This window comes from Vulpes lagopus, chromosome 17 (assembly GCF_018345385.1).
Source record: "Vulpes lagopus strain Blue_001 chromosome 17, ASM1834538v1, whole genome shotgun sequence".
Lineage (NCBI taxonomy): Eukaryota > Metazoa > Chordata > Mammalia > Carnivora > Canidae > Vulpes > Vulpes lagopus.
In genome coordinates, this window is record NC_054840.1 from 34,744,896 (window position 1) to 35,033,253 (window position 288,358).

The following is a 288,358-nucleotide window of genomic DNA, read 5'->3' on the forward strand; positions in this document are numbered from 1 at the left end:
TGGGCCTCATGCTAGCACCACTCACCACCTAGAACCCGGTTGGACACAAACACCTGGCTGTCTCACTTCGTGTGTCACCATCCCACGAAGTGTTGTCCCACCCAGAATGTTGATGTTGCCTCAGTCCAAAACCAGGGGGTCCGTTCTAGCAGCCGCTCCTTCAGACTCCCCATGCCTCAGTTGTCATCTAGCCTCTAGCACCACTTGGGCTCCAAGTGCTGAGTTGTACCTTGATCACTCCTGTACTGATCACCTCATCAGTATTCTTCTCCAAAGGGCTTCCCCATTTCCTCCCAGCTCGGCCTGAGTCCATAAGCCAAATGTGGGCAAAGCCCCTAGTTGGTGCTACTCATTCTCAACTTGCTATGATGTTCAGTGTAACATCATGTTGTTCACACTGAGTATAAATCATCTGTGGTCTTTCTATCTCATTGCTCTTGCTCTCTTGAGGAGATTGGACTGGGTCTCCCCACATCTCTGCTAGATAAGTGACCCCTGGGGGACGAGCATTATTAGACCGGGGCTGTACATCACAACTCTGATCCACACCAAGGTGTATGTTCAGCCAACTGCTCAAACTTAGCTTATAAAAAAAAAATTTGTATGATATGTATTAAAAATCCTTCCCAGTCAGAAGAAGAGGATGTCATTCCAATACCACAGCTCCTGTTCCCCAGCGGTCTGTTCTTAGGGTCTTTCCACCTCCCCTGCAAGCTCCATCCAGGTAGCTGGTCCACCTTCCTCCTGCGCTTGGTCCGAACGCCCACTGATCCAGACTCTCATCTCCTAGAACAGCACTGATCAAAATAAATGTAAAGTTAAGTGAGATATTTTACATTCTCTTTTTATACCAAATCACTGAAATCCAGTATTTATTTTTCACTTAGAGCACATCTCCATTCAGGTTAGGCCAATTTCAAGTGCTCCGTAGGTATGCTCAGCCAGTGGTGATCATACTGGCAGGTGCTAGAGAATCGGAGTGCTGCCCCCAGGCACATAGTCACTTTGTTGTCCTCACTACTTTATATTCAGATCCTGGACTCAGAACAAATATCCATCTCCTCCTTGCCCTTATGATGAGGACAATTGGCAGCGACACACAGACCTGTTTCTTTTATCCAACCTGATAATTTTTCCCAAGCTTTATTCACTTCACCATGAACAGATAAAGTCCCTTATCCTATGCAGACAGTGAGGGTTTCTTTTAGTGACAGCAAATGCTCTTTTGTTCCTACTTCTACCATATGTGAACATTTTACTTAGTCAAGAAAAGGTAATCTTAGGCTAGAAATATTTTTTATTATTCATTTTTTTTACTGTTGAAGTTCCTCTCCCAGAGTTTTAACACCTGTCACCTTTACCAACATCCTTTTCAGACAGCAATGGCAGGATGGTGGGTGGGCTCCAGACCCCCCTGTCAAGGTGGCCCAACAAGCAAGTACACCATAAGTATTAGCAATTGGTAGGAGAAAGATGGACTGAGTGTCTGCACTTTTTTTTTTTTTTAAGTAGGCACCATACTTAGTGCAGAACCAAATGTAGGGCTTGGACTTACCACTCAGAGATCAAGACCTGAGCTGAGATCCAGAGTCAGATGCTCAAAGGACTATGCCACCCAGATGCCTCATGAGTATTTGCTTTTTAAGAATACATCCCCAGGATATAAATAATAGTGAAAGGGAATATAAGGGAAGGGAGAAGAAATGTGTGGGAAACATCAGGAAGGGAGACAGAACATAAAGACTCCTGACTCTGGGAAATAAACTAGGGGTGGTGGAAGGGGAGGTGGGCGGGGGGTGGGGGTGAACGGGTGACGGGCACTGAGGGGGGCACTTGACAGGATGAGCACTGGGTGTTATTCTGTATGTTGGTAAATTGAACACCAATAAAAATTGATTTATTAAAAAAATTAAATAAATAAAATTATTTAATGGAAAAAAAAGAATACATCCCTAGGGATGCCTAGGTGGCTCAGGGTATGATCCTGGGGTCCTGGGATCGAGTCCTGCATCGGGATCCCCACAGGGATCCTGCTTCTCCCTTTGCCTGTGTTTCTGCCTCTCTCGGTGTCTCTCATGAATAAATAAATAAAATCTTAGAAAAGCAAACAAACAAAGAAGCAAGAATACATCCCCAGATTAATACTTTTCTGAAGGAAAGAAAACCCCTGGCAGGACTCTCCTCATCCTCCCTAGTTTCTGTTTAGGGCCAATGGAATAGGACGTGGTTGGGGCTCAGAGGCTGTGGATCCCGGAGGTCAGTCCCTGCCCCAAGAAGAGCAGTTCCTCAAGGATTTAATGTAGGTGGTTTCTTCCACCCTCGTACGCTCCCAGGAGTTTCCCTCCTGGATCAAACCTCTCTGGCAGCCTGATCTCAGAATGAGGAAAAGGGATTCTATACAAGGAGAACCAGCTCCCATCTCACCCTAAATAAGAAACCCAATAAAATAATGTCAGCATTCTCCAACATCAAGGGTGGAGCTGTAATAAAGTGGGTTCAGATTGTATGAAGCCCTTGGTTTCTGCTTGTTCTAAGTCAGTCCATTTTCCATTGGCTGCAATGCCAAAGCCAAGTTCCACTGGATGGACGGATGGATTGACAGAGTGATAGTTAGTCATCACGACCACCTGACCACTGCAGGTTGTTTCCTGCCACCAGGATAACCTGTGACAGGTGGAGGAGCAGTGTCGCCCTTCCTTAGGCACCAAGATTTGCTGGCACACGTGCAGCCTCAGCAGGTTTATTCTGGATCAGTTCTGTGCCTGGAGCTGAGCTGACCTTGGGCTTCCTCCACTCCCTCCCACAGGGAGCACTGGCCCTGGGTGGCCTTGTGGGCAGACCCGCAGGGCATGTGCTCTGCCTCCAGTGGGGAGGGGGTCATCTGACCGGTGATTCCTGCACCCTGCTCCCCTGCTTCATTGGGCCCAGCAGGGAGCTGAGCAGAAGCACCTGGTGTGCAGAGCTGACCATGGCTGTGGGCGGCCAAGGCCCCAGTTTCCCAGAGAAGAAGCACTCAGCCATCACAAGTGCCCAGTGCTGGAGGCGGGGGCATGCCATTATTGCAATGAACTCACCACCTCAGCAAGACTAATACAGTCAGTCGTGTGTTAGTGGCTTGGGGGAGAAAAGGAAGGATGCTGGCAGCTGGCCATCCCCCAGCGCACAGCAGTCAGGGCGGCCCCAGGCCTGGAGCGGGCCCCCTCACCCAGGCACTGAGCCAAGGTCTTTGAGGGCATTATCTGGTTTACTGCTCTCAGCAGCTCTGTTGAGGCAGGTGTTGCTAACCCGTGTTGCAAATGGGGGACTGAGACTAATGGTTACGTGACTTATTCGATATTTGCCAATCAAAGGAAGAACTGGCTTTGAAGCTGTGTTTTTCTCCTCTCTGATGGCTGCTCATGCTAGGACGCTGCCACCACATGCTCTCTCTTATGGCCCCTCCCCCAAATGTCTTCCTTAAAGCTTCTATTCAAACCTCACCTCCCTCACCTCCTCTTCAGAGTCCCCTTGACACACCAAGAGGTCTTGTAGCTTATCTCCTCAAATACCACACCTGCCCTGATGCAATAGTGTGCCCTGCTGTGCTAAAAATCTGTCCCTGCATCTGCTGCTCTGAGGGGTCTGAAGGCCTAGAAGGCAGTCATGCAGGCTGGAAGGAAGGAAAGAAGGGAGGAAGAGAGGGAGGGAGGGAGGGAAGATGGAAGGAAGGAAGGGGAGAGGAAGGAGAGGGGAAGGAGGGGGAGGAAAGACACAGTAGAGTTTGGTGTGAGTTAATCACCACCACTATCAAAAGAGAATATTGATTATTTGTCATGTAGGAATTGGAGAATAAAAAGACATTTGAGTGTGGCCTGAATCTTTCCAGGCGGGATAGTTAATGGGACAAGTGTGAGCATGTGACTCACAGAAGGAAAGCATCAGATTCCCACCCACAGGGAATAAAATGTCAGAGAAAAAATTCTCCTTTTCTCCTACTGGGAGCCAATTTCTGGGATTTTAACTAGTGATTTTTTTTGAGACTGATAGCCTGAGACTTACATTATTAGTAACCAGATTTTTCTTACCTTAAACTAAGCTTATAAAAATATTTAAGAAAAAAAAAATGGTCCACTTTATGACTTCTTGAAAATGTGGAATTGTCACCCTTAACACAGAGGTTGCAGTGCCGATAGATCCTCAATAAATTCCTGTTCAAAACATGTATAAATACATGAACATGTGAATTAATGAGTGAAAGAATGTCTCTTAGCCATTGTTGGAGAGGAAATACCAAAGTTAAGACAGTCAGACTGGAGATGGAGCAGGAAAAATAGAGTTGAGCAACCCAGACAATTGCCAAGGAGTTCAGCAAGAAGGGATTTGAGAAAAGATAAGGAAAACCACACAGCCCGGAAGGGACTCTGAGAGACTGCAAAGTGAAAGGAAAGGACAGAGGAACAGGTGTCCAAGAGGTGATGGCTTGTACAGTTTTCTACCTGGTAAGAGCCCAGCACCTTCCATAGGAAATTCCATCTGGGTTCGGGGCAAGTTGAAAAAAGACAAATCCACCTAAAAACAATGAAATTTAGAACAGCAAAACAAAGGAGCAAAAGGGGAAAGAATATTTTTTTTTTAAAATAGAAAGAAATACCCGCTGGAGTAACAGCAGACTTCCCCTTGGTAAAGTTGACAAAGCAGTGGAAAGTAGTGGAAGTTCTGAGGGGGAAAAAAAGACCAACCTGGAATCATGTGCTGATCCCTGAACACTGAAATTCATGATGTGATCACGACATTCAGTCTCAAAATTCTAGGACAGGTTAGCAATATTCTACATTTATTTGTTTTTTAAAGATTTTTTTATTTACTTACTCATGAGAGACAGAGAGAGAGGCAGAGACACAGGCAGAGGGAAAAGCAGGCTCCCTGAGGGGAGCCCATGCAGGACTCAATCCCAGGACCCCAGGATCACAACTGAGCCAAAGACAGATGCTCAACCGCTGAGCAACCCAAGCGTCCCAGCAACATTTTACATTTAAAGAAGAGACTGTTTATTATTAAAAGGAGGAAGGTACACCCAGAGGCATGGAGAGGACTTAAAAAGACGAGCTCTGCAAAGACCCAGGTAACTATAACTCTGTCGCCAAACCTGATTTTTGTGTTGAGAGGGCTCAGTTGAAAATTCTAGACTCCACAAGCAGGCCGAGGGGGCGTGAGTGGGTAGCTAAAGCACACGGTGCTGCTTGTCCTTTTGTAGAAGGAGATGAAAGATCTTAAATAAATCCAAACAGTGTTACAAACATGTAGGGTGAATCATATTTTAAAAGCATGGATAACATTAAAGAAAGAAAACAAGAGTGAGGACACTGTTTCAAACTGGTAGAAATTAACAATTAAAAAAAATAAACAAGAGAGAAAGGAAGGAAACATATGGCTGTTAAAGTTAGTCATTTAAACAGTCTTGCGAGCATTCCTTTCCAGGGGTTGGTGGATCCCTCATTTTGTGAGTCGGTGCCCTACCCCCACAGGGAAGAAACCAGAACTCTCTTCCCAGACTCACCCTCAGCTACGGTATAAGCACTGTCTCCACCAATCAGCATATTAGAACAAGCATGAATAAGGCTTCTCTTCATAAACTAGAGAATCTAAAAAGTAGATGCCTTGTGGCTTCCAATACTGTGAGGGAAGATGCCCCTGCCTAGGCCCAGCCGTGGCATCGTGCGGAGCACAAGCAGGGCTGTCTGTGGTGGGCAGTGGGCCTTCCCCCTGGAACAACCATGCTGTGCATCTGAGCACCGCTCTTCACTGCAACATCTCAAAGGATGTTGAGAGTCTTTGTGGGTCACTCTCTGAGTGTCTCTACTCTGTTTCAACTTTTTTTTTTTCCTGTTTAAACTATATAGAATTGATTTACATGTGACCAACAGCCCTGATGGCATTACGCGTGGTAAAGAAAATGCAATGCCGTTAATGCAGTAATAGATTCAATCAGGATTCTTCAGTGGATGCAAAAACTGATGAGTGGAGGTTCAATACATAATAAATATGTACATAGACTCAAAATTATTTGTTAATTACAAACAGAATAATAGTTTTACAGTGGGTGACCCTAACGCAACCTTAGCCAAGTACTCTCTAAATTAACATCTCCAATAATGGGAAAAACTGATATCATGCGCCTACAAAAATGGTGCCTGCCCTGAGAAGGACACATTACTTCTTTAGTACAAAAGGTGTACCTGAATTCAATCACAGGGAATTATGCAACAAACCCAAATTCTACAAAATAACAGCTGAATTTTTAATGTCAAGATGACAGAAGATAAAGGAAGATGGATTGTATTTTCTGGATTAAAGGGAGTTTAAATACCCATCCTCACAATTCAGTGCAATGTGGGACTTTAAACTAGATCCTCCAGTATAAAAAAGAAGGGTAGTGATGATGAACATCATTGGGAAAACTAGTACAGCTTGAATATGAATTGTGAATTCAGGAATACAGTGATAGTGTTATATCCATGTTGATTTTGATTCATCTTCTATGGCCTGTAGAACCCTTTATCAAGACGAGTAGATGCACTGCGTTGAGACTTCTATCTACTGGAAATGCTGGAGATGAGAATTTTACATCCCAATCCTGAAAATTCTAATGTGTCCATATTTCCTCTAAGTTCTGCTTGTAAAATGCCCAGTTCTTGCCATAGCTCATTACAGAGCTAATAGGAGCCAGCTGAATGTTCAGCGTTCTGCCTCAAAATATAATTGTCCAATCCAAACATTTATTCAGTACATCTGCTAGCTCAAGTCACCAGTATGATGGTTTTAAAAATTGTTCCACTGCTAAATGTCATGGGCCACCATGACTCCAGCCTCCTAAGGAACTCCATTGCATTTTTCCAATCTTCTTCTCCACTTAGTCCCAAAGGATGGCAAGAACTTTAGACTTTTGTTATCGCAGTACTTGCTTCGACCCAGCAATTTCTGCAATAGTTACCCGCAGTCAGGAACAAGAGGTTTTGCAAACTATCCTAACATGTGATGCCTTAAAACAATGCAGATTTACTATTGTTCATATGTCAGTGGTCAGCTGGAGAGATTTACTGATTTCAGCTGGGTTTCTGGTCAGTGCCTTGGAGTCTGAGCTGTTTCATGTGTTGAGGGTCTGCTGGCTGTTTGTCAGTTTACAATGGCTTCAGCAAGGATAGCCAACATGACTGGGATCTCAGCCATGGGTCCCTGACAACCCTATATCCCCTGCCCATGTTACCATAGTAAATTCAGAGATTGAAAAGAGAGCCTGTGTAATTGTGCAAGAGCACCCTTGGAGATTCACATGTACTTTGCAAGTCAGTCCTCACACTTAGTTGGTCAAAATAAGTCACATGCCTGTGTCCAAAGCAAAATCGGACAGAAGAAAAAATTATAAGGAGTGGATACAGGGAGACCATTAGTTGGGATCTTTGTGCCATCAACCTACCATATAGAGTGACCTGGTTTGCGATGAAGAAATAACTATCAATCAGAGGCAAAGTATGACATTTGCATAGGGAGCACCTGATAAATCCAATATTTCCATAGAAAAAAAGTGAATATTGGCCTCTACCTCACAGCAGAGACAGAAATGAACTTGAATTGGACCACAGACTTGAATGTAGAAGAGAAAACAATGAAGCTTCCAGACACGTTCCATTTAATTTATGCCCAAACTTCTGGGAGTTGCCTTTGAAAACACAGATCAGTTCTTAAAAGTTCCCTCCTTGGAAATGTGAAATGTCCCTACTGTCTTCAAAATAAATTTCAATACTTTAGCTTAAATCTCTTCAAAACCTGAGCTCATGCCCCATCCTGAAGCTGAGCCCTCACCACCATCTCACGGGATGTTGGCTCCAGAGGGAGCCTGTCTCCTAACACATCTGGTTGCTCTGTCCTCTGCACTGTCTTAATAGGTGGAATGTTAATTATGATGTTCAAAACATATAAGGCCCTTGAAAAATCCAGGGTCCCCCAACATGGGCAAAATTAATTCCCTGTTTTCAGTGCAGGGAATCCTTAATTTTATTCAGAATCACGTTGTTCCCTCCTGTGCCCTCTGAGCACAAACTGTGGCTCACACAGCCTCCCAGGGTTCTGCTTGGCCTGCCTTCTGCCTGACAGACAGACAGTGTCTGTGGAAGGAAGGAATGGGGGAAGAACGCGAGAAGAGGGATCCTGGAATCCTGCAGGGTGTCAGGCTCAAAAAAAAAATGTGTAAATCAATTTTCACATCAAAATAAAGGAGTTGTTACAATGGGTGATTACCAGGCCCAACACCCATCGATGTGAGGACAGTGTGAACGAGTTTCATTCCTGGTCATTGCAAATTGTTATCTCTGCTATGGCCATGCATAGTCCAAGGCTGGGTCCATTTACTTATTTCATGTAGAAAATTAAAATATTTAATTATATAGATAATACTAATAATATATCTACATGACAGAGAGTGTGTTTGAGCAAATGGAGAATCAAAGTATAATTGATTTGGATTTGGGAGAAATGGAAGTTCATTATAACGTCCTGTTGACATTTATTTCACAGAATTAACCACATTATCCCCACTTTTGTCCCTTGTCCGTTACAAGGGACAGGGGAAAAGGAAGGATGTTAGATTCTTCACAGACCGAGTAATTAAAGCTCTGATAATTGGTTAAACGAGATTTTCCATTGAATCTCTCATTTTCATTTTTCATTGAGGGGAAACCATCTTGTAACAGTAATGGAGGGTGTCCTTCCAGACCTTACTAGACTTCATGGCTGAGCTTGGCTGGATGGCCCAGAGGGAATGCTTTGAACCAATATGAGTTTTTTCCTGGTAAGTGCTCATAGGAGCCTTCTCTGTTTGCAACTGCTTACACCTCCACCAAACCCAACCAGCTGAAGGACAGACTCAGGTTACGTTTGTTGCTTAGAATGAGCTAAGAAGTGTATTTCCCGCAGTGTTATTAGTCTAGAAATGATTTTCCAGATAGTCCATGCCAAACATTATTTATGTATTTTAAAAAAAAATTTTTTTTATTATTTATTTACAAGAGTCACAGAGAGAGAAAGAGAGAGAGGCAGAGACATGGGCAGAGGGAGAAGCAGGCTCCATGCACCGGGAGCCCGATGTGGGATTCGATCCCGGGTCTCCAGGATCGCGCCCTGAGCCAAAGGCAGGCGCCAAACCGCTGCGCCACCCAGGGATCCCCTATTTATGTATTTTTAAAGAAGCCTACATAGTACTAACATTTACCTTACTAATAACAGATTTGAATACTTATTTGATTTTTCCTATATATGTAATTTAAACAAGGAAATCCCAATATTTTAGGATCTGTGATAATTTATGTAGGACTTAGATTGAGGTTTACCTTGCCACATTCATTGGTTAGGATTCAAATAATACTCCTTTCGTGGTCAAATATTCAGATTGTTTTTCTCTTTAATTACTCATTTTGATTGATGGCCAGAAATTAGCCATTGGTGAGCATATGCAGAATAGAATTCTATGCTGATGGACCCCGGAAACCAGATCCACAGACAGTGAGGACCCTGGGAGTGCGATCCACCAACTAGATTCTACAGGGATCTCTACCCTTGATACTAAACCAGCCCCTCCTTTACTTTTAGGTACACTTCAAACACAATACAAAGAAGCTTGAGGATTCCAGTAAAATAGAACTTTGGCTAAGGTGTTAGTGGAAGAGCTGATATGCACCATTCACACATGGACCCAACAGCAGAGGCTGAGTTCCTGAAAATCATAGAGGGATTGCCTCTGAAACCCCAGGAATTGTTGCCTAAAAACATTTTGCTGAGCTTGGAGGCTTTTTCCCCTCCTGCAAAATGACATTTCAAGTTTTAAGACTGCTGTTGCTGAGGATCCCCGGCTTTTCCTCTTGAGGGGCTGGAAATCCACCCTGGTTTCCACATGTAGTGGTATGTGAAAGAGTGTAATCACTTAACAAGCTGTGGAGACCATTTGTATGCACAAAGCCCAAGAAGCTACAACTGGTTGAGGGGCCGGGGGAGGTTGGGTGGAAACATTGAAAGTACAGCTGGGCAAACAGAAATCTCCATTGGAGGTTTGGATGAATTGCCCAATGGCCAAGGCAAAGCAGCTGCCATCACAGCCAATGAAGACCCCACATTTTAAGAGAGAATTAACAATCCCTGCTCCATGTTCATCTCTTCTTGGTTTGATAAAGAATGATTCTGTAAAAGATGTTTGGGGTTCTTAGATGTAAACTAACCACAGATTACTCTGAGTTTTAAAAACCCAAAGCAAGTACAAATAGTTTTCATGTTTCATCTTACTCTATTGAGGGTCAGAGGACTGGAAGTGATGTTTTCATCGCTATATGCAATCATCTGACATTATCACATTCATGGCAATTCTTTTTTTTGGCAATTCTTTTTTTAAAAGATTTTATTTATTTTTTTGAGAGCGAGACAGAGACACAGCAAGAGACAGAGAGAGAGCACAAGCAGGGGGAGTGGCAGAGGAGAGGGAGAAGCAGGCTCCCACTGAGCAGGGAGCCCAATGCAGGGCTCCATCCCAGGACCCCAGGATCATGACATGAGCGGAAGGCAGATGCTTAGCCTACTGAGCCACCCAGGTGCACCATGCATGGCAGTTCTAAAGCACCAATAGTTTCTGAACAACTTTAAGCAATAATTTTAAAATACCCTAGTAGATGTATAAGGCTATGGATTCGTATCCTTGCCTCTTTCAATGTATTGCTGAAATGCCAAAAGTAATGTAACAAAGAAGATACTGCATGACTTATAAAGTATAAAGAAGTTTTAGCCACATGGATATGGGCAGAAATTGACGATATCACAATGAATGAGATATCAACGCTTTCTGCGATTGGTTTTAAAAGAAACAAATTGGGTGCCTGGGTGGCTCAGTGGTGGAGCATCTGCCTTTGGCTCAGGACATGATCCTGGGGTCCTGTGATCGAGTCCCACATTGGGCTTCCAGCATGGAGCCTGCTTCTCCCTCTGCCTGCATCTCTGCTTTTCTCTCTGTGTCTTTCAAGAATAAATAAATAAAATCTTTTTAAAAAATAAGTAAAAGAAACAAACTTACAAATCAATGAGTTTATGTGCACATAAAGAGCAACAGAATCAGTGACCCATGTCAACACCACCTGGGGAAAAAAAGGCTTAAATTCAATTCACAAAAATAATAGTGTGGAGAGATGTTGATGGCAAACAGTTCGAGTGTTGTCAGTCAATTTTCTGATAAATACTTTCTTTTTGCACTTTTTCACATGCAATTCTTGGTCAGTCTCTCAGCAAAAGAAGAAAATGCCTGTGTCGCTGACATGTGTCTCATCACACTCTCCACTGCCTGCAATGTGATGAAGTCAATCTCCTATCATTTCTATAAGTTGTGCTCATATGCTTGTTCTACATTTGAAGAATTTGTTTTAAAATTGTTTATTACTGGGGTGCTTTGGTGGCTCAGTCAGCTAAGTGTCTGCCTTTGGCCCAGGTCATGATCCAGGGGTCCTGGGATTCAGCCCTATGGGACCTCCCTGCTCCACCAGGAGCCTGCTTCTTTCTCTCCATCTGCCACTCCCCCTGCTTGTGCTCTCTCTAGAGCTCTCTCATTCTCTGTCTCTGTCAAATAAGTAAATAAAATCTTCAAAAAATTAAATAAAGCTGTTTATTACTATGAACAAATTAGGTAAGCATGGTTAACTATAAGTAAATTGAAATATTTAATTTGAATTTATTTTAGTAAGGAATTTTGTTCCACTCAATATTGACCACACTGGATTACACTTACATAACTCAAGTCAGAAGCATATGAGCTATAAGTGTTGGGTAAAATGCCTAATAAATGTCCCAGAGTATGACAAAGGCCTGAGCTACAGATCCACAGCAGCTGGCAATCTGCCCAGAGACAAACTAAAATTATTTGATATCTAAAAACCAAGAAGTGGGGTTTTGGGAAAAGAAGATTCCAGCCTCTGGCTCCCCTGAGACCCTCTCAAGCCCTGCAGTATAATCAGACAGAAAATGCAGAGCAGTGTGCCATGGGATGTTTAAATTAAAATAAATTAAAAATAGAAGCTCTGGGGAACTACAAACTGGGAGAAAAACTATTCCCGGATAATAAATATTTCAAAAATCTTAACAGAGGAAGTAAAACTGCCCTGGAAACAACTGGTAAAATCCCCTTTCTAATTTTAATATTGATCAAGGGAATTTGCAAAATCTGAGAAAACATGCCTGGCCTAGTGTATAAGTGCTTGTGCGTGCCCACAAACACACACACACACACACACACACACACACACACACACACACGCACCAGAAATTGGTGCCACTGGAAGGAAGAGGAGATATGGCTGGTGAGCAGATGCAAGCACTGGGTGCAAGCACTGGGTGCCAGCTGTCTGTGGGGAGAGGCAGCTGAGCCAAATGAAATGCTGGGCCTCACTAGTTCTGGAGTGAGTTAGCTTTGGTCATTTCTTTATGGTGCATCATATACATTTTGCTATAACTGAGTAGCCAGATATTAAATAAGGCTTTTTTTTGGTCTCAGCTGAGGCCCCAGTGCTGAGGCCCCAATGTCTCAGTTATGCTACACCCTGAAGATGGATGGTGAACCATGATGCACAGTATATGTGATGGCCCCAAACTGGTCTGAGACTCTGAACTCAAGGGCCTCCAGAGTATAAAGGAGAATGTTAACAATTTACAGGAAAATAAAGAGATTGAGGATTTATTGAGCAAAGTTATTGGAGTACTATGCATTCCCTTTGCACCTTAAAACAAAAGAGAGTCTTGGAGAAAAAAATTATCAGAGAGCAAAGACTACAGGCTGGAGTGGAGACTCAGAGCTAGCTCCCCATTCTTGCCTTGCTGGGGCTTTCCGAGCTGCAGAAGCTCCCTGGTTTCTGAGCTGCAAAAGCTCCATGCACAAATGCTGCCATGGGAAGAGAACTGAGTGTGTGTCTCCTTGACACCAACACTGGCTTCTCACACGAGCAGGTGTAAAGATGGAAGCTGGTAGGAGCACTCCTGATGGTCAAGTGAGCAGAAAGACTCTGGTACCAGGAGCTGGCCATGATGCTGACCTCTCCTCTTGCCCGAGTAGCTGCATCCTGAGATAGCCAGGCTTGGGTCAGGGTATCCATAATAACAGCCCCCTCGTACAGAGCTGTCAGTATATTCTAGCAAGACAAGGGCATCTCTTCCTTAAACACCTGTTCCAGCCTGTGTTTGCCACACATTTAACAGACATGAAATGATAAGGGAATCTACTAGACTTATGGCCTGGGTGGGCCTGGACTGTGGTCCCAAGGATGTGTGCAGAGCTTCACCCTACCCCCCACCCCATACACACCTGCCCGGTCCCCTCAGTCTGCTCCTCACCCCCCATCCTGGGGCCAGAACAGCCTCTTACTCCAGGGCAGAAGTCCCTCTGGTTGTCTCCCTACCACCCTATACACAGTGACAGAGACAGCAATACCCCACCCCCCATATTAAGTAAATGTGTTCACCAAAAAAAAAAAAAAAAAAAAAAAGGACTAGAGAAAAAAAGGCAAACCACATAGAAAAAACAAGAAGAATCAACGTGTCTAAGTAAATGATGGATATGGGGGCTGAAGAGTGTGAAAAGATCTCCAAGGATTCAGGTTGGGTCTCTGAGAGTAGGAAGATCATCAAGAAAGTTAGAGAAATTGGGTCACCTGGGGGGGCTCAGTGGTTGAGTGTCTGCCTTTGACTGGGGTCGTGATCCTGGGTTCCAGGGATCGAGTCTCACATCAGCTTCCCCACAGGGAGCCTGCTTCTCCCTCTGCCTGTGTCTCTGTTTCTTCTCTCTGTCTCTCAGGAATAAATAATAAAATCTTAAAAAAAAATTAGATAAATCAAGAGGGTCTTGTTTGGAGCGGATGTGGTAAGGCACACTCAAGTATGCAGCGGACACCCCAGCAGGTGGCTAAGGAAGTAAGGGGAAGTCTAAGAGGAAAAAACAGGAATGACCCAATGCCTAATCCATCTATAAGGCTCTGGTGAAAGGGGAAGGGAGATTTTCTGAGTTTGTGTTCTGTTTGCTGTAAAAAGCGGAGCTCATCTTAATATGTCAAGCATTATAAATGCTGCAAAAGAGAATGCTAAAGGATCAACAAGGGTGTCAACACTTGTAGGTAAGAGACAAAGTTTACCTGAGCCTGAGGGTGGCCGAGGGTAGGGTCTATGCAGTCAGTGAAGTGATGCCAGCAGAAGCAGCAGTGAGGTACGAGAGGCAGAGGCAGGAAACCAGCAGAATGTCCACACTCCCAGCCGCCAGGGTCTGACCGTGGGGCAATCCGTGGGGATGAGTGTCATCCAGCCCGATGGAGGGGGGAAGGGTTGCATCTGGCGCTAATGTTGGTGAATTGATGGCTGTGCTTGTTTCTGGTGTGCCTAAGGGCAGAAGGGTTTGATGAGATCTGGTAGGTTTTTCCAAGAGCAGCAGCAAAGGTGATGACAGTGAGGGAAGGCATGGAGGGCAGAGTCCCAGTTCCCTTGGGAGGAGTGGCTGTGATGGTCCCAGGAAAGCCGGGCCTCCTCACAATGAGGAAGGAGAAGCACAAACTGGTGGCCAGGAAGAGCAACAAGGTAGAGCTCAGAAAACTCAGATATTGAGCCTGGATGTCCAGAATCATGCTGAGGAATACAGGAAGAGACAAAAAGGGGAGACATGGGTTGTGTACTTGACGTGATTGCAAGGCACTCACTGCTGGGATGTCGAGATGGACCCCCCCCCCCCCCCGCCTGGTGGAAGGAAGCCAAAGTTGGGAGGTTTAAATTGCTTCCGGGGAAGGGAGAGTTGGTGCCTTGGACAGGTGCTCTCAGGATACAGCTCATGCCAGTCTCACCTGGGAGGGATGACAGTGCAGATTACTAGGTCCACCCCCAGAGTTTCTGAGTCCACAGAGCTATGACAGGGCCTTGGAACTGGTGTTTCCTGCCCCGGTGACCTTGTTGCCACTGGTCAGAGCAGCACACTCTGAGAATCACGCCTCAGACAGTAAATCCCAAGGGCAGGGAGAAAGCATGATCACACGTGCAGTGGTCCCCAAGCTGAGCTCCCATAAGAACCCCGGTGGAGCTCACAAATACACAAACCAGGAATAGCCGCCTCCCCACCCAGGAGACAAAAGGCTCAGCTTTGCCCCCTGAGACCCTGGCTCAGTTGGCCTGGTCCCAACTGGTGTCATTGGTATTTTCCCAGCACCCCATGTGGTACTAACTTACATCCAAGGTTGAGACACGCTGTTTAAGGGGCTGAGAAGAAAAAATTAATGTACTTAAAATTTAAAAACAGGGGTAATTAGGGAGCCCAGGACAAATCTAATTCTCTTATTTCTCAAGAAAAAGACAAGAAAACCATTAGGTCATAGATTCCCCTGGTTGGAAGGTCGGCAACTAAGACGTTGCTCACCGTCGTGGGGTCTTCAAGAGATGAACAGTAGCTGATGAGCCAAGAGCACGCGTGCCCATCTCACAGCCCCAGAAGGACGTCATTCGAGTCCTGTGAAAATTGTGCAGGAGGGTCGCCCCGTGTGGCAGCTGGGAAGGATTTGGCATTGAGGGAGATGCAATGATTTTTCTGAAGAAACACATGGATTTAACATTGAATTGAACTGAATTCAATGAACATTGAATTGAATTGAATTTGCCATCAGAAATATGTATTTCTTTTTTTTTAAGATTGTATTTTTATTTATTCATGAGAGACACACAGAGAGAGGCAGAGACAGGAAGAGGGAGAAGCAGGCTCCCTCCTGGGAGCCTGATGCGGGACTCCATCCCAGGACCCCGGGATCGCGACCTGAGCTGCTGAACCACCCAGGTGTCCCAGAAATATGTATTTCTTGTATCCTGGGAACTCTTGTGCTACATACAGAATTGTCATTGTTCGAGATGGAGACATGTTTGCAGGGGATTTAGATTCCCACTTGCTCACTGCGGAATGACAACCAGCGGCTGCCTGAGCAGATGGAGGCTTGTCAAGGTGGCGTGGCTGAGAAGGCACAGGTGGCGCTGGCCCTCGCCTGCCCCCCCGCCTGCCCGGGTCTCACACGTCTGCTCTCCCACCCTGGCAAGAACATTCTTCTTCTTCCCATCCTCACAGATGCCCAGGAAGCTCTCACTTCACCACATGCACTTATATTGAACCCAAGGAGACCAAGGTCAAGGCAAAGGATCAACAAATCTGTCAAGTTTTGTCCACGCTGACCTTTCTCCAGCCACTTCAACCTCTGAGTAAAATGGGCTCAGATGAAGAAAAACATGTTTTGGTCAATCTAGAAGATTGTGGGTACCCAGTGCACTTGCAGTACCCAGCAGTTCTGCTGAGTGGAACTGGCCACATGCAAGCCACCCATTTTTGTAAAAACAAGACTCCTTAAGTTCATTCAGGAAATCATTTATATCCTTTCCCACTAACCCACGGTTGCCTCCACTGCACAAGGTTCCCAGCTCCACAGTCCCCTGGTGTAGGGGACGGGGGTGTAGTAAGAGGGAGCATTCCTTAGGGCTCCCACCCTGGAGGTGGACCCTGGGACACCTGCCATGCTCAGAGTTGGGGGTGTGCACCAGCCTGATGAGTTTTGAGTTAGAATAAGGATCAGTCTGAGGAAAGCCAAGTGGGCAAGGCAGGCTGCAGCTCCCTGAGACTTAGGAAGGGCTGGTGGGCCCGGCTCAGTTCCCAGCCGGACCCTCTGCCGGGGACTCTTTGGGTCCCAGCAGACTAAAGCGTCAGTGACTTTATCAAAATTAGAGCATCAGCACTGGCTACTCAGCTGCAGCAAATACACGACACTCATGCAGGCTGTTAAAGGGAATGGGGGACCATGTGGGACGAAAGGGGGTGACAGGAAATCTCTGTGCTTCCTGCATAACTTCTCCGGGAGCCTCAGACTGCGCTGAAACACAATCCAGTCATTAAAAAACAAGTCAAAGGAAATCATCCATTCTGAGCAAATATTACATAAAATTCAACCATTCATCTATTTACTCATCTACCTACATCTTCAAACATGCTGACCTTCACTCAAGTCTCTTCCTAATTTGGAACATTTGTTCACTCCCTTAAAACTCAATCATCTAATCCTTGATGTCCATAAGGACATCCATCCAGTGCTTTCCACAGGGACAAAGCTTTAGTGGAGGGGCCCAGCCAGCCAAACCCAGGCTACACAGCATAGTGTACACATACACACACACACACACACACACACAGGTGCACACACGGGCGCACTCTGCACATACATCCACGCACACTCACATGCATATACATACATAATACCATTGACCACATCAAAGCCAATTAAGTGAGAAATTTCAAAGTATGATACCAAGTGGAGTTCTCAGAGATGCACTACAAAGTCATGTTGTAAGTGGTGTGGGTGATGAGTCAAAGAACCAAACACCCAACAGAGAGTGCAGAAAAGCATATGGTTGAGCCTATTTTCAGTGTATTCAATCCATGAGGAGGGATTTCAAGAGGCTACTGACACACGTCATGGAAAGCAATGTTTCTTAGAGGTGAAACACAATGGAGATGTGATTTAAATGTCCAGAGGATTCCATATTCCCACTTGGTTGTAAAGTCTCTGTGGGCCCTGTTCTTTTTCCCAGGACAGACTGTCTTTGTCAGCATGTCACTGTGTTGTAACCAGTGCATGGAGAGGCTGACAACTCTGCAGCCTCCCTTAACACAGTGAGTCCGCATAGACACTAACCCCTCAGAGTCATCCTGCAGCCTCCCAGGTGACCTGCAGACTCAGGCCCAGGACCGGAGCGTGTGCTCCCCAGCCGAAAAGGCATGGACAGGAGGTTTGGAGGAGCAGATTCTGTGAGTTGACTCTACCGTGGGTGGCACACAGGAATACCCAGAACACTAGTTGGAGGAATAAACAGGAATCCTAAATAATAGAAACCACAGCAGGGCTGGAAAGGGCTGAAAAGTGAAGCGGGAAGCCAGCTATGAAAGGAAGCCAGAGGGAGAGTGCGGGAGGCCCAGGTCGTCTTCTGTGTTGCTATCACAGCCATGTGGCTGGCCACTCCGATGACCTCTGTTGTAGGCTGTCCTTGGCACCGCCCAGTCCATGGATCCAAAGATCCAGGGCCACCACGAAAGGCTGGCTCAGGCAATAGGCCAGGGAGACGGAAAGGGCAGGGCATGGGCCAGAGGCAGGGAGGCTGTGCAGGGCAGCCCGACCCCAGGGCCCACCGCGTCTTCCGTGAAAGTCGCCCCTGGACAGCTCATGACATGGCCCACATGACAATCCATTTGCCAACAAACTTTCCTGAAAGTGTGATCTCTGCGGGCTAGGACGGTATAAACCCAGAGGAATTTTTTTTTTCACTTTTTCTCCGAAGGCATGTGTCTCCCAGGAGAGCAGCCTGCTTGCCCTGGGAGGCGCCCACCTTCTAGAGCAGATCCTCCATGTGCAAGTGTTTGCAAATGTGCGTTCCCTTTGTTCCCTGGGAGCGTGCTGTCTCCATGTCCTCTCAGGCCCGTGGAGCAGCTTCTCTGCTTTCCTCTCTCTTCTCTGGCTGTGGGGCAGCTCGGCTTCCAGGCTGCTGCTCTTCCTGGCCGGCGCAGCCTTTTCAGCTATGGCAGAGTTTGGGGCCAAGGGGAGAGAAGGTGGACAAGGGGAGGTGGTGGGCTGTTCCCTGCCTGGGGCCCCTCCTTGCTTGGGGTCTGCTGTGCCAGGGGCTCGCTCTTGACAAAACCATATACCCTTCACCTTAGAGCAAGGGCCCCAGGGAAACAAATAATGCCACCAGGGAGAAATAAGAGACCAGAGTCATCATCAAGCAAAAAGGGACACTCTGGGACTCAGTGACAGTAGGGGAGACACCATCACAGCCCCTTACTTCACGCGCTGAGAGGCGGAGTCTCCGGAGAGGTCAGTTTTCAGCTCCTAGTCTCCAGGGCAAAGGTGACCAGCTCTGTGCCATCATACAGCCTCCTGAGGGAACTCTTCTTTCCCTGAGGCTGCTCACCACTGCCCCTCACTGCCCCCACCACCCCCCCACCAACATGCAGGGACAATGTTGTCTTCTTCCTGGAGCTCCTCAAAATTCAGCCAGATTCGGGGCACCCGGGTGGCTCAGCAGTTGAGCTTCTGCCCTTGGCTCAGGTTGTGATCCCGGGGTCCTGGGATCGAGTCCCTCATCAGCCTCCCCAGAGGGAGCCTGCTTCTCCCTCTGCCTGTGTCTCTGCCTCTCTCTGTGTCCTCTGAATAAATAAATAAAATATTTTTTAAAAAAATTCAGCCAGATTCTCCATGAGGTAGCTCATCAATCTCCACAAATTATTCATGGCCTCATGCCTTTTACCCAGAACAACTGGCTGGAATGTGTTTGGGGTCCCTGGCTACTCTGACTGAGCCCCAGTCACGTCCTGCCCGGCTGGCCAGTTTCTGAAATGGTGCACTGAGGGGGCGTCCCGAGGCACCGGTCCTGGGCGCCCCCCTCGGGGCTTCCCACCCCCCTCCCCTCTTTCTCCGTCTTCCCCGGGCCTCGAGTGGGCCACCCCCTCCCTCCTGACTCCCGTGCCAGCCCGTGTTCCCCTAGCAGGTTGAAGCCTCTGGCTTGTCTGCCGCAGGGAAACCCGGCTAGCTGGATTCGATCATGCCACTGGGAGGATTGATGCCTTCCATCAAGAACCTGTCAGCCATCCCAGGAACATGTTCGTAAAGTAAAACTTGTCTGCTGGTCATGTGATTAAAACACCAAAATGGTTTGTTGTTGTTGTTGTTGTTTTATTGCAAGTTGAGCAATCCCAAAGGCGTCTAGACCACAAGGCAGTGACACATGACACATGACAAAAGCAGAGGGGACTCAGAGCCACTTGCAAGGGTGGCCCAGGGACAGAACTCAGCATTTCTATCACGCACAGCACTGTGACTGCTTGCAGCCTCTGAAATCACAGGGACTCACTTTCCACACCGCCCCCCAGGCATGAGCCTCCATCAGGAAGGGCAGCAACAAAAGTGGGTGTCGAGCCACAAAGAAATGTGCGAACCTGAGACACCAGAGTGTGGACGGCTGGGATGGAGACAGTTGCATTCCTTCATGCTGGAGAGGAAGCCAGACCATAGGTGTGGAGACTCCCCTGTCTTTCCTATTTCCCTCGCCAGAGGGTAAAAAAGGCTGAAGACACATATTTAGCTTAACAACTAATGGTTAAGGAACTACTTGACATTGAAAAGCCGGAGAGGGATTGTTTCCTAGGGGTGGTTACGATGCTGCGCTCAGAAAGCTGAGATCCAGAGACGTAGAGGGGCTGGATCATTGCCAGGAAAAAGTTAGGTTTGCCCATGGTGACCAAATCACTCCTGTCAAAACCATTCTTTCTGAGCCACGGTGGTCTGAGAGCATTGGGAACGATCGTGCTCCTGCAGCCAAGCCCGCGAAGCCAGGGGTCTGTTGGAGCACAGCACCCTGAGGAGACACCTGCTCCCACGGGCGGATGTGGCCAGGATGCAAATGCTGAGCCCAGGGTGGACCCCCCAGGCGGTGGCCGTCCCTTCACAGCACTGGCTCTCAGTGTCCCCATCTACGAAGCAGGAATCTTCAACTAACTTCTCCACCTCAGTGACAGGAAGGATTAAACAGGTAAATAAACCCACTGGTGCGCAGCAGATGCCATAGGATGACCAGCCTGCTGACACCCAGAAATTCATCATCAAAACGGGGCATTTGTCTGCCTGGCTTTCTCGGGAGCTGTGCGGTGAGCTACGAGGGTCTCTGGTTGACCAGCTTGTCCTTCACCTGCGTGGAGCACCCACGCAGGGAGCAGAGAAGACACAGCCACGTGAAATCCCCTACCCCAGCCACCTCGGCTGCCGTGACCACAGGCGCTTGCCCCAGGCCCCATGGATGAAGACCCACCTTGCTTTGGGTGTTACCACCAATGACTCTGCTTCAGCACATCACATTCAATGGAGTATCTCCCCAAATACATGCAAATACTCAAAGTGGAAAGCCAGAGTATCTTTAATCAGAAGCCTTAATGAGGGGCAGCCTGAGTGGCTCAGCAGTTTAGTGCCACCTTCAGCTCAGGGTGTGATCTCAGGGTCCTGGGATTGAGTCCCACGTCGGGCTCCCTGCAGGGAGCCTGCTTCTCCCTCTGCCTGTGTCTCTGCCTCTCTCTGTATGTCTCTCATGAATAAATAAATAAAATCTTAAAAAAAAAAAAAAAAAGGGAGGAAGCCTTAACAAAGCGAAATTTCAGACACAAAAGCCCTCCAGTGCCCAAAGGCCTCGAGGTTGCTGGTGGCAGAGTCTGTGAACAAGGCAGAGATGCTGAAGTGCTAGCAAGGGCCTGGGCCCTGCTTCTCTGCCCAGGTCACAAAGGTACACTCTATCCCAGGGGTCCCCAAACAGGGCTGCCCTGGGCAGTGGAGAGACCCCATTCATCCCACCTGTTATGTGGCAGTGTAATTGGAAAGTGGGCTTCAGACAAAATGCTTCAGTATTTTCACCTTACAAGCCCTTGTTGGGTTAGAAAATTAGGTTCACAAGCCAGAAGGCCAGTGGCATCCCCCCTGCAGGTGTGCTGTGCACTTGGGGTGCTAGGCCTGCATAGGCAGGATCATCAAGAGCCTCTATGTGAGGGATCCCTGGGTGGCGCAGCGGTTTGGCGCCTGCCTTTGGCCCAGGGCGCGATCCTGCAGACCCGGGATCGAATCCCACGTCGGGCTCCCGGTGCATGGAGCCTGCTTCTCCCTCTGCCTGTGTCTCTGCCTCTCTGTGACTATCATAAATAAAAATTTAAAAAAAATTTAAAAAAAAAAAAAAAAGAGCCTCTATGTGAGAACTCGCGCACCAGGATGAGTCAGTTTGTCCCAAGGCCTTAGCCACACTCCGCTCAGGGTTCCATGGCCCTCTGTGAGCTCGAGAGCTACTCAGATCAAACATTAATCTTTTCACTGCAGGGAAAATGAATTGCCAACATGATACACGGCCTGGAGACCCAAGCAAGACGAATTCTGAGGGGCCACGCTGAGGTGTTTTGTGTGAACCCCGGTTACTCAGTGATGAGGGCAGTCACTGGAACACTTAGAAATACCTCTGGGGTCAGAAATCAGTTCTGTGAAGAGTGAGCTATTAACTGGGGTGCAGAGGCTGTCTGGCCAACACAGGCCTCGGGGTGACACCATGCTCTTTAACACGCCATCTATTGCTAGCTCATCAGACAGAGGGACTCCCTTACGCCCTCGCTGCCCCTTCTGTGTGCCCACAGGCTCGATGGAAGACTTTGTATGAGAAACTACAGCGTGTGGATGGAATCAGATACTCAAGTCTGCAGGCTGCGCACACACATGCCAGGGCTTTGCACCCTACGCCTCAGAGCAAAGCCCTGTCACATCCCAATGCCAAAGAAGAACTAGCCATTCCACCAGCTGTCTGAGTACAGCATCGAATGGAAAGAACCACGTCGATTAATAAAACTGGAGTGATTCACACGTGCGTACCAATATAAACGAATGCTCACCCCTGCTGTCTCAGCTGGGAACCCAAGCTCAGAAGTAAAATGTTAATTCCTTCTTGCATCGATTTCAGAATATCAGTGTTCCCTTTGCTTCCTAGAATATCTCCTTTTTCCTCACTCTCACCCCTTTGTAGGTAACTGCACGTCATTCTGGAGCTGAGTTAGCCTTTCAACCTGGCAGTGGCCTCTGGAAGAGCCTTCCCCTGTCCCTGGAAGATGTAGTTTTTGATTAAACAAAATCCGTGTGTCTGTGTCCCCCATGAAAGGGAGGTCCAGGCAGGTGGGAGGAGGGCAAGAGGGGGCTTGCAGGGTTTCAGAGGCTCCTCAGATGCTCACGCCGGATGCGGGTGCCCGAGATTGTCACTGCAGCCCTGGCCACTGTGTCTGCTCCCAGCCACCAGAAAGGGGAGCAGAATGTAGCCCTCCTGCAAGGACACCCCTGGGAGGGGGCATGCCACTTGCTGCGAAGTCCTAGAACTGTGCTCCTCACCCCGCCAAGCCTCAGAGAAACTGGGAGATGCAGTCTTTATTTGGGCCGTATGCCAGAATGAGAATAAAATTGGGGGGCTCTCTTACTGAGGAAAAAGAGAGACCTGTCACCGGGAGGTAAATGCCAGGCTCAGTCCTATCCATGCTTCCTCTGACACTAGAAGATTGTTCATGTGATCAGAGGAGACATTTATCAAGCAATACAAGTCCCCACTGTGTTTTGGGGTTACATGGGGCCTGGACAGTTACTTCCTAATTTTCTGATGCTTAAACTGTCCTGAGGATGGTGCTAGAATCTGCCCTCCCACCATTAAGGCTTCATCCAAGAGCATTTTCAAAGTCAAACCAAGACTTTCATCCTAACAGGCTTTGCTATCCCACACCTTTGTCTCGGAGTGAACTAACCTGTCCAGACACGAGCTGGGAATCCTATTTTGGGAATAGGCTTCTCAACCAACCCACAAGGAACCCCAGAGTCCAAATCCCACACAGTCGCCCCCCAGGCTTTCCTCCTCCCCGGAGAGCCCCAGAAGCTGGTAGACTGCACGAACCACTGCATTATCCAGTGAGCAGCATGGCCCACCATCCTGCAGGCCGCCTGTGTTGGAGCCCGAAGACTCCTTCCCTGCAGCTATTGCCTCAGCCTGGCGCCACCACCAAGGAGGCATGTCAAGGACTTTGCATCTTATAAATTACGTTTTTTCATAAAACTCTAAAAATAAGTAGAATTACTGCACCACCCTCTCTTTGCAGGCGAGGAAATCAAGACTCGAAGAGGCTGAGTGACCTGGGGTGGCAAGCTGGGGCACCACCAGGCAAGGTGAGGTCCGACCAAGCCCAAGCCACTCTGGGGAAGCCCAGGTCAGGCGGGCCAGGCCTCACTCTGAGTTGTTGAAACTCCATTAAACAAAAATGCATGTTTGCAAGAGGCAGCAGCAAGACACAGCAGCCTCAGCTCTGCCAAATTCCCTGGAAGCAGAGTCAAGCCGTTTATCGTGGCTTCAAACCAAATTCAGCTGCTACTTTTCTTTTCACTGGTATTGTTTCAAAGCCAGCGGTGGATTTGTTCCGAGGATTTTTATATGCCTAGCTTCTTGTCAGCTTTCTCCCCAGAGGTGGACTTTTACATGCCGAGTTCCAGCATGCACATGCTTCTTTTATTATTAAAGGTATTACCCGATACCTGTTGACTTCCTGCCGTGGCCCCGGGGACTCTGGTCAGGGAGCTGTCCCTGAATCAGTGTGACCCTCACTGCTGTGCATTCATCATGTCTGGGTCAAAACCACCCTAGCCTGCTGCTTTCTAAAAGAGCAACTGAGCCCTCAGCTGAGGACTGCTGGCAGATGGCACCCAGACATGTGGGGTGCATCCTTCCATCCACTGCCATCCTGATTCCCCGGCCACCTTTTCTTCTTTTCCCGATTACTGTAAGGACGCACCCATACTCCCGGGAAATGGTGACTTTAGGATCCACAGTAGATCTAGAAGATCCTCATGGCCTTGGTAGGAGAGCCTGGCAAGCCTGAGAAGGGGAGCCTTTTAAGCAACTAGAAATGTTTGGGGGTGAAAGCATCCCCTTTGCACAGAATTTGATATTCTATAGTTCATTAGGCTCTGTGATGGCTGGCCTTGGACATTTTCTGTGAACTGGTAGGATTAGAAGATCACGTGACATTGGAGTCGGAGGATTTCATCTTGGAGATATTAGATGCTGGGTTCATGGTAGGTGTAAGTAGGCAAAATTAGGCATTCAGGAAGGAACAGCCGGAGAACAAATTTAACGTGAGACATTATAGGTGAGCACCCACCTTGATCCCGAAGGAAAACAAACCAATGGTGACAATGGCAACAGAGCAGTGTGTGGAAGCGTGAGAACAAAGCTGACATCACCTGCATGGGCACCGGATGTACTGTAGGCTTACAGCCAATGAACAAGGTACATGGATGTTGTGAATCAGAATCCATGGTAGTTTCTCTCTCTCTCTCTCTCTCTCTCTGTCTCTCTCTCACATACACACACACACACACACACACACACACACACACACAATTCCTACTTCCAAAGAAAGTACCTCCACCACATATCTTTGACTTACCTGTGGGTAAATTTGAGTTTAAAAGTTCACACTAGGGAAGGCTGAGTGGCTCAGTGGTTGAGCATCCGCCTTAGACTCAGGTTGTGATCCCAGGGTCATGGGATCAAGTCCCGCATCAGGCTCCCCAGAGGGAGCCTGCTTCTCCCTCTACCTGTGTCTCTGTGTCTCTCATAAATAAATTAAATAAATAAAATATTTTAAAAAATAAAATAAAAGGGGATCCCTGGGTGGCCCAGCGGTTTGGCGCCTGCCTTTGGCCCAGGGCGCGATCCTGGAGACCCGGGATCGAGTTCCACGTCGGGCTCCCAGTGCATGGAGCCTGCTTCTCCCTCTGCCTATATCTCTGCCTCTCTCTCTCTCTCTCTCTCTCTCTGTGACTATCATAAATAAAGATTAAAAAATAATAATAAAATAAAATAAAAGACAACACTAAATCTTCTCTCTTATTAGAACCTCTTTTGTAAAACTGCTTGCTACTCTCCTTAAAACAAAGTAGATGTAGAAGCAAGTGGTTTTATGTTTTAGGCTTTTGGTGATGAATGTCCCCTCCTAGCTGAGAAGACATGAAAGAAGAGAGTAGATCCAATAAATGTGAAGTAATAGTTTCAGAGGAGCGGAGATAAAGACAAGAAGCAATCCTTGAAGATAAAATGAATAATAACTCCGAATTTTCCAGATTTTAAAAACCTGTTCAGATATCTTAATCCCAAGCAGGATTAAAGAAAGACAATTCACATAAGTGCACGTTGTAGTAAAATTAAGGATTATTGAATACAAAGAGAAGATCTTTAAAGGAATCATAAGAAAACAGATTATAGCAGAATGACCAGACTGACAATTAACTTGACAGGTTCTCAGCCACAATAAAGAAAGCCAGAAGCCACTGCAACACCAGCTTTGATGGGTGAGAAAACACCCATAAGCCTAGAATCCTATCTCCAGGGGGACCATGTTCTGAGTTTGATGATAAAATAAAAAGCATAGTCACACAAACAAAAACAGGGAATGCACTATTGCTGAATTGTCACTAAGAGAAATCATGTACTTTGGGAAATAGAAATGTTATCTCAGAAGGAAAACGTGAAATGCAAGAAAAAATGATGAGAAAAGAGTTGCCATTCATATTTTAACTGTTTGAATCAATAACAATCCTCTGTAATGTGTGTATTGAAACATCAAGATGAAATAAATCTCAGACAAAAACAGCAAATACGTGGAAACTGTTTAAAGAATCTGACATTAAAAAAAAAAAAAAAAAAAAAGAAAGAGGGCAGCCCGGGTGGTTCAGAGGTTTAGCGCCGCCTTTAGTCCAGTGTGTGTTCCTGGATACCTGGGATCCAGTCCCATGTCAGGCTCCCTGCATGGAGCCTGCTTCTCCCTCTGCCTGTGTCTCTGCCTCTCTCTGTGTGTGTCTCTCATGAATAAAAAAAAAAAAAAAAAAAAAAAAGAATCTGAATTCCTAGTGCTCAGGATGATAGGTCAGAAATGTATTAACTTTAGACTTCATTAAAATAAATATTCCTGTTATCTCTAGGGTAAGGAGTTGTAGACCACAAACAAAATTCCAAACTACTAAACTTTCCACAAAAAAGGGACAAAGAGAAAATCATTTTCAATAAATCCATAAGAAGACATGAAGAGAAAATTAATTTCTTAAAATTTCTAAAAAGTTTAAGTATTGACTTTATGTAAATGAAACTAATAGAGAAAACAAACTAGGATACGATTACGGATGTACATTTAAGTGGGAACATGACTGAACTATTACAGCAACAAAAACAAAATAAAGATTAAGAAACTTTCAACATCCTGGAACAACAACCCCTTGGAAACAGTAAAATGTTCCCTTATGGTGTAACTAAAAAATCCCCCTTGTAATATTTATCCAAGAAAAATTAAAGCATATATATATATACATGAAAACTTACAGTGGCTTTGTGTTTAATAGTCAAAAACTGGAATCAACCCAATAATAAGGGAATCAATCAATAAATTAGAGTATATCCACTCAACAGAATACTATTCAACAATAAAAACGCATTAAGGAGGGTATGCGATGTGATGAGCACTGGGTGTTATATGCAACTGATAAATTGTTGAACACTACATCTGAGACTAATGATGTACTGTATGTTGGCTAACTGAATTTAAATAAAAATAAAAAAGAACGATGCATTCTATATAGAAAAAAAGTGAATGGACTGTTGACACATGAAGCAACATCAGTGAATCTCAAAATACTATGCAGAGTAAAGAAGCCAACGGTTGGTTGTCTGGGATGAGTGGTGGGTGAGGGGTGGTGGGAAGGGAAATAGGAAGAGAGTAAACAGACATGATGAGCCTTTGGGGCCGACATAGATGTTCATTGCCCTGATTGTGGTAATGGTTCCATGGATGTGTACATAAAGTCAAAACTTACCAAATTATACCCTTCAAGATGTAATTTTATTGGATATCAATTATACCTAAATAAAGCTATTTTAAAAATTGGAATTAAGGGTGCCTTGGTGGCTCAGTCCATTAAATGTCTGACTCTTGATTTCAGCTCAGGTTATGATCTCAGGGTCATGAGATCAAGTCCCGCCTCGGGCTCTGAGCTCAGTGGGGAATCTGCTTGGGATTCTCTCTTCTTCTGCTTCTGCCCCAACCCACCCTCAAAATTAACAAATCTTAAGTAAACAAATAAATACATAAAATTGGAATGAGAAACCATAATACCCTAGTGGAAATGAGCACGTCCAGCACCCAGGAGTGTTCCCAATACCATTCTTCCCTAGAAGAACCCAGCATTTCTTAGAAAAATAACCGAATATATCAGAATATAAGTGAATACTCAGAAAACAAAACGATGGGATCATGAGACCAGAGCTGACTTGAAAGTACTCACAATGGCTAAGGTGGAACAATTTGAGCAACATAATAAGTAATACTATGATATTACAACCCAAAGTGTATAATAAATATCCATGAGTCCATACTGAAACAAAGAAATTATTGAATGAATTAGTCAATGGGAAATAAAAGAAAACCTCCCAACCAGAAGAATTCAAAGTAGCATCTGTAGACACTCCCTCATCAAGAAGGCCTTGCTCAGCTTCTCACTTGGGGGCCATGCCTGGTGGGTCACCCATGGGTGGGGAACGCTTGCTGATGTATCACCAAACAGGACAGTATAGAAAGGGGGAAAGGTCACATTATGGTGGAGATACCAGGCAAACACAACCTTGGCCAGGTGATCAAGGTCGATATCATCACTGTAAGGTCATGTGGACAGTAGGGACCCTCTATATTATGTGATCAGAAGGGTGCTGTACACCATACTCTTCCTTCCAAACCCCATAATACCAGTCTGATCATGAGAAAAACATCAAACAAATCCAGATCGATTGATAATCCATAAAACTACTCATCAGTATTTTGCAAAACTACCAAGGTTATCAAAAACAAGGAAAGTCTGAGAAAATGTCACAGCCCAAAGGAGCCTAAGGAGACAAGGTGATTAAATGTAGTATGACATCCTGGACGGGGTCGGAACAAAAAAAGGACGTTAGGTAAAACTATGGGACATGGAGACTGGTTAAAAATAATGCATCCCTGTTGCCTTATCACTTGTGACAAGTGTAGAATGTAAGTTATGTACTAACAATACAGGAATCTGGATTCAGTGTATAAAGGAATTCTTTGTACTATCTTTGCAAGTGTTCTATAATTCTAGAACTAATCTGAAGTACAAAGTTTGTTTCTTTAAACAAATTCTGTCAGAGGCACCTAGGTGGCTCAGGGGTTGAGCATCGGCCTTCGGCTCAGGGCGTGATCTGCGGGATCAAGTCCCGAGCTGGGCTCCCCACAGGGAGCCTGCTTCTCCCTCTGCCTGTGCCTCTGCTTCTCTCTGTATGTCTCTCATGAATAAATAAATAACACTTTTAAAAACAAATAAATAAAATAAAATCTGGAATGAGGCAAGGTTACTTGCTATCATTTTTATGATTCACAGTTTTTTATATGCAGTAACTATTGTGACGTTACGAGACTTGAAGAAATCTGAGAAATATGTCACAAATAATAGAAAGTTCTATAACAAACAATCATTGTTTATAAATACTAAGTTGGTCTACTGATATACACACACAAATCATGGTGGCTGATGAAAACAACAAATGAACAAGAATCTTGTATTTCTATATTTCAGAAGTAACTATTAGAAATGTTATGGAAGACAATATTTGTAAGAGGCACAGAATTTCAATGCAGCACCTTTTTGAACAAAACTATCAAACCTTCCCAAAGGACACAGAGATGTGAATAAACAGGGTGCCTGTCCACACTCTTCTGGGGGGTGAGTCGGCTGTGTGGAAGGTGACCCTGGGGAAGAGCAGGGACACAGTGACGGCAAACCCCACGCAGGGAGACACAGACACTGGCCACCTGTATGGTTAACTCATCATAGAAGAAGCTAAAAGCCACTTGTCAACTGGGGAGAAAATGTGTAGTGTAATGTGACAGAAAGAATTTATCCTGTTTTTAACAACACTGAGAGTTCTTAGAAATTAGAAAAATAAAAAAAAAAAAAACCAGTCTAAATAATTGAACTTGCAATACTTGGAGGTCTAAATGGCCTGCCTCCCATCTTTTCCTTGGCAGGCACCCCATCTTCCCCCAGGGCTGTGCTCCTTTTGATTCTCCGACACAGGTCCCAGGGCTGGGTCCATCCCCACCCTGTCTGGGGATGCAGGGTCATGTGGCCCAGTGGCCCCCGACCCACGTCATCCAGCTAGCTCAGGGCGCGGGGGACTGTGTAGGTTCAGATGAGGCTTCCCTCCAGTGCTGTCCCCCGCCCCGCCCTGGCCTCACCTGCAGCCCTGGCCTCACCTGCAGCCCTGGCCTCACCTGTAGCCCCGGCCCAGTGGCCTACGCTCCCAGGGCACCTTTGCCTGTAGGTCAGCACTGCAAACCAGCCCTGCTCCGCCTGCCCCAGCTCTTCAAAGTTTCTGAGTGGGTGGCACCTTTGCTTCCTTCCCTGTGCCCAGGTGCCTGTTGAGTGGAAGTTCTGGAGTCAAGGATGAGTCTATAAAGCAGCAAGTGTCTTAGATGTGGCAACAGAGACTTACCTAAGCTGGACAATGTGGTCAAAGATTAAATTATACCAGAGAGAACTCAGGACTTGAAAACCTTAAATATCTCGCTAGATATGTTACACTGATCGAGTTTATGAAACCAAATAAATACTTTTTTTGTTTCTCTTGTGTTATGACAATAAAGTACCAACCATTCCTTATATGGTTGATTCAAGAAAAGAAAACCCTGTGTCTTATATGAAGACCACAGAAAGTCTGTTGACTTATATAAAATCAACATCTGAGGGGAGCCCGGGGGGCTCAGTCGGGTGAGTGCCCGCCTTCGGCTCAGGTCATGGTCCTGGGGTCCTGGGGTCGCGCCCTGGGTCGGGTTTCCTGTTAGGTGTGGAGTCTGCTTCACTCTCACCCGCCCCCTGCTCATGCTCTCACCTCTCGCACTATCTCATATAAATAAACAAAATCTTTAAATAAATAAAATACGGGATCCCTGGTGGCTCAGCAGTTGAGCGGCGGCCTTCGGCCCAGGGTGTGATCGTGGAGTCCGGGGATCGAGTCCCACGTCGGGCTCCCTGCAGGGGGCCTGCTTCTCCCTCTGCCTGTGTGTGTGTGTGTCTTTCATGAATAAGTCAATAAAACCTTTATTAATAAATAAATAAATAAATAAATAAATAAATAAATAAATAAAGTGAAATCGACCTCTAGGAACCTCCGCCGACTGCTCCAACCCCCAAGGCTTACTTCGGGCCTGCTGCGTCCCGACCCTGCGTCTTTGGCTGTAAAAGTCCCGCCGCCTGATACGTGACTCCTCCTCCGGGGTCTGCGGTTCACACACGCTTCCTCCCCGCGACCCTGGTGGAGACCGTGCAGCGCCCGTGTTGGCCCGTCAGGCGCGACACCAGGGGGACGCCAGCGCCATCACAGGAGGGCGGCGGCGAGCAGGGAGGCTGAGGCCCGACGGGCTCCGACTTGGGGCCGCCCGCACGGGGCACCTCGGCGCGTGGGGACAGGGACCCCGTGGGGCCGGCGGGCATCTCCTCCCCTGCTGCTCTCCGCGGCCGCTGGGACGCGCCCTGGCGCGCTACGGCCGTCGCCGGGACGAGGCTCCTGCTCACAGGCTCTGAGGCCTGGGGACGGCCGCCCGCCCCCGGGGCCGCGAGGAAGAGCGAGGAAGCCCCCGGGGGCCCTGGGGCTCCCCACCCGCCTCCGATCCGCACGCCTGGACCGGAGCCCGTGCGGCCGCCTCGGCCGGGCCCTGCGCGCCGCTCGCCTCGCCGCCCACCGCCGCCGTCGCAGGGCGCGGCTCCCGGCCACCAGGGCACCCGAGGGCGGGGCGAGGCCCACAGCCGGGCTCCTGCGGGGCCCCCGCGGCCGCGGGCAGAGGCCAGCACCGGTGCTCGGCCACGGCAGCCGGACGCCAGACCCGGGCGGGGGCGGAGGCGGAGGCGGCGGCGGACGTGGAGGCGGCAGGTCCCGCGCGGCGCCCGGCGGTCCACACGGGGCTCGGCTGCTCGGGCTGCTCCGGCTGCTCGGGCTCGCCGCGGAGGCGCCGGCGGCTGCGGGCTCCTTGTGAGGGCGGCCACGTGGGGCCGGGCCGCGGCGAGACCCCAGGAGAGGCGGTGGCGGTGGCGGTGGCGGGTGGCCGACAGGCCTCCCCAGCGGCAAGGGGACCGCGCTCGGGCCGCGGCTGCCGGCAGGACGCTCCGGACCCTTTCCCGGGAGGTCAGCGCTGAGCGACGGTCACTAGGAAGACGGGAGCCACGAGCAGGGCCGCCGGCGGGGGATCGGCGGGAGCTGGGAGGCGCGGTCGGGGGAGCGTCCGAGGGGGAGCACGCGCCCACCTGACGGGAGCTCGCGGCCACGTGAGGGGGGAAACACATGGCAACGTGAGGGGAGCTCGCGGCCCCGTGAGGGGGAAAACACATGGCAACGTGAGGGGAGCTCGCGGCCATGTGAAGGGGAAAAACACATGGCAACGTGAGGGGGAGCTCGCGGCCACGTGAGGGGGGAAAAGCACATGGCCCCGTGAGGGGAGCTCGTGGCCATGTGAAGGGGAAAAACACATGGCAACGTGAGGGGAGCTCGCGGCCCCGTGAGGGGGAAAACACATGGCAACGTGAGGGGAGCTCGCGGCCACCTGAGGGGAGCTCGCTGCCACGTGACGGGGAAAAAGCACATGGCCCCGTGAGGGGAGCTCGTGGCCGCGTGAGGGGAAAAACACATGGCAACGTGAGGGGGAGCTCACGCCAACGTGAGGGGGGGAAGAAAAGCACATGGCTACGTGAGGGGAGCTCGGGGCCACCTGATGGGGGAAAAAGCACATGGCCACGTGAGGGGGAGCACACGCACACGTGAGGGAGAGCGCATGGCCACCTGAGGGGGAGCACGCGCCCACCTGAGGGGGAGCACGCGCCCATGTGAGGGAGGCGCACCTGCCCGTCTGAGAGGGGAGTACGGGCTGTCCAAGCCGGGAGCATAGGCCCATGTGATCCTGGGAGACTGACAGAGGAGCGAGAGCCGATGACAGCTGGCGCCGTCACTGGCCTGAGGAGCGTGCCCTGAGCTTCTCTGTGCAGAGCCTCTTCCATGAAGCGCAGTGAAGCTCATCGTGCCCTCGGGTCAAGGGAGGCGACCGGCCCAGCAGCCGTGGGGCTGTATGAGAACTTCCCACCTGCCCTCCTCGGCCCTGCGTTCTGGACGGTTCCACGGAAAGCCTGCGCTGGACTCACTCCGGAAGTCTTGTGCCCCAAAAGGAAGGTTGAAAGCTGCGTCCCTACGTCCCTACGTCCCTAGCTCCTGTCCCAGTCAGAGCAGAGACGACCAGCCTCCGAAACCAGTCTGCGGTCAGCGCCCCGGGGTGAACTCGCCGGGCAGCTTTCTGCCTCACTTGTGAGCACTAATGAGCGTCTTGTGCTTGTGACACTTTGAAGCTGTTAAATGGAGACGAGTCATGCGATGAGCACATTCTGGACGAACGTCCCACCGTCCTCCACATTCCCCGCTGAGGGAAGAGGCATCCGCAAATCTGATTTGAAAGACTGGTCTGAAGCGAAGCGGTGGCAGGCCTCCCAGGGCCCGCGGCTTTCGGGTCGGACTCCCTGCATTGTCTCCTGAAGTCACCCGAGCCGCGTGAGCACGGCCACCCAGCCCAGCCGTTCCCGGGACACCGAGGAGGAGCTCCTTTCACTCTTGCCCATCCCTGTAACTGAATGTGCGACTTACGTGCCATCTATTTAACCAGATAGTTCTCCGGGGCTATTAACTGTCATTGGGTTAATGTTGAGTTTTCTAGGAAGTGCTAAAAACGAGGATGTGGCAATAAATAGCAGCTGCAGCTGCTGACTGTGGTTTTGACCCCATGGGATCTGCGCGTCTACCTTTCTTCATAATTTTTTTCCTAGTAGCTATTACATTTTTACTTTTCTACTTAGAGATTGCATTATTCCTCCCACTTCCTTGAGCATCACAAACCAGCAAACCGATAACGATATTAATTATAGCATTTCTACTAAGTTCCCTACTAGCCACAAGCCTAGCTTACGAATGAACCGGAAAACGTCAAGAATGAACCAAATATGATAATTACTTTAAACCAAAACAAATGATTTTGACTCTTTAAATTATGGTTAAAATCATAATTTTCATATGTCCATAGTATACACCAACATCTTCCTGGCATTTATTCTCTCCCTAATAGGCACACTCATCTACTGATCCCATCTAATATCATCCTTACTGCACTTAGAAGGCACGATGTTATCCCTATTCATAATATCAGTTACTATCCTAAATAGCAGTTATCTTTTGGCTCTTACCAGTCTCTCTCACTGCTGCATTCTGTGAGGGTTTTTTTTTTTTTTTACTTTATTTTTTTTAAGGTTTTATTTATTTATTTGAGAGAAAAAGAGCACAAGCAACAGGGAAGGAGAAGGAGAAACAGACTTCCCACTGAGCAGAGACCCCGATGTGGGGCTCGATCCCAGGATCCCGGAATCAGGACTTGAGCCAAAGGCAGATGTTTAACCAGCTGAGCCACCCAGGTGCCCCCGTGAGGGTTTTTTGTGTTGTTTGGGAGTTTCAGTACAACAGACTATTGCTAATAGTGCATTTAGAGGTCAGATGGTGAGTCTTGCAGTCAAAGCATGCACGTTCTGTTCAACTTTAGTTACTGGTTCCCCTCATCTCTGGTGCCCTCTCTTCTCTCTGCCACTTTCCAAGTAAAATGCCTATTGTGCTCTTTCGATGAACAGATGCCCATTGACTACTTACTATAAGCAATTGACACTAGTAGATGTTGCAAAATTGTAAGCTTGGGACAAGGAAGCATCCCTCTGTTAGGAGGTCATTCGCTGAGCTGGATGAGCTAACAAATAAGAACATATGGCAGATGAAAATGCCAAGAGAAAAGACGATTTCTGAGTCAGGCCTTTCTATTTTCTATATTTTCGGTGCTTTGACATTATTACGGCCTTGTCAATCCTGAAAAGACTGCCCCTTACAGGGGTGGCCAATTCCTGACAGAGTGAAAGATGCCTGGAAGTGTGCCTGTCCTGTGAGCGCCAACCAGTCCAGAGCCTAAGCCTGACCGCTCCCTTTATCAGGGTGCTTATGACCTGGACACTATTTCCCCAAACTAGTCACCCCCAGGACTGGATAACTCAGAATAGCCCCTACACCCCAGAGCCCTCCGAAATTAGTCACATTAGCCAATTCTAAACCTGCCTATGCAGCAGAGTCTGTTTCCTCTTGGGGAAGCCACAGTAGAGGGTCCCCCTCTCCCTCTGCCTCCTGGCGACCCAGCAAGGGTGCGCCTCCCCATGTGGCCCCCCGTCATGTGGTGTATCCCTCCTCTTGGGACCTTTAAGTAACCAACTGCGTTTACCATGACAGTCATTGCCTCATCTGTTGGCCTCAGCTTACCTGAGTAATAACAAGAAAATTTGTAGTTTAAAACAAGAGAGACAGGACAATACATGGAGTGATCCAGTCAGCGAGCAGGGCTGAGCACAGAGCGACTCTATAGGATGTTGGAAGCCCTTCAAAGGTAGGGAGGAAAGGGTGCCGTGTGCAAAGAAACAGCACCAGCATAGAAGCCGAAGTAAGAAATTGTACTTGATCTGCAAGACGTTCAATGGACTGGAGTGACATTAATACAGCTTCCTGTGGGTCCGTGGGACAGCAGTGCACATTCATGGCACAGGGCGGGTTGCAGGAGACAACAGAGGGGTATACTCTGAAATCAGGGAGGTGGGAAGGTACCAGCCCTGGGGCACAAGGAGGCAGGAAGGTACCAGCCCCGGGGCACAGGTAGGTGGGAAGGTACCAGCCCCGGGGCACAGGTAGGTAGAAAGGTACCAGCCCTGGGACACAGGGAGGTGGGAAGGTAAAGGGACTGAGCAATCCCTAAGTGCCATGTGCCTTTACATAAACACTCTTTCTCTCCTTTTCTCTTTTTTTACTACAGACCTATGAAATGGGTGGTTTCATGTCCCACATATGGATGGAAAATGGAAGAGTATTAGGGTTGCAAGACTTCTAAATGTGCAAAAATGGCGAAGAGCAGATTTGTGAGCACCCAAGTCTGACTTCAAAGTTTGCTCAGCTGTGGATTTCTAGGATTTCCTTCCCAATTATCTCTGTAACTATCATGACTCTACTTGTTTCCGAGACTCAAGCTAGCCTCGCCTTAGAAACTAGAGGCCCATCCATCCATCTTACTGTTTCCAACTTGTATCCCTTTGTGACCAGACCAAGGGAGTCCCTCCATTTGATATTGTTGCAGGGTTGCAGGGTTCTCCTCTCACAGTCTCAGGGACACAAAGGATGAAGTAAAGGAAAAGTTTATTAAGGGAAAGTGAGACAAGAAAGTAAAGAAAATCCAATTCAAACCGAGAGCACCACAGGCAGACCTGCTCTGCATGGCTCACGCTGATATACCAGCCTCAGCACCAGGACTGGTGCACAGTAGGGATGTAATAAATGTTTTTGGATGAATACCTGAGCGAATGTTCCAAATGTAATCTCCAGTTCCTCATGCTTGAAGACAAAAACTGTTGTAACTTGCAACAATGGCAGTTTATCCAAATTAAAAATATAATAATAGTATTTTGATTTCATGCAGTCAGCCCATGGTCACAGCGTCTTTTCTATCAACTCTCCTAGTCCACATCACATTTTCAGCACCGTAACATGCATGTGGCCTGGTGCCCCATATGTTGTTTCTGGGGGAAATTGAGAACACAGTGAGAAAAGTCATATGGAGCAAGCAGTGGTTACCATTCAACCTCCACGGCACTCCTTCTGCCAGGGAAATGCCACCTGAACACCAGAGACTGGTTTGTCCCTGTTTTTTAGGGGGATGTTTTCCTTTAGCTCAAAATGAATGCACTGGGGTTTATCTATGTGTAGTTTTGTGGAATAAGTACATGCGCATCTGCACTTAAGAAGAGCATGTTTAAAAAAAAAAAGAAGAGCATGTTTAGCACTCAGAGCTTTAAAAGATGTAAATTAAATTAAATTAAATTTAAAATGTGCTGACCAGGTAAAACAAGTTATAGCTTTAGAATTTCAAAAAATTCTGGGACACCTAGGTGGCTCAGTGGTTGAACATCTGCCTTTGGCTCAGGTCGTGAACCCCAGGCTCCGGGGATCAAGTCCCGCATCAGCCTCCCCACAGGGAGCTTGCTTCTCCCTCTGCCTGTGTCTCTGCCTCTCTCTCTATGTCTCTCATGAATAAATAAATAAAATCTTAAAAAAAAAAAGAATTTCAGAAAATTCAAAAATAATTCTGTCTTTGGCCTGTATCTGGTGTTTGATTTTTGCAGTTAGGAGAAGTACATCAATTGCTACTTCAGCTCCCAGGTAGGCAGAATGAAACACAGTGAAGTTTGTTTTCTGAAGGTTCGACTGCCCCTGGGATGCTGTGAGCCCCTGACAATACTCTTCAATACTCTTCAGTCTTACCTCCCTACTTCAGAAAGCATATATGTATTGGCTTTGCAATGCATCCAATGCATGGTACGAGCAATTGATGGGTGCTAATAGCAAAGGCTTTGAGAGATGTTGGCCACATCTCTGGCCCTGAGTTTCTGAATCCACTTGGGTCTTTCATGCTGCCCACTTCCCTGACTCATGATTGACACTTGGGCTCCTCCAAAAATACCCCTCCAGTGCCCCCGGAATGGGGATCCAGCTGGATGTCTTGCTAGGCATCTCTCGAGGATTATTTTTTCCCCTAAATCAGACCCTGCATTTTGACTCAATGAAGCCCACGAAGATTCACCAGGCTGGCAGCCTGAATTCAGGAAATGCTTAGAAGCTTCTGCCTAACTATCAGTTTCTTTAAAAAAAAAAAAATGTTTACATATGTATGTATGTGTTTGAGCAGAGTTGACACACAGTGGTATACTAGTTTCAAGTGTATAACTTAGTGATTTGGCAAGTTTATATATTATGCTATCTGTGACCACCATATAGCTCCCATCTGTCCTACTGCATTGCTATTACAGATTCAGTGACTGTATTCCTTATGCTCTGCTCTTTATTCCCTTGACTTACTCATTCTGTAACTGGAGGTCTGTACTTCCCACTTCCCTTCAACCATTTGCCCCCCACCATCTTCCTCCCCTCTGGCAACCATCAATTTGTTCTGTTTTTAGTTCTGATTCTGCTTTTTTTGGTTTATTCATTTTAAACTCCATTTATAAGTGGAATATAATATGGTATTTGTCTTTCTCAGTACAAATTATCTCACTTAGCCTAATACCCTCCATATCTATTCATGTTGTCTCCAATGGTATGGTCTAATCCTTTTCTATAGTTGTATAATACTATCCAAAGCAATCTACAGATTCAATGTAATCCCTTTCCAAAATTCCAACAGCATTTTTCATAAAACTAGAATAAATAATACTAAAATTTGTCTGGAACCTCAGATCTCAAATAGCCAAAGCAATCCTAAGAAAGAAGAACAAAGCCAGAGGTATTATAATTCCAGACTTACCACAAAGCTATAGTCATTGAAAACAGTATGGGACTGGCACCAAAATAGACATTAGATCAATGGATCAAGATAGCAACTCCAGAAATAAACCCACAGTTATATGGTAATTAATCCAAGACAAAGGAGGCAAAAATATGCAATGGAGAAAAGATGTCTTTTCAATAAATGGTGCTGGGAAAACAGAACAGCCACACACAAAAGAATGAAACTGGACTGCTTTCTTATATCATACACAAAAGTAAGCTCCAAATAGATTCAAGACCTAATGTGAGACCTGACATTTTTCTAGTAAAAATACTAGAAAAAAGCACAGACAGTAATTTCTCTGATGTGAGCCATAGCAACATTTTTCTAGATACATATACCAAAGCAAGAGAAACGAAAGCAAATAGAAACTATTGAGAGTACATCAAAATAAAAAAACTTTGCATGGTGAAGGAAACAATCAACAAAAAAAAAAAAGACGTCACAAATAGGAGAAGATATTTGCAAACAATACATCTAGTGAGGGGTTAATATACAATATATAGAAAGAACTCAAACAACTCAACCCAAAAAAAACCAAACAACCTATTTAAAAGATGGGCAGAGGATCTGAATAGACATTCCCCCAAAGGAAGCATACACATGGCCAACAGACACATGAAAAAATGCTCAACATCAGTAATCTTGAGGGAAATGTAAATCAGAACTACAATGAGATATCACCACACACCTGTTAGAATTGCTAGGATCAAGAAGACAAGAAAACAAATGATGAATGCAGATGAAAAACAACCTTCATGCACTGCTAGTAAGAATTTGAATTGGTGCAGCCATCATGGAAAACAGTATGATGTTTCCTCAAAAAATTAAAACTAGAAATACCAAATGACCCAATATCTCCATTATTGGATATTTGCCCAGGGAAAACAAAAACACTAATTTGAAAAGACATATGCACCCTTACATTTATGGCAGCATTATCTACAATAGCCAAGGCATGGAAGTAGCCCAAGAGTCCATCGACAGATGAATGGTTAAAGAAAATGTGATGTAAATACACAGTTACCTCAGCTTCACTATAATGTTAGAATCACCCTCTGAATGTTTATCCCAAACCCCAATAAAAGGAGACTGCTTATCCTTGTTCAGGGAGACACAACTTTGGAAATCATTCCATGTAATCTCATTTGCTGCAAATAAAGGTGACCTTAGGAGGCAAGTCCAGCCCACCTGGTGTAGTCTCTGTCTGTGACTCTCCAAAGGTCGACCCACTTTGGTTCAGTAGCAAAAGCTCCTCTATCACCTGCACCCCTAACTCCAGACTCCTGGAAAATAAGCTCAGTCTAGGCCCTTCTCAAGTCTCTACTTGCCTGAGAGAGGAAACTGGATTCAAAAAACACACAGAGGAAAGGAACATAGTCATGAAGAAGAGAGATCCAGACCATTCTAGAAATTTCCTCAGTTCTAGGAGCAAAAAGTTTACCCATAAGAAGGAGTGAGCCTCTGATGCCTCTCAGGTCCACAGCTTATCATATGCAGTCATAGCTATACTCAGGAAAGAGTAAATAACCTGCAACGTGTATTTAATAGTTAGAGCCCAGCCATTCGATGCCAGCTGGCTATTTTGTGGGCTTGACCATCTGTGTTACAGAAGCCCTTAGTCATTGCTACCCACAGATTTCTGGGTTGTTGAGGAAAATAGGCACATAGTGAGCACGGTATGAAGTGCCCTTCCATGACGTCAGCTTTATTCAGCCCGAGAGCAAGGTGAACATAATCATAAAGCAGGTTCAGGATTCCAGATTCCATGACGTTTCACCACATGTTTGACTTGCCTTCTCACACGGCACACAACGCAAAACACAAGACAAAGTCACACAAGAAACTAGATAGAGTGGGGGATAGGAAATGAGGACCCAAAGTCAGTCTGTGAGCAGAGTGGAAGTAAAGCCTTAGTCCGGTCAGGTTCAGCTCAGGTGCTGCTTATGACCTTCCGACAGCAGAGGATCTCAGTTCTCTTCGGAGATGAGCCAGGCAGAGCCTTGGGCAGCACAAGCCTTTTGATGTGGTCAGAGTCGAGAAAGTCTGACATTTTGCTTCAAAACTCCTCCTTTTTAGAGGGAGTTAGTTAATCGATCTCAGGCCCTTGCAGACTTCTTCTGGTTCTGCTGGTTATTGATTCTCAGTGTGTCCTCAGCTGCTACTGGCTTGGGCAGTATCTGGTCTTGGCTGCGACACTCTTAGCTGCTTGCATCACTGCTTGACATGAGCTGCTGGTTGACATGAGGGCCTCTGTCTTGCTCTGTACAGGGCGTTATTCCTTGGCAGCATTCATAAACTTACTTTAGTCTGGCATTGCTCACATGAAAAAAATGGCACCAAACCCACAGTAATTTTAATTTGGCTCTTTAAAATGGTGTCAAAGTCTTTTGTTTTTTGTTTTTTGTATATAGTCTCAGAGAAATCTGACATTTATTGACCTATGGCAAGTAGTTAAATGAAAGCCACTACAATAAAGCTTACAGGCTGTGGTGAATGTCAGATACTCCAATTTGGAAAACTAGTTTATGACATATATTCACTGAGCGATGTGAAATTCTTTGTACTCTAGGACCGAAAGAAAAAAAAATAAGACAGAAGGTGAATTTGTTAGAAGAAAAAAAAAAAAGCTATTCAGAACATAGAATAGGAACAATGGAGCCTCTTCAGTAGGATGGTTTCAAACCCAGAGAAGCAGATCAGCCTGTGAGCGCCATGGGGACAGCTGTGCAGAGGGCATGTGAGTAAAGAACAGCCACAGCCACACTTTAGACTGAGCTTGGGGCTCACTAGCCACATGGCAGCTACAGCAGGTCGCAGGTCGCTAGGAAAGACGTGCCCAGCTACACCCAGTGCTTCCCGGGAGGCCGCACCTCAGCAGTGGAGGGAATCATATCATTACTTCTTGACTCTGCATGTTGCTGGTGAGGAGGCTGAGCTCCCCAAGAGCCAGGCTCCTGAGAAGACAGGCGTTTGCACAAATGGAGCCTTCACGGTGTGTCTGACTGCCCTGAAGATGATGTAACGCCCGAGGAATGGTTGAGGGCACGTTTCTCTTTCAGGTAGGTGCTGCAGGAAATCCACAGAGATGAGAAATGGGGATAAGACTGAAAAGAAAAGAAAGGTCAGGGAGCAGCCAAATTGTACACATCCTCACTGCAGCTTAATAATCCACAGACACAGAAGAATATTCCAGAAAAAAGGTCAGTCGAGGGGGTCTGCAGAGACAAGCATGGGGAGTGAACCCCACCCAGTTTCCCTGTAGAGGCCTCAGCTGGTTAAAAGAAGGGTGTCCCCTTCCCTGCCGCCCCTGGCCCCGGGGTGCTGTCCCAGGGACCCTGGGGCTGTGTGGGAGCCACGTCTCCAGCCACACCTGCCAGCCGGACCTCTGTGATGGACGTCCCAAACTAACAGAAATGGCCGTAATGCACAGGAGAAAGGAGCCTTTCTGTGTTCCCCACATGGCAGTTCACTTTGTGCACAAGCCCTCATTTTCTTAGCTAACAGCAGGATGCCAGAAAACAAGCAAAACAAGAATGAATTCTAGACCTGTGTTATAGGTTTGAGGGTTGTGTGAGCCTAAATCACACACCTGGCCCCTCTAGGGTGACTCATTCTCTTGGGGATGTCTGTCTCTCTCCTCCTAGGAAGGCTTTTGCCCCTGTCCCTCACTCCCAAAGTTCCCCAGGGACCCAGGGGAGAGCCACCCCTGCTTTAGAACCCTAGGGCTTCATGGGCACCCATCTTTCCCTGAGCCATGCAGCTCCGCCTGCAAGGGGCCATGGGCAGCCAGCCACTACCTGAGGGAATTCCCTGCTGGCCACCAGCCCCTGCCCGTGTTCTTCTCCCTAAGATATCTCCCCAACCCAGGAAAGGTCCTGGTCTCCTTCCAAAAAATGGGAAGTCTTCTTACAATAAACCCCGAATCCTCCTTGCTATGGCTTATAACAAAATCCAGAACATATGATCGACTCAGCTGGTGTTTTTCAAATCCAATGCCTGGATGGTCCCAAACGATTAACTAAGAACTTCTGTATCTTCCCAGAGGTGCCCACTAGTCAGGTACTGACCACCAGCTGCCACCCCGAGAAAGGGTTTCCGATCACTGCAGGCAAACCCATGCTCATGGCAGGGGCCACCCCTTGCCACCAGCCAGTGACACCACAGGGCTCCCCTCGGGACAAAAGTCCAGACTTTGGGGGTGCGCCCATCTGTCCCTAGCTGACCACCTCTGACCACCTCCTTTCCCAGCCTCTCACCTCTCAGTCCCTCCTTCACTGCACAATACCGAAGGCAACTCTGTTTTCCTGCAGCAGAAGGAATATCCACCCATGGGGTCCCCACCTGCCTCCAGAGCTTCCCATCCTCAGGATGCAGGGGGTGACCTGCCTGCTATGGGGGTTCAGGGAGCAAACTGCCGTTCTCTGAGCACCCTCTGGGGCCCCTTTTCTATAGACAGCATGAGTCTCTGTCCCTTAGTGGGATGGACTCTGTCCCTTAGTGGGAAAGGGCCAGGGAAGCCCATGGTTTACAGTTTTCCAGAACAACCTATGAGGCTGGGTGTGAGTGTATGTAAGTGAGTCCTTCCAGATAAGTCTACATAAAGCTTGACTGTGCCCCTCCTTGGTGCCCACCCAGGCATCACCTATGATAAAACTAACATGATCTCTGTTTGTCTAGTGCTTCCTAAGACCTCAGCCTGGGAGGAAAAGGGAAGACCCTGTGGATGTTCCCCCTGAAATTTCAGGCTCTGTACACGGCCTGGCAACACAGATGGGGATCGGCTTTGGGGCCGCAGATCTCAGGAGCACCACCCAGCAGGCTGGTGACCACGTGGGAGCTGTGTGGGGAAGTGTCTCCCAGTGGCACTGGCTTCACAGCTATACCCTTGGCTGGAAACCAGTGTGGGTCCCAGGTAGCCGTGTGAGGTGGCCACACAGGCAGCTGACCTTGGCCTGGGTGAGGCAGGCACAGCACCTACTGAAGCAGGTGCTGGACAGGAATTACATCACTTGAAAAATATCTGTGCCCCAGTAAACACTCTCCTGGACAAGGAAAACATTTGGGTCACTTTCCAAGATTCGAAAAACTATGTATGCATGTTTTTTTTCACCCAGGTGAACTAAAAGACAGGTAATACAAAGAACAGAGAGCACACATTTAGCACCTACTGTTTGTGGTGGGCCAAATACCGGCCCCAAAGATGTCAAATCTTGTCTCCTGGAATTTGTGCTGGGAAGTACCTTTTATGGAAAAGGAGTATCTGAAGATGTGATTAAGTGAAGGATCCTGAGACAGGAAGACTCTCCTGGATTACTCTGATGGGCCTAAATGCAAACACAAATATATTTAGAAGTGGAGCTTTGACTGAACCCAGGAGAGGGAAGGATGTGACCACAGAGGCTGAGAAGGGACCAACCCCTATCCAGTGACACTGGCTTTGGACCCCTGGCCTCCAGAATGGTGAGAGAGTGAACAGGCACCATATGAAGCCCAGGGGGTAGTGGTCACAGTGACAATAGGGACAGATTAGCCGGCCCTGAGCATCTGCATCATTGCAAGCTTGCAGGGCTGTCCCATTATTGTGCCCTGCAGCTTACCAATGAAGAAACTGAAGCACAGATAGGATCAGCTACTTCCATGGAGCCCCCATCTAGGGAGTGCCGGAGTCAGGACAGTGCCTTGGTGGTCTGGTCCTAGAGCCCCAGGTGACTCAGTGTTTGCTGTGGGCACAGAAAAGGTGCCGGGTGCCGCAGGGTGGCTGTGAAGGGCATTCCCGGCTCCAGGAGCAAGCTGCATGCTGCTAGTGTCCTGGGAGGCCGTGCCCCATCTGTGGGCTCCAGGGACATGCACACCTCTCCTCATGCCTCGAGCTCAATTTTTTGTTTCTGCATGGAGAAGGTCTGACACATGGTAGGTGCTCAAGAGATGCCGGGTGAATGAATTAATTACAAATTAAGTGATATGTTATAGCTTCATTTTGCAGGGCCCCCGAGTGTGGCTTCCCTCAGGTGGGGGGCCTCTGGGTCCACAGAAAGTGGGACTTCATGCAGTGGAGTCTGCAGGGGCAGAGCTGTGACCTGGACTTCATGCAGTGGCAGGGCAGAGCTGTGACCAGCCTGGGGCGACCCTCCCATGTTGGCTCCTCTGCAGCACGTTGGTCCAAGGGTGCCATGCAGATTCCCCTGACATCCCTGCAGCTCCTGCTCAGAGCTCCTAAGCCCTGACACTGCACTGCTCAATTCACATGGGGCCTCTTGTCTCGGGACCAGGTGCTAACAAATACAGAGGGGATTTAGGTAAGGGGCTGGCCTGACAGGTGTCAGAGCCCCCACGGGGCAGCAGCCTCCCTCCACCAGTGGTCTCAGCGAGATCGGAAGGAAAGAAGGCCAGTGGCCCTTCAGCAGCAGATGCAGACACAGCCCAGGTGGCCACAAACCTCGGGGGCAATCTGCTGAGGGAGAACCAAAGCTGCTCGTTTATGGAAAACAGTGATGAGCTGTTCCTCGTGTCCACCGAGGAGACTATCACTGAAGGGGAATGTGGGCACACACCCTGCTTGTCTCTACTCCTCCCTCCTCTTGCCAGGGGGAGGGGGATCACTGTCTGCAGGTGGCCTTGGGAGGAAGGTGCTGGTGGGGTGGGCCCGGCTGCTTCCAGGTTCTTCCCCGGGGAAGCTTGTTTCTCTGCTCCTCCATGAGGTAGGCTTGCTACTGGATGCCTTTCAGGCTGGATTGTGTCCCATCTGATTCCTGAACTTGTCCTGGGGCAGTGTCCGTGGCCTCTGAGCCCCTCCCGGCATCTGCCTCCCATGAGATCCTAGAGACAAAGCAGATCTCCCACTTCCTAGCTGCTGCAGCAAGGAGTGTAGGAAGGTTCAAGGCCATGCTTCTGGAGGCCCGGAGACAGATTTGGGGGCTGAAGTCTGGGAACATGAAGTCTGGGAACATCCCATGTAGGGATGTAGTGCAAGGCCAGGGCTGACAGGGGGCGGAGGGGTAGATGATATGGGTCCTGAGTAGAGATCCAGGCCTGGGACTGGGGCTGGGCCTTCCACGCTGGGGTGTGTCAGAGGAGTGAGCCCTGGAGATCCTGCTGGGCCACCTGCCACCCCTCCAGGTATGATAGAAGTCCAGTCACACTTGCCCCAAGGAGGTGGCTGGGATGAAACCACTGAAAAATGGCATGTTCTCTGCGGACATTAGCGAGGTCCCTGAGGCAGCAGGTGTTGCCATGGTCCAGAATATCCATGGTGTGGCTTCCTCCCATGAGGCCTTCCCTGGGGTGCTCCCCAGGACTGGATTGACCTGTCTACTTTGTTGTGGGGCCATCCAGCTTCCTGCCCTGCTTACTCCCTGTCCTGCTCCAGTGGACAGAATTGGATCCCTGGACAGAGAGCCAATGGGATATGGCAGACCTGAACCAGGGACAGAGGGAAGGTGCAGAGGGCTCAGGCAGGCTGCAGGTCTGGGCTCGACCACAGAGTCAGGGAGCCTTTGTTTCCGGGGGTTGAGGAGGACAATCAAGGGGTGCCGAGAGAGATGAGGGAGGCTGAGGTCAGCGCCCTCAGAGGCCAAGTTGGATGCTGTGTCTGAGGACATGTCCCCGAGTAAGGGATTAGGGGGACAGGCTGAGGTGTGGTGAGACACCAGTGAAAGCAAGTGACTAGGAAGTGAGCCCAGGGGTCCTGCCAGAGTCTGAAGCCTGGTCCTCGGGTGTTACGTGTGCAGGAATGGGAGCAGGGTGAGGTGCAGTAGAAGCATCTAGAAAGTCCAGAGCCATCCTTGGTGCTTGTGTCCTCGGACTTCCTTCTGCAGCAAGCTAGGAGCCTGAGTTCGGTAGGTTTCTCCCATGAAAGACTATCTCCTCTCTTCTTACTGCCATGGCCCCCAAGCTCACAGCCCACACTTTTCTTTCACTTTAGAGCGAAGTCCAGGATGTGCAGAGACACCTACCAGGTCTGACTTCCCATGGATTCTTAAGGAAACAGGCAGACCTGAACTGGAACCTTGTCCGTCTTCCCTCCCTTCTGGCCTGTCCCTGCCCTGAAGCATGGCAAAGGAGAAGCTCGCATCGTTTAAAATGTGTGGGCAGCTCTTGAATCGGAAGACTTAAACCTGATTCATGTTCTAAAATACAGAGTTCCAGATTCTCTTCTCTGTGCTAAGTGCCGAGGGTCTGGGCAGGAGGAGGGACATGGAGATTGAACGTCAACAGTTAATTAACATCCCACCTGGGAGGACCATGCTTTGATGCCAGCCTCTCCATATCTGGACAGACAAATAATACTCTTCTAAGGATCTGCACGCTAAAAACACATGCTAAGGTCTCATGCTTTCCGCCTTAGTCAGAATATTGAGTTTTTCAGAACACAGTGGAAGTATTAGCTCTTCTGTGACTGCTCAGGGGAGAGAGAAGCATGGATTTTTTTTTTTTTTTTTTTTTTTTTTTTTGAGAATCCTCAGTGGTGTAAGAAGGTTGAATGGAAGGGCTCCTGGGTGGCTCAGTGGTTGAGCGTCTGCCTTCAGCCCAGGTCATGAGCCCGGGGTCCCAGGATCGAGTTCCATGTCGGGCTCCATGCTCAGCAGAGAGGCTTCTTCTCCCTCTCCTCCCCACTCACACTCTCTCTGTGGTCCTCTCTATCTCATAAAATAAATAAATCTTTAAAAAGAAAAGGAAAGGAAAAGAAAGTTGAATGGAGCCCTGTTCCATCATGCAGGCGGCTAATGGATATGGAAGGCTGCTGTGTGCTGGGGCCCCAAGCCGCTTTGTGGGAGAGACACACAGTGGGCAGACACCCCAGGAGAGTGCAGACAGTGAGCAAGGCACTTCTGGAGACAGACACTATGAGGCCAGGTGAGGGAGGGAGGGAAGAAAGCTGGTCAGTGGATAGAACGTGATTATCTGCTCTAGAAAGGGGTTTGTGATAAATCTTACAACGTGAAAAGACAGGAGAAAATCATGGTGTTGCCCCAGACTATGTGATCAACTGTGCTTCTTTCTGTGAAGTGATCTGCATTGATGATGCATGGGGTGTGTCCCTTCTAAGAGGGGCCTGGCCAATGTTTGAGGCACCTAGAGTTGGAAAGATTTAATCTGTCTTATTATATATTTAGTGTACTTTCAAATTCCACATCGTGTTGACGAATGCGATCAGGTCTGTACACTTACCAAATTGGCTTGAAGATGTTTCAGAAACAACAGCCAAACCCATTGGTTCTTTTGAGGGAACAGGTATAGAAAGTTGGAGAGGGAGAAGCTTCTACTTGCCCTCTTCGGTAAAAACCGTGAGTTCGAATTCCCCGGAAGAAATGATGGCTCAGTTATGGGGCATCAATGGGAATGTTTGTATCCTAGTGATTTTACAGACCAACAGCTAGTTTTGCTCATAAAAGTAACATGAAGAATGTGGTGATAAACTCTGGTCCTAGTCCATAAAATAATTATCATGTGGTTACTGATTTGGAATTTCGTAATCCGGGAATTTAGATTTTTTTCATCTCATGAAGATAGAATGAGACAGCTGAACGAAAATTGCTCACTAATGGAGTCATGACGTTAATTAGCTGTACATGGCAAGGTTTTCCACTTGAATCTGTCCTGGGGCATTAAGCGCAGCACACACTGTAGTGTTTGTTAAGTGTCGATGAGATTCTTTATCTCTGAAAATTATCCAGGCTTTTCCCAGATTCTTTTGCAAAGAGAAACACTGGGTTCTCTTCTCCCATGAGTTTCGTGAGCTTCGTGAAGTTTTTGCAGTTATTCAAGGTATTTACATGGGAAAACTGAATCAGATTGGTCACAAAGATTTGCTGTGCAGTTCTTGGCCTTCAGTCTGCAGAAATGCTAAATTCTGTTCAAGAGATGCAATCTTTATTCTGGAAGGATCACTGGAATTATTTCCCATGTAAGTCAACTGGACTTGAAAGCAGGCATTGGAGCTAGGAAAACACTGATGGTCATGTTGGATTTGATCTTTACTGATCAGTTACTACCAACTACGCTTTTCCATTTTTTCCACTTTTCATTTAAATGCATTAAATTTCATTCATATTGAAAATTTTCTAAACTTATAGAGCAATTTCTACATTCCAGACATGATTCTAGGTCCTTTATAAATAGTAACTTATCTCATCCTCATATCCACCTTCATTGTGTCTATTACGAGGGCTAGAAAATGAGGTCTCCTGAGAATTAGGAAACGTGCCCACGTTCATATCCTGGCATTCTCCATCTTATGATAGTTACCTGACAAATGTTTTAACTTAATTTAATATTAATTGAATAATTAATTTAACACTTCAGTTTTCCTTTGCAGTATATGTGTACTTTTAAGAGCAAGTGATTAAATTTTACTTCCATAACAGAATCTAAGATTTTAATTTCCATTTTTCCTTTAAATATAGCTGACATACCACATTACCTTAGTTTCAAGTGTTAAGAAAATTTAATCTATTTTAGGTACTTATATATTTTTTTAGTGTCTTCTCTTGTCATTCTCTGTCTTCTATGCTTTCTCATTTTCATTTCTCGGTTGCTAGTCTCTGGGGTTTTATATATATATATATATATATATATATATATATATATATACACATATATATATATATTCAAAATCTCATTACTTTTCTCTCCTCATATATCCTCCTTATCTTTACCACGGTATTTACAGAAGGGTTTTAGGTTTATTCTCTGATATTTGAAGTTATGAATGAAGTAGTACAAGTATATGAGGCAGGTTCCCTCATCTGTAGGATAGAATTTCAGAAGAATTTCATTTGCTTTTCTGCCCCTTCTTCCCTGTGTGGTTCTTGAAAATATTATGCGGGATGTGAAAACAACTATTTTTTATTAACCTCATTTAGTTATATACACATACGCATATGTGCTGGCTTTTTCAACAATCGCCTTTGTAGTTCAGTAATGTCAGCAGTTACCCCAACCCTGTTTACCATTTTAACGCTAAACAACACTCATGTAATACCATATTTCCCAAATAATAAGCACCTAAGTATTTAGATCTTTCCAAAGCTAAAAAAAAAACTACACTTATGCTATTTTAGCCAAAATTCATGGCAAAATGCACAGCCAGACACATCCTGTAAAAACACCAAGACATGTGCTGCTCCTAGGAGGACCCAGGCTGAAGAGCAAAACAGGCCATCATGAAAATGAACCCAAACTTGCTTCCAGACTTGCTCTCCTCTGCAAAAGCAAATACCAGACCACAGCGGTGATATATTTGAAAGGAAAAAAAATGCTGTGGTTTGGACATTTTATTCCAAGTCATCCTTGTCATAAGTCAGGAAACAGAAGCAAAGCTTGCCCTGCCATCCCTCGCCAGTGACAGTGTGACTTGCTCAAACTCTTCCATCCTCTTCCTTGGGGATGCTCTGCTCCACTGGGGCCTCTGTTCCTGTGGTCAGTTGCAGGGGGAGGCAGGGACGTGTAGGCACTCTTCTGTGCTCCACGTTCACATCCTTGCATCTAACCATAAGGCATCGAAAGGCACTGCTGTCACTCCTGTCCTGGATAAGGAAACTGAGGCCCAAAAAGATTGGAGTAAGCTGGAAAGGCCGTGGCAGAGTGACTGGACACATCAGGAAGGACATAGGGTGACCCTGAGTCTGGAAGGAGAGGGTGGAGACAGCTCCCTGTTGGAGCTGCGGTTCAGGAATTCACTGGAGGATTCACTGTGTGGTTACATTTGAAAAATAAAAGAAAGGGATGAAAATGAAGAAGAAGAAAACCAATTTTTATAAAAGGGAAACCAGAGGAAAGCCGTGGGGGTGATGCTTGGGCCCTCGTGCCCCCTCCCCGCTCAGGGCCACCCAGTGGTGGCTGCACTCCCCAGACCCCAGACCAGTCCCAGAGGGCAGATGCCGCCTGCAGGTGGAGCCCCATCCCTGCCCCCCTGGACTCCACCTGCTTGAGGACTTACCAGACCAGCCAGCGGTGGTGGCCCATGCTCACCACAGGGGATGGGGACATGCCCAGAGCAGCATCTGGAAGCTCTCCAGGCAATTCAACAGAGGTGCTTCATATCACCTGAATCCATTAATTTAAAAAAAAAATGAGGATTGTGTATTGTATGTCTACTTCATTTCTTTGTTCTAGTAATTCATTTTTATCTCATTAAAAAACCTATTTGCTCCAGTGTGGGAAGAAGGGAACGGCTCCTCACCAATGTGCTGTTCGAAAAGCAAGGTTCTGGATACTTTTTCTCAGTGGGTGACTCCTCAAGACTCACACTGCTTCTGTTCTTCCTAAAATTTACTGGGAACAACCTTCCAGTTCCTGTGTGAGCGACAGCCTCGTGTGTTGCGTGCCGTCCTGCCCTGTAATGACACATGCCCTGAATGTGCTGCTATGAGGGCACGTTCCATGGATGGGCATGTTGAACAAGAAACTCCTCCAAATAGGAGCATTTTTAAACTCTTCCATACTGATATTTTTTAACAATTTTATTTATTTATTTGACACAGAGACAGAGAGAGAGGGAGAAAGAGAGAGAGAGGGAGAGCACAAGGGGGTGGGCAGGGCGGGGGGAGCAGCAGGCAGAAGAGGGAAAAGTAGGCTCCCTGCGGAGCACGGAGCCTGATGCAGGACTCTATCCAGGATCCTGTGATCATGACCTGAGCTGAAGGCAGATGCTTAACCCACGAGCCCCCATGTGCCCCTTTTTCCATACTGTTAGAGGGCATCCTACCTCTCCTCTTTCCTCTTGGAGGGAAGCTCTGGGAAGTAGAACCCTGGGGCTCATCTCCACTCCCTCTGCCTCTCAAGGTTCCCAGGAAAGGGGTCACTTATTCAGTTGGAGAGTTTAGAAGAAGAAACCAGGCCTCCTGACCCCTCCTATACCTCTTCCCTCTTGAGAACATGTGCCCTTAATCTGGTTGGTCCCCACGGTAGTGCATAGATGCTACCCCCTCAAACAGGGTGAATTGGAAGGCCTCAGGTTGGTGGGAGGAGAACATTTAATGTCCAGGAACATTGATGACATAATTAGGGGGAGCCATGGTACAGGTGAAGGTTTGGGGTGGGCTTTGTATTTTAGACTTTGGAGCCTTTTGGACTATGCAAATGTTTGGTTTAGCCAAACATTCCAATTTTTTCACCTGACCCAGCTGCCATTTTACCACTAGAGCAAGAATCAGAAGTGCTAAGCTTCAGGCTCCGGGACTCTCTGACTTTGGTTGGGGGCTGCAGCTCTGGGGACCCCCTCTGCTGACACACAGAACCTGCAGGGCACAAGCTGAGTGTGGTGCCAAGGTAGGAGGCACTCAGCCAAGGTGTGGTGTGTGGCCATGACATGCACCTGCCTCAAAGGTGCGGGGACAAAGAGGCAGCTGTAATTGTTTCTACTTCCAGAATGGCAAAGGAGGAAGATTCCAGGATGTCACCCAGGGAGGTTCCTTCCGAGGAAGCGGGATCCAGGAAAGGAAGGACAAGCACTGCCTGAGTGCCTTTATCAATGATTTCTCCTCCATGTGGAATTCAATCCACCCTCTCTCCTTGCTTGTTTTCCAGATGCTCCCTGAAGCTTGTGGCCTCTGTCTGGTCATAACACTGTGGAGTGTCCTGAGGAGTCCTTTCTGCCCATCATGAATTCGTTTTTCTAATTGTTTACAGACTCAGGGTGGCTCATGGCGAATAAGAACAACTCAGGCCAACATAACGAGTGTTCTATTAAGTTAACGACATTCAATTTAAAAAGCATTCTTAATTTTGAGATGATGCATTTACCATATTCTTTCTTACCTTAGAAAAATGGAAGCCTGCCAACTGGAAGTTGATGTTCTTTTAGAGTTTTCATTTGCAAATTTTACTAGGCTGTAAAATCCAGAACTCTGCTCCACATTCCCTGCTGTCTGTCCTGGCAACGAGCTGCTCACTTATAATATCTTGATTACTCTCAAATTGTTTTCATTTGTGTGATTATCTACTTTCTAATGTGCACCAGTCCTCTCTCTTAAGGAAACTTAACATCCGTTCATTTCTCCACAAGCCCATTGAACACATGTGTGTACAGGCCGTCATTTCTCACCTGATTTCTGATAACCTAGTCCATGCTGGTCCCGCCCTCTAGCCTGGCCACGTGGAGTCCCTTCCTCACCCTGATCCGATGATGTCCTAAGTAATCTCTTGCAATCCCACACATGGCCCTCCCATCCATTCAGGAAGATCAGATGAGCATCCCACAGGAGGACAGGGCAAAGAAGGAGCTGGCCATGAATGGGGTGAATGTGGGGTGAGCTCCCTCGAATATGTTGGCAAAGCCAGAGGCAGAAATGGGAAAGACTCTGGAAGCAGTGGTCCTTGGCAATATAAACTTTTATGTTCTAGAGCGAATCAGAGCACTGCAGGAGAGCAGAGGGTTGCTTGGCAGAGGCCTGTTGGAGAAGGGAGTGGGATCCAGAAGAGGTAAGTGTTGCCAAAGGAAGTGGATCATGCCCTCCACCATGGCTACTTGAAGAGGACAGAGAGGATCCTGTTAGCCAGGCTGTCAGCAGCCATCAGGGTGGACAGCTCCTGCCTGAGATCAGACAGCGGTCAAGAACGTGGACGGGACAAAGTACAGAAGATCCTACACGGCAATGTCAGGGACCCAGCATTCGGGGAATTCAGAGGTCGCATCTATGTGGACCTTGTTGTCCAAAACCCACATCTGTGCTCCCACTCGGAAACATAACTGGAAGACAGAGCTGAGGATGAAGAGGAACAATAGCTTTATTGCTTTGTGAGGAGGGCAGGAGATGAAGGCCTTCCAAACTGCAACCCTCTCTCCTTCCCACCCCAGAGGAAGGGGCTGGGGGGTTTACAGGGAAACGCAGATCTAGTGGTTTCCACAGGAATCATGCCCTGAAATGTGCATGCAGCCACCTTGATTTTTCTGCAACTGTATGCTTTTAAGGCACCTCAACACGGCCTCCTGCAAAAGCCAGAAGGAAGTTTCTTGAAACTCTTGGTACTTCCTGTCCAGGAAAGGCCCTGCCTTCTGTGAAACAAGAACACGGAACCTTGTAATAGAGGAGACAGGTTAGAAGTGAAATACACAGAGAATGACTACTCACTCATCACATACTCAGGCCAGCAGAATCTGCAGGAACAAATTATAAACACAGCTAGTGGAGCAGGTTAGAGAGAAGGTCAGCGCTCTAAAAGCAATCAGAAAATAACCTGTCTTACATGATATAGGAAACAAAAAAGGGAAAACATCAAATTGGCATCAGAAGATGCTCAGAAAAGCATGTGGATAGCTAGTTTCCACATCCAATGGAACAGGATCAGGGCTGAGAGAGGCCAGGTACGTCTACTCCCGGGTACTGTTCCCCATGAGTCCAGCCAGGAGTGGCCAGGGCCTTGCTCGGGGAGGATTGAGGAGGATCGGCCAGGACAGTGGGTAGAAGCCCTATCATGTGAAATCCTCATTGACATTGTAAGAAATGTTAAGTCAGGAAACATGAACTTCACTGAGGAAATGCAGGTAAGACTGAAAGCTTACCAATCAAAACCAGGGGGGAAATGAGCTACCAACTTATATACCAAAGACCTGTGTATTTACATTAAAAAGTATGATCATGTGTTATTAGCAGAAAAATTCCAAAGAAGCCCACATTAATTTTTTTTAAAGATTTTATTTATTTATTCATAAGAGAGAGAGAGAGAGAGAGGCAGAGACAGAGGCAGAGGGAAAGCAGGCTCCCTGCAGGGACCCCGATGCATGGGATCCCCTCGATCCCAGGACCCCCGGATCATGCCCTGAGCCAAAGGCAGACACTAAACTGCTGAACTACCCAGGAGCCCCCAGAAGCCCACATTAATTGATGTGTCCCTAAAAAAATACCGCAAGTCCAAACACTCACACACACACAAATAGGATGCAAGACGACGACTCCTGCAGCTCCCTGCATTTCTTCCTAAAATACAACCATTCTCGAAAATACCTTTTCAATGTATGGCTTTCCCACTGAAAGGGCTCACTTTTTGCCCTTCATAAGCTCCATGAAGAAAGGGCCTCCCTGGTGGGCTCCATGTAAGATGACTTACTTCAAATGACAGGCAGCCTGACACAAATAACACACACATTTGCAAACTCCAGCCAAACTACTACTATTGCACATGCTCCCATGTGCAGGCACACTCTGTGACACACACAGATAAACCATTTCAATGTACGGTCACTTCACTGGCAACCAGCCTCGGGTACAACCCTCTCCCCAGCAGACCCCCAAGGAGTCCCCTATTTGTCCCCTGCCAGTCATCCTTGCCTTGGAGCTGCCTGGTAAGCTCCATCTCAGCCTTGGCTGCTCACAGAATCCTCTGAGGAACATTACAAATGCAGATGCGCAGGCCCAACACCCATGATGTCAGTCTCTAGTGACGGGGCCCAGGAATCAGGATGTTTGCAACCTCTGGGAGGCCACTGAGGCAGAAAAGAAGAAGGACTGCTGCCCTGGGAGCCTTCTCAGGGCACACAAGGGCTTACCGGGCCCCCCAACTTAGGAGTCCTTCTAGGAGGGGGCACCTGCAGGTGCTAGGGGAGCAGCATGCTTCTTCCAGGAACCAGGACCTGGAACTGCTAACCTTCTGAGCTCTTAGGCTGGATTCACTTGTGTTCTGGTCAGTAGGCCTGGGGATGAATAGGGGGTCAGGCATGCATGTCCATGATATCATTTCTACTGGACATTCCTTCCTGGTCCATAGAAAACTTACTGTTTTGTGCAGATTGTGTCAGATTGCTAGGGTCGCTGTCACAAAGCACCACAGACAGGGTGGCCTGAACAGGTACGGATGGTCTCCTGGTGCCGGAAGTGGATAGTCCAAGCTCGAGGAGGTGCAGGGTTGGCTCCTTCCAAGGCTGCGAAGGAGAATGTGCTCAGGGCTGCTCCACTAGGGTCTCGGGGGCTCTGGCGATCTTTGGCATTCCATGGCGTGCAGAGGCATCTGCTAGTCTCTGCTTTCATGTGCGCAAGGCCTTCTCCCTGTTTCCAAAATTCATGAGAGCACTCATGAGCAAGAGCAACCAGACGAGCAGACCCGGTCCTCTCCACCTGGCAGCCAGCCAGCGCACAGGTCCCAGAGCAGAAGGAAATGCTTCTCCTTTCATGTTGCGGGGTTTTGTCTGATGCATCTACAGCTGAACGATACACTGAACTTCAAGATTTATTTTGCTCTTGTACTCACTAGAAGAAAATATTCATAGCAGGAGCCAGTGTGATTTGGGGCCAGGTGACATGAGGGAACAGTGCTGAGTCTTGTTTCCTAAGGTTTTCTAGTGACTAATCCTCAGATGCCTATTACCTTATGAAGAACTTCAGCATTGGGAGTGGGGGAGAGAATCATGGGGGAATTTATGTCAAAGTCAAATAATAATAACAAATAATAGGTGTGCCTTGGTGGCTCAATTGGTTGAGCATCAACTCTTGATTTCGGCTCAAGTCATGATCTCAGGGTGATGAGATCGAGCTCTGTGTCTGGCTCACACTCTGGACATGGAGGCTGGTTAAGACTCTCTCCCTCTGCCTCTGCCCCTTCCCCTTTTAAAAATATCTATGTATGATTATAAACCTGTCTAATATTTGAGCTAAATTTCTAAGTATTTAGTCACAAAGGGAAAGGGACTTATAAATGCCACGTTTTGAATTTAGGAATCTAAGCTTGTCTGTCTCATTGGCTCCCAATTTCCCTTTTGCTTCTTTCCAAGAGTCAAGTCTCACAGTGAGGGAGGAGACCAGGTTCCGGAACAGACTCAGCATTGGAGTCAGACACTGAAGCTCTGAAGCTCTGGGGCTTCTTGGGAAAGATCTTGGGAAGGATCCTTGGACCCAGAGACTGAAGGTGTCCTCTTAGCCCCAGCAGGCTGACTTGCTGAGGTTCCTCCGGGACTCATGAGGGTCTCTGGAGGAAATGCAGGGGCTGCGCATTACATCTGCCACCCACTCTGCAAGAGCGGTTCCTCCAGCATCTTCTGATTCCCTAACTCTTGTACTAAGCCACACTTCAGGGGAGCTCTCAACTTCAGATCACCCACAAGACACACACCCTGTCCTAACCTCTCACTCCACGAATGTAAAGCTTCTTACATAAAAAATGTCCTTCCCTTGTTTCTGATTGTGGTATTATTTCACACTGTGCAGGTACTTTTGCCACTTGTAGGCCCATAAAGCATTTTTCAGAGAAGTGCTGTGGGGCCAGACCAGCTGACCCAGCCTCAGCTCAGGTAACAGTGACCTCCCCCACCCCCACTTCTGATGCCAATTTCAAACCTGGCTGTCTCCTGAGCTTCTGATCAGATGGCTATAGATTGATCCAAGGGACCTGCTCCGTAGGTTCAATTAATTTACTAGAGTGGCTCACAGAACTTAGAGAAACATTTCATTCCCTAGATCACCAGTTTGTTTTAATAGGATATAACTCAGAAACAGTGGAATGGAAGTGATGCATGGGGCAGGGTCTGGGGGCAGCGCAAGGAGCTTCCACACTCTCTGATGCTCCACGTTCCCTGCCTCTCCACCTGTTCACCAACGTGCAGCTCTCTGAACCCCGTCCCTTTGGGGGGTTTATGGAGGCTTCCTTACATAGGCATGAGCGATTAAATCATCGGCCACTGGTGATTGAACAAAACCTCCAGCCAGTCTCCCCTTCCTTGGGAAGTGAGGAGGTCAGAAGTGGGATTGGAAGTTCACATTCTGACCCCCAGGTTGGCACTCCAAGCAACCAGCTCCCTTCACTGGATGCAAAGTCGCCTTATTAGCATAACAAAAGGCACCTTTGTGGTTCTCTACTTAGGAAATTCCAAGGGTTTTAGGAGCTCTGCCTGAAATGGAAAGATCAACTATAAGTATCTTACTAGAAATCACAAATCTCATCCTTCCACGTTGTTCCCAAGCCATTCTTTTTTTTTTTTTTTAAGATTTATTTATATATTTATTCATGAGAGACACCGAGAGAGGCAGAGACACAGGCAGAGGGAGAAGCAGGCTCCCTGTGGGGACCGAGGGCCCAGGAATCAAGACCTTAGCCAAAGGCAGAAGCTCAACCACTGAGCCGCCCAGGCGTCCTTCCAGGCCATTCTTATACCCACTTCACCAGGCTCCGTCCTCAAGGCTCCCAGCCTGACCCCAGGCTGGAATTTGCTCCCCGAGTTATCCAGACACATTCCTAGTCTGGGATGAGCCCTGGATTCAGTGAGCAGCCAAAGGAACTGGAAAAGGCTCATCACTGAAAAGGACATTGTTTCTTCACAATGGAAAGAGACTCATTCAGTATTGTTGGGCTGGCTGAGAGACAGGGGCACCCAAAATGGCGGACATCTCAAATTGGGCCAAAATGGCTGATCTTCCCACCAAAGCAGCCATGACCACCACATCATCTCCAGTAAATCAAAGCCTAGATGGGAAACCTAAACTTTCCATCCAGGGACCCATCCCGGGAAGGTGGGGACCCCCCCCCCATCGTCTGTACTATCCCCACCCCCAGCCAATCACCTAGGGACACGACGTTCCCTTGCCTAATTTGGAAAGGGACCCACCCGGATCCGGACAGGAACCAATAAGGCTTAAAAACCCCCACACTCCCCAACCCGGGTGGGACTTCCCTGACTCTGGCCACCCCTCCGAGTCACAGAACCTTGCTGGGGAGTGCTCCCCATTAAAAGCACTCTGGAACCTATTGCCTGGCTCTGCTGTTTTTTTTAAATTTCTCCCCGTTCATTTTGGAAAAAATCTAACAAGTATTACTCAAAAAGAAAACAAAAAATCCTTAAACAGAATCCTTTTATACCAGCCATTCTTCTTTCATTCCATCTGTTTAAAGATATATATTTTTTTTAATAAATTAATTTTTTATTGGTGTTCAATTTACCAACATACAGAATAACACCCAGTGCTCATCCTGTCAAGTGTCCCCCTCAGTGCCCGTCACCCATTCACCCCCACCCCCCGCCCTCCTCCCCTTCCACCACCCCTAGTTCATTTCCCAGAGTTAGGAGTCTTTATGTTCTGTCTCCCTTCCTGATATTTCCCACACATTTCTTCTCCCTTCCCTTATATTCCCTTTTACTATTATTTATATTCCCCAAATGAATGAGAACATACACTGTTTGTCCTTCTCTGATTGACTTACTTCATTCAGCATAATACCCTCCAGTTCCATCCACGTTGAAGCAAATGGTGGGTATTTGTCGTTTCTAATGGCTGAGTAATATTCCATTGTATACATAGACCACATCTTCTTTATCCATTCTTCTTTCGATGGATATCTATCTATCTATCTATCTATCTATCTATCTATCCATCCCCCTGGGTGTCTTCATGTGATCTTAGCTGAACTTGGAAAATCTGATCCCCTCGCTGGTTACATTCAATGTAATTAGAAATAATTAGAGATTCATATTTCTCAAGCATGCGATGCCCTGTACTCAGGACAGAAGGAACCGCAGCCTCCTGCAGGAACTTTGCCAGACCCGGATGCTCTGCCCAACCAACCTCAGCCTCCGATTCTCCCCAGGGTGAGCTCCCGCGCTGCCCTGCCCAGGGACCTGAAACAGACACTAGCAGGAGCTGGAGCAAGGGGAGGTGGCAGGTGTTTTTAAGACCACCCCCAATGCAGGCAGGCCTTTTAGAACTGTTTTCACTTTGAGGAGGGTTTTCAAATAAATACACATGAAAGAGAGAGAGAGAGAGAGAGAGAGAGAGAGAGCCAGCCATTGCCAGCCTGGGGGTTCTGCCATCCAAGCCTGAGGTATCTGGCACTTCAGGACTGTCAGAGGTAAGAGATGTCTGCAGGTTCAAAGCCAGCTGAGCAGAGCAGAGCAGAGCAAAGCAGCTGAGCAGAGACCACAGTCGCCTTTCCTCTCTCCACTTTCCTCTCCAAACTGTGCAAAACAGGCAAATCTGGGATAAAGTGAATGTGAAGGACAATAGAACCACAGAACCTGCAGGAGGTAAGTGGCCAGGGAGTAAAGGAGCCATTGGCGGAGCAGAGTGGCCACAGGCACGTGGTGAGAACATGCACTAGCACACATGCACTCACACGCGAGTGCATACGCATGCACACACAGGCGGGTACTGAGGCACAGACACGCGCACATTTAAAGGCGCACACACGTACGTCCACACACACCATCCTAGAACACTGGCTGGGCTTATTGCCAGACCAGTAGACCAGTGGTCAAGCACCTGCAGCTCCCGGGGGCCCTCGGCAGCCCAGCCCCCAGGCCCCAGCGGGGCCCACAGGCATGCTTCACCCCAAGGCCTCCTCACGGATTGGTTTCCCCGCAGGCACCCAGCCGCCCGCGGGCACACAGGCTCCCCAGGGCGGGTGGCCGCTCCCCCCGCCCCGCCCCGGGGCCAGGAGCACCCCTGGATCCCAGGACGGGCCTGGAGAGACACGTGGCTTCTTGCAGCCCCTGGCCTCGCATCACTTCCCGATCCAAGCGCCACGCACATCTGTACACTCAGAACCGCGCGGCGCCGCGAAGCTGGGCGCCGCTGCCAGGCGCTCGATCTCCCACACGCGGGGCCCCTGTGCACCCAGCGGCCGCAGGTGTCTGCGCCCCAGGCCGCGCAGGTCGGCCCTGGGGGTGCGGGCAGCGGGGCTGCAGGTACGGAGGGCGCCGGGACGGTGGCTCCAGCTGCACACGCGCGCACACGCGCGCACCCAGCCTGCGGGCCGCCTCTCCAGCCGGTGCCCACGGGATCCTCCCCGCCGCCCTCTCCTCCTCCCTGCCCCCCTCCCTCTCCCCCTCCCCTCGCCCGCCCTCCTCCCGCCGCGGCTCTCCCACGGTGCGGGCCGGGGCTCCTGCACCGCCCCCGCCCCCGCCCCCGCCCCCGCCGCCGCCGCCGCCGCCGCCACTCCGCCCCCCGCGCGCCCGGAGGAGCCGCAGAGCTAACCCCGCGCGGAGAGGCTCCTGCGCGGCCCGGCCCGGCTCCCGGCGCCCACGAGCAGCCGCCGGCCGGGGCCCTCCCGCGGCCCCGGGCACCTCGAGCGCCCCGGATGGAGCCGCGCGGTCTCCCCGCGGGGGCGCAGCGCGGGCGGCGGGCGCGGGGCGCGAGGGGCGGCCCGGCGCTGTGGGCGCTGCTGCTCGCGCAGGTGGCGGTGCAGGTGAGTCCCCGCAGGGGGGGCGGGCGGGGGCCCCGCGGACGGGCCACCCCGCGGACGGGCCACCCCGCGGACGGGCTCCGGGCCGGTCTCACCGAGGCGTGGCGGCTGTTTTCCAGCAGGCACCTGCGTGCTCCGTGGGACCCGCCGCGGCCTCGCCGGGGAGCCCGAGCGCCTGGCGTCCTCCCGGTTCCGCCGCGCGGCCCGACTGGCTGGAAGAAGGCGGTAAGTGAGCGGGGACGGGGGTTCGAGTCCTCAGCGAGGAGCGCGAGCGTTCCCAGCCCGGCCAGCGCACCGCTGGGATGCTCGCGGCGGGGGCCAGCGCCCAGGACGCCCGCCCGCCGGTGCTGCCGCGTGTTGGTTCCCTTGTGGAGAGGAGCGCGCACCGGCTTCTTACCGTAAGCGGACGGGAAAAAGCAAGCATGCGAATGCAATAAGAAAATTGAAAAAGCGGGGAGCAATCCAGAGGTCTTACTAAGTGCATTCAGGAAACCAAAAGGCGCTCACTACTTTCCCCACCCCTTCGCCCCCTCCTGACCCTCCTCAGGCTCTTTAAATTGCAGCTTCTCTGTAGAGCCTCGACTACAGAGCGGGGACTGAAGAAAGCCATTTTTGCTCAGCCCTTTATCATGTAGTATGAAGACGGATGCTCTTCAAAAGTTGGGACGCAGTTGAAATATCGTGCAGAGAATGCCTCGTTATTAGCCTTTTGTGACACCCTGAGCCCCGCGGTTATCTCATACCAGGATTCCGCGTACAAGTCTGATCCATTTGCAGTGCGTGGTTTTCCTTGTGCTGTTGGCAAGCAGCGTCTGTGAGTTTCGGGTCTCCAGGGAATGGATGGAGGTTAGGGCGGAGGGGCACCTGTGGGGTGTCAGTTGCTGAGAGCTTTTTATCTGAACCCAATCCATTGGCAGTTGTTTGATATTTGCCCTGTGCGACATTGGCAACAATCAATCGACATATCAAGTGTCAGAATGTTAGAGGGAGAACGAGGTTTGGTTACCCCCAACGTATTTGCAGGAATTCTAGAAAAGTTAATAATTCAGAATTTTTGAATGTAGTTTCCCATCCTTTATAAATATGGGAGTGTAACATGCACTATTTGAATTCGGTCCTACTGAATGAGTTACAGGCACAGTGTATGAATAAAGGGGCAGGTAGGCGAAGGCTGGAGCGGAAGACCTTCTTTTCCACCACCAGAGGGCGAGAGAAGTAAGTGATATGAAATACTTGCAAATTCTCCTTGGGTAATTGCTAGAGAAAGGTGATTATCTATTTAAAGGTCACCTTCTAAAAAAAAATAATAAAGGTCACCTTCTTCGGCTAGCCCTTGTCTGCCCTCATGTTTCCCTGGGGATGCATCCTACAATATGATCATCCACGTCATATTGTCCCTCTACACACACTTCCAAAAAAAGAGATTTGGGTCAACATTCTAGTTCTCGAAAATCACAAAAATTCCTCAAGGTCTCAGGACATTTTCAGAGTACTGTATAACAGTTTACAGAAAACAAATTTTCTTTAAGGTAAGAGCATTCTAGACAGAGAACCGTTTCCAGGAGGAGAAGTTGAAGCCTGCCCGCACAAGGGTGCTTCCCCTGCGCCTCGGGGAGTCTCTGTGAGCTGGACGCCAGCCTGGCTGGCATGCGCCTCAGATCACCTGGCACCTCAGCTGGTGTCACAAGCCTAGCATTGCCATGACAACCGCATACCTCGCTTGGTCAGAAACTGGAGGAGAAGGTGTGAGCCATCATTGGTGAAGTCCTGGCTCAGTGGACACACCCCAGGCTCATACCTGCCCTCTGTGCGGTTTAGGTCTTGAATTCTGCAGGGCTAGGTTGAGGGAGCAGGTGTCAACTTGAGGGCTTTCAGGCCACCAGAGAAAAGACTCTGCCCAGCAGGTTACTTATTTCTACTTAGAACAGTAGAACCAGGGTAGAGCGCTTTATGTGCTGCTGGGGTCAGTGTATGTTGGATATCTAGGTATCTGTTATGCAAATTGGCTTTGGAATCACTCTTTCTGGCCCTAAGTTTTGTTGAACGCATAATTCAAACCGTGATTGCCAATTTTGCTCAGTGTCTGAAGCAATTATGCAGCAGGAAAGAGAACTCCCTCTACTCTGGAGGCCACAGCGGATAACTAAACTATTTTCAGACATTAAGTACACCCATTTCATTTTGGCCGATTCTGAATTGTTTTTCCTTAATAGGGGATTTTAATGCTTTTCCTACAAATATGCCTTTGGAATAAAAATAATGGCTCCTATTAAGAGCCAAGATGTATCACAGATTTGTTAGCTTTTTAATTCTAGAATAAGTTACGCTTCCAGGGCAAGATTTGGAAGTTCTTTAGAAATGTGTTTCGTTGTTCATAATAGACCTGTTGTTTGTGTGTGTGCATTGGAAGATATATTGATTTACATTCAAACGTTCGGGTAACATGAGACAGCGCAGTCTCTTTCAGAATCCCCCGTGCTGTGCTTGTCAGGCTTTAATAACAGGCTCTCTAGAGCCTGGATTTATAACATTTTCTGGTTCCCATGGGGTAAATACTCACACCGTGGCTGCTTTCAAGCTGTGGATGTGATCTCACTGAGTACAGGGTTAGGATGCAAGGGGCGGAATCTGCTCTGTGCACCTCGTAGGAACCAGCCCTGCAGGCTCAGGTGGTCTACACCTCATGCATTCACTCTGAAACCAGAACGTGTTCGTAGACTTGATGCTGTGGTCAGAAAACCTCTTGAAGTTCTGGCCACTGCCTGGAGCAGTCATATATAAAGTTTCCCTCCTTAACCAAGTGTGTATAGGACACGGGTCTTATTTGAAGGATTTTCAAAGAGGAGTGCTGGGTGGCTCAGTCGGTTGAGCATCTGACTCTTGATTTCAGCTCAGGTCATGATCTGGGTATCATGGGATCTAGCCCCACATTAGGCTCCATGCTCAACAGAGAGTCTGCTTGAGATTATCCCTCTCTCTCTCTCTCCCTCTGTTTTCCCCCAGCATGAATGCTCTCTCTTTCTCTCTCTAAAAAAAGTAAATAAAATCTTTTTTAAAAAGTTAAAAAAAAATAAGATTCTCAAAGACTAGGAATCACACCATATTTTTCTTGAAATCACAAGCCAGTAGTTGTGGGGATTAGAATCTTAAAACATAAGCTCAAAGGTTAAATTTTTTCAGTCTCCTGCAGTTATATATCGATTTATTTCCAGATAAGTAACATGTGTATGATGAGTTGCTATGCTTATTTTGTTCATTCATTGAATTCTTTAGCTATGAACTTATTTCACATTCATTTATACAAAACCAAGAGTACACATTTGATAGAAAGGTCTGCTGTTGGACTGACTAAATCAGGGTTTCACCACCTTGGCAGTATTAATATCTTCTTCAGAGAGTCTCTCCTGGCCATTGAAGAATATGCAGCAGCATCCCTGGATTGGGTCCTTACATTCCAGGAGCACCACCGTCGCCCTCCCACTTTGTGACTAATGGGGAATCGCTCCAGTTGAGAACCAGTAGACTAAAGTGAAAAAACAGGTCTTTTTCCCCCACGCATTTTCTTCATCATCCTTGGGAACGGATGGTCACTGATCACATAGGATGGTTTTGCTGTTTGAGGAGCTGGTGGCCTGGGGCCAGCACATACCATTCTTCAGAGCTGATTGTTACTTTCCATTAAGTAGTGTGGAGCTGGTCACTGAAAATGAAAATATATAAAGTTACTGTGAGAGAAGTCCTATTAAAAACAAAGCTAAAATAGGCAAATCTCATCCTGCATAATCATTTCTACCATCTGTATTTTACCATCATCTGTGCGCCTGATGTTATTTACATCAGTCTGTGTGCGGGAGGTGCTGCGTGTGTACTGGTGTGCTTCTGGGCATCTCTTCCCCACCCCGTGTTGAGTGACATCATGTTGGTAATGGAGATCAGTGACCCTGGGAGTCTTACACCAGGGGAATTGGCAAACGCAGTAAAGCAGGCTGTTTATTTTTTCCCCTCAGATAGCTGGTTGTCTAGCATTTATGTATTTATGTAAAAGAGCCTTATCAGTCACTATTTTGAGAGTACATATTAGAAGTCCCCTCCAGATAAAGGACACATATTATATGTCCTCCAAAACAAAGGTCATAAGAATATGGCTTATATCATCTGGAAACAATTTGATTTTTTTCAGTGGTAATCATCTTTTTATGTGCAATAAATTTGTTGCTTGGCCAGTGTTTGGAAGAGTCCACAACCTCTGTTACAATAGAAATGGGCTTGGGGTGAGGGGGAGATGAGCTGTCCCCCAGAGCCCCAGAGGACAGGGTGAAAGGGACACCACTGCCACTTGCACCAGCCCCTCTCCTTAGTCCAAGAAGCGGGGGTGGGGTGGGGGGCTGGTGAGGATGGTGGTGGGCGGAACCCAAGGTAAAGAGGTGTACACTCCTCACCTGTGTCTCAGAGCAGCCCAAAACAGCTTGGTATCCTCACACCAGACCAGCCAATTCCTGACTTGTTTCCCCCTTTCCCCTGTCATTGCCTACAGTTTAACCAGATTTGTTTACTTTATTGGTTTCCTAAGTAAAATATGAAATAGGCCCAATATGTTTTGCCCTCTGTGACACAGATGCCTTGATTCCACGTAGATATTGGTGGTTGGTTGTCAGGTGGTCTGCCACGACCTGCTACGAGTGGCCCAGCTCACCCATTACTCTTCGGGGACCTGTGGATACCTGTATGGTGGGGCCAGGCACCTGGGCCAACAGGGGGCCCAGAAGGGTCGGCCATGAAAGCTCTTGCTCAGAGGAGATGGCCTCCTTGGGGTCGCTGAGGCCAGAGCAATGGCCTCGTTTATCCTGCCACTCAGTTGGTTTGGCTGCCCGGCCCTGGCCACGCACCTGGCCACAGGCTTCAGCATTGCAGCCTTCTCTGCCTCTCCTGAACCAGACCCAGCATGTGCCATTTCTGATCATTGCTGGCTGCCAGTTCTATTCCAGTGTGATCTTTCCCAAACCCTGATGGCACAGGAACACCTGCCCTGAAAGAGATTAGTTGTGAAGAAAAGCTCACTTTGGGGGCACCTGATTGGCTCAGTGGTTGAGTCAGGTTGAGTCAAGGCAGGTTGACCTGCCTTGGACTCAGGTCATGATCCCAGGGTCCTGGGATCAGGCTCCCCACAGGGAACCTGCTTCTCCCTCTGCCTATGTCTCTTCCTCTCTCTGTGTCTCTCATGAATAAATAAATAAAATAAAATAAAAAAGAAAACTTGATTTTTTTCCAGAAAAAGCAATTATCTAAATACTGTTTCCTTCTGACCAAATGCCATTTTTGTGTTTTACCTTATGACTCCAAGAAGCATGTCCAACTCTCATTAAAGTTGAAAAGGGCCCTAAGAGCCCCTAACAGCATCCTGATGGCACAGATTGGTAACAAAAGGAGCTACATAGCTTCCTTCTATGCTTTCCACAGAGAAGGAGAGAACTCAGGTGTACACCGTAGGTAAAACTGTTCCTGGTCAGCTGCTGACACTCTGCAGGCCTGTGTGGGTGCCCTGAAATCTGACAGCCCCTTGGAGGCTTCTTGACATTTCAAAAAATGAGTTATTTGAATGTGTGTTAGGCTAGCATACTGTGAATTGGAGTGAGCAGAAGACCATGGTGTGCTTGGGGGAAGATCCTGGGTGGTAAACTCTGACGGAGTGTCAGGAATTCAGGCCTATGAGCAGGTAAGTGGTGGGAGTCGGGGGAACAGACCACACAGGAACATTCCCACACGTTAGCATTTGGGATATGTCTGCATATGATTTGTAGGATTCCTTGACTTAAAAATTAAATATTAAAATAGGAAGAAGCAAAGAATGCCCATCATAGTTGTCTTTTTAACTGCTTTCTGAGAAATCCTTGACATCTTCAAGCTAAAATTTCTTGTCAGCTCAATGAAGATTTCTATAAAAAAACAAAAAGCACAATTAAAAGAATATTTAGAACAATAACTGATTATATATTATTATCTTATCATGAGTGCAAAGTAAAATTTGTGAAATGTAATCCTAAAAGCCCATTTTCTGTTTTCTTTGATCTGTGATTTATTCCTTTGGAGCATCAGATTTTGTTGGATTGGGAATAGCACATCAGGGGCAGCAGACACTTCACTAAAGGCCACTTTGAAGGCTTTCCCTTCTGACTCTGATTGTGCACATCCTAGAGCATGGATTTGAAGTGGACTCCATGCTGAAATTTCCTCCTATCATTTGGCAATGGATGATATTCCGAGACTGGCATCTGAATGATGTAATGTATTATATTCTAAGACTCCCCGATTCTTTTCAGAATTCTGATCCTACTCAGCCACACCTTCTCTTTGTCTTTCAGAATATGACCTGGTGTCTCCCTATGAAGTTGACCACAATGGAGACTTCTTGTCCCATGAGATCACGCACCCTCGGAGGCGGAAGAGGGCGCTTGCCCAGCTTGGAGTGGAGCCTCTCCATCTCCGACTGAAAGGTTTCAGGCATGATTTCCACATGGAGCTGAGAGCTTCCAGCAACCTGGTGGCTCCTGGATTTATTGTGCAGACACTGGGGAAGGGAGGCACTAAATCTGTGCATGCCTTCTCGCCTGAGGATTTTTGTTTTTATCAAGGCTCTTTACGATCCCACAAAAATTCCACGGTGGCCCTCTCAACATGCAAAGGTTTGGTGAGTACAGCTCCTGCCACCTGTAGTGAGGTGTCAGGGTCAGTGGGGTGTGAAGGGCAGGGGGATGAGCTTTCCCTTGAGAGATTTTAGTTGATTCCTCCATTATTGCAGGACAAATTTCTTCAGTCTGTAAAAGCAGGAGAAATTTTCCAAGTAATACTGTCTAAAATATGTTGTGCGGCCTTCTCTGGCCCATTTGGCAGTAGTGCATGTGCCCACGCTTCTGTTGTTTTACAAGAACCTTGGAAGAGCATGCCAGCATGAAAATTAGACCTTATGGCCAGGTCTGAAGACAGGAACTTCTTGGGATGGTTCCACTGTAACTTTCTGGTCCATTGCTAGTGCTACAGAGATGTCTTCATTCTGAATAGAACAATAGTACTAAGCTGATTGACTGGGTGGATTATTTGATCAGATGCCTAGAAGCACTTTACCCCCACCATTCTGTTGAGGATCACCTGCTTACAGATCAGGGCATTCATTCCAAATGCGGTGATGAATCCAGGTCCGGGTGATGCAGTTCTTACCAGACCGATGATTCTGTGGTACCTTCTCCATTTTCTTAGTATCTGATTTAGACACCGAACATCACTTGAATGCTTCTGGTGGTCCCTTTGCCGGGACCCTTCAAGAAGGAGCAGCTGGCCCCGTTGAGAAAATGCCCCAAGCTGAAATCTTAATGCCTTGTCTTTTAATTTTCTTAAATAATTCCATATTGTTAGGGAAAAAAAAATGAAGGCTTAGGGTCTGGAGTACATTAATCAGTCACACACAGATGCACAAGATAATGATTTCAGTAGCTGGGTGAAAATGTGTGCCCAAAACCTTTGAAGGTCTTGACCATATTAAAGGTTTGGCAAACAGGTTTTTGAGCATTTATTACATTTCTAGAAAATGCTTTAAGTCTCTCTTAAATTTCTTTCTCTCTTTGGAAAGAGGGAACTCAGACTCTGCATCTTATAAAGATTTTGTAAAAAAAATTTTGTATACGCGTGTGCGGCTACTGGATGCTGAAGGGGCACTTACTTGTAACCAGTCCCTTCAAATTCTACATACATGCAAATACTAAATCCTGCTAAACATTTTCAAGAACTGTGAACACCTGCTTTTCAGGGGAATCTGGAATGCGCTGATTCCGTGTCTACCCTAATTTGTAAAGAGCTTTTGATTTAAGAATGGCTACAAAAGGGATTGGACAAGGATAAAGTGGTGATTTTTTTTTTGGTATAATTTTTATGATTGAAGGCAGTGTGGCTGATTTCTTCCATGTTTTCCCAAGAAAAACAGATCTTCCTTAATTAGAAGGCAAGAACTCTTCATATAATGCACCAAAGGAAGAGATCTCTTCCTTGGCTTTCTTTAACGAAGGCTGAGACCGGAAATGGCAGCCATCTGTGTGGTAGGGAGGTGTGCCATGCCTTCAGAGCTCATATTTTTGGATTTGTTTGTGGTGATTGGGCGAGGTGCTTCCTATTAACCCAGCGGGGGTGCAGGCTCACTGACACCCGATCCTGTGAGCCAAGGCTCTCCCGATGGCTGAGCCATGCCCTGGAGTCCATCCCATGAGCAGAGCTGGCTGGCAGGAGCTTGAGATTTCTGATTCTCTTTGATCTCCATAGGAGTTAACGGCACAAGTTGTAAGTGACAACTGCATGTAAGATAAAGAAGTGAAAAAAAGCAGGAAAAAAAGTCTCCTCTGGATAATGAACCTTAGAATTTAATATCTTGATCCCTGGAATAGAAACCTGTATGTTTCCACCATTAATCTTCCAAGTACACTAAACTTAACTTCACTGATATTTTGTAGATGATCATTACAGACGTGACCTCAACTAGACTTACGAGTGAGGTTCAAGGGCATTTGCCATATGATAGGACAAATCAAAGGCATTTTAAAGGAGCAAAAAGGATGATAAGAAGTCCTCTGTCATTAGCCAGATAATAAAAAAATTTTGAATGGGATTGTCCCCCAAGTAGCTGCCAAGTCTGTTATTTCCTTCTTGATTGATGGCTACCTCATGGCTCATCTTTCCAATCTCTTAAGGTATGAAGAAAAATGGCATATTTTCACATTAGAGGAAGGCTCTTTTTTTCGTTTCTTTTTCTTATTGTTCTTGTTTTTTTAAATCTAATTAAATCCCAGGTAGATCTCAGTTAAGCTTTTTTTTTTTTTCTCTTCAGTGTTTATGATTGACCCAGCTATCCACCGACAGTCAGGTGTCAGTAGAATTCTCTTTGGTTTACCCTCTTGTCCCTCACATCCTTTTGTAGATCTTTGTGGATAGAACATTTTGAAAACATCTTTGGTAGGGAGGGAAGAAAATCTATATTCTCTTCTCCTGATCTCACCTACAGTATGAGACTGTCACCTGTAAGTTAAAATATATTGCTTAGTGAAGAGTTTAATGTCTTCAGCTAGAGAACATGGTTGACAGTTGTGAGACAATGCAGTTTCCAATCCGATTGTTAGTTTTCTCCACTGGTTCTCTGCTTTTGTGTTTGGGAGCACTTTGCTCTAACAATGGATTTGAAGAACATCAGCATAGCTGATGGTCTTATTTATAGGAAATAAATATTCTTGAAAAACTAAAATGAGTGTTTTCCTGATGTTCTCTTGAATAATGAATGAGCTTCAGATCTGTGTTGCCTGATGAGAGAGACAGGGAACAGGCAGTGTCACTGCAGTGATGAGATAGGACACAACTGGGCGCCAAGAATTGCAGAGAGGGTGTGTCATCCTGCCTTGCAGGCACCCGTAGCAGCACCCATGTAGGGTTTTGGAGTAGTTTTGTCCAAGCTGAATCTTCACTGTAGAATTGGGGTGTGATTCCTGCTGGAGGAGGAATAGGATGCCCCAGGAAAGACTGCTAACATCTGTCAAGGTCACAGAACTTTCTATTGCATCATCTGTTAACTCTAGAAAGACCTCTAAAGTAGTCCTGATACTGCCACCAAGTATCTTGACTCAAAATATTTCTTTTTTTTTTTTTTTAATTAACTTTTATTGGTGTTTAATTTACCAACATACAGAAAAACACCCAGTGCTCATCCCGTCAAGTGTCCACCTCAGTGCCCGTCACCCATTCCCCTCCAACACCCGCCCTCCTCCCCTTCCACCACCCCTAGTTCGTTTCCCCGAGTTAGGAGTCTTTATGTTCTGTCTCCCTTCCTGATATTTCCCAACATTTCTTTTCCCTTCCTTTATATTCCCTTTCACTATTATTCATATTCCCCAAATGAATGAGAACATACACTGTTTGTCCTTCTCCGATTGACTTATTTCACTCAGCATAATACCCTCCAGTTCCATCCACGTTGAAGCAAATGGTGGGTATTTGTCGTTTCTAATTGCTGAGTAATATTCCATTGTATACATAAACCACATCTTCTTTATCCATTCATCTTTCGATGGACACCGAGGCTCCTTCCACAGTTTGGCTATTGTGGCCATTGCTGATAGAAACATCGGGGTGCAGGTGTCCCGACGTTTCATTGCATCTGAATCTTTGGGGTAAATCCCCAACAGTGCAATTGCTGGGTCGTAGGGCAGGTCTATTTTTAACTCTTTGAGGAACCTCCACACAGTTTTCCAGAGTGGCTGCACCAGTTCACATTCCCACCAACAGTGTAAGAGGGTTCCCTTTTCTCCGCATCCTCTCCAACATTTGTTGTTTCCTGCCTTGTTAATTTTCCCCATTCTCACTGGTGTGAGGTGGTATCTCATTGTGGTTTTGATTTGTATTTCCCTGATGGCAAGTGATGCAGAGCATTTTCTCATGTGCATGTTGGCCATGTCCATGTCTTCCTCTGTGAGATTTCTCTTCATGTCTTTTGCCCATTTCATGATTGGATTGTTTGTTTCTTTGGTGTTGAGTTTAATAAGTTCTTTATAGATTTTGGAAACTAGCCCTTTATCTGATATGTCATTTGCAAATATCTTCTCCCATTCTGTAGGTTGTCTTTTAGTTTTGTTGACTGTATCCTTTGCTGTGCAAAAGCTTCTTATCTTATTTCACTAAGTAAGGTTATTTTTTTAAAAGGCAAATAAATAAATAAATAAATAAATAAATAAATAAATAGCAGTGTGTGTAATTCTTATGTCTCTACCTGATTGACATCACAGGTTTGTTGTGATCACCCAGCACAGGCATGCGAAGGTGTATCGCAAAGCAGGTGCCTTTCAGGAATGATTGCTGGTGACGGTGTGGGAAACAGTGATGGCCAGGACAGTAGCAGAAGGAGTGACCCTAATTTACCGAGGATTATGTGCCACATACTTGGCAAATAGCCCTCTGTTTGTTATGTTGCTTAGCCTAATGACCACACTAACAGATAGGTACTGTTTTTTTAAAAGACAGTTTTTTGATATGTAGTTCATACATTGTAGAGATATCCCCCCTTGGAAATGTGTAACTCGGTGGTTTGTAGTATATTTCTGGAGTTGTGCAAACCTCTCTACACCTAATCTGAGACTGTGCATCACCCCAGAAAGAAACCCCTGACAATCTCCATCCGCCCAACCCCCATGATTCCTAGACCTCATGAACCTTACTTTCTATCCCTATAGATTTGCCTAATCTGGCAATGTCTCATAAAAGGAAGCATGCAACATGTCGTCTTTTGTGACTGGCTTCTTTCCTGTAGTATAATGTTCATGTTGTAACATGTATCAAAACTTCATTATTTTTATTGCTAAATAATAATCCATTGTACATATATACCATATTTTTATTTATCCTTTCAGCTGTTGGTGGATGTTACTGTCTGTACTCTTTTTGGCTGTTGTCAATAACGGTGCTATGTGTGTACAAGTTCTCATGTAGACATACAGTTTTCTCTTGGGTTTATACCTAGAAGGGTAATTGCTGGATCCTATGGAAGTTCTATGTTTCATGTTTTGAGGGATTTCTGGACTGTTTTACACATTAGCTTTCCCATTTTGTATCCTCCCAACAATGTATGAGGATTCTTATTTCTCCACATTCTGGTCAGCTCTTGTCCATCCTTTTCTTACAGCTGTCCTGGCAAGTATGAAGCAGTGTCTCACGTGGATTTGGGTGGCTGCATAGAGATCACTGGATGATAGTTTGTTTTTATTCTTGTCATTGTTTAGTTAGTGTTTTTTTCCCCCTTTCCTGCACTTTGAATATGGCATCCACTGCCTCTTGACCTCTGTCGTTTCTCAGGAGAAGTCTGCTGTTTATCTTCTTGCAGTTTATTGTGCATAGGAGTTGGGATTTTTGTATGGCTGTTTCAAGATTTTCCTTTTGTCTTTGTCTTTCTGCATTTTTACTGTGACGTGTACAGGTGTGAGTATCTTAGTGTTCATCCCACGGTACTCCCATGATGGATATATTGATGTGCTTGTTACTGTACTACATTCTTCTGAGGCTCCCCTCATTTTCCTTAATTTGCTTTTTCCTCTGTGTGTTTCAAATGTGTTTTCATCCTTCTCAGTTTATCTTCAAATCCACTGATTCTTTGCTGGCAGCTCAAATCTACTATTAAGTTTCTGTAGTGAAGTTTTTGTTTGCGATATTATTACTTTTTAACTTTACTATTTAACTTAATTTAAATTAATTATAATTTCTATTTGATTATTTTTATAATTTCTCTTATTCTGTATTTTGGAAGACATCTTCATTAGACCTAGTTTAATTCTTTAGATGTAGTTCCCTTTGGTGCTGTGAATATATTTATAATAGTTGCTTTGAAGTATTTGCCAATAAAACCTAACATCTGGGTCCTCTTAGAAGCAGTTTCTGTGCCTGTATCTTTTCATGTGTAGGGGGCCACACTTTTCTGTTTCTTTGCATGTCTCACAATTTTCTGCTAAGGATTGAGCGTCACAGAGAATATACTGTATAGCAACTCTAGATACTGGCCACACTCTGCCGCTCCAGGGCTTGTTGCTGTTCTGTTTTCACTTGCTGGTTTAGTGACTTGGCAGGACTAGTTCAGAGAAGTCTGTTCTCCATGTAGCGTGCAGCCTCTGATGTTGCTTCTTGCAGGGTGCAACCTAGAGCATATGCACAGTCTTCCAGGAACCTGTGCTGGTCTGCGGCAGTTGGTATCACACCACCTAAATCTGTGCTAACTGCTAGCTGATTGTGCTTTTTATCTGTTTATTTTGTACAACACCCTTGGGCATGAATTGCTCTACTAAAGTATAGCACCTTTGGAGGGTTAGGGACAAGCTCCTGCATAGCTGCTTCTCTTCAGTGAAATCAAACTGGAGCAATTTTTGATTCAGAGTAATGGTAATACAGAGAGAGAGAGAGAGAATATTTTTAGCAGTTAAGTGATAATTTCACTGGAGAGAAGATCTGTATCACCCCTCACACTTACATTTGGGGAATCTCCACTAGGTGCTTTTATTAACACATTTTACAGATCATTGCCCAAGATCACTTATCGTCCCAATTTTACAGATGACTCCCAAGATAATTCTTAAAAGAGTGGGATTTGTGCGTAGGTAACCTGACTCGAGAGAACCCGCACTTCAAACCACAGAACACTTTTACTTCCCAGTATCACCAGGCTACTGCTGCCCTATAGGGACCTGCAGGATCATTTACATGAATTTTCATGCCATCAACTCTGAACGTTCCTGTAAGGGGTCATGATTTTCTCATTTGGTTTCTGCCTCAATGCCCCCTTCCTCCTCATGTAGTCCTCTCAGAACTTAGTCTCCCCATTTATAGTGTAGTAGGAGCTTCTCTTAAAATATAAATGGATTCATCATGTAATTATTTATTTACAGATTTGGGGTTTTTAAGAAGAGTTTATTTATTTATTTTGAGAGAGAGAGAGAGATAACACAAGTGAGGGAGAGACACAGAAGAAGAGGGAGAAACAGACTCCCCGCTGAGCAGGAAGCCCAATGCAGGAACTCAATCCCAGGACCTTGGGACCAGGACCTGAGCCAAGGGCAGACGCTACACTAACTGAGCCACCCAGGTGCCCCTACAGATGTGTTTTTTTATATAGGTGGTGAGCTCTTCAAGAAACCTTCTTTTATTCATCTTTGTATCCCCAAGTTCTTGTTAACATAAGCCAACATTTTTTCTTGCAGTGAATACTTGTATTTCAAATTTACCAAAAAAATACTATATTTTCTCTATACCTCTTTGAGGTATAATAACTATGCAGTTAATTTTAGAACTCATTTTAAATGATTTCTTTCCATGACTAATGCCAAACCCCCTGAATTTTCTGTTGAAGCTTTTAGTTTACTCAGAAATGTTTTTTTCTGGTAGGATTTCTGGCAAACTTTTTAAAAACTCCCATTAGTCAAAACTGTTAATGAGGTTCCTTTAGATATGTATTCTATTGCATATGACAGGATTAGATTTTCTTAAAGGATTTTATGCAAGTTCTGTACTTGGATTATCACTTTAGCTCCTCCCCCCCGCCCCCCCCAAAGAATAGCAAGTGTGTCAGTTACCCTTGGCACAAAATCTGTGTGAAATTTAGCTCCTCTTACATAAAGCATTGTGTTTATTAGAGCTTTAATGCATAGGATACATATCACTTCTCCTAAAATCGAATTATTCTTTTGCTTTCAACAATGTTGGAAAGCTTGTAAATGCCACAGTGCTCTGCTGTGTTTAAGAATTCCCTCACTTGGTTGGAGACTTACCCAGAGCCCTGGTTTGAACTGTCGTAGGTTTGATTCCCAACCTCAGACTCCAGGGATTCTCTGGAAACTCTAGTCATTGAGAGTTTTTCTGCAGCACCCAATAAATCCTAGGAAACTGTCTGAAATATTGCCAGACTTCTAGCATACTTTGAGAAATATTCTGGAGCCAGTAAAATAAAGCAGGAGCAGAAGGGAAAAACCATCGCAAGAATGGTCAGAAGAGATGAGTTTTTAAGAGCAGCATCACAACCTGAGAAGGCTGGTGATGGGATAACCAGGTTGGAAATATGTGAGTCTCAGGAGGCATGTAATAAAATAATAGAAAAACTAAGGTTTTAGAGGAAGTAGAGCCAAAGTTGGTAGTTATTAGGAAATTTAAACGTGAGTGTGGGGAACCAGAGGAAAGCACTGCATAAATACATATGTTTTTGCTAGTTCCTGCTAGTTCCTTAAGAATAAACGTAGTAAAGGGTGCCTGGGTGGCTCAGTGGGTTAAGCATCCAACTCTTGACTTCGGCTCAGGTCATGATCTCAAGATCCTGAGATTGAGTCCCATGTTAGGCTCCATGCCCAGCAAGAGCCTGATCAAGGTAACATTTTGATAATCTTTTATACTTGAGGCGACCAGAGATTTTTCTATTAGCTTACCATTCATTGTAAACAAAAATGAGATTATTAGAGGAATTTAATTATAAAATCTATAGTTTTGTTCCAATCCCTTTATTTTCCAGATGATGAACCTGAGCCTCAGGGGGGTGCCGTGACATGGCCGGTATCATCAAGCCAGGTAGATTTAGACAGGTGTAGGACGCACGTGTCCAGATTCTCTGCCTGGTGGTTTGCACTGATCACACTGGATGCTCATACTTGTTCGTATACTGGGGAACCAGTTGAAGGAGTGTAAATGTTAGAATATTTGGCAGAGATTTTACAAATAAAGTAAAAGTAAATGATGTAGGCCAGATAGCAGTGGGGAGGGGACAGATGGCAGGCTTCCCTTCTGCTTGGTGGTCAGCACTGCAGTCCTCATCAGGACGTTTCCCCCAACACCACCGAGGACAGCCCTCACATGGACACTCATGGTTGGTAGAATATTTGGTGAAACGATCATTAGAAGGTGCCCTTATGTCCACAACCAGCATGACTAGGATTTCCTCCATCGGCAACATCTGCCTGCGACAGCCAAACGGGTCTCCTTGAGGAAGCAGGAATGTGATTCCTGTGGTCCTTTCCTCTGGGGAATAATCCACGTCTAGGATCCTCTGAAGGACAAGGATACTTGAAGCCTGCTTTTCTAGGGAGTGACTATTCTAGAGCAAGTCCAGCCCAGTCCAGAGAGTAAGAGGATCCTGCCTGCCTGAGGTTCAGCCAGAGCAAGACAGTTATTTTCTTCTTAACTGTCACTTTCCGTGACCGCACATCTCAAAATGCCAGCTCTTCCCCTGCTCCACACATACTTCCTAGCCTCTTCCCTGCTGTGCTTTCCTCGCTCTCCACTGTTGCCTGTATCAATCATGGTCCACTTAGGACACAGAAACCACACAACTTGAGAGAAGTAATGCAATGCACTAAACAGGTAACCACTGAAACATTAAGAAGAGAGCACTGCAGCTTTACAGGATAGCAAATGCAGGAGGAAGCGGCCACTGCCCCTGGGGCGGGGGGGCACCGAGCAAAGAAGTTGTGATTATTGCAATTCAGCTACCTGCTGAGGCTTCAGCTCCCAGGGGGGCCGGGGGTGGGCAGCTGGTGCTGGACTCTGAGGGGGCTTGTGCTGGTGCTTCAGGTGACGGTAACCTGGGACAGGCCACTGCTGCCCAGGGAAGAGGTGGACAGGAGCAGAAAGGAGATGGGAGGTGGGGCGGCAAGGCAGGAAGTGTGGAGGGGCGGGGGGGACGGGGCAGGAACTCGTTCTTCCGCCTCCCCCACGTGCAGCCCATCACTGGAAGGCCTGGGATCAGCAGCCAGAGGAGGTGGCAGAGCGGGGCGGTGTTCCCAGTGTTCCCGGCGTGCCCACGCGTGGCTCGTGGAGCGCAGGAGGGCAGCTGGGGGCTGAGCACACTGGAGACATTTGCTGTTCTACTGATGCTCCATTCCCCTGTTTTTCCAGGTAGGAATCATTTTTACTGATTTTGATTCCTCTAATAATAGTCATCATCCTTTGTCCTTTTTTGAACATATTCTTCACTTACTTAAGAGTTTACTTTTTAAAGGAAAAACAGCGTATGTTTTAAAGACATTAAATCAAGTAAATCCACCATTTTAAAATCGTGAAAACTGGTAATTTCAGATTATTTTTTCTATAATTTCTATGAAGTTATAGGGAAACTAAATAAAAATATCTCATTTGCACATTCATAGTCTCAAGAAATGTAGGCAGGATTCTTCTTTTCCTTACCGTCAATTGATTATAAATGGACATATCCAATAAGGTATACATTGTCAATATAGTTCAAAAATTATCACTTTTAAAACAAAAATTAAACTAAGAAAGTTAAAAAAGGTCCACATGCTATTACAGAGTTTATAGTGATGCTATAATGACTGGCTGCCCTTAGTTTTAAAATGGTTCTAAAATAGCAGAGAGCTTCAATAGGCAATGATGTGATATAGCCAATCATCCCGATTTTCTGTCATTGAATAATTGTATCTTCAACCCTTAATACATTAGAAATTTGGAGCAAAAACATGTAAAATGAAATGTAGTTTAAGAAAGTTGGTGATTTATTTTAGTGCACAAAGTCTGTGAAAAATATTTGCCTTGATGACCTTAAGGTCATGTCATTCCATTGACCTTACATTTCCACTTGAGTACATTGTATGTTTTCTCTCTTAACACAAAAAGCAGGGTCTGTCCCTCAACTATGATAAGCCACATTTAAGTTCATGGTTCTCAGGAATCCTTTCAGGACCTCCAGCACCCAACAGTGCTCCTGGCCCATGGAAGGAATTGGATGGATGGATAGATGGATGGATGGATAAACAGATAGATGGATTGTTGGTGGATGATGGATGGTACATGAATGGATGGGTGGATGGATAAATGAATGGATGGGTGGGCAGATGGATAAAAATTCCTTGCTTTAGGTATGAGTTCCATCTATGCTGGAGACAGTTCCAGTATCCAGAGAGAGGGTGGAGACACTATAAAAAGCTCTATCAAGAAACAGTTTTTTTAAGATTTTGTTTGTTTGTTTGTTTGTTTGTTTATCTATCTATCTATCTATCCACCCGTGAGAGACACACAGAGGCAGAGACACAGGCAGAGGGAGAAACAGGCTCTCTGTGGGAAGCCTGATGCGGGACTCAATCCCAGGACCCTGAGATCATGACCTGAGCCGAAGGCAGAGGCTCAACCACTGAGCCACCCACGTTCCCTATCTAGAAACAGTTCTGAGTTTGGAAAGCATGCACTTGCCATACAGTCACCACATGGATCCATGTCTCCTGGGTTCCTGGGAACATACTTCCACAGCAAGGAAGAGAATAATGCCAGTGCTGTTCACATTCACATAGTCTCAGGAAAGGACCCCTGCGAGTGAGCACTTTTCCAGGCCTACCCATATGAGTAACTTCTCTAATGACAGAGAGAGTCTTTAAACAAATTTTAAATAAACATTGCAGTATATTTGACAGGTGACAGGATATGATATAATTTATATAGAGTACAGTTCAAAGAACTAAGTGGATTTGTCCACCTCTTAGCTTGTTATGTGTTGTTGAGTGAACATAAGTACACAATTGTGTCTTTGTGTGTTGGACACATGTCTTCTTTAGTTATCTAGTTTATGACAAGAGCGGGATTACCTATTGCACATGAGGATTTCTGAGGAAGGGTATTCTTTCCAACTTGAATCCTTCTCAAAAAGTGATGCAGCACATTTATTCTATATAAACTTACAGGGATAAAAAGCTGGCATTTACCATAAAACAAGAAAAAATCCATTTCTACTTTGTTATTTGTTATATTATTTGTTATATTAAATATTAAGCATTTTTAAAATTGAAATCCAGAACCAAGCTAGTCAATAAGGGGAGTCTGCTTCTCTTTCTACTTCTGCCCCTCTCCACTGCACGTTCTTTCTCTCTCCCTCTCTCTCTCTCTCTCTCTCTCATAAATAAAATCTTTAAAAAAAAGAAAGAAACTGCCCATGTTGCAGTGTAAGCAGGTTCAAGTCAACTTGAGGAACCAGGAGATAGAGTTACACTGACCTTCAGAGAAGCCTCATGGATAAAATGGGGATAAAATGAGAAAATATTTTATTTACACTAGAGCTTTTTGAGTGATTTACTTGAAAGCACTTCGGATGATAAAAAGACATATCATTCGAGCAAACGATTTAAAACACAAGAGTGTTTATGCAACATTTGGAAGCATAGATTATGCCCACGCGTTTATGATGTCTTTCCTCAACACCTGGGAGATGACTTTGTGCTTAATAAGGTATCATAAATGAGGAAGTTGCCCAGAATAGCTGACATCTTGACTCTGCATTCCCCCTGTGGCAGCCGGAGGAGCCAAAAACCTGGTTTTATTTGCAGAGATTAATCTCTAACTGAAGCTGGGGGAGTTTTGACTATTCCCATTGCAGGTCATCATTAGGTAATAAAATGAAGAATGATGGATTGCAGGATAATAAGCCAGAAGAGAAGCTAGGCTATTTTACAGCTCAGTTCTGTGACCAGCTGAAACATGCACGTATATGTGCAAATATTAGGAGAGTAAATTGTGAATATTTAAATATGTAAACGCCTTGCCGGGTAAGGGTGCCATATGCAGAACCATAAGTCATCGTGTGTTCCTTACGAGGGCCAATACTATAAGTTAGCCTTTCCTTCACCATCTAGTATCATTATTCTGAATTTCGAATATTGCTTTGGTACATAACATAATTATATTTACAACCTAAAAACTTTTTTGGGTCTAATATCAATCATAATTTCCTACCTCTGCCTTCAGTAATCCAGTCTACTGTCCACTGGGGAGAAGCTTAGGAGCTTACTCATTCTAATAAAATTGAGCTTACTGATCCCTAACACTTTCAAGTTCCCTGTGGTCAGCCCTCTGAAAGAGTAATATCTGCGTCACATCTTCCTCTACCAGAGGAAGAACTAGAGCCGCTCAGTTTATGAGATTTTTAGAAGATAGCTAATGCCCACGTATTTGAAATGACTCCCAGTCTAGAGTCTTGAAAGAACTGAATCCCCAGGCTGCTGAGGCTGCAGGGACTTTGTGGGGCAACTGTTTTCTCTGAATTTTGTTCTAAATACAGACTAGGTCATGTAAAAGTTTACATGTATGTAGGCTAATGAAAGGACTCCTTATATTTATTTTATACTTATTTTTTTAGATTTTATTTATTCATGAGAGAGAGAGAGAGAGAGAGAGAGAAGTAGAGGGAGAAGCAGGCTCCATGCAGGGAGCCTGATGCGGGACTCAATCCCAGGACCCCAGGATCACACCCTGAGCTGAAGGCAGACGCTCAACCACCGAGTCACCCAGTTGTCCCTATTTAGACTTTAGAAACTTAATATCCCAGCTTCACCTCAGGGTGGAGTCCCATGTGTGCACCCATGGCTTCAGCCTCACAGGAAGGGTCGGCGTCCCTGGGACGTCTGCGCCTTTAGATGTATAGGGAACACACAAGTTGTGAACTGATGTGGGCACTAATGTCTTCAAATGTGAACCATTTTAGTAAGAAGAATTTGATGGTGTCACAGATTGCCATTTAAATATAAAAATGTCTTAAGGCCTCCCTAAAATTAAATTGTTGAGAGCCAGTCTTCGGTCACATACAAACCAACCAGTGAGTCAGGTCATATAAGGAGACTTTAATCAAAGTGCCATGGAGTCAGTAACACGATCAGAAGAGAATATCCGTTCTCCAACCAGGAGGACCGAGCAAGGTTAGTTACATCTTGAGATGGTATCACGTTCTGTTGTATCCTTTGCAAATTAATCCCCTCCTCTGGCAATTATTCACAGTTCGGATTTCATTGTCAGCCCGTGTGCTATGAAATGGATTCGATTTAGAGATTTGCAAGGGGTCAGTTTTGTTTGATCTCGGTTTCAAAGTCAGCCCCAGCCAACTTCTGCTTTCTCTGGCTTCAGCCCTTTTATCTGCCCCTTGTCACAGGTGTGGCCCCGTGGGCTCTGTGAGGGGATGGAGAGGCCGAGCCCAGCTGCTGTGGACCCGGTGCGCATGTGGGGAACCTTGTAGCGTCCATCAGTGTAACTCACGGTTTACTCTTACATTTTGGAAAACAGACGTGGCAGTGTCAAAAAGTCTGGCTGTTGGTGCCATCATGCAATCTAGATGCTCGTGGGGGAATTCCTGTTCAGCTGAGTGCAGGAATCCAGTGTGCACAGGCTTGTAACCCACCCTCCATCCGCCTCGGGCAACCAGTGTGCACAGGGCCATAACCCACCCTCCATCCACCGTGGGCATCCAGTGTGCACAGGGCCATAACCCACCCTCCATCCACTGCGGGCATCCAGTGTGCACGGGGCCTTATGCAACCTCCAGCCAGCGAGGGCATCCAGTGTGCACCGGGCCATAACCCACCCTCCATCCACCGTGGGCATCCAGTGTGCACGGGGCCTTACCCACCCTCCATCCACCGCGGGCATCCAGTGTGCACGGGGTCTTATGCAACCTCCAGCCACCGAGGGCATCCAGTGTGCACAGGGCCGTAACCTACCCTCCATCCACGCATGCTTCCTATTCTGTTGTCATGTTAATCATCTCCTTAGAGCCTAAATTTTCAGCTCATGCCCAGACAGTAGCTTCTGGTAATATTTCTTCTCTCTTGGGAAAAGCAAACCATCCTTAGACTTTGACTTGCTTGGCGGGTCTTCTGATACGGGGTTCCTGTGCTCCTGGCAAGCAGACAGTGCAGGGCACGGGGATGCTTTCTTGCAAACGCGGTTGACCTGGCTGTTTTCTCTTCCAGCATACCCACTGCTTTTCTCCAGCTCCTAAACCAGAGGGTGGGGAAGAACCTGAACCTGCAGTTCTGCTAATCCTCTGTGTGCCCTGGTCCCCCTGTATCATCATTTTGAAAAGGCCTACTTGCAACCTGTAGTCCGTGTTTGGTTCTTGTGGAGCAAACACATGGTGAATTCTGCTTTCCCACAGGAACGTTTGTGTTAATGTATGTGTCAGTGATGCAGTTTCATGCTTTTAAGTAAAACATGAAAATGGGTCCATTATAAAGAGGGAAGATAACTGATGAGCACCTACTGTATGCCTGGAATTTTTGCATGCAGATTCATTGCATACCTCACTACTGCATTTCATTGTACTTGCATATTGAGAAGAGCTTTTATTCCCAGTTTGTGTAAGAGAGTCTGAGAATAAGACAGATTATGTAACCTGCCTACAGCTGCCATCTAGCAAGGGTCAGAGCCTGATTCTGAGATATGCCCGTTGGATCACAGAACACATGATGGGCCTTGTCCCCATGCACCCATCTCCCCACCCAGGGACATTGTCTGTCTGTGTCCTTGGAGTCTAATGGGTTGGACAACATTGGACCTTGTCAGCACAAGGAGAACTTAGGTGTCCAACACCTGGCTTTCAATCACTTGGGTGCCTGTGTTGGGGGTAGCTAGTGTTTCTGCACAGTCTTGCTCAGAAAATCCTGATTCCTCCTGAGAATTCTGGAGAGCTTATGTGTCTGTCACAGCTCCAGTGGTTATCAGCTTACAGGATCATATGGGTTAGTAGTAAAAAAAAAAAAAAAAAAAAACCAGAAAGAGAGACACACAGGCAGAGAGACATAGAACATACATGGAAAGCATTTTTTAATTCAAAATTAATCAAGGAAGGCTACAGAAATTTCAGATTTTAAATAGTGGCTGGCCCCCCTAATTCAGCCTGGCTCACAGCTGGTGGGTCCCACGCATTTCTTGTGGACACCTCAGCAGTATTTCTAATGACATTATATCCTTTCACTGTGCTTGAGCCAGAGACACACGCAGAGTATTGACAGAAAGGCAGCTTCGAAGCATTGTGGTAACGGCCACCGCTGGCTGACCAACAGGGAACAGAGAGCTGGTCCCCGGGGCATTCTCTTACGTTTTCTCTTGTGAAGAAAAACATATAACTTGTCAGGGATTGTCTTTGCTAATGAAATACACCACACTCCTTTAGAAACTTTTCAACTGCTGGATTTTGGGGAGGTGGGGTTGGTAATGAGCATGAATAATTCCATAGGCCTGGGAGCTGCCCTGTGATCTCCAGGTTTGTGACCCGGGCAGGGGCATGCTCTTGTTTGTTTGTTTGTTTGTTTGTTTCTTTCTTTCTTTCTTTCTTTCTTTCTTTCTTTCTTTCTTCTTTCTTTTTCTTTCTTTTTTTCTTTTTCTTTCTTTCTCTTTTGCTTTCTTCCTTTTCTTTCTTTACTGGCATCTTTATTTTTTTAATTTTAAAATTTTATTTAAATTCAATTTGCCAACATACAGTATAACACCCAGCACTCATCCCATCACGTGCCCCCCCCTCAGTGCCTGTCAGCCTGTACCCCATCTCCTTACCCACCTCCTCTTCTGTAGCCCTGTGTTCATTTCCTAGAGTTAAGAGTCCCTCAGGGCGTGTCTCCTTCTCTGATTTTCCCACTCAGTTTCCTTCCTTCCCTTACGGTCCCTTGTACTATTTCTTATATTCCCCGTATGAGGGAAGCCATATGATGATTGTCCTTCTCCGACTGACTGGGAGCTCAGTGTGTAGTGTCTCTAAAAGCTCCACTGAGGCCCCGTTTACACAAGAGAACATTAGGACGGCCAGTGCAGAGGACGGTGACTGGTCAGCAGGTGCACGACGCGCCCACAACCCCATTGTGGGCTCTCTTGCCGCCCCCGGGGACACCCGTGCCACCTGCAGGCCCTATGGTGCCCACCCCAGCCCGCAGCCCGTTCTGCTTCCTGAATAACAATTTTGTGTGTTCTGCATGTTTCTTAGGACTCGACTCACCCCGTACGAGGGTTTGGTCTGCCTGCTCCGGCTCCTCTGGATGCACTCAACCCACCCACGTGCACCAGCCTTCCCGTGGCCAGTGCGGGCTGTGCTGGCTTTATCTGGTCACTCATGGATGGACGTTTGAGGTGTTCATGCTTGATTTCTTTATTCCCCCAAATCCCGCCTGACAAGTCTGTTCTGAGGGTTATTTTTTTTTTTTAAGATTTTATTTATTTATCAAGAGAGACACAGAGAGAGAAGCAGAGACACAGGCAGAGGGAGGAGCAGGCTCCCTGCAGGGAGCCTGATGTGGGACTCCATCCCAGGTCCTCAGGATCACGCCCTGGGCCTGAGGTGGGTGTTCAACCCCTGAGCCACCCGGGTGCCCCTGTTCTGAGGTTTACTGATGATGATAAGGGCATCCAGTTCTTGGAACCAAGGCAGGGCCATGATAGGTGATCAATAATCAATACAAGCCTTTTAATATGACTAACACAAACAGGGTGTGACCAGCCTGGAACCTGGAGATGAAGGGGCACCGTCTTGAGGGACTGAATGTCCAGTTGGGGAGAGAGATACTTCCAGTGGCGAGTCAAGCTGGGAAGACAGTGGATGTTTGGGCTCAGTGTCCACTGGATAAGTTCTTGTCAGGATTTGCCGCATGCCTACAGCGGTGCAGAGGGAAGGGTGCCACCGAGTCACACACGGGGAGGGACTGAGTGTGTGCAGAAAGCATGGCTTGTAGAACCAGTTGACGACACCCTGGGGACCCATGACCTCTGATGAGAAACACATGTGGCCACCCCATGCTGTGACTGTCACCCACTTCTCTGCCCCGCCGACCCAGGCAGTGGCTGTCCGGCTCTGCTCTGACCTCCCCACTCTGCCCTTGACCTGTTGGCTATCCTTTCCCAGCGAGCACAGGGGTTTGCACATTGCCTCCAGTCTTCTGCAGCTTTCCACAGGCTGCCCCCATTTTTTAGAAATACATTCTGCTGTCTTGATTGACATCACTAAAATCTCTCTTTCTCTCTGTCTCTGTCTCTTTGTCTCTCTCTTTGCCACTTTTGCACTGGGAAATAGCTGTGGGTTTATCCTCTGAAAAGATAGGACCTGGGTTTCAGGACCCCCACACAGTTGCCCTCACCATCTGAGGAGAGGCAGAGTCAGGACTTGAACATGATCTTTGGCCTCTGGAGCCACCATTTGCCATGATTTTGTTGCTGTGGGTGCCACCAGGCTAGAGCTAATAGTGCCTGGCATTAAGAGCAACAGGACAGCAGGCAAGTCCCCACTCCCCCCACCCCATCACTGCAGAAAGCCCCAGGCCATTAGAGGGTGGATGGGGTGTGCATTAGGAAGCAGGGTGAGTGGGCATGGAGGCCCTGAGGCCAGAGCGAGCCCCGTGTCCCTGGGACAGGAGCAGTGGCTGGCACTGTGGAGCATCCTGAGTGCCTGGCAAGACCTCGGGAGCAGAGCCCAGGAGTTAAACCAACACAGGCCGGAGGGTGATGCTCCTGGAAGCCTGAACATGCCCAGCACAGACTGTGTTTTCAAGTCAGAGGACATCGCTGCAAGGTTGCAAGTAAGGAGAGATCTGGTTCATGCTTCCTCTATGACCCCTGGCCCAAATTAAAGGTAGAGAAAAATCAGAAGGAGAACCAGAATGGTATCAGCAGATGGTGAGTGTGGCTCTCTGGGAGTGGCCGTGGACACGGATCACAGGGATGGTTCGGAAGGTTGTGCAGTTTGAACAAGCTCCTGCCTGATGGTTGTTGTTACTGTAGTGATCATCAACCTCATCATCATAGGCTGGCGAATCTGTCACTTGTGGATATTTTGCAAACACACAACATCAGCGGCTGCCATGTAGGGCCATAGGGCCATTACGGTGGCTGTAGTCTCTGTGTGGCCCACAGCCTCCCCTCCAGTACCCTCATGGCCCACTCCTCATCCAAGACCTAGATGCCACCTGCCCTGCGAGGCCTACCTGGCTGCCTTGTTCCAAACCAAAGCCTCCTTTCACGTCCTCCTAATGTCCTCTTCTTTCTGTATTTGTTTTTGTTTTTGTTTTAATAGACATCCTTTATCGCAGGAGGCTTAGGTTTACAGCAAAATTGCTGAGTTTGCACTGACCCTACAGTCACCCAACATCCGTAATTCACATTTGGGCTGCCTGTTGACATCATATGCTCTGTGGGTGGACAAAAGTTAGTGACGTGACTCCAGAACAGTGGTATCACCCAGAGTCATTTCAGTGTACTAAGGTCCTATGCTCTGGCTTTTTATGCCTCCTTCACACTGACCCCTGATGTCCACTGATCTTTCTCTTTACCCTCTGTAGTTTTGCCTTTTCTGGACTGTCCTAGAGTTAGAATCACATAGCACGTGGCCCTTTCAGGTTGGCTCCTATCATGGAGTAATATGTATCTAAGGTTCCTCTGTGCTTTTTCTGGGCTTGATAGCTCACTTCTTACTAGGGCTGCCTGGTGTTTCATTGTATGGGTGGACCCCAGTTTATTGACCCATCCACCTGCTGAAGGACATCTTGGTTGCGTATTAGTACAGCTGCTATGAATATCTGTGGGCACATTTTTTGTGTGGACATAAAGTTTTCACCTCTTTGGGTAAATGCCAGAGAGTATGATTGCAGACCTTATAGTAAGAGTGTGTTTAGTTTTGTAAGAAACCACTAATCTGTCTCCAGAGTGGCTGCGCCGTGTTGCATCCCAGCAGTGAGCTCCACACTCAGCAGCACAGGGTGCTGTCCCTGTTCTGGGTCCTTCTCATCCTAATGGGTGTGCGGTCTTGTGTCACTGGTGTATTCACTTGCATTTCCCTTATGACGTGTACAGTGGAACTTCTTTTCATAGGCTTGTTTGTCGTCATCTGCATATTTTATTTGGTGAGGTGTCTGGTAAGGTCTTTGGCCTGGTTTTTAATTGTGTTTGCTTTCTTGTTGTTGAGCTTTATCATTTTCTTACCATTGTGTCCTTGATCCATGATGACTTTAACATATAGTTTCTCCCAGACAGTGGCATGTCTTATTTTTCCCTCGACCATGTCTTTCCCAGAGTGGAAACTAAATTTTAATGAAGTTCAGCATATCAGTTATTTCTTTCATGGATCATGTCAGTGGTGTATCTAAAAAGTCATTGCATACCCAAGGGCATCTAGATTTTCTCCTCTGTCAACTTCTAGCAGTTTTATAGTTTTGCAATTTATAGTAATACAGTTGAATTAATTTTTGTGAGAGGGGTATCGTCTGTGTCTAGATTCACTTCTTTGCCTGTGGTCATCCAGTTGTTGAAACAATTGTCATTGCTGCATTGTTCTGCCCTTGCTCCTAGGCCAGAGATGAGTTAACTGTACTTATGTGGGTCTGTTTCTGGGCGCTTTGTCCTGTTCCATGGATGTATTTGTCTCTGCTCCCTCTAGGAACACACTGTCTTCATTACCGTAGCTTTATATGTTTTGAAGTCCCTCATGTCGTGTCAGAACTATGGCTGGGGGAATCCCTGGGTGGCTCAGTGGTTTAGCGCCTGCCTTTGGGCCAGGGTGCAATCCTGGAGTCCCAGAATCGAGTCCTACGTCGGGCTCCTAGCATGGAGCCTGCTTCTCCCTCCTCCTGTGTGTCTCTCTCTCTCTATGCCTATCATAAATAAATAAATAAATCTTTAAAAAGAAAATTTAAAGAACCATGGCTGTTCTTCCACCTTCATATTGACTTGAGTGGTCTGCATCTTTTGCCACAATGTATATACCTAAGACTCATTTTGTTGATATTCACAAAATAATTCATTGAGATTTTGATTGGAATTGCATGGAATCGATAGATCGAGTTGGGAAGAACTGACACATTGCCTTTTAACTTATGATTTTATGTCTACTGTGTATTCTCCTCTCATTGCCCCATTCTAGACGGGAATTTAAGCTCCAAGAAGGCCATTTTATTTGTCTATTTTGTTCACAGTTGTATCTAGATTGTCTGGAAGAGTGTCTGGTTCATGACAAGCAATTGACAAATATTCTTTGAATTAATGAAATGAGTGAGTAAATGAACAAACTTACTACACGCTTCTTAGATGAGAAGGACTGTGAGCTTCTTCCCCTATGGAAGTTAATTCATGTCTCAGTGTTGTACAGCTCTGTAAGGGAATCTGTTCTAATGTTCAATCCATGGTATTTGGTCATAGTAAGCAGCAGCACTAAATTTAATGCCTTTACTCAATGACTTGCTTAACTATTTTTTTGTGTCTTGGGAGTGAATGGGAACAGGATCTGAGAATTTGAGTTTGAGCTATTCTTAGGTCAGATATTTTTGTGCCAACCGAAAGTAATCTTACTAGGCAATCAATTTGATAATATGTTTTGAATATTTCAGCTGGGGCAATTTGATAAAGATGTTAGTGGATGGATTTGTAAGATTGTTCCTAACTGTATGATACACACTATGATAGAGAAATGTTGTAGCCACCTCTCATGTATCTGGAAAACTAGTCTTAAAAAGTAAGCTCCTGAAGATTTATTACCAGTTCTTCTAGAGTCGCACTTTCCAATAAAGCTTTGTGACATGATGGAAATACCTGTATTGTCCAGTATGGTAGCCACTAGTCACATGTGGCTACTGAGTCATTGCAAAACTAAATTTTTAACTTTATTTTACTTCATTTTATTTGAATTTATATTTTATACTTACATGTGGCTGTTGAGCAATTGGAGAACTGAATTTTTATTTTATTCTTTTAATTAAAATTTAGGGGCCACCATTTTAGACAGTGTATGTATAGGTTTTCTGTCTAACAGAAACTTAAATACTTGTAATAGATGAATATGAAATACCACACAAAACTGAAAAACAAAAAAAATAGTAACAACAAATTCACTAATGAAAGTTGAGAATACATGTACAGTGACATTTAATCTCCAAAAGAAGTTTGATCTCCTATTATAAATATGTGCCATATTCCATATTATGGTCTATATTCTGAGCTTTTGCATCCTCGTTGCATTTTCATGAGTTTTGCTCATTTTGTTCTAAAAACCAGATCTTGGGCTTACTAGACTTCTTTGGTTTAATAATCACATTGTTCTACCATTTACCAATTCATACATTCTAGAATTATTCATTTATTTTTAATTAGCCTTTCTGGTTTCTAGGTAGCCATTCATTGCATTTTAAAAATTGTTTTGAGTGAATGCTTAGTTTGCTTCTCTTCTTTATTTCTTTTAAAGGTTTTATCTAATTATTTATTTGAGAGAGGGAGAGAGAATGTGCACTCCTATAAGTGAGGGGAGGGGCAGAGTGAGATAGAGAATCTCAGGCAGACTCTGTGCTGAGAGGATAGAGCCTGACTCGGAGCTCAGTCCCAAGACCCTGAGATCGAGACCTGAGCCAAAATCAAGAGTTGGAAGCTTAATTAACTGAATCATCCAGGTGCCCCTCATCTTCTTTATTTTAAAAAAGGAAAGCATTCAGGACTTGATATTTCTCCAAGTGCAGCATTAGTATATCTCACCATTTCTAACAGAACCAGGTTTTAATTTGATTGACAATCTCTATTGATTTCCAGTTTTCAATTTCATTTATTTCTGCTCTAATTCTTATTATTTATTTTCTTCTGATTACTTTGGGTTTAATCTGATTTTCTTGTTTCCTAAGGTGAAAATTTAGATTATTGATTTTAGATCTTTCTTCTTTTCTAATATATGCATTCAACACTAGAAATCTCCTTCTAAGCACTGCTTTCATTGCATCACACAAATGTGGATAAATTGTGTTTCAATTTAATTTAGTTCAGAATATTTTTTAACTTCTTTTGAATTTCTTCTTTGATCCATGCATTATTTAGAAGTGTGTTGTTTGATCTTCACCTAGTTTGAGATTTTCCTATTTTCTTTTTGATATAGATTTCTACTTTAATTCTCTTGTGGTCTGAGAGTGGATATTCTATGATTTCTAAACTTTTAAATATTTTAAAGTATGTTTTATGGCTCAGAATGTGGTCTGTATTGGCAAATGTTCCATGTGAGCTTGAGAAAGTATATATTCTGCTGTTGTTGGATGAAGCCATGTACAGAGATCTTACATCCAGGTGGTGAATGGTGTTGCAGAGCTTACTGATTTTCTGCCTGCTGGATCTCACCATTTCTGGAAGAGGGGTGCTGAAGTCTCTAGCCATAAGAGTAGATACATCTTTCTCTCTGCAATTCTAGAAGTTTTTGCCCCACATAGTTTGATGCCCTGTTGTTAGATGCATGCGTGTTAAGAATTGTTATGTCTTCTCAGAGACCTGACCCCTTTATCATTATGTACTGTCCCTCTTTATCTCTGACAAATAGCTTTACTTTGAAGTCTGCTCTGTCTGAAATTAATACAGCTATTCCGCTTTCTTTTGATTACTGCTAGTGTGGTATATTTTTTCCATCTATTGAGTTTTAACTTGTAAATGTCTTTATATGTAAAGGGGATTTCTTATAGATGACACATAGTTGGGTCTTGTGTTTTGATACATCCTGATGATCTCTGTCTTTTAATTAGTGCATTTAGACCATTCACACTCAAAGTGATTTTTGATGTAGTTGGATTAATATCGACGGTATTTGTTACTGTTTTCTATTTATTGCCCTTGTATTTTTTTCCTATTATTGTCTTCCACTCTTTTCTGCCTTTTGTGGTTTTAAATGAGCATGTTATATGATTGCATATAACTTACATTATATATTTATATAAGTTATATAACTTTAGTATATAACTTATATTTTTTTTCTTTTATTTTCTTTTTACATTTTTACTTTTGCCCTATAGTTTACCATATACATCTACAAGTAACCCAAGGTCACACTCAGCTACCACCATCACTAGTGTTATTCTCCAGGGGCCATAGTTTGCTAATACTAACATAGGGGTAGAGAGGAAGCACTGGTGTGTTGGCATATATATTGGAGTCATTTACACTGAATATTAATCTTAGCTAGCCCACTTACTAGGTCTACAATGTTGGGCAGTTTTTTTAAGATTTAATGTCCCTTTTATTTATTTTTTTAAAGATTTTATTAATTTACTCATGAGAGACACACAGAGAGAGGCAGAGACACAAGCAGAAGGAGAAACAGGCTCCTCAGAGGGAGACAGATGTGAGACTTGATCCTAGACCTGGGGATCATGCCCTGAGCCGAGGGCAGATGCTCAACCACTGAGCCATCCAGGTGCCCCTAATGCCCCTTTTCTTTAAATGGAAATATTAATTCTCATGTTATATGTTTGTTATTAGAACAGCAATAATGAATATAGCAAAACACATAGCACATTATGCAGCACATAGGTGGAGCCCAAGACAAAGTAACTAGTATATCATATCTATTTATGTTCATAATAGTACACGTAGTAAGTTATCTGCTAATTAACAAGCCACCTGAGAGAAAATAAAATAATTGGGTTTTGAGGTGACCCAATAAGTAACTCCCTATTTCCTTACCTCTTACTGTCCCTTTTCCCTTTTCCATACATTCTGTATTCTGAATGAATTATAAGATATGAACAAAAAGAGTAACTCAAATGGTACACATCTGTATCCTTTTTAAAATTATTGATAAAATTAGTTTTGGAGAAAGTGGAATATTTGTGCAGGTGAGTGGATTTCCTAAAAGTGGGACCCAATGTAGACCCATGCAGTCAGTGAGTTGCAAGAGATGCTAGACTCCTGACAGTCACCCTCCTGGGGGATTCACCCACCTGAGCTTATCCTATGATCAAGATCCACGAGGATGCCAGCTCCAAGGGTGGGCAGAGTCCTGAGTAGAAAGGGCTGTGCCTTCCATGCCCAGTTTTGAGTCCAGACTTACAAACAAGTTATTCCTTCCCTGCAGAGAAACAAGTGAGGGGCAAGGAGTTCTGTTGCCATGCTGAAGTGGCCATAAGAAGTGAGTGTGGGGCACTCACTACCAACACTCCCAGTTGAGTCTTCAAGCAGGGACACTCCTGGTAGGATAAATATCATTTCTGTCTGAGCGCTAATCATAAGTCATGTTACTGATAAGATTCTATTTTATAGTAAGGCAGGAAATATTGGTAATTTAATGTTGGAGTCTCTGTATTTATAGGCCTCTCCGTGCTTTTTATGTGTTCATTTGTTTTGTTTCTTAGATCCACATGAGTGAAATCATATGATCTTTGTCTAATTTCATCCAGGATGACACCCTCATGTTGCAAATTGCAAGATTTCTTTTTTTTTTTTTTTTGGTAGCTAAGTAATATTCCATTTTATGGACAGCTTTTATAAATAGATATAAACATATTGATATAAACCTACAAACTTTTTTTCCTTTTTTTAAACAGAAGGTATTTACTAATATCACTATAGTTCTGCACTTTCTTTTTTCCCCTAAATAAATTAGGAAACAATTCTCTATCAGTAACTATCTAATTGTTTTCAAATGCTGATACTGATTTGCAATAGATACAGTCTCATTATGATAACCTGTCTTCCATCAGGGGGGATTTCAAGTATTTCTTATTTGGGGGTTATTTTATTAATTTTTACTATGATAAACATCCTTTTACATATCTTGGGCATATGTGTTAGAATTTTTTTAGGGTAACTTCCTTGCTGCAGAATTATTAGGTCAAAAGTACATGTATTTACAATTTTGAGAGACACTGCCAATTCTTTCCAAAAGTGCTTCACCAGTTTACTAATTCTCCTCACATCTTGGTTGTAACAGGGTATATGCTGCCTTTTGGTCAGCCAGTAGGATGGCGTCTCATTGTGGTTTTCATCTTCTTGCTAAAATTAGAAGTAAAATCAAACCCTTTTTTTATAAACCTCTCCCTACCTGTGAGTTGCCTTTTTTCTTTTTTTGCCCTATTTTTTTCTTTCCATTTTTTTAAAGTTGTATTACTTCTTCATTTTTTACTAGTTTTTATGGATTGTTTTTAAGGATCGTGATTTTTGTCATCTGCATTTAAGAATTTTCCCTAACTTGTCATTTGACTCGATAGTATTTCTCACCATACTCAAATGTTGAATTTACCCAATTCTATCCATCTCTTTCTTCACAGCTTCCTGATTTTGTTCCATCTGCAAGTGTCTACATCAAAATTACAAATATATGTTTTATTTAATTTATTTAGTTGTTTTAAGTTTTGTTACTCTTTGCTGCATTTGGCCATTATTTTGGTGAATGGAATGAAGAAGAAATTGAGATCTGTTTTTTACCAAAGAGCCAACCAGTTATCTCAAGATCATTTATTGAATGATTCCCTTGCTTGCTTCCTCCTGAGAAATCTCTAATGTCAACTACATTTTCATATTATGTAGACATGTATTCTGTTTAACTGATTTTTCTGTAGAAATCTAGCAAGTTTTAATTGTGAACAAAACGGTCTAACACAATTATCCTACTTCTGAGCTTCAGTGTTTCCTCCTCGTACATTGCTGAGCGAGAAACAGCATTTTCTCAGCACTAGCCTCGCACACGTTTCTTCCTTCCTTACAAATGCAATACGAGTGTGAGATCAATTTAATGTAAAATGATTTACAGAGCTGGCCAGGAGAGATCCAGGCCCCAGGAGAGCTCCTTTGCAAAGTTTGAAGGACACTGGCCTTTTTTTCTGAAAGCCTGGTTAATAATCCACCCAGCTGACATCGCAGTGGTTACTGTGGGCAGGTGTGCGCTGGTCATTTGATGAGTGTCCAGATAAATATTCTTGGTTCAATAAAGAACAGCTTTAATAAGCAGACAACATTAATCTTCAGTGATTTATCTAACCTTTTAAGTAAGCTTGCAAACTAATGATACAGCAAGATAACAGAGTTACTTTCTCTGTGTTTTTTCAATATCTGTTGATTATAAGGAAATCAGAACATCAGGCTTAATCAGTTGTTATAGTCTCTGTATTTAATTAAATTGGGGATTGACTGCTTTGTTCATGAAAATTAGGAAATCTCGAGCTGCACGAAGTCCTTCTTGCCCGAGGATCTGGTCCTCTCAGCCTCAGGCACCCACAACGGAGCCTTGACCTGGGGGCGGGGGGCAGAGCAGGAGTCACTTTTGGGACTGAAGAGCTGTCAAAGGTCACAAGTGTTTTAGATGCAAAAGCCAGAAAGAATAAAAAGCAAGACAGCAGGCCAGAAGCAGGGAGGTGTTTGAGGTGGTGATGGTGGAGTTGGGGTGAACCAGCTCTCACACATCAGGGGAAATCTCATGCTGTTACGGTGAAAATCCCCAGAATTATCAGAAAAGAATCAGAGATCATCAGAGGTGAAGTATGATATTTTACACTCTTCGCTTCATTCACTCAGCAGATCTTTTCTGCATGTTTTCTGTGGATCATGCATTTAAACTACTTTCATTGTTAAGTCCTACAAACTCATGACAGCCAGCGAGCCTTATCTCCACTTCCTGGAGGGTAACACAGCACAGAGAGGCTGAGTAAACCACCGAAAGTCACACAGGAAACACTGCTGGAGTTGGATGGTGTGCTCTGGGGCGCCGGACTCAGCCGGCCACTCTCTGAGTCCACTGGGGCTCCAGTGAGACATGCCGAATGACACCTCAGATGGTCTTCCAAGGGATGATAAGAAATGCATGGAGTAGTTTCCAAAAGGGTTTTTTTTTAAGGTGAAAAATGAATTCTTTTTTTTTTTTTAAGTTAATACTTGAACTGGTTACCTTCAAAAGTGTGGAAAGCATCCTTGGGTGGTGTTATTGTACGAAGGGTGAGCACAGCCATGACTGCATTACTGCAACTCCATTGCATCTAAACTACTGCATTAGTTGAAGTGCAGAAGGATGAAGCTCTGCTGCCGCAGCTGCCGTGCCCTTCCACACTTGTATCCTCCCTGATATGGGACTGTGAACTTTAAGGTTCCCAAGTAGTCGCATGGGAGCTTCACTGCTAGAGTTTCTAGGGGACACACAGATTCCCAGGTTATTCATGGAGAGCACTGCTTGAGAGGCGCCTCCTCCGGCTCAGTGGGGTGGGCCAAAAATTCCAAGTGTTCTCCCTTTCTACTGCCAGGGGGTTCTCGGGCCCCAGGAGGGCCACCCCCCATGGTGCTGATGGCTTCCTTGATAACTGACCACGGTTACACCCCCACCCTGCCCTGCCAGCAGGAACTCCAGGGCCAGGGCTCAATCTCTCAGTGTCCAATAAACATTTTCTCTCCCATCCCCAACCCTGCTGTTCCTGAGCATTGTGTTTGTCCCTTTACCAAGATCTTCTTAGATCTTCTTAGATCTTAGATCGCCTGTCATCCCACCACATGCAGATATCCAGACTCACACAGGATGGCCCAGCCCAATGTGGAAGCTCATTTGGTGGGGAGGGTGCTCCGCAGTGGAAGTCAGACTCAGCCTCCTAAATCAGAGGCCTACTATGAACAGGTGCATATGCACCTGTTCAGTCTCTGTGAGTAACTAGTGTCTCACTCAGGGTAGTAAATTATCAAAGTAACTTTGGGGAAAATCAACATGATTGTAACACTGGCAGCTTAGTACCAGAGACTTCTAAGTGACCGCTGGACAGTTGTGCAGGAGCAATTAATTATATTCACAAATTACAGCTATTATAGAGTAACATTTACAAAGAGTATTTAAAAATTGTCCATAATCCCATAATCCAGCAATGCTGTTGACATTATTTTTGTGAGAATATGTACGGATTCTAAACACTTGGATGGCACAGAAAGATTCAAAGTTGCAAGCAGCTCCCTCTCATGGCCTTGCCCCAAAGACCACTGCCCACCTACATCGGCGATTGCTCTTGCTCCCCCAGGAAAGTTCTCTAAGTGCAGAGCATGCTTTTTTTTTAAAATGGAAAGAGTTGGGATCACACTGTCTATTATACACTTTGAAAATTAATCCCACTTGGAATCCCTAATAGTATAAATCGTCAATGTGCAGTTCCTGAGCCTGTTCTGATTTTGTGGGAATCCTTACACCCTACTGTCCAGCCAGGTTACCTTGGAAACAGAAGTGAGTCACTTTCCTTCTCTATTTCCTCACCTTTGACAGGAGGGTCATAGGATGGCCACCTCACGGAATTGCAGTCAGTGATTTCAACAAGGTTTTATATGGAAGATGTCAGCCATAGTCCCAGGAACTCAAGACAAGAAATTTGATTATGATTATCAACATCACATAATTACCTAGTCTTATTTAATGTTATGTCCTCTTCAAACATATGACTATACTTTAAAAACATTACCCTGAATTAATTGGTAACATTCTGATGATTTATTCTTGTTATTTTTTGTTTTGCTTGTACATTTATGCTGTTGTGCACAATACTGCAGCGCACAGTCACACGCATAGATCAGTGTGGGAGAAGTGCCTACAAGAAGCACTTGGTAAGAATCCCAAAAGGCTGAATCCTTAGAACTGACAGCACACTTCCAGAGTAGGGGATGTGGCAGGAGGCCATGGCAGCCGCCTCCTAGTTCTGCCCCAGGGTGCGCTGCTTCAGAACCTCACGCTGCCCTGGCTTCTCCAACACTGGTTATAATCAGGCTTTGAATATATTGGTCGCTCTAGAAGGTAAAAAGCAGTCCTTCAATTTTGCCTCCTTTAAGATTTTTTTTAGTATTCTTCTTTTTTTAAAAAAAAAAATTATATTTGTTTATTCATGAGAGACACAGAGAGAGACAAAGACACAGGCAGAGGGAGAAGCAGGCTCCCTGCGGGGATCCCTGATGCAGGATTCGATCCCAGGACCCCAGGATCATGACCTGAGCCAAAGGCAGACGCTCAACCACTGAGCCACCTAAGCGTCCCCTTTTTAGTATTCTTTATGCTACATTTGCTCAGCAGACGTGTTTGGTGTCTTTATGAGTTAGTTTTCCCCTATTGCCACAATACCTTGCTCAGAAAGACCTTCCTGATACCCTAAGGAAATTCTCTTGTGCTTCCTTCTGGATTAATCTTAAGTTACACTTTTATGTCAAGGGTCGCATTATATTCAAGTTTGAAAGGAGTTGTGCAAATGACTCTGGTGGGATTTAGATTTTCCCTTCCCATGTGGGGCCTGCCCTGCACCCACACCAGCATCTGAGTCTGTGCCCATGAGCTCTGTACGGAGAGCTCCGTGGGAACCTGGTGGCACGTGGTGGAACTCGTGGCACACCTGCACCCGGACCTTCCTGGGAGGATGCAGATGGGAAGGCTCTGCCACGGGTCTTTCCGGGCCTCATCCTTAGCCCAGGTGCTGGAGGCAAGAGGGCACTCCGGAGTGCTGAGGAGGTGGTGCTGGGGGTGGTCGTCCTCAGGGCAAAGGGGGTAACCCTCTTTCTCTCTTCCTCTCTTTTCCAGTCGGGCATGATAAGAACCCAAGAAGCAGATTACTTCCTAAAGCCACTTCCCCCCCACCTAGTGGGGAGCCTGCAGGACCCCGCTGGGGCTGGGCCCCCCTCCCACATACTATACAAGAGATCCACAGAAGTGCAGGCTCCAGGGGCTCCCCAGGCGGTCCTGACCCGGAGGGATCGGGAGCTGGGGAATCAGCCTCTGCGCAGCGGCTCGAGCCTCCAGCACCCACAAAAGCAGCATTTCTGTGGAAGACGCAAGAAATGTATGTAAGGGCGCTTCTTTTTGTGTATTTAACCATTCGGACGTTTATGTAAGCCGATGGGATGTTTTAGGTTTCCTTCGGAGTAGTCGGCCCAGGCGGTGGGATTAACGGGCCGTCCTTGCTCAGCTTAAGTGATGATTCCATCATCCGTGTGTTCGCTATGTCCCCTCTCATGGTAGACGGACAGATGGTGGTAGGATTTTAGTTTAAAAGAACCGTTCCCGGGGCAGATGAAATGACATACAGCAGAATCCACTGGCTGTCTTCTAGAGAAGCCTGGCATGTCTACTCAGTAATTCTGTTGTTCGGGGGGTCGAGATTTATTAAAGTCCACATAGTTTTCTGCCAGATAATTTATCTCCATACATATTTATATGCTCTACTCCACTACATCAAAAGGACAGGCTAGGCATGACCTCATTTACCCACAATTTATCACCGGCGCTTTGTGGGGGAAGCCCTTTGTTGTGCAGTGAACACTCAGGAGGTGATGCGATGTTCATATGTGTGTGGCTCAGGAGTGGGAGTTCGGTGTTCACCGGATTCCTCTCGCTTCCCTCAGCTTTCCCTCCAGCACCACTTTATTTATTAAACTTGCCCCCCAGTGAGCCCATCTTGTCCCAGCCCTTCTCTTTCTGCTGGTTTCGTCGGCTGCTTACACAGCAGCCTGAAATAGAGGTGGTCCTGGTGCAGGGGGAATCGAGTGATGGCCTGTGGCCCCTCGGTACTCGCAGCAGAACACCGATACACTGAACCCTCCGCACCGGTGTGTCACCTGAACTCGGCCTGTCCTGTACAGAAGAGCCCTGTGCTACGTTCATGTGAGAGACTCAAATCCACATCGATTAAGTTGGGGGTCGGTCAGTGGCAGAAAGAAAGGAGCTGGGAGCAAAAGGAGGTGAACAGGAGTCGAGAAAGTCAGGGAAGACAGAGGTGAACCAGGTATGGGAACAGGGCTTACATGTCAGCATCAGCTGCCTGGGGCTGCCTGAGGTTGCCTGGACACAGAGCAGCAGAGACGAAGGGGGCTGAGGACAGGGCCAGGCAGGGTCAGGAGCACGAGGCGGGACTCAGGCATGGTAAGGGTCACGGCCAGAGTCTGGGCTGGCAGGGCTCAGTGCAGGACAGATCCCGGGTCAGGGACAAAACGCCGCCTGAGCACCTGGCTCCTGGCAGGGCTGTCCTTACCTCTTTGCCAAGGTCCCAAACCAAAGCTGTTGTGGGCTGTGAGGAAATCCAGCAGTGCTGGCTTTGCTCAGACCGATGTGGCCCTTTCCTTCTTACCTGGAGGTGATCCAAGGCCTGCAGCCCAGCAACAGCAAAGGCATGCTGTGTGCCAGGCCAGTGGGCTCATCTCGGTGGCCGTGGCTATCCCTGTGTGCACACGTGCATGTGTGTGGAGGTGTAGTTTGCCTTCAGAGGCTTTTCAGAACCTCAGTAATGGGTTCTGTTTGTTTGATGTGGCACAGTTGTTTGAAAAAAGGCTGTGCAAGAAGTTTTGTTTTTGGAAAATGGAAACAAAAATTGCTCTTGTTTTCTTAATCCGACTAAAGAAGGAAAGTGTCACCAAGTGCCTCTTGGAAAACATTAGGGACCCATATGGTGTGGTTTGGTTCACCAGGTATTTCTGTCCCTTCCCTGCTGGGCACGTGACTGGCCAGAGTGGTGTACAGACTTCCAGGCTGAAGCATGTCATTCCTGAGACCTCCGCTACCTGTGCATGGACATTTCCATGTTGTTGACAGGGCTTTTGACATCTCTAAAGAATCCCAGCCTACGGGATCCCTGGGTGGCGCAGCGGTTTAGCGCCTGCCTTTGGCCCAGGGCGTGATCCTGGAGACCCGGGATCGAATCCCACGTCGGGCTTCCGGTGCATGGAGCCTGCTTCTCCCTCTGCCTGTGTCTCTGCTTCTCTCTCTCTCACTGTGTGCCTATCGTAAATAAATAAAATTAAAAAAAAAATTTAAAAAAAAAAAAAAAAAGAATCCCAGCCTAGTGCAGTTCACACTTACAGAGATTCTTCCTTTTGGAGTCTCTGGCTCAGAAAATGGCCATTTTTAGGTTAGACTCCTGTGGGAAGAGGCACTCAAAGGCAGATTGATTTGCTTAAAATCAGTGGTGAAGCTAAACCCAAGACTCCAGGATCCTGCTGCCAGTTTGGACACCCATTTCTGACACTTTCCCCTAGGGAAGGACTGTGAGCAAGTTAATGTTCTTTCCCTGTGCCTTGGTGGCCCCATCCCTACACAGAGCTGGTGTAGACACAGCTCTTAGGGTGGAGTTGTGTCTCTGCAATTGCAGCAAGGTCAGTGGTGCTCAACGAGTGCTTTAATAACTTTTCCACAGTTGTTATTAGCCTCCACTGGGTTTAGGTTAGAGAGTATTTTAGCAAACATAAAATGCACTGCACCTGGGTACCAGTCAAACAAAACAGCATCTTTTGGCAGCACAGTCCATGAATAGAGTCGACGTAACTTTGAATTAGTGTCACCTGAATCTATGGGTAATTTGAAGCATCCATTCACATGAAAAGATTTTCAGAGGCATCCACTAGACCTAATTGTCTTTAACATAGTGTTAACTTACTGATTATACATGCCAAAACTATTTTTAAATGACTCCAAGAGGACAGGGTATATTTTGTCTTGCAATTAAATTGAGATAAATATGGTGCTTTCTAAGAAATTCAGCTCTGCCCGGAAGCGGATCTGCGCCACATGGTCGTAACCCATTTGAAACATGATAGACAAACCAGTTATGCATCCTGAAGTGGGAATCAGCTTTAAAACGAATCAGGCCATCAATATTGATCAAATAAGAAAATGATTCAAGATAGCGCTGTGGTCTGTAACTTGGTTCCACCGCGTTGTCAGAAAGTGTTCTACAGAGGCCTGCTCACGAGTCCTTACCCCAATGTCTTTGAAAATTGTGCGTCTGAGGCTGGAACATGAGAGCTAAGGGGTCCTCCTCTTTGCTTTTAAATCAAGACAAACTTACACAGAGGTAGTTACAGTGTTGGGTTCCACGACATCTAGGTTTTATGAGCTTTATTTACATTTAAAGCTCCACTTTAATACAAGTTTCATATCACAAAGTTTAAGGGTTATATGAAAGTTCATTTTGAATCTCCAGTTCAAATGTCACAATCCAGCACTGGTTTTGAGTGACGACTTTTGCTTTCGTTTGTTCTCGAACATCCCCTCGGTAGACATGCCCAAGCCTCCCAAGGAGGATCTCTTTGTCCTGCCTGACGAATATGCATCTTGTCTTCGGCGTAAGCGCTCTCTTCTCAAGTCCCATAGGAATGAAGAGCTCAACGTGGAGACCTTGGTGGTGGTGGATAGAAAGATGATGCAGAACCACGGCCACGAAAATATCACCACCTACGTGCTGACCATACTCAACATGGTAGGAAAGTCCTTGCTGTTGAAGCCACGTGTGTAATTCCCCCTAATGGGGTGTGTGCATTGATGTCTCATATGCAAGAAATGTTTTATCCGTGATGACTCGGTCACTCTTACTGTGTTCCAATCAAAAGAGCACATAACTCCAGAGAATACCCCTTGGAGGGTGAACAGTCTGGCCCTTCCTGTGAGCTGGGGGCATGGTTTGGGTGGATCACTGTCTTCATCTACCAGAAACCTGCAAGAGGATGCTGCGATGATGTAGTGTAGTAAATCTGCTTGCCATCATCATGTGTGATTTTAGGTGGCTGTACAAAAGTACCCATCTCTTTAGGACCATTAATGTTTAAATAATGAATATCCATTATTTGACCCATAATGTCAGAAAAGCATACAACCCTGTAGGCTGCCATCTTGGACAACATGCCCTGAGTCCCAGATTGGCAGCTGCTGTGATGATGAGGAGTGATGAGAAGCATCTAAGCCCCACTAAGTGACATGGAGATAGGGGAGGACAAGATCCTGGGTCACCTAAGTGTGTCTTAAAAAATAGTTGGGATGACGATATTTTGAAGACATACTTTGCGTTCCGCCCCAGGACCCCTGAATGTGGGTATTATTGATGGCATCATGTCTGGTAGCCCGCCCCACGTGAGCTCCCAGGGGGCTGACGGGCTGGTGCCATAGAGGTGCTTGCCGCTGGGTGTCCAGGGGGTGAGGACATCGGGGCTCTGGTTTGTGCCAACGTCGCTTGTATTTTGTCAAGCTTTCCCAGTATTCTGCACCAGCTTGAGGGGCCCTCTCTCATCACTCCAGGTGCCACTTCAGTTAGCCACCAACATCTGCTGCCATAGCATCGTGGGCACCTTTCTTTGGTCATCTTCTTTCCACACCTTTTCCCTTCACTTTCTTGGATTGTCTGGGTTTTTTCCTGAGCGTTTCTCTTGGGAGCTTCCCTAAAGTCCCGCTGCCAGAGTGTGTGGAGAGTGCTTGCCCGTGAAGTCATCACTATGGGTAACATTCTGTTATATTCAAATGAGAGCTCTTGTCAACTCAGAGGCTTCAGGGGTGTTTCCTAAGGGGTAGAACCCACATCCCCAAACTTCAGTTTGTATTCAGGGGCACCAACGATGAGGATGCAATACTTGGTCTCCCTGACTGCTAGGTATTTCTATACCTGTCTGTTCAGCAGTATGAGAAAGTTAGCACGGCTGTCACAAGAGCACGGGCACCCGCCATCACTGGCAGGACCCAGGGGACAGAGGGAATGACACCATGTGTGGGGACTGACAGGGACTGCCTGTCTTTTTCAGGTGTCTGCTTTGTTCAAAGACGGAACGATAGGAGGAAACATCAACATTGCAATTGTAGGTCTGATTCTTCTAGAGGAAGAACAGGTAATAATCTGTCTCTGAAACCACCAGCTGCTTTTCTCCCAGAAAAATAAATAATGCAACATGAGGCTTTATTTTCCTTGATGTGATCCTTCTGTGGACTCTTGACTTTTCCCTCCCTTGGTAACTTAAAGTGTTTAGTATTTTGTGTCTGATGCATTGAGCTTTTTATCAGTTCTGTTCACGATTATTTGGATTTTGCACGTTTGCAGAGGTAGTAAGGAAGACCCTCTTAGGAGGCCTGTGAAAGCACAGAACAGAAGAGCTGCCTTCGGTGTGGGGATGGGAACCACATTGGGAAGAGAGAGTGCAAAGCATGTCTTCCACTGTCTCCCCACCATGAGCTTTTGGGCTGCCAGGTGGAACTGAGCCCTTTCTGCTTTTTGCTAGAACACTAAAACTACCCTCTGGCCAGCAGTGAAATTGTACTGTGGGGCGTTGTGTCCTCTGTCACCTGTATACCTCCTCTGTAACTCCTGAGACTGACCGCATAAGCCCTTACCACCTTCAGTCACAGGATTGTGTTTTCACAGAGACTGAAATGTCAAGTGCATTTCTCTTGTTGAATCCAAATACCTAATTATGCTGGCTCTTGGTCTCCATGGTTTGTAAAAGCATCTCCTTTGCCTCGTTCCAGTGTCCCTGTGTAAATGCACGGGCACACACTGCGGTTCACAGTGAGGTCATATAGGAACGTTTGGTGGCACCTCAACCATCCAGAACTCTCTCTTCTGCTCAGCCCCGAGCTGATCACTGGCTCCTCATGGGAGGACCGAGCCCAGCAGCCAGTCCACCCTTGCTGACATCCTAGCAGGGTCCCCTGTTAGCCATGGTTCTCTGGTTTATAAAACAAAAAATTTTTTTAGATGAAACTTAAGATCATCCATAAGATCTAAGATGCTTCCAGATGGTGAGCGGCTGCCGTGTTGCTCTTTTTCTGGGCAGAGTGGGGGCCGGCGTGGGCACAAGCCCATTTCTAGCCTGACGGTCAGGAAGATACAACTTCATTGTCTTGGTGTGAGCGAGTGTCTGGGTGGGGGGTGATGAACTGGCAGGGCGTCTCAGGTGACAGGTTAATTATTCCTTGTATTAAATTGTTTTCACCTTGGAATCCTTCCAAGCTGCAGAGAATAAGCAAGGTTATCTTTTGATCGTACACCTGTGTTAACTTTGATTAATGCAGTGTTCCTGGAAATCACCTGCTGAAGAATGTGAGGCATGTCCCAGTGGTGATGCACGGCCTTTCGCTTACGTGCATTTGACTCTCGGGAAAGACGAAATAAGCACCAGAAGGAGAAAACACATTCAGTGAGGGAGAAGCACAAATTTCAACCCAACCTTTAGTCACGGATGCCTTGCTCAGGTTGTCCTGGATCGAGCTGGTTGGCCTGGCTCTCTCTGACCAAGCCACAGGCAAAGCTAGCAGCAAAATCCACATAACTCCCTGCTGCCTAGTGGGTGTTCCTGCCACCCCCTACCCCCCAACATCTCCATTCTGCATTCCCCATGGGGGCCTTTCACTCTGACGTTTCCCTGTTGCTCTGTTAGAACTTGGTGTATATGCATACGGTGGAACGTACCCTGCATCATTTCCTCCTGGCTCGAGTCTGTTTTCTAGAAAGTAGACCTTTACCGATTGACCTGCCCCTTCCCATAAGCATGTTGCTTTTGTAGGAAAGCAACTTCATTTAACACTGTCATAACAAACCCTAAGAGATATAAATCCCACTTGCCCAGCTTGGTTATGAAATCAGCAGTCTAGGTGTTTTTATGCACCCGCGAAGTCACATATAAATGACTCTGTTGCTTTATATAAGTCTACAAATCTTTCGCAAAGATTTTGATGCAGGCTTTCAATGCACAGCTATCATCCTGGGGCACTGAAAATGCATTCAGGGTCAGCCAGATACATCCCAGCTGTCTTTGTACAGAACTACAGAAACAACAGAAGTGTCTACATTGAGTCTGTACTGTTCTTTTTTTGTAAGACACCCTCCTTTGGATTTTAATCCATGAAATGGGTATATTACCTTATAGACCAGATCCACTGTGTAGTTGAAATCTGAGTTGATGACAGTAGTGGAGTAACAGCTGCCTTGTGATGTGTTTTCCCTCTGTTGTCGTGGGGGTCTTGGTCTGTCTTGGCAGCCGGGGCTCGTGATAAGCCATCACGCAGACCACACGTTAAGCAGCTTCTGCCAGTGGCAGTCGGGATTGATGGGCAAAGACGGCACGCGCCATGACCACGCCATCTTGCTGACAGGTCTGGACATATGTTCCTGGAAGAATGAGCCCTGTGACACCTTGGGTAAGACCCTCCCTCAGAGTTTTGAGGAGCACTGTGCACTCTCAGGGGCCTGGGATGTTGAGGGTTCGCCCCCTGTAGCCAATCCACAGTGGTACCTGCTGCCGAATCCAGCTGTCAGAACAGATGTGCTTCCCTGTGTGTGCTTCACGCCAAGCATAAGTGTGTGTATTTATTCCCCCAAAGTGATTACTTCACAAGGAAAAGTCCCTCGTAGATTCAAGAATTCCTTTAAGAAACTGTTTCTCTCTTTTCATCTCCCATTGGTGAGAACAGGGTGAAGAGATTCAAGGGTGTCCCATTCTGTGGCAGAAACATTTATGAAAGTTTGTAGAGATGTTGTAGCAATATTACATCCCCAATTTCCCTTTGCTAGACAGCAGCGTTTGCTGAATGCTGCAATCTTAACCATTTTTTTAACCTGTTTATGAGGCTGGGTATGTGTTGGAGGTAGTACTCTGATATTTTCCCAAAGAGTGTAAAGCACAATGTGCCATTGACCAGGGTTCTCCTGGATGTTTTTTCTAACCCTACATTTCTTTCTGGGATGTTACGCAGAAAGAGCTCGGCTGAACAGAGGTTAATTGTGACTGCTTGTTCCTGGAAAGACCTGCTTACAAGGCGAGCCCTGGCCTGCCTCTGAGAACCAGGACTCTGGGTGCTTCCCAGCACCTTGCTTGAAGAGCTGGCTCACTGTGCCTACACCACTCGCTTGCACAGATAATGGAGTTTACACAGAGCGTCTGCCTTCCTTCTGGGAGTCTGGAGTTTGGGTGCAGGCCAGGCAGGGCTGCTGTGTGATCAGCCCTGGATAAAATCCTTGGGCCCTGGGTCTCTAATGAACCTGCCTCGTGGTTCTGGGGGAATTGGGTGCATCCTGTGTGGATCCACTGGGAGACGCTCTGGAAAGTCTTGCATGGTTTCCTCCAGACCTTTTCCCATGCACTCCTTCCCTTTGCTAGTTTTGTTCTTCTGCATCCTTTGGTATCTGTATGAAACTATACCTGTGAGTATGACAAAGGCCGAGTCCTGTGAAACCCCCTGGCGAGTCTTTGGACCTGGGCTGGTCTTGGGGACCTCCTGATGCACTCGTTTTCTATGGTACTTTCTTATTCAGACTTTTGAGAACACAGATTTTTTTTTAAGATTTTATGTATTTATTCACGAGAGAGAGATAGAGAGAGGCAGAAATGCAGGCAGAAGGAGAAGCAGGCCCCCTGTGGGGAACTTGATATGGGACTCGATCCCAGGACTCTGGGATCACACCCTGAGCCAAAGGCAGACACTCAACCACTGAGCCACCCTAACATCCCCACAGATATTTATTTAAAAAGGCAGAAATTCTCTTCAATCTACAGTGAATCCCCTTCTTTTGCTTTGCTTCAATTATAACCTGTGAAGTGAACACCATATAGAGCCATGATTTGTTTTCCATGTGGAGAGCAGATCCCCTTCACTCATGTTGCAAAGAGCCCTTTATGTGCTTGTCTGATAGTTTCCATTCAGATTTCACTCGGTGAAGCTAAGAAACACACCTCTCTAAAGGATGGAGGATAAACAGGCATATATAATACACCATCTTTATTCTATTGCAACAACACTGCTGTATATTCTTTTGGTCTCTGTGCCCTGTAGGATTTGCGCCCATAAGTGGAATGTGTAGTAAATATCGCAGCTGCACGATTAATGAAGATACAGGTCTTGGACTGGCCTTCACCATTGCCCACGAGTCTGGACACAAGTGAGTGCACTCCATGGGAGGGTGGATTCTGGGGTGCTTTCCCTACTGGATGATTGCCATAGAAATACTGATTTATTAGGTCAAGTCTGTAAGAGGCATCCCATTTATCCAAGGAGAATGTCACCAACAAGTAGGACATGGATCCTTTAAGTACTTCTTATGTTTTTGTTTGTTTGTTTGGTTGGTTGATTTTTATTTTTTTTTAAAGCAGGCTACATGCCCATCATAGAGCCCAACATGACGATTGAACTCACAACCATGAGATCAAGACCTGAGCTGAGGCCAGGAATCAGATGCTTAACCAACTGAGCCACCCAGGGCTCCCCTTCTTATGTTTTTATTTTAGTGCCCAACCATGCATAGTCTAAAGCCATGGAGATTTCCACATCTACACTTTCTTGCCCTCTGCTCTCCCTTCACTTCCCGGTTCACACATGCGTGTACGATTGCATTCAGTTGTCTCAGCCTCTGCTCTTTTGTCCTGTTTTGCACTTTGGTCCTGTGTGCTGACCTCATTCCATGGTTAGTTCCTATGGGGGATGACAGTGACAAGGAGGCCTCCTGTTGTCGACCAGTTACCATGGAGTTTTGCATATAATTTCTAGGCACATATTTTTTTTACTGATGTGCCAAGCAGAGTTTGGGGGATGCAGGTTAGACGAGAGGCTGGGCCTGGTAGGAACTGGTCTGCTGCCCAAATTTCCATATGCCCAGCATGGTCAGCTTCGAAATGGAGGAAGTCAGGGTGCACGTGGGCCTGGGTTTGGCACAGGTTGATGTCAGCGCTGGACTGGCAGGGCTCAGCGACAGGTGGCCTGTCATTGGTGGCATCTTTAACATGAAAATTTTACCTTCGTTTCTATAGAATTAAAACTTTCTGTCAATTACTTACAGGAACTATCATTCTTAAATGAGATTTCCTGGGCCAATCATTCTATAAGCTGCCTTGGGTCAAGGCATCTCTGTTAGAGTTTTTGCCTTCCAGAGGCCCACCCTCTATTTCCTGTACTTGTGTAATCAGCGTGAGCTCCAGCAGTGGGAGCGCAGGTGTCTTCCTGCTACACTGCAGTTCTGCTTGAAGTTTCTTCCAGAAAATGCACAACCAGGCTTTTCTGCTTTTTACTTTCACCCTGATTTTACTTACAAATCACAAAATCTGCAAAAGGCAGTGTTCATGATTCAGTTTTTGCAGAACCGACCTCTCCATCCCCGGGTATAAATGGACTGAGGCTATGCCTGTTCTCTGTACCTGTTCACAACATCTGTGGGTACACGCACACATGTCTGTGTGCTTCTGTGCATACATGCGCACCTGCCTGTAGTGCAATCCCATGGAGGCCTTGACTGTGTGAACTGATGACCTGAAAATGAAGCTTATACTCTGCTTCTGATCCTTTCATCATTAGAGGTAATGATTGACTTTTTCAGTGTCTAGAAAATTTCCCCTACACTTTATGAAGCTTCCAGTTAAATCATAATTGTATTTCTAATAGGCTGCTAGAGTTAAAACTTCAAAAACTCTCATTAAGTTAACGACACGAGGCTCCTGCTGTCCCCTGAACCATACCTGAATCTAATTAAACAATCCAGGTAAGAAATGTTTAAGTCACAAAGGCTGAGCCGCTCAGTATTAAGGGAGCAGATGAAGCGCAGGACTGGCCATGCACACAGCTGCAGGTGGCAGGTCTAACCAAAGTTAAACTGAATCCATCGGAGACTGGTCTTCAGTGTCAGCAAGAATCAGTGTCTTTTTTTTATTTTTTCAAAGCAGTCAATTAATATTCCTTTTCATCACCAGGACTGGATCTAGATGGAGAAACTCTTCCAAACAAGATAAATGTGTATTTTGTTTTTTGGGTTTTTTAAATATTTTATTTATTTATTCATGAAAGACACAGAGAGAGAAGTAGAGACACCAGCAGAGGGAGAAGCAGGCTCCCTGCGGGGAGCCCATGCTGGACTCGATCCCAAGACCATGGCCTGAGCCAAAGGCATACGCTCAACCACTGAGCCACCGAGGCACCTCAAGATGAAAGTGTTTTTATTACAAGTGGGATGATGGGTGGGAGCAAGGAAATGGGCTGTAGGTTTGGATGAAGGGGAGTTCCCCCACCCCCGCTCCTCTAGACTTAATCTCCAGAAAATTATCAGGTCCTTCTTGAGCACACCTGACATTTAGAAGACAGGATGCAAGAGACAGGAACTGGGAACTCTGACCATTTCATTTCGCCAGTGAAGTCACTTCCAATCATATTGAGGAAATAGGAAGTTCTTGTAGATGTGCAAATGAGTTGCATGTGCCAAATGGCGAAATGAGTGACAATAGTACTACTAGTAATAACGGCAGTACTAATAGTATCACCTGCTGTTCGTGGAACACTTATTGTGAGATTTGCAGAGCGATTTCACATGCAGCTCAAGCCAGGGATACCACTGGGGACACTCCTGTCTCCGCTCCACCAGTCTGGCGGGTGGACTATGCCAAGCGTTCAGCAAATGTGAATGAATGGAACAGACAGAGTGAGTCAGGGAAGAGCAGATGGATGAATGGGGTCGTTTGCCATGACAACTATATCAAATGGGAGAAGCATGCAAGACTCAGTGATCTAACCCCATGGGTTTTTGTTGCATTGAATTGAAAATGAACAAACTGGATAGGTGTGCAGAAGGTCTTGCAGAAGAGTTGTAGCTTTGGTGCTTGGATCAACAGTATGTCTGTCAACAAACTCCAAGGGGAGTCTATTTTTTGAGTTCTGCACCTTAAGAATTAATAAGTAATCTTACATCTGTTAGGACTTTATAAAAATCCTGTCTTACAGGTTAATTTTACTTCTTCAGGTTTGTTTACATTCAGAGGATATTACTGAAGTTGGAGTTGTACTTTTACTCCAGGCTTTTCAGCCAGAGGTTTTCTAACCTTTGACTCAAAGAAAGATCTCTGTGGATGTCCAGCCAATTTCTTCTACTAAGTCCAGTTATTTTCATGTCAGGGCATCTTGTGGTTTCACTAAGAAATCTGACTTCCATATGGGAATCACTAAGAACCAGTGTTTGGATTTGTGTTGGGAAAGGAAGGGAGATGGAGCCAGCAGTGAGGATGTGTGTTCTCCTTTAGGATGTGGGATTGAGTCGTGATCGTTCCTAAACCAGTGGTGTAGCATAAGCATCCTGGCATGTTCAATTACTTTGCATAGGATGTGCAGGTTGCTAGATGCAAGTGTTGAAAATCAGCATAGACACATTGAGCTCAGAGCTACAGGTTTTGGAGGACAAGTCACCTGAATGGCATGAGTCCATTTGGAAATCCCTGTGTACTAAGGAAGTCATGCAATCGAGGAGTAGGACCTTAAGCCTGGGATTCTGGATCCACATGGTTCTCCTGCAGCTCGGCAGCCACCAGTGCATGTTGCCTTTTCTTCTCTTGCCTAGGCTTCCATCTGCAAAACCAAGAGAGTCTGAGATCCTCTGCATGTGTTTGCAAGAGCAATTTAAGGTGTATTGGTTGAGCTGAGCATTCGTAGCATACAACACAGGCTTAAATGCTTAACTTGCATTATCGTTTCAGACTATCAAGACAATATTAAAACATATTTGCTGTGCTTAGGAGTATTCAGGACCCATCATTCTGCCACCTGTCTTCTCCCGCATATATTGGCCCCATTCACTGGGTACAATTTCCATCCTGCCAGCAAAACATTGTGCGGGGTTCTATGAAAAGACTAGTGATTCATCCCCTCCAAGAGTCTTAACAGAAAGACAAAATATATATGGTGTGCAAAGATCGGGCCACGCAGGCTGTAGGCATTGCAAGAGGCCACATAAGGGAGGACCAGGGAAGTCCCGAAAGAAGCAGAATTGGCTTGCTAATACAGTTAGCTCAAGCAGGCTTGGCTGGTGAGGTTAGATGCCCTTTCACACATTTGATGGTGAGATGTAAACCTCCCCGAGTTGTGGCTGTGCTGTGTCATCAACCTGACTCAACCTGAGTCCCTACAGCTAGGTCAGGGAGGCACCAGTGATTCTGAAGGCTTATAGAATATCATAAAGATGATCTGGCCAGAGATTGTAAGATTGCCCTCTAGTGAGCCCAGCAGGTTGTGGGTCAATCCTTACAAATTTTATTTTTTGTACCTCCTAAGACTTTTTGTTCCTGAATCCAAAAAGTATTTGACACCTATTGACTTTTGGCTGCACACACACACACACACACACACATACACACCATATGTATGTATACAAGTAACATGTGGGTAGTGAGTAAAATGAGCAAGATCACATTTGAATCAGGAAATGGATAGAAGTTAAGGATTTTCCTTTGCAATATGCATAGTGCCAGGTCTTCTGTGCAATTTTAGAGCAAGGTTTTATTATATAGATAAGGAAACTGAGGCCTGGTGACTTAAGTAAATTGCCTCAAATCCAATTGCTTGTGAATGACAGAGGTAAGACCCTGATCGAGGCCCCCAGCTGCTCAGCCTCCCCTTTTCTGGTTGCTTGACCTGCCCCAGCCCCCGAGACCTGCCTGATGCTGTGTCCACATCAGCTTCTTCCCTCTCAAGGGTGGGGGTTGAGGGGGTGTGCTTCTTGGAAAGTCCACATCAGAGTTCCGATACCTAGGTCCACTTACGGCAGTGTCATGGCACCAAGGGTGTGATTTAACCATCCGGATGACATGGTTACTTCAAAGAGTTTCTTGTTTCCTTAACTACTGCTGTCTGAATAGTCTGAGATAGTTGATACAACCTCTAACAAGATGTGGCCATTCATCATTTCAGGTATCTCATTAGTAATAAGGGAATATTTGCTGCTGCAATTGAATCACTCAAAACATTCTATAGAGACATTAAAAGCATTGCACTCTGAATATAATTCTCAAGTCCAGGTTAATCTGAAATTATGTTTACACTTGGGTATTTGAGTGGGTGTTATAGTGAAAGGTTGGTCTTATTTATGCAACAAACATCGGTGGAGAACCTGTAATGGGCTAGTGAGTGTACTGGCCTGGGGCTGAGCATGGATAAGAAGAACCTCTGTCCTCTAGAAACTTAAAAGCTAGTAGATGGGAAAGAAAACAGTATATACTGTTACAATATATGGGGTGATAAAAACTTTGAATAAAATACTATGGTTCACGGAAGCAAAGAAAATGGTATGAATAACTTGAATAGTTATTATATTTCTTGGTTGCCAAATGCCAGCCTTATCTTCAAAATATGTTCTGTTCATCCTTCCATGACTTTATTAATGTTGCTATCAAATGTGATCACTGTGTGGTACTTTTCATGCTAATGTACTGGCATCCATCACAGTACAATATATGGGCATCGTACTTCTTGGAAAGACAACTCACAAAGTTGTCTTTGTGTCAGTAGTCATGCTGAGATTTGGGTGGGCATCATCAGGATTACCTTACCGCATTAGAATACACCCAAATACCAGAGCCTAACTCCCAAGCTACTAAATAAAAAAATCTACCAGGAAGGGCTCTGAGGTACCACACTATGCGCTGCATTTCTCAGGTATTTTGACACACCGCAGAGTTTGAGAATCAATTCTAAAAAGAATCACTGAAAATACCTTAGATTGAAAAGTTTAAGACCCACATGTCACCGGACCAGGGCTGTTGTGGCTCTCATTTCCTTAGAAATGTAGGCAGAGTGGTAGCAAATTTATCTCGGGTACCCCAAAACACATCTTCATAGGTCAAGGGCCACCTAGAGGAGGGTACCCTGGTCATTCGTTTTCCTAACTTCCTCCCCAAGGCAGCCACCCATATGTGATTACAGGCTGAATCCCTTTCGTAGCCATGACACATTTCCTCTGCTATATGGTTACCCTGGCCTTGATTGATTGCTTTTAATAGAACTTCAGAGGATGGGTGGAGGCTGAAATGACTCCATCTGCATCACCCTTGGTACTGAGCAGGAATTTTGCAGAAATTCAACAATGTTTGCACGCCAGATTTCCTTGGATACGCCCTTCAATCGTGCTCGTGTTACGCTCTTGCCCGGGTCCCGCCTGGGCTCTGTTGTCGGAGCGTCAGGTCCCAGTTCTGACTCTGAGATGGTGGGCACAGGCCCCTCCAGTCCTCATTCTTGGTGACACGATATTCTATGTACTTTATAGGCTTTTTCAGGAGGTTCAAGTTAGAAAATACAAACAATGTGGTTAATATCTGGCTTGAAAACTAGTGAGTGCTTACAAGTGTTAGCTGTTATTTTTGCTGATACTATTAAATCTCTATTAGCAAGCCATTAAGTGGGAAACTGGGTCTTTAGCCTCAGTAGCAAGTGCAGATTCCCTGGCCCACTGTTGGAGCCCGTTTCCCTGGTGCCTAGAGTCTTCTGTCCCTGCCTCCTCTTGTCATGGGATTCTTGGTGGAAGAATGTCCTCAAGCCCAGTAGCCATCTTGCCCTTCATTGCTTTGCCCCTGGCCTTCCCCTTTGCCCTGTACCCCACTCATGTGGAACCCCATTATCTAAGAATCTATACAGTGATTTGGCAGGTACTAGGCATTAATGGCCAGCAATGACTTGACTCTCTAAGAATATATTTGCCTTAATGGGAAGTCTTCAGGGTCATATAGAGCTCTCAAATCCCCCAGGCTTTCTCCCTGAGGCAGTTAGTTGTGCTTTTCTAGGGTAGATGAAGATGGCAACCTGAGACGCCCCTACAGGCCAAAGCTCTAGGCAGTTAAGAAGCTGATTTGGTGGAGAGATGTAATGACTTAGTGAATGGCATTCTCATAGGCATAGGGCTAGAGCTTTCTCAAGTGACAGTGATGGGGTGCCAGTTGACATTGTGGAATTGGCCCATCTGTAAAGGATCCTGTTAAGGACTCTAAGAGCCAATGTAGCTTGAGTCCCAGATGGTCTGATTTTTAGGGAGGAGCAACAGGTGTACCTTTAAGCAATTCCCGCACATAAAGGCAGCCAGAGCACCCCATGGAGCTACTTCTTCCAAAGGGACGCAAGGAATGCGTTCCAGCTGTGACTGTCCCAGCAGTGCAGACCTGGCTTGAGGTGGAGTGGCCCCTGGCGGGATTAGGGACAAAGTGTCAGCATCGCAGGGGACCTGCAAGAGGAAGTCAGCTCTCCAGTTATAGGAGGCATCCAAGTCACCTGGGGAACCCACATTTGTGTTTCTGACAAACACCTGGAAGTTCTGAAAATTCCTCGTGAGCAGAAAAGAGTGTAGAGAGATGAAGCACTACAGAACACTGTCAGCGTTATCAAGATCAAGTGACCTGCCCTCCACACCCCACTAGAAATTTTTTTTTTAAATAATTAAAACATCTGTCTTTAGCAGACATCTGGATGTGTGCTCCATTTTCTGTTGGTGTGCTCTTTCAAGCGACTGACCAAATGGTAGCTCTTCAGGAAAGGTCCATGAGCACGAGGATACTGTCCACCATTTGGCTGTACAGACATTTTATTTCTGCCTGTCTGGCACACAGAAGGGAGGAGTCCACAGCATTGGCATGTGTGTTTGCTAGAATATATTAGGTCATTGATGCTGTTCTTTGTTTTGAAAGAATCATTTCTCTCTCTCGTAGCTTCGGCATGGTCCATGATGGAGAAGGGAACATGTGCAAAAAGTCTGAGGGCAACATCATGTCCCCTACATTGGCAGGACGCAACGGGGTCTTCTCCTGGTCACCCTGCAGCCGCCAGTACCTGCACAAATTTCTAAGGTATGAATTCCTGGAGCTGGTTGTATGTCCCTTAGCGCCCTTATAGCTCCCTCCCTGATCAGCCTGATTCTATCCAAGCAGCCCAGGCATGGCTGTGACTTCCCAAGATGGTTCCCATTCGAAGGTGCCTTGAGACATTCATTTGGCCAAGAAGTTTGCCAAACATTTCCTTCGAGCACCAAGTCCTGCAGGCTTGAGCCAACATCATTTGACCTTTAGACTCAAAGGAAACCCAAGGTACTTACCAAATCAAAGTATTTGTCACTAATGCTGAGTTGTTTTAAATTCTCACTTCTGTAACTAAACATTTTTTATTCATGGATTGGAAGACCTGCCATGCACAGAGTGGGAAAAAAGCACATGTAACTTTTGGGGATTTTTTTGCGGGGAGGGGGTGTTTGCTGTTCCACAAACTGCATTCCTTATAAGAAGAAGAAACCTTAGCCTGGCTCTAAAATCTCGCAATTTTAATAATTATTTTTGGAAACTTTTATGATAGCACAAGCATAGTCGATACTTTGACCTCCTGAAAAAGATAGTCAAGAGATTTTAAAACTTTTAGAGAAAGAAGGGACTTTAAGAAGCAGCCTTAGATCTGCTAGTAAGGCTGATTGTCCCCCAAATCTCCAGGACGTTGAGTTTGGAGTTTGGTTTCAGCCTTATTTCTGACTCGCACCATCTTCCTGCACAGGTCAACAAGTCTGCTGCGTGTGGTCACGCAGAGCTGGGGTCCTCCCATCCTGCAGCTGCTGCTTCTTATAGGAGTTAGTTGTGCACAGCAGCCCGCAGTTCCCAGGGCAGGAGGGGGCCCAGGAGGGCGTGCAGGACAGGGCTGTGTTCCTGGCAGCAAGGACGCAGCTGACGGCCCACATTGCAAGGGGCTGGGTCAGGAATGTCGTCTGCCCGTGTGCTCCGGAGGGGAGAGACAGAGGCCCATGTGTGCCCATAGGTGCCTGCCACGGGGGAAACGGAACCCAGATTCCGTGTGGGCATCCTGGCCCCTGGCCCCTGGCCCCTGGCCCCGGCCTCTCCCCCGCTGCTCCCAGGAAGCCTGGATGCAAACAGCCCAGCAACAGCACTTCTGTTGAAATCAGAGCCTCTACTTTTGTTATCTTAACACACTGACTTGTTTGAATATGAAAAAGATGGGAGACTGACTTTGTTCATGTGGAAAGTAGCTTTTAACTCTGGGAAGGTGACCTCCTCTGAGAAGCAGCTTAGGCTCCCAGCATTCCCTCCTTCTCGTCCCTTCTGAGTGGGCTCTCGGGGCCCCAGCAGTGGCACCTGCAACCCACTGCGGTCCCAGGATTCTGTTCCTCCTGGCAGACACACCCCTTTCCACCTTTGTCATTTCAGGAACATTACTGTTGCCCTGGCCCTGGGAAGGAGACCTGCTTTTGCTCAGCAGGGAGGACATGCGTATTTGTTGTACAGAAATGTAGTTTGCCAGACACACAGAAGGCTTGTGCTCCCTCTCTGACGAACACGCCGACTCTCAATAATCCACTGATTCTTGTCAAGGAGACACAAAGCATGTGCTTCCTTATTCCCCAAATGCGTCAGTGCTGGCAGGAAAGGGGCCGCCGGGTTAGTTCTCCATTAAATGGGTTCATATTTCTGAGATTCATCAAGGAAGATTTGAGAGTTAGCACTCTTGTGTCGGTGATATGTGCTTGGACAAAGCTAACAAACCAAATCACCTTACTTTAAGAACTTGGAGCAGATTATGACAAGAAAACATACAAAAAAAGTCTTTAGAGGCACCTGGGTGGCTCAGTCAGTTAAGCATCTGACTCTTGATTTTGGCTCAGGTCATGATCTCAGGGTCCTGGGATTGAGCCCCATATTGGGCTCTGCACTGGATGTGGAGCCTGCTTGGGTTTCTCTCTCTCCCCCTGCCCGTCTGCACTCATGCATGCTCTCTCTCTTAAAAAAAAGTGGGGGTGGGGACACCTGGGTGGCTCAGTGGTTGAGCGTCTGCTTTCGGCTCAGGTTGTGATCCTGGGGTCCTGAGATTGAGTCCTACATCAGTCTCCCTGCATGGAGCCTGCTTCTCCCTTCGCCTGTGTCTCTGCCTCTCTCTCTGTGTCTCTCATGAATAAATAAATAAAATCTTAAACAAAATTAGAACTGACAGATGAACAGGAAGAGCAAATGAAAATAAAAAAATGAAAAACAGAAAAAAACAGAATTATATCAATCTTAAAATACAGACTTTGGCTGTGTATTTGAAGCTTGAAATTGGGCAGAGGTCTTTCTAGGAAGCAAAGCAAGAAAGGAGATCAAATCTATTCATAGTAACACAAAATAGGGCAAATACCAATATTTCAAGGAAAGTGAGGCTTTTGCCAGCACAGAATTCTTTAAAAGAAATGAAACTGTGTCTATATATATATATATATATATATATATATACACACACACAGAACTGTAGGTCTATCCAAGTGCCTGCAGTGATAGACGTCTCTATATATTTTATACACATCCTTTATATTTACAGAATACTTTTTATGCATCTGCTATATAAAATATATTTCACATATTTGTAACAAATTATGTGTCGTAGAGTGAGTGCTTGTTAAGTACTGATAGTCACACAAAATAAAAACATTGGTAGAAAATACCTCAGTGGTTATGGTGGGCACACTAACCCACGTCGCCTGATGGCTCCCCCCTTCTACCGTCCTCTGGAGCCCACGCTAGGGGGAGTCCATCCTGGGACAGTCCCAGACACCAGGACATATGCCTCTACCTCTCCTGTTTTTGCCCCAACATGATGCCAGCCACTGAACAGGGAACATGGCGCAGAGGTGTGGCCGCAGGGTGCATGACCCACACTGGCTAGACCAGAACTGGTGGAGGAGAAACAGATTGGCAGCCCCCAGGAGCCACCAGCTTAGCTGCCAGATATCTACCTTCAAAGTCTTCACAACCGGTGCACGTTCCTACAGTAAAAGCCCAGAACTAGTTCTTCCAAGCTAGGAATTAGTGGCAAAAGTGATCCCACTCCTACTGTACCCTATAGACGCCATGCAGGCTTCCACTGGCCTCTACTGAGCTCCTCACCTTGGGTTTTAGGTTTTCTTTCTTTTTTCCCTCCCTTTTTCTCTTTCTTTATTATTTTTTCAATAAAACCTCTTCTTCCCTTTTTTTTTTTCTGTTGCACAAATTACATCGTCTTGTCTCTAGAACACCTCGGGACAGGGTCATGTGGGTATTTCTGTTGGTTATACGCCCGTTTGTTCATTATCACAGACCACTCCCTGCACCCACGTGGAGCCTCAAGCTCAGGGCTTGTTTCCCTTCCTCGCTGCCTGTCCCCTCAGTCCTCCAGATGACCTTGTAGCAAGTCTTCTAAACCAGCCTCCTGACCACTCAACTTCAGCTTGAGATCTTTCCTCGTGTTCTTATGATGAGACTTCACATCAGTCAAGATATTTTACCGCCTAAGGGAAAGATGGCTGTCTTCCATATTTTATTTATGCCTCCCAAGAAGAGTGAGAGTTTTGTGGATAATATCTGTCTCTTGGTAATATAAATCTTTATTCTAGTAACATAGGCTTGATTGTTTTTCTATTACTTCTATTACCAGAAAAGACAGTGTTAGCATCATTTTACAAGTGACATGACACATCCAGGTCCTTTCAACATTTGCTGTACCCTGTGCTGGGTTCTTATGGAGTCAAGTTGGGCATTGTTAGCGTTGTTTGTAGCTGATTCTTGCAGCTGTTCAGATTTCTTTGGGGTGTGTGTGTGTGCGCGCGCACGCACGAGAATGAAGAATTCTGCTTTCTGTAATAAAAAAAAGAGCATAAATATAAGTTCCCATTGGAGTTTTCTATATCACAGATCCTTTCTATACTTTTCTAGATTATTTTTCAAAATTTTGACAGCTTTTTCATCTCTGTGGTTTTGATGAAAAGAATCACTTTTAATTTTTTTTTGAAATGTACCCAGACAGCCTGGAAAGCACAGGATGCGAGGTTTGGGTGTACAGTTAGAATCAGCATCATGAAAGAATCCAGATAAGGTTTTTAAGCTGCCAAGAACTATAGGAGAACTCATGGAAAGAGAATAGTTATATGCTTAGAGAACACTTGTTTTGATGACATTAGATATGGGCTGTGATCTTCAAATCAGACTGTGGTCCCAGCAGGGGTTGCCAAGAGTGTGGTTCAAAGACATGTTTGCTCTGGGATCCCAGGACGTTTCGATGTCTGCTCAAGTGTGCTCATTTGTTTTTGTGTCAGTCCGTAAAACCCTTGTGTGGCGATTCAGTAATAAACTTTTATTTTCAAGAACTTTGCCAATTTTGCTGGGCCACATGATTATAAACAGATATGCAGGATTATACATGCTCAAATTTGCTTTCTTGAAAGAGTAAATTTTCCAAGAGAGCCTCCTGTTGTCAAATTCACTCAAGCTTTCTTTTTCTTGGGATGACCAGTCGTGAATCGGACATGTCTACACTGTGTTAGCAGTGATGTCTCATTGGTTTAATGAATCAGAGACTATCTTCTTTGACATGTTTGCTGACTTCCTGCTTTCCAAGTAATCACAATCCCGTTATGTTCTCTACCAATTAGGTGGCTCTTTGGATATGATCCCAACAATGAGTAAGGATAAGTGGCTAACTTTTAAAGATGAGTCCACTTTCCTTTATTAGCATTTGGTACGTGGAAAAAAATATAGAAAAAAAAAAAAAGGAAGTCAACTGGTCCAAAGTTGTCAGCACAACTTTCTCCACAGTTGGTAGTCAAGAAGGATAGATACATGTTTGGAGTAAATTCATCAACCTCGTCAGTGAAGTCATGTTGTCATTTCCTAGGAACAGACACAGACCTCATCTCTTTACTCATGTCTGTGTCCAGGAGGCCGAGGACAAGGGAAATTTTAGCTCATTATTTTAATGCAATAACATTAACAGCAGGGACTCATCTTCAATTTACTTTTTAAAAATTTGAATCATGTACTACACATTAGTGAACATGCCTCCCCTCTGACCCCATGATCCTATTTTCAGTCCATGACGTAAAGGGCCCTTGCTGGCAACCAGGAGCTTGAGGGGTGCGTGGATCCCCTGCTGTGCCCCATACCACCTTTGTCAATGAGAAAATTTGATTTGACCCAAGAGCCCATTAAGCATGTTTTGGGGTGTAATGGAAAGAACACATTTCACTTCATATCTTGCCCTGCTGTACAGTGTTCATCATGAGAAAAACAAAGCCACAGCTGTCCGTGGTTTCTGCAGTGAGATTGGAGAACGGGCTCTGCCCTGTGGTGGAAAGAGCAGCCCACGATATCAGAGCTGACATGCTGATCGTGTCTTTATCATTCATGTCTGGGAAGGCCTTGACCTTGGCAAGTCACATAATCTGTTCCGAGGGCCCCTGTTCCTGACTTGGGCAAGGAGGGGAGACAACTGTCAGATCTCTCAAGCTCTCTCACGTGTTATGGCTGGTCAGTTAGAGCAGGAAAAGGATGCAGCTCAGTGAATGAACTCACACAGTGCATTGTAGTGTAACTTCTTCCCAGAAGAACTAGCAGTTCTAAGATGAATGGGTTCTGGGGGCTCTCATACACAGCATGGTGACTGGTGAACAGCCCTGTATTCTATGTTTGAAAGCTGCTAGGAGAGTAGATCTTAAAAGTTCTCTTGGAGCGCCTGGGTGGTTCAGTCAGTTAAGTGTCCAACTTTTCATCTCAGCTCAGGTCTTGATCTCAGGGTCATGAGTTTGAGCCTCACATTGGGCTCCATACCAAGTGTGGAGCCTACTTAAAAAAAAAAATTCTCATGATACAACACTCGCAAATCCAAGTATGTGAGGTGATAGATGTGTTAACCAACCTGTATAAAAAGTTGCAGAGCACAGTGATCACCCTCTGGGGTGCTCACTCTCATCATCATTTCCCTCCTCCCCAGAGATGACCATTCTACTGATGCAGGACACCATAGGTTAGTTTTGCCTGTTTCTGAACTTTCTATGAATGGAATCATGAGTTACCTACTATTCTGTATCTGGAGTCTTTGGCTAAACATCATGATTATGAGATTCATCCTTGTTGCTGCATAAAAAATAGCATTATTTAATATCATTTTTTAATAATAATTAAACAAAAATTTATTTAATAATAAAATTTAATATTATATATACATATGCATATATGTATATATAAAATATATAAATAAAATTTAATATTATATATACGTATATGTGTGTGTATATGTGTGTGTGTATATATATATATATATATATATATATATATATATATATATATGATCATATGTAGGACTGGAACTTTAGGGTTGTAAATATGCAGTCTGCAGTGTTAGGAGACAACACCCAACAACTTCCCTACAGGGTTGTGCAAAGTCACATGTCCACAGTTATGAGCATTCACATGGCCCTGAACCCTTGCCAACACTTGGTCTTGTTGGTCTTTTCCATTTTAGCCATTTTACTGGTATATAAGTGGCAGAGCAAAGTGGTCACTAAAGAGAATGAGTATCTTTTTACATATTTAATGGTCATTTGAATAATCTTTAGTGAAGTGCCTGCTCGAATCTCTTGTGAATTTTTAAAAATTAAGTTTCTTTATTTTTTCTTATCTCTTGATGGGAGCACATTATACACTCTGAACACTTTGTCCATTATGGAAAATATGTATTAGGTAAGTATCTTCTGTCACTCTATGACTTGGTATTTACTCATTTAATGGTGACTTTTGGTTAACAGGTTTTCTTAAAAGATTTCATTTATTTATTCATGAGAGGCAGAGACATAGGCAGAGAGAGAAGCAGGCTCCCTGCAGGGAGATCGATGTAGGACTCGATCCCAGGACCGCAGGATTGCAACCTGAGCTAAAGGCAGACACTTAACCACTGAGCCACCCGGGCGTCCCAGAAGTTTTTCTTTTTGCAACAGAGTCCAAATTAATCCATACATTTCCTTTAGGGTTAGTATTTTTTGTGGGCTGCTGGAATAAAAAAGCTCTGCTTACCCAGAGTCACAAATATATTCTCCCACATGATCTACAAGCATTATGGTTTGGCTTATCACATGTAGGCCACTGACTTCTGTCTGGCATGCAACAGAGTCAAAACACGTTTTGTTCATGTGGATACTATGGTGGATTGTTTGCACAGTGGCTTTTCCTTTCTGCATTCCACCCACATCACGGGGTCTTCTCACACCTGCCCCATTGGCCCTGTGCTTAGCTGTGAGACCTGCTGCGACCGAGGGGGAGATAGTAGACATGTTCAAGCAGGAGGCTAACCCGAAGGACGAGGGTCAGATCCACCTGGGGAGTTGCAGTCCTTCGGAGGTGAGGCTAGCTGGAGCCAACTTGCACATCCCAGCAGTGATATGTGTGTTCCTGCCCCTTCTTCCAGGCTCCAGCCCTGTACACTTCATTTTTCTTGGCCGGGTGGGAACCTTGTCCTCATGCCATGTGCTTATACATTTACATTTACACATACTATAAAAATTCCTGAACCTGTGAACCTATTTGAATTTTCAGCCTCTTGCTGGGGCCAGTTTGGCTGACTTTTCCTAGTTTCCTGTCCATGGGATAGGGATAATATTGCCACCCTGACGTTGCCTCAGGGACGTAATAGGGAACATCAGAGAAAGGTTCTATGGAATTCCAAGATTGCCAAATCACTCTTGTCTTGGAGTGTTAATGATGCTTTTATTCATTTTTTCTTTATGGAAAACTATCCCTTTGCATTAGGATCATAGTAGCAGTGATAGACAAGTCATTTATTAAATGCTCACAATGAGCTGGCCACTGCTCTCAACACTTTGCTGTTATTTGATTTAATCTATACTTCTCAGTTTGCTCTGAAAAGGCTTCTTCTTCTTTTTTTTTTAAGATTTTATTTATTTATTCATGAGAGACACACAGAGAAAGGCAGAGAAACAGGCAGAAGGAGAAGCAGGCTCCCCACAGGAGGACTCGACCCCAGCACCCTGGGATCATGACCTGAGCCAAAGGCAGAAGTTCAACCACTAAGTCACCCAGGTGCCCCTCTGAAAAGGTTTCTGACCTCCTTGTATGTAGGACTGTGTCTCATCCACAATAGCTGGTGCCGCACAGCCCTCGTGTTTCATGTGTGAATATGAATTGAAGTCATGCACAAGTGGGCTCCAGGGCAGGGGAATCTGAGACTGGGCCATGGAGATTGAGGCCAAAAAGATCCTAGTCAAGGTGGGCAGCCTCACAAAGAAAAGTGTAGGGATCCATGGGCAGGTCTGCTATCATTCAATATATTGTGAACACAGAGGGGATTTTTTTGGCTTACTGAAATGTGCAAGTAAGATTCAGTTGCTACATGCAAACACTGTTCGCCTTCCCTCCAAATGCAAAAAAATATAACTATGCCTGTCCCTGCTAGGGAAGGGAATACCATGTTTGTGGAGGAAGGAATCATTAGTTGGTCTTTAGCCAACTACTAGTGAACTTAAGCAGAGTTAATTTCCTTCTGGATGTGGGGATTTAGTCAGAAATTAGCCTGAGCCTAGAGCATTGCTTGTAGAGATTGTTGCTGAGTTCCATGGGGAACCTCTGGAGACTGTGAGCTGGTGTGCAGGTGGCTCTTGCCCCAGGGAAGGAGAGGAGGGAGAGGAGAGAGGACAGAGGAAGGGGGAAAGAAAGGGAAGGAAGGACGGAGAGAGGAAAAGAAAGAAAGGAAATTCTAGTCTTTGAGTCTTCCACAATGCCTGTTTCCATCTTTTGACCCTCTACGGCAAGAAGTATACATAAAAGGTGTCTGCAGTCGGTGCTTCTCACATTGCACATCTGGTTGTGCTATTCACATTTCCCCATGTTAAGCTTGAGGAATCTAATGGAGAACAAATTGCCTTCCTGGAAAAGGTGAAGTGCATTATGAGCAATGTCAGGACATGTGGCCCCTGTATGAAAATATAATCGAGATAAATGTCCTATTGGACCGCAGGTGAAGAATGCCTCCTCTTCTTCACATGCCATGGACATATGGACAACATCCAGGCCTAGCCGAGGGGGCATCCCTGATAAGTCTCATGAAATCACCATGTCCTCTGCGTTTCAGCACCGCCCAGGCACTGTGCCTTGCGGACCAGCCGAAGCCCATGAAGGAGTACAAGTACCCTGAGAAGTTGCCCGGAGAGCTGTATGATGCAAACACTCAGTGCAAGTGGCAGTTTGGAGAGAAAGCCAAGCTCTGCATGCTGGATTTTAAAAAGGCAAGTGATTATTGGCAAATGCTCAGTGCAATATGATTCACAGAACCGTTTTATTCGGTGTAACGGACATTGATGTATTTTGCATTTATTGGGTACCTACCAAATGTCAAATCCTGTATGTTAGAGCTGGGCTTATATAACAGGAAACACATGTTCTACTGGCAAAGAAGATGATGGTAGATACTGGTGTGGGTATCGGTTTTCATTGGAGAACTGACTTGGCCTGTTAGGTCAGCTCTTGCTTTCTGATTTATCATGTGGGAGCTCAGCAATGATCCCTAGTTGGTGTAAGTTGGCAAATTAATAACTCTGCATTTTTTTCAAATGCTGTTAAGTAAATGGTACCACCCTGCTTAGCGCCCTGCTTTAGCTTCCTCAGATAGAAGCAGAATTTACTCCGGAGCCACAGCCTATCTAGAGCTTCTGATGACTAAATTTCCCAAATACAGCATTTCTGGAGAAGTTTCTCATAGAAGGTGTGATCTACGGCACTGAGCCCAGGGACAGGACTGGCGTGGCTTCCTAACATAAATTCTGTGTGTGACACAGAGATGTGCGCTTGTGCTGGGCGGGCTGGTTGGGATCTGGGAACTTGCCGTACCAGACCACAAGGAAAGATACCCATAAATTAAATGAAAGTAACAATTTTTGATATTTCTTTTATTCTAATTTATAATGAAATCAAACGAGAAAATAGAAAAAATACGATCCTCTAGAAACCTCCAACATTTCATAATGTACTGGGAATATTCCCAATCTAAATCAAACATGATAATCTCTCTTCTTCTAAACTCAAGGAGAGCTTCCCCTAAGGTCCATTACAACCATGTGCCAGAACCAGATCCTTATCTCCTCAGCTGGGCAATGTCAGCTTGGAACAAGAGCAATAAATCAGTTGCCATCTGCATGTATTCCTAAGGTTGCCTTTTCGATGAGAAATCCCTAAGGATTTTTTGAGTTGTTACTCTTTTGTTTGTTAAGAACAAGGAACATAACACTAATTTTTTTTTTCAAGAATGGGATTTTCTACAGTATACTTCTGGTTTCCACATTATTTTACTCTCTGACCATGGACTGTATCATCCATGGTACCCTGGCTCCATTTGGAAAATACAGGAAGTGAGAAGTTAAATGTGGTACGTGTAGAGAGTATTATGCTAAGTGAAGTAAGTCAGAGAGAAACGAGTATCCCGTGATTTCACTCACATGTGGAAATTAAGAAACAAAATACACAAAGGAAAAAAGAGACAAAGCAAGAAACAGAGTCAACTACAGAGAACAAACAGGGTTACTAGAGGGGAGGCAGGTGAGGGGATTGGGAGTGAAGGGTTGGGGATTTAGAGCACACTTACCGTGACTAGTGCTGAATCATGTGTAGACTTGTTGAATCAATGTATTGTGCATCTGAAACTAATAGAACACTGCCTGTTAACTATATTGCAATTAAAATTAAATTTTTTAAAGTAAAACATGTAATGTTAGCTGTTGGTTTTACATACTTACCCTTTATCAAACTAAAGAAGTTCCCTTTATGGTCCTAGATTGTTCAAAGTATTTATCACAAAAGTTTATTGACTCTTGTGAAATGTTTTTTTCTGCTTCTAGGGATGTAGTTATACTGTTTTTCTTTTTTGTTACATTAATGTGGGGAATTGTGTTGATAGATTTTAAATTTCATCTCCTGTTGGACACACTTTTTTATTTCTCTATTTCCTTTTGGATTAAACTTCTAACAGTTCTATTTTTTGCCTTAATTTGCATCTTAGCTCTACTTTCTCATACTGACTTTTACTGGTTGTTCCGGAGATTATAGCTGCATCTTTAATTTACAGTCAGTGTAGAATTAACATTGCGCCACTCTATGTAAAATGCAAGATCCTTACAACAAGTGAATCCATGTGACCCTCACACTGTACTGTTGCCATCATGTATTTCACCTTGTGCATGTTACAAGCCACATGACACAACGTTAAAATTTTTGTTTTAACATAGGAAGTTGCTTTTAAGTAAAATAACATCATTTTTTATATTCACCCACAGATTTACTACGTAGTACTTATGCTTTCTTACAGATCAGCTTCGAATTGCATCATTTGCTTTGGCCTGAAGATCTTTCTTTAGCCTTCCCAGTAGCCTGCACCTGCTAGGCACAAAGTAGGTCAGGTTTTCTTTATCTGAAAATGCCATTAAATCCACCCTCCATTTTAAAGAATCATTTTTCCTGAATATAGAATCCTAAACAGCTTTTTCTTTATTTTTTTTCCTGTAGACATTTTAAAGATATAATTCCATTTTCCTCTGGACTCAGCTGTCTCTGATAAAAAGTTGATCATCAGCTGTATCTCCTGGTATTCTTAATCATTTGTTTAGACAATTCAGCAAACTCTACATTTGGGTGATTTTAAGTGTTTGTTCCAGATATACCATCTGGTTCTTTATAGTCTCTATTGTCCACTGAAATTTCCTGTATTTTCTCTCATTCTGTCCACTTTTTCCTTTATACCCTTAAGTATATTTGTAACATATTATAGTACAAGATCACTTAATGTTATATGAATTTGTATTATATTATTATAATAGGTGATCCCTTCACCCTTTGAGGCTTTCTCTGGTTCTTCCTTAGGGCTCCTCTTTTTCGGGTTTTCCCAGGGTGTGGACTTTGGGCTCTCCACGGAGGGCCCAGGATGCCTACTGAGGTCTCTCCATTGCCTGTGGGCCAGAACTCCGGTGTCTTCCAACATTGCATGGCCTCTGTCATCCAGCAGCTCAGCTGCCAGCCCAGAGCTGCTGCCCCATGCTAGGCCACATGTAGTGTCATCTGGTACATCAGCCATTCACCCCACAGATCAGGAAAAACTTGCAGGAAATCCTCAGGCAGGCATCTGGGGCCCCCTACTTAAGGTGGCTTCTTCCTTTCTGGCCCCAGATTCTGACAGATTCCCAGCTACTTCTGCAGGCCCCAGCTTTGATCTCTGCATCCTCCCCTCAGGAAGACTGTTGGTGTCTGCCTGGGATCCACCTCTCTGAACAGTATCAGGAAAGTGCTCCCAGGCAGATTGATGGAGTGAAAGTGGCACTCACCTTACGAATCTCCCTTCTCTCAAGGGACATGTACTATGCTGCCTATTGCAAAGTCTAAAATGACTGGCCCATATATTTTGTCCAGTTTTATGTGGTGTTTCTTTGGAAAAGTAAGCCTGGTCCCAGTTACTTCATCATGGACGGTAGAAGAAACCTTTTCAGGTTAAAAAGTAAAAAAGTACATCCCTTAAAATCAATTATGTCAGCTCATTTCCTGTGATGTAAAATTGTTCTTTTTTTTTTTTAATTGTTCTTCAACATAAGTAAACGATGTGTTTTCTAAGTTAAATGCCATTTGTGTGGCCAGAATCTCTAGGGTCCTGAATCTCAAATTTAGATACGGTGGGGCAGTTAGATTATTTTCCACGTGAATTAAAGCATCTCAGAACATTTTCAGTTATAAGATTTATTTTTTTCAACAAACGGCTTCTGAAATTTTATGAAAATAGGTCTATTTTGTTAAGTTGAAGTATAAAGATCCAGAAGTTCACTAATGGGAAATTTAAATTAATAAATAACAAGCAGGGCACCTGGGTGGCTCAGTTGGTTTAGCATCTGCCTTCAGCTCAGGTCATGATCAGGTCCTGGGATCCAACCTTGCATTGGACTCCTTTTCAGTGGGGAATCTGCTTCTCTGTCTCTCCCTTTACCACCACCCCCCTTGCTCATGCTCTCTCTCTCAAATAAATAGATAAAATCTTTGATAAATAAATAATAACAAGCAAATTACCTGGTGCCTAAACCAGCAGTTAGCACTGAAGGGCTCCTCTATTAACATTTGTTGAACATGGTGATAGAAGGGCAAATGTGATTTTAGAAAGGGACTCTTTCTTTGCTGTTGAGTTTAAAAAGTTCTTTATAGATCTTGGATACTAACCCTTTGTCTGATGTGTCATTTGCAAATATCTTCTCCCATTCTGTAGGTTGTCTTTTAGTTTTGTTGACTGTTTCGTTTGCTGTGCAAAAGCTTCTTATCCTGATTAAGTCCTAATAGTTCATTTTTGCTTTTGTTTCCCTTGCCTTCATAGATGTATCTTGCAAGAAGTTGCTGTGGCCAAGTTCAAAAAGGGTGTTGCCTGAGTTCTCCTCTAGGATTTTGATGTAATCTTATCTCACATTTAGATCTTTCGTCCATTTTGAGTTTATCTTTATGTATGGTGTAAGAGAATGGTCTAGTTTCATTCTTCTGCATGTGGCTGTCCAATTTTCCCAGCACCATTTATTGAAGAGACTGTCCTTTTTCCAGTGGATAGTCTTTCCTGCTTTGTCAAATATTAGTTTCCCATAGAGTTGAGGGCCCATTTCTGGATTCTCTATTCTGTTCCATTGATCTATGTGTCTGTTTTTGTGCTGGTACCACACTGTCTTGATGATCACAGCTTTGTGGTACAACCTGAAATCTGGCATTGTGATGCCCCCAGCTCTGGTTTTCTTTTTCAATATTCCCCTGGGTATTCGGGATCTTTTCTGATTCCACACAAATCTTTTTTTTTTTTTGGTATTCCACACAAATCTTAAGATTATTTGTTCCAACTCTCTGAAGAAAGTCCATGGTATTTTGATCGGGATTGCATTAAATGTGTAAATTGCCCTGGGTAGCATTGACATTTTCACAATATTAATTCTTCCAATCCATGAGCATAGAATATTTTTCCATCTCTTCGTGTCTTAGAAACGACAAATACCCACCATTTGCTTCAACGTGGATGGAACTGGAGGGTATTATGCTGAGTGAAGTAAGTCAATTGGAGAAAGACAAACATATAGTCTCATTCATTTAGGGAATATAAAAAATAGTGAAGGGAATAAAGGGGAAAGAAGAGAAAATGACTGGGAAATATCAGAGAGGGAGACAGAACATGAGAGACACCTAACAAAGGGTGGTGGAAGGGGGAGGTGGGTGGGGGATTGGGGTGACTGGGTGACGGGCACTGAGGGGAACACTTGATGGGATGAGCACTGGGTGTTATGCTATATGTTGGCAATTGAACTCCAATAAAAAAATATACAAAACAAACAAACAAAAAAAGAAAGGGACTCTTTCAAGTCCATTTGCTGCTTAGTTTGAAAAATTAATAGCCAATGCAAATGCACATGCATCTGCCTCTTGGACAAATGTGTGTTTACATTCACGTGTATAAATTCACACACCTATATGGCCACAGCTTGGCTTCTTCTGTCCTCTGATGCCTCGTCAAGTGACCATTGGAACTACTGATAAAGCACCCCACTACTTGAAAAACAAATAATTGTGATAAATTACAGATCTCATTATAACCTCATTTGTAATGACATTTGCAGTTTGTATTTTTGGAGAGTGTAATACAGACAGTTTGAGGAAATGGATCCGGTGGCGCTGCACTCACAGTAGAGAAATCCCACAATAAACTCCCAACACAGTCATCGGAAAATGTTGGCTTTATTTGAGGTGTTCGGTTGTAATGCTTAATTCAACCAAGTCAGTGTGACTGAAGTGGGTCTTCATGAACATAGCTCTTGAATTATAGGATAGACTCTCAGGTGAGCACCTTCATTAAAGATCAGATTCCTCACCTGCAAAGATGAAAGCGAGCATGGGCTGTTCCTGTGGGCTTCAGCTTTTTTATTCCTAACCATTAGTTATTGCAAACATTGCATCTTCATCCAGTGCCCTGTTCTGCTTCGTCAATATCATCGGCACTTGGTGGCCTGACCCTGCAGTCTGAGATACAGGCTGCCAGAATTACTTTGAAATTTGATCACCTTGGTGTCTTGGGTACTGATGTGAAATTGGGAGCTTTCCCCCACACCCAGCATGTCTTACATTCCAGGTCCTTGGCCCTAGACATGTGATTTAATAGGGTCTTTGTTCCAAGAGGACCCTGAAATTTAATTAAGAATGTAATGACATACAATAATAATGCTTAATTTAATACAATCATTGCGTATTATTGTCTAGAAGTTAGCAGTTTAGTCAAAGTATGATAAGAGTAAGAGGGTGTAACTGGTTTTTAGTTGTTTGGTTGTTTCATGGCCATTTTATTATCTAATTCTTTGAGGTACTAGAATTTGTATTTGTTTTCCAGGGTAGAGTGTCATATTTTTATTAAATGTCAGTTATTTCTCTAGGGTGCCAAAGTCTCAAATACTTTTCTATATGTTGAATAACATTAACACGGATTATATGATATTTCAAGGCTCCTTTAACTCTTTGTGATTGGTTTCTGCCTGGAGAGCTGAACTGGGGATGCAGCAGGTTCCGGGATGGTCTGAAGTACACAAGGGGCATAAGCCACTGGGGTTAGTGGGTCACATGCCTTCTGGGCAAGCTATCACCTGCATCCCATACTTGAGAGCTTTGTCCTTGGTGAAGTTAAAGACTGTCACCTTTAATAGTATCTTCCATTCATAGTCCTTTATTCTGTAGAATGTTCCAGAAAACTATCATGTAAGTCTATTAGGAAAATACTTTAGGGGTGCCTAGGTGGCACAGGTGGTCGGGCGTCCAACTCGGTTTCAGCTCAGGTTTTGATCATACTGTGGTGGGACTGGGCTCCATGGTCAGTAGGAAGTCTGTTTGAGGATTCTCTCTTCCTCTCCCTCTGCCCCTTCCCACTCATGCTCTCTTTCTCTCTGAAAAAAAAAAAAAAGAATCTTCAAAAAAGAAAATATTTTAAATAGTAGGGTCTAGATCTATTTTCAGACATAAGGTGGCCCCCTTATGTTGTCTTAGATGTCCTTATGATAACATTGCATTGACCATTATTAATTTCCTTTTACACGAAAAATGTTTCCACTCATTCTGTTCATGGTTTCCATGGGAACAAACTAACAGATGTTCAACTCACTCAGAAAATATTTATTAAAAGTCAGCTAGGTATCGAGCACTGTGCCAGAAATACAGAAAAATAATTTCATATTTTAAAACATTTATTTTGTATCATCTTGGATCATCTTTGAAACTGCCCCATGAATTGGTACCACTGGCTCCCCAGGGCCATAGCCAGGAAGCCCTGCAGAGACCTTCATTTGGGCTGGAACCACCTCACTCCTTGGAGTGGCGAAGGAAGTGTGTGCTGGCTTGGTGCCAGTCTGAGTTGCGCATGTTACCTACAGCCACTTCACGTAGCTCTCAGGACAAGCTGAGGAGTGGGTGTTGCCATCCTCAAGGATACAAGCGTGCTGGACTCTACCTGCCCTGGTCCGCCCTTCCCATCCTCACCAGATACACCTTCTTTCTCCAAAGCCCAGTCTCTCAGTTAGACCACTGAGTTCATTTCCCGGCTGGCTTGCCCACAAGAGTGGCTACCTCTTTCATTCCCACTCATTCATTTGTTCATCCATTCATCCATTCATGCCTGCATTTGCTTGTGTGTGCAATCCCAGGCTCCTGAATTAGGAGGTCTCTGTAAGCCAGCCAGCCAGCCAGCCAGCTGTGCTCAGTGGGCCACCACTCAAGGGCAGTCATGCCTACTCCAGACTCTGGTTCTGATCTGCCACCTTTCCACCCAGACCTTGAGCCTGGGTCCGTGAGCTCCAGTTTCAAGGAAGCTTTATTTATATCCTGGTATTCTCTCAAGTTGTCACCCTGCAAGCAAGCCGAGCTTTCCAGTTGTCCCTTTGGAGAGTTACAGATACCCAGGCCCCTGCTTTTATGGATTCCTTGAGGTCTTCTTAGGACTCTGATCCCTCAGTGCTGTTCTGGGCAAGAACAGAGGCCCCAGTGCAGCATGCCAATTAATGTCTTGGGAGGCAAGGAACGCACTAAACACCAGATGACATATTTGCCCCAGTCATGCTCAGTGGTCTTGGAGGACTTTGCAGGGAAATGAAATTTAACGTTACACTGATTGTACCCATAGGAGGTTATTTTGACACTTCAAAATAAACGCAGTTGATGCCTAGATTAAACATTGAAGGTTTCCTTCTTACCATTCCAAGTTCCTCAAAGGTGAGTTATTAGTGAGAGAGGTACAGGTGGGAAATCTATGTATGTCCTCCGTTTGCAAAAATGTAACAATTAAGCTTAGAAAAGAGATTTAATAATAGTTTTATGAAAGTGAAATTAATATTGGTTATTAGAAACAACCCCCTTCAAAAGATCACTCACACACGCTGTGCAGAGAAGCTCCGTAGGATCGGTCACACCTTTTAACATCAAGAAATAGGGAGTAGAAGCATAAAGGCAGCAAAATGCCATCTTTGAAGCAAAACTATGTTCACGTTTGGCCGTGTTGCATTTTGTTTATGATACAGATCACCCAGTAGATACAGCCATTAAATATCTTGGGAAATAACACAGCCGCTTGTTCAAATATTCAGAATAGTTGTGCAGATAATTTAAGAAATGTTTTTCTCCCATGCAGTTGAAGCTACTACCACCGGCATTCCTGAAGTTTCCATCATTTTCTGAGTCCTACTACTTGCCTTTCACTAAGACATTCCTTTGGGCTCAGAAGAGAATGAAAGTAAAACTAATTCCTTGCACTTGGAGAGACTTTCATAGTGTGTAACTCTCAGATCTTCTTTTGTTTTACCGCTAGGTCAGCCACGTGGGTCTTCCTTCCTCTGCACACACATTTTTTTTTTTTCCTTCACATCTTCCTTCCTTTGCATGGAGTCTTTGTTCTTTCTCCTTGAACGCCGTCCCCCTGCCACCCAGTAAATACCTCCAGCTCAGGAGTTGGCTCAAAGATCTCATGTTCCCATGAGTCCTTTTCTGAGTGTCCATGCCAAGCCCATTCCTCCTTCCTCCTTCCAACAGGCTCACACTGCACTGTGTTCTTCCCCTGTAGGGACATCTCTTTCCATGTGCACCATATGGTGACTTACAGCAAATTTACCCCATTAGACCATCCTCCAGAGGGTCAGTCTGGGTTGTATTCTTTATGGAAATGGCCTCCTAGCAAGGCAACTGACATATTCTAGACCTTCATCAATGATTGAGGATGGTGGGTGAGTAGGTGGATGGATGAATGGATGAATGGATGGATGGATGGATCGATGGATGGACAAGCCAGAAAGTTTCATAATCATCTTTAATCTGGAAATGAGGATTCAGATTTAGAGACTTAGTGAATGGTGAGGCCAAACATAAATGATAAAATTTTAGGTTTTATCAGGTTTTTTTATAATTTTAATTTTTTTACAGTTTTTTGCAGCCTCTAAGTTAAGAGTATTTTATTTTTTAATTTAGAAAAAAATAATTTTCTTAAATTTATGGTAAATACATAGGAATAAATAAAGTTTCAGGGATGTAATTGAGACAAGTCTGGAACCTAATTCTCTGGGCTTTCTTTCTACTGCTAAGTAGATAATGGCTCTTAATTTATAACAGTTACTTTCCCCTTGTATTTTTCAGTAATATTTTATTATAGATTTGTGGACCATCTGAAATACTAATGACCTTTTCTCCCCGGTAGGATATCTGTAAAGCCCTGTGGTGCCACCGGATTGGAAGGAAATGTGAGACTAAGTTTATGCCCGCAGCAGAAGGCACCATTTGTGGGCATGACATGGTAAGGAGCTAATCTTAGATCATGCGTCATGTTCAGATGTCAGAACCTTTCTACCCAATTCCTTGCCTCCTCCTATATCAGTATTTTGTCACTCTGTGTTCCTCATTTTTTTGTGCAAATCTACCCCCAGTTCAGAATGATGCTTAATTTATTTTGATACTGTGAAGGGGGCTCCCTCCTCACTTTACTCCTCTCCCCATGATGTAATTGATGGGCTATCTGCAATTAGTAGACATAGATGCCAAGCAACAGGTGGTGACTACATCCATTTAATAAAGGGAAACTTTACACTCTTGGCCATATTTCAACCATGCATGGAACCCACTTTAGGTAGTATTATTAAAGCCACAGAGCAATCAATTTAAAGACCCTGGAGCAGACCATTCTGACCTACCATGTATCCTGGGAAAAAGAAGAGGTGTTTTGTTAGGAGAAAGAAATACATTAAGAAGAAATACATTATGAAAGAAATAAACAGCACATTTATTGCTCACTGGAAAGGAATGACCTTTTCTTTGTCGAAATAAATTACGATTCCTTTGATTTAACCTGTGAATGCATCGTTCTTTTTAAAATACAAGGCTATTGATAAAGATAGATATTGGACCCAAACGGCCCCTGTACCCATTTCTGTGCTACTAGGTGTGTGACCTCTGTAGTGACACTAATAACCATGAAAGAGATACATGTCTAAATAGCACTGATCTGTTATGTGTAAATTCCAAAGTAAGTATATCACAGCCTGAGTCTACTTAAATGTGAGTACAGACAGCAAAGGTTAAATGTGTTGACAAACAGTGTTAATTTGTGCTGTGTGCACTTATGTGAGAAGAGCGTCTGCTTGTGCTACACACGCTAATGGGCTTTATTTGCAGTCCCCCAGAGAAGGTGGGGTTGATTATTAAATCCTTCTAGAGATATAAATGACAGTAGTTACATAATTCATAACGCAAAAAATTTAATAAAAATGCCTTTAGATTCTTGGAAGAGGAAAGAGACATGCCACATACTGATGCACCACAGCCTGGAGATGGCCATTGTCACAGGACACCAGGGAATTTGCTTGAGTTTGAAGCTGCCAGTGATCACCTCTTTCTGCATGTAATTGGCTAAAATTTATTCAGGTGATAGTTTGCAAAATTCTGCCTATTTCCTGAAAAATGGGCAGTCCTCTCGCTGTTGCCCCTGAGATACAGGTCACCTGGGCATGAGACACTTCTTGAGTCCCCAACTTCCTGAAGGACTGACTTCAGAGTTGTGGCGCATCCTCAGAATCACCTATATATTCTTGTTATATTTTATTTACCCCGAAAGCACGGTTAAATTGAACTTCATTGGTATTTTAAATTATTTTCCATGTATTTCCAAATATGGGCCATTCCTTCATATAGAAAAGAATTAGTGCATGCTAAGACAGAGTACATGCCTAAAAGTTACCCAGAATAATGTGTTCTGCCCAAGGGCTGCACGGTGACCATGGTGGGACAGCATCAGAGGCTCCTGCCAAAGCTCCCTTTGCTGTTAGTTGTGTGTCTTCCTGTATTATGGGTTCTCCTGTGTCCCTGAGGTTCAGTGATTTAGAAGTGTGCATTGCCAGAAGTCAGTATGTCAACACTGCAGTATCCCAAAGCAGTTGGTGTGTTCTGGATGACTGGCAATAATTGTGCTGCTTCTGTGAACTTTTCTCCTGGATGGAGCCTATCTCCCTCCACCTTGTGCTGCCTTTGAGGCTTGTGCATGGTTATAAACAGAACTAAACTGCATTTTGTAATGTCAGACTCCATCCTTTGTACATCACTGACCTTCAATCCTCACAACCACCCTGTGAGGGTGAGCCTGTTGCAGCCCCGCCTTGGGTGCACTCAAAAACCCTTCCAGGGAAAGGACACTAGGTTCTTCTGTGCTTACACCATGGGAAATCCAGGACGAGGGGTTCAGACTACAGCCTTACACACATGAAAGCAGATTTTAGCTCTCTAACAATTACAGGTCACTAATGTAGAATTAAACCACTCTTGCATTAAATTTACATTTGGTGCTAGGTACTTGGCCTGTGTCATTGCATTGCATTTTTGGAACAACTCATTCTAGTAGCTTGCACCATCCTTAAGGTTCTCAGGAGGACATGCGGGCTCAGAGCACTTGAGTAACTTACCCCAGGCCACACAGCAGAACTAATACAGAGGCTCCTTTTCACCCTACTCCCTGAGCCCGCTATTGGACTTTATCAGGGTGCTTCTCGTGTGTGCTGGGTTTGGGTGTGACTTGAAGACTCTGGGGACAGTATTATAGCAGAAACAAGTACTCATCACGCCATCTTGCTTGCTACGGTAAAGCCTTTTCTCAAAAGCCACCCTGTACATCAATAAAATATAAAATGGTGAGACACATGGGATGCAGTACTCGGAAACTTAACTATGTTTTAGTGGAAATGTCTTAGGTCTTTTTAACATTCTCTTCCCCTGACCTGCTCATGCTGGGATCCACAGGTGATTCATGTGGAATTATAGTCCAGGTCGCATGTGCATGTGAGTGAGTGTGTTTACGGGTCTGTGTCCGCCTGTACCCATGCATCCCCCTCAACCTCCATGGGAGATTTGATACATGCTTTCTCCTCCGATTTTCAGAAAGGCTTTTTAAAATGGCATTTAAAAGAATAGTCATTTGAGGATACACTGACACAAACAACAGAAGTTGCATTGGTGAGGCTGCTAACTGCAGCACGAATTTTGACAGCTAAAGACCAGAAACCATGCAGATGTCCATGAAGAGGGCAAAACCCCAAATACAGAATGAGAAAGCTGTCTACACGCTTCCAAGAGATAATCTCCAGACACACTGCTAAGTGGAGAAGCAGAATGAAAGAACATGTGTAGTGTACTATGACTTACCAAAGAAAAGGAAATAGTGATCTATAAAATTATTGTCTTACATTAAAAAATAAACAGAATAGGGGATCCCTGGGTGGTTCAGCGGTTTCGCGCCTGCCTTTGGCCCAGGGCGCGATCCTGGAGTCCCGGGATCAAGTCCTGCGTCAGGCTCCCAGCACGGAGCCTGCTTCTCTCTCTGCCTCTCTCTCTCTCTATGTCTATCATAAATAAATAAAAATAAATCTTAAAAAAATAAACAGAATAAACCATAAATTTTGAAAAAAAAGGTATTTTGCGTAATTTTAAAACAAAATTAAACCACATTTTCTTAAAGTAATCCTTAAATACCAAAGCAAAATCAATTTAACCAACTCTTGGCAAATCGAATTCCAATAAAAAAAATATACAAAAAAAATTTAACCAACTCGTTGGCTTAATCATAGCCATAAAAGAAGAATTATTTCAAGTGACTTCAAAACCTGGAAATATTTTCTGAGTTTTCAACTTGTGAGGTCCTGCTTTCCCATTTTCTTTCTACTGTATTAGAAAGCTCTGACCAGATGATTCTTTAAATGAGACAAAACAGTCACAACAGACACAGTCCTTGTCCCTCTTTGTCCCAGGACCCTGCCCAAAGTCCCCAGGAGCTGGACCCTGGTTTGCTAAGATCCAGCTGTCTCCTTGGACTCATCAGGCCACCAGGGAACAGAGCCCTGCTGTCACCTGCACACCCCTCATTGAGCCAAGGGTGTCAGGGGGACTCCCAGACTTGGTGCTATCACCTGGGGTTGTGGGCAGGATGTAACAAAAGAGAAACTTTTTTTTTTTTTTTTTTTTTTTTTTTTGCTTCTTGGAAAGAATTGAGAAGATTCTTTCATCCTCAGAATCACTGATGTTTAATTTTTCTTTCTTAAATTATATTAAATCAAACCACTTATAATGGCCATTTCTGTGTGACAACAATGGTCAAATATCCACAATGTGATGTGTTTTCATCCAACACCACAAATAATGATTGAAGTATTATTACCTTCCTCTTGTAAAACCCCATCTTTTCTTCCAGAACAAATCTGGTGGCCCTAATCTTGGAGACAGACAGGAGGAGACCTCACCCTCACCCCATCCCTCAGCTACATCCCTCAGGCCAGGCTCTGTTCCTCCATGCAGGCCAGCAGCAAGGGACAAGCAACTGCCTTTTCTCTTCTCAACAGATGGCCCAAAGATGTTGAAGTCTACACCAAACCATGTATAGAAAGCCAGCACAACTGAACACAACATTAGATGTTGTGTACCCTTTACATGTGATGGCAGAGAAGAAAACACATGGCTTTTAGTGTGAACTAGCATTGGCAAGCACTCCTCTTGAGAAAGGAGAGCTGATAGCATCTTCAGCCTGTTAGGGGCAGATGGAGCTCCTGTGTGGGCTGTTTTATCTCCTCGGAAAGCAGTGTGACCCCTGATGTGCATCCACTAACAACCTCCAGGCTCCAGGCGCCGAGCCCAGGTGCTTGGGAGTGAAGGCGCAGAGCACTGGCCAGAAATGACAAGGTGTTGAGTCACATGGAGCCTCCAGCTGGACTTTTCTACCCAAGACTCTGTCTGTTCTCAAAGAGCTATGAAAAGCACGTTGTTCCAGGGAGGTTGGAGTTCACTCACTGGAGAGCTCAACAATCAGACTGAAAGTCCGTGCAACACTACTTAATTAAATGTGCTGAATTCCAGCAGCTCAGATGTTAGAAAATGATTCTTCTCTGTATCTTCCTCTGGGGGGATTTATAGAGCCAATCTAGGTTTGGAAAGAAGAAAGAAGCTACATTAACTGTACTGGTATTATGTGCTACACAGAAGTGGGCTTTTGATGTCTGCCTGTCCAACCCAACTCCCCACGGCTGAGTGTCATGGCAGCCATGGACCTGCCTATCCACCTGTGAATCATGGCAACCTTTTTTTTTTTTTTTTTAACTTTCAGTGGTGCCGTGGAGGACAGTGTGTGAAGTACGGCGATGAAGGCCCCAAGCCCACCCATGGCCATTGGTCAGACTGGTCTTCCTGGTCCCCTTGCTCCAGGACCTGCGGAGGAGGGGTGTCTCACAGAGACCGCCTGTGCACAAATCCCAAGTAAGCATGTCTGCACTTGCTCCTCACAAGCGATTTCTACGCCGTGAACCTTCCCAGCAGCCTGTGTACCTCAGCTCAGTGATATTCATCTGTACATCACATGGTACTGGAGAATCAGGGAGTAGGTATAACCACAGGGATGGAGCTAAAGGAGGTTATGATGAATGAAGTAAGTCAGTCCAACAAAGAGAAATACCATATGATCTTACTCATATGTAGAATTTAAGAAATAACAAAAGGGGAAAAATAAGAGAAAAAGAGAGAGCAAGAAACAGACTCTTAATTCCAGAGAACATAGTGGTGGTCACCAGAGGGGAGGAAGCCAAGGGAAATAAATGATGAGGATGAAGGAGGGCACCTGTCTTGATGAGCACCCAGTGTTGTATGGAAGTGTTGAATCACTACACTATACACCTGAAACTAATATGACATTATATGTTAACTATACTGGATTTTTTTTAAAAAGGATCACTATGTAGGGAAGTCATTCTATGAAGTATTTCTCAAACAATGACATCTCTTTGGTATAGTTTAAGATGCTTAAAACTACTGGACCGAGCAGCAACATTCAGGAAATGGATTTTAACCACATTTATGTGAAATACCAAGTGTCTGCCTAAAATAAGCAAATAAATCAGAAAAGCATAGAGAACACAAATGAGTAAGAATCAGTGAGAACCATTTTTTTATGTGAAATAAAGCAAAATGATTGGCTTTTCATCAACTATCTTAACCTTTGCAACATGTGGTTTAGTTGTGGCCTTCTGTGAGAAAACACGACAGTCAGAAGGAATCCCCAGTGCAGTGGTGTGGGGGTGTTTCCAAATCCTCCTTTTATACCTCAGTTTGTTTAAAACATGAGTAATATCCCAGCTCCTTAGCCCTGTCTCTAATGTGTGACACCCAATAAGTCCCTTGCGTCAAGAGGATGTCCTTTCCCTGTGTGTCCGCATGGATTCCAGGGTGGTGAGCAGGGGTTCTTTGCACCAACCAGTGGAAGGTGACAGGTTCTTCTCTTCTGATCTGGTGTCCTGGCCTTACTGCAGGGAAGCTGGTAGTAAGAAAGAAGCTGCCATCTAGAAAGCAAGGCAAAATATTTGAGTATCAATCTCAGCTCTGCCTTCCATCAACTATGCAGTCCTGGGAGAGCCACCCTGGCTTAGGGGTCCTACCTCTGAGGAGCAAAGAGAACCGCAATGTCCCCCTGCCTTCTGGAGGGGTTCTGGGAGGTGGCAGTGAACAGATGCAGGCAAACCCACTTCCACATGGAAACTTGCCCCACTGACATTGTAAATAATACCTCCCATATCGTTAATAGGTAAGAAGGTGCCAGTGTCCCTTGGAAGTGCACTTTCCTTCCTTGGTCACTGTGTGCAATTTAACAGGATCTGCTCATCTCTCCAAAAAGCCTAGTTTCCAGGGAGGGAAGAGTAGCTATTAAATGCAAGGTTTCTTTTTCTTTTTCTTTATTTAAATTCAATTTGCCAACATATAGGATAACCAGTGCTCTGATCATATCACGTGCCCTCCTTAATGCTCGTTACCCAGTTACCCCAAAATACAAGGTTTCTAACTGCAAAATATATGTTCCAGACCATCACATGGAGGGAAGTTTTGTGAGGGCTCAACTCGTACTCTGAGGCTTTGCAACAATCAGAAATGTCCCCACAATAGTGTTGACTTCCGCGCGGCGCAGTGTGCTGAGTACAATGGCAAACGGTTCCGAGGTTGGCACTACAAGTGGAAGCCATACACCCAAGTGGAAGGTAAATCTTAAATCCCTCTTTCTAGTGACAGCCTCGTGCTTTGTTATCTTTTCGCTTTAAAGAATTACATGATCTTAAGTGTGGTATTCGGGTAAATCATATCGCTGTGTGAGGTCACAGGCTCTTCTGTCTGCCCCATGGCCACTGGCTTCTTGTCTAAACTTGACCAGCTGTATGGTCAGAAATTAACAGGCAAATGGAGAGTGTGTGCATAATACAGTGAGAGCTTCAAAGAAGTGATAAAATGTTCAAAACTGATGATTTATTGATAATGGATCAATGTTTTCCCAGTTACAAATCACAGAAGTTGATGGTGATATTGCTATAAGCATGTCACCCATTGAATACTTAAAATGGCCAAAGAATGGGAGGAAAAGTTTAGTATCTTTTTGAAAATCAGATAATTTTCAAGTATACTATTTTCAAAAGTCTTGATCTAAACCAAGAAGTTTATCTGCAGTATATTTTATGTCAGACTGTGCTCTCCAGGTTGAGAGGAAGATGTACTATTCTTAAGATTAGAATAACTTGAATTTAGTGGCTCAATGGGCATAATTTAAGGAGAAATTCAAAGAACAGCTAGTCATCTCACTCTTTGAAACTGGGAATACTGTCCAAGCAACACTTAAGAAATACATAAATCTCACCTGACATTACCCTTCCCCAGCCCAATGGACATAATGTTTTCATGGTAAGAGCTTTATGAAATCAGTACATTCTCAAAGGAAAATTTTAAGGAGTTTCACACAAAGCATTTTTAGTTGTGTTTTTAATTGCTAAACCCAGTAAAATTTGAGTCAGTGAGAAATAAGTAGGCAGGAGAAAAAGGAGAAAGGACTTTAAAATAAGGTCAACATATGGGAGTTACTCCTGACTTCACAATCTCAGGAAATAAATACATTAATGGTGGAAACACATACTCAACTTGATTCTTATGGTTATCCAGTTAGATCTCATATTGTACAATAAACAAAATTATTTGTAGATGAGATGTGAGCCCATAAAAATTCCTAAGGCAGAGGATATTTTCATCATTAACTCTTCCCTTCTTTACTAAGAACGAAGGGAAATAAGTTTCTATGGAAGTCCATATAAATTATGTAGCTCATAAAATCTTTGAAATAGATTATCAAGAGAGGAAGCCAACTTGATCTGTCATGCTTAAGGGTACAATGATGTCTATATTCTCCATGTATCAGTGTTTTTTTGACAATCTTATTTATAGGAAATATTATCCTCTGGAGATTTTATCTAAAAGTTACTCCTTTTATAGGTCCAAAAATATATATTTCATCAAATGCATTAGCTATTAAGAAATTTAGTGATTATTTGAATTCTTTTTTTACATTTTATTTGTGAGAATTTTGTATATTGCTACCAAATGGTAACGACCTTTTGCATTTCTACAAGAGAGTAGTTAATCATATTAGTTAAGATAGTTGAACAGTCATGCTGTAGTTCAAGTCAACAAATATTTATTGAATGCCTACTATGTGCCAACCAGTGGGTAAAGAACGAGGACAGGAAAGGACACAGCAAAGTAAAAACTAATAGTGACGCCTTATAGGAATGAAAAAGGGGAAGGAACCCCGAGCCTCGTGAGACAACCATAGAAAAATGTCTTTGCAATGAATATTGTGTGGGAGTTATTTTATGGGCAAAAAAATTAATTAAAAAAAAACTTTAAGTAGTCTATCTGAAATTTAGAGCGGAAATGATCAGAGCTTAAGTATCTTTCTTATTTGTGTTTGTGTGTGTATTTCTTTTTAAGATCAGCACTTATGCAAACTCTACTGTATCGCAGAAGGATTTGATTTCTTCTTTTCTTTGTCAAATAAAGTCAAAGATGGGACTCCATGCTCGGAGGATAGCCGTAATGTTTGTATAGATGGGATATGTGAGGTAATAATGATCATTCATTTGTTCCACACACGTCTCCAGACAGTCTGCTTTGTGCCAGGCGTCGTCTAAGGGGCCAAAAGATACCAGACATTTAAATCCTACCCTCTCCCTCCTTCTCACAGCCAGTTGGGGTGGGGAGGGGAAGCCAGAAAACCCCCCCCTGAGGCCCCTGGGGGTTCCTTGAAGTAGAGGTGCGAGCAGAGGCTGGGGAGCAGGAGACATCTCACTCCTTCCTGGATGCAGATCTGGGAGCTTCTGAGCTAGATCTGGAAGCCCGAGTAGCAGAGGGGTTTGGGGGAGCAGGCTGGGAACAGGGGCCTGCGAGGAGGCGTGAGCTGGTAGGACCTGACTCAGAGTGCCAGAGGGAAGTGAGTGAGAGAGCCAGAAGGGGCGCTCAGAGGGTTTTTGTCCTCACTTGTGGAGGGATCAGGGCCTGGGAAGGGGAAAGAGCAGATTGGCCGGGTCAGCCTGCAGTAGCGTGAGCCGCAGCACGCATGATAGATGAATGGGGGTCAGCTTTGAGCGCAGAGACCACTTTGCATGGTGCAGGGGTCTCATGGGTGGAGGGACTTGGAAGACAGATGTGGCGGCTGGGTGGCCCCAGAGCGCTGGGCCTGCCACCGCACACGGAGCTGAGCCGGGGAACGAAGTCTGTTCGAGGCAGAAAGTGAAAGCCTCACCAGGCCGCAGATGCTGCACGTGAACGATGGCTTTTCACTCAAAGTTACTCAGTGTGCTTACCCACGCGTGCAAGGGCCTGGGTCTTCATTCTAGCTTCCTCTTAGCCGGATGACAGGGGTAGAGTTGGGTCATCCCTGAGACACGCAGTGCCATCCTTTACACTAGTAGGTGAAGATCGACTGCGTTCCTCTTTCAGCTTTAAAATGCTCAAATCTCTGTCCATTTTATCGATTTACTAGTTGGACTTGTTAAATATTTCATTATTTTCAGGTATTCTTAATGACACAGTGTCACAGTCCCTTACCTCTTTCAGAACCTGTAGTTCTGAAATCCCAAAAAGCTATCAGACAGGTTTATTGGGCGGCACAATATAAGCTGCCCTGAATTTGTCCACCTGCCAAAACCTGCCCTGGACTGGTAGGGACCATTTGTCACTTTTATTTAGTTCGTTTAGAGTGATGATGTTCGCATTTTGCCCTAGAAACCTCATTTATGTGTTTTATTACGGGAGCTGCCCTGGGCCCTGCTAGGACTCTCACATTATGTGCATAATATGGTAATTACCTTCCTAACATCCCAAAAGACAGAGTTCTGAAATGCATCCAGCCCTCAGGATCCCAAGCAAGGGATTGAGGGCTATGGTTACTTCCTTTCTGAATGGATTTTTTACTGGTGTGTGCTAAACTCTTTGTTAGGAAGTGTAACACTAGTGGGCACCGTAGACATTATGAAGAGCTCCTTAGATTCTGAGACAGTGAACAAAGATGCCCGTTACATAATTGGCGGCTGGGAATAATTCCCACGGGTATGTGTTATTTCTCTGCCTTGCACGCAGCATGGTCCAGTGGACTCTCCTGAGGACACATGGCTTGTGATTTCTAGGACAAAGAGCTTTGTGTCGGTCCGAAATGCGCTGCTGTCTCCAGCCTGACAATCTGATAGATTTCCTTTAGGGCTCCAGATACCGAGGTGGCCTAGCAGTGCTGAGGAGAACAGGTGTCAGGGCTTCCTACTTCGGATCTGAGAGTCGAGTTACAGCCTCGCTGTGCACATATATGGTATCCAATAAATATTTGTGAACTAGCTTGTGTTGATGAGATGCTCTGCTGTAGAGGGGAGGTTTCTCACTGGAGGTTTGTGACTTCGCCCTTGTCGTCTTTTCTTTCACGAATAACATGTGACCCCGGTCCCCCAGAGAGTTGGATGTGACAACGTCCTGGGATCTGATGCTGTTGAAGACTCCTGTGGTGTGTGCAGGGGCAATAACTCAGACTGCACGACGCACAAGGGGCTCTACGCCAAGCACCACGGCGCCAACCGTGAGTATGCGGAGCTGCCTGCAGGTGTTGCACGGAGAGGATGGATGGAAAGTAGAACTTTCTGGCAGGAAGCCTTGAGGTGCAGTGGAAACTGCATCCTAAAGGGTCCTGAAAAGACCTACTCAATCTCCTTCCCCGCTTTGCTTGCCAAGCCTTTCCTTTTGATGGGAAGTGGTTGCTAGGTTCTTTTAATTCAAATGGTTCTTGGAAACGGTGAAAATTACAATAGCTCTGCTCCAATTAGAAAAAAAGAAAAGAAAAGAAAAGAAAAAAGAAGTCACTTAAAGACCTAATGGAACTCACCGCCAAACCAGAGCTTCTCCTCGGTCCCGGTCCCGAGGTGGATTCTCAGGTTTTAGCTGCAGGGGACCCCAGGTGCGCGGGGATTTTGCTGCAGCATTATTGAATGAGATACTGCATTCTCCTAGCTTGTTTCCTTTAATGCAGAGTATTATCAGATGGTCACCATTCCTTCTGGAGCCCGGAGTATTCGCATCCACGAGATGAACGTGTCTACCTCCTACATCTGTGTGCGCAATGCCCTCAAAAAATACTACCTGAACGGGCACTGGACAGTGGACTGGCCCGGCCGGTACAAGTTTTCAGGCACCACGTTTGACTACAGACGGTCCTCCCACGAGCCGGAGAGCTTAACCTCTTCTGGGCCAACCAACGAGACCCTGGTCGTGGAGGTAGACTCCAGCCTTCTAATCTTTGGGCTGGGATGTGGGGTCTTCTGGCATCCTTGCAGGTTGAGGGCTATTGGCGTAATTTGAAAGGTGCAAAATAATTATAATTTGGTGACGTCTCAGAAACAAGAGTAATGGATACATTGAATGGGACGGTGGTCTCGTGCCTAATCAAATTTGTATCAATGCGCTTCATGAAGCTCCTGTTTGGGGTTCTTTATGGGTCGAATTTTACAAAAGTCTGCCCCTGTCCTATAAGCTCTGTGGCTGTGAGAAGCTGGCACTGTTGGGGGCTCTGCCTTTGTCGGTGTGTTGGCTGGGATCAGCCTTCCATGGAATCCTATGGAATGGGAGCAAGATGAGCACCCAGAAGCAAAGTCCCCTCTGTGCCGTCCATGGGCCCCAGTGTGCAGGGAAGGGGTCGCACAACCACCTCCTAACCCATGCTCTTCTGTTCTCTACCCATGACCCCAGAGGTTCACAACCTGCAGTCAGGCTCTTCCTACCACGTCATTTGTCCCCATGGGACGGGGCAGATGAGGTGGCAGGCACTGGATATGCTGACTCCTTACTGTTTTTTATTTCTATGCACCGTTCAAGTACTTGGTTCAAAAGTTACCCCGTCAGCCCACAACGGGTCTGCAGATGTGAGCCACCCAGACCTTCCCCTCCACCCCACTCTCGGGTATCTTCCTGGGAGATGCTTTCCAGAGGGTCTCCCCTCCTGATCCCAAGCTATTCTCTTCACCCTGTTATAAATGCATTCACCTTGAATTCCTGCACTTATTATTTCTCTCCCACAATCTCAAGCTTTATCTTGAATAATCCCATGGGAGAAGAGACAGGCCAAGTGAGAATATGAGCATGGCTTGATGGGAACTGTTCTGGGTGGAAGAAGAGTTGCAAAGGCTCAGGATGTCAGGCAGGAGAGCATCTCTGTGGCCTCACCATGCAGCCACCTGTCTGGGCTCACAACTATCCCTGGAACATCTTCATCAATGAACACTTGAGCTATGTTTTGGGGGAGGGGAATATGGTGCCAGGTGATCAAGGAAGGGCTGGTGTCTTTACGCACTGGCCCATCACATCCAGACCAATGAAGGCTCTAAGACTCAGAGGTGGGATTTCTATCAACAGACTAATTGTGAGGTTTCCAGAATAAAAAGCCTTCTTGCTGAGATTAGTGGATCCTCTACCTTCATGAGCGAAAAGGGAGCTGGTCCATATGATTGGGTTTCATACTAGGAGGTAAAGAGTCCAAATGCAAGGTGCTAAGCTGCAGCTCATGGACAAGTGCAACCTGACAGATCATTTCTGAGAAGATGTTTTTCTCCTGGAGCCACAGGGTGCATGCCAGTTGACAAAAGACTTCTGCATCCAATCACGCCAGCAAGTCCTCTGACTTGGCTTTGATGGTGGCATGGGTGATATCCACTCACAAGTCCTGGGTTGCTTGGAACTCATAGGAAGTGGGACAGTACTTTATAGGCATCGCTTTCTGAGTCACTCAGATGGACAGGATTTGTGGGGGATCCCAAGGAGACACTGCGGGGAAATAACCAAATACTTGGGTTAGGTCGCAAAGGTGTTCGAAGGTTTGCATGGAGGAATATAATACATGTAAGAGGAAAGTGTCAAATACCTACATTTTTCTAGATGTGCTTGATTCTCGTTGACAGCTCACTTCTGTTTAGGAAGTCCATATAAATTTTGGAGGAGGGACAGTATTTATCATTGTAGATGCTATTGTTGTTTAAGTATTATTTAAAAACTAGCTTATATTTATCAGTTCCATTTTAACTTGTTCTATCCACCCCCCACCTTTTTTTAAATTTTATTTTACAGCTTCTGTTTCAGGGAAGGAACCCGGGTGTTGCCTGGGAATACTCAGTGCCTCGGCTGCGGGGTGAGAAGAAGCCCAGTGCCCAGCCTCGCTACACGTGGGCCGTCATTCGCTCCGAGTGCTCCGTGTCCTGTGGAGGGGGTAGGTGACTTCTCACGCATCCCTCAGTGGTGGGCACCAAAGGGCTTGGGTACATTCGGGCCATGGGCACACTGCACTCCTGGGTCCTCATCACATCCTGGCAGGTAGCCCATCTCCAGAGGGAGGGCAGGAAGCAGTGGCTCTGTATGTCACTCAGAGGCCTGGCTTACCTTCTCTGATCCAACTACATCAGCATGTGGCTCTGAGGAAGTCATGTACTGAATTGGTTTCTACTTTCCACCTAAGGGAAGATTTGATAAAGAGTACTTTTGTTATTTGAGATTATTGAAATGAAAGGCGCTCAAATTATTATATGTATCATGTTGGTGATGAGAAATAGAAGCTTACGTTGAAAATATTGTGATCCAGACTGAGGTTTTTGTCCAATGGTCTTGCCCAAAAGATTTACTATGAAATTGTATATTGAAATTTACCCAGAAAACTAGGAGTTTTATGCAAATTGCTGTGGAAATGACAAGAAACAGCATGTCAGAGAGAAGAATTACACATGACAGTCAATGGCTTGGTCATCTTAATACTGTAAGAATTTGACCATAAGAATACCTAAATTGATAAAGTTAGTTCACTACAGGAACATTCTCAGCCAGAGCCAAATATACTATCTGACAATGGGGGGCAAGTAAAGTTTTCAAATTTAGAAACACAATACTCAGTTCGATTTGATATTTAGAAAACAGGTAAGTTTTTATATGGACATATAGATTTCAGCTTTGTGAATTCCAGTTTTTTATAATTAAGAAATAAATTTAGACAGTTATATATTTAAGTAAAAAAGGATACACAAAATGGAGACTTGCATGAAGAATTTAGAAGAAAACGTAAAAATAAATTCATATATTCTTAATAGTTGTTCTAATAAAAGACATAAAAGAAATAGAGAAAAACAAAGATTAACAAAAAAACATAGTGTGGACAGTTGACACTAACATGCTTGACATACACTAACTCTTTCCATTATTAACTAAGAAGAAAAATTGAAATCTTATTTAAATTCTGATATGAAGATATTCCTGAGGAAAAATATTATTCCCTTCTACACACAAGGAGAGCAAGCAAATGGCTCTAATTATAAAATAGAGAAGAGTACATGTGGCCCCCTCTCTGGGGATGGGGCCAGACGAGATGCCATGTGCCACCATTCAGGGAGCGAAGGAACAGAACCATGTTCATAGGCATCCTCTGTGCATGATGTGGGAAAATTAATTTCTAATCATACTTGCTTCTCTTCCCTTTGTCTTCTGATCTTACAACCACCCCTCATGCTTTCACAGATTATATTAAATATAGTTTATTTTATCCATCCCTATTTAGGGATATCTAATAAAGTCTGATTAAAACAACAACTAAATCACAAAGCTTTATATTTGTGTAAGGACATTGTGATCTTCAGAACTCTTCTTTGTGCATTTCTATTTGGTAGAAAAAATATAAGGAATTGCATGGGAACGTCCACAGAGGATGGCGGTTCCATACCTCTGTTTCTTTATAACAGCTTCCCGCATGTTTCCTGTTTGTGTGTCAGGCATTCTGAGCAATGCTTGGTTTTCTCAGCTGTTCTCTACTTGTCTTAGGTTCCTGAAGAGACTGAATGTGTGATTAGTGTACTTGCAAATCACCTAATTATCCCTAAGGAATAATTCTCAGGTTGAGGTTTCTAGAGGAAATCAACCTCAAACCTACTCTATAATCATTTGCTAGAAGAATTGCTTTATAGCGTCAGTGAATGTGCTTGGGTGGAAAACTGATGAGAAATTAGGGTTCGTTGTAGATGGAGCAGAGGATACCTGTCCTTCACCACCTTGTGTAGGATGTGGCTCCTCTGAGAGTCTTCCTGGTAGAAACCCAACCTGCCTGGGTCCTGAGACTCAGCATGTACTCCAAGTACCCCTCACTGGCCACATGGGAACCCTCAGACAGGGTAAAACTGGACCCTCTCCTGTTTCCGTAAAATGATAAAGCATGCCTTCAGTCTCCTGTTCTTTCAATGCCCCAGGATTAATTCTCAAGAGAAGCAAGAGGACAGTGACAAAAACACTGTCGCCATTTATTGAGCACCAACTGTGTGTTGTCACCTACATGGTCTTATGGAAACCTGCAGTGTGAGGCAGCTCTGGGCTGCAGGAGGGCACCAGCCACAAAATCTTTGCAACAGCCTTTCAAGTCCTTGAAGCTTGAAGATGTTCTGAGGAGCAGTGCCTGGAAGCAATCATTATTAGTGTATCAAAGGTCTTGGTATTATCTCCCCTCATTCTGTAGAAACCATAGACTCAGAAGTTTCAGGAATTGTCCCAGACAACCCAGCGTGGATTCAAATAGGTCTTACTGACCCCATATCCTTCCCACCATGGCCAAAGTCCCAACCATACATGTTCTGATAGGCTGGTGTCCGTTCTAATCCTTTAACAAAGCTTTCTACCCAGGAAGCACAGTTTCACTCTGGTCTTCCCTTCATAATGGAGCATGTGCTGACTGATGGGAACTATGGTCCCGTGAACATAAGCCTGAAAGCCAGTGAGTAGGAGTCCCCTCATGGACCAGACAGCCCTTCATTTCCTGATGACTTGGAGGTCAAGGCTTTGTCCTGTTCAGTCCTGGCAAGTGATCCATGTTCAGTGGACTTGGCAGACCTCCCTCAACAGTCTGAAAGCACATGGTTATTTGTCAAGGATTAATGCCAGTGATTTATTCTGAGGTAGGGGCCTTTAGCTCCCCAAACTTGATCATAAATTGTTGTCTTGATGAAACAAGTGACCAGAATTCACTGTTTGGACCTTTCTGAACTTTGGTATTGTAGGATTTGGTGATATCTGATGACACATATCTTCTGAAGATAAATCCTTAGTTACTTTGAGTTTATACAATGTTTCATTAATTCTATGCTCCTGGGGCCTCTCACTTCTCAAAGGTAGGCCAGGTTATTTAAATTCTGCATTATCTGAAAATAGCACATCTAAATCTCTGGATGATTAACAGTGGAGGCAGACAATTCAAAATGAATCTGTTCTCATGCTTTCAGTTTTGTGAGAAAATAACTAAATTCACCAGTGAATCTGATAGAAAGAGCACTCGATCCCCATCTTCCTTTGTTGGGGGCTTTGGTCACCACATCTCCCAACATTCAAAACCTGGGAATGCCCAACCAGGGCAGAGGGGAGGTATGGGCACCATTTTCATCTTATTTGCATGTGTTGTGTTTTCAAGACCTTTAGTTGCACAGACCTCCCGACATCCTGGATTGCGAACCTTTTAAACACACTTTTCTTAGTTATCTCCATCTGAACTTAATGTCTACAAGAGGATCTTTTAAGTGACCCAGTTAGGGAATTCTTGAGCTGGGAAGGACACTTGGAAACTCCTCCACCTCTTGTTTCACTCAAGAAACAGTACGTGGCATCAACGGAGGAAACAATGCTTTTTTTTGTTTTGTTTTTAAAAGAGGTCCCATTCCCTTTTCTATTCTAACGGGGTCATTTCTCTCTGGAAAATTTCCTAACAGACACTGGGCAAGCCTGGCCATTCATCCCCCATTCTACCAAGCTTCCTCTGCTCCTTTTTCCTTTCTATTCGCTTTTATAGTATAATCACATTTTTTATTTCAATGGTCCTGCATAGGGGTGTCTTGACTGTACTCTGAGACAGTGTCTGGGCATCGGTGAGGGGTCAGGGCTTAGCCAGGGAGACAGGAAGCCAGGAGTGCCGTTAGCAGAGGAACTGGCTTAGCTGAGGATGTCTGACTCTCAGGTGGGCATTTCTTTCACATGGTAAAGATGTCACTAGACTCTTGTTTCCAGGGTAAAGGCATCAGCCCTTTCTCAAAATTACAAATGCTGTAATTTTAAAAAATCAGCCTCTGATCCAATTGGTTCAGTGTATTTCAAATAACTAATCTCAGACCACTGATTTACTTCCAAGTGAAATGCTTATTAAAATTTGGCTTATTCCTCTGTTCTAAACTTTCCAGTGTGCTCTGTGCAATGTCTGGGGATAATGCTTTCCATTTAAGTGAAAATATTGATCAGATTCACAATGAAAATTTCTCATCAAATCTTATGGGTGACTGGGTGGCTCGGTCCATTGAGCGTCTGACTCTTGATCCTGGCTCAGGTCATGATCTCAGTGTTGTGAGACTGAGCCCCATGTCAGGCTCCATGCTCAGCACAGAGTCTGTTTGAGATCCTCTCCTTCTGCCCCTCCCCCAGCTCGTGTGCGCATTCTCTCTTTCTCTCTCTCTCTCTTTCTCAAATAAATAAAATCTTAAAAAAAAATTTCTCAGACACATCTTAAAAATGGCCATAAACCAACCTCTCTTATATTTTTCTAATAATATTGTCTTTACCACCTACCCATATTCTAAAGCATAAACTTTATTGGTTTAGCAATCAAGTTTATAAAATGGAAAGAGATCATTAGCAACCTTGCCCTTATCTTGTTGATATCAAACCACTCGTTTATTCCTTCACTTGTTGAGTCAGCAAATATTTGTGGGCACAGATCTGAACCTCAAACTTCTTAAAGTCAGGCAGGGAGAATACAGAGACTTTTTGCTTAATTTCCTATCTTTGAATTGACCAGTGAAATATTAACAGGACTGTTACTTCATATGAAAAGTATTCAGTGCCTTTGCAGCATTGTAGCCAGAGAAACAGGGCACGTCCGCACACCTCAACCAAGGAAGGGAGGACTTCAATCCGGCCGTTCTTCCTTAAACATGAGAGGCATTATGTTGAGATAGGAGACTGTAAGGAAAGATGAGGTCTACTGTCTCTGTCCTCGGAAACACAAGCATTCTCCTGAGACTGCTCCTGGGTACAGCCGTGCCGTCAGTCCACTCACTCATCTCATCGGCTGACATCACCCTCTTTTCACAGCCACTGCTCCACATTAGATTGCCCCTGTCCTTCCTTTGCTTGCTAGAATGCTCCAAATCCTGCAGAAAGTCTATGTTCTTTTTTTGAACTATAACTAAGGGGTTGACCTTGTTCTTCTTGGTCCCAGGACCAACTTGAAATGCTTTCTACTCTTTCCTCCCTGCATTGGGTTACCTTTGAGCTAAGTTCATAAAAATGCCTGCTGTGTCTTTATCCAAGACTCTACTAAATTACAAAATGTATCACCCTCCGTTGACTTCTTTGCCCTCAAAAAGCAGAGGGAAACCAAGGAAAGGTTCATCTCCTAGAGCAGGAGCACCTTCCTTGGTGGTGGGGGGGGGGCACTGCACTGTGATGTTCACCCCCACTTGTCTCCCCAAGTGCGCTCAGAGAACTAGGGTGAAATGGAGAACTGCGACTCTTTTCAGGGAGCAGGGACCCTTCACCATCCCCAGAGCCTCCCCAGCTTGGGCATACTTCCCTGGTCAGGGGCAGTGGGTTCAAGTGTCCATCTGTCTGGGGTCAGCCCCTCAGATTCCCTTTATGGGGTCCTGTCAGGCTTCTCTCACCATGCTCCTACTGTGGAGAGAGGACAATGGTGGGTGGGTCTCCAGTCCCACCTCCCACCCTGCTAACCAGACTGGGAACCATGAAGACGGATGCTGACCACCCACAGCAAGAGGAGCAGCATGTTGCTCTGCCACTTTGGACAGGTCAGTGGATCAAGGAAATCAGATCCTGGCCAGTTCCTTGTTGAGCAGAAGTGATGCATGAGGACAGCACGGGCCATCCATAAGAGACTGCCGTCACCACCCTTTCAGCTCTGGGACACATTAGGATGCCATGTGCTCAGTGGGATCAAGCCAGGTACAGCTGTCACACACACCTGGGAATCATTTAGACTCTGAGAAGCTCCCAGGACCTCACCCTGGCTTTCCCCTGGCTTCCCCCTCCATCCTCTGATTTCAAGGATCTTTGGTGCTTGTTCATTACACATCCATGAATATCTAGCCCTTGCGGTAGAAATGATGCTTCTCAAGAGAATGCATGTGTTCATCTGTGGAATATTTTCTAGTTTTCCGTGTAGTTTTGCTTGAATGATTGGTTTCTTCTTTCAAAACGAAGGGTAAGACTTTGGCCACAGCTGGAATTCATTCCACAGTTAGAATTAGTGAGAACCTGGAGATTGTTTGGTTAAATCATAGTCTTCGGGATCCCTGGGTGGCACAGCAGTTTAGCGCCTGCCTTTGGCCCAGGGCGCGAACCTGGAGACTCGGGATCGAATCCCACGTCGGGCTCCCGGTGCATGGAGGCTGCTTCTCCCTCTGCCTGTGTCTCTGCCTCTCTCTCTCTCTCTCTCTGTGACTATCATAAATAAATTTAAAAAAAAATCATAGTCTTCAAGACCGAATACTCCCTTCCAGGTACTACTTTGGCAAAATATGAAGATCTAAAAATGATTTCTGAAGAACTGGCCAGGGCTGGTTTCAGCAAGAAGGTAAAGGTAGAGCCCAAGCACATTGCTCGTGACACTCCCCACCCTCCACGGGCAGTACTCCGCTCTGGGCTCTCCCCAGTTACAGGATCATGGCAGTTACAGGACCTTTGACTTTCTTACATTAGCTTTTAAATGCCACACTCCTCTTTTATCTATTATTTTGGTCATTTGAAAATATTGGCCAGTTTGGTTCTTGCATTCCTGTGTACCCTGTGATTTTTCTTTCTGAAAAGTAGTTGAGCAGTTATAAGCACTGTTGAGAAATTGCTCTGCAGATGTGTCCTTAGTCAGAGAAACAATACCGAAGTTTTAGTAAACATTCAGCTAGATGGCCAAGGAGATCTCGTTCCACAGGAAACTAATCTGAAACACCACTATCTCCACCCTGCTGTAAAAATAGAGCCTGGATATACTAAATGCTTTCAGGCATTTTGGGTATTTCTGAATATTTCTGAATATTCTCAGAAATTTAAAAACACTCAAAGCATGAAATATTTAAATTCACTTTTCTGACTATCCTTGTTTATATGGATGGGCAAGGGAAATAATTTCCAAGTAAGATCTCAAGCATTCCTGCCACCTACAAACAGATTTGATGTGCAGGTGAGTCTCACCATTTCAATTTTGATTATCCGGGATATTGGCATTCCTAGGCCATGCAGTGGGCACCTGGCCTGTAATGTTTTATGTTGTCCCCATGGATGGCGAGCCCTTGCAGCCTGCAGGCTTGGGAATGTAGCCACTATTCTTGTCTAGCCAGCAATACCACCAGCCTGCCCTGTCCTTTGCTCCTGGACTCATGATCTGATTTAATCCTGGTAAAAAAGCAGTGAAACTTCTGCTGTAACTCTCCTTCTGAAAATGAAGAAATGGAGGTAAATGTCATCGCAGGACTTGAAAGGATAATTTTATATAAGTTCTCAAGTCAATCTGTGCAGAATGCCCAGGACCTGGGCACATCAACTGCATGGAAATGAAAAAGTGCCCTCAAGATAAAAGAACTTCTATTGTGCCTCCGAGATCCCATCGTTCCAACATTGCTGTGGGATTGAGCACCACTTGGATTTATTTCTCTTCGGTTTGGAGTCTCTTCTGGGCTGATTTCATACTATGAGTTTTCTCATTGTTCTGAACTTTTCCTTGGGCCTGAGGAAAGGACTTTATGCCCAGTTTCTGTGTTGCCTGAGTTCTGAGTGTGTCTCTGCCATGCTCACCCACCAATGACGAGCTCCAGGACGCCCCCCAGAAAGCAGGTGGTGGTCCCTGCCACCCCAAATTAACACCACTCTCAGTTTCCTAGGCCAGGATATCTGTGGCCCTGTGACACCTGACCTAGGTATATGTCTTCACTGCATCCTCTCTGTGTTTAGATTCTGTGCCGGTGCTGGAACAGGCCTAGTGGTTTGTTGGTGGCTTTTGCTGCTTTTTATTACCTGCTGTGTCCTCAGCATCTAGCATCATGCCCAACCCACACCAACCACCAAGGATATATTTGTCAAATAAACAAATGCAGGATCTCAACAACTTTTTGATCTATAAGTATGTGAAGACTGCATTTAGAAAGGGTGACATATCTTGGGGAGGCCCTGCCTCTTAAAAACTGGTGACCTTAGGAGCTACTTAAGCCTCTTATGCCTTAGTGAGCCTACCCAAAAAATGAGGATAATAATGTAATCTACCCCATGTGCTCCTTTAGGGATTAAATGAGAATACTTGTAAAGCTCTCAACACTCTATCTCACCAAACAAATGTCAATCCTGACTCTCTTCTGTTAATGTTACAGCTTTGCCAAGAAACAGGACAGTTTGGGTTACTAAACTCTTGAAGCAAGAAGGAATTACTTCTTGATCTTATTCTTCACGTGGCCCCAGGCAGGGACGCAGAGCGTATTCCTCTCTGTTTTGGATGATGTCACCATCTTCAGAGCAGTGTGTGTTCTGCACACATGTGTGTGCAGGCCTGTGTGAGTGTGCACGCACACACCTGGTGGCCCGCATTTTCCTGCTGTAATGTGACAGAGGACAACAGGCAGGACATTGAGGCAGTGGTGTGAGCAGAGGGCAGGAGATAGTGCCTGGAAGCTTCAGTTTGGGAAACAGAGGACTTGGGGTCCTTGACACAACTATTTATTTATTTATTTTATTTATTTATATTTTTTTGCAACAATTTTTTTAAAGGATTTATTTATTCATGAAAGACACAGAGAGAGAGGGAAAGACACAGGTACAAGGAGAAGCAGGCTCCTGCAGGGAGCCTGATGTGGGACTCAATCCCGGGATCCCAGGATCACACCCAGAGCTGAAGGCAGGTCCTCAACCACTGTGCCACCAGGTGCCCCTTTGATGCAGCATCTTAAAGAAGAGGCAGAGAGGCGTCCTATAACATGCCTTCTGATTTCTTCACTTCCTGCATGGAGCATGTCTCCACTCTGCTGCCACAGGGCATCAGCTGAGCTCGGTCCCAGCACCCAGGACCATAGGCAACACATCGTCCTGGGCCGTTGGCTGTCAGGTCTCCTGGTATTTGGGAGCCACTTGCTCCACAGTAATGCCTCAAATTGCCATTCTGTTTGGTACTCGGAAACCTCTTTGGTAGAGGAGTTCTGGCTTCCCTTTGTCCTTCCAGGCTGGCATCTCGGTGTCTGTCCTTGATCATGTACCCACCTGTAACCCCATCCTTGTCCAAAGAACATCCTACCCAAGATCTTGATGGTGATCTACAATTATGGTGAGTGAGTCTCTGATTAGGGACCTCAGAAAGCACTTTGACAAGAGACATAGACAGGGTGCCTGGTGGCTCCACCGGTGACACATCTGCCTTCAGCTCAGGGCGTGATCCTGGAGTCCTGGGATGGAGTCCCGCATGGGTCTCCCTGCTAGGCGGGGAGTCTGCTCTCTTCTCTCTCTGCTGCTCCCCTGTGCTAGTGCGCTCTCTCTCAAATAAATAAATAAAATCCTAAAAATAAATAAATAAAACAACCTAGAGGCTGTACATAGGCATGAAAAAACATTTATTTTGCTTTATACTTAGGCTTTGCCATGTTCCCTGCAGGTGAGGTTACTGGCTGGGGGACAGACAGGTGGATGCAATATGGGGAGCAGACCCCAGAAACCCAGGGCCATGAGAGACCATGGGGGGAAATACTGAGGGATCTGATAGAAGTCAAGGCAAACAGTCAGGGGTGAGAGAAGAACTCTGATTGATCCTTACCAAGCCAATGGGCACAGATTTCTAGGTCCTTGAGCAAAGCAAAGGTGCTCTCACGTGATTTGCTGCAGCTCTGACTTAACTGTGAGAAATCATTTCTTAAAGCATCACCTAAACCTGTTCCCAAGTGGCTGGGCCGCATAACACCTGGATGCTCCCCAGGGGCTCGGGTGTGCTGTCTGGGCATGGCCCCCAGAGTCCTGATGTGGAGAGATGTGCAGTGGGAGTCGGCCTCCCTCTCGGCCCTCTGCTGAGGAGGGAATTTCTGTGTGCGTGTGGCAGCCCATATAAACAAGGACAGTGTGCCCAAGTGCACAGGTGCGTGTTTTATGGGACTTCTGCTGAGCTTTCTGGTTCGGGTCCCCTTGTCAATCAACAGTTGCAAGACGGATGGAAAAGAAACCAGAATGTCAGCGCCTTAGGCACCCCTTTAGGCTTCGATGCTGAGCCTTCGGGGGAGAAGGAGATGGAAGGAGGGAGAGGCCAGGGCAGGGGGGTGGACAGGCTACAGGCCAAGAGGAGGTCACGTGAGGGCCGCCTGGGCGGTCGGACCCCCCGCCCCCACCCCTCACCGCCCAGTGTCTGTGATGTCAGCAAGACAGATGTGCATTTTCATGAAGGCCCACATTTGTAGGTGTTGTCATTAGTTTTCGCCACAAATGCCATAAACTGATAGTAAAGAAGACAAACCGCTCTCTGAGCCTAGGTCGCTGCGAGCATTTTAATACATTCTGTTCCTGTCTCCCGCGTGCAGCCCTTTCTGGGTGCGCCTCCCCAGGCTTCCCGGTGACCTCCTCCCTCCTACGGTGCTCGCTATTTGTGTCCACCACGTCGGGGAGGCCCTTCTAGCGTGTTGAGCGAACAGCCCATTTTTAATGTGGGGTTTCAGATTCTTGAGCCAATAGATTCAAGCATTAGTGGTAACGCTGGTCACAATGATTTCAACAAAGTGTAAGAGTGAGCCCTTGCCTGCCCCCCCACCCAAACTTCCTAGTAATCCCAAATTTAGGCTCCACGTTTTGGTGGCTATTCTGAGGGCAAAGTTCCTACGGGTCTGAAACTGTTTCTCTTGGGCAGAGAACACGCCTTACACACAAATGCACTCACACACAGTGAGCCTCGTTTGCTTAGGGCACAGCTGGGAGCAGTGGCTGTGAGATCGGACATACGGAGTTGTAAAGGATGCGACTGCACCCTCAGGAGCCTGGCTGCCTCTCAGCGGGAGCTCACTGTATGGGACATCTTCTGGAAGGGTAACTGAGACCCGAGGGGATTGGGAATGGTGCCTGCCGGCAGCGTCCACACCACGTGGGAACTTGTGAGGAATGCAGATCCCTGAGCCCACTCCGCACCTCTAGGACCCGAAGCCCCTAAATCCAGCTTGAGAGCCCATCTGGGGAGTGACTTGGATTGCCTTCCAGCGAGGGGGCTTCTCTCCTAACCCGGGTGGACAGCCCCCCTGGCACGTGCCTGCCAGGAGCCCTCGCAGGCGCTTCTGCAGTCCCCAGGATTCAGAACTCACAGGGAACCCTGCTTCCTGGGAAGGGCTGCCCGGAAAACAGCAGCAGCTTCCGTGAGCGCTGCCACTAGCGCGTGGTTGGCAGCCAGGAGCTCGCCCACCGGGATCGTGGTGGTTGAGGGAAAGCTCGATGCTCTGGAGGGGAGTGAAGGCGGGGTAGGCGGATGGCGGGAGGAGAATCACACACGAGAACTTTCCTGGAAAGCACCCGGGCCCGAGTCCAGCTGGTAGCATCTCCCCACGTGATTTTAGTCGCAGTCACTTTGTGACAGGAGGACAGCAACGCCTTCCAGCAGGGTCCCTGGCCTGCTCGCTGGTCTTTGTGGGGGTCGAGCACCCTCGCTGCCCTGGGAAGAGCCAGGCCCGGGGTGGGGGACCACAGGACAGATGGGGTGATGGGCTGCACCCCGTCGGCAGCTCCGCTCCCCTCTGCAGGAGACACCTGCCCAGTGTCCACCCCACTTGCTCCCCTCAAGCCAGAGCTCCCGCTACCCACTCCTGACTCTGCTGCAGAGGAGCTGCCCCTCCTTCCCCCAGGGGTCGCTCCCCAGATCCCACATTCCCTTCCTCTCTTGTTCCCGAAAGTGCTCGTCCTCCTGAGCCCAGGATGAACAGCTCCTTCTGTCCCCCGCCCCGCCCTCCCTCCGGCTGCCTCTGGCCTTCACTGCACACAGGGGCATGAGGAGGACCTTTCCTTCCTGCCATGGGCCGTCTGCCCTCCCGGCCTCGCTCTCACTCCTGCAGCCTCACCTGGAGACGGTGTGCAGTCCCGGGGGCACCTGCAGCCTGCAGCCCTTCCCCCCCAGCCCCTGCTTCTCCGTCCTGCGTCCTGCAGTAAGGAGACCTCTCCCTCCCCTGCCACCTCCCGCCTCTACAGCACCTCCTAGACCCTGGGTCTGCCCTCCTTCCTTCAGTGGGCATCTCGTATTCCCCCCCCCCCCCAGAGTGTTGCTTCCCACACATCTTCCACCACCCGGGTTTTGCATCTTCTGCTGCACAACTTTGCACTTTTGTCAGTGTCGTGCTGGGAACAGCATGCTGGACCCTTCCCTGGGATGGCCCCGCCCCCCAGAGCAGGTGCATGTGCCTTCCCGCTGCCTGGGTCCCCTGCTGTATTTACTCTGGTCCCTCCCTGACCCCAGCAACTCCACCAAGTGACCTTCGTGTCTGTTTTCCCGAGTTTTCTAAATACATAATCATACCTCCCGTGGTCATTTCCCTGCTATAATGTTCATATTCCCTCTTCTCATCTTGTCCAATTTACCAGTCAATGTCTCCAAAATACCTGAATTCAACTGCTAATAATTAAAAGTTCTTTCCTTATTCCGTCTCATAAGGGGAATGTTTGCGTTGTTTCCCATGATGTTGGCTTCTCTTTTTAAATAAACACACAAATATCTATATTTGCATCTATCTAGAAATATATAGACATATACACATAAACTCATGCAAATATACAAAATTTGATGAGTAAATATTTACCCGCTGCCTATTTTATTAACGTTTTTGTCAAAATGGAGATTAAATTTATCACATGCTAAACATTTATTACATATAGGGTGAAATGTATGTTTCTTCCTAATCTGTTAATACGGTGAAATATATTAACTGACTTTCCAATTATTGAACCATCCTGCCATTCCTACCATGAATCAACATCTAGAGTTGTAGGTTTTTTCTCAGTGTGTTACTTGATTCTGTCCTATTTCTTTTTTCTTTCTTTTTGCATTAATATTACTAAGTATTATTGAGTTGTGAGTTTCTTCTGGGTGCTAAAAGGCACTTTTTTAATGTTGGAAAATTATCTTTTATGCTTTGGAATAATTTAACTAGCATTGGTAGTATCTCTTCTTTTATGTGTGGCAGGACCTATTCACAGCATCTGACTCTCTTGCATTTTCAGGAATTAGGTGGTTTTCAATGCAGCTTTGCATTCTGTCTGGTAATTAAACCACATAGATTATTTCTCTCTTTTGCAATTATTTTTGCTAATTCAGAAAACCATCTTTTTCTGTAAGATTCTTAAATATTATGCTTATAAATTTGAACAAAGTGCCCTCATTAAATGATCTTCATTTCTTTTGTGTAGGATATTCTCTTAATTTCATTTCATATCTTGCATATTTGTGCTTATTCCTTACTCTCTTTGTTAAGTTAGTGTATCAGTGACAGGTTAGCCAGGAAAACAGAAGCCATTCTAGGTATGTCACACTAGAAGATATTTAATATAAAGGATCATTTGCTTACAAAATACTTGCAGGGTAGAGGAGTAAAGGTCAGAGAGAGACACCATTAGCTCTCAGAGTCTATCTGGCTATTTAAGAACCAGGAAGTTGTAGAACATTACAGAAATCACTTTGTTAGGATTAGAGCCAAGCCACCACTGGCGCACATGATTCCCAGGAAAATGCCTGCATTTCTGCAAACCTCATGCCTGCCAAGCACATGCTCATGCCCGCTGCTGCCAGGGAGGTGGTGGTGGGCTCTGACACTCTTCTGCTCCCTGCATCCTATGCTCATGCCTCTCTTTTGTGGGATCTAACCTAAAGTCTCACGGGCCGGAGGTGACAACCCTGTCTCCCAAATCAGCTCTTGGATTTTCCACTTTGTAACATAGTTGCTTCTTCAAGTTTTTGTCTGTAATCAAATATACTGGAATCTCACCATTTTCTAATACACTGATTTCTGTTTCAAGCTATATCAATTGTTTCTACTTCCTTGAGCTATGTTCTTCTCATTTCTTTGTTCCATATTACATTCATTGATTTCCATTCTTATTTATGGGTGTAGGTATTTCAGATCATGAATGGTCCTCTGAGTATTACTTTTAGCCGCATTCCACAAATTTTGTTTTATACCATGTTCACCATTGTTACTTTCTTAGATGAATTCTTTCAGACCTACTAACAACCCTCTGTTTTGTCCTATTTCTATTAATTGCTAAAAATCTCAAGGCAATGCTTCATATTCACCCTTTATTTTCCTAGCCCTAAATGGTCTTCCTTATCTGCTGATGTCCGAAGTGTGTGTTCCCCATGTGTGCAGGCATTTTAGTTGCCTTGACGACTGGTGGTGAGTGCTCGGCATTCAGTGGGTGGGATCCAAGGACCTTGTAGGAAGTCTTGCAATCTGTGGGGCTGTGCTTCACAACAAACAATGTGGTTGCTCCACAAGCCCGTGGTGCCACACCAAGGAAGAGGAACAGTCTCCAAAGTCACCACAGAGTCAGAACCTGCACATGTGTCAGACAAATTCCCATGTTCCTTTGGGTGATATATATATATATATATATATATATATATATATATATATATATTTCGTTTAATACATCGTTCCTAAAGAATGACTAGCTTCAGATTTCCCTCCTACCCAGTTAACAAGTAAAAGCCTGGCACTTGGCTGACAATGAGGCACTCAGGAGAGAAGCCAGACAAATAAAAAAGAAAAACAACCACTTTAATAAAGTAAACTTCTTTTCCTATTTAAAGCAAAACCAAATTTCGTATTTACTTCATCAAGAGCCTGTGGCTTGCTCAGAACCCCCAGCAACCGATAAGGCCAGATTGTTTGTTGGGACCTGAGCAGAAGGGGTGGATTTCACACGTCCTTAATTTCAAAACAGGAAACCAAACAGAAGCCATTATTTATAGAAGCACACCTCCTAAAAAGTCATATGAATTTGGTTAAAGAATTTTTAAAAATGGACTTTTAAATTCTCTTCACATAAGTGAAGAGAAAAACTTAGTTTTCCTTTTCTTTTCATTAGGGTGAACAAACTTAGCAATTTTAGGACATTGTACTGTTGCTCAATAGGATGCCATATAAATTGGATCATTGTGATAAACTGGCTTAATTTAGGGAATCCCCAAGCTTCTTTGCAGAACATCTTAAACAGACATCTGTTTCTTTTTTTCTAATCTTATAGTCTCTTATTCCTTGTTAGCAGGTGGAAAAGCAGGTTCATAGAACATGGATTCAGATTTCATGTCTGTATTGATACATTGATGAGTCACCAAAACTGTGCCCAGCTCACGTGTTGCCTAAGTAATGTAAAGAGAAAGGACTATACTCTTACAACTTTGATGACTTTTTGGCTAGCAGTTAGTTGCCCCACTATTAACTTGTCTGAGCTTAGAAGTTCCTGAATGTAATGAAATTAGCCAGTGGCTTAAAAATTCTTTGGTAAGTGAGAGGACAAACTGACCCACACATGCTACAGGGATTAGGGGGACTACGGGATTACGGGGATTCTGCAGACAGCATAATGTTCTCTGCCCTCCAGAAATATGCTCCAAGGGATGACACATATGTCTTCAGGAACCCTGTCCGCAGACTCACCACGTGTGGTGCCCACACCTACAGACTTTGAGAGGGAAAGGGGTGTCCCTATTAAGGTTTGCCGGGACAGATGAGCACCAACCACTGCTAGCCTCATCTGAACTCTATTTACAACACTTCTGACACCGAGTGTGTGGCCTTTGTAGCGCCAACAGCCACCGATTACCCAGTGGCCAGGGGGATGTCTACAGTTCAATTCTGATACAAACTACCTGGAGTTACTCAGATTTTACAGGTTTAAGGGCTCTGTCGCAGGAGACTGTTACCAATTAAAACACCAGTCACAAGGACTGGGTGCCCAACGTACCCACATTTCTTTCTTTCTTTCTTTCTTTCTTTCTTTCTTTCTTTCTTTCTTTCTTTCTTTCTTTCTTCTTTCTTTTATCTATCTATCTATCTATCTATCTATCTATCTATCTATCTATGACACAGAGAGAGAGGTGGAGACCCAGGCAGAGGGAGAAGCAGGCTCCCTGAGGGGAGCCTGACGCAGGACTCAATCCCAGGACCCCGGGATCATGACCTGAGCCGAAGGCAGACCCTCAACCACTGAGCCACCCAGGCATCCCCGTACCCACATTTCTGTCTGACGTGACTATAAATTAAGGGTTCTTGCAATCCCTCCCTTTCAGGTTTGATAATCTGTTAGAGCAGCTCACAGAACCTAGGAAGGCACAGGACTTGTGGGTGCCAAGGGAAAGGAATGAAGAGCCAGAAGAAGAGGAGGTACATGGTGAGACTGCTCGAAGGGCCGCTGGCATGGAATCTTCTGTCCCTGTGGAGCTGGGATTTCCCACCCTCTCAGCACAGAGATCTGCTCACTAACCCAGAAGCTCTCCAGATGGTTTGGGGTTCCTACAGAGATTTGTAACCTAGTCCTGATCGATGAAATCATTGCCTTTTGGTGATGAACTGAATCTCCCCCCTTTTCCATCCCTGGAGGGCAGGGGTGGGGCTGAAAAATCCTAACCCTTTATTCTTCTCTGGATCTTTCTGGAGTCTAGCCCCATCCTGAGCTCCCCAGGGCCCCAGCCTCCAACCACCTCTTAGCCTACTAAAGACACTCTGACAGCTCCTGTGATTTCCAGGGTTTTAGGAGCTGTTGGCCAGAAACTTGGGGCAAAGACCAAACACTGACATTTTGCTCTGTCACATGGGTGTAGCCTGAGACCTAAAAGTCCTGGCCGCAGATTTTGCCCAGAGCAGGGGTTCTCAGTGTGTGGTCCTTGTGCCTGCAGCCCCAGCAGCCCCTGGACATTGGGCAGAAATGTAATCCTCAGGCCCCACCCCAGACCTGCTGAATCCGAGACTCTGGAGGTAGGCACGGCATTCTGCATGTTAACCAACAGGACAGCTCTGAAGCCTGCTCCAGACCAAGAGCCATTGACCAGAGGGGATTCAGATGGGTTTTTGGGCTTCATTTAAAGGGATGAGAAGGAATCTGCTAGGTATGCAGAGGTGAAGGCAGGGAGGACAAGACAGCCTGTGGACCAGCTGCGGAATCAGAGGAGCAGGGAGGTCAGCACAGAGGGACACAGCGGGGCTGGAAGGGCAGGGCTGGGAAGACTCAAGTTTAAAGCGAAATGGGACACTTGGGCAGCTCAGCGGTTGAGCATCTGTCATCGGCTCAGGTCGTGATCCAGGAGACCTGTGATCAAGTCCCAAATTGGGAGTCCCACATCAGGCTCCCCACACGGAGCCTGCTTCTCCCTCTGCCTGTGTCTCTGCCTCTCTCTCTGTGCCTCTCGTGGATAAATAAATAAAATCTTAAAAAAAAAAAAAAAGAAAAGTAAAAGTCAACTCCCTAGAGAATGTAGCTTTCCTCATTTAAGGCATTGACTTGTCTTATTCCTTCTGACCAAGCTTACCCAAACTGTCAAATGTATGTTTTAGAGACTTTGAGTTTTCCTTGAGTAAAGAGGGATGTCTTCACATGGACGCTCATGTTAGAGATGGTTATGCCGGCATCTACAACCTGCTGCTTTCTCCTCTGAAAATGTGTCTTTCGTCTGTTCCTGGCTCTGAATACCTGCCTGGCGGGGGAATCCAGACGTGTACAGGAGGGGGTGCTGAGTTGTGCCAGGGCTTTGGCTACACACAACAGGGACAGAGGGACCACATGAGCCCCACATCTCCCCTGCTCCTTTCAGCAATGCGATCATTTTTCGATCTTAGTATATTTTAATTATCTTCATTTTAAAACAATGCCAGTTGGGTTCTTTCTTTAGTCTTCTCTACACTGGATGAACTCTTTAACATCATCCTTCAAAATGTGAATCTAGTCAAAGTCCCTTTTGTATCGTGGTAAAATATACATGATAGAACGTTTGCCATGTAACCATCTTTGAGTGTACAGTTCAGGGCACTTTCAGTCTGTTCACACTGTTGTACAAACATCCCCACTGTCCATCTCCAGATCTTGTTCATCTTCCCAGAAGGGAATCCTGTGCCCAAGGAACAGTGACTCCCCATCCCCCTCCTCCCAGCCCCTGGCAAACCAACATCCAACCTTCTGCCTGACTTTGACTGTTCTAGGAAGAATAGTACCTTGTTTGGGTAAATTTAATGAATTGAAATACTGAACAAATTTGGGCAGAGTTGTGAAGCTGTAAATAACACTGGGGATGTGCATGGGGGCTGAGGATGGATCCAGCTTTCATTTCAACCATTTCCACTAACCTCATTCGATAGGACACCTAAGTCATTATTGTGAAATGCTTCCAGTCAGGTTACAACCGTGGCAAAATTTACCTCTAAATTCTCTGGTGACAAACTGCTTTATGTATTTTTGTCTGTATTTGTTTCCGACTTGTTATCAATTATTGTGACTTCTCATGCAGAAACACTATATTGTGTTTCTTTTGAGAAATGGGCAGTGCTCCCAACTCCAGAAACAATAGGAAAGAACTCTGTGTCATCAAACATACACTGGCACCACTTATAAGACACATATTGACTTTAAAGATGTCAAGATATAGGAGAGAAGTATGCACATCCTAGAATTGATGAAATTCCCTGATAAAAGACATGAAAACAGGTCATAAAAGGACTAGTGTCTTAGTAGTTGGCCAATGGGTCATTAGCAAAAAGACATGCCAATATGGTAAATGCTATTTATTTATTTATTTATTTATTTATTTACTTATTTATTTATTTTATTTTTTACCCTCAAATGTTTTCTTTTTTTGTGCATAACACATTTTAAAATTTTATTTAAATTCAATTAATTAACATATAATGTATTATTGGTTACAGAGGTAGAGTTTAGTGATTCATCAGTCTTTTTTTATGTATTAAGTCTCTATCTGAATTTATTTTATTTTTTTATTGGAGCTCAATTTGCCAACATATAGCATAACACCCAGTGCTTATCCCCTCAAGTGCCCCCTCAGTGCCCGTCACCCAGTCACCCCATCCCCCTGCCCACCTCCCCTTCCACTACCCCTTGTTCATTTCCCAGGGTTAGGTGTCTCTCATGTTTTGTCTCCCTCACTGATATTTTCACTCATTTTCTCTCCTTTCCCCTTTAATCCCTTTCACTATTTTTTATATTCCCCAAATGAATGAGACCATATAATGTTTTTTAAAAAGAGATTTCATTTGCTCTTTACCTGCCTCCCCCCACGGGGTACATTTCTGAGTCTTTATTGTACGTTGCACCCTTCCCTGCAGGGCAGATGACCACGAGGGCTGGCTGCCTCCGAGACCTGCGGTTTCAAGTCAACACATCATTCTGTAATCCCAGCACCCGACCCGTCCCAGGGGTGGTGTCCTGCAAAGTATCTGCCTGTCCTCCCAGGTAAGAGCTGCCACGTTCAGCCAGACAGGTTCACAGTTGTGTGACTATATACTTAGTGAGTCTTGGGAGCTCCGGAGTGTGGAGGATGGAAGTGCTGACTGTTGTCATGTAATCCGGAACAGGAAGAGGCAAGAGTAACGGAACCTGCTGAACAGGTATGTTTGGGGGAGGTAGTCTGGACTATCTTGTGAATGTAAGTGGAAGCTCTCCTAATGGCATCCTCTTTGCTCAATTTTTCCTTTAATTCCTCCAGGCTGGCAGGAGTGAGAACGTACTGTGCAGACAGTAATGTTTTCTCCCTCAGCCCCCACTTCCTTTCACTCTGGTTTATTTGCCCCCTGAATGAAATGGGTGGGAAGGCTCCATTCACAAGCTGCCTGGTGGGTCAGGGAGCATGGATCGCTGTAGCACATGAATGCACACGCACGCACATCCTTGCTCACTCCTGTGACAACGAGAAAGCCGGGGCTGTGGCATCCTGCTCTGCCCGAGGCACTGCTGCCCCCATAGTTCTCAGGACAGCACAGGTGTCCTGAGTCGGTTGGCTGGGCAGGACCCCGAAGAGGTGGCCATGGTCTGGCCCTGCTCCCAGCTGTGACACCCCAGGCATGCCAGTCACCTCTCTGGTGCTGATGGCTTCATCTTCACAACAGACACATCCCAGAAGGACTGTGAAAATCACCTAAGTAACATGCCTATGGAATAAAAATCCAACTAGATGCAATAGACAGGCAGTGCACTGAAAACAGCACAAGGTAAACTCACACTGCTTGATTTTAAAGATCCACAGTGGCTGCCACACTGATTCCAGGTTTGCTGAAATGTGCCTCAGGGGCATGACGCTTTTCCCAGAGACAATAACACACAGGAGGGAGAGGGGTCCCATTGCTCCCTTGGTCTCTGTGCTGTTGGGTCCCTGGTCACTGGGCCAGGATAGAGACAGAGGCTACTCTTCAGCATCTGAGAGGTGGGGACCTTTCCTTCTACCACAATGAGGAGGGTCCTCCCTGGGAACATCCTGTCCTCCTGTCTCCCTGTTCCCTCGGGGGCTGGGGACCCACCACTCCGCAGAGAGCCACCTGCCCAGCCCCAGCCTGAGCTCCTCATCCACCAGCCCCATGGCCTGCCGTGGAGAGACTTGCTACTCAAAACTGACATGAGGACTTTAGTGCTGGAGCCCCATGACCCACCATGTGTCAGGCACCCACCTGGGATCCTCCCTGGGGCTACACAGGTGTTTGGAATGGCCACACACCTTGGTACCCACTTCATAGCCCTCTGTGGTCAATCTGCTGGCTCATGCACCCTGTGGATGGTACCGAGCTGGACATCGGGCGCTCAGGGCACCAAAGGTTTGCTCTGGGTCCAAACGACATGCCAAGTGCACAAAGTCCCGGATTGTTGAGGAAATGAAACCTGTGGTTGGCAGAGGGAGGCTGGTGGCAGTGTGGAACCCCGATCATCCTGTCCGAAGGAAACAGGTGGAGGCGCAGCATGTGCTGAGTTCTTGCAGGGCCCGCCGACCTGGTGCGCCTCACAACAACCAGTTAGCTGTGCTGCCGGGAAGCCTCCCTCCCCAAGACTAAGATAAGTGTGTGTGTGTCCCGTGTGGGTGCAGAGGACCCAGCCTTAGTGAAGGTGGATCCATTCAAGTTCCAGATAATTGGGAACGTTTAGTGTTTGCATGGCATCACCCCGGATGTCCTGTGAGTGGCTCACCCCACTGCAGGCCAGCCTGACCAGTGAGGCTCCTCTGGAGGGGATACAGAGAACACACCCTACCCAAAACTAAGTCACCATCTCCCTGTTGTGACTTTAAGCATCACCTAGGTCCGATGTGAGCTGCCGGTGGGGACCCCAGACTAAGCCTCTCTGTGCCTGCAACCCACGCCGGGCTCAGGCCAGGCAGCAGGAGAGGCCAGAACCACAGGCGGGAGCAGGGGGTGCTCTCCCAGAGGGCCACAGCCCCACCTCCCTGGGGGCTCCCCCACCCCCTCTCTGCTCCCTCCTGGTGGGCTCGCCCAGACTCTCTTCTTTTAAGAAACCTTAGGTGGGGTATTCAAGAGGACACCCGGTTGCTGCATGTTCGGGGTCGCACCCATGGCATGCCACGTCTCTGTTGTCTCATCCTGTCCTACCTGTGTCAACACGTCACTTTCCAGGAAGTGCCCCTCCACATCTGTTTTCTCCTTGTCTTTGTTAGCAGAACCCCAACAGGTACATGCGCTCACACGTGCACACTCACATGCACTCACATGCACATATGTGTGTGCACACACACAGACACTCTTCCACTCTCACGTGGAAGCCCAGCTAGATGATCGCCATCCCCTCCCAGCTCACCCCCTGGGCTGCGGGAAGCGAGTGGCAGTGAGGCAGGTGCCTTCCGTGGGCGCCCCGCAAAGGCACTGCTTCCTCCTCTTCCTCTCACACTCCGTGGGCTGCAGCAGGGCTGGCCTCACTGCCCCGGCCCCAGCCCTGGGGCAAGGCCACCTCTCAGCCTGTGGCGTTATGGATGGAGGGTGTCAGATTCCCCGGTGACCTCCTGAAGCAGAGCTGCCCTCACCTGGCCCCCGCCTGCCTACCAGCTCGGGCTTCCAGGAAAGGGCATCTAGTCTCCTGTGTTTGAGCCTTGGCTGCACGGCCTCTGCTGGTATGTCGAAGCCCCTCGCCTAACTCCGGGGCACCTCCTGTGCAACCTGGGTCCCAGCCACCCCCTGCGGGCCACCACCACCCCTTGTCATTGCCATTCTCCAGTCCCGGACCTGCACTCCCTTCTGTCTCACCGGGGCGGTTGCCTCTCCACCCCTCACTGTCCAGGACACCCTGGCCTGTCCCTAGCCCAGAGTCCAGGGATGGCGCTGTAACCCTCGTCCCGCCGGCCCACCCAGCTTCTTGCCCAGCTCTTCCTCCATTATCCTACCCTAAGACCACCCTGGAAACACCCACGCTTGTCCGTGGGGCTCAGGAGCGATACGTCCTGCCAAGGAATTGAAAGCCCATGTTCTCAGTTGAAAAGTATGGCCACTCTCTGATGTGGCCACCTACCCAGGCTGGCAGGCTATCTCACCACCCCATCCTGCTCGCCTGCTCCCTCCCGGGGTTCCATGTCACCTCCAGTGTCCTCCAGAATTCCTCCTCCTCCCCATCCACTCTCTCAACCCACAACCTCAGACCTCAGAGACAAGAATCAGGTAAGGACCACCTCTGCTTCTGCTATAGCCCACCTGTGAATATTCCACTCGCTCCGGCCTCCTTCACAGTGACTTTTCTTCCTGAAAAGTCCTCATAGGTTATGTCTCTGACTCTGCTTTCCCTTCATGCTTATTGATTCCTTCCAAGAAAGATTTTTAAATGGATGTTGGATTTTCCTTATTCACTCTTGTAAACACACACCTATTTGAAAGTCACTCATTTTCCCTGCGAGTCATTTTTGGGGACCCTTACTTTTCTCACCGGGCCTCCTTTGTGTCCCTGTGGTTTGTGTTTCTGGTGTTGAGGGATCTATGGTTAAAACATTTCTACGTTCTTTGATGTGTTCTAAACTTACTCAGGTAAAATTGTATAAGTAAATTCCATTGGGAGCTTTGTGTGCTGAAGGAAAAGGCACAGTTGAGAGTGAAGGGGACTAGTCTGGGGGAAGTTGGCTCTGATGTGGGAACAGCATTGTAGAGAAATAGTGAGGACACCCCCCCAAAGTTCCCCCAAGAAGCATCCAGAGACCCCCATCCATCTGGCTGTCTGATTTATGTCTAATGTCTTGGAGTACTTGTATTCTTCTCGGAAGGAGAAAGCTTTTGGAGACAGTCCTATGTTTGCTGCAAACCTAAGGCCGTGCTTTCCTGCTGGGAGATCCCTAACGAGATTCTCGATACCTCCCCAGCAGAGAGCAGAAGCCTGATGACGCGTGAGACTCTGCAGGTCTGTACTGAACAGGTGGCCCCAGCCTCTGGCCCCAACTCTGTGCATCAGAGTCCTTTAGATGGAGTGGCCTGGGTTGGCCAGGATTACGAGAATGATCGAGAGCAAGGGTGGCGTGAGCTTGGCAACTTGTTTAAAGGTGTGGACTGTGCAGCCAGTGACCTGGTTCAGATCGCCTTGTATGTCCAACTTGTGTGTAATTGGGGTGAGAGAGAACAAGGCTTTGTTGAGGGAATCCACATAAAATGCAGGTACTCTGGGCACAGCACATGTGCTAAGCACTCGACAACTCTTGGCTGTTTTTATTTGTGGTGTAAAAAGAGAAACAAATTCACATCCATTATTTATTTAGTCTGCAAAGCAAGACTATGACAAAATGCAGAAGAATGAGCTTATATTACATATATTAATCCTTATGGATTATTTTATTTGAACAATTGAGCTGGGAAAATCGATCTTAATTCGAAAAGTTGTTTTATTTTCCTCTGTGATGTAAGTAAGATGCATTTCTCTCTTGCCCAGGATGCTGGCAGTTTTTTGTTTCTGACCAAATGGGCTGAAAAGACAAGTTTCATTTTTCTGATCATGAAGGTGTGTGTGCACCTTTCTTATTTAGACTCTGTCTGCTGTGAGGGTCAAGAGCCATGTCCCAGCCGCGGGTGGTCTGTCCTGGTGTCCCAGTGGCGGTATGAAGCTGCAGCAGATGCGCAGAGGGACCCAAGCGCTGAGCCACCAGGCTGGCTCCGGGGACTGAATGCCAGATGCAGTCGGTGTGGTTTGGTGTTTTGGTTCCGCTTCAGGGAGGGTCCCAGAAGGATCCAGGAGCGCAGTCTTTAAAACAGTCTTTACAACATCTGAATCCACAGCATTCTCATCTTTTTTTTTTTTTTAAGATTCTATTTATTTATTTATGAGAGACACAGAGAGAGAGAGAGAGGCAGAGACACAGGCAGAGGGAGAAGCAGGCTCCATGCACCGGGAGCCCGAAGTGGGATTCGATCCCGGGACTCCAGGATCACTGGGCCGAAGGTGGCGCTAAACCGCTGAGCCACCCAGGTGCCCCAGCCTTCTCGTCTTTAACTGAAATGAAAATGAAGCCCTGCCGCACCGATTGCAATGCTAAGCTCCCTGCGAGCATCCGGACCTTGGCGGCCTGGCTCCCCCAGCTTGTCCATCTCTCCCGGGGGCGATGCGGTGGGGGTCCGGGGGTGAAGAACCTCAGGAGGAAGATGATCTTAAAATGTCGGGGAGGCTCTGGCTATAGAAGCAGTTCCCAGGTGCTCCTCCAGGCTGGAGCCGAGCTAGCGGGCAGCCTGTGGCTCCTCCCGGCTTCTCCTCGGCCCGGAACACACGGCCCGGGTGCGCCGGGCCCTGCCACCTCTGTCTTCATCTGAGAGTCAGTCAGGCTCTCCTATCACCTGCCTTTGAAACACGAACCATGAATCACACAGATACTTCTTTCCCTTATATTTCTCAGTTTATCTAAACAGAGTGGCTCCTCGTGTCCTTTATCTTAACTACAGTCTGGGTTTGGATGCGTGAACACCTAAGAGCGTGACTTCCTGGACGGTGGAGGGATGGTGCAAGAGGAAATACTTTCCAGATGGGCAACAGGTCCTTTCTTCCCTCTGCCCCATTGTCCTGCGAATGCAGAGTAAGTGTTCAGGTCAAATAGATGCTGGTCAAATATACTTTGTCTTCTTGTTTTAGAAAGTCACGCAAAGGCAGCCCGGCCCTGTAATCCTCTCCATCAGGCAGGGTATTTCTGCCCACACTCTGGTGACAAACCCATTAGCAGGATCTTTTGCTTTCACCCCAAGTGCCCGAGTCAGTGACTGCGTGCATTTGGTTGCACACTGTGGAAATGCAAGATAACGTTGAGCAGGATAACTTCATTACTGATATTCTCCTGAAGCAACATTTTCAGTGACAGGAGAGGGGCAGTGATGCTGTCTCTTAGCTACTTTACATACAAGCCATAGAGACGTTAACTGCCGGCCAGTCGGTCGTGCATGGGTTGCCAGGGAATGAAAAGAACCCTCGTCACTGAGGTGATTCCCACATACGAAAGGGGTTAACGCCTGGGAATGCCAAAGAAGTGAGCATTTTAGTTCATCTGATTATCTGAGTGTCTGAGAATAAACGAGCAGCAGAACGGGCATATGACCTGCAGTAGGGTCCCCACGCGCTTTCATTCTCTGCCCTTCCAACTTGAAATTCCTAACAGCCTTTCATCCTGCACTGGTTGCCACAAATTATGCAGCCGGCCCTGCCCAGCAGCCAGCCCCGCTTCTGCTTCAACAGTGTCATCTAGAATAGGGCTGAGAAGGTGAATCCAAGGTGACTTCAAATCACAGATGTCTCCTGTGACACAATGGGACATGTAGGGGATGGAGGCGACTCGGTGCCGATCTCTTCTGGACTTTCCCCTTCACTGATGGGATGCACGCCGATGAGGCTGAACAGAAGGACCATCACTGGTCCACAGTCTGTTGAGATGCATCCCCGTCCTCATCATCTGGCTGTGGCCCAGCTCCATCGGGGAGCCTGATGCTGTGGCTCACACCCTGACATGGAGGACCCTGCTCTTATCCCATGTCTTGTCCTGCTCCCAGAACCCTCAGGGAGAAGGCATCCAACCTGCTCCATTTGATCAGGGAAACCAAAAGTGTCCGGAATTGGCACTGTCCTCAGAGGAATGTTTGGCTAAAGCATGAGGTCGCCAGTGAGCATCATGATCACATCAACTTCATGTGACAGAATCTTAGTATGGAGATGATGTCTTGGGACACCTGGGTGGCTCAGCAGTTGAGCATCTGCCTTCGGCTCAGGTCGTGATCCTGGGGTCCTGGGATCGAGTCACGCATCGGCCTCCTCGCAGGGAGCCTGCTTCTCCCTCTGCCTGTGTCTCTGCCTCTCTCTGTGTGTCTCTCATGAATAAATACATAAAATCTTTTAAAAAAAAAAGAGAGATGGTACTGTCTTATAGCATCCCCTGGGGAAAGATGTCACTTAACACCAAAACAATGAATTTCAAATGCATTCAAGGGGCGCCTGGCTGGCTTAGTGGGTAGAGAGTATGGGTCTTGATCTCAAGGTTGTGGGCTCAAGGCCTAGGTTGGGTGTAGACATTACTTAAAACTAAAATCTTTCAAATGCATTCAAGCTGGTACAGATATTTGTTAGAATGCATCCCCAAGGAAAGTCAGGTTATAAATATGGACAAATGGAATTTATCATAGGCAAGGCTGATTTAATTTACTTCCTCAGTCACTTAAATATTAATGTAGAAATCATGGCAGTGGGAATATAAAAATAACCAGCTTTCTAGATTTGAATTTGTCATTTGACACCTAAGAATCTGCCTTAGGTAGTAGTTCTGTAAAATATTTTGTGTTTTAGGGTTCTTTGCTTGTGTTTGCTTTATTTGTTTTAGTTTGGGGTATGTGTGTGTGTATTGTTGTCGTTGTATATTTCTGTACATATCTACTTATTTATCCATATGAAAAAAGACAGAAAGTCACCTTGGGAATACTTTATTTTTTCAGGGAACTTAACTGGTTTTATACATTAAATAATACCTAATTTTTCATAATATTTTTATTATTTTGGTTTCCAGGCCTTAGTATGATTGATTCTAGAATTCACCAAATCCCCCCATCATGTTCAACATCATTGTCCCCTAAATAGCATACACTATGATATATGCTCCAAATATTTTGGAATAAAAATTTAAAAATAACTTCTAGACCAGTGGTAGATAGACATAGATGATTGTTGGATGGATGAAGATACATGACAGGTAGAAAGAATAGATCTTACTACAAATCTTTACTTACAGCCTTATATTCACTTTACATATGCTAATCATTGCTTCTGAAAATATTTGAAAACTGGAAGCTTCACTCAGAATCACATTTTGTGGGGGAATAACTATAGGATACTGATTTTAGGTATGATTAGGTACCACTGCTTTACTCTCAAACCTGTGAATTATTTAGAATTATTGTAGTTTAATATTTCCAGATTTATGGAGCTTTGTGGTAATTTTTTTGTTATTTCAGATGTTCTGACATCAAGATCAAAGAAAGAGTTAAAATTATATCATTTTTCGCATTTTCGAGACTTCCTTTATGACTTGAACATGGGAGTGTTTATAACCGTTTCCTGTGGGAACTGAGGAATGTGTGCTCTGTGTTGGAGCAGGGTTATTTATATGGCAATTAGATCACGATCCTTATTTATAAATCTATTCAAATATATTCTGACTTTTTGTCTGTCTCGTATATCTGTTTCTGAGAGAAATATTTTAAAATCTCACTTTATAGTTGCTTATTTTTCAATTTCTCCTGCTACTTTTATTTCATCATTAACATTAAAGTTCTACATTGTGTTGGTAGCATTACAGCTTCCACATGAATTGTTCTCTGTTGCTAAATGAGGACCATCTTCACCCCTAATATTGTTTTCCAACTTAAGCTGTTTGTTTCTGAAAGCTCACAGTGTGACCCTTGCTTCCATGCCCTTAGTTCTGGTGTGACTGACATTTCTTTATTTCTGTGTTTTTAAATGTCAGCATTATTAGGCTTCTCTGCGTCTTGACTGAATCATCGTTTCTCTTGGATTTGATTTTTATCAAATCAATAATATATTTTTCGGGGCGCCTGGGAGGCTCAGTCCGTTAAGCATCTGCTTTTGGCTCAAGTTATTATCTCAGGGTCCTGGGATCGAGTCCCATGTCAGGGTCCCTGTTCAGCGGGCAGCCTGCTTCTCCCTCTGCCCTCCCCCTGGTTATGTGTATGTTCACACATGTGCACACATTCTCTCCCTCAAAGAAATAAATAAAATTTAAAAAAAAGAATATATGTTCTCACACACACATAATCTGCTTTTATGAGCTGTGACTCTACTGATTGCTTATGAATTTGTAGGATTGTGTTTATTCCCTTTTATTTCCACTATTTGCAGAAGCTCTGTATTCTCCTTTTCTTCACACCGTGTGCTTCTGATAAAAATAGACCACTATTGGTCTATTTTATTTATTTTTATCAGAAGACCACTGTGTAAATGAGTATGACTTAAAAAACACCCAGGCTTACTCACATGTGGTTATCATAAAGCCCTTAGAAATATAGAAAAAGCTAAGTGAACAGTGGCAGAGCTTAAAGTGAGTACATCTTCTCACAGATGGATGGTGTAGTATTTTAGAGTGCTCTGATATGTCTTTGGAGAGTGTTAGGAATCCCTGGGTCTGGAGACAGACTGAAAGGACACACCCCCAGTGTGGGGTCTCAAGAAGCAGGGCCCCAGGCTTAGGGAAGGCTTTCCCAAAAGCAGCACTGCAGGCCATTTGCACAAGAGTGAGGTCAGCTGGCAGGGGGGAGCCTCAGAGACGTGACCAGCACCACTGGCCCTAGAAAGGCAACACTTCCCCTCCCCAGAAAGGCCTCTAGCCTAAGTTTGTTTTTTCTTGCCAGAAAACAAAACACAATAAACAATAATTTAAAAAAAAAAAAAAAACGAAGAAGAAAACTCTCCTTTAACCCTGTGTTCATTAAGAATAAATGTTTTAATGCCACTTATGTTTTGGAAATACAGAGGTCTCATTTTAAAGAGTGTTGCCCTCTGTGGAGAGAACATTGCCCAAATTTGGGGATCATGTGAATAATTCTTATACTTTCACATGTGGTGACCTGAAATTATTAAGACGTCACTTATTTAGACTTTGTGACTTTCTAAAGCTAAGTTGGACTGAAATGTACCTTTATACTGTCTCCAAGCATGAGGTTCACTGATGTCATTAAAAAGAATAAGCGGGTGGCTGTGGGAGGGCTATCATTTGCACACTATCACAGGAAAAAGTCACATCTCTTCACTACTCACAGCAGGGCTTAGTTTGAGAGACCATATGTACTGCAACATCTATTCAGTTATCTGCCAGACCTTTGAGTGATGACCTAGTATGTGCCACCATTCTAGATGGTTTGCAACTGAGCCCTGACCCACAGAACTCAGCGGGCCAGCCATCAACAGGCACAGATATGGACCTGTGCATCTGCAGATGTGCACGCTGATCCGGAGAGTGGCAGATCCAGGAAGGGGTGTTTACTTCCCCTAGAGGATTGAAGTAGACTGTTCTGAGCTCTTAGGTTGCGTTGTGGGAGTGCTCCAGCCAAGACAAGCAGCAAGTGCAAAGGCCCTGAGGCAGAGGGAGACTGGATGTTGGCAGAGAGCTGGGAGGCCTTGGTGGCCTTGCTCAAAGGGAGCCAGAGGCCATGACCAGAGGAGAGTAGCAGGTAGATCCAAGTGTGCATGGCCTTGGAGGCCAGGCTGGGGAGTTTGCATTCCATTCCTTCCTTGAGTGTTGATAAAACTTGGGAAGATTTTGAGCATTGGTACCATACGATCCAGTTCCAGGGGCCCTAGGGACAAAGGTGAGAGAGAAGTGGGGAACAGAGGGACAGATGAGAAAGCAGAGCTGTGGGCCCCGGCACCTCTTTTGAGAAGTCTTGCCGCCGAGAACAGGAGAGGGGCAGGGCTGCAGCAGTAAGTGACCTTGAAGCCCATGGAGGGTTCCCAGCCTTTATTCAAATTTTCATGTCAGATCTGCCCGTGAGTGCTTGGAGATGATCGGCCAGGAGGATGGAGAGAGCGGACGTGGCGGGTACCTGTGAGGGTCACTCTGGGCACACAGAGGGACATGGCTTGAGAGGTGGTGGCCCACGTTCAGGAAGTTCTGTACTCATTGTGTTTGGTTTTGCAGTGAAAGGGACTCAGTCATTGGAACGTGAGGGGAAGTGCAGGCAGAGAAGGAGAATGTTAGGTGGGGCAGTGACCCCACCAGGGACATGCACCTCCGGGCACCCAGCCAAGGGCCCTAAATTGAGCGTAGCACCCTGGTCATGGATGCAGACATGATGGGCAGAGTTGGCTTACCCAGAATACAAGAAAATTAACAAAACAGGTTATCATTCATCTCATTTCAGTGATTCATCAGTAGAAATACATCTCTCCCAGGTGCTGCCCGGCACTTCAGAGGGCCTGTTGTGTGGTTGCATGTGCGCTCTGCATGTACAACTAGCATTTTCAGCTGCCAATTGGTGATCAATGAATGAGGGAGAAAGGCCAGCTCAGTCCTAGAAAGGGGGCCCTCCTGGTCCCTCTGTTCCCCAGCTGACTTTGGTTTTGGTACCACATGACGGTGCTGTTTTTGTCTAGTGTCTAAAGATGTGCCTTTTTTTCCACCAAACATGAGCACCTAGTGCTTGGCTTGCGGCTCAGTGCCCAAAGCAGGAGTGCACCACTCACTTGGTGTCCCGGGGGCTTCCAGTATCTAGGCACCATGGTGTTTTCTAGAAGCTCCTGGGATCATGTAGCTCCGCCCTGCATGACATCTCTTAGGCCCGCTTCTGTACTGAATAACTTGAAATAAATGCACTCCCAGGACTGTTGGATGAGGGCGTACTTGGTCAGTGTCACAAGCCAAACCATCCTAAGAGCCAGATTTTGAGAGACATAACTTTAAAGGCAACAGAACCAGGGGTTGTTCAGTGCACTGACGCTTGAGGGGCCATTTGGCATTTCGGGCTGGGCTTGTTTCCCGTGGTGTGTTTTCCAGAGGAGAACGGCCAAGGGAGGAGCGGTTTCGGTTGAGAGTGTGTCGTTTAAAGCTCTTCTGTAGGCACCACCTTGAGGGAGATGCGGGTTCGCAGACCCATCTCCCGTGCAGCCTCCGCAGAGTGCGTGTCCGCACCCAAAGGGCAGCACAGCTCATGTCGCCCCGTATCCTTTCACGGTAGCCCGTGCCCAAGCCGGCCACAGGGCTCTACACGTCAGTCCTGGCAAAATCACATGTTCACCCAATGATGCAGCTCAAGAAATCGAAACCATGTGACTTAGCAAAAATCGAACAGGAAAGAAAAAAGCCCTTCGCGCCGCTAGCAACCCATCTGCTTGCAATGAATTTCTTTCTTCCCAGAAGATGGTTGAATGATTTATGCTCTGAGTTTCGGTGTGTCTGTAAATCATTGCGTCCTATTTAACAAGACCCAGTGACCAACCTCATTAGAGTGCGGTGTTTTAAGGCAGTGGTTGGAGCTGATGAGAAAATTTGCAAACTGCGCTGTTGGTGAGTTTGGGGCATTTCATGTGATTACCCTGAAATGATGCTCAGGGATCAGGGCCACTGTTTTCATGTTGAAAGGGGTTGACAAGTGTCCAGCCTGGTTCCTGGTATTTGACGTGATACAACATTGTCATATACCAGGTTTTTAAAAGGAAGACACTCTTAAGACTGACTCCTTAAAAAAAGAAGTCTGAGAGGTCCAAGGCCATAGCATTAGACAAAACTCCTGGAAGTTGCCTTCAAGGGAAGCGTGCTGTGTCTCCGACTTTCTCAGACTCTGAAGGCAGCATGAGTGGGAAGACAGGGAGGGGACCCACCCGTTATTTCCCCACTAAGGGTGAGCACACACATCTGCAGTGGAGGGAGGGGAAGAGTGGAAGGGTGGGGTGGCCCTTCCTTTTCTGCATCATGCTGTAGATCTTGTAACAGCTGCATTGCTCAGACACCCCAGAAATTCTGTGCCCTGGACCCCTGCAATTGCTCAGCTGGACACCCGTCTCCATAGCAACCACTGCAGAGGATGGGCTTCTGGCTTTTTGAGCCTTCAGAGGGTTCTGTAAGGTTTTAGATTTTTAAAAGTTATTTTTCCTACCAGAATCCCATTTAGCCTCCCCACCCCACTCCACTGCCACCATCATAAGAAAGAATGTCACGGAAAAAGAAAGAAAAGAAAAAGAAATCATAGGCATTACAGGGCAAGGAAAATTAGCCAATGAGTCCAGTGAGCTCCTGTAACCTTGAAAGAGCCTTAGCTGACAGGGAGACGAGAGGTGCCTCCGTGGCTCAGTAGGTTGAGCGTCCAACTCTTGATTTCAGCTCAGGTTGCGATCTGAGGGTCCTGGGTTGGAGCCCCACATCAGGCTCCACACTCAGCGGGGAGTCTGCTTGAGATTCTCTCTCCCTCTGTGCCTCTCCCTGCTTGTGCTCTCTTCCTTTCTCTAAAATATATAAATAATATATTTTTTAAAAATTTACAAAAGAGAGAAACCAAGCTGCAGTTGATCAGTACATATTGGGGTGCCCAATGGGTTGCATTCCCCAACCCTGAATGCAGTAAAAAACCCGAGTATAACTTTTGACTTCTCCAGAAATTCACTACTGACAGCCTACTATTGACTGGAAGCCTTACACATAACAAACAGTTGAGAAGCACATATTTTGCAGGTTGTATATATCATGTCCTGTGTTCTCAGGATAAAGTCAGCTAGAGAAAAAAATGTTAAGAAAATCATGAGGAACAGAAAACACACTCACAGTCCTATCCCTCCTTTGTCACCCTCCAGTGGCTGGGCTGTGTGGCCACCACCTCCTTGCCCTGTATCCTTCCATGTGGCCACGCCCCATAGTCGAAAAAAATCTACATGTAAATAGACCCAAGCAACTGAAACCTACGTTGTTCCAGGGTAAAATGTAATTGGCTTTAGAATTTGATACGGGAATTTAATGATTTATTTTGCAATTCACATTAACATTTGCTTTTAAGAAGTCAGGTTAGTTTGGTTGACTTGTTGCTGTGTTGTCATTCCAAAGTTACCTGTAAACCATGATTTTACCAAGCCAATTTCCAGTTGTCAGGACATTATAGAGTTTTCTGGGTCTAGAAGGAAAAGCAGACTTACACATGAATTTTGTCATATGGCTACAAAATTTTCCGACAATATTTTTTTTCTTTCTTTTTTTTTCCTTTTTCCAACAATATTAATGCAGTCACCCAATGTTAGATTTTCCCCATCCCTCTTCTTTTTCCTTTGGGTTTCTGCTTAAGCAGTCCTTATTTCATTTACAAAATTTTCAGGAAGTCTTACCTGTTTCATTTTTAAAGGCATGCCTAGATTTTTAAACAGTATTCCCACAACCAAAGAGATCCTCAAATTCGTTTGTTTAGACAACTTTGTTTACATTTTTCTGTTGAACTAATGCCTTCAGGACAAGCCCTCTCTGCACTCTGAGGAAACAGTTCTGCACGGTGAAAAATATGACCACATGAGAGCTTAAGACATTTTCATGTGGCTTTTTTTCCCCCTACAGGTTCCATATAAGTTCAGGTCAAAGAGAGCTGAAACAGGAAACAAATTTTTAATGTGTTTCTGACTGTGGTGGTCAGAAATGTAATCGCCAGAAAGGAAAGACCACAGTCTCCCGGAATGTTTAGATTTGTCTGGATCCAATGCAAGACAAGAGCCCACTCAAGCATTCCCCTTCCTCCTCCAGCTGCCACATGGCTTTTATGACAAACAAAATTCTAACAGGGTTTTTTTTAATTGCTTTGATGCATTTATTATGTATTTCCTTAAAACTAAAACTAAAGAGAAGAATCCATTTACATTCTCAAGGATGTTGGCCTTTTTCACTATCATTTTAGTTGATTTTTACTCTATTTAGGAACTCCTTGCAGATGGCTCAAAAAGTCCTATTGTACTTTGAAGCTCACCATGAGAAATCACAATCCTGCCTGCCCACCACTCCATCCCCAATCCCATTGACCAGGGGCAAAAATCTCTCACTTTAGCTCTCTCTCCTGGTATCTTTCCCCATATTCCTAAATAACAGGCATGATGACCATGCCCCACATAGCGGTTCTCGTGGTTACCCCTCTCTCCATCACAGGGGAGGGTGTGTCCATTGCACCTCCTTTATCACCCTCCGGCGTCTGGGCTGTGTGGCCACCACCTCTTGCCCTGCATCCTTCCATGTGGCCACTCCCCATAGTTGGAACTGTTCACATCATTCTTGAATAGTCCTTGCTGGCTATAGGATAATTTGATTCTGTGTCCTTTTGTATATAAAAACTTTATGTTCCTAAGAGTCAGTAACTGCTTGAACTTTGCCTCATTAGGTTTCTTTACATAATCCCCAAGAGACATATTAAGTTCATTGATTCTTCATGATACTTCACCAGTATCATAGTCGGAGTGTCTGCTACGCGCCAGGCACGTGCGGGAAGATGAGTAGGGTTGAAAGAGGTCCCTGTTTTAAGGGAGTTTATCTGAAGAGAGATGCAGTCAGCCATCAACATAAGATGTTCTTTAAATGATGGAATATTCTAGAAGGTGATCAGAACCAGGGATAAAAAGAACAAAAGTAGAGCAAGGCAGGGGACATGGGAGAGGTGAGAGCAGCAGGCCCGGAGTGTCGGGCGTACCTCACAGAGCAGGTGCTGCTTGGACAGCATCAGCATTTCTGTCTTTCTCTTTCTTTCTTTTATGTTTTCTTTGTTCTCTCTCCACCACCACCCCCACATTATTGCCTCTGTATCCCTTTATTCTAACAGTGGGCTGGTGGGTTTCCCTCTGTCCTGCTGGTTTCTTCCTCCAGTTCCTTGTGATCCTCATTGTCCAGACACATTGAGACAGAGACCCCAGGACGAGCAGTGGACACTGCCTATGCAGAGACAGGCTTATCAGTGGCTCCGTCACCTCCCCTGGGAGCACGGGTTTCTCCAAGAAGGGTCTTGCCCTCAGACGTGAGTGTGTTTGGGGGAGGCAGCGGGGAAGGGGCCTGGCCGGGCGGGTCTCTGAGCCTGCCTGGTTCTCCCGAGCCCCATCTCCAGCGGGAAGCCTGGGCTCCCTTAGAACTGGGGGACACAGCGGAGGTGAGCACGGGTGCTCAGTCTACCATGTCTTACTAAAGGCTTCTGCTGTTGGTGCTTGGAGTAACAACGACACAGTCATAGGATCCTGAAAATGTGGGTGCTGCCGTGACATTCACAGTAATAGCTAGAAGTAAAAAGTTGAAGCAAAAGCAATTGAAATATGGAGAAAAATTATTGGAAACCTTGATGCCAGGCTAGGGTTAAATCCGTTTGATACTGAGCAGAAAGGAAAGAAAATTTTCTGTAGGGCGATCAACATGCCCCAGATGACCCAGGATGGTCCTGTGTCTGAGGACACCCACAGGTCCAGGCCGCCAGGGTGGAGGGTCACCATGCCCCTGTGCTCCACGTGTGACATGAAAACAAACTGAATTATGATAGAAAATGCTCATCCAGGGATTTCCTTCATAGCCAGTGATAGTGACCCTTGGAGCTTAAGCAGTAACTCTGAAAAGAGACGTAGAAGCTTCTAGAGATGCAGGTGCAACATCAGTGCAGGGATGCTAGTGATGGGAGGGCACGGAGCCCTGAAGCTAACCCCCCCTGAAGCTGATGCAAAAGATCCTCTCATTGCAAGTTCCCAGTTTTGTTTTTACTAGTCTTAGAAGTGAGTGTCCTTAAATCATATAAGCTCCAAGCCTTACAAACCTGGATCCACCAGCGGTGCTGGGGATGATACTGACTGAGGAGGAGTCATGCGCAGCAGTAGTCTGATCCCGAATGAGGGATCCGCTCATTTGATCCTCACAAGAAGGCCAGTCGGCACTACTATCATCCTGAGGTAGAGACGTGGAGACTCTCAGACAGACGGCCACAGGACGTTGTGCAGAGAGAAAATTATCATAGGCACGCGTAGGCACCCATCAAAGTCATGTAAGTTTTCAGTATAAATGAATTCATGAAATGAATTTCAGTATAAATGAATTCATATATATATGAAAATATATTTGATGGGATGCCTGGGTGGCTCAGTGGTTGAGTGTCGTCTGCCTTCGGCTCAGGTTGTGACCCCAGAGTCCCGGGATCGAGTCTTGCATCAGGTTCCTCGCAGAAGCCTGCTTTTCCTTCTGCCTGTGTCTCTGCCTCTTTCTCTGTGTCTCTCATGAATAAATAAGTAAAATCTTTTTAAAAAGAAAAAGAAAGTATATTTGACACATCCTTACTTGTCCTCTGTTCTTTTTCCTCACATGCACACATGTGTGCCTATTAGGAAAGTACATGTGATCGAAGCAGATAACATGTTACTATATGTTAACTAGTCTATGTTGATACATGTCTGTGTGTGTGTGTGTGTGTGTGCATGTACAGAGCATAGAAAACAAAACTCCCACCATAAGGGTCATCGGACATTCCAGTTTGCTCAGGGCAACTCCAGTTATCCACTGTCACCTGGTCCCTGCAGCCCCTCCACAACCGGTAGAGTCCTTCCATCCTCCAGTGTCCTCATCTGGGTGATACACCGATGACTCACTGAGCACCTAACCCTTGCTCTCGGGATGACCACCCCTGGAAATCTGCAGAGCACCTTGTCAGATACATTTTTATTACTGTTACATAATTTTTAAATTAGTATGCGATGCAACGAAGACTATATTTACTTTTCATAGATTCCTGTTTATAGATGTAACTTGAAAGTTTTCTGTACTCTAATATTATGAAATATTTACTCGTATTCTCTTCGGACATTTTGGTTACCTTAAATGTGTGACTTTGATCAAAATAGGCTATATTCTGACATGAGGGGTGAAGTCCACATCCCACAGTTTTCCTTCCACAGCCCAACGATCCCCCAATGCCGTTCAGTAAAAAACTCATGTTCTGCCCATTGATTTGGAAGGCCAGCTCCTTCCTAGCTTTATCCACAGATGTCATTGCTTCACTGGCCCGAGGGCCCTTCCTGGTTTATTTTTCTATGCCAGAATTTCACTTTCTGATGACCAGCATTTTATGAAACATCTATCTTTTTTAGAATTTTTCTGGATATTCCAATGTCTTCTTCCATGTGAACTTTATGTTGCCAAGTTACATTTTTTTAAAGGGATCCTTCCAAAATTTTGATTGGGATTATACAGCCTTAGTAGACTAATTTAGACAAAATCGAGATCTTGAAAATATGAAAGTCATCTACCAGAAACCCATTTCTTTTTTCTTTGTTACTCCATTTTTGTCATTAAGTTCCTTGAGAAGAGGTCATAGATTTACTTACTTAAGTGACTATGAGCATTTATATTTTCTGGATATTTCACATTTTTATTAGTGTTGCAAGTAAAATATTTATACCATTACACTTTAATTAGTTATGATTTTATAGTCAAATGAGTTTTGTAACCAGACACTAAAATTTCATATTTTCCAATTTTTTTCAGTCAATAATCTAAGATCTTTAATATCATAAATCAATAATGATAATTTTGGTTTCCTTTTCTAATATCTATACCTCTTGTCTACCCCACCTCAGTTTAATTGCAAATGCATACACTTCTAGAATAAAAGTAAAATGTGTCTGTCCCTTTTTAGATCCTTACTGGAATATGTCAACAATTTCAGCTCTTTATTTGATAGAACTTGCCGCTTATATTTTGATTTATCATAATAAGAACCTTCACTTAATTGTATTTTCTCAGAGTTACTGAATTTTAGTGAATGCCTTATCTTCCTGACATGACAGTTTTACAGTAGACTTGAAGAGGTTTTAAGAAAAGACACTGGGGCAGCCCCAGTGGCGCAGCAGTTTGGCACCGCCTGCAGCCTGGGGTGTGATCCTGGTGACCCCGGGATCGAGTCCCACGTCGGGCTCCCTGCATGGAGCCTGCTTCTCCTTCTCCCTGTGTCTCTGCCTCTCTCTCTGTGTCTATGAATAAATAAATAAAATCTTTAAAAAAAAATAAGAAAAGACATTGATGGGAGCACCTGGATGGCTCAGCCAGTTAAGTGTCCCACTCTGGATTTCGACTCTGGTCATGATCTAGGGTCCTGAGATTGGGCTCCTTGCTCAGTGGGGAGTCTGCTTGAGATCCTCTCTCTCCCTCTGTCTCTGTCCCTCCCCTTGTGCTCCTTCTGTCTAATAAATAAATCTGAAACAATAAAGAAAAAAGGAAAGACTGATGAATCTGTTTTTGAGAGTGTGTGAGGTTCTGAGCATAGCACAGGGTGGGGGCCTGCTTCCCATCCCCACCTTGCCCCCAGGAAGCCCACAGGACACCCCCCTCAGGATACAGAGCTGCAGAGCCTCAAAAAAAAAAAAAAAATCTAGTCCCTTGACCTGGAACATAAGCCTCGTCTACACACAGCTCCACAGGCTTTACAGGTCAAAGATGGAATCACAGGAGCCCAGAGACAGCATACACACCTCTGAGTGTGCACTGAAGCTCTGCGTGTTTATGTGAGGGACATGGTGTCATCCCCCAAGTCACTGGAATATGTTTCCATCATTTGGACAAGTGAGCCCTTGGGACATTAAATTTGTGATGAGAAAGAAAGCACCTGTCATCCTATACCTGAGACGAGTGATGAATAGCACCAGATGGTGCTCCTACAGTGACCCCCTGTTGGCCACTGTGTGTCCTTTATTGTACAGGTGCCTTTAATTTGGTAGTATTCTCTTTAAAATGTGTGTCCATTTCTATCAGAGTGATCTGGAGTTTTATTTGCATATGATGTCTCCATAGCTATGTCTAACATTAATTCTTTCATTTGTGTTGGCTTCCTATTTGTGACTTTTAAATAGTTCCCTACTGTTTGCTAACTTTGGATTTATGGTCTTCTCTTTTTTTGCCCCTCTGGTTATTTCAGAAATATATCATCTATTTCAAATTTTAGTATACTCACCTATAAAACTTAAAATGATATGTGTAAGCCACTCTTTTTTTTTTTTTTTTACTCAACATCACGAAATAAACTAAAGCTGTAAAAACATTGTTGGACAAAGTAAGGCAAGTGGTATATTTCTCCTTCTTTTGTTTTTGACGCATCATACTTCAGTTCAGGTCCCGATCTTTCTTATAAGGGTCTTCGGGTGTCTTGTTTCAATTAACTTTAATTTTATTATGATTTTGATATCATGTAGTCTATTCTTTCAATAAAGAAGACATGTTCATTCTGAGCTATAACCTTCCTGGTCTATTTAAATAGATCTCGTAGGGACACCTGGGTAGCTCAGTGGTTGAGCGACTGCCTTTCAGCTCACGGCATGATCCCGGGGTCCTGGGATTGAGTCTCACATTGGTGTCCCTGCATGGGGCCTGCTTCTTCCTCTGCCTGTGTTTCTGCCTCTCTCTGTGTGTCTCTCATGAATAGATAAATAAAATCTTAAAAAAAAAATAGATCCAGTGGCCTCACCAATTCCTGGATCCCACAAGTTTCCCATTCTTGAGTTGAGTAGTTTAAATCTTTTCCTGGCCAGCAGGAGTGTGTCTCCAGGATATTTTCCCCTTGCTCACCTTGGAGTGTCTTTCTCTTGGTACTCTTCTTGCTCCCTATAATGCCACCCAGTCATCTTACCTCTTTCTCCATACAGTTCTTTCTCTCTTTTTAATTTCTGGACAGTGTAAGATATTTTACAGAATTGTATTTGATACAGTCTTTTTTCACAATATTTTTATTTTCTTCATCTTTCCTTTGAGTGCTGTCTTTTTCACATGTGCATTTTGTTGCATGGGTTACTCTATAATCTTCACGTAGGTTCCATGTAAGGTTCCTTTTCCCCAGCTCAGGTGGAAGCAGGGGATTTCCAGACAAGTCTTTTAGCACCCAGAGTGGAGCTAATCTCCTTCCTCCTGGCCTTGCTCCTGTGGTACATTTTTTCCAAGAACCTGTGGAACAAATATAGTTTATAATGTGACTAGTCCTTTTGTTTTGGTTCTTTTGACATGTTCACAACTTCTCAGCTATTTATTTGTTTTTGGTAAAGGAATCTCTGTACTGCATTGGTTGTACCTTCTTACCCAAAATCTCCACCAGGATTTTTACATTAAAAAAAAAAAAAAGAGTGTCAGACATATGTGCTTTCTTTATAAAGCTATTGAAGAGTGGTCCACACCCATCAAATAATTATGTGGCCTACCTTTGGTTACCAAAGATATGAACTCAGAATCAAGTCTGTTGATCAACAACAGCATTGTTTATCCCTACAGGCAACACCACCATCCAGCCTGCAGAAGGAGATGCTTCTGGAGCATTCCTCCAGGATTGGTGATTAGTCACACAATCCTAGTGGCCACTGTGACCCATATTTGTGACATGCCTCCAGATGGCCTCTGAGTCGTGAGCCTAACATGGTCCAGAGGACAGGTGTCAGGACTCAGCTACTTCACCAAAATCCTGGCTCTACCACATGCTCCTGCAGATCCATTAGCATGGTCCTTAGTACTCTGCCCTCCAGGTTCCCATCTCTGAAATGGGTGTAATCACTTAACTGACCATATACATTTGCCATGAGATTTAGCAGGCTAATACAGATAAAGTATCTCAGTGATGCTAGTTATCCTTACCAGTATTGGAACTCCGCAGACTAGAGGGATTTAGGCATCAGATTCATCAGCCTAGATTGACTATAGGTTTTTCCAACTTGGAACATATATTGATTTCCCTAGGATAATAAGATTTGACAGACTGTCCAATGTCATATCATGCTATAGAATGAGCTGCACATGAGACCCCTTCAGTATTTCCAAACACCTTCACTTGTTCTTCTGTTGGAGATCCTTTTATCTAGTTCAAGGAGTTGAATTTCCCACAGGTTTCTCTCCTGTGTCTATGAATGCTAATGCAATTCTCTCATGGCTACTTGTACATATGTAGACCTTACATCATATGGGCAGTTAAAGGAAGACATCACAGTACTGTCTAAACTACCGAGACATCATTTCTATGCTCTGCATATGATATTTTGGGATAAATGATCAGAAATGCTATATGGGTTGGCTGCTATTCCAATCTGAGTCACTTAAACCAGCAGAGCTAGAAAATGAGATCTTTAAATATGGGGCTTCTCTCTACTCTGACTCATTGTTAGAGTCCTGAACATATGTGAAACCACTTAAATATACAGTAGAGCATTTTCTTATGTCCATGTATATAATGTAAATACCATTGGATCATTAGACTCTTTTGCAATGTAAGCTAATTAATTATACAGATTATAATGCAGTGAATGTCATTAATGAGATACCCGTATATACATCCCTGCTCATATTCCAGTGTTATTAAGAGCAGTAGGTGAATATGACATATACAGCATGATTCACCTGATAAGTTCTGCGATAGAATATCTGAAGCTTTACATTAGGTTGTCGACTCCAAAAATGACAGCAGTATTTGACCAAGTAAATTACGTAATTAGCTAATGCTACTAACAACTAGCAATATTACTTAATTGCAGTATGTGGTAATATATAAGACCTACCTGATGGGCACAAAATGCAATCAACGGGTTTCTAAGACTTGGTGAGAAAAATAAGACTCATCTGCAGATGTCTTGAAGAATAGTGCATGCAACTGGAAAAGGTGGTTTCCCAGGGCTGGGAGCCACGAGGTTACATCAATATTGTTCTACAAATTCTGTGTGTTCATTTCCTGGATCCAATTAATCTTAAAGTGCCACAGTGAGAAATCCTTCCTGCGAAGAATGGAATTGTTATGCCTTGTCAAGAAAGAGGACTCTGCCCTCCAATGGTAACCATGTGTTTTCGGCTGGCACCTGGCCTTCTGGAGTCTCACAGCCAGGAAGCTCGTCACCAGCATGTGCTGCCTTCACACCTGGACCTCAGTGTGGAAGCTGTTTGACGGCTCAGAAGATAAAACTTAGGGATTCTTAGCAATCACTGTAAAAAGTCATCCCCTGCCATCATTTTATGGAAACTGCAGTATTTGTGTCTGCCATCATTTCTGTCCTTTCCTTTTGAATCCTTGCCTAGAGCCCTCTCGGGAGGTTTATGCCTCCCATCCCCATCATACGGTTGTCATTACCGCTTTCATAAATTAAACCAAAGGAAGCAAGGAAATTAGATGACCAATTTTGTTTTGATTTCACATATTAAGTGCTCAGAAATCGAAGAGGACAGCACGGGAGCTTTATACGGCCACGTGACCTCGATGTTATTACTGTCTCTACTACCTGACAGCAAAGAATGTGACAGAAACTCAGGGCAGGATATTAACATTGGTCTCTTCCCAGGGGTCCATTTGCTCGCAGGTTCCATCTCTGTCAAACATGGGTTCCATCTACTTCTTTGGTTTCTCTCTGCAAGCCCCCTGGATGACAGTCCCTGGCAACCCTGGCCCTAGCTGACCGACCCCCACCCCCGGGCCGGACCCCCGCTGCACCCCCCACCGGCTGAGTGCCGGTTGGCTGCTATCCAGGCCCGGACTCTGGAAGAGGCCACCTGGAAAGCATTCTTAGAAAATTGACTCATGAGTCTGGAGAAGATCATTTTAAAGTATTTATCTAGGAGTGAGCATCCAAGAAACCCTGAAGCAGAAATGCCAGAAAAGCCTGAAATCGTAGGAGGAGTGAGCCCATCATTTTAAATCTTCTCATAAAAAGGAAGAAGCCACAGTGGGGAGATTTCACCTTCTGTAACGGAAGGGAAGAACTGGTGTGCCTTCCCCAGAAAATGAAGATCCAAACAAAGGGAGTCGGAACACACTGGTGGGTGATTCTTACGTGATTTCAGTTCCACTTTGCACCTTGAGCTACAAATTAAACCCTCTCCTCTGGGAAGGTCATTCATTTTAAAAGAAAGAAAAATGAACCCAAGTCAGTTGTTGAATATTTAGGTTCATGTGAGATACACAGGCTTTCCCCCAGAGCACCACCAAATAGGCCGTCTTGAGAGGCTGGGAGGGATCTTTCAGCTGTTCCAGGAAGTCTGATGTCGTGACAAGGAAGGGGAAGGCCATTTGGAAAGAGCTCAGCCCCAAGTATTTGGACCCTGATTCAATACCGAATCATTAAGGACTCCTCAAAACACTAGCCTGTGTGCGTAATTAGCCATGAGTAGAAAGATGCAGCTTTTACCTAGAGTAGCGAGCTCGCTTCTTTGATTATGAAATAGATAATGCATCACAAAATTTGCAGCTGAGATATGTCACAGCTACCGAGCCCTTGAATATATGCATTTTTCCTGGGACTTTTTAGAGCCAGGCCACTTTGGATAACAGTCTCCCATGAGAAGCTCCCAGCTCTGCGCAATGGGTAAGAACATGGATTCTGGGGGTTTTCTCCCTCACCACCCACCTGACCTTGACCATCCTGAGTGGCTGAAGCAAAGCCTCTCATCATCACCAGGCCTCAGTTTCCTCACCTGTAAGATGAGAATTTCTCTGGGAATGTTAATGGGTATGTGTGTGCGTGCATGTGTGAGTGTAAATGGATGAATTGGCATTAAATACCAAGAACAGCACAGGGCCCAGAGCAGACACAGGCCCCAGAGCTGGACTCACTGGTTCCCATCTTCCCCATGCTGCTTCCTGGACCTTCCTGGCATCACCCCCACCCTCGGCGAACTGGAATGAATACTAGCATCCTGCTCCCTGGCTCGTGGGGACAATTCCACGAGTCCCTAGTGCTCAGAAGCTTGCAGTTGTTAGTAGGCTGGACTCCTGGCCTGCGTATGCGGTGCTGCTGGGCATCCTCCCGCTCGCTGTGTTGAAGGCCGCCCGCTACAGTCCTCACTCTGCCTCTTACAGATTCCTAAGTATTTGGCTACAGCTTGGAGACTTAACGCGTTGGGCGTGTTGCTTTTGTTGCTGCTGTTTTATTGCTAACATCTGTCTCCCGAGATGGAGCCAGTGTGTTCTGGCCCTGCCAGCAATCTGCTTTGGCCGCGCTCAGAATAGGTATAACACGCCAGAGCACCCACCTAGTCAGAGCACCCTGGCTACCGTAAAAATAGCCCTCGCTTCCCGGTGTCTCAGATGTGTTCCATCTGCAGTTCCATCCTAGTCTTCATGAGTGACTTGGAGCCTGGGTTTGGCAAACCACGGCCCCCAGGCCAAGTGCAGCCGGCCGCCTGATACCATCCATAGGGTTTAGCTGGAGCACGGGCACGCCCATGTGTTCCCGGGTTGTCTCTAGCTGCTCTCTCATTGCCCTGGCACACTTGAGTTGTCACAACAGGGATCGTGTGGCCCACCCACGGAAAACACTTGCTACCTGGCCCCCTGGGAAGTGGTTTACCAGCCCCCGGGCTAGATAGAAACATCTTCATGGCAAAATAGGCAAAGTAACTGTCTTGATGGAAAATGCTATCCTATCAGCCTGTCCTGTTTTCAGGGCAAAATCACTGTGTCAATGTGATTGAAACAACATATTCCAGAAAGCCTGAGCCTGGTTGAAGCCCACAGTCTCCCTCCCATCAGTATGTAGGTATCTCGTAGGGGGTTTGGATGGTGGATGTATTCATGCATCTATCTTCTCAACAGTTGAATGATGTTTTGTCTCCTTTTTGAGTTAGGAAACAAAGATAAGATATCTTATCCTGAAGATAAGAAAGTTTCTCTTAAATAAAGTAAATTAGATTTAGGGCCAATAAACATGCAAGCTCATATTTATACAGCTGGCTTTGGCCTAAATTTTTTAATATCCTAGCCAGCTATGCAAACGTCTAAGGTAGTGGGTGGCCTCAGGGGCACATTCTCTGGACGAAGCAGGAAACAAACCACTACCCTTTGGGGTTGCCCAACAGCAGCTTCCCAGGCCCCGAGATTCTCCTCCTTTCCAGGCCTCGATGAGCGTCAGCAGTGTCTCTCAGGACTTCTTCAAGTACCTACCCACCCCCTTCTCTGAAAAATAAGGGTTTGGGGAATGGACCAGTGGTAGCTTCTCAGCCATGCTCTTCCATCAGAGGTCTTGACTTTTGTCCTATTCTCAGGTGAGATGAGGACTACCTGTCTGGGGCCAGCTCTAATTTAGGTTCAAATAATTGAGATAGCATCCTTTCTTTAGATTATGAATAAATGTATTAAGTTACTTTTCCTTGGGGGGCATTGTTTTCCATATCCCTTCATCCATTTTTAGAATGTAATTCTGAACTATCTCAATAATTCTCATAAGCAGGAATATCCTAAAATTGCATACTTTCAACATCATAATCCCTCTATCACATTATTTTTACCCACGTTGGAGAATCACTCGGAGGTAATACAACAAAATAAATGTGTATGTTTTTAACTGATTGGACAAGGCCCACCTCCACTGTGGGCAATCTGCTACTGATTAAAAATCTACTGACTTAAATGTTAAGTTCATCTAACACATACCTTCACAGAATCATATAGAATAGTGCAGGACCAAAGCACTAGCCAAGTGGCACATAAAATGAGCCAGCACAGACCTGAATTCAGCCAGATGGACAGGAGGCAGCGACTTTGCTAGACATCCGGGAGTAGATTTGGTGAGATGTGGGAGGAGCTGCAGGGAGGAAGCCAGAAAGGCTCCCCTGCCTGACATGGGCACGCAGGATAGCACAGGCCGAGGCAGGGACTGCTGGCACTGGGTTCCTCTCTCTTGTCAGCAGAGATGCTCTGTGAGCTGGGGTTTGCATGGGTGGGGAGCTCCCCAGATGGGATTCAGGGGTTCTCACCAGATAGAAGAGAAGCTTTTATTCTTCCCACTGATGAACAGAATAGAACAAGGGGGGGAAAAACCACTTAAGAATACATATACATGCTGAACCTTTATTTTCACATTAAATATAAATATGCCTCCAATTTCTGATTCTTTTAGTTATAGCCAAAAGCTCCCTGGGAGGAGGACTGGGTGTAAGAAGTCTGAGCTGACTATCTGCAATCACATGCCCATTACCCATGGTGTCCAGTCTGAGGGCTTTTTAAGAATAAGGTGAAACTTGTCCCCTTCATCAGAGTGCAAAATCACTTACATTTTTTAATTATTTTCCACATTTTACCCTGTCCTCAGCCTCGCCTAAGCTGACAGCAGTTTTGTTTAATGACTGGTCTCTCCTGAGTCATTCCAGAGATTCGATTTAGTTTTCATAGAAACAGGCTTCTCAGTTTCCATGTTCGTGTTGCATCGAGTGACACCAAATTTAATTATATTACATAATTCCAGTAACGAATTCTTCTGGCAGAAGCTGACCGGTGGGTGTAGGCCCAGCTGGTCCCGTGTGCGCCTCCGTGTCACCGGGTGGTAGCAGAAGGATGCTGACCACCCTGGCTAGCACTCGGCCAGCACTCCACACAGCGTGGGCGGTGGCCAGGGTGACTCGCCAGGAGAGTGGAAAGGCCCAGTGAGTCTAACGAAGTAATAGAGAACAGTTGTGAGTAATAGAGAAGAGAGCTCTCTGGAGGCTGGCAGTGACCCAGCGGCAGGGAGGAAGCCATGCAGGCAGTCTGCCTGGTGTCCAGAGAGGAACAGAACAGATGGGGAGGGCCCCCAGGACAGAAACTCCCCCAGGAGTACCCAACCGCTTTGTCCTCCTGAGGGCAGCTCTGAGGTTAGATTGGTCCTGCCGCACAGGGACCCCGCTGGTGTCACCAGTTAGGAAAATGTCCATTATCACAACCTGCCGTGTCCAAGTAAAATGTGAGTTTGCAAGACCGTGCACCACGGAGCCGTGCTAGGGTAGGAATGTCTCCGCAGTTCTCCAGGTGGGTTGTTTGGGACCTTGGAAGGGTATCCAGATTGGGCATTGTTACCTCTACTTCTCAGAGCTCTTCATTTCAAGGTTGGAAGCGTCCGGACACAAGGAAGCTGTTCCCTGTCTGTGCCAGCTCCTCAGTACTTGGTGCTGGGATGCTCTTTCTTGGGAAAGGAGCCTAAGCTTGCATGACTTGCACTCCCAGCAGCCCTGCTGTGGGGTCGGGGGCCAGAAACCTGCTCCAGGGCACAGTCTTAAAAACCTGAGTGCTACACAGAGCCAGGGCGCTGGTCTGCAGGGGCACCTGGGTGGGCCCTTCTGACTTGTTAACAATAGGGAATCAAAGTATCTGCCTTACACCAAAAGAATCGATTCACCAGGCTCCTCAGCCCTGGCTTCTATTGGCATATCCTAATTATCTTAATAGTTAAATAATAATGTCAGCTCAGTGACATTATTAGGGAGGGAAGGGAGGGAGGGCAGTTTTGAACCACAGGGGCCCGTGCTCTGAAGTGTCCGCAAGAACAGCAGGGGTTGCATTTCTTAGAGTCTCTGACTCTGCGGGTCACCCGGGCCACCAAGTTGGGGAAGGAAGGGCTTTGTAAAAATCCACATTCCTTCCTCCCACCCCTGGTTTGTGGTTCCTGTGGAATGGAGGAGAGACCAGGAGCACAGAGGTGTTTGAGAACTGCACCAGCCAGCTGAGGTTTGGGAGCCTCTGTCTTAGCTCAGGTGGGGCTGCCAACAGAGACCAGAGTCCTGTCCACCCCTCTGCATGCTCCCCAGGCAGGAGAATTTGGGATGTTAAACCCTGTAAAGTGGAGAAAGAACCCCCTGCTCTGTGGGTATACAGTTCCTGCTGCAATCCGGTGTGGATTGCTGGCCTGTCTACTGTGCGTAGTCACCACCCCAACATTTCTGCTTTGTGCGGAAGTGTTTGCCATCTTGGTAACCAGCTCAGGCTCAGCTGTTGGGTGTTGAGTGGGTATGGACGGAAGCAGGAGGGAGGTTGGTTGTTGGATGGGTTTGAATGGGAGCAGGAGGGAGGCGCCTCCAAGGAGAAATATGAGGATGGAAAGGATGCTGCTCATCCTCTACTCACCTCCGAGAGCAGAGAACAGTCCTGGGGCCCTGCCCGTCCCTGTGTCAGTGGCCACCCTTGCTTCTTGGGACTCAGTTTCCCCAGACCTGAGGCAGGCTGGTGTCCTCCCCAGCTCTGATGCTCAGCTTCCTTTTCCCATTTTTCCGTGGAAATTGGATGGAGGAGCATCAGCTCAGTGAACCAGCACCGCGGCATCATTTAGAATCTGATGATGGCTCTTGACCTGTAATGAGCCCAAGTTTTGTGTTTGAGTCAGCAGAATGCACACACCCTCTGTGATCTGCAGAGACAACACCTCCGGGTGAAGGATTTTTGCTGCCACAGCATTTGGGGGCCTGTCCAGGGGAGCTGTCTCAGGTTCTCTGATCTGTGTGTCCCTCGGAATTCCACTGTCCCTGGTTTTCCCCATGTGCGTGGACGCCCTGCTGGTCTTACCGATCCTTAAGGCAGCATCTGGTTGCAGGATGGGGAGACAGGAAAATCCAGTACAGATGGCATGTTGGCCCCTGAATGATGAAAACCCGCCTGCCCTTGGCTTCGCATAGTCCCTGAAGTGAATACTCACAGCACCGCTCCCGGAGTGAGCCCCCCGATGCCCTTTGTTGTGGGATGGGGCAAAGACACAGTGAGCACGTGTAGGGAGGAGCACAGCTCATGGCGGGGGTCTGGCTCATTAGAAACCACTCCATCGGGGTCACAGGCAGGACGGGGTGGTTTGACTTTTGAGGCTGAACACAATGAAGTAGCTGTCAAGTCGCGTGCTTCCCAGCACCCACGGCAGGGCCCGCCTTCCCCACTAGGCCCCCTGGTCTCCGCAGTCTGGCCCTTGTCCTTGCCAGTTGGCCACCAGGAATGGACGTCTGGCTCTGAGGTGAAATGCAGGGCCAGTCCCCAGTGTTGCCCCTGGGAGACCGCATCCAGGACATGCCACACAGGGGTGGGTGAGTGTCGGGCTGTCATTTCTGACAGCTTGCTCCTCCCTCTAGATGCACCTGGGGACTCGGTGCACTGCTTCAGAGGCGGGAGTGTGAGCAGAGTGCAAGCTGTTTGTCCAGGGTCTCTGGCTAAATTGACACCGTTCACTTACACATTTGAGCACCAAGATTGTTGGCTCCTGCAGAGCAGCACGCCTGCCTCTGAACCTGCCCAGAGAGTGGCGGGCACTAGTGTGTGCCGTTGAAACGTGCTTGGCACAGACCAGTAACGAACTCTCAGAGCAGCGGTCGGGGCAGGTGCACCCTGGTCCCGTGGCATCCTGCCAGCTGGGCTCCGGGTACCAGTTCTCCCGGTGCCCGACACTGTGCTGTCAGCATACCGCCTGCCCATGCTCTTTAACTTGTGACCAATTTTTTTTCCTACGAAAAAGACAGATTTTCAAGGTGGCATCTGTGTATCATTGGATGCACCATGTGATTTTTAAAACCTGTCATTTAGAAGAAAAGTGGGGTAGACCTCAAATTCCCTGCACGTGAAGACACGCCCATCTGTACCTCAAAGTCACAGTACCCGTCCCGCCAGACCACAGGAGAAGCTGCCTCACCCCTGCGCTCTGAGGGCTGAGCCTGTGAGCACCCACGCTTACACTGGGCAGAGGTCTTGGCAGGTGGAACAGGAAGGTAAGAGTGGACAGTCTGATTCAGAGCAACCCGCTGGAATGGGGCAGGTGCACCACCACGTGCCCTAGGTCAGCTGAGCGGAGTGGCCGCCCCGTGGTTACAGCTGAACTTCCATGCCGACCCTCCTCGTGTCTGATGCTCACTCCTGAACTAAATCCAGCCATGGATGCCTCCTATCTACCATGGCCACTGGAACATGCATTTACCTTTTCGAAAGACGGTGACCTAAAAGGTCAAGAGTTCTTCCTGAAAATGGAACAGCAGGTGCACAGTTTTGAAACTGCAAATGGAACAAACAGAAAAAAAGAAACAGGAACTAAATTCTAAAATGAATTTAGTTACATGCTGTCTGTGAGACTTCTTGACGCTAAATCCATGACAGCCCCTGGGTGGCCCCAAGGTGGGGCTGCGCCCTAAGCAGCAAGCTCAGGTCCCCGCCCCGCTGACCTTGGAGTCAGAGTGGCAGTTCGCGACCCCAGGGCTGCCCTGGTCCTGCTTCATATACCCTTGCTGAGAATTTGCATTTTCAGAAGAAACATGAAATAATCAAGACCGAAATGTTATAACTTTTTTTAATGGAGAAGAGAAAGTCATTTTATTGAGAAGCAGCCAATGGCTGGTGATAATTGTGGATATTGACTATTGAACAAATGGCTCCAGGAAACCCTGCCTGAGTTGTCCAGAGGCAGCCATAAATTCTCCTACCTCCTCCAGCGGCACCGGGAGCCTTGAAGGGGTGCCCGGGCCAGGGGGCCCTCCACGGGGAGGTACCGTGGTGGCCGGGTGGTTGGGTCCTCCAGGTCCTGCCTGGGAGGCCCAGCTGATCTGGGTAATACCAGCTACCTGCTTTGTTCCAGATGGTGGACTTCGGGAAAGCAGAACCAGGCAGGGCAGGGATGGCCACTGGTTAGCAACCAGACACACCTGGCTTCTGCCCACGGAACCCTCAGACACCCACACAGAAGCTTGCGTGGAGTTTGACTCCTTCATGAGCTGAAATCAAGACACTTCCCCAGAGCTCTGCCTGTGAAATAAAACAGACACTTGGCGCTTCCATATGCCGTGTGCATGATCTTCATTCGGGAGGATTCCTTAATGACAGGCAGCTAAGAGAAGGGCAGGGGATGGATCAACCCAGTGTTGGAACAGCTTAAGATGGTGGAGACAGAAGACTTAACGAGGTGGTGTGAAAAGCCTGAGAGCAGCCAAGACATCTTTGCAACCCCATTGTGGACACACCAATTAGAATTTATAAGGCTTCGGGGTTGGGAGAGCAAATGTAGGAAATGGGGGGAGACAACAGATGAGCCACCCAGAGGCTCCAAATGCAGAACCGTCGCAGCCACGAGGCTGAAAGCTGACTTTTCACAACGAGGGTGTGTAACTTACACAGCTGACCATGAAATAAAAATCACTGATCTCGTCGACCCTGAAAAATGAAAACATTTCCCCAGCTGATCTAGAACGATTCCTACAAAGCCAACGGTTTCCTTCTGGGTGACTAAAACTTGGCGTCACAGTTTTTTATAGTTTTCCTAGAAGCACGGTAGGATCTGTTCAGGAAAAACACTTGGTATGAAATAGTTGAAGCCCTCTCCAGACAAACGTAAGGGAGCTGTTGTGCCAGCCCCACGGCGCCAGGCATGCCAGGGCTGCCCACACGCAGAGACAAGGCCCCTCTGTCCCTGTCAGCCCCCCCGTTCTCCCCTGGTCACCTCATTTGTCGCAGCTTTCACGAGAGTCCAGGTATTGGCTCTACGGTTCTACTGATTCTCTGGGGTCACGGCCCCTTTGAGAGCGTGAGAAAAGTGCCTGTCATTCTGCTCAGACCTGCTGGTAAGCGCGGCACCCCCAGAACTGGCACCTTCTTGTGAGGCTTGTGGGCCTCCTGGGGCACGGAGCACTTGGTTCCTTCTTTAGGTATTTCCATACTTTGGTCCACAGGTATTCCCAACCACACCTTGGTCCAGAGAGACTCTGAAAACACATTTACAGAAGCTTTACCATGTAAGCCACCTCTTTATTACTCAAATACAGAAATATAATTAACTCATAAAATAATTAATAGACTCTTCTTAGAACAGTTTAGATTTCTAGAAAAACTGGATAGTTCAGTATTACATAGTTTCCATTGCTCCCACACACACACCCTCAATTCACTCATTATTAGCATCTTACATTAGTATGGTGCCTGTGTTAGAATTAATAAACCAGTATTGAGGGATCCCTGGGTGGCGCAGTGGTTTGGCGCTTGCCTTTGGCCCAGGGCGTGATCCTGGAGACCCGGGATCGAATCCCACATCAGGCTCCCGGTGCATGGAGCCTGCTTCTCCCTCTGCCTATGTCTCTGCCTCTCTCTCTCTCTCTCTCTGTGACTATCATAAATAAATAAAAAATTTAAAAAAAAAATAAATAAATAAATAAACCAGTATTGACACATTATTAACTAAAGTTCCAAGGTTACTCAGTTTTTCCTAGTTTCTACTTACTGTTCTTTTCTTGGTTCAGGAAACTTTCTCATTCTATCTGATTGTGTATTCTTAGGCTCTTCTTGGCTCTAACACTTTCTCAGTTTTGTTTTGTTTTGTTTTGTTTTTAATCCTAAGTAGGCTCCATACACACATTTTAAAATGACAAACTTGGAAGTTGCATATATTGCCAGCCCTCACCTCTGTTTATAAACAAAAATGTGCACACATGCTGTGAGAGAGACCCAGCAATCCCAGTGGTCCTCTGGGCAGTCCATGTCTTCTGCGCTGCATCCCTCTCTGCATGGGTTGGGTCCCTGTTGGGTCCTGACAGACTCTCTCCCTTGGGCATGGGGTGTTTCTGAGAGGTGTCTCTTAGCCTCTCCACCACACATTCTTGGCTGTGGCTTAACCCGAATGTGACTGTCAGGGTCCTGCGTACTGTGTGTGTGTGTGTGTGTGTGTGTGTGTGTGTGTGTCACAAAGCCAAAGGATAAATCAGGGCACAAATTCTCTGTTTGACCCCACGATTCAGAAGAAAACCATTATTGGATTAAGTCACACCAGGAATAGCTGTGGAGGAGACACGGCGTTCCTTTTGTGGCCCCCCGGGAGCATCCCCGAGGGACAGAGGCTCACAGATGCTGCCCCAGGAAGCGTGGCTGGCCATCTGTGCTCCTCGCTGCAGGACAGGCATGCCGAGCTGGCTGAGTGAGGAACCCATGGCTTCTCCTTGCCCTTCTTGGCAGTTCTTCACTACCACCAGCACGGAGCCCCTTGGGTCCCAAAGTCACCTGCCAAATTCTCGGTGTTTGCTTGAATACCCTGAATAGGAAGACAAATACGAGTAGAGACTCATCATGTCCTCTTAGAGACCAATGGGCTGCCACCCTTGGGGAGCCCAAGGCCTTCCCATCACAGGAACCCTAGTCCCTGGGCCACATTTCACCCTCTGTCCCTCCTGCCTCCAATGACCCCCACCCAGAGAGTGCATCGTAGGGCCCACTGCAGATGGGCTTGTGCAAAGCCAGCAGGCAGCATTGTTGACCTTTGCAGGCTTATCTGATACCCAACATGGTGCTGCGGGCTGAGCCTAGATGGATCCATCCCACCTCCATCAGCCTGCCGACATGCATGTCAACACAAACACTTTAATTCTCAGAAAAGAAAATTAAAAAAGGTTACTTTGAGAGAGACTCTCTATAGCTTCTAACAAATTCAAAGAAAGATGACCAGGCATTATGAGCCTCCTATTGGAAGTTATCACGCCTGAGGTCATCATACCAGAAATACATCCATAGGGGCTCAGTCAGTGAAGCATCTGCCTTCGGCTCAGTTCAGCTGGGATGGAGCCCCATATTGGGCTCTTTGCTTTGCAGGGAGTCTGCTTCTCCCTCTCCCTCTGCCTGCCACTCCCCGTGCTTGTGTTCTCGCTCTCTCTCGCTCTCTCTCTCTCTCTGTCAAATAAATAAAATCTTTTTTAAAAAGAAATGCAGGGATCCCTGGGTGGCACAACGGTTTGGCGCCTGCCTTTGGCCCAGGGCGCAATCCTGGAGACCCGGGATCGAATCCCACATCAGGCTCCCGGTGCATGGAGCCTGCTTCTTCCTCAGCCTGTGTCTCTGTCTCTCTCTCTCTCTCTCTGTGACTATCATAAATAAATAAATAAATAAATAAATAAATAAATAAATAAATAAATAAAAAGAAATGCATACATACATACATAAATAGAACCTAAATGTTCTCAAACCACTGGATTCAGCTGCTAAAATATAAAAGTGGGGAGGACAGAGGAAAGTGTTAAGTGGAACCACAGAGGTATAATTTGCAAACTCATGTGATGATCAGAAAGAGTTGTGCAGACTCAGCAAGCTGAGCAGTATTGGTTGTGATGCCAATAAATGGAATAGAAGAATAGATTAAGAAAGAACCTATGGAGGAAAGGAAAAGAAAGACCTGCCAACCCATCGCACAGTGTGGACTAACTGGTTCTGAACTCCAACAAGCAGTTAGGATGTCTATGACACGGCTGGTAACAAAACCCTGAATATTATGATATTAATGAATAATATGATATTGAAAAATACAATATGAACTGGTACAATATAGAATAATATGATATTAAGGAATCATGGTTTATATTTTAGATGTCATGATGGTATTGTGGTGATGTTTTAAAAACCAAGGAATCCTCATTTTCTGGAGATGCCTATTGAAACATGGTCACATCTGGAATTTGCTTCAGCATGCTATGGGGTTTGGGGCCTAAGTTGAAGATTCTTGAAATCGGGTGGATGGGGACACACAGGGCTTTCCTTTTGCACATGTGTAGAATTTCTCACCTAAAACCAAGCTGGAGGGAAGAACAGAATGGGTTGAGGACAGTCATTTTCAACGGCAGGTGAACCAGGACAGCTAATCAAGGCAGGGACAATCAACAGGGACCAGACAGGCCTGGAGAGCAACTAGAAATAGTTGCTGTTGGGCTGTTGGTGGGACTGTGTCCGCTGGAGAGGTGGTGCCCCTCACCGACGTCTTTGTCTCCTCCCAGTTGGTCAGTGGGGAACTGGAGTGCCTGCAGCCGGACGTGCGGCGGGGGCACTCAGAGCCGGCCCGTCCAGTGCACACGACGGGCACACTACGTGTCAGAGCGGGTGGCAGCCAGCCTGTGTCCACAGCCCGTGCCCTCCAGCCGACAGGCCTGCAACACTCAGAGCTGCCCGCCTGCTTGGAGCACCGGGCCCTGGGCAGAGGTAACGGGGGCAGGGTGGGCCCCTCCTGAGGATCGCAGAGCTGGGTTCTCACCTGGTCCCACAGGACCTGCGGTTGGACCCCCGGCTCAGTCGCATGCACTCCTTGCTGGGAGCTGCCCCGTTTCTTCCCCTGCAGTGCTCTCGAACCTGCGGGAAGGGATGGAGGAAGAGGTCGGTGGCCTGTAAGAGCACGAACCCCTCGGCCAGGGCGCAGCTGCTGCCGGATGCCGTGTGCAGCTCGGAGCCCAAGCCCCGCACCCACGAAGTCTGCCTGCTGGAGCGCTGCCACAAGCACAAGAAGCTGCAATGGCTGCTGTCTGCCTGGTCCCCGGTATGTGCGCCCCATCCAGCCGGAACCGCGTGGCCGGCTGTCCCCCGGGGCTGTCTCCCCGCCCCTGCTCTCCCTGCTTCCCGCTCCTCTTCCTCCAGTCTGCTTCCCTCCACTCAAGTCACTCCTCTAGGCTCCAGCTCCTTCACAGCATTCGTGTCCCGGCATCCCTGGGACTCTCCAATCCCCTCCGTCAAGCAGGTCGCCCAGCAGCATCACTCGGTGTTGAGGGCAGGACGAGTGCGGGACGCGCTGCATGCTGGTAGGGGTCCGGGGCCCAGGTAGCCCCAGCACAGCTGTGACCATTCCCGGGGCAGTGCTCCTGGAGCGTCGCCCAGGAAGGAGGTGGAAGAGACAGGGGACCATTTCCCCAGACGAGTTTCCATGGACGGTGGTTGCATTTTGGGAAGAATCTGCTCTGTTGGCTTCGCTGGCACAGATGTCCTGTGTGCTGGTCGGAAGCTTTTGGAAGCGTGACTGGTAAAGATTACATGACCAGCTTGGGCCCAGTGAGGCTGGGGCCCCACATGAGGGTGCGCACAGAGTGCTGCCCGTGCCCAGTGCCACCTCCCCTGGGAAGGGGTCATTGGTACACCACCCCCAGGTCCCTGCATCTGTATAGCACCCTGAGGGCCAGGGTATCTCCTTAATCATCCCGTGCAACAATTCACTGGGGGAGGTGACAGTAAGATCAGAAAGGTAACGCCCTCCAGAAAGACAGCAGCACTGCACACAGCGGGGACACCTCTGCACAGGGTATTGGGAGACCGCAGTCCCAGAGATGCACATCTGCCCCCTGCAGTGGCTCCCCAGCCCCACTCCCCTTGGGGACCAACCTGGGCTCTCCCCCCAACATCTCAGGTGAGGCCTTGTTCAGGAGGGTGGGATAGATCGATCAAGCAGGGCCTTGAATCCTGCGGAGACACTGAAAAATAAAAACACGCTGGCTCACCGGAGGAAGCCTACCATTGCCAACCAGGGACTCCTGTTCTCTCCCACCTGGGACGCGGGAGGGCAGGTATCTCCGAGGACTGAGCCACACTGTCGTTAGGAGAGACATCTCTTTCTGCGCGTGTCCCTGAAGGCTGAGCCTGAAGGAAGGAAGCCACCGCGCCATGCAATCTGTGGGTGGTGTCCAGGTGGAAAGTCTCCACCCTGAACAGTTCACGTGCACACACACGCGCCAGTTTCTCCCAGCAGCAGCAGAGAGGAGCCTCCCAGGGCCATCTCCTCTGTGGTGCGGGAAACACACCGGGCTCCTCCGTTTATGTGATCTGCAGACACTGAGCCAGGCGGATTCATCACTGGGCTCAGCACCACCCACTCCGCTAGCTCGAGGCGGCAGTGCCTGAAGCCGGGACCTCTCTCCTGAGACCCTCAGAGCCTGACCTGGTGGTGCTGCAGTGTGCATCGCTCGCAACTGTGCTGTGACTGCAGCCGTTGGCCAGGCTCGCTGTTCATGGTTTGCCCAGGACCCCTGTGCCCGTGCCCTGTGCAGCATGAGGGACAGCCCGGCCTCAGAGCACTCCCTGGTGGGGAAAGAATGGATTTGTGCCCTGAGCCAGCCTTCTGAGGAAGATGCATCGTGAGCCCTGGGAGTCCTCCGCCTGCCCCTGCTTTGGGGGCCAGCATCGCACTACGGTTGAGCGGTGCTACTCCTGGAGCCCTGGCATTTGTTCTCGTCCATGTGTATTAGATTTCTGCACATTCCAGCATCAGCTGCAACCCAGCGTTTCAACTTCTCAAATGACAGCTTCGGGACGACTCCCGTCGTGTATGCTTGCCCTGCCCCTACGGATCTCCCAAAATGCTGCGCCTTAAAATTCTCCTTTTTACAAGATAGATACTGCAATGCCTTCAAAAAATGCCATTTCATTGAATTTTTATACTTGTATTACTGTTCAAGCTGATATAATCAGAAGGCAGTGCGACTCTCAGATGCTATAAAAGAGACAGCTGCCAGCAAAGAAATGTGGTTCACTCACATCTTCTGTTTTTATTTTTAGTGCTCTGTTACCTGTGAAAGAGGAACACAGAAAAGATTCTTAAAATGTGCTGAAAAACATGTTTCTGGGAAATATCGAGAGCTGGTCTCCAAGAAGTGCTTGCACCTGCCGCGGCCCAGCGTGGAGCTGGAGCGCACCTGCACCCCATTTCCCTGCCCCCGGCACCCCCTGCACACAGCCGCAGGCCCCCCTCGAGCCAGCTGGTTTGCCTCACCCTGGTCTCAGGTAGGCTGGCACTCAGGGCCCACGGAGTGGGTCAGCAGAGCCTCCTGCTCTGGGAGCTGGCTCCTGGTGTAGGTGGAGAACTTTCTGCGGGGGAGGGGGGGGCGTACCCCCGAACCCACAGAGCCAGTTCCCGACCCTTCTCTCCAGAGTAGGTGTGGAGCCTGTGTTCCCGGGTGTGGGTAAGGCTCTCCAAGGCTGGGCTCTGGGGCCCACGTGCCGTGTTCTAAATCGTCACCCGATTAAGTGTGGGCGAACGTGATTTTATTTTATGTAAGAGCAGACCTCCCTGGGGGTGAGTGTGAATGGGGAAGAAGGACAAGATCTGGAATAAGTCGGTGACGGTACTGTCTACCCCGGTAACCCCAAGGCCATGCACGTGGGAAGGGGGTGCAGCGCCCCCGGCTGTCTAGGCCTGCCCTCAGACGAGGCCAGCCCAGGACAACGGAGCTCATCCGTGCCCCCACCCCACCTCTGTCTACACCACCTTCCACTCTAGGGAAGAATTCTGCTGGTGGTGTGTTAACCATCTCTCACGTTGCCCTGTTTCCTGCTTGGACTCCTGGCCGTCCTCATCCTGGGGCTTGTTTCCCGTCCCTGACGTTGGTTCTGCTCCTCGGACGTGGTCTCTGCTTCCTGCCTGCCCCAGGTCCCCTCACTGCTCGCGCATCTGCTGCCCTTGCTGCTCTTGGCTCCGGGGTGCACCCAGGCTGGAGGGGTGTGTGGGGCCCAGGCGTCCTGAGCCAGGCCCAATGGCCAGACCCCAATGAGTCTGGTGTTGCTGGTGTGCCCAGGAGAGAGGATGCTCACCTCGGCCCGGCCCCGCGAGCAGGAGCGGAGCGTTTTCTGACTCTCTCATCTGTTGGCCTGGCCAGAGGAACAGAAACCACGGGAAGGAGCTCTCATGTGCATGGGGCAGCCCGACCTGGACTCTCTCCTCTTTCGAAAGAGCTGCAGGCAGAGGAGAGGGAGCGGTGGGGAGGATAGGGGTGTGGTGGCGGCCAGCCTCTGTGTGCCCCCCCCTGCTGCTTGCGTCCCAGCCTGCTGCAGGTTCTGCGGGTCTTCAACCTGACCAAGCACTTGCATTTAGAAATAGATGAGCCCCTCTACCCTAAGTAGTTCAGTTAGAAACTGTTCAGCTTAAATGGTCGGAGCAGGGGCATGTGAGCTATATCCTTCCCAAGCATTTTCTATGTTAAGTCGACAAAATGCATCAACAGCCACATTTTCCCAGGCAGGCACCTTTAGTTTTCTTGTGAACACAGTCCATGCAGTGAGAAGAAGCGAGGGATGAGCAAAGAGGCGGAATCAAGTTGTCTCTGGGGCAGAGGCTGTACTCTGTCCCTCGGAAGGTGTGGGTCGGAGACACGTAGAGGTGGTTCCTGACACCGCTCCTCCTCTGCCAACGGGGAAACTGAGGCTCCTGAAGCCGCCGCAGCTCCCCAGCCTCTCCTGAGCCAGCGTTCAGCCCCCGGTACATAATGTGGAGACCTTGGGAAAATTTAGGAAAACAAAGTTTATCAGCATTTCATTTAAAAACCTAAAGCCTAAAATACATCTTGTGTAGCTTTTTGAAGTATTTAATGTGTTTGTCTAAGGACTCATGTTTACAGAAGCCGCCTGAGGTTTTTATCCTGGGTGACTCATCTACTACATTCTGAGACTTCACCTTCTTGGCAGTAATAACTCAAAGGGTTATGTTTGCTATAAGTGCTGGTACTTGAGACTCCGCGCCCCGAACTGTGGGAAATTGTCAGGCCGTAATGGATGGCCAGTGCCTGGCTGAACTCTGCCCCCAGACGGGTTTATTATTGTCACAGTCAAAAGACCATGGTTTCTATTATGTGATCTGTAGGGTTTCTATTGACTTAAATGGCTTTGCTTATCACCGCATTTCATGGTGGGTTGCCTGGTAGGACTGATTGAAATCGTTTTGGTCATTTGGGCTTAGTGTCAGGTGGTTCACACGTTGATTTGCTCTGAGAATGTTGGACTGTCTGATTCTACATGACGGAGATGAGAGTGTGTCCTTAGTGCTGGAATGTGGGAGCCCTGGCTTGTTCTGGGGGTTCTTCAGCAGGACTGTGCACAAATGACCTAGAAACCCATAGGCTCTGAGAGGCAAGGAGCTATGTCGCTTATGATTGATATGGCAGTTATGACTACGGTTGTATGAAAGTTGTATCAAACACACACATGCATGTGGGCATACACATGTACACAAGCAATATGCATATGTACACATACAGGCACATGCACACACACAGGTATATGCACACATGCACATACACAGGCATACACACATAGGCATGCACACATATGGTCATACACACAGGCATACACACACGGGCATGCGCACACAAGTATATGCAAGCATGCATACACATAAGTATGCATACACATGAGCATACACACATGTGAGCATATGTGCACAGGCATGCGCTTATGTAGTCATGTCCACACAGGCATGCACACAAAGAAGCATGGACACACAGGCATGCACCCCCATGAGCATACACACATGGGCATGCACACACACGGTCATACACACACAAGCACACACACAATACACAGGTTCCCTGCCCCCTTCTAGCCAGTTGCCTACCCACCTCTAAGAATTCACTGCCGACCTGCTCTCTGTCTTGCAGCTATGGGTGGCGCCCAGGGAGACCAGAACCTTCCTGCTGGCATTGCTGGTTAAGGTCACAGCACGAGCCACCCGAGTTGGAGAGAGTTTCTATTTGTAGGCCATTAAATCTGTACACAAACTCCCAGCTGCATTTATGTTTAGAGCAGAGGTTGTAATGGTGAAGCCCTTGAGGATTGTGCTCTCTCTCCCCACTGACCTGAGTTGACCTTGGTCTCCAGGACAGTGGGGAGTGCTCTGGTGGGCAGAGCTGCAGACTTGGAAAGAGAGCACAGCCCGCAGGGCCCCAGGAAGGAGACAAAGGGAGAAGCGTTGGTGGGTCTCCTGGGAGGGGAGCAATATCAAGGGGGGACAAGGAAGGTGTGAGACCTCTGACTCTCAGGAATGAAAGTGGATTTGTTTCCTAGCCAGACCTGAGTTTGGGAGATGAGCCTCCCCCTGCAAGAAACCCTGAGGCGTCATGAGTCCCGTAAATGCAGAGGGTGGGAATTTGCCTTTGAATCAAGCCACCCAGAGCCTTGGCAAATGGCAGGCATCACCAGCCTTCTGCCATCAGGGCCAATGACACAGAAAGGCAATCCTTGTCATTTAAAACAAACCCAGAGGCAGATGTTATTTTAAAATTGCACTCTTTGGATTTTTGCTAACGACTAAGTGATTATCAGTTTTTCCCACTCATCTCTTCAGAGCGTACGAAGCAGGACGAACGAAGCAGAACGAAGCAGGAGGGCGGCGCTGCTCACTGGCAGGCTGACCTCTGGGTGCAAGATGTCCCTAGAAACATGGAGATCGTTCCTGAAACAGATGAAATCCAGAAGGAAGAGGGTTTTCAGGATTTTAGTGTTCTGGAAAATGTGTGCTTAGCAGGTCACCGCTCAGACCCCCAGGAAGTCTGAGACACACTCACAGGGGCCATCTCAGAGGGCGGGCAGCATGGAGGGCTCCCAGGAGGTGCTGTCACATTCACATTCCACAAGGTTGTATAATCCTGGAATGGCAAGAAGACCCTACTTGCAGACCTCGGGGTGGGGCGTCCTCGGAAAGGGCAGTCCCAGAAAGAGCCCTGGCTCAGCTGTGCATGACTGCAGGCCCTGGTTGAGGGAGGCAGGCATGTGGAGGATGACAACAGAGGGGTCCGGGGACCGGGAGGAGCCTGGTGGTGGTGGAGGATAGCAGCCCAGGGACACTCTTCAGGGCGTGACATTCCTGCTTCACCCTGGCAGCTGCAGGTGCCTCACTGCCCCCTCAACAGACAGACCCAGAATTGCACACCTGTAGGCCGTCCTTGCTGGGGAGTTTGGGTGGTGGCTGCCCTCCAGGGGCTGTAAGGCAAGAAGAGGCTCCCCTAGAGTCAGGGTGCGGGGCCCTCCCACACCTGCAGCAGGGACACGAGAAGGTGAGCAGAAGTAAGCCAAGTGGGCTGGGGGGTGAGGAGGAGCAGTCCGTGTGGCCGCCAGGTGATAGTGACCGCCGAGGCCACACACGGGCACCTTTATGAGACGGCTGGCTCACCTGGTCGCGTCACGCCACGCACCAGCTCTGTGCACTCTTGTCAGATGTGACTGGAGTTGGCTCTGGAGGCAAGGACCTTTGCCGACACAGCTCTTGTCCCCTAGAGCGGTGGCCCAGCAAGCGTGGCCCCACTGGCAGCTTGAGCTCCGTGGTTGGAAATGCAGGTTCTCAGGCTCTACTGGGGCTGCTGAAGTGCCAGGTTTGAGGTGAGTCCAGCAGGTGGTTTGCTGGCACAGCAGTTCTGAGAGCCACTGACCAGGGGTGAGGCCAGCAGCCAATGGTCTGGACAGTGGCTGTGGCATTTGTCGCCGTGTGTAGGTCGACAGACCAACGCAGGTCCCTGTTTCCAATTTCCTGAAATGCTCAAGTGAAACCCCATCAAGTTGAGGAAGAGGCCATGAGCTCCGACCTGCAGATCCAAGTCCTGGAGTCTCTTCACGAAGTGTGAAGGATCCCAGTTTGAGTAGGGGCGGTAAATCCCGAAGACGGGCAAGTCGCTTGTGTCCAGCACTTGCTATCTCGTGCCTGGATCGGTGCCTGGTACGGGGGAGGTAGCGATTCCCATTGTGAATAAATGAGTCAGTGACAGAATCAAATCGCTTCCAAATGATTTTAAGTGGTGCAAAATGATGGCCACAGAGAGACACATCGATGAGACATGTCGCCAGCGAGGCTGGAAATCTGCCCGGCTGCTGCTGATGACGGGGCGTCCCTGGGGGCAGAGAGGTCGTGGCTGCATACAGATGCAGATGTGACCCGTGGGACGCCATGAGCCTGGGCCAGGGCAGCCCGAGTTCCTCAAGGTCTCCGCCTTGCTGGCCGGGGAGGGGCTCGAAGGGCAGAGCACAAAGCCGTAACTGTGCTGCTGTGGAACGTTCAGATGGGTGCAGTAGGCAATGGGAAACGTCTGCTCCATCCTGGATGAGCCTGCTAATTCTGCAGCCAGACTGGGATCTGCCCACAATGGATTTGTTTTTGTTGTTGTTGTTGTTTTTGTTTTGTTTTCCTGATTGCTACAGTCGTATATTGAACCTGAGTCGTTGACGGCTTTAGCTGAAGTTGGTTTTGAAGAGAAGGGGCAAGCCCCTCGGAAACGATCCAGACCCACATGCTTATCAGCTAGAGTCCTGCATCTTCCCCGCCAGGGCCCCGGCCGTCCTTTACCTAAAGAGGGGGAAAGAAAGAACAATTCCTTCGGCTTATGACCCTCCAGGACTCAGATTTGACGAAGAGGTTTACCTGCTGCATTGGAGCCCCTACCCCCAGGGACTTTAAAACGCCACCTCGGGGGGCTCTGCTTGCAGCGGGTCCTGGGAACAAAGCAGGAGGACGGCGCTGCTCACTGGCAAGCTGACGTCTGCTGGGAAGGGGTGCCCAGGGCTTGCTGACTTCACGCGCTCGAATGGGTCCCCGGCATGCCCGGGTGTGGCCCCGGTGGTCACTGTCTCCTGGCCGTGCCATTCATTTTGGCAAGCAGCCTGCGCCGTGCTGTCATGCCCAGTTCCGTTCAGACCCGTCTACCGTTGCATGGAAGCCAGGGAGTCGCATACCTCCCACGCACCAGATACCTGCCATGGTGTCTGACCCCTCTTCTGGCAGGTGCTCCCCGCTTGCCTACATCCTTGACATCTTTGAAACAGGAACCTGGTTTAAGTATAATTTACATAATTCGGTCCAGACTTCAAGGAGCTCCTCTTTGGACAGATTCACTGCCTGCTGGTTTCGGTTCCCCCGACTCTCAGGTGGCCCGACCCCCGATGTCTCGCCCACTGTGGAGCTCAGATGGGCCCACTCACATGGTCTGTCGGGTGGAGCCTGGCCAGCTGGGGAGGGGTCGCCTGACCATGGGCTCCTTCGTGCCCCGCTGTGCTAGATTGCCTCACAGCGCCAGGGCCTGCGTGCCTCGGAGCCATGCCCGCAGGAGGATGCCAGCGAGCCCAGGCTGCGTGTGCGGCCGCCTCCAGGCAGGCATCCAGGATCCGGGAACTTGGGATATAGGAGGAACGTGGTTTTATGGTGCCTCCGTGGGAGTTGGCTTGTCAAGGTTTTCCCCGGCAAGAGTCCCGAGAGGGTGCCCGGGTGATGGACTCCCATGAAGGGGGTTGTTTTCTGGTGTGGACCCAGGGGTAGGCCCGGGGAGCGACCATGGCACCCCCCAGATACGCTCCAGTTTCCCTGTGATCATCACACTGTGGACCCCCGAGACTGACTGTCTCAGACCTCTGGTACTGGCCCCCTGTTGATCCAGAACCTGGACAGCTCACCCATAATTACTGAGGAGTCTGGGGGGCGGGTGAAGCTCGGGAGACAGGGGGTGCCCCAGGCCTGGGCAGCCCAGGCTGACCGCTGTGCGTGTGTTTCTCACAGTGCACGGCCAGCTGCGGGGGCGGCGTGCAGACCAGGGCCGTGCAGTGCCTGGCGGGGGGCCGGCCAGCCCTGGGCTGCTTCCTGCACCAGAAGCCCGCAGCCTCCCTGGCCTGCAACACCCACTTTTGCCCCATCGCAGAGAAGACAGGTGAGTGTCCAGAGCCCCTCGGCTTGGCTGTGGCCTTTCAGGGCACGGCTGTCACGTTTCTGGAGTGGTTCCTTCATGGGCCCGAGGAAGTGGGGTGCCCGCTGGTAGAGAGCCCCGGCCTTGGGGCCTTGAGTCTGTGACATTGTCTCTCTCTCTCCTTTTTGGAGAATTAATAACTGAAGTTCGGTATGAAGAGAACAACTGAACACGGCCAGGCCGTCATCACCAGGGTCACTCAGTGGGTGGGGGTAGCACAGGATGGTTCTGAGGGGCCTTCCAAGAAGGGTCTTGGGGGAACAGCCCCACCCCCGGCACACAGCTACCTCTCCCCAAGAGGGCTGCCCTCCACTGCCTCAGAGCCACAGCCCCCGGGAACCCGGGCTAACGTGGTGTCCTCTGCTTTTCAGATGGCACCTGCAGAGACCACTTCCCCTGGTGCTCTCTTGTCCCCCAGCACAGGATGTGCAGCCACCAGTTTTACGGCGAGCGGTGCTGCAAGACGTGCTCCACAACCAACCTGTGAGCCCCGGCAGCGGGGGCCCCTTCCCAGGGCGGAGAGTACGACGTGCTGCATCTCCAGCCCACATCAGCCATGCGGGGTGCATGGAAAGCAGCCAAGAAGGATGGAAGTGGGAAAAGGAGAGCTGTGTCTGGCTGTCTGACGGGACAGTGTGTGTGTGTGTGTGTGTGTGTGTGTGTGTGTGTGTGCTCGTGCAAACCGTGGTTCTGAATGCCTGTCTGGGCACAGGTGCACACACCTGTTCAATGAAGTATGGAGGTGGGCAGGAGGCCCACTCTACAGACCTGGACGCATGCTCATCGCATGCACTTGAGATGAATCATGTCAGAAAAACAGAAGGAGCTGAGCTGAACTTGCTAAACGCTAAATGGGTGGTGCTTTGGAGAAAGAAGGTGATGGAATTAGGAGTAAGGACAGCAGCTCTGCCGCCAAGTGTGCCTTCCCCGGGTCTGGAATGAGCGGCCTCCCTCTGGAGAAGCAGCTGGGACAGCTCCCGGGGAGGTGGGCATCCCCAGGACCCCCTCTTCCCGCCGCAGCAGCCCAGCTGCTGTCTGCTGAGACCTGCTTCTGGAACAAAAACTGGGTGTCCCCTCTAAGCGGCATCTGCCCTGCCAGGGAGACACCAGACTCTGGCCTCCATGTCCTGATTTGAGACTTTGCTTCTGGAAACGGGAAACACAAAATCATGCCACAGTGCTTCCGTCCCTTTCAGACTCACGCCTGGAGAACAGAACTTTGGTAGCCTGTGTGTCACCCTTGTCAGCTATTTGCAAGCGAGCGTTTCTATCCCAACCCATTCTTCATGCTTCTCAGATGACAGACGTTCAGGTTCTACTGGAGTTTAGACCATCACGCCACACCCCTGCTGCCCTGATGAGGTTGTGGCCGTCCCACCCAGACAGATGTCCTCAGCTGATGTGGTGACCCGCAGAACCCCAGGTTTCCTTCCTGTGTGTTGTGCTGTTTTGGGATTTTTTTTCCATGAATTTAGTTGTTTTGTAAGACCCGTTCGGAGAGGCCAGCCTTCCTGGGTGCAGGCTGCACACAGCCCCTGACACTCCACTGCCCGCCGGTGCTACCCTTCCTCCTCCTGCCCCGCCACTCGCTCTGTGTGGAATGGGCACCTGGATATTTATATTTGCTGAAGTTTTATAATAAATTTTATATTGTACCACTTGCTCCTGAGCTGCTTGTGATTGCTCATGAGTTGTGCGGCTGAGATCCGGGGGCCTGGCAGGGAGGTGGGGAACTGGTCCAGGAGAAAGTGCTGGAACTAGTCTGAGGACAAAGGGCCCCTAAATGAGGAGCCTGGGAGGGGGGAAGACATCAGGTGACCAGGGGGTGGGGGTGGGCAGTACACAGGGGCCATGCAGCCCCGAGACCGAGGTTTCTGCGGCTTCCACTAGAACCTGGGGGGGGGGAGCAGCCTCTCCAGGCGCCACCACAGTTAATTCAAGGGTGACCCCTGACCCTGTGATTCCTGCTTTATTACTCAAGATCTTCCACAGAAACAGAAACGACAGATAGTCTATTGAGAGACAAAGGGGCTTCATTTTAGGGATTTGGCTCACATGATTATGGGTGGCTGGCAAATCTAAATTCTGCAGAGCAGAAGGCTGGAAAGCAGGCAGGGTCTCTGTGTTGCAGTCTTGAGGCCAAATGCCTCCTTTTCAGGAAAACCTCTGTCTTTTTTGAATGGTAATAATTTTAATGGCCTAAAGAAAGCTGGGGTTAATCCTGAAGCTAGGAGTAAATGTTAAATGGATTTTGTTCTGTGGTACAAATAACATCCATGTATATCATATCTGTATATATCTGAACCAAGCTGTGTGCAGAGGTTGATATAACTATATTTACAGAATACAATTTTTACAATTAAAATTCACATTTTAACATGAGAAAAAACCTCCGTCTTTGCTCGTATGGTCTTCGACTGATTGGGTGAGGCCCACCCACGTTATGGAAGATCGTCTGCTCTACTCAAAGTCTACTGATTTAACCATTAAATAGCAATCACACGTAAGATATATCTTCATAGCAACATTGAGTCTAGCATCTGACCGCATGGGGCACGTTGCTGTGTGTAATCAAGCATCACACGGCTCCCCTTGGCCTGGACTAAACCAGCCGTAATGGGGCAGCGTGGGACGCCAGCTGCCAGACGTGCAGTTCCTGGCATGGTTGGCCCCATGCACACTCAGAGCCTACCCGGCCTGCAGACACCCCAGCTGCTGACGCAGCTCAGCAAGCCCGCCTCCCTGGCACCTGGGCCCATCACGTGGACATAATCCCAATCCCCCCACAGGCAGGAAGGTGTACCGAGTGTTTGCAGGTGTCACAGCCAGAGGGGGCAGAGCTGGGACTCTGCTGGACTCCGGCAGCTCCTTCTAACACACGAGGGTCTCAGGGATCCACTGAGGCAACAGGGATCAACCCCTGTCCTTCTACAGATTTCCAAAAATCCTTCACTGCCGTGTTCAGGGACCGTTCAGTGGACCTTGGCTGGCCTGGTCCACTTGTGGGAAGGCTGGCAAAATGGGCAGACGTGGTCCTGGCTCCGGGGACTTCATGTTCCCTCGGGAAACAGCCTAGCGATGTGTCACAAGGACAGGGACAGGCAGCGGAGGGGGAGCCTGGCTCCCATCCGTGAGGGAAGAGGTGAGACCAGCGAGGGCAGCCTTGCACCTGGGCACCCACGCCCAGCCCTCTGTCAGCCTCCTTCCCCAGGGGTGTCCTGCTCAGGGTCTGTCCCCCAACCTGACCCTACACGTGCTCTGAGGTTTGTGCCCCACCCTGCCTCGTCTGTGTCAGCCTCTGCCCAGAACCTTCACCTCTCCCTGCTGCCAACACATGAGCATCAAAATGGCCCAGACAACACGTCCCTTGACATTTATTTAGCATTGCCACCTGCTGAACACGGGGACGGTGCTGTGTGTGGAACCCCACGTGGCCCCCCTCCGTGGGGAGGGGTGCTGGCTTCTCCATCACCTGCAGCCTGGCCCCCGTGAGGCCCCCGCCCACCCAAGCAGCCGTGGGGGCTCCCGTCATCAGCACCGCTGTCTTCAGGCCACTGCAGTGGGGTCGGCGCACCCGTGTCTGCTGCTGGTGACCGGGGCGAGGCGGGGGGGCTGGGAGCTCCCCAGAGGCCGGAGACAAGATGCAATGACTGGAATCTTCTGCTCGGTGTCCAGAACCCTGCTCTCCCCACCCCCAGCGCCCTGGGACGGAGAACCTCCTTCCTTAGGAGTGAGGGGACGTGAGCTTCTTCTCAACAACCTAGTTCCTCCTGAAAATGTTCTGTTCCCCCACATAATCTCTGTGCTCAGAAGGGGGAGAAAGTTCTAGGTGCAAAGCTTCCAGGTCCCGTGGGGATAATGTCAGAATCTGAGCAGAGGGAACGGCCCCCCACCGACCCGTCGTAGGAAATGTCTAAGCTGGGGGCGTCAGGGGCTCCCCACCGTGCCAAGGGTCTGAGCGAGGACAAGCCGACCCTGTGAAACCACAGCACAAGGGCCGCGCTCCGGGTTCTGGACCCCGGGGCTCATGGTGACCCCGTGCTGAGGGATCCCCGTGTGACCCCACGTGGTGACCCCGGAATGCGAGCAGAAAGGGCTGACAGGAGTCCCGGGGCCGTGGTGACCATCTGGGGAACGCGCTGGCCCCAGGCTTGACGCTGCCCTGCCGCTGTGCCATGTGCTTGTGGGAGGCCTGGCTCCCCTGTCCCGGGGCTCCCTGCGGGGGCCACGACCGAGCCACAGAGCCTCTTCCTCAGCCGGCTCACCTCTCAGGAGCCACCCAGAGCGGAATCCCACCTAGGGGTGACATCGCCGTGCCCCGGGAGCCACCGCCTTGGACTGAGCCCCTGGGGACTCCAGGCTGAGCAAAGCCGCGGGGCAGGAGCCCAGCCACATAAGCCAGGCACACCGTGGTCACCCGGTCCGTGTCCTCCATCCGTCCATCCATCACCACCTGACTCTCCCAGCCCTGCTGGACATGAAGACCCTCTAGCTCCCAGCTCAGCAGCCCCAGCAACACACGTCAGTAGGGAGGCTCTAGAGGGTGAAGGGACCCTCCCCAGCACCCAGAACCGTGTCGGTACCTTTACCCCGCCCCCTCCCCAAATAGTCTGCATGTCACTCATCCCTGGCTTCCTGCCCCACGACCTTCAAAAATGCCAGATGTTGGGCTTGAGCCTCCAAACGCTGAGTTTCTTGTCCCTTCCCTCACATGCCAGAGATGTGTGTCCTGTTCACCGTGTTTGCTGTGCTGTGGCCTAGGTCTCCAGGACTGGTCTGTCTACCAGGTGCAAGTGTGCACCTTAAACACCATCTCCGTCCTCTCCCAGGCCCCCGGGGCCTCGGGACCACCATTCTACTCTCAAAATACTTCTACCATATGACCCAGCAATTCCCCTCCTAGGTGTTTACCTAAAGGAAATGGAAACAAGATCTCGAAAAGATGCCTACGCCCCCATTCACTGCAGCATTATTCATGATAGCCAGGTTGTGCAAACAACCCAAGTGTCCATGCAAGGATCAATGGATAAAGATGAGATGCTTACGTAGACACAGTGGGACACGAGTCTGTCTTGAGAAAGAAAGAAATCCTGCATTCATAGCAGTGTGAGTGAATAGCCCAGGAGAGCATTATGCTACGTGAGCTAAGTCAGAACGAGAAAGGCACAGGCTGTACGACCTCACTGATCTGTGGGATCTGAAAACGCATAGGCTCCCTTTTTTTTTTTTTTTAAGATTTCTTTATATATTTATTCATGAGAAACACACACACAGAGAGAAAGAGAGAGGCAGAGACACGGGCAGAGGGAGAAGCAGGCTCCATGCAAGGAGCCCGATGTGGGACTCGATCCCGGGTCTCCAGGGTCACACCCCAGGCTGAAGGCTGCGCTAAACCGCTGCGCCACCGGGGCTGCCCCATAGGCTCCCTTTTTAAGGCTGGTGGCCACCAGGAAGGGTTTCCATCCCTAAGTCCAGGAGGGAGCGCCACCCCAGCTGCTGAGCCCCTCTGAGCCATACTACAGACTCTGTCGTTCTGGCCTTGTTTTTTAGATAGCAAGCTGTATTTTTCTCTTTTTTTTTTTTCCTTTTTCCTGTTTTTTAATTTGAATCTAATTTGCCAACATATAGTATAACACCCAGTGCCCATCTCATCAAGTGTCCTCCCCAGTGCCCATCACCCAGTGACCCCATCCCCCCACCCACCTCCCCTCATATGGCAAACTTTAAATCTCAGGAAAGAAAGCAGTTATCATGGAGACAGAAGAGAAAGCACCGCACTGTGCAATGTTTGCAAAATCCTTTACAAGAAAATGTTGCAGCCAGAGACTGAGGTGGAAGACGAAATAGAAAAGGGCCTAGAAATACAATATCACAAATTTCAGCATCAAAACTATAGTTGAAATATGAAAAATAATCTGTTTTCTAACATATCTTTGACTCATGGAACTTAAGGACCATCTGGATAAACTCTCATTCCCGCTGCTGAATCCCAGAACTGACCATCACACATGCACGTCGCCGGCCCCTGTGGAGGATCCTGTCCTTACCTGCCATGCATGGGGCTCACCTTGTGAGTGGCGGCCCTACCACAGGGCTGTTTGTTCAGGCGCTTTAGCCCGGGTCCTCTGGGCACCGGCAGCCCGATGCCTGGGGTGGGGGTGGGGGGACAGTGAGGCAGTCGTTCTGGAACAGCCCAGCTGCGCACCGGGCCCAGGTCGGCACTGACGGCCGTAGAGGGGCTGCGGGCTGGCAGGCTGCTCACCAGGGGCCAGGCCTGACCAAGCAGGATGGTTTCCCACCTTGGGTCAACAGCACATGCTCTTTCCCTCTGCCACAGTCATCAGGCACCTGCCCGGGGGAAGACACCTGGGAAGACACCTGGCTTAATGCCCGCCACGGAGTAAATGAAGCCTGCGGGCGGCTGCAGGGACCTTAGCCAGACCTGCCCTGCTGCAGCTCCTCTCAGGTGAACAGAGTCACAGGATGAAGCGGAGGTGCCCACATGGGTGAGTCTTTGCCCTTGGACCAAAACCCAGCTTTGCGGGACCACCTGGACGTGAGGATGGGTGCTGAGTGAGGGGCTGGACCCCAGTCTGTACGCGCAGCGCCCTGTTTGATTTCCGCCCATGCGTTCCCACCCCCACTACCTGCAAAATGATAGACGTGCGTTCGAAGTGAGAGGTTCTTATACCAGTCAATTTTTATTTGTTTTCAACTCGAAGTTATAAAAGCCTTTTGCTGACACTTCAGCAAGTCCTCTTTGCTAATTTCCGGAAGAAAACCAGGCCACGGAACGTAAGGGAGGGCATGATAACGCGCATGCCCAGGTGGCGGGGTGAGAGCCGGGAGTCTCACCGACATGCAGAGCACACGGCTTCACCGAAGCTACTTTCACTCTCTCCAGGTGAGGAAATGGCTTTACCTGATGACAGGTGCGCGGCGCTGCTGGAAGTGACCGCAGCAGGACGTGGGCCCTCAATGCGTCCACATCCCTGTGGCCTGCCATTGGCACATGCCTCAGGCTAGATGCTGACGCCGGTCCCCGGTGCCCCTCATCCAGGCCCAGATTCTGTGCATCAGCCTCAGCACAACACAGGAGAAGCGGCATCATGTCCCCGCCATTCATGCCTCCACTAATTCAACGTCCATCCCACACACCCGCCGTAGCCCTCAGCTCGGCCGCGGTAATGACACCCCCAAGACTTCAGGGGCTTACAGCAGCCTTAGTTTGTTTCTGGATCGTGTTGCATGTTGGCAGCACATTGTCCGTGGGTCTGTCCTAGGGAGAACTGTCCCTCCCCAGGACATGCTGTCCTTAGACAGAGGGAGAGGAGGCAAGAAGGCCCTGGAAGTGCCGGGGCCTCTCACTGCTTTGCCCAGAATGGGCACGGTGCCACTTGTGCCCACGCCCCACTGTCCGGGCCGAGCAAGGCCCGTGGTGAAGTCCCTGTGACTCAGGCAGGGAGGCCCCACATGGCAAAGGACAGCTGTGCGGTGGACACCACGTTCGGGGGGCAAGGAAGTGAGTAACTGGGAGCAGCCACACCACCTCGCACCTGCTGTGTGCCAGGCACGGGGCTTGCTCCTGCATCCCCAGCTGCATAGGACCCTTTCACTCAGGCTGCCCCTGTGGCACCTTGCGCAGGTCATTTCACCCTCCTGGCTGCTGGCTTCCTGTTAGCCATAAAAAACGTACTTAGAGGTTTCAGGTTTCTCCGAAATTCTCCAGTGCTGGCCTTTCCACCTCACTTATGATTAAACTAATCCTTTCCTGGAGGTCGTGAATCAGCCCTGAGAACAGGATCTTAGCCCATGCCATCTGGCTCGAAGGGAAGGAGGTTCCCTCTCTGCATTAGCAGACGGAAAAGAGGACCCTGGGGAGTTGGGAAGGAGCGTTTTGGCAATGCCTCCTGAAATCCCTACACCTCCGCTCAGACGCCCAGAGCAGAACTCACCTGTAGTTCTCCCAGAGGCCAGCCGGTGAGCCCACAGCCAGGTGTCCACGGCTACCAACCCAGCTGGCAAGGGAGGCCTCCTGAGGCGGGGCGGAGGGTCCTCCTGCCGGGGTCTTCAACAGGAGCTGTCCCAGGCCCATGCGCCTGCCAGACTCCCCCTACAGCCGCCTGGCTCCCTTCCACAGCCTCCCAGGGCTCCCGCCTGTGACTCACAGTGATGGAGATTTCTTCTTCCGACCTCAGGGGGTTTGATGGCTGGCCCAGGCAGCTGGCTCCCCAGCTGGGGTCTGAAAACCCCAGAGGGCTTCTGGTGAGTTTACAAATTGGGAAAGTTTTAATCTGCAGTCTGGACAGAGACTCAACAACACCTGGGTGTCCTGTGGCTAAGAGGCGAGTGGGGAGTGGGTGCACAGCCCTGGAAGGAGGGCAGGCCCCAGCGGGGGCCCCCGGGTGGCCGGCCTGGAGCGTGAAGGGCCGGGGAGCACGTTCCTGCCTGCTTTGCCTGCACATCTGTTCATCACCATGTTCTCAGGGGCTGAGCAGGACATGCCACTCTCCCCAGGAAAATTAGGCACAGAACCATCCAGAGAGATGTGCATGCCACGTTTGCCTAAATTCCCTGAAACATCCCATCCTCTGGCTCATCTCCCCACAGGATGGTGCGCCCTTAGCACCCACATGTCCATCAAGTGGGACACCACGCCTCCTCACCCAGGCTTGGAGGGCACCTCCTACTGATGCAGATGGGGTCAGGTGGGTCTGTTTGTCTTCTGGAGCTGGGGCACACCTAACTAGCCCATCATTCCACTTGGGCTCATGCCTCAGGGGAAATGAACCAAATATTTGTTCAGCTTTAATTTGCTCTCATTTCTGAGTGAGCTCAATAGCTGTGGAATGTGCTATCGTTTGCCATTCCTCTGTGCTCTTCAAGACTACTCCCAGACCTTGGGCACCCAAAAATCCTCTCCTCCAGCACACCAGTCTCCAGCATTCAGTCTCCAGCTGGGGACTGAATTGTGTCCCCCCAGATTCATAGGTTAAAGTCCTAACCCCCATGGGGAAATGGGGCCCCTGAGGAGGTCATTAAGGTTAAATGAGGTCATAGGTGAAACCTTCACCTCATAGGACCGATGCCCTCATGGGGAGAGGAAGAGAAGCACCGGGCCCTGGCAGGCTCTTGCTCCTGCGTTTAGACTGGGACCCTGAGCGGTGGCCTGGCAGGCCAAGTCCTCCTCACTTCCACTGTCCTTACTGCCTGTCCCTCTGTCTGGGCTCTTCCAGAAGTGCAGATGCAGTGTCTGGGAAGAGAGTGAGGCCAGAGGAGGTTCCTGTCACTGGCAACCCCTGAGCACTGGGAGCTGGGCTACTAGCAGCTCCGCAAATGATGAATCCTGTTGCCAGCAGTGACCAGGCTTTCCCTGGGCCTGGCGAGCCTCCACGAAGATGCCAAATAGGAAGGAAGGAAGGAAGGAAGGAAGGAAGGAAGGAAGGAAGGAAGGAAGAAAGGAAGACACCAGATCTCTCTCTCTCTCTCACACACACACACACACACACACACACACACTCATCTGTGCCTGTCCAAGTGAGAAGGGAGGACATTGTAAATTTTGCAAGAAACCAACCAAGTTTTTTCCTCTCTTTCACTAATCTCAAAAATAGATACCAGAGAATTTTCCTGTTCTTTCTTCCATTGTTTAGAATGAGTGCTACAGTCACCTCTGCCTCCTGGTAAATGCTCTCACTCTCTAGAGAGAAAAGGTTTGTTGCCAAGTAGGTGTTGAGGTTCTGGGCATAACCATCCATTAGTGGAAGGTGCAACCAGAGAGGCCAACCTATACCAACAACCTGAAAGCAAACCACAGTTGCTTTAGTTTTGCTAATTTTTAAAAAGATTTTGTTTGTTCGTTTGCTTATTTTACAGAGAGAGAGAAAGAGAGAGAGAGAAGGTGTGTGCACACGAGTGAGCAAGGGGGCAGGCAGAGAGGGAGGGACAAGCAGACTCTACTGAGCATGGAGCCTGACTCAGGGCTCAACCTCACAACCCTGTGACTGTGACCTGAGCTGAAATTGAGAGTCGGACTTTCAACCAACTGAGCCACCCCTTGGTTTCATTATTTATCTTAACTTAGGGCACAATGTGTCAAGATTGTGCCTATGACAAGTAACATCTTTTTTTAATTTGGACATAAAGGAAATGGTAAATAATCATGAAGCATCATGGCAGGACCATGCCTTCTCTGGTGCGGCTCATGGCGGGAGAGATTCCTGAGGCTGTGTTGTTGCTGTTTATATTTATTGCTCTCTGACTGCACACAGAGGTCAACAGCCATATTCACCCTGACTCCCAAACTCAGACATGGTTTTATCTCTCAACCTTTTATCTAAGCTTACTGCTATCTCAGCTCGGGGAGGAAGTGTTTTTGGAAAGAACTTAGGACTGAGATACAGATATTGGGAGTAAGGGTCAGAAGACTATATATGGAAACCGTCACCATTTGCATTTGGTAGGTCATGGATTGAATGGGCCTCAGCCTATGAGCCCCATCCTAGGGGCTGAAAAATGCATGTATCAGTGACCTGGTGGATTTCAAATTCTTTGAAGAGAATGAGCTCCTTCTTAGGCTCTGAGTTAGAGAGATGATCTCTCTAGAAAGTACCTAAATAATTTTTCAACTTTTTTCCAAGTTTTCACCATGTAGATTTGAACCTGAGCTCCCCTTAATATTTTTGCCTGTTTCAGATCCAACTGAGTCAAAGATGTAGAAAAACCACAACCCCCATTCTGGTTCCATGTGGCTCCTTCTGGAAGATTCTAGGCCACCTCATTTCCTCAGTAGCAGGGTCCTCTCTGGTCTGTCTTCCCTCATAGACCCTTCTGTGGACAGCCTAACCTCACCCATAGGCTCCCTGCTATGTCCTCTTCCTCACAATCTTTCTTATTCCAGGAGCTTCTTTTCAACTAATCCTGAGTCTGTTTGAGCTGCCATTAACAGAATACTGCAGACTGGGAAGCCCACGATCAAAGTACAGACCAATCCTGTGCCTGGTGAGGGCTCTCTTCGGGCCTGCAGACAGCCTCCTCCTCACTGGAGCCTCCTAGGCTGCAGAGAGGCTCTGGTTTCAGGGCATGAACCCCACTTTGGGTCCCCAGCCTCATTTTCCCCTAGTCACCTCCCCAAAGCCCCACCCCCAATGCCATTGCATTAAGGATTAGAATTTTAACAATGAGAACTTGGGGGGGGGGGGTGTGCACAGCATTCAGTCCACAGCAGCCCCTGAGACCAGCTCCCCTGGGGGTCCTGGCAGAGCCTCCCTCCTCCTGTCCAGGTGTGAGCACAGGTCCCTCCCGGCCCCCCTGCCAGCTCCACACCCCGGCCATCCCTTCTTTCCACTGTAGACACTCTGTGGCACATCCAAGGGGCCCCCCCAACACTCTCCCTCCATTATCACCAGAACACTTAACCTTCAGCCTGAATATCCTGAGATTGTCTCAGGCTGACCTCAGAAGCACAGTCATTTAACAGAGGAAATGGGCATTTCTAGCCAAAAACAGAAGGGCAAAAATTATCTTCATGCCTTCCACACCTATCATAAATGGACAAAAGAAGTACAGAATGGAAAAACAAAGATGTATTGAAATAGATCCGAACTTCCTGGCAAGTTGGTTTGGTGGGGGAGGGGATTATTGTGCAGACAGGAAATGAATGTGTTTGAACCATATTTCCTTATTAGTGAAGTAGGAAATATGAAAGTGGCTAACAAATATTGAGTATTTAATACAGATTACATGAAATTCAGTGGAATTGCCCGAGTTATAGATCTGTGCACACACAGCCACAGAAAGAGAAGGTGGAGGGGAGGGCATGAGCCTGGGAAGCCAAGCGCTGGATCAGGCTTCCTCCTGTGAAGTAAATACATGAAAACCATGAAGTGCTTTGTAACTGTGAAGCCCTGTAGAATATGGGCACGGCTCTGATCGGGTGGTCACGACTCCACAGTGATGACGTAGCACTCTGAAAAGTCATCTTTTCTACACATCTCAGATCTCCTTAAGTCACCTCTCAGTTACCATCTTCTGACAAAGGATAACACAGCTAACCTCTGGAGATACCTTCCATTTCTCCTTCTCAACCATAGTGTCTTACTGACCAGGGCTCAGTGAACAGCAGGCATGGCAAGGAGACACGGGTAAGCACCCTTCTCAATGTGGAACCCTAAGTAGAGGAAACCCACCTCCCTGGCATTTGCTCTCAGCTGCTGTGTACCAGCGCCCCCTCCCGAGGCTGTACACAGGAGGTGTTCCTTGGGGATGTCCCCAGGTCACAGAGCTCCAGGGTGAGCATGCACATATTCCCCCAGGGGATTAGCAATCTGTCAGCACCAGGACCACAAAGCTCCTGGCTTCTAGGTTCACAAAGTCCAAGAGACTTTTCACCCCAGAATCCGCTTCAGTTCCTCCTTTTCTCTGCTTTCCTCTTTCAGCCGGTTCTACCTATCCTCAGACAGCTGAGACAGTCAAGCTTTCAAATATCCAGTGTCGCCATGAGATGAGACAAGGTTTGCCCCGAGACTCACAAAGGCTAAAAATACCAGACAATTAGTAAGCATGTAGATCAATTCTTTTGATCCAGTTCATCAATAACCATCTGAGCTCCCACCATGTGGGAGCCTACTTGGGGAAACCTTCCCTCCTCAAGGAAAATTTATCATCCGCTTAGAAAACAATCCTGAAAATTTCATTTAATACTTGTTGAAAAACCATCAGTCATTTAATCAATGTATGCAGGAGAAATAGGATCCCACGAGGAAAAGTGTCATGTTGCCACCAGTCCAGTGAGGCCCCTCGGTCCTCTGTGACAAGCAGCACCTTCCCAGGTGCTCAGGCAGTTGGTGGTTCATCCTGCCCTCAGTAGGTTCTCTACTTCCATAAATTGACTCCCTAGTCCTCTTCCTAAGGAATGGTTAACCATTGCTTCCAAGGTCCTTTGCCACATCATTGAGAAGGGTCCCCTGTTTGCTCTTCCTTTCCTTCTCAAGTCACATGACTTAGCTTCCGGACCCCCTAGCCCTGGCTTGATGACTGGTGATGTCTCAGCTTGTCCTGGAGCTGCCACCAGCCCAACCAAGACAATTCAATGGGGAGAGAACAGTCTTCTCAACCAATGTTTCTGGGATAGGTGGATATCCACATGTGAAAGAATGGAGCTGGATCCCTACCTCACATCATATACCTACCAAAGTCAACTGAAAGTGGATCAAACACCTAAATAAAAGAGTAAAACTATAAAACTGTTAGAAGATGTAAATCTGCATGAGCTTGGTTTTGATGGTAGTTTCTTGGATATGGCATAAAAAGCACAAGCAACCAAAGGACAAAATAGACAAATTGGATGTAATCAAAATGATAAACATTCATATCAAAGAACACTGTCAAGAAAGTGAAAAGACAGCCCAAAGAATTGGTGAAAATATTTTCAATCCATATATTGATACTGACCTAATATTCAGAATATATAAAGAACCCTTAACTAGTTAACAATAAAAACAGAAATCACCCAAGTTAAAAATTGGCAAAGGATTTGAACAGAGTCCAAAGAAAGTATACAAATGGCCAATAAGCACATAAAAAGATGTTAATCATCTAGTAGTCATTAGGGAAATAAAAATTAAATCTGCAATGGGATAGTGCTTCACAGTCTCCAGGTTGGCTATGATAAAACATGCACACACACACACACACACACACACACACGATAACAAGTGTTGGTGAAGGTGTGGAGAAATTAATACCCTTGCTGGTGAGAATGTCAAGTATTGCAGCCAGTGTGAAAAATGGTGTGGAGATTCCTCAACAAATTAAACATAGAATTATCACAGAATCCAGGAACTCCACTTCTTGGTATATACCCAAGGGAATTGAAAATTTTTTCACACAGAAGCATGTACACCAATTCTTGGCAGCATTGTTCATGGTGGCCAGGCCCAGTCTGGAGGGTCACCTACCCAGTAGACTTTGTGAGAGTAAATGTTAATTCTCTCTCCTCATGGAAACATCAATTAAGAGCGTAAAAAGCATCGCTCTTTTATAGGAAGTCAAGGAAACCCCAGTTTTACCAGAAGCCCACATGGCACCACCTGCCACAGCCTCTGGCCACTGTTGTGAGCTGGGTCCTGCCCTTCTGTCTCCACCCCCCCACCCCCCGACCCAGGATTCTGCTTTCTGTGGCTCCCACTGGCATGGTTCTCAGCAGCAGGACAGTTCTCACACAGCCCAGTTGAGAAGGGGCACCACAGTCCCTCCTTGATTTGGCAAACCCAGGACCTGGAGGAAACTGGTCCAGAGTTCCCCTTTCCTTGTCCTAGGACTCCTCCGTAAGCCACTTCCCAGAGTCGAGTTTAGAAGTCAAAGGCAAACATACAAACCTGTGGATTTCTTTCCTTCTCAAAGACATTAAACCATTTCCAGGGTAGGGCCTCCTTTTGTTTTCATCGGTGTCTTTTATGATTGAACCCAAATTATCCACATTGAGTCTCTAAACAGTCCAAATATATGAAACACTTTTCATGTTGCCTCTTCAATTTGTATTAACACAATTTGTGGTACAGTTGATTAAGCTTGGCAGCTTCGTCGTGGGGCCTCCCTCTCTCCTGAAGATTTGAGGCCAGAAGAAAAATGCATGGGTCTCCAGAGAGCCAGTTCTTTGGCCAGGGAGGTGAGGCTCTCAAAGGCAAATTACTGAGGAAAGCCATTAATCGAGCAATGCCTTTATGGAAAATTTACTGTGATGTGGCTTTGCAAGGAGATTGTAATTAGTGACAGGGGAATCCCAGGAAAGCTGAGCGTGAACGTGAGTGGATTTTCCCAGACCCCCCACCACCTCCAGCCCCTCTGGGCCCCGGTGGGCCCCCCTGTTTGTGGAAGCTTCCATACGTGTGCTTCCTCCTCCCATTACTCATCCTACCATCACTCAGCTTTCACACAGCAGAGGCCTCCCGCACGTCCCCAGACGGCTGACGGAGCACCCTCGCCTCTCCTTTTCTCTTAGTGGGTTCTGATGGATTTATCTTCGAGGATCCGAAGAACCAATTGCAGATGGAACTGGGTAGCACTGGCCCACTTCCCCGGGTGTCTCTTGGGCGGCCTGCGTGGGAGTTCCGCAGCCCACGGTGCTAGCCGTTCTGCGGAAGCGAAATCTGAATTTGACCTCTCAGAGCAGCATTAGGAGTGAGTGGACAGCGGTGAGTCACCCCACGCTGGGTACCTTGGCAGTGAAACGAGCGGCACAGCCACCCGGACACCTGCCACAATACCTGCATTAACAAGAGAAGCCAATCACGACTGCCAATGGAAGGGATTTGTAGTGGAGGGGTGCTGGGGGCTTCTCCTGGTTGAAGACCCCCTGTTTGCTACCCAATTGGTCAGAGGCTGTGACCAAGCAGCAACAGGTCCAGGCTCCTGAGGCTGGATCCAGAGCTCACAGTCAGGCCTGAGGCTTCGGGCTGGGAGAGCGGGCCGGCCTACCCTACCCCTGTCTCTGTGCTCTGCCTCTCTGAATTCCCCATCCACTGAGCCTTGGAGGGTGCTAGGCGGTTCACCTGAGCCATACACATCCGTCACCCGCGAGAGCCCCCAAAACGTGCATATTATATATTTTTTGGTTGAAATGTTTGGTGATCCGACACTCTGGTCTTTAAATAAAGTTCCCACTGTCATTCCTACAAATCGCTTACGCATGGCCTTACACCTTCTTCTTTGCTTTATTTTTTAGTGAAGACATAATTTACGTACCATAAGACTCACCTTTTTAAAGTGCAGTGTTCAGTAGTTTTTAGTATATTCACAAAGCCCTACAACCAGCACCACTACCTACCTCCAGAACATTCTCACCATCTCAAAAAGAAACTCTATGCTATCTGCAGATGCTCGGCCCCTGGCAACACCCAGTTGACGTTCTGTCTCTGGGACTGTGGCTACTCTGGACTCTTTGTACCCAAGGACTCGCGCAGTGCATGGCCCCGTGGCAGGCTCCCCTCACCGAGGGTCTCAGCGCCCACTCCTGCCGTGGCCTGGCTCGGGGTGGGTAACCGCTGCCGCATTTGATAGATCCACCCCTCAGTAGGTGGAGGCTTCGGTGGTTTCTGCCTTTTTGTTTTGATGAACAATTGTGCACAAGTATTTGTATGGCCAAATGTTTTCCTTTCTCTTGGGCTTTTACCTAGGAGTAGAATAGCGGATCCTCTGGTGCATCCCCAGTTAACATTTGAAGAGCTGCCAAACCGATTCCCAAAGAAGCCGCACCATTTTGTGTGCCCAGAGGAGGGTGGCAGGGTCCCACTGCCTCCGCGGCATTTTTACTGTTGTATTTATTTATCTTTATATGTCGTGGATGTAGAGACAAGTCCCTTAGCAGATATGTGACTTTACAAATATGTTCTCCTACTCTGTGGGTTGTCTTATCACTTTCTCAAGTGTTTTTCTTGAAAACAAGTTAATTTTGGTAAAGTCCAATGTATCTATTTTTTTTCTTTTGTTTTTGCTTTTGGTGTCATGTCTCAGAAACGGATTCCTGATCCAAGGTCATGGAGATTTATGTCTATGTTTTCTTCCAAGGGTTCCATCCCTCTTTGTTTTTGACGGGTGAAGTGATATCTACACTTCTCAAGGAGGACCAGTGGGGGGCGGGGGGGGAAGAATTACAGAGAAAATGAGTCAGTTTATTTTATTGTTTTCTAAGTAACCCTAAGAGAGTAATGCCTGGCGTGATAGGGAAGACCAGTACTTGGGGCAACGCAGACATAGTTTCACTGTGTATTTTAGGGAGACTCCCGCTCACTCCTCCAGTGTCTCATCCTGACACCCCACTGGCAGTCTCACTGTTTGCATTATGAGTGCAGTTTGGTTGTGCCAGTTTGAGGCCAGGCGCGTGGAAGCCCCAGCCTTTTGATGACGTTTGTCTTTCTGTAGCCATGATTCTGCGGATGAACGCCCTGCTTCTCCCCTTTCCAGTAGCACCACCTGCTGCTATGTCCCCTGCAACATGACCCTGGTGACTGGCACTTTCCCAGCGTGTGGCTGGACTGTGACATCCAGTGCGTGCATCCCAGGGTCAAGATAGATGTCACTTGTATGCTGCAGGTTACACTATGAACTAGACACCACTTAGGAGAGTCAATCAGTCTTTTCTCAGCTCCTCCTGAAGTCACTCCATCCACACCTCAGCCCCTCAAAGCCCCTTCTTCCGAATGTAAGCTGCCACAAATGGGTTTGTCATCCTGCAGAACGAGGGGCTTATAGGAAAGGTCCAGCCCTGGCTGCAGACTGCAGGCCTTTCCCCCTCCCTGAACGTGTGTTCAAGAATAGCGCCTCAGCCTGCTTTTCCCTCTCTCCCAGACACGAGTCCAGCTGAGTTCCACAAACTGGCCTCCCCAAACCCTCCCTCATCTCTGTCTGTGATTCTCTGAGCACACTGGGGGGAGGCTGCATCCCAACGCCCACCCCAGGCCTTCGGGGCTCACAACCATTGCCTACATATTCAGGAAATTAAGGAAAAATGAAACAAAAAGCCATTCAACCCACACATCCTGCCCTGGAAAAACCCAAGCATTGTTCTTTTGTAGGCAACATCCCTAAAGCCCCAAATTTTCACAGATTTTATCACATTTGCCCCTGGAAGCAGGAGGTTCTCATTAATACACAGTGATTCCTGGAGTGTGTTTAGTTTTCTGTTGCCACGCTGAGGGGGAGGGCGGGAAGTTAAAGCCAAATCCTGGCATCTTCACACTTTGCATCTCCTCCATCCGTCCTCCCACCACTCTTACCAACTGACTTTTTTTTTTTTTTTAACCAACTGACTTTTGAGGGAAAAGAGAGGAGCTAGTTTTAAAAACACACGCACACACACCAGGGTGGTAGGAACATCTCATCAGATCAGAGATAAGATCATAACACAAGTTAATCTGTCATCACTGCACTTTTCAATGCATTTAATGTCAAAAGATGAGACATCTTATTTTATGCCCTCCCCTACCCGTGATGCTTATTCCTGTCCAGCGTTCCTTGGCTGCTCTCCGTAGCCTTGAGATAACCCAACAGACCAACCACTCCCTGGATGCTAGTGTTTGTTCAAATTCTCCACACTCGGACCAGAATTATGACCAAAATCAATCAAATAATCTAAAAGGAAAATGCACTAGGTGAGCTTTGGATCAGATAGATAGTAATCGCAAGGTCTACTCAGAATATGTGACTATAAAATGGCAAAAATCTCTAAAACATCTGAAGAAAAAGTATTTCTGGTCCCTTTGGGGAAAAAAGAACTAACAGAATTTATCAGGAAAACATTCTTCTCTAGTCTGGAAACTGTCTTAATTTTGAGTTGATATTTAGGGCACATAAATTTTCAGAGCAATATTAAATTTCTAATAATGTGTATCAATAACAGACCTCTAACTATGAGCCAAGCAAAATGCCAAGCGATTATAAACAGGAACCCAAAATGTATAAAATAGTATTAGCATCTTAATTTATAACTAATAGTATATATACACGTAATTTATATTTGAAAACCTTAAGGAAAGTGAGTATGTATGTGTGTCCAGTGTGTGGTGTTTTTATGTGTGGGTCTGTATGTGAAGGTTGTAAGAGCATGTGTGCACGTGTGGGTGTGTATGCGTATGTCCCTGTGTGTACATTTATGTGTGTGTGAGTGTGTTTTGCATAATGTATATGTGTGCATATGTGTACATGTGTGTATTGTACATGAAGTGTGCATATGTATGAGTGAATGTTTTTTGTGTGGTGTGTGTGTGCATGTGTATGTACATTATGCATAGTGTTGTGAGTGTGTGGGTGTGTACATGTATGAATATTTTGCATGGTGTATGTGAGTACATATGTGTGTGTGCGTATTTGAATGCATGTTGTGTGGTGTGTGTGCATGTATGAGCGTATTGTATGGTGTGTGTGTGTGGGATGTGTGCATGTGTGAGTATCATGTGTGTGTAAGTGTGCAATGCATAATAGATGAAGGATGCCAAGGGGTTATCTCTGGAGGCTAATGGGAATGGTGAAGAGGTATTTCCTTGGTTCCTCCGTGTCGCTTAAATCCTCCCCAGTAAAAATGTATTCATGTATCATGTGTATAATTTTTCAAAAAAAGAAACCTAAAAATGAATGAATGCAACATATGTCAGGGCTGACCCCAGGAAGGAGAGAGCAGGAGAAACCAGGCTTGGGGCAGGTATGGGGCCCGGAGCCTGGGGTCTCAGGGTTATGGCCTTCATAGCCTCTCGGGCTCTGCTTTCCTCCGGGGAGCCTGCTGCTCAAGGCCACCACCATGCCGGGTTTCTCAGCCTTCACAGGCACCTGCACACCTGCCAGAGCGAGTGTGGCCTCAGTAAGGTAGTGGGGCCACCCTCCAGGTATGTTTCAAGGGTACCTTTGAGCTCCTGGTGCTCAAGGGCTTGTCAGAAGCTCAACCTGCAGGAGTCATATTTACGGAAGATTTCCTTCCCTGGGTCCCAGGTGCTCCCTACATCCTGCCTCGATGAGGCAGTACCAGGCAGGAAAGAGCAAAGCAGAGTGCTTGCTGAGGGTAAGGGGGCTTCCTGCATTCCCACAGGGGATCTGCTCTGGCCTAACTCTCAGTGCACACCAAGGGTGTCCAGGGGATGTCCCGGGGCAGGGCTGCGAGCTCCTCCTTTGCCACAGACTGCCCCAGGAGCCCGCGCTGCACGGTGTCTTCTCCATGGGAAACTGGGGCGATTTCTCCATGTTTCCATTACTGGAACATTCCTGTTCTTTCTGAACATCTTGTTTCCTCTTTTTTTATTTTATGGGTACCACTACTAGTAAAGGCTCATGCTTCTGCTCTGCTAGTTTGTCTACAAAACTAAAAATTGGGGCTTGTGTCTAGCAGACCCCTCCATGGGGCACACATCTTAACTCTGGTTCCATTGCTTGTCCCAGATGCCTGTGGCTATGAGTTTAGTCATCCTGCTTCTATTCAGTAGAAGCCCTCGAGTCTTTGCTGATCTAAGTTGGCTTACGTAAACAGACCACTCTTACTTTAGAAAATAATAGATCATTACTTTTTACAGGGTTTCTTAAAGAACAATATGCATCCTGGAAGGTACCATAGACATGGTAGGGGCAAGCAGTGTAGGGGCATTTTATCTTCATTTCATTATTTTAATATACTGTAGAACACATGCATTCACACACACATCTCATTAAATCTGTGATCATATAGATATTATTAATTAATGTTATTAATAAGGACAAGGGAAAAGTATGGAGGACCTATTTAAATTTTTATATTTATTTTTTAAGATTTATTTTTTTAAGATTAATTGATTGATTAATTGATTGATTGATTGATTGATTCATGAGAGACACAGAAAGGCAGAGACACAGGCAGAAGGAGAAGCAGGCTCCCTGTGAGGTGCCTGATGCAGGACTCGATCCCAGGACCCTGGGACCACCACCTGAGCTGAAGGCAGACACTCAACCATTAAGCCACCCAGGCGTCCAGACCTATTTAAATTTATTTTAAATGGAATCAATTTGAAGGCATATGTATACAACACATAATATCGAGTAAGTTCAAAGGGAGGTAAAATCATGGAGGACTTACCTGAGTGACAATTTAGGAAGTACGACTATTGACACACACACAAAAATAACTAGACAGAAGCCATCAGGGATAAAATAACATGAAAATTAAAGTAATATAAAACCTGGCCGTACACTGTTACATGTGACACACTAACAGCAGAAAGGCGTGTGAATGCTGCAAGGAGAAAGGTGGGAGAAAGCTGTCCCAAGAACATAGGAGAGCAGCTGCAGCAAGGCAGTGTGCTGAGGTCAGAGCAGGCTCTCAGGCTGAGAGCATTCGGATGGGGAAGGTCCTGCACGACCTCCAGCTGGGAAGGGCTGGGAGTTAGTTTACATTCCCCAATTTGTCCTCACAGAGCCTCAAAGTAGATAAAGAAAAGCTGCCTAAAGTGCCAGGTGGACGCCCACAGCACAATGGGATGCATGGGGAAGAGCCAGGGCGCCCTCCATCTGGTCCAACAAGCAGCAGGTGCCCAGTTGCAGGATATGGCATATTAGGCCCACTGGACCTCAAAATGCCAGCACGTGGAGCGGACACTGCCACATAAGGAGGGATGGGGCATCAGGCTGCACCTGACACCACAACCGGCTTGGAAAGCAGGCAGGGAGGTGGACCAGTTTGTCTTGGAAGAGGTGGTCTGAGAGTGAGTGACTTGTAAGTTCCCCACTGCCCAGTCAGAGTTGCTGCAGCCCAGGGTGGGCAGAGAGATGGCACAGGTGATCACCAAAAGCCATGATGCTCTCTGAGGCCGTGACTGCATGTCTAGAGTGGTCTGGGTTCTTGTTTCACAGCTCAGGTATCATCCTGCTGCTGCATGGAGCAGTTCAGCCTCCATGCACTTCTTTCTTCACGAGTGATTGATGAGCATCCCCCAAGTCCAGATGTCTTCCTCTTTGGCAGCAGGAATGGGCTGCATGATGGCCTTGAGGCAGTCAGGTCTTAATCCCCGGGGACCTATGAGCACCATCTTCTACAGAGCAAGAGAGACACAGAGGCCACCGGGGATCTCCAGGCAGGAGACTAGCCTGGCTTATGTGTATGTGTGTTATCTTGGAAAGAAGAGAAGGCGGCTTGACCCCCGAAGGAAGCTGTGGTGAATGCAGAGCACCCTGAGCTCTGTCAGGCTGGCCTGGGAGATCCAGGTGCTAGTAGTACCTGCTGCCACCAGAAGCTGAGAAAGGCAGGGGACAGACTCTGCCCTAGAGCCTCCAGAGGGACCACAGCTCGCCTGCACCCTCCATCCATTCTGCCTGGGATGCTGGTTTCAGGCTTTTGCCTCCAGACTGTGGACTTGAAGCCATGGAGTTATGTCTGGGGTCACCTGTCATAGCAGCCCTGGGAAACTGCCACAGGAGGGCTCTTGAGTCAGGGGACTGGCATGGGGGTAGGGGATGAGCCCCAGGGGACAAATGACCACACTGACCAGCACTGACTCATAGGCCACTGCGTGCCTGGCCTGCTGGGTGTGGTGTGGAAGCAGATAGTTCGTGCTCAGGCTGCACGACTCTGGCCCGAAGCACGCTGCTTAGGAGTGTGAGCGGGTCCACGGCTGTGAATCCTACTAGTGAGAGAGCATGGGGAAAAGGATGGGAACACATGGGGGAGAGTGGGGAAAATCTAGAACAAAGAGCAAAACTAGGTTGGATTAAGGCTCTTGTTTGCAGCTGGAAGAGACTTTAGTTTGTACCTGAGCCCCCCATTTTCTTTTGAAAGAACCAAAGGCTGGAAAAGGAATTTGAATACACCTGAAATGACTGAGTTCTGAATTGTTTTGTAATTTTTGTTTTTTTGATAATCTTTCTCTTCAGATGTACTTTCTCTTTCAGATTTCTAGTCTCACCTGTACCTGCTGAGAAGGTATTTTCTGGAACATCTTGCTGATACTGCATTGGATGCACTAATATTGTATGCAAATGATGTGAGCAAAGTCATTTGTGATTGGATGAAACTGCTTGTATGCAAATGATGCAGGTGCAATCATTTAAGATGCTCTGGGAAGGAGGTCTCACCACCTGGGCTCCAGCACCCAGAGTCAGCTCGAGGATGGTTAAGGAGACAAAGAGAGAGGTTGCAGGAAACAGGGGTTGCCTGGAGATCCCGAGGTTCACCGAATCATCAAGAAATAGAGTCAGAGCAAGGGAGCCGACTGTGACCACACTGTTCCTGTGATTACAAAATGCTCAGCTGTGAAACTCGCTGTCAATGAGCATTAGCTCTGCTGAGGAGACTTCTGGGTGCTGCTAAGTGGGAGAATCAAAAACGTACACATTAATAATCGTAAAAGCCTAGAGTAGCATTCATTCAATTTCCCTCTTCAGGGTCACAAAGTTTGAGTCTAAATCTCTCTATATCCAGTCCAGAGATTCTTCTGGAGGTCTTTTTTGCATTGGTCGCCATCCCAGCAAAAATGAACAGCTGATGGTGGAGTGACCTGCTACCTTTTGAGATTCACCTTTCTGTATGGCGCACTACCATGACCTCAACTCTGTTCCAGGGCTGAGTGGAGAGCACTCAACAGAGCAGCTGAAGTCCTTTCCTTCATGGAGCTTCTGTTACCCTTCCACACTTGGGGGTGGTGGTGGTACAGATGGTAACTGAGAATTCCATAACAATGATTCCATTGGGGGTTGAGTTGTGTCCCCACAAATTCATATGTTGGAGTCCTCATCCCAGCACCTCAGAATATGACCTTATTTGGAGATAAGGTCTTTACAGAGTAAGTTAAAACCAGGTCATTAAGGTGGACCTGGATAAAAAGGATGTGCTCATAAAAAGGAGAGTTTTGGACACACAGACACACACTTGGGGGAACACCATGTGAATGTGAAGGCAAAGATGGGAGTGATTCTTCTACAAGCCAAGGAATGCTAGAGATGGCCAGCCATCCACCAGATGCCAGGAGGGAGGCTGGAGAAGGAGCCAGCCCTGGCCACACCTTGACCTTGGACTTCTGTCTCAGGAAGTGAGAGATAATAAAGTTCTACAGTTTAAATCATCTGCTTGGTGGTACTTTGTGACAGCAGCCAGAGCAAAACCAGTACACATGCACACATAATGTCAAAGGTTTAAGTGTTATGGAGAAAAACAAATGGCAAATGTGGAGAGGGCTGGGGGCAGGCTGGCAGAGGGAAGAATGTCACAGTAGAGGAACTGGCCAGGGACCCAGAGAAGAGCATACCAGTTGGAAGGGACAGCAGGATCTTGCTTGGAGGGTGAGATGTGTCAGGGAGGCAGGGAGGCAGGTGTGGCGGGGACTTGGTCAGTGGATGAGGGCTCCATTTTGGAGGGTCCGACGGCCTCTGCAGTCACATCTGAGCACTGGGGTGGAGGGCAAGAGTAGGTGCAAGAAGGGCTGTGGTTGCTAAGACCATTCTGGCCACTCTGAGCAGGAGAGATGAGGAGGCAGGAAAGGGAAGGTGGACAGTGTTCTAGGAGGCAGTGGAGGTGGAGGTTATGAGAGAGAGGCCATGCCTGGAGACATTCTGGAGGTGGGAACAGGGAGACTTGCCGATGGATGGGATTGAGTATGAGCGAAGGGCCAAGGACAATCCCGGGGCTTGGGACCGACACACCGAAGGCTGGGCCTGGGCTCCCTCTGTGACTGAACAGGAGAAAAGGCAGAACCAGGAGGTTTAGTGTGTGGACGACATGAGCCTTGAGGAACACTGAATTTTCATCTTTGTTTCTTCTTTGGTCAAACACTGTCCTCCTTAAACTGTATTGTCAGAACTTAAATAGCAAACCCTTGAATGCGAGCTCAGAGGCCCTGACCATCTAGCCCCCGAGCCTTCCCCATGTGTCCCAAGAGGCTGGGTGCCTCTCACGGCCCTTCTGTTGACAGGCAACCATCTGGGTGCGCACAACATCTCCTTCTTCCGCTGATCTTTTTAAGGACAACTTAAGCAATAATTAGGCTTTCAAACATCTAAGTTAAAATCCAGCTGTATGAGTACCTGCCTGTGGGACTAGGGTGACAACTGATGAACAGAGGTACTCCCTATGCACACCCACGCAAACATACATACATACATAGATGGACACACGTACACACATACACAAACAGATGCACTCCCAACACACATACATACACAAATATACATATAAATACAAATACACACATACACACAATTAAATGCACCCCAACACACACACATATACAAATATATACACACATATACACAGACACACACACATATATACATAAACACATGTTACACATTTAGAAAATGAGAATTAGTGGCTTAGGATAAAGTATTTGACTTTGTAAAGAGAAATGTAATTTGTTTAAAGTTAAAATGAACCATTGTGTTTGGGGAAAAAACAGTGTTCTGTGGCAGGATCTTAAAAAGGAGAGTGCATAGGAGCCACCCCCTTCCTCCACCTGTGGGTAACTGAGAGCCAAGGAGTCTAAGTGACTTCTTCAGGTTTCCACCATGGGGAATGGCAAAGCAGGCTAGACTCCCTACAGTCCCGGGTCTCTACCCATGGTTGCAGAAAGCAACTCATGTCTTCCTTGCCAGACGCTCTCCCTATCCACCCTATAAAATTTTAGGGACTTTAATCCTTTCTTGTCAAAAGTTTATGGACACCCGAGCTAAACAGAGATCTACCAAGAACCTCAGGGAGGAGATGATTTGGAGCACAGGCTCCAGGATCCCAGGAACCTTCCCATCAGCCCCTGACCCACAGAGATGCACATGTGCTTCCTAGGGCAACCTGGTGGGCTCATCCTCAGCCCTTTGAAAGGGCAGCTAGAAGAAACAGATCATGAGACCTTAGAAGGGAAACTTCGTACCAGGCAGTCCCAGCCTCTGAAGGAATTTGAAAAAGGGAAACATCAGGTAGAAAGCAGGATAATGAAGAATACCTTATTTCAATGTGGAGTCCCTTGCGGCTACTGGGTGCCTTGATGGTGGTGAACTCTAGAGTTTGCGGTGAGGGTGACAGATGAGTGGGGGGACAGGATGAGGACAAGGAAATGCTACCAGACTCTCATCCATCCATGTTCAAGAGCCTCTGAGGTTTCCTGGCATCTCCAAGGAATAATCCATTTTTTCCCAAGCTTTGCTTGACGGTGGCCTTTTCAGTTTCCAGGGGAAATATTGCCTGGGTCACTGTGCCAGAGCAGCCCACAGCTGTCTTCAAGGGTTTGTTGGTTTTCTCTTTTTTTATTTGTGCCCATGATTCAGTTCCCTGATCTTGTAAACTTTCTCAGGCACTTTGTTCTGAGATCCTAGCGACAAGCTATGGCAATTGTCAAGATGACTGATAAATGGACTCATGAGGCTGACATGATATTTATAAATCAGCACTAAATATCTCTGTCTGGACTATAAACGTCTTAGGTCTCTTTCATCCTGCTGAGGAGTAATGTAAATAGTATTTGTGTGCTTGCCTGACCTCTTCTCCATTCTGCTGATTGCAGGGTGCCGGCGGTGGGGGCCGGGGCTGGGGCGCGCAATGGAGCGATGAATGCCTTGGTCGCCATTCTTCTCTGTGACCCATGAGGAACATTCAGACTCCTCTCACACTGGGGCCCAGGGGGATCTTTCACTCTGGATGGTGAGCCGAAGTTCCCCTGGGGATTATGTCCCTCCCACTCCTACCTACAGACCAAGGTAGGAGGGCTCACTGTGCAGAGCACCCCAGGGGCAATGGGGCCACACAGTTTTTTGGCCACACATTTACAAATCATCCCTTCATGCTGCCTGTTTCTCTCCCTTGTCTCCAAATGGAATCACTGGCTAGTTATCTTTTCCTATAGAATTAACCTTTTTTATCTCCCAAAAGTATTCAGATTCCTTTCCTTCCTGGGATCAGAACTACCCATCCACCTGGTCTCAGAGTGGGAGGCTACTTGCAGGCCTGCCCCAGCCGGCAGCAGGTTTCCCCTGGATCTGCACCAGTGCTGTCCTGGGGAAGGAGGGTGGGACCTCCAGTGACACCTTTCAGCTTGGACTTTGACCCAAACACTCAGCTCATTGTTACAACAACCTGGTGACCTGGTGAGGGGGATTCTCTTTGTCTGTGAAGATCTACCCAAGCCTGGATGCCAGGCCATGAAGAAAGAAGGAGTTCTCCAAACAAAAATCAGTTCATTTGGTGGCAGAAGCAGGAAACAAATGCTGAAGGTAGAGGAGGCACCAACAAATGACTCACACTTCCACCTTCACAAATTTGTCCTTCTGGGAAAGTCCTGTAGAATCTACTCCCACTTAGCGGTTCCCTGTCAGCCAGCGTAAATCACCCTCGAGATCTTACTTAGATATCTCAGTGACTCTCATACTCTCTGCTTCTTTAACTTTATCCCATTCAGCTTATTTCCATGCTCAGAAAGGGATTCTTCTCTTCATTCTCCTTAGATCTGAACCTTAGCCTGAACCAAATGCCTTAATATTAATCATTGCTGCTAATGTCAGCCCTTAGCGGGTCTAAGAAATTGACATCGTTTCAAAACTTCTTCCGATTCTTTCTCTATTTTTTTGTCTGAGACTACATTTTGAAATACTTGATAATCTAATTTTTAAGTAGAACTGTGATAGTGTGATTTATAATAATAACTGCATATCTGGTCTTCATCCCATTTCTGGCACGGGGCTCCTAAAACCCTTGGAATTCCCGCAGTATCGAGAGCAGTAAAGGTGCTTTTATATGTCAGTGAGATAACTCTTGGGAAGCCCTGAGGTTGCCTAAGGATGGGGCAGTTGCATTGAAATCCGACTGTGTGGTTACATGTTTGGAACTTTCATTCCCATCCCCAGACCTCCGGGGAGGAGAGAGGGACTGAAGATTGAGTTTAATCACCAATGGCCAATGATTTAATCAGTCATGACTATGTTATGAAACATCCATGAAAACCCCAAAGGATGGGGGATGGGGCTCAGAGAGCTCCTGGCTGGGGAACATGTGGTAGCCCACTAGGAGAAGACAAGGAAGACCTCACCCGGTGCCTTTCCTCTGTCTGGCTGTTCCTGAGCTATATCCTTTTATAACAACCTGGTGAGCTAGTAAGTACACTGTTCCTCTGAGCTCTGTGAGTTGCTCTAGCAAATTAATTGAACCCAAAGAGGAGGTTCTGGAAATCTCTGACCTATAGCAGCTGATCAGGAGCACAGTTGAAACCTGGACGTGGCGTGGGTGTCTGAGGAGGGGACAGGGGCATTCTTGTAGGACCGAGTCCCTCACCTGGGGATCCGATGCTATCTCCAGGTGGTGTCAGAATTGAGATGAACTGTAGGACACCCAGCGGGTGTGGCAGGCTTGCTCAGTGTGGAAAAACCGACCCTCTGCCTCACTGGAACCAGAAGCAGAATAATAACATTCAACACAAAGCCAACAACGCCCATGACCACCATTGTGGCCTAATTGGTGAAATATGCAGATTTGGCTATAGGATTTAACCTCTTCTCTTCAGATCACCAAGGTTCTCATGCTCTCTTCTAAGATATTCCTAATTATTCAAGGATCATAGTGGCCAGCCCCAATGATCAGGGTGACACCACCATGGTGGTCTTCTAACCACAGCTACCTACTTATCCACAGTCCCACAGTTACATGTTGGGGGCAGCTGAGAAAAAGTACGAGGGGCCCTGGGCCCTGATAATGAGGGAATATATGGCCTGATATTCTCTGACCACAGAGAATCTAGTAAATGCTCTATCTGGGTCAGCTTCAACAGAATTGGGAATCGGCTATTTCAAGTGGCCCTAGCTCCTACTTAATGGTCAGTCTAGGCACATGATACCTGTCTCCTCCAGTTTCTGGCCAGAAAGGAGGAGATGGTGAAGTGGTCGCTGATGGGGCCGTAAGTCTGGCATCAGTTACCGCCATCACTACATTGATTGTGTCACACTGCAGAAGGCAGATCCGATATAAGTCATCATCCAGGGAGCCCGGGTGAGCTTGAGGAGCAGCAGCTTGCTGCACTTTCTCTCCTGTGGAGGCAATGGGATGGGGAACGAGGAGCTTGTGTGTGTGTGTATGTGTGCAATTGTGTGCATACGAATGTGGAAATGTGTGCGTGCGTGTGTGTGCATGTGTGCATGAAAGTACACACAGTGAGTTCTGTTGTAATGTGACATGGGTGTTCCTAAAAGTCACTGAGCTGTGTGAAATTGTGCAATAAAGACAACAGAGCTCATAGGGCAATGGGGGTGGTGGTAAGACACTTAAAACCTTCATTAGGAACACACTAAAAAAAAAAAAAAAAAGATAGAAACCTAGCATTCTATATGTGCTAAATGGCTACAAACCACATAACTACTACACGTTTTACTTCACAAAGACCAGAACCAAGTCTGATGTGCGAGGGCTCCCCAAAACCACATGTCCCACATGAGCAAACCCAGAACTCATCCCACATGTGACCAGGAGCCCACTCTTTGGTTCAGATCCTAGCTCTGCTGCATACTAGCTTTGTGACCCTGGGCTCAATCTCTCTGTGCCTAGGCTTCTTCTGTGGATCAGACAGGGTCCAACTAGGAAATCATGCTGAATGTTTAAAGACAAAGGAGACATGATGCAAGGATTTGGTTAATCAGGTAAGGGTTATCAGACTCGGTGGGAGATGGTAATGATGAGGGAGCATAAGGTGAGCTGAGGGCAAAGCACCAGCTAATACTCCACACACACCCCACTTCCCCCGCACACCCAGGTGGATATGTGTGCCTTTCCTCAGGCCCTCCTGGCTGCCCTAGAAGAAAGGAAAGGAGAAAACAAATGGTTAACTGATAGAGAGCACTTGATAGAGATCCCTGGCCTATAGGACAAGAGTCTCCAACAGTTTGCAACTGTCTGAATGATTTACAAGAAAAAAGCCATCTCCAGGAGCCTACAGACTCAATTTCCTGAGGCCCTAACATCATCCTCCCCTCCATAGGATCGAGCATCTTGTATAATCATTCACCCCTCAGGACCCCAGGGCAGCCCGACCTGCCCACAGGCCCTGTCCCCGTGCTATAATATCACCTTTCTGCACCTAAGACGTCTCCAGAATTCTTTCTTGGCCATCGGCTCTGAACCCCTACTTTCAAACCACATCAGTAAGGTGACCCAGAGAGCAGCAGCAGGAACCCAGGCCACCCCAAGGGTGTTTTGCATGAACAGAGCCAATGCCTTCAGCCCAGACCCTCTGCCGAAGAACAGGACAATCTGTGCTGACTCAGACTTTTGTTTGTTGCTGTTGTGACCTAAAGCTTCCTCGCTGGCTGCATCAGCACATCTAAACTGCTTGAGTTTAAATCAGGATCATTTTGGTCCTTCAAATGCCAAGAACATGAGTTTCTATTGATATCTAGTGGTTTGGGCATTAGGGAGATAGAGTCACAGAAACATTAGACACGCTGGCTCTTGCTCCAGTTTCCTTCTCTTGAGAAACTCCCATCTCTGGGATTCTAAGGTAATCAAGACACCATCCTGGACTGAGAGAGGGGGTCGACGTGCTGTCCACAGTCACAGCAAAATCCTCTCCGATAAGCACATTGCAGAGTCCCCAAGAATCGATGATGGGTTCTGAAAAGTGGTTGGGCTGGAAATTACCAATGATGCACACCGTGAGGTCCCTCCAAGTGCATTAAAAATCAACCCCTCGGGTAATCAAGCGGAAAGAGATGCAATTATTTCCTGAGTTCCAACTCGATTCAGCCACACATTTGCCACTGCCAGCACATACATGTTCCCTAACACAGCAAAACTGTTTAATCCACAATGGCTCATTTGATCCTCAGAGAAAGCAGGTGACGTGGGCAGCAGGACGGGCGGGGTGCCTTTCTGCTTTGGACAGACAAGAAGATGGAGCCTGGGGTGGTGGGGGGAGGGTGGCGACCTGCCCGTGGGCCCGGGCCAGTAGGGGACAGGGATGCTGAGCACAGCCTCCTGACTCCACTCCAGGCGAGGGCTGCCTCGCTCAAGGCTTTTCACAGAAAAATACAAAAAAACAAGTCTTCTTAAGGAATGAGTGTTACCAAACCCTCTTAACTGTGTCACTGAGATGCAAACAGGAATCAGCCTGGATGCAGAAATCACATTTCACTAAACAGAAAAACAAAGGCTATAAAAAGCTGTTTTTCCCGAAGACAGTTTCATTGGTTACCAATTAAGAAAATGGCCCCTTGGAGAATCTTTAATGTAAAATCCCCATTTGCTTGGAGCGATGCTGAGCCATCATTATAAGCCACAACCCCTCGGGGAGCCCTCCCTCCCCGCGCCAGCCTGCTGTGGCTCAGCCTCTCCCCCTGGTGTCCGCCTACACCGAGGGCAGCCTGCCAAAGAGTGCAGCCCACTCCACTTTTCCCCTCATTATGGAATTATCACATACTCACTGTAGGTGAATTTGGAAAGCACTGAAAAAAAAAAGAAAGAAAAAGAAAGAAAAATTCTCACTATCCCATCAGCTGGAAATAATCACTACTTAACCATTGTATATTTCTTCCCAGGCTTTTGAAAAGTATGTTGGGATTACAAACTAGTGGATGTTAAGAGTCTACTCCACTCAAAAAGTGAACTCCGCGATTGGTACTAGATACATAAAATCTCCCCAGAATCTCCCTGGGGAGAGTGAAGGGGCCCCAGGGCCTCAGGAAGGAGCTCCCTTCCTGGCCCGGAGGAGGGCTCAGGAATAGCGATTATGCATCAGCAAGGGGGCTACTGGTTTCGGCCTAGCCCCCTCTGTGTCCCCTGCCTACTTGGGTTCTGTGTATGCTTATATCTGGGAACAAGGATTTTAGTGCCTTTTTTTTTGTTTTAAGGCCGTTACAGTAGAGTCATTCAACATGCCATCTGCTTTAGTGAAGGAGAGACTCGCCCTTTGTCCTGATATCTCCATGGTATACTCGCCATCGTCGAGTTCAGCCCATTTCCTCTGGGGACATGCCTGCCGCATGCCTGTGAGCTGAGTCTCTAGGTCAAGCATTTGACAGCAGGAGAGAAAGAGACTCTAGCTCCCTGGTCATTTAGTTTTGTGGAGAAAATTTTCTTTTAAAATTTTTCAGATGCTGGCGGGTCCCTGGGTGGCTCAGCGGTTTAGCGCCTGCCTTTGGCCCAGGGCGCGATCCTGGAGTCCCGGGATCGAGTTCCGTGTCGGGCTCCCAGCCTGGAGCCTGCTTCTCCCTCTGCCTGTGTCTCTGCCCCTCTCTCTCTCTCTCTCTCTCTCTCTCTCTCTCTCTCTCTCTCTTCTATGTCTATCATGAATAAATAAATCTTTAAAAAATTTTTTTTCAGATGCACTCAAATGCACTAATCAAATAGGTGGATGACTATGCAGGAGGCGTGAAATGCACAAATGCAGCAAGCAGGACTTCTTGCTAAGAGGGTAGTGTTTTTGTTTTTCTTTTATACAGAGAGACAGAGAGAGAGAGAGCATGAGTAGGAGAGGCAGAGAGAAAGAACCCTAAGCAGATACCATGCTCAGCATGAAACCTGATGCAGAGTCCGACGCCAGGCTGCCTCCCACGACTTGAGATCATGACCTGAGCCGAAGTCAAGAGTCTGAGGCTTAACCGACTGGGCCACCCAGGCGCTTCATAAAAGAGTGGATCTTAAAGGTGGTCATCACGAGGAAAAACCTGTCACTAAGTGCTGTGATGGGTATTAACTAGATGCATTGGGGTGAGCATTTCACAATATACACGAATATGAAATTGCCATGTTGTACACCTGACACTAACATACCCTTACACGTCAATTCTATCTCAACGCTACAGATGTGGTCGCTGTATTCCCTTGTAGTGCCCAGAACTCCTCCAAACCCCCATCGCATTGCTAATGGCAGAGGTTGGCTAATAAACAGTAGCTCGGGCTTCTCCTGCTGCCACTTTCCGGAGAGATACACTGAGCTATATCAGGGACAGGACTTTCTGCCCCGCTGCCTCTTCTCACAGAGATGCCAGCCCGCCACGTCCTCCCTGCTGGTGCCCGCTGCCTCGCCCAATCCCCAGCCCGCCAGGGCTGGCGTCTCAGGGCCCAGGGTGTCCCATCGAGCCACCCTACCGGGGACATATGGCATCTCCGCCCAGCTTCGTGGTGGGTTCCTGGCGTCTGGTGGTGTTGAGCCCTTAAGCTGTGGGCAGCTTTGCCATCTGTACGTCTTTCTGGCAAAACGTCTTCTCAAATCTTTTGCCCACTTTTATTGGATTATTTGTTTTCTTATGTTTGAGTTTTGATTATTTTGTATGGAAGCCCTTCACCTGACATGGGTTTGACAAATATTTTCTATCTGTGGCTTGTTTTTTTTTTTTTTCCTTCATTTCCTTAACATCATCTTCCACAGAGCATAAACTTGCTATTTGATTAATTAATTAATTTTTCATTTTTTATGAATTGTGCTTTCAGTGTTGCATCTGAGCAATCTTTGCTTGACCCAAGATAACAGATATTCTCCCTTCTGCTTTCTTCCAGAAGTTTTATAGAACTTGGTTTTCTCTTTAGGTCTGTGACCCACTCTGAGTTACTTGTATTAGATGTGAGCCTCATTTTTTTGGCAGAAGGATGTCCAATGGCTCCAGCACCCCTTGTTGGAATAGCTTTTATTTTTCATATTTCATATTACATCTACCTAGCTGTGGACAAGGTATTTATGTAAGCTTCCTCCTAATCTTCAAACCAGTGAGCAAGGGAGTGGGGTCATCTCCTCTGTCTGTGACAAATGGGGAAACCAAGGCAGAGAGTGAGGGAGTGGTTACTCAGGATCACCCAGCAATAAGCGGTAGCGCCTACTGACCTTGATCCATTGCATGCTCCATCTTGGGTGAGTGAGGAACAGGGTCAGGCTAAGGCTCTCTCTTTGGCCTCTGGGCAGCAGATTCTTCTGGGCAACCTGCAGCTTCCGCAGCGCTGGGGAATGCCCCCCAAGGCTCATCGCATTGCCAGCTCACTAGAGGGCTAAACGGGACTCTAAGTGTCCCCTATTTTTAATCTGTACACCCCACAGCCATCAAGATTGGTATTGGCTTGCTTCTCCTCCACCCAGAGTAGGGGGGAGGGGAGGAGGGCAAGAGAAGGAGGAGGAAAGGGGAGGACAGGAGCCAGGGCTCCCCCTAGAGGCCATCCAACACCTCAGCTGCAGAGGCCTCAGACCAAAAGAGAGAGGGCCAACTGTGGTGCCAAGGCTTTACTCTCAGAAGAAAGGAAACGCGATCCCACCCGGGATAAACATCTTAATGAAAAAGCCCAGGGACTTGTATTTTGTTGCATTTTTGGGCTTCCTTTATCCTATTCTAAACATTGGTTTTGGACAGTGTGCTAAAGCCCCACTTGTATTTGATCTTACCGTTTGTAAAATCATGACCATCCCAACGGTCTTGTACTTCTTTTAAGTTTTCGATAAATAAACACAGTCTGGCACTGTTGCCTCCCTGTGGGGTGACACATCAGTGCCCCAAACATGTCTCATCAATCATAGGGTGGTGAAACCCCACTGATTTTTAAAAAGTCTTGTAATTGTACAAGTTTCTGATATTTCTTTATGTAAGAAAATCATGGGCTCAGCTGTTTAAAAATGACTTTTCATCTTAAATCACTCAAGAGGACTAGTTGCCCATGAAGCCCAGAAATATGTGATCCCTTTCATTTTAGATCTTTGATTCATTGACAAGAACTCCAGCCTCACATTAACCACTGATATTTTTCCCCATAGGATTAAAGTGTGCGTTTAACATTGGACGTGGCCCATAGACTGATTTGTTCTTTTTTTCTTGAGAAAATAAATTGCTTCATCTGATTATTACAGTTTGATTATAACATTGGTGCTAATTTGCCAATCAGTCATTTTGTTGTACTATCGATATCCGTGCTGACTGCAGCCATGACCAGCAGTGTTCGGTTACATGCAACTTTCTCCGTTGCCCTGGTCATGGATAAGAATTGGTTCCTCACGGCCAAACCACAACACTTGCACCAGCTCCTCTTCTGGACCTGCCACAGGCCCCAGCGATGGTGAGACTGTCCTCAGCACCCTTGGCACATGAGAAACTGCCTGCAGTTCCAGGCAGACATGCACCTGCTTCCAGATTGTGCTCCAACTCCAAGAGTTGGACTAAGAAGCTCTGTTAAGCAACCTGCTCTGATAGCCCTGCCTTAGTCACTCAGTTTGCTCTTATAAATTATTTATTTGACACAGAGAGAGAACACCAGTAGGCAGAGTGGCAGGGAGAGGGAGAGGGAGAAGCAGGCTCCACACCGAGGAGAGCCCCATGCAGGGCTCCATCCCAGGACCCTGAGATCATGACAGAGCCAAAGGCAGATGCTTTACCGACTGAGCCACCCAGGTGCCCCTGCTCTAACAAATTATTACAGTCTGGAAGGCTCACACAACTAGCAATTTCCCACAGCCCTGGAGGTTGGCAATCCGAGAGCAGAATGGCTTCAGGGCCAGGTTCAGGTGAAGGCTCACTTCCTGGATTACAGAGGGCGGTCCTCCTGCTGTGTCCTCACATGACATAGAGAGAGCTAGCAGGCCTTTCCTCTTCTTATCAGGGTACCAATCCCATCATGGGAACCCCACCCTCATGACCTCACCTAACCCTACTCACCTCCCAAAGGCCCCACTCTCAGATACCATCACACTAGGAGTAGGAGTTCAATGTATGGATTGAGAGGGGTGGACATGGTGGCTTCAGACCATCGCCAAGCTCCCTACCATGGTCATTCTGTATGTCCTTTTAACTCTTGAAATTGAATTACTTTGACCTGAGAGAAGGAATGAAGGAATGAGCTTGGTTCATGATCCATCATGTCCCACATTATTTCCCCAAAAGAAGAAGAACCCAACTTACTACATTTTGAGAATAAATGATTGAATGGTGGGTGAATGAGAGGGTGGATGGATGATTGTATCCATAAAACTTGACACTGCTGGCAAATGGACTTTATTTTGTTTAATAGGGCCAAAATATTTGGAAGTTAAGGTCACAGAGGTTTCAATTACTCAATTATCAGAAATTTGAGGACAAAATTATATTTTACTTTTCTGTGAAAATCATTTCACCAAATTCCACAGTCATTCCTGTAGGGATAGATTAAACCTCAATGCTGCTAAATTCTGGAGAACATGCCATTCTTCACTCAAGGATTGTTAACTATCTGTAAATCCCCTGAATTAGGTGCTCATTTTTGAAATACAAACCCATTTTTTCAACCATGCAGTAAGAATCATAGTTATGAATATACTTGTATATGTTTGTGTGTGTGTTTCTATAGTCTTCTTAGAAATAGCCTGCGGTCATCACATTTAATGTTTAGTTCTTTACGGAATCAAACCCCAATCAGCCATCTTCTGTGTCAAGTCCATAGACTTGGAACACTTACCTTCAGAAAGATGCGATTCTTGTTGACATAAGTTTATCACCTCCTGGGAATGCTTACCAGAGAACACTTTGGTCTTTTCTCAAGCTGGAGGCCATAAGTATTACAGAGGCCAAAGAGGTTGGCATTTTTGAGGAACTGGAGTGAACTCTACTGGATAAAATGCCTTAAAATGTAAATAGTCTGTGATCATGAAACAGAGACTCACTTTTGGACATGAAATATTCCCACACCTAAAAACAAAATAAACTAGCCTCAAATATATAAACACAAATCACAATGTCACCAAGGAGTCACTAAGAAAACTCTTATCTTGCTGCAGGTCATCAAAGGCATAGACATGCAGACACAACATTTACCTACATTAGGGCAGCCCCGTGCATCCCATGCAGCCCCATGCACCCCCACGGGGACTTCAGCCCCAGCATGCCTAGGCAGCCCCATGTAGCCCTCTGCAGCCTGAGTAGCTGCGGGATCTTGCCAGACACGGAGTGGGTGTAAAGACAAAGACAGCTCAGAGACTCAAACTGTCCTGTCAATACAAAACATTTTGATTATCCTGACTAATGCAACAATTCCTTTCAAGTCACATCATAATGAAATGTCCACATTCTCGGACATTACAGGGAGAAATTTTTTTAAAAAGACATGGATGAAACTAATATTTCAAATTTTTAATGTTTTGGGCTGCCTTTTAAAAAAACATTGATTTGGCTCGTCAGGTCAGTTATTATAGTTGAATCACTGTGTGTGATTAGACGGCCTGGCTGCTGTCCTTCTACTAACGACTAGCAAGTTCACGGCCACCCTAAAGAGGGGAATTCAGATAATTGGAGGAAAGCTTTGGGACACTACTTAACTCCATGGCGGGGCGGGGCGGGGGTGGAGGGGCAGGTAGCTCACAGGGGTATCTTTTATGAGGACTTAAATCCCATTCATTAGGCTCCACCTCATGACCTAATCACCTCCCAACCAGCTCAGGGGGATTAGGATTTCAACATCTGAATTTGAGAAGACATAAACATTAGTCCACAGCCCCGTGGAACTATCCTTCCATGTGCTTTGTTCTTGACAGGGAAAAGCAAAGGTGAAGTTGTGAGTTGTCACAGCAGGATGCCAAGGCTGTGAGCCTACTCTGGGGGTCTGTGAGGTCCCACTGACCCTGTTACTGCACCTCCCCACTCCCCAGTTTGGGTGCAGGATCCAATACCCTGTGTTCTGGACTTGCCAAGACCATAGCAATTCCCAGCATGTGTCTCTCCCACCGTCACACACCATGTGCTTCTCCTGGAAGTGATTCTGATCCTGTGGTCCCGGTGATGGAAACCAGTGAAGAAAGCAAGAGGCTGGGAAAAGAAAGGACCTCACAGGGTCGAGGCAAGGGGAGCAAGAAGAAGGGTGAGCAAAGATGGGGTGGAAGGCCCACCCCCAGGGTGACCTGGTGCCCCCTCCCCAGGGAAGGAGAGGGGCTGGGTTTTACCATAAAGGCAGCCACACTGCCAGATCCACAGTGCAAAGTGGGAGGTGTGCAGGAGAGGGGCTAACGTGGCTGATGACCATGTTAGAGGGGACAGATGGTTGAGGATGGGGGAGTAAGGGCAGGGGCAGGGGGCTTGGCTTGGGAAGGCATCAAGGGCACCTGTGCCAGCAACAGAAACACTGAAGCCCGCCCTGCGTGCGCTGGTGCTGGGTATGTTCCACCGACTGATACACTTGCACCAGGACCTTTACATCTCTAGCTCCCACATTCTTGCCCACCGAATCCTGCTTTCAAGAGCCTGCCTTGCTCCCCTGCAGGGGCTGAACCTCACTCCCGAGACAAGTGGGGTGAAGGCAGGTGGGGTCGGTGGGCTTGTAGAGGGCTCCTTCTCCACGTGTGGACCATTCCGGACTTTTAAGGTCAAGCTAATGGAAAATGATGGAAAATGACCCACAATAAAGAATTGCCTGACTGCCACTCCCCGCCTCCCTCCAAATCTTCCAAAGATGTCTCTACAAAACGTCATGTCCAGGGTTAGAGGTTTAAAATGCAACCTCTTTAAGTGAACAGTTCTTGTAGTTTTGCCTAAATAAAGGGGGAAGTGAGCAGATCCATAGAGTTAAAGGCAATAACAGAAACGAAGTGGAGCACTTTTGCCTGATGTGTGTGGCGTCTGCTGGAATTCATGGGGCTCAGTGTGAACACATGATGCTCAGAGCCCAGGAAATGGGGAGAACCCTTGGCTCTGATGGTCCTGACCCCACAGACGGCTGCTCTCTGCCTCTGAAAGCTCATTCTGTGTCCACCAGAGACAAAAGCATCCCTGGAGGACCAGACGGGGTGGCAGGTAGAGCTGGCTCTACACAGAAGGTGAGGCCCCGCAAATCTGAATATCTCTTCATCTGCCCAGAGAGGCCAGGGTAAATGTCTCCATCAAGGACGGTCACCAGGGACTCAGAGATGGGGTTAGGGCGCAGCGTCCAAGGGCTGATCCCTGCAGTCAGGTGAGCACGGTAAGTCAAGTCGGCAGCTAAGGGGGCGGGGGAGTTCAGTGCACCTGCAGTCCCTCTGTCCCCCACCCCCTTGTCCTGCATGAGCTGATTCAGATCCCAGACTCTGGGCGAGTCAAGAGCCTCTGTCAAGGGGAGATTCACTTACCCCGTAAGACATTGAGCCCAAAGAGTGAGATTTATGAGAGGCATTCTGAGCAAATGTGAAGCTGCTGAGGCTAGGGGATTCCATGTCCAAAACTTCATTTAAAATATGATCAATAGGGCATCCCGGGTGGCTCAGCGGTTTAGCACCACCTTCAGCCCAGGGCATGACCCTGGAGACCTGGGATGGAGTCCCACATCGGGCTCCCTGCATGGAGCCTCTTCTCCCTCTGCCTGTGTCTCTGCCTCTCTCTCTCTCTCTCTCTCTCTGTGTGTCTCTCATGAATAAATAAACAAAATCTTAAAAAATATATATTATATATATTTATATATATCATATATAGAATATGATAAATAACCACATCCGAACTGAATGGGGAACTGGCTTCTTTTTGGTGTCTTGCGGGTTGGTTCTGCTCTAAAACCATTGCTCTCATGTTATAGTCTCAGATGGTGCTTATTTGCAGCATAAAAGAAAAAAAAATCTTGGAATCTCCTTTGTAAAAAACAAAAACAAAAACAAACATGCCCACTCTACCAGAGCCCCCTTTATATACACAGGTTAGTTAGGTTTTACCTGAAAAGGGTGCATAGTTTACGTTCAACGTATACCTACAAGCCACGTGATTCATTTAAAGAAGTTCACAAATAAAAGCGAGTAGAGGGACTGAAGTCTAGTCACCCAAACCCAGACACAGATTCGGGAGTTGTTCTGCTTTACTTGTCCTCATTAGGAGTTCTTTCTGAGGCATAAACACAATAGACAATTAATGTTCCCGGAATGATTAAAATGTCTCCCTGGCAAAATGGGTTCATGGATTTATTAGGTGCTTCGCTTTTGGAGAAAGCTAAGTCACTGCAATTCTTTTGTGCAAAAATTTTCCATTTTTGGCAGAAGTTAGAGTAAGGTTTTTGCCCATTGCCCACAAATTTGTTTTATCTGGTACATTATGTTGAGGAGAATGTCACTGAATACAATCACATCTCTGTGCCCATCTTTTCTGTGTTCTCATGATACCATGTGCGGAGGGGTCCCAATGGCAGAGGTGACAGGGAGAGTGACAGGGGCTGACTGGGGGAAATAGTTGCAGTTCTGCTTAACTTCTCTGTTGGACCTCAGGAGCAAGCCTCCCATTTTTCTCCTGAGGAAAAAGAAGGGATTTGGGGTAGCTGCTGCCTGGGGTCCCTTGCAGCTCCAGGTGACCTCAGTGTATGATGCTGACCTCTCAGGTGCTTTGTCCACGGACACCTGCAGGCTGTAACCGCCCCCAATACAGTCACCCAGAGGGTCATTTCTTCATTTCTCTTGTCCACTAACCTCTGCTTTTGGACTCAGAGCTGGAGGGGTGTCTGGGGCCCATGACCCCCAGAGGGCTGCCCGCCTGGAGCCAGGGATGCATCCACGCTGCCAGGCCGCTTCAGTGCCCACCCCGCCAGACAATTTAGAGTCCTAGGCCCCTCCACCCTGAAGCAAGCTGGTCCTGAGCCCCATCTCTCTGGGGTTGGGCCCTCTGGTCACCCCCCACTCCAGTGGCTGGGCCGCTGAGCTTGCTCACAGGCAGCCAGCCCCAGGCCAGGGCCCAACTGGAGGACACAGCTCAGCCTCTGAGCAGATGGGGGACTGCTGAGACCCTCAGTGTGCATCTCCCTGAGACGGCTTCAGCTCAACGTCAAATAAAAACCAATCCAGACTTAGGAAGGGGAGACTTTATTGGAAAGGATTATCACAGTGTGGGGAACATTCTGATAATCGGGTCTGCACACTTCTAGAGTCAGGGAAAGGAGATGGCACAGGGCTTGGAAGAACTCGGTGTGGGGATATGGGGACAAACGGTGGATGGATGGGGTCAGAGGATGTCCCAGCCCCCCGGACAGGCAAGGTGAGGCTTCTCAAGGGCAGCAGTGACTGCCTTCTGCCTTGGTGCTGGAGCAGGCCCCTGGACTGGCCACACAGACATGGGGCTGTGCAGAGGGACCCAGGCAGGTAGAGGCCTCCATCTGCCCACCCTGAGCTCCCAGCAAAGCTCTGGTTAAGGGCTCTGTACACGAGCCCCAAGAAGAGGCTTCCAGGAGCCCAGGCATGAGGTCTGTGGGGAGAGGCGGGTGACGGGACTCTGCTTGGGGTCCCCACAGGCCACTGCATTAGGGCTTCTGGGAGTGAGACCCGACATCGGTTGTTTTCTGAAATGCCCCCATGTTGAAGGAGCCTTGGCACAGACCCTAGGGGGCTGGTGGGTCAAGGAGAGAACATTCTCCACAGAGGCAAGGATTCAAAGAAAAGATCGAGATGGAAATCAGCTTCCAGGAGGCAGAGAATATCCCAGGGGACCAGAGTCAGCGTGGAGGGCGAAAGAGGCGGCTCCGTGGAAGGACACAGTTCGGGGAGGGTCCCGGGCCTTCCACATGCGGGGGCTGCTTCTCTAGCACCCAGCCCACGGCGTCCCCCAGGGCTGCTGCCTCAGCTGGGCTTGCGTTAGGGACTCAGCTTTTCTCCTGGGCAAGTTCATACAGCAAAACCTTCACCATCTCACTCATTTTCAAGTGCACGACTCAGTTCATCCACATTTTGTTTTACTGTGTGAGCCTGGTTCCATTTAATCATTTGTTGTTTTATTTTTGACTCAACTATTAAATCTGAATGTCAGCACAGAGCTTGACTTGGTTTTTGGATCAGAAAGGGTGTGAAAGTAGTAGCTGATTCCAGGTACGTGCACCTAGAACTTTCTGTACCGGGGGCGGGGGGGAGGTTGTGTGCGTGAGGAAACATGCTTTCACATCATATACGTGTGTTTATTATATATAGGAGTATCTATAACATCTTATTTTTTAGGTTATTTATTTATTTATTTAAAAGAACAGCCTTACTTTAATCAAGTTCCAGCAAGAGGGCACACTGCTTTGGAAAGCATTTGTCTCAGCAGAAAACGCAAGGGTGTGTGTAAAAGAATGTTTCTAGAAAATACCAAAGGCATCAAATAGAATCCCAACTTTGCCTTCCATTTCCCCTTGATGCGCTGCATACCCTGGGTGGGGAGGCTACTTTGTCCAGCTGACTTTTGGAATGTCATAGTGCTCCGTAAGGGTGTCCAAGTGTCTGTTGAAGTCCTCCACTCACTGCTTGTGGATTTGGGGTGCTTTCTTTAGGATCCTTTCCATTTGCCACTTCTCCTGACTCTTCTCGAAAGCCACTTGGGCCGGGGTACGCTTGTCCAGGCCGCGCCACTTCTCCTCTTCGTTCTTTTTGCTCATTCCCATCACTTCCAGGAGTTTCGCCTTGTCTTTGTCCTTCTGTTTCTTCTTCCGCTTGGTCACGCTGAACTCTGCAACACCTTTTAGTTTCAGGGGCCCCTTCTGAACCTGCTCATAGGCCACCGTGAGGCCGCTTGCTTTCCTGTAGGAAGGGAGGGAGAGAGACTGAGAACAGAAGCAGAGGGAGCAGGAGAGGGAGAAGCAGGCGCCCCACAGAGCAGGGAGCCTGATGTGGGACTCGATCCCAGGACCCCGGGATCACAACCTGAGCCGAAGGCAGACGCTTCACCTACTGAGCCCCCAGGCGCCCCAATAACATCTCATGAGCAGTCACAAGGTCTGATAAAGAACTTACCCAGGGAGGGGAAGTCGGGGTCGGGGGTGTGCTGCTGGCCCCTGGCAAGCTGGGGCTCAGGGTTCACGGCCCACCTGGCTCCATTGCCCTTCCCCACAAGCATAAATAAATGTTTTCTTTCTTCCCTGAGAACATCTGTCAAGCTGAGGTGTCAGCTCCCTTCAAAAGCAGAAGCGAACATGGTGCAGGAGAGACGGGGGAGGTTGGGCTTCCGTCCACCCGGGGCGGCCTGCTCGGTGGTCCCAGCTCTTGGTGGGCGAGTCCACCTTCTGCTCTCTCCCCCGCCCCGTGCCCTTCCCTCCCACTGCGAGGCGGCCTCTAAGACCGTGTGGGTGTTGGACCGTTACGAAGGCAGTGCACACACCCTCACATGTGTACGGTGCACACACTTCTATGTGCACTCACACACCACACGTTTCTACACATACATGCTTGCACATGTCACATATGCATGTGTATTGCGCTCACACACACGCACCTTGTCACAGGTGCCCACACGTGTACGCTACTCTCACACATGCACACACGCAATCTCTCACATACACACTCTCACACGTACATGTGTGCACACATGCACACACATCCACACTCACACACATATGTGCACACACACATATACGTGCACACAATCCCTCACAGGTGCACACAGGTACACACACAATCACTCATGCACAATTGGCATCCAGTCCTGCTCACCTCAGAGGTCCAGGATTCCTCTTTCTCAGGCTCATGATCCATTTCCCTTCTCCTTCCTTTTTTACAAATTTATATTTTCCATCAGTAAACAGGTTGGTTTTGGGAGTGGAGTCCAGCGGAGGTTCACTAGCTCGAGAAAATCTCCCAATCTCCCCACACTTCAGCACCGCCCTCTCAGGTTACCAGACCCTAGTGATCCTTCCCCGTGGGAGCCGCTTCCGGAGCGCGTCCCACCCACCCTCCTCCAAGGAACTGCCAAGGGTTGGCCATCCCTCTGCTGCACATGGAGGTCACGGACAGAGGCACCCAGAAATTTCGGATGGAAGAAAACCAATGGTGACAACTGAGGGCTGAATAAATGCATATTTTATAAGGAGTCAGTGACTGTGGTCTACCGCCCACAGGCTGGTGCGAGAGCTGTGTAAATTCACAGCTTGCTAGTCTCTGGCCTTGATTTTGGCCCTTGCTCCTTAGGCCTGCCGAGCCTTCCGCTGATGCTTGCCGCCAGGCCCTGGAGCTGTGGGTGTCTGATGGCGGGTGTGGCCCGGTCCCCAGCCACCGGGTGCCCCTGCCACCTGCTGTGGCCTCCTTGTTTCCTGCTGGCTGTGACTCTGGGGAGGGGTGGGGCCTCCACAAGAGGGTCAGGGGCTCTGGAAATGCTTACGGAAATATTTCTGCTTTAGAGCTTCAGTTTGACCTCATTTCACATTTAAATGTTGCTTTTCTCATGGAAGCAGGAGAAGGACCCCTTATCTCTCATGCACTGGTTCATTCATTCAGATGTATTTATTGGGCACAAACTGTGTGCCTGAGACAGGGCTGGTGCAGCCTTGTCCTCCTCCCTGAGTTCCTCCCATTTGTGCTGATAGGGCTCTGCTACTTGTCCACTTGGTGAAGAACTTTCTAATCCCATCACGCGGAGCAGGTGTGTTGTTCCTGGGGAGGGGTCAGAGGTGGGACTCTGGTCAGGGGAGATGAGGGGGTACCCTGGGGGGAAGGTGAGGGAGCTCCTTTGCCCCATGCCTCTCCTCTCAGCTGAGTGAGGGAGGAAGTCTCCGCCTCCCCGGATGGGCCACTGCACCACCCGTGATCCCACAGGCACCCAAAGACAAAGGGCAGGTGGATCCTGATCCTAAAGTCCCCAGCGGACCTGTAGCTTCCCAAAGGGCACCCTTTAGAAAGGAAACATGTCCTTGCGTGTGTGAGCACAGGCCTGTGGCCCACCGACCCACACCAGACCCCCACGCTGGCAGAACTCCTGCCCAGTGGTGCTGCAGGTGGGCACCTGCTGTGGGCCAGGCCCTGCCACTGTCCTGGATGCCTGTGTGCCCCCCATGTCGACGCCTCCACTCCGGACTGGGGCATGCCCCCAGCTCCCAGCCAGTCAGCCTCCAGTACCACCACGGCCCCTGCCAGACTTGGGCTCTCAACACATTAGCCAGTCTCTGCATGTGCCCTTCGGAAAGAAATCCGACGTGCTCCGTGACCCCTGGGCTGTGGAGAGATCAATAAAAGGACATGTGAGGTTGCAGCAAGATTGAAGACGCCTTTGAATTAGAAGCGTCCATCGTGACGTCCTGCTGGAGCAATAAACGAAGAAAAAAGAGGTGGAATATAGGAGCCATCTCGTCAAATCCCCTGAATTCCCAGTAAACCCAGTAATTTGACTTGATGTACTGAGGGCTACAGGGAGTGACGGGTACCAGATGAAAGCCTGTCTCCTTGAGCAGTTGACATTCCCATGAAAGTAAATACTAGAAGTAGCCCCGTGATTCTCCAGCGGGAGTGGCCTTGGGAGTCACCCAGGAGGCTTGTTGAAACCCACCCAGAGATTGAAGTTGGCGGGTCTAGGTGGGGCCCCATCATAGGCTTTTCTCAACTTCCCCCCGTGATGCCGACACTGCGGGTCCGGGGACCCCCCTCTGAGAAGCTCTGAGGTTGTCCCTTCAGCTCGGCCCCACGGCAGTTCCACAGCCCTCCAGAGTCCAGCCACTGGATGAAGGAGGTCACGCGAGCAGGGTGGCTGACGAGTCACAGGGAGCTCAAGGATGGTTGCGTGTAGGTTGATCCCACGACTGTTCTCAAACCCGAGAATCACTAAGCATTGGGGTCAAAGACACTGGATTCTTTTATTCTTCTCCTGACACATGGGGTTTCAGTTTTTAGCTACGATCTCCTTCCAATTGATGTCAGCTAATAATGGGCAGAATTACATCCTCTCGATTACTCTCGAACGCCCTGTGGTATTTAAAACATCTTTTGTTTCCAACATCCTGGAATATTTAACTGACCCTTTTCCAGATCAAATAACATCCCCTGCGTTTTGATTTATTTACAGTTTTTCTGAGGCCGCAGGAAAGCCAAGCCTTATTGTTGGCGCGCAGCTGGGTTTTTTCTGCCCTCTGCTACCTGGAGGTTAATTGAAGCAAACATCCTACAAAGGAGAAAGTCCCCGAACACGTGGCAGAAAAGTGAGTGGCCTCAGGCCCGGCCTGCCGCCCATTACCAAGTTCAAACAGCAAAAACCCCAAAGGAGGGTGCCCCAGAGTGGGAGTGACCCCCACACAGGCCAGGGTTTCCTTCTCTGGGAACAGACCGTGTTGCTTCTGCTGTTGTCTTTAACACTTGGTTTTGAAATAACTGCCAAATTAGAGGAAAAAAAAATTTTTTTAAAGATTCCACTTACTTATTCATGAGAACAGAGAGAGAGGCAGAGATACAGGGAGAGGGAGAAGCAGGCTCCACTCAGGGAGCCCGATGTGGGACTTGATCCCAGGACCCTGGGATCACACCCTGAACTGAAGGCACATGCTCAACCACCAAGAACCCCAGGTGCCCCAAGAGAAAAATTTTAAAAATTAGAAAAAGGACACTTGTATACCCCGTACTTAGAATTAACTGCTGTTTCCTTCTTATCCATCAGCTCCCTCATTCTTTCTCTGTATATAATATTTTCTGTATTACTACGTAATATTTGAGAGCAGCTTGCATACATCATGTCTCTTCACCCCACACAGTGGAGATGCTTTCCGCTGGTCATGGTGCAGTCCTCACCCACAGTGGATTTCACGTGGAGACAGCCCTCGGGGCTGGCCCACAGCCTACCTTCTGTCTTGTCCATGGGCCCTGGGACGCCCTCCCAGGCCTCACCCCTCCAGTCTCGGAGCTCTCCACACCCAGTGGTCACCCACAACCATCTCCTTTCCCCTGAATCCTTTCAGAACTGGGCCTGTCTTGTATGCATGGAGCATATTCTCAGCGGGTGGCCACTCACATGGGACAGGTGACTGCCCTGTGTCACGCCCGGAGCACAGGCTGTGGCCCCATTTCCCCACTCTGCACTGATGAGTTTCTCCCGTGCTCTGGAGAGGCACTCTAAGATGTGGCCCTTTCCTGCTCCTCGTTCCTCTTGGAAGTCCACCCCTGATCCCCAGGAGGCCAAGTGTTCCCTGATGAATCTTGCCTGACATGCCCCTGATGCTGATGGCTGCCAAGTGAAGGTTTTCCTCCCCAGCACACCTGCCACCGTGAGCAGCCCGACTCAGCATTCCACACAAGCCAGAACCCTCCCGTCCCCCCATTATTTTGTGTATCTACTTATTATTGAGATAGACTCGTGGCTACTTTGCAGTAAGTCATTGTTGTCCTCAAACATAGTGGAATGCAAGTAGGCCCAGACTGGCTAGTGGGATCGCCTCAGTGGTTCCTCTGTCCTTGTCACAAGCCCCTTCTCTCTCTCTCTCATATTTTCTCACTTTCTGACACAGTGAGATGTGCCCTGCTCATCTTCTAGTCTCTCCGCCCCATATCTAGCATCTGCCATTTTTATTCCTAAAATAAGGTGTTTGATATCCATCCAGTTGACTTCAAAGCTAAAAAGAGAATTCTCTTTAAAAAATAGTTAGACTCTAGAATGGAAAGCTGCTAGTGCAATAGGACACCTTTGGTGGCGAGAAATAGAAAATCTGATGTGAATGAGCACCAGGAAAACATGGGCTGATCGCCTGACAAAATCCAAGGAAGGCATGAACAGCGCCTGAAGTGGGCAGCACTTCTGAACCCCGGGGGTACTGACCCCTGGACACCGGTGCCTTCAGGCTTCTCTCCACGGCCACCATGAACCCAGACCCCTTCCTCTGAATAGCAGAGAACATGCTGCCCAGGGTGCCCGTGGCTGACGTTGTTTGGCTTCCGCCCCTGAGGAATTCCTGTTCAAAACCCTGGGGGAGAGATTCAGGGTGTCCTGGCAAGGAGCAGGTCTCCCTCGCCGGATTAATCCAGGAGCCCCGGAGATAAACTCATAAAAGAACAGGACAGGTCCCGAGGTGGCCGAGTGGAAGAGGAGGCCAGGGGGCATCAGGCAGACATGAGAATGCTCAGGTGAATTTCCAGTCACTATTCACAGGTGCTGCGGAGGAGTTATTTTCTTTCTTCTAGGTGATGCTGGAATGCAAAGCTTCCAATGACTACAAAACCATATTATGTCCCTGACTGTTCATGGGTAAGAGCAGTGACATATCAGAGCAGAAGCCAGCGTCACTTCCCTGTGTTACATTCACCTGTCTGCACTGTGGTGTTTATTTTTAAATTTTTTTAGAAATTGTTTATTTTGAAGAGAGAGGGAGGAAAAGAGTGGGAGGGGCAGAGGGAGAGGAAGAGAGAAACTCAAGCAGACTCCTTGCTGAGCACAGAGCTGGACGTAGGGCTCGACCTCAAGACCCCTAGATCATGACCTGAGCCAAAACCAAGAGTGCAATGCTTGACCAACGGTGTCACCCAGGCGCCCCTTCCCTGTGTGTTATGGTGGAAAGGTCACAGGGGCAGGGGGAGCATTTGGTGACTTGGGCAATGGCCTGACCTCGTGGGTCGTAGACTACCTTGAACGTCACTTCCTCCTCTGGCATGCCCTGGCTGTGTGGTCTGCGTTAGACCAGAATCATTGTTTTGATGACTGTACCTTAGCTTCACACTGACCTCAGCCAACCACGACTGTTGGTGACCACAGATGGACAAAGAGTCCAGTTGTGGACTAGCCCCTCTCACTCCCTATGACTTAATTCCCAACTCCCTTCTGGCATGCCTGACATTCTTCTGGTTTGGACCCAATCTATGGTCCTGTTTGATCCATCAAACTCCGAATTAGGTGTGTCCAGGGCCATCACAAGGAGGAGCCAGTGTGAGACCAGCATGCCAGTCCTCCTCCTCACTGATGTGGCAACCACTGTTCTTGTCAGCCCCAGAAGAGCCCACCACACATGGCCAACCCCGTGTCCTCGGACCACACAATCACCAGCCATGGTGGTCCTGACAGCAGCCACTCCACCAGCAGCTGGGACAGTCTCTATGAGCCCAGAGCTCCCACCCAGGTCATGGAAGCTGCAGGAACACATTTGGAAGTGGAGCTGGGCTCCAGGGCTAGGTGACTCGTGTTTTGACTTTATTATGAATGTGTCATGTTTCCAGAAGTATGAGCATGCCTGAGACTAAACTCTCGGCTTCACCATGAGGGATGGGATTAGTGGTTCCGGGGCCCTGCCAGAAACACAGCTGTATAGACAAGCCCCAGTGACCTAATCTCCCAAACTATGAGCTGGCCCTGTCCAGCTGCCATGGGGAGTGTGAGAGGGAGCTGGAGCGGAGTGGAGAGGTACGCAAGTGTTTGTGGATACGGGATGGGAAGGAAATGGTTGTATCAGATAGGAAGAAAGAGAAATATACTTTACGATTCCAGGGAAGGGCTGTGTGAGTGGACAGTGAGCGTCCCTGTGCCCAGGGAGAAGAGAAAAACAGCCGAGAAGGGGATAGACTGCTTCTGTCCAAAGGAAGTGAGTTATATTTCATTCCCACAAAAGTGGCTAATAAAAACAAATCCCCAGTAAAATGTGAGTTTTAAATACTTGGTTATAGCGGGGCTTGGCCAGCTCAGTCAGAAGGGTATGTGACTTTTGGTCTCAGGGTCGTGAGTTCGCACCCCAAGTTAGGTGTGTAGAGATGACTTAAATTAAAAAAGTATATATTAAAATTTATTTTATTTTATTTTATTTTAGGAAGGGGTTACTGAGGTGTTGAATCTTCATCTTGACAAGGTTTTTTTCCCCCCGGGGACAAGTGAGGACAAGCTCACATGTCTTTCCCAACACTTGAGACTGAATGAGTAGGCGGTCAGGTGGGTGTTTTGTCCACTCACTCAGTTGACATCTGCTGAGCACCTACTATGGGTTAAACTCTAGCGGATGCAGGGGACACAACACGGGAGAGGCACGGAAACCCATGTGGAAGAAGAACAGAGGTGTGAACAGAGAGCAGGATGGCAGGTCTTGTGCTGCGTAGGGCATGTGGTGAGAGTGGGGTGTGTGATGGGTGATGGGGAGACCCTGGGGATAATGAACACCCCCCCCCCGAAAGGGAGCAGCCTGGTCACTCAGGGAGAGCAGCGAGTGTGCAGAGTGACGCTGGCCCGCAGCATCCCCGCAGCACGTTTGCGGGCCGGTGGCGCGCGGGGCTTGAGGCCGTGGTGGGATCCCAGTTATTTCCTAGGTGGAGGGTTATGGACTTGGGTCCAAGGCAAAGTGGATCCAAACACAAATGCTGTCTCCCGGCAGGATGCTGACCTCAACCCCCTTCCTGTGTTGATTCTTCTCCTATGTCTGTCCCCAGCCTCCACACACCCGCTCAGAGAGGAGGGACCTGCCCTACGCAACCCAAGCCCCTGGGAGCACAGTCCCGGGACACAAAGCCCTTCCGTCACTGTGGAGTGTTGGTGGGCTGCTGTTCTGTCCTCCCTGCCCCTCCTCAGCTCCTCCTGACAGCCTCCTCTCCCCCGGATGCATTTCCAGAATGGACAGCAAATGAGGGCGGAGATGGCTCATCAACAGTTCATTTGCTTTTACTGATCTTTTCTATTTGTTTCTGGATGGTCATCAAACCGCTAAGGTGTTATTGAAAGCGTGGTTGGCCAGTCCTTTTGAGCCAGAAAATAAAAACACTGTCCCAAGAAACAATTGAAACTTCTAGACAACAAGCTCCAAAGATTCGTATTTTCACATATTTCTTTATCTCAAAATGAAATACTTGAACTAGAAAGATAGCACCTGTGCATCAGATAGCGCGGCCGTGGATCACTCTAATAGGGAGACACAAAACTATGCAATGAGAAGGGAACATTTGGGGAGGAAATGGAGCAAAATGTGATAATTTCTGCATGACTCCAATTAACAGGTTTAAAATGTTCAAAATTTAGTCCAAATGCTAGAAACCAACTCCTGTAAAATTGGAATCTTTTATGGAAATAAATAAGTTGAGTAAATAGATTGAGGGCCTCCGCCTTTATCTTTGTGCCAATACTGTATCAGCAGCGTTGCTGGGGGAGACGCAGAAGAGACGCAGAAGGGCTCCAGGGACCTTGGCTGGCCGTGTGGTCTGGCCTCCCCTGCCCCCGTGTGTCCTTTGGGAGTTCCCGGACAGGTGAGTTGGGAGGTGGGGGCCTGGCGTAGATTTGACTCAAAAGCAACTTGTTTCAAAGGGAAGATGCCCAGCAGCCCCGGTGGCCCAGCGGTTTAGTACCACCTTCAGCCCAGGTTGTGATCCTGGAGACGCTGGATCGAGTCCCGTGTCGGGCTCCCTGCTTGGAGCCTGCTTCTCCCTCTGCCTGTGTCTCTGCCTCTCTCTCCCTGTGTCTGTCATGAATAAATAAATAAAATCTTTAAAGAAAAAAAACAAAAACAAAAACAAAGGGAAGGTGCCAACCCCAGCATTTGAGCTCTTGCGGTCCTGAACAACAAGAGGGTCTCTGATCAAATCTATTACCATAAACAGTATTTTCAAAACTGAGGGATTTAGAAGTCGTAGTGCTCTAAACGGGCAGTGGATGCAGGTGTCTGAGGCTCTGATCTCCTGAGAGCCCGACGACAGGGTGGGGAGCAGGATGCGGGCTTTGAACCCCAGGCACTCAACGATCATCCCTGTCCTTAACACATCCTCTAGGGAGGCCGCCGTCCCATGAAGTGTGCCAGCTACCGTCCAGTGAAGGCACGAGTATGCCTGAGAGGAGGAGCCCACAGACCTGGAAGGTGCACGATAAAATTGCAAAGAAAAACAGGAAGAACCTCCACGTTAGTGAAACTGACTTGAGCCCTGAGCATCCTCTCCAGCTACATCTCTGTCCCCTTGCCCATTTGGTGCCGACGCATCAATCCGCTTCCATGAAGACGTTCTGGACGAGCTTCTGCTCAGCACTTGAATTCCCAGGCCGGAGTGCAGGGCTCAGGGACACCCGTGATGCTGTGGATGGCCGTCCAACCAGAGGGCGGGGTTCATTCAACCTTGGGACACACGCTGTCTCCTGGCCTCCGGATTGGCCAACCTTGAAATAGAATAAAACCCAATCCTCTCTCCTGTCACCTTTTAGTTTCTTGGTGAAGGTTGATACATGATTTTCCTGGTTAATTTTGCCGAAAAAAAAAAAAAAAAAAAAAAAAACAGAACAATGTGAGGGTTTTTAATGACCCCAAGTAGGGAAAACCCAGAGGGCCAGGCAAAAGCTCGATGTCATTGAGGAAGCTGATCACAATGCCATAAACCCAATGACTGTGGGCACAGCTTGTGCTTTCTTGGAGCAAGCCAGAACAGTCTGGAAAGAGACTTGCGAGCCTCACAGTTTACCTAGCTACACTTGGGCTCCTTTCTCCAGTTGCGCCTCAGGATAACTTGCCTCCTAGGTCAATTCTGCAGAACAGAAAGGCAGACTTGAGGAAAGAAAAAAATAAAACTGCTTGTTCAGGGTGAGATCAAATCTGAAACTGGATTCCATCCACCTGGCATGATGAATTAAAAGAACCCACTGGAATCAGAGACCAAAGTATCTCCGACTGCTCTGTTTCCATCACTCGCTCCTCTACTCTGAACCATGGTTCAGAGGCTTAAGAAGGAGCCAAATTCAATAGGGGCAGACATTTGAGGGGGGAACCCATCTCATTTTATTTAAAACTTCATTATATTAAACTCAAGGAATTTGTCTCTAGGTTTAGAGACTTGATCCTGTGACTCAAAGGGCTTGGGAAAGCCTCGCATGCCCACAGAGGATGCAGCTGATAAAACAGAGAGGCCGCCGAGCCCCACATCAATGGGCACCTTCCGTGGGCTTAGCTGGGATGGAAATGCCCCATTTGCACCGAGCCCTCCGGTTGCAGGAACACAGAGAAGCAAGAGCCTCGCCCCAGGCAAGGAACGGTGTCCTGGTTCTTCATCAGCCACAGCTGTGACTCTTTCTAAACTGAAAAGCTGGTCCGGCTGCTACATGTGCACAGACCTGACTTCACCACTGTGTCCTCTCTGCAGAAGGTCAACACGGACGGATGTCACAGACGAGCAAACTCCATCCACCTGCCCAGGGCACCCTGCTCCTGGGGCCCACACGGGCCCGCCGTCCCCCCAGGGCAGCAAGAGTGTGCTCGGGGAAGCACCGCGGCCGCAGCTGTGTGTTTGCAGTCACCAGGAGACACATGCACCCCGAAGCAAACACGGAGTCCTGCCCTGCGTGTGCACAACAGCAAAGCACAGATGTTGACTCTCGTAGGAGATGTTTTACAATGGATTCAATTATTGACATTTTTCAGTGGGTCATCCTTAATCACATAAACCGTCCTTGATGAGCACAGATGTCTTTTTTTCAACCCAGAAAGTGCTGAGTGATGCCTGGTTTAGAGCGGTGGGTGAGACCACACACCTCTGTCTCAAGCGGAGAAGTAAATGGCTTTCTTCCTGGAATGTCCCCGTAGGATGACCGGAGGTCATTTCATTAGAAAGTTAAGTGTGAGGCAAGGCAAGCGGGTTTTGCCCCATGCCCTCACAAGCGCCCCTTGCGAAAAGCTGTGCCTTTAATTATTATAATTAATGAGGAGCGTAAATTTCTCTCAGCAGAGCTTAGCTGAGACATTTGTTTGCGATGAGCCTTTCCCCTCTATGGAACTAGAAATATCATCGTAAATGTGGCGATCAACATCTCTCTCTCCAGCTCAGAAAGTGTTGACACAGATGTTTGGCTAATCATTCAGAGCAAATAGCTATTCCCATAAAGGCTAAGATTAGTCGGAATTGGCATGCATTTCTTTCTTCTGTGAGCCTCGTTTGATTATAGATGATGTTTTGTTAGAGTGTATCCATGCAACCTCATAAATGATGTAAAACCCAAGAAAAACAGAGATTCGGTGCCAAGACCAAATTAAATACACATCAGAAAAATGCAGGCTTGATTCAGGCTCAGGTACCATGAAGCTTGCCTTGGTCTATTGTTGCTGAAGCCTTCAGGAGAACTATAAAAAGCAACCCTGACATTAATGTCAATTTAAAGTTGGTGTGGCTGCCAACATTTATTCAACACCAGGCTCAGCCGGCTGTATCCCCTCGAACACAACATATAGTGGCAGCAATCACAGCCCCCAAGAGCTGTGACAAATGGCCCGTGTGGACCGAGCAAGGAAAAGCGTTCTCTGCGTCCGCACATGGCCACTGCCCCCATCCTCCCTGTCGCAGCACAGACAGGTCTGAGAGCTGGATGCAGAGCTTGCTCGCTGGGCGAGCAGCCTCAGAGTCTCCCGCCCGTGCTGTGCCATTTCCTCCTTCCCTCAACCCACCCCAAGACACATCACGTTCGGATTGCCGCCCCTTCCCTCCTTGGCCGACTCTCCTCGCACAGATCCCTGGAGATCCTCGTTGAGTTCCCACCGGTTGCCTCTGGAGCCTGTCAGGGAGCCCGAGGTCCTCTGTCTGATTTCCCTGCTGCCCACATCCCTGGCAGATGGGAAGGAGCAGAGCAAGGCCAACACCCAGCTGAGAACTGGCTCGGGGCCGGGACGGCTGGCGTCCACTTCCGTTCTCCAAAGTGTGCGCTCACCTGTCTGATGCCTGCCACCGGGGAGCATCCTGCCAGGTGCTGGGGAGGAGGGAAGACCAGTCTGGGAAATGGTTGCAAACACTTTGCCAGAACTTAGAAACCGTGGAAGCAAAGTCTCAGCAGGAAAGCACGTGAACAGTTGAAACTCCTGGATGTCGCCCAGTTGGTGATGGGTCAACCTGGCAAAAAGCAACATCAGGTGAGCAGAGAGAAGGCTGACTGAGCTTCCTCCTGTGGGGAGGCTATGCAGTAACACCGTGTGAGCGTGGGGGCCCCACCTGCGTGGACGGAACCCGCTCTACAGCTGCGGTCACTGCTGGCCCCAAGGCGCTGTGTCTGCGGGCCCTCATGGTCTTACCTTGAGGTGTTTCATTCTCAGGAGAAAACGGCCCCTCCCACGATCTCAGGCTAGCTCTTCTACCTCACGAACGCTGGTTAAGCCGTCTCCACACCCACTAACTTGTCTCCACACCCCAACGTTCGTACTATGCTGTGCCTCTCTCCATATATATATCAATCTTGCAAAGGAACACAAGTGACAGGCTCTTTTCTTTGAAGTGGGACATGTCAGGAAGTGCTGGGATAAGAGGTAAGCTGACACACACTTGAGGTTTTACACTGTGTGCATTTGTATTTATTTTCAGGATATTTGGTAGAGTCAACCCTGGATCTGTCACACTCTGCCTCCCCGGGTGGCTCCTGCTCATCCTTGAAAGCTTCGTTCAGAGTCAGCACCTGCTGGACCTGCTGCTCCTTGGCACCGGTGCATTCATCAGCTGGGACTAACCGGATGCTGTTTCCCCATCCGTCCTTCGACAGCAGACTCTGCACACCTTCCTAGGGGATGACGGCATCCTTGGTACCACATGTCCTCTGTGCAGTGGGACTTTGGCAGGGATGCAGGTGCCCCACAGTGGTCCCATGACTGCAGGGACCCATCTGGGAGTGGGAGAGGTAATGTCTTAGTCGGCTCAGGCCGCCATGACCAAGGAGCATAGATGGGCTGCTCAAAAACTCAGACACTCTTCACTGCTCTGGAGATTGGAGGTCTAAGAGAAAGATGCCATCCAGTGTAGGGTCTGGTGAGAACCCACCTCCTGGTTTGCACACGGCAAGAAGGCTCTGGTCTCTTCCTCTTCTTAGAGGGGGCGCCAACCCCATCCTGGGAAGCCCACCTTCATGACTTCACCTAACCCTTCTCACCTCCGGAAAGCACTGCCTCCTGAAGCCATCTCACGGGGCGCTGGGGGCTCACCATGAATGGCATGGGTGGGGGGGACGACAAACATTTAGTCCACACAGGTAGCCACTCACTGTAGAGCTCTTAGGTGTGCATAGTGTGGCTGAGGAATCAAATATCCAGTTGTGGCTTACCCTAAGTAGACTGAGTTTCTAATTCCACAGGTGCACGTGGCGAGTGGTGACCCAACTGGACAACACAACTCCAGAAGCTGTCTTAGTGCTCAGAATAGAGTATTTAGTCCTGAAGTGAACTGCACTTAGTGAACTGAGGAGAAACTATCTTGGCTCTTTCTTTATTTTATTTTAAGATTATTTATTTATTTATTCACGAGAGACACCGAAAGAGAGGCAGAGACACAGGCAGAGGAGAAGCAGGCTCCATGCAGGGAGCCCGATGCGGGACTCAATCCCAGGACCCCAGGATCACAACCTGAGCCGAAGGCAGACGCTCAACCACTGAGCCACCCAGGCGCCCTGCTATCTTGGCTCTTAGTTTAAATAGTTAAACCTTCCAAGATGTCAGGGAAGTTACATATCTTCATTTATTCCTTTTCCCAACGTTTGTGGGACTGCCCTGTGCAAGCTGATGCGCTCTTGCCTTGGGGACTCCTGCCCCATGGAGCCCCCATCCTCCGATGGGGGAAGCCCTCTGCAGAGGCGACACTCGAGCAGAGGCCTACAAGCCAAGGAAAGATCTGGAGGAAGTGCACTCCATGGACAGGGCTCGGGACCTGACAGGCCCTGAGGTGGGAAGGGATGCGGCCTACATGGTGGACGGAAAGGAGAGGCCCCTTTCGGAGGATGTCAAGGCAGCAACAGAGAAGGCAGGCTGCACACCGAGGTCATATTTGAATTTTATTTGAAGCCAAATGGCATCTGTGGGAGGGGCTTGCGCAGGGGCACGAAGTGATGTCATTGGTGTTGGGAGTTCATCCCTCTGGCACCCAGGGGGACATTAGGTACTGGGGCGGGATCCCTCCCGGTGGCCTGCGGCTGAGACGTGGCCCGGCCAGAGGAGGGAGGCAGAGGGACGCGGGGCCGGCAGGACCTCTCATCACTGGATCTGTGCTCCGAGATCTCAGCCCCGAGTGACGAGTGTGGCGGTGGGGCTGCTGATGGAGAAGCGTGAGATCGGGGGTCCGCCGAGGGGGACGCGGGGAGGGGGCATCCCTGTGGGCACGGGGAAGGGAGGAGGGGTCCGGAACTACTGAGCTCACCGCCACCCCCCTGTTCCAGGACAGGACAGGGCCCGGCATGTGAGGCGGCGCTGCAGCGGGTCCTCGCTCTGTCCCAGGCCCAGGGGGCTCTGCAGGCTCGGGGGGCAGCCAGCTCGGCCCCAGCATCACGGTGGCTGCGGGCCCACACCACGAAGGCCCTGCCGTCCCCCCCACTCTCCTGCCCACACGCTGAACCGCGCTAGATAAAGTTGTTGAGAAATTCTGGAACGCCCCCCAGATTTTCGTACATTTTTATTTCTCACAGTGGACTATCAGCAGTGAGATAAATTTAGACTCCCTGCTAAGCGTGACACACCGCGGTAATTGTACAAGTATGATGTCTTAAATTACACTTTTATTATCTTGCGTTTCCCTTCCAGCTTGTAATTCTTCTTTCTCATCACTCTCTGCCTCTGCCTGATGTGTATCCCTTCCTCCTCCTCACAGGATGATCATTAAACTTCTCCAATCACCAGTAAATGGTGGAAAGAATGAAAGAGTTTGGCTTTAAACACTTCTAAGTAGACAGTTGGGAAGTGGTTGCAAATTAAAACCAGGCGGCCTAATGATATTAGTGTGGCCTGCTTGAGAAACCCAGCCCGGCCCCGCTCCCTGGGCCCGTGGTACCTATGACATCAGAGCTGGGGTGGGGGGGTGACCGGCCCTGGAGCAGGGGGACTGTGCGGTGGGGGCTGTGCTCTCAGCCCCCAGGGGAGGCTTTTCTCACGTTGTAACCGGGGATCAGTGGGAAGGCTGGCGGTTCCTGCAGGGGGGTGTGTGGCAGGGGAGCAGAGAGGCTGCTCCTTCAGCATCTCCCGATTTCCACAAGGCCCCCCAGAAACTGGCTTACAAGGGGGTGCTGTGACCAACCAGTGACCGCAGGGCATCTGGTTTGGCTAAATGTTTTCACGTCCCGCATTTCACTGAAAGCATAGAGTGAGGTTTAGAAACTTGGGATGAGGAGCTCAGAAGGTGAGGTCAGGTGTAGCCGGCGAAGCAAGGAGGGCAAGGATCTGACACCCTCGTTACAAGTGTCAGTCTGGGGGCTTGGTGATGGCAGTCTCTGTGGAATGATCATCGAGGACAAACAAGGGGCGCCTGGGTGGCTCAGTGGTTGAGCACCTGCCTTCAGCCCAGGGTGTGATCCCGGGGTCCTGGGATCGAGTTCTGCATCGGGCTCCCTGCATGGAGCCTGCTTCTCCCTCTGCCTGTCTCTGCCTCTCTCTCTGGGTCTCTCATGAATAAATGGATAAAATCTTTAAAAGATAAAAAGGACAAACAAAACATGAATGATTTTAACATCCCATAAAGAAGAGCAGTGCCAGAATTGTGAATGATTTAACTGCCCCCAGTACATTGAGCATTATTTCAGCCACAGACGACAAATGGGGCTTCAAATAGTCTTTTTAAAATATTCAGTAAAAAAGAAATAATAAATAAAATAAAATATTCAGTAAAAGGCAACCATCGAACCACTGCACAGATGCTTTCCATCCCCAGGACAGCAAGGGCAGGCAGCACCGAGGGAAGCAATTTTGCCAGACGTGGAAAGAACATGGCCCGGTTGTTAGCATGAGCTTCTTGGGAGCCTCCCTGGGCTTCTCACATGTTCTACTAACTCTGAGATCAAATCTCTTCTGACTCATTTTTTTACTTCCCCAAAGACACACGGACCATCTTAGCAGCACAGAAAATTTCCAAGGCAAGTGCAGGACTGGCTGGCGCCCCACCCATGGGAAGTGAAGGTGGCAAGAAGAACCCTCACATGGACACCTCCCACCCGAATCCCAATGCTCCCCCAACCCCACTGTGCACACACATTGTCTCCCAGATGTTTGCTCAACACTAATGTAGGTACTGCCCTGACCAGATCTTGTAAACAGAATTAAGGTCCAAAACAAATGGTCTTCAAGATGGGGAGATTATCTTGGGTGAGCCTGACCTAACCAGGTGAGCCCCTAGAAGGGATGGAGCTTCCTGAAGAAAGAGACTTGAGGCTTGAGGGGATTAACACGACGGAGATTCCCTGTTACTGGCTTGGAAGAGGAGGGATCCCACGGCAAGGAGCATGCACGGCCCCCAGGACCTAGAGTCCTCAGTCCTACAACCGTGAGGAAATGAATTCTGCCAACAGCCCACATGACTTGGAAGCTGAATCTTCCCCAGAGTCTCCAGAAAGGAAGGAAGGGCGGCCAACCCTGACTTCACCAAGTGAGCCCCCGAGCAGAGAACCCAGCCACACCGAGTGGGATTCCTGACCCCGAGGACTGTAAGCTGACATGTGGCTGTTCTGTATGTGACAGGACACACAGCAAAGGGAAGGTAACCACATGTGCTGTGAACTCGGCAGGTGCAGATCCCGCCCGGCGCCAGCGTCCCACGGCCGCGAGCCATCATTGCTCCAGGAGAGAGCGACGGTAGGTCCTCCCCTGCACTCCTCCTTGGGGAGCAGCAGGCCTGCCAAGAAAACCTACAGAGCTCACCCGGGGAAGCTGAAACCGCCACCCCAGATAGAGTGGATCGTGTTCTTGTTGTCAACAATTGTCATTAATTATAGCTGTTTTCTTTCTCTATGTTGGCGACATATTGTCTTTTTCAGTTTTGCTTGAAAAATAAGTGTCAGGGAGATAGCTTGCCAGGCTGCAGAGCTTAGACAGCCTAGTGTTGACTGGGGTCTTGGAGGAAGGTGCCAAGGTCTACTCTCCATCACACTCTCCATCACAGTCATGGGATACAGGAACAGATTAAAGTTCCTGAGAAGTCCTGCTGCAGAGAGCCTCACTCGACATGGGGTAACGGGGTATTTTCTAACCCTCCTGTTTTGAAAGAATTTTTCTACAGTCACTCTGATAAATGTCATAGGACTGGAGGAGCCTTGTTTGAGAAAATTGGTTCAGAGGTTAATAAAAACAAACAAACACATAAAGAGCTGCTGACTGGTTATTGCAAGCGCTCTGATCATGCTGTGTTCCGAGCATAGGAGGGTCTGCACTTTCTCAAGTGTCCAAATGCCCCCACCCTAGGCGATTCCTGCACACCCCACCCCCATAATCCTGGATCTAAACATTCCCAGACACTCAGGCATCAGAAAAGCATGCCTGGTAAGAATATTTAAGACAGAGGGAAATTCCATGCCCTCATAGTGTTCACTAAGAACTGAAAATATCTGTTTAATAGGAAAATAGTTGGTTTGATAAGATCATGAAAAACCACTGTCCATAAAAAAAAATAAAACACCTTTTTACCTATCTAAATTCTATGCAAATAGTCACGCTCCCATTTGCAAATAAACACTGTGACACTTAAAATGAGACCTGCTTGGGCAGATAAAGAAGTACGTTATGTATCAATAGCGATTTACATTTCGTGGCCTGGGGCCGAGACGGCAGGCAGTCCAGAACAGGCTCTTCCTCACAGAGACTGCACATCTGAGCAGTAGGGCTTAAAACATGGATGATTCAAGAGAGTCAAGAACACTGGCTAACTCTTGGGGGAAAAGATAGCTGGATCTCCACCCCTCATCTTCTTTTAGAAAGGGGCTTCGGATGGAACACAAACTTAAGGATAAAACAATAGCTTCTTGGGGCACCTGGTGGCGCAGCGGTTGAGCGTCTGCCTTTGGCTCAGGGCGTGATCCCGGGGTCCTGGGATCGAGTCCCGCACTGGGCTCCCTGCATGGAGCCTACTTCTCCCTCTGCCTTTGTCTCTGCCTCTCTCTGTGTGTCTCTCATGAATAAATCTTATTTATCTTATGAATAAAATCTTTAAAAAATAAAAAAATAATAGCTTCACAGTATATTAGAAGGAAGCATAGGTGAAGATTTAAGCCAAGGGTTGAGAAAGGACTTTTCAACATAACATCTCAGAATTGAAACCATGAAGACAGATCCTGGTGGACCGGATTCTGTATCGAGTTCTCTATTAAGAGAAATTTGGAGAAACAGTTCTGATATTGATAAGAGGCAGATGATACATAGATGAGTGGGTTGCAAATGGATGAGGAAAAGTGGGACTCCCTATAGGAAAATCAACAAAGGATATGCAGGCAAAATAAATCACCATGAAAGCAGCCCCTAAATGTATGAAAACACCTTGGAGCTCACAGCAGTGACAGGGACGGAACGAGGACACTGGGTACCTGTCTGATGGGTGATGGACGCTAAGAAAAAGGAATGCTCCTCCTCTGTGCGGGTGGTGGCTGGGGCAGGGGAGCAAAGTTGAAGGGATAAGACAGTTTGCCCAACCTCAGGAAGGCAATAGTAAGAGAGAAAAATATCAAAATGCAGAAATAGACAGGAGGATGGCTCTGTCTTTCCAGGGATGCATGGAGGGGGTGTGCAATAGCCTCCCAAGACCTATCTGAGTCATTAGGGGCTTGATTTATTCTTGGTTTCTACCTTGGTTTGATTTATTCTTTTCCATTGATCAGCGTATTTGACGACCCAGTAGGAGTCCACACTGACCCAGACAAGACTGACCACAATGCAGAGATGACCGATGTTCTGGAGCCATGCAGGATGCAGCCCAAGGTCAGAGCCTCCTTCCTGCATGAGATTGAACAGCTGCCTCCAGGGGTTTCACTGTGCTTTTGGGCACCTTCTCTCTGCTTCCTCCTGAACCAGTCTCCCCAGCTTGCATATGCTCCCTATATATGCATGTGACGGTTGTGCTTTTAACCTTTTAAAATGATACTTGGACAGAAAGTTGGCAAAAATTTATCAGAGTTCTCAACGGATGTGTCTTCTCTGCAATAGTAATATAGCATCTAGGAATGTGTGCTTTGGGTGTACTTGGGTGGAAGCAGCTTTTGTAATGATAGTCAAAGCAAACAAAATAAAACAACCTATACTCTCTCTAAAAAATGAACAAATAGGGGATCCCTGGGTGGCACAGCGGTTTGGCGCCTGCCTTTGGCCCAGGGCGCGATCCTGGAGACCCGGGATCGAATCCCATATCGGGCTCCCGGTGCATGGAGCCTGCTTCTCCCTCTGCCTGTGTCTCTGCCTCTCTCTCTCTCTGTGACTATCATAAATAAATAAAAATTAATTAAAAAAAAATTTAAAAATGAACAAATAAAATCTTTAGAAAAAAATTTTAAAAGGTGGGGGACACCTTGGTGGCTCAGTTGATTGGGTATCTTACTCTTGGATTTAGCTCAAGTCAGGATCTCAGGGCCATTGGATCGAGCCCCACGTTGGGCTCCACACTCAGCACAGAGTCTACTTGTCCCTCTCCCTCTGCTCCTCAACCACCCACTACTCTCTCTCTTAAAAACAAATAAAACCTTTAAAGAAAGAGACACCTGGGTGGGTCAGTGGTTGAGCATCTGCCTTTGGCTCAGGGCGTGATCCTAGGGTCCTGGGATTGAGTCCCACATCAGGCTCCCTGCCTGGAGCCTGCTTCTCCCTCTGCCTGTGTCTCTGCCCCTCTCTCTCTGTATCTCAAAAATAAAAATCTTTTAAAAAGTCTTTAAAGAAAAAAGTTAATACAAACAAACCAAAAAAAAAAAAAACAACTTATATTACTGGTTCTCAACCTTCAGTGATTCAGTCCCTGGAGGACGTTTGGCCTCAGGAGACAGCTTTGATCGTTCCTGGCATCCAGGGAGCAGAGGCCAGGGATGCTGCTCAGCGCTGTGCACAGGCCTGCCCAGCCCAGAGAGCCCAGGGTGCTGGGGCTGAGCCACTCTGACCAAAGTACACAACTGCAGGGATGAAGTCAAATCAATTAGTGGGATGTTTTGCAGCCATACGGAAAAAATGTGATTCATATTTATGCTTAGAGTTCTTTGTTTAGTGAAAAAATGATTATAAAATTGTGTCTGTGACAGTCACATGGTTAGAAAATATAAATATGTTAATAGAATATATATATATACTTGTAGAATATTATCTTTCACATTTTCCACAGAAAGGATGTATTTTATATACTCCATAGAAAGTAGCATGCAAAAGAAATTCATTATATTTTTATAATCACAAGTGATACTGTCTATTCCTCTACACTTTTTCCAATTTCTCTCTCTCTCTCTCTGTATTTGAGCTTCCCTATATGGCGCGCTGATGCCCGGGCGTCCCCTCATTAAGGATCCTTGTCTCTAAGTGAAGACTCTGTTAAATCTGTAATAATGCTCCTGTCCTGGGGACATGGCCCACTGACTCTCTATCAGCCGGCGCCCTGCCAGGACACACCTGATTGGATAGGCCGACTGCCCATCACTTGCACAGGAACCCCCTCACCGGCCCCCACCGCCACCAGAGCAGAGGGCTGTGCTGCTGAGCTAGGACAGGCCCCTCCAACATGGCATTTGCTCCCCCAGGAGGGCCCACCTCCGAGCAGCACAGTGAGGAGATGAGGCAGGTCCTGTTGCCTGCCCTTGGCCAGCCCTGTGTGTCCACTCACTGAAGACACAGAGGTGGGGGGACACAGGACTGTCCATCCCAGACCTGCCGCCCCACCCTGGCTCTGCCTTCTGGTCCGCAGAATGAGCGTGTGGGCCCAGCTGTCTCCAGGGTGTTCTCAGCGCTCCCATCCTGTGGAGTTCTTAGGCTTGCGTCTTTTATTCCTTAAGGCCCCATAAATCTTTTCCCAGTCTGCAGCACTTACAATTTTTGCCTCATTGGTATTGCCCCTGAATGTCTACCCAGTATTGCTATGGGATTGCACACCAGCTGAGTTTGATGGGTGCTCTGCAACCAGGTGACTGTCACTCTTCACTTCCATTGGGTTGAGCTAGGAGGCATGATTGAGAGAAAAGAACACCTCTGTAAATACCCTCCCTGTCCCAGAACAATCTTTAGCTTAATGTTCTCACTTAAGGATTGAGACCAGGGGTCTCAGCCTTGGCACTCTGGATGTGTGAGGTGGGATGATTCTGCGTGTTGTACGATTTTTCTCAATATTCCTAGCCTCCGTCTACTTGATGCCAGTAGCACTCTCTCCACCCCGAACAGTGTGATAATCAAAAATTCAAAAATGTCACATTACTTGGGGCTCTACTGACCCAGTTGGCCAATGGCCTCCACTGGCAGGTGGAGAAGGAACTCCAAAAGCTTCTCTCACCAGTGAAGACAGAAACCAAGAACATGGCTGGTCTAAGACTGTATTTGTGAAGAGTCCTCAGTCACACTGACCAGTAAACCATGACTGAGGAAGCTGTGGCACTTAAGTGTCATAAGTGATCATCTCTTCATGGTAGAAATAGTAATAACAGGGCATGTGAGTGGCTCAGTCAGTTGAGCATGATTCCAGTAGGGGATCCGTGGGGAGCCTGCTTCTCCCTCTCTCACTCCCCCTGTTCATGCTCTCTCTCACTTTCTGTCAAATAAATAAATAAATAAAATATTTTTTAATAGTAATGACTAGAAACAATTTTCTTAAAAATGGAAGGGTTCATACAGATGTTTAGTAGACTCTAGGTTATGTGATAGATGTACCACGAGGTGACCTTCCTCAATGACTGATGTCCTGTATCATCCCTACCCTTTGAAAGTGAGTAGGGTTTGTGGCTTATTTTGGGTGATAGAATATGGCAGAGGTGATGGGCTGTCACATCCTTGATTATAGACTTTGAGGAAGGGAGACTCTCCCTTGCTCCCTTTGAAGAAGTGAGCTACCATTTTGTGAGACCACATTAGAAGGCCATGTGACAGAGAACTGTGCAGCCTCTTGGAGCTGACGGTGGTTCCCAGGTGACAACCAGCAGCAAGATGGGGACTTCCATCCTGCGAGCCCTGCCGACAACCTGAGAGGGCTTGGAAGTTGATCTTCCCCACTTGGGCCTCTGATGAGACCATGACCCTGCCCAAGACCTGACTGCAGCCTGGTGAGACCCAAAGCAGAGGATCCAGCTGGGCTGTGCCTGGACATCTGACTTGCAGAGAGTATGAGATAATTAACATGTGTTGTTTTAAGTCACTGAATTCATGGTGATTTGTTATGTAGCAATAGATTAAAAATGTGGGAAGCTCCCCTCTCCGTTGAGAACACAGGAGCCAAAAAACTTCCATAAGTATTCCAGCTATCTCTATATTGAGGGAATAGTGGGCTCTTAATTATCCAAGACCTGATGGATTGGAAACTGTGAATACATCAGAAGGGAAAAAAGTCTCAGATGCTGGCAGGCCCCTGGCACCCTTGGCCATGCTCATGCCCCTGCTGAGGTTAAACAGTGTCACAGAGCTCCAGTGTCACAGAAGGCCACTCTATGGGAGTGGTGGAACAGGGTGAAATGAAGATTGAAGATCCCTCCAAAATCAGTCTGTACATAAGCAAAGAGCTTTGTCAAAACCTCAAACACAACTAAACACCCCTCTACATTGGCTAATATGAGTGGCTGTTGCTTTTTAACCAGAGAGCATTAGCCTCATTCTGCTCTTTCCACTTTCTAGTTGAGAGTTTTTATGACATCTGGTCCTGGAATCTTGTGAGCCAATTTCTTAAAATCTCTCCCTTCCCATTCCCTCCCGATACTGTGTATATATGTATATATGCATCTATCCATTTCTCTATCTACCTCCCTATCTATCCATCTATCATTCTATCCATCATCTCCTCTTCCTTTATTTTTTTCTGGAGGACCTGGTATTAGTTTCATGACCACAGGTGGGACTGTCGAATACTCTCATTTCTCCATCACCTTCAGCTAAGTGTTCGCATCTGGCCCCTTCTCTTCTTCATTTCTTATGGCCCCTTCCACTCAGTGCCAACCCAGACTGTTTCCTCTATCATCGGGTTACATCCAGGAAAAATGAGTTGTGGATGATCAAGACAGATTGAGGGACATCATTCTGTGGCCACTAACATTGTGTAATTCGTTCAAAAGCCGAATTAAAAAAAACTTCAGAGTTTTGTGAGTGTTTAGAATCATCTGTGCAGTTGCTTTCTTTCATTAACAAAGAGTTTTAAGGGCTGAACGCCTTGCATGATTGAGAAAGCTGTCTATTATTCAATGGGTCAACAAATAGTTGTAGAGGCTCTTCCGGCCTGTGTGCCCCTGAGTTGGAAAGGACACACACATCCTGCCTACAGGCAGCTTTGCAGATAGATGTAATATGATACTTGATTTTAGGTAAAGATATAATGGATACAGTAATAACACTCCTTATTGACTGGCTACAACTGACCTGAGTGCTTTATGTGAACTGACTCATTGAACTCCTGTAAAACCCCTGGAGACGGGTTCTATTTCTACATGTACTTTAAAGGTGAGAAAACAGAGTATTCATTTCATGTGCCTGCTGTAACAAATTCCCACAAACTCGATGGCTTGAAACAATACACATTTATTCTCTTACAGCCTGGAGGGCACAGGTCCACAAGCAGGCTAAGATTGAGGTGTCCCGCAGGACGGGTTCCTTCTGGAGGCTCCAGAGATTTTTTTTTTTTTTTTTTTTCCTTTTTCAGCTTTCAGGACACCTGTATTCCTGGGCTTGTGGCCCCGTCCATTGTCTTCACATGGCCGTCTCCTCTTTGCTAAGACCACCTTGACAGTCTTAGATTTGTCTGGAAGGGTTTGGAAAAGGTGACATATTTATGAAGTTTCTAATGTTTCCTTTGAGGCCAGTCTTCCAAATAGAAGTGGAGCTTGATTACAATTGGTTAAAATCCATGATATAATCCAGTTGACCCCTGAAACAACATGGGTTTGAACCATATGGGTTCACTTATACATGGATTTTTTTCAATAAATACAGTAGGGGTGCCTGGCTGGCTGAGTCAGTTAATCTTATGACTTAGGCTCAGATCATGATCTCAGGGTCCTAGGATCCAGCCTGCATCTGTCCTGCTCCTTGCTCAGTGAGAAGCCTGCTTCTCCCTCTCCCTCTGCCCCTGCCTCAGCATGTGCTCTCTTTCTCAAGGAAATATAATCTTTAAACATAAATAAATAATGAAATTACTACAGTAGAGTATTATAAATACTTCCTTCCGAGTTTAAGATTTTCTTTTCTCTAGCTTACTTTATTATAAGAACACAGCATATAATACCTGTGACATAGAAGATATGTAATTAACTGTTTATGTTTTCGGTAAGGCTTCCAGTCAACAGTAGGCTATGAGTAGCGATGTTTTAGAAGAGTCAGAGTTATAAGGGGATTTCCAACTGTGCGGGGGTCAGCACCCCTGACCTCTGCATTGTTGAAGGGTCACCTGTGGTTTGGGAGAAACAGACTCAGAAAGCCTTGAGAGCATATACTCATGCAATGTTGTTCAGTGTAAATTGAGTGGCTTGGTATCCTTTTAAATTAATATTGGGGAAGTTCCTGAAATTAGCAATAAAGTTATTTGCAAGTTTTATCTTCCTGGGCAAGAGTTATCTAGAGTAGTGATGTCAGATTGATTATCAAGACAATGAGATAGTAAATAGATGCTAATGGTGGTGCCCGGAGGCTCAGTCAGTTGAGTGTCCCTTTTAGGCTCAGGTCTTGGTCCTAGGGTCCTGGAATCCAGCTCCCTGCTCAGCGGGGAGCTGCATCTTCCTCTCCTGCTCCCCCTGCGTGTGCTCTCTCTCTGTCAAATAAACAAATTTTAAAAATTTGCTGACATGTTGAGATGTTAATGTTGACAGTCAGTTATGTGGGTATAGAGGCTTTGGTTCTCGATACTTGGCCCACCAAAAATTCCTGAATCAAATTAGAGCAGAGCATGCCTCTGGGAGGGCCACACTTCACAGAGAAACCCAGAAGTCCCCCATGCACACTGAAGACAGTCGGGCAAATGGCGAGGATGGGAGGGGGTCGCCTGGGTACCTGGGTAGTTTGCAAGGGAAGCCGCTGTCGGAGCAGAACATTTTCTCTGTATGACTTCCAAAACCCACACCCTGAATGACTTCTAAGGGTGTGTTCAAGTGACAGAAAGTGTGGAACTGGAGACAGCAGGGGGATGAATTCTGTAAGTGGCAAGGGCATCTGCCACAGCCCAGCCACAGACCTGTGCCGCCCACCACCTAACTAGAGGGGTGCCTTCTGCACTGAAGGGTGGGTGCACCGGGGCTGAACGCTGGGGTGAGTTCAAACATTGACAAAGTGTGAGCTCTTCTTATTATTTCGAAGAACGGTGGGGGGCGGGGGGGCGGGCAGGGAGTGTTTCAGGTAGCCGTGTAGACCTGCTTCCAGTGAGATCGCAGCCCAGGCAAAAGGCTAGAGAGAAATTCGCAGGTGCTGAAGTTACGAATGTCATGTGTCTCATAGCTCAGCAGCTGTCCCTTCCTAAGTACCGACCGCTGGGCAGGTATGTTATATTTGCAACTAACTCAACACAGACAAAGGTCCTGTCGGGCCATCTTACAGCTGCATGAAGAAGCCTTCCCAGAGGCTGAGTGTTTGGCTTAGGCCACATAGTGAGCGCCTAAACCCTAAACCCTAAGCCTCCCCACAATGCCATACTGCCCCTGGCATTTCCAGAAAGCCACAGTTAGGCTTGCTGCTACACTCTGCAGAGCTCGCCCACCATGTACCTATAGATACACATGTTCCTCTGGCGTCATCCTGGGACAGAGCATCTCAGCCTGAGAGTGCAGCCCCAGCACCTCCACATCCCAGAGCAGTGCCCCACCTGAGCACACGCTCCATCTGCACTGCTCAGTGAGTAAAAGCAGGGCAGTTAAAGGTTCTAGCATGAGCCTGTAGTGTTGGGGGAGATGCTTACATGAGGAAACTGTGCATTCTACTCCTATAACATAAGGATGCATCATCAAACCTAGGGCAAAATAGGAATTCCCCTTCCAAAAGAATAGGAAAGACTTTCAGATAAGTGAATTAAAAACATAAACTCTGGCAGGAACAAGGATTTTTTTTTTGTCTTCTTTGCTAAATTAGTACCACTTGGGTTCAAAGACGATCGATCATGTTTGTCAAGTTTAAGATTTATCAAGTTCCTTCTGCTTTTCCCAAATTTTAGGTCTGTGACTTAAACATATTTCATAAAGAAAATCACAGTGTCTTCCTCATGTTGCTATTTATCAATGAGAAACAAGGTACTTTATAAATAACACTGCGCTTCGCAGGATTCCTGTTAAGTGAGTCAATATGCATCCCCCCACTTTTTGGGCAGAAAATCTGAAACACAAGCAAAAAATAAAATTTTAAGCACACAAGAAATGCAAAACCAAGTTGAGAGTAGACACAAAGTATTTGCTCCAGCGGTACTTCCCATCCGTCATTCCCAAGTGTCCGTACCCCTCGTGTGGTTACAGATCAAAGACTGTCTTATGAGTTGGATTGCCGCGTGCATTATGGAAGGCAGTGACTCTGCGTCACTCTGTGTTCTAAGGATCTGTGTCCTGCCCACTGAAGAGTACAGAGCAGCTCGAGAGAAGTACCAATGACACACCAGGCAGATGGATGGGGCAGGGTGCTGTTCTGGGCTAGATAAATTAGGGTTGCACCCCCCCCCCCATCCTGTGGGACAGCGGCAGGAAGTGAGAGACAGGAGCACTTGGATGAAGTTCTGGGCAGGAGGGAGACATTTGGAATGAAAGGTGAGATCATCTAAGGCGTGTTGGGAGTCTGAGGGTTGATTTAATGTTCTAATTGATAATTAAACTTCAGAGAGCTTCCAGAAGGCTGGGGGAGGGCAGGAGAAGAGGATGTTAACTCCCTTCTATGGCTGGCTGGCCGCAGTGACAGGCTTTAAGGACAAGAGAGCAACCTGCTTTAAAAAAAGGCAACTCTTTAAGAGAACTAGTGTGCAAAGCAGTAGAGAGGAGTGGAAGGAGTCCAGGGCGGGGCTGTGTGAGTCAGCAGACACACGGTGCACACTTTGCTGTGATGAGGCGAAGGAAGGGAAGCAGAGGCAGGAGGAAGGAAGCAGGTGAAGTGTGGGCTGATGGGGAGAATGTGCTGTTGTTGGCAGAAGTCAGGCAGGTGAGCAGGAGCCAGCGTCGGGATGGGGTTCGGGAACAGTGTGCCATCCTGCTTCCAAAGCCACATCACGTTAATAAGCAAACTGCAGGAATCACCAGCTATTTTAAAACTGACATGGGATCCCTGGGTGCAATGGGTGGCACCTGGGTGGGCTCAGTGGTCGAGCGCCTGCCTTCAGCCTGGGGCGTGATCCTGGAGTCCCGGGATCGAGTCCCACATCAGCCTCCCGGCATGGAGCCTACTTCTCACTCTGCCTCTCTCTGCCTCTCTTTGTGTCTCTCATGAATAAATAAATAAAATCTAAAATGAATGAATGAATGAAAAATAAAATAAAATAATAAATAAAATAAAATAAAGTAAAATAAAATAAATAAAATAATAAATAAATAAACCAGACTATGCAAAGAACTATGTGCTTCCATTAGGGTCAGAGCAGGAGCGGTCTGTGCCCCGGGCTACATGAATAAGCCTGGAAGGCCTTTCTTAGGATCTGTGTCCACCACCCAAAGGAAGATGAGGCAGGGTGAGGCCACCACTGGAATCCTGCTTCAGGAACACGCAGGCTTAGATGCATTCCAGATGCCAGAAAGCTGCCTGTGGTGTGCAGCAGGTGAGGCCCCCGAGACAGCAGGCTGCGGCTGCAGAAACCCAGCATCTCTGCACTGAGTGTCAGCTGCACTGGCCTAGGCGGTTGCGGGGTGGGCGCCCCTGTCGCCTGTCTGGCAGCCTTCCCACGACAGTGGCTGCTTCTCAGACGGTAACCTCCATGCAGGACGCAGCTGGAATGGAATGATACAAACTCCCTCTCGACCCTTGACCTCTGGGAAGGCACCTGAGGAAAAGTCTTGAATAGACCTTGAGTACGGATCTGCCAAATGGGCCCCAACTCAGTACCTACCCACACCATTGCACTCCGAAGCTTCCATACCACTGGGAGGACACCTAGTGCTCCTGCGCAACCTAACAGGTTTATTCTTCATACAAATGGGAAGTAATTCCATCTTCTCTGCAGAAGGGAAGAAAGAAACCTGTGCTTAAATATTTAATTTTTTCCCTCATCAACCATAAAATGCCTCACTGGATAGAAAATCACTTCTTTAACTGAAATTCAGACTATAACAACAAATTCAACAGGATACATCCAAAAAACCTTTGGGGGGGGGGCGATCATACCTCCCTGTCTGTTTTTCAGTGAAGAACATTAAGTTATGTTTTGTTTTGTTTTTTTTTTTCATCCTAGTATATGTTGAATGATGGTCTCCAGTTTTTGGACCATCCGCCACAGATCTGGAATGTAGTGTTCAAGTGTAGCACCATTTTTCTTTATGGCAGGGTTTGAAGATGAGCCCAAAGGGAAAGTTCTGGCCAAAGATGTTTGGTATCACTTTGTTTAAATTTCAAACAATTGCTAGACACTTCTTCTAAATGAAAGATACTCCCCCCCCCCCCTTTTCTTGGCAAAAATTTTCTGCCTGGACAAATTACAGAATGTGCTATAGTCTCATGATCTTAGAATACAACCATTCCAACCCACAATCTGGAATCATCCATTTCAGAAATAAGTTTTGATAACCATGGCTTCTTAAGGCTTCTTAAGAAATGCAAAAACATTGCTATTCAAAAACTTTTTGTGACACCGAGGTCCCGATAATTTTACTATGTGCTTCTTCCAAGAGATAGGTAAACAACCTCTTTTAAGTTTCATACATTTTGGAATGGACACATCCTTGACTTTCCCCTCCTGTGCCAATTCTTCCTTCCCAGTTGGGGAGATGACACCCAGCACCCCTCTATTTCCATATGACTGCCAGAACAAAAGGTTTTAATGTAAGTCAGATAACACCTTTCCATTTTTTAAAACTCCTAATGGCTCCTCTTTGCATTTAAAATCTAAAACATTTCCACCCCAGCTTACAAGACCCCATGTTAGGGGTCTGGGTCTGTGCCACCCTCATACCTTAGAGTAATTAATACCAACTGGCTTTTTGCTCTCCATACTCCAGACCCTGAGCTGATTTCTGATGCTTTGATATGCCAAATTCACTCCTGATTTGGAGACTTTCTGTTGTTACTCCCACTGTCTGCAACTTTCTGTTCTTTTTTTTTAAATAACTTTATATTTTAGAGCATTTTTAGGTTCACAGCAAAATAGAGTGGAAGGGTGGAGTCCCCACGTGCCCCTGCCCCCACACTGTGCATAGCCTCTGTCACTGTCGGCATTCAGATGGTACACGTGTTATCGAGGGTGAGCGTGCACCGATTCATCATCACACAAGCCCGTGGTGTGCATCAGGGGCCACTCTTGATGTTGTACATTGCATAGATTCTAGCAAATGTATGCTGACATGTGTGTGTCATTACAGTACCACGCAGAATAGTTTCACTGCCCTGAAAATCCTCCCTGCTTCACGTGTTCATCCCTCCTCCTGCTCCCAACCCCTGACGACCGCTGATCTTTTTTACCATCTTCATAGTTTTGCCCTTTCCAGAATGTCACCAAGGTGGAATCAGACAATGTGGAGCCTTGTCCGACTGGCTTCTGACAGTCTAAGGCTCCTCTGTGTCTTTTCATGGCTTCATAGCTCATTTCTTTGTAGCCCTGAATAATATCCCACTCTTTGGATGGACCCCAGGTTATCGGTTTACCTACTGAAGGACATGTTGCTCACCTCCAAGTTTTGACAGTTTTTAATAAAGCTGCTACCAACGTGTGTGCAGGCTTTCATGTGGAGCAAGTCTTCAACTCATTTGGTTAAATACCAAGGCATGAGATTGCTGGAGGTCTTGGTTCTTAATCTCACTAGGCTTATACTTTCATTCAGATGAATAGCCATTTATTTATTTGCTCAGGGATTCTTTCAGCAACTATTGTCAACTGTCTGCCGCAGGTGAGGCATGATCCAGGACTAAGGGTGTGGGGAGAAGGGAAGGAGCGAAGGGTGGGTATCTCCTCCACGAAGCATGGGTCCAGCACTGGGAAGCCCTCCACAAATGGGTGTTGGCCGGTGCTGCTGAGAGCTCAGAAGATGAGGAGTCAGGGAAAGAGAGATGGCCCAAAGTCGCTGACTTAGAGAGATCTGTGGTCACAGGACATTGCAGCAGGGACACGAATGGGGTAAGGAGAGAGGTCCACAGATATGGTGCGGGGGTGGGGGTGGGGAGAACATTCTGCGAGAAGGGAGAGTAATACAAAGAGTCAGAGGGTGCCTGGTGTCCCTCTGCAGCCCAAGCCCCCCACCCACAATGGGATGCATGTGGAAGAGGGGTGGGAACAAGAACAGGTCTTCCAGGAAGATTGTGATTTTTTCCCCCACTCTCTTGGTCCAAAGAGGAGTCTGCTCTGGTTTATGTTTGAAAGCATCACTTAAAAAAAAAAAAAAAAAAAAAGAAAGAAAGCATCACTTGCATGAGCATGTGGGACAGATGTGAGACAGAGGGGTGGGAGGGGTGGGGGCCGCAGGTGCTTTGACTGTGTGGCTGCCCAGCTGCTGGGGAGCTGGATGAGGCATGAGGGATACTCCCCAGCTCTGGGCCCTGGATGTGCAGAACGTGCTGCCCTGCAATTCAGCAAGCTGGGGAATGTTCGGGATGCCTGTCGCACATGGCAGGAGAGAGCACATGCTCCCTGAGCACCTGCCTCTAGAGTCTAGGCCAGAGGCCCAGGCAAAAACGGGTCCTGCAAGCCACACACCCGGGGTTGGGTAGGAAATGAGGGAGAGAGAGTCGAGGGCTGAGCTCTGGGGCTGGGGATGCTGACGGGGCAGGGGGGCAAGCAAGAGAGCTGAGAGGGAGCAGCCTACACGGGGGGGGGGGGGGGGGGGGGGGGTCCAGCCAGAGGGTCCCAGGCCCCTGAGGACACAGGATCAGGGAGGAAGGGTGACAGTACTGTAACCAAGATGCTGTGAGCCCTGGCAGCACCCGGCCAACATGCAGGTCCCCCAGCTTTACTAATCTGTCTTTCCCTGGGCCCAGGGAAAACACCTGCAGCGCTTTTCTGGGTCCCTGGAAAGTGTACCGTGTTCTCAGGAGGAGGTCCACCATGAGGAATGACAGGAAGAGCTCCATGGGTTTACACTCTGGTCAAGGTTACAGACGCGTTTCATTGGATCCTTTTCCAGGAAAAAATAAAAAACAAAACTCTCCCTTGACTCCATATTCTCCCTTCCAGGCACCAAGAAAATTTAAAAGTAACTGCTGAGATGCAGAGCAGCGGTTCCTCGTCCCAGGACAAGAGGCAGAGCCCGAAGAGTTGCGGCGATCACGGTGGTCCGGGAGCTCCTGGCCCGGGGCGAGGGCGAGGCTGCGCAGGGCAGTACCCCAAAGCCGCAGCTCCGGGAGCCCCAGGACACCTGCCAGGAGCGGCCACAGGCTCCAGGCCCTCCCGCAGAGCCCGGGGAAAGTGCCCTCACCAAGCTCACGAACGCACGAAAGTTTCCCTGTGTGGCGCCCACGGCCCATGGGCCAGCCTGGGGCGGCCCCGAAAGGGCTTCGCAGACCTCATCGTCCAGTGACAAAAAGATGACGGTGTAGGGTGAGGACAGTCGAGGGGGGTTTCAGTACAGCGGACAAGGGGCCCTTCCCGGTGCCGTGAGCGGGGGACGGGTGCTCGGGGAGGGGAACGGCGGGCAGGGCAGACACAGTGGGTGCTGGGGCGGGGCACGTGAGGACGCAGGACGCGGGCAGAAGCTGTGGGACCCACCGTGAGGCACCGGGGACGGCCCGGGAGCGCAGCGCGCAGAGACCATGGGATAGGGCCCCGGCTCCGAGGAACGGTGGTGGAACAGGGACTGCCCGGACCCCTGAAGCCAGCCCAGGGGCAGAGGTGTGCAGAGGGCTGGACGGGAGGAGGTGGCGCGGACCCCCGAGCTGCTCCCCGGCCATGGAGGGGCCTCCCACCGGGGGGATGGCTCCCGGGGGCCTGGTGCGGCTGTTTCTAGGCAGCGGCTGGGATCCCCAGAAAGTAGAACAAGGAGCCGGTCTTTACGGGAGCACCGGTCCTCAGACCGGGTCCAGCAGAGAGCCCTCCTCACACTTGCCTCAAAGGACCAGGGGGTCAGATGTAAACCTGCAGGCAGGTGCCTGGTAAGGGCACCTCCGTGCCTCAGTCGGTTAAACATCTGCCCTCGGCTCGTGATCCCAGGGTGCTGGGATGGAGCCCCATGTCCTGCTTAGCTGGGAGTCTGCTTCTCCCCCTGCCTCTGCTGCTCTTCCTGCTTGTGCCCACTGTCCCTGTCAAATAAATAATATATATATGTATATATAAAATGTAATTAATATATATTATGTAATAAATATACAATGTAATAAATATATATATTATGTAATAAATCTATATATAAAGATAAGGGCATCTCTTCGCACGGCTCTCTGGTGCAGTCTGCCCAGCTCCTATCACCTTGGCCTCGAGGTGGTAAGGTTCTTTACAAGGTGTCTAACTTGGAAATGTCCTGGTGGACTTCCTAGGAGCAGAGCCTCCCTCAGCAGGTCTTGGCTCTGACTCTGGCAGAGGCTCCCATTTCTCCTGGGAGTGCCATCCTTCCATGAGGTGGCATCTTGGGGGAGCCCCACTAGCAGATCTGCTCTGGCAGCAGTGGGCATGAGGAGACAGCGGCTGCCTCTTGTTCTGACCCAACGCCAGCGACACTCTGAGGTCTCTTCTCAACGTGGGCCTGACTCCGGGGCTTCTATGATCATCTCTGCATTGTGTGGCTTTTCCCCCCCTTTTTATAAGATTTTATTTACGGGAGAGAGAGAGAAAGAAAGAAAGAGAGCACACAGAGGGAGAGCGAGTAGCAGACTCACCATCGAGCAGGGAGTCCCATGCAGGGCTGGATCCCAGGACTGCAGGATCATGACCTGAGCTGAAGGCAGACGCTTCACCAATGAGCCACCTGGGCGCCCTGTCCCAATCTTATCAAGAGTCCCACTGAGTCTATTTAACCAGAACCCCCCATCCTCAATATCTGACCCTCCTGAAGCCTAATCCACTGGTCCCTAGAGACGTCCCGTTGGCTGTCTCTGACAAACATCCTGTTAGGTCAGTTTTGCCTGAAGCCCCCTTCCCCCGCCCCCACAGTGTTCCTTCCTAGAAACATTCCATTTCTTACTTCATGGGCACAGGATGTTGTATACACAGATGAATCATTGAACTCTGCCTATGAAACTAATGATACACTATATGTTAATTGAATGTAAATAAAATAAAATAAAATAATAAAATAAAAAGAAAAAGAAACGTTCCATTCCTGGGCTGCTTCCTGGGGTCACTCAGCAGTTGTCCCAGGGCTTCCTAGAGCCTTATGATCATAGCCCCGGGAGAGACGAGTAATAAAGAGCACAGGCGGTAAAGGTCCTGTGTAACCAGAATCATGAAGGGCCTGGACAGACAGAGAAGCATGAGGCCGGGAATCAGAGTTTGGTGAGGGTGGGAAATCAGTCAGTGCCCCTGGACGGGCTGGAAGCTGGTGCCTAGAAGGCAGAGGAGGGCTGGGGCAAGTAGGAGCCCAGCTCCCCTGCGGTGAGCTGCTGCATCTGCAAGGGAGGGTGGCCTGGGAGGAGGGGAGACCCCGTGGGGCAGGAGGCTGGGAGCAGGTCAGGCTGGGAGGGTGGGAGCAGGGCCCCTTCCCAGTGCACCATCCACTCTCCAGGGCTCATTCTTGCTCTAGAGCTTTGCTGTTGGCATTTAAAAAGCTTTACTATGCCTTGAACAAGGGGCCTGGTGTTCATCCTGCACTGGGCCCCACAAATTGTCCAGCCGGTGTTGGTGCTGGAAGCAGCTGGAAGTTGGCTGGGCCTGCGGCGCAGGTGCTTTTTAGAAGCCAGCCTGGTGGTGAGGGTCCAGGCTGACAGAGCCACTACGGAGGAAGGGAGGGAGCAAGCTGCACGAGGGCAGGGACGTGTGTCCCGCGCCCCCTCCCTGAGGCTTGCTGTGGGCCTGCTCCAGTCTCTGGCACATGTTCTCATCCAGTGATGTTTGCTGCATGATGAATGAACACTGGGAAAGAGAAGACAAGGTGAACGGCCCCTGTCTCTGGTCTCCGTGAACACAGGTGAGCAGGAACCAGGCCCACGTTAAAGGAGTCGCAGCATAGGGACTTGGCAGGAAAAACCTCTTGGACGGCTCTCAGGTGGACGTGGGGAGATGCAGGAGGGCACCGGGTGGGTGGAGGTGTGGGAGAGCCCAGGGAACCCTCAGACGGGAGGTGCTGGGGTGTTAGGCCAACTTTGGGGAAGAGCCAGGTGGAGGCCCCGATGGGCGCAGAGGCAGGTGTAGCTGCTGTGTGGCTCTGGGGACGCATCTCTGCCACCTCCTCCCTGTGATGTGGGAGACAAGCGCTTCATCACTCTGACTCTCCGCTCGTTTGCTTCTACACTAACAGCCACTTAGAGCTGCCGAAGAGCACACTTGTCCCCTTGCCGAGCAGGTGCTCCCAGCACCCCGCACCGCACCGCCTGTGGCTCTGAGCTTTGGGAAACACAGGCTGGGCAGGTGGCCACTCCCGGCTCACGTTCCGGGAGGAGGAGGACAGGGGGCAAGGCAAGGCTTGGCTCCAGTTCGGCCCCTTCACATCGCTCACATTTATCTACTTTCTGGGACAAGTGGGGTAGTGTTGCAAAGGAAATATAAGAGCCGTATGTGAGGGGCAGGTGGGATGAGGCCCGGACCAGGGGAATGAGCTGGCCCCAGAAGATCTGTAGGACAGTGGGGGTACGTGACAAAGCGTGGTGTGGGCCAGATCCAGGGGAGCCATGCAGGCTGTGGAAGGGGGTCCCGACTTTGTTTCTGCTGCAGTGGAGACATTGAATCCGGAGCCTGTCCACCTCTCCTCTCAGCAGCATCACTGTCATGAGCAGCTGGATGCCACTTGTGGCTGGTGGTGAAGGGGGGAAGAGCTCGCAGTGAAGGGTTCCCTGGCCATCGGAGCTGGGGGTCCCTGGAGGGTAGTGGCAGCTGTGGGGCCGAGGGGGGGGGCAGGTGGAGATGGGACCGCAGGGCCTGATGATGCTCAGCTGCGCGGAGTGGCAGGGGTGGGAGGGTAAAAGGAAGAGTGGGAATGGTATCAAAATAAGACAATAAAATGAGACTTGCAGGGGTGCCTGGGTAGCCAGTCGGTTGAGCATTTGACTTCCGCTCGGGTCATGACCTCAGGGTCTTGGGATTGAGTCCCACATTGGGCTCCCTGCTCAGTGTGAAGCCTGCTCAAGATTCTCTCTGCCCCCCACCTCTGCTTGCACACACACTTGGTCTCTCTCTCCAAAGTAAATAAACAAATCTTAAAAAAGAAAAATGAGACATGCAGAAGAATCCCAGGGAGGTCCGCAGAGCAGGTGCGCGGGCACGAGCCTTAACTGCAGGATGTGCAGCCTGGGACGCCAAGTGCCACCCCGCAGGGTGGCAGCCTAGAGCGACCTGGTGTGCAGGCCAGGAACCTGGTGCCTGCTGCGAGAGGCATCGCGGAGGGGGGCACACGGCACATGTGAGGCAGATGTGCAAGGGCACCACTGGGCACAGCCCTCATGAAGGTGCCCTGCTGAGGGTCCCGCCACCAGTTCCTGCGACTCCAGCTCCCTGGGGCCTCTCACCCTGGACCACGTCTGGGCCCAGGGGCCTCACAGATGCTTCCCAGCAACACAAAATGCAGCACAAGTTATGGTGGCTTAGCTCCTCTCAGATGCCAGTGGGAGGGGTCAGGGAGACAGAGGCTCGGTGGGCTCTGGCCTTCAGCATCTCCAGCCCCCCCGCCCCCGAAAAGGCTCCATGGCTGGGCTGGGAGGAGAGGCCATGAGGAGACAGCTTGTGGCTGGTTCTGCTGTGACTCGGGTTCACGAACTGCTCAGGTCAGAGGATGAGCTGCACAGACGGGCTACTGAGGGGAGTCCCTGCTTGCAGCACTGCGGCGACCTCCCATCCCGCGAGAAGCTCCTACCGCCCCTCAGGCTGCAGGTAACAAGGGAAGAGGATGGGGTGAGCAAACCGTGGACACTTGGAGGACGTGCCGCCCGAGCTCCAACTCAGGCATCCGAGGAGGGGGACTGCTGGGTTGGCCTGGGTCTCTGCACTCGGACGCTGGGTCCCGTGTCAGTCTGGTTCTGCAAATGTCAGAGAAACATTTCTCTGGGGATAAAATCAGATGTGGCCTGGGGCACAGCAAGGATGAGAGACCCGGACAGGACCCGGAATTCAACGGGAGGAGAGGGGAGGCGGAGGCGGACCAGTGCCCTGCTCTCCACAGGGCCTGCAGGACCCCAGTGGGCAAGGTGGCCACGTGGCTCCACGGTCCCAGTATCACAGGGCAGGGTGCGCAAGGGGGCGACAGGCTCAGTGCCCTGGGGTGCATCTCTGTTCCCACGGGCAGGTGGTGGAGAGCCTGGGCGGGTCTTAGGAGCCAGGCCGCTGCTGCGGACGCTCAACCAGTATGTAGTTGCAAGCTAGTTGCAGGGGTGCCAGGGAGGTCTCGAATCCCTCAGAGAAACTGAAACACTTCCCTGAGCAGCAGACCCCAGGATGGGGCGAGGGCAGCCCCCCTCCAGCTGCACTTCTCCTGAGGGGGGTGTGTGGGAGCCACGTTTTACTTCCGGCTGTCTGCTTCCACTCTGCCTCGGCCCTGGGCATCTCCAACACCTGCTAGGCATCTTACGTGCCTCCTGGCTGTCCTCTTGGGGCCCGGACAGTTTCCACCTGGACGCCTGCAGGATCTAGTGCACAGAATACCCTCACTTTTGTCCAAAGCCGACATGTGGCTTGCTTCTGGTGTGCCCCACCCCACTCCCACGGCCTCGGGCATCTCCCACCACTGGCCTTCCTGGGTTCCCACTGAGTCAC

General features: G+C 47.4%; 1 protein-coding gene, 1 long non-coding RNA gene and 1 pseudogene across 2 annotated transcripts; 1 reads left to right on the plus strand and 2 right to left on the minus strand.

Annotated features, from left to right (window-relative positions):
* Nucleotides 1-50,144: 50,144 nt before the first annotated feature.
* Nucleotides 50,145-55,175, minus strand: LOC121477546. Its single transcript, XR_005984287.1, has 3 exons — nucleotides 54,914-55,175; nucleotides 50,382-50,535; nucleotides 50,145-50,245 (listed from the first exon to the last, which is right to left on the minus strand). It is a non-coding gene; the product is annotated as an uncharacterized LOC121477546 (long non-coding RNA).
* A 4,942-nt stretch (nucleotides 55,176-60,117) lies between these two features.
* On the plus strand, nucleotides 60,118-211,188 carry ADAMTS16 (ADAM metallopeptidase with thrombospondin type 1 motif 16). Its single transcript, XM_041731954.1, has 23 exons — nucleotides 60,118-60,304; nucleotides 60,421-60,526; nucleotides 66,661-66,986; nucleotides 96,897-97,155; nucleotides 100,364-100,563; nucleotides 101,873-101,956; nucleotides 104,102-104,261; nucleotides 105,894-105,999; nucleotides 113,555-113,692; nucleotides 122,766-122,919; nucleotides 132,402-132,497; nucleotides 137,337-137,485; nucleotides 139,079-139,251; nucleotides 141,023-141,153; nucleotides 143,030-143,153; nucleotides 143,601-143,845; nucleotides 145,688-145,826; nucleotides 164,950-165,076; nucleotides 200,052-200,253; nucleotides 200,390-200,584; nucleotides 202,588-202,812; nucleotides 209,336-209,483; nucleotides 209,891-211,188. Exons 1-23 carry the CDS (start codon nucleotides 60,197-60,199, stop codon nucleotides 210,004-210,006), a joined length of 3,711 nt encoding a protein of 1,236 aa, XP_041587888.1. The 5' UTR covers nucleotides 60,118-60,196; the 3' UTR covers nucleotides 210,007-211,188.
* Nucleotides 211,189-251,058: 39,870 nt separating this feature from the next.
* Nucleotides 251,059-253,658, minus strand: LOC121477400 (annotated as a pseudogene).
* Nucleotides 253,659-288,358: the final 34,700 nt, after the last annotated feature.

What these genes read in the sequence shown, in the direction of transcription:
- ADAMTS16 (XM_041731954.1), top strand. Translation starts at nt 60,197, where the DNA reads ATGGAGCCGCGCGGTCTCCCCGCGGGGGCGCAGCGCGGGCGGCGGGCG. An exon ending in TACCTGCACAAATTTCTAAG is followed by an intron (nt 113,693 to 122,765) that starts GTATGAATTCCT and finishes TCTGCGTTTCAG; the next exon opens with CACCGCCCAGGCACTGTGCC. An exon ending in CCCCATCGCAGAGAAGACAG is followed by an intron (nt 209,484 to 209,890) that starts GTGAGTGTCCAG and finishes TCTGCTTTTCAG; the next exon opens with ATGGCACCTGCAGAGACCAC.